Consider the following 271,457-nt stretch of genomic DNA (forward strand, 5'->3'; position numbering starts at 1 on the left):
GAAGAACTCAGTGAGATTGGTAGTAGACATGGTTCTATGACAGATCTCATTGGGATATGCCCAAACAAAGTCGATTTCACAGATCCTCCCAGAATCTGCAGTAAGTATGACAGTATGGCAGATTTCACAGAGATCAGTGACAATGATGTTCATATGATGGTTTCACATGTGGGAGGGACTATGCTCGCAAGTGAGGAGGATTGAGTGCTGCCAAGACAGGGACCGAGCCCATGAAGCATGCAGACAGTTACTGCTCAGGGGCTCAGGAGATAAGCAGACAAGAGAACTGTTGCCAGTTGAAGGAAGAGGAGTTGTGTGACAGGCACTGGCAAACAGGCCATGAGGAGGAGGAGCAGTGTCAATGGAGTTGACACAGCTCAGGAAGGACAGGAGTGACAAGGCTCAATGAGGAGGAGGAGTCTCAGTGGAGACTCTTGTACAGTATTTGGCAGTGAGGGTATTCTCTGGAGAGAGAGCCAGAGCAGCATCACTGGCAATGCTGTGAAGAGGTATATAACCATACCTTCTCATCACAAATGGTTGAGTGGATCCTCATCCACTCTACACACCATATTAACTAGTTATCACTTTAAGCATAAGTATACATTAGTTACAGTCAGCACAGTAGCAATTGATAGATTGCTCCTCATTGTAGCATGTGTGTTGTATCACCACTCACTGACATCCGAAGGCAGTTCTTAGTAAACCAGTGGTCTGGATTAGATAGAACTGAAGGCAGTTGTCCACTGCAGTCTGGGGATCACCTCAAGCGATAGTTGACACACTGGACACTCATGTTGACACCACCAAGTATCATACTCACACCAGACCTTTGGTGTCAACATCAAGTTCACCCAATGTCATATAGTTATTGATTGTGCCAAGCTACCTTTGGATGGAGTGTCCACAGCGGTTAGTCGAAATCTGCAATAGCATTACTACAACTACAGATTCGAACGAGAAAAGTGATAGAGATGGCTCTATCGCATATTTCACTAAGAATCGAAATACCACTAGCATTGTCACATAACTCGACAGAATCAGTAATAGTATCGATACTACTACCAATCTCAGGTTTCAGGTGCGTGACCGCTGAAAGCTCCCAAATAGCGACACCACTCCATTCCTGACCTTGTGGGCTTTTGACTACAATGAAACTTGTAATGTAACTTGGTGGGCACCTTCATACACATCGAAAGTAGTGATGTGGAAAGTTTCAGCTCAATCAGATGACTGTGAGCGATCCAGCAGCACTTCCAGTCTGACACCATCATATCTATACCATCATGATGAAAACCACCCCTGAGAAGTGCCAATCAGCACTCTTTCACCTCCAAAATGGAGAATCTACCTGTTCAGTTGCTGAGAAACTCAGTCTGAGCAAGTCTACAGTGTCTTGCATCAGCAAAAGTGCCTCTGCTGATGCTCCAAAGTCAAAGGGGGGCCAGCCAAGAAAACTCCAGCCTCATCATGTTCACTTCCTGGACCACTATTTTGAGCTCAATTCAACCTCCATGGTCAGGAAAGCATGTCATGCACTGCAGGAGACATTTCACATCAAAGCATGCCCAACAACAGTAAGAAAAGCACTTCATTACTGTCATTTCAAAGCATGAAGGTTAGTGAATAAACCAAAGCTACTCAAGAGGCATTACAAAGCCCATCACAAATTTGCTAATGAGCACAAGGACATGACTGTTGAGGATTGGAAGAATGTGGTATGGTCTGATGAGATGAAGATCAACTTCTTTGGACTGGATGGTAAGCAGTTCTGTTGGATTAAGAATGCTGGCTTCAACAGCAAGCTGGTCAGGCTGATGGTCAAGTTTGGCAGCAGCTGCATCATGATCTGGGGCTGTATGACATGGGAAGGGGTGGGAGGCATGTGCTTGGTGCTGGGTACAATGAATACAGACCAATACATTGATTATCTTGAATGACAAGCTTGTGAAAACAATCTCAGATTTACAGCTTCAGCATGCATACACCAACATCATGTTTCAGCAAGACAATGACCTGAAACACATGTCAAAGAAGACAAAAACATGGTTGGAAGGCAATAGCATTAAGATTATGCAATGGCCGGGGCAGTCACTGGACTTGAACCCAATTGAACACCTCTGGCACCATCTCAAATTGCAACTTTCACAGTATAGTATGATTGCAAAGTCCAGGGATGAACTGCTCAAGAGATGTGAAGCTGAATGGAAAGTGATCACTCCAGAGACATGTAGGATACTAATAGAGAGCATGCCAGACTGCATCAAGGCAGTTCTGAAGGCCAAAGGAGGGAATACAAAGTACTAAGGTGTTCTCGAGGAGCACTCCATAAACTGTCCCACAATAATAAAAAAATTTGGCTCTTCTTCATAGCACAATTTTTTTAGTCAATGTCAATATCAATTCCACAGTCTTGGAGAGAAGAAGCAGCACTTTCAGACAATATCAGACAGTGTGGCAATACAACTTATAGCTATTGAGCATTAGAGTGATGTATGGTGACATGTAAAATCTTGGGACAGTTTATGCATGTACTGTATATCCAGCTGATAGTTCTAGGCTCTCACTATGTTCTTTTAGTCAATTGAGTATATTTGTTTCTGTCTAAAACTAGCAGTGACATTGTACTCAGACTCTACCCGATCACCAGTTATCGCGACCAAAACTTCAACAAAAACTTGCTCGAGTCGCTGTTAAGCGAGCCAAAATTATGCTCGAGATAACGATCTAGTGGAGCGCGATCTGATGACGGATCGGGGAGAGTCGATCTGATCAGAGATCGGGCGGGCTGATATGATGGAGTTTGAGAATTGTTGGCTCCCCTCCGTTGTCATACTTGCTCATTAGCTGGCATCCTCGCCGTCCCCGCCTCTGTATGCAAGGCGAATCAACGCTCTTCTCCTACGGCAGTTACGCTGCAGCTGCAATCCTGTATATTTTCTGACTTGCTTGCGCAGGGACAACTCGGATATTCACGCCTCTTGCTCAGTTGCTCGGCGGCGGCGAAGCTCTTCGTGATCATTTCAAGCTTTGCTTTACCGCCTTTACTCTTTTACCATTTCAACAAGCAAGCCAGACTCACAAAGAGGAACAAGTAGCACACAGTGTCAAGGCCTGCTTCTCCTTCTTTCAGCCTTCGACGGAGCCGATGTGAAAAAGCACAAGCTTGGTGGGGTTCTCAATCCGTCGTGGTCCCCGACAGCCACAGCGCCACCACAACACACTCAAGATTCAGACGCTTGTTGCTGCTTTTCTTCTTCCAACATCATCACCTCAACCCACCTTCAGGGCTAACTACGCTTTGGAGCATACACTTCAAATTCGACGCCAAGCCTTGATCCCACCGTGCGCTTGAGCCACCAACTTCATCTTTTCCAGCGGGCAAGCCTCACTTTAGCATCACACAAAGGCACTACTGTAAGGACGGAACAGATGTTTTCATCAGGCCTCAAACCTTGGTTGCGAGTGTCATCTGTCTATCTTTCCAGGCGCCTCTGCGCCTTGAAGGCTTATAAGTAGGTCCGTCCAATCCGCATCCTCAGCCCCTCAGCTTACACCTTTCGCCATACCGCAGCTCGACTGCAGACCGTCAAGATGTCCCTCAGCAACCTGTCCATGTACAAGAGCTGCCCTCCCGGCCTCACATCCTCCAACGGCACTGCCTGCAACACCGCAACTTGCAACTCCCCCTTTGTCGCCCCCGATGCTCGTACACCCAAACCCGCCTCCGAAAAGCAGTGCACCTCCTGCGACGCTGGCTTCGGTGGCATCAATTGCAACGTCTGTCAATCGCCCAACGCCTGTCAAACTCGCAAGTCATCACTCGGTCTCAGCGCTCCCAACTCCCTCTTTGGTCAAAACGAGGCTCTTGTCTGTCATAAGCAGCCTTCCGCCGTCCGCACCACCTACATCGACTGCAATGTCAAGCAAGCGACCGCCAACAGTGTCTATCCGGGTGAGATGCGTATGACTCTTTCCAAGTCCTACGAGCCCGATACTTTCTCGCAGACCGGTATTGCTAGCTGGCCTGCCGAAAGCCACACCGCTCTGTCGCAGGTGTGGCTAGATGGAGTAGAACAGTTCTACTGTCAGGCTGCTGGATGCTCGGCTCGCAACTCGACTTCAACGCTCGACCCCAATGCTAAGTTCGGCAACACACAGTGGACTTGTACTTCGTTGCAGTGCTACTGTATCCCAGGCACAACCATGTGTGGAAGCGGTCAGCTCGATCTTTCCTCCGTCATCAACAACCTCAATGGTACTCTCAGCATGCCTTGTGATTACCTCGATCCGAACAACGCCACTGCCACTTCCAGATGTGCGTTCAGGGGAGAGCTTCTCAACAACTTCCTCGGTCAAGAAGGTCTTCCTCTCGACCAATGTCAATTCGGCTCTTGCCTCACCCAGTCGGAACTTGATCAATTCTATACAAACGGAAATGGAGAAGTTGACAGCCAAGATAGTGGCTCTTCGCTAAGCAATGCTGTCATCGCTGGTCTTGTCATTCTCGGTGTCGCCCTAGCTGCGATTGCTGCCTTGGTATTCCTTGGCTTCTCGGCGCAACGAAAGGCAAGACGTCTGACAAATGGTTCAGGACGAGGGCCTCTGGGCTTGCAATGGGAACACATCAACTACACCGTTCCCATCAACAGTGGTCTTCGCAGGAGACGCGCCAAGGCTGAGCCTGGTCAGCTGGCAGAAGTCGTACCCTCATCCGAGTTCAACGACTCGCTCGTTCACCTCGACTCGCATCCCTCCGGCAAGGACGACCTCAGTGTCGTTCGCAACAGCTCGGGACGCATCGAGCCAGGCTGCATGCTTGCTGTACTCGGTCCTTCTGGTGCTGGTAAGACGAGTCTAGTCGAGATCCTCGCTGGGCGACACAAGATCGGAAACGTATCCGGTACGGTTCGTGCCATCGACGCTCTACTCAAGCCCGAAGCTGAAGGCACCGCCTCACGCCGTACCATCGGCTTTGTCGACCAGGAAGACGCTTTACCGGCCTTCTCCACCGTTGGCGAAGCACTGCAAATGGCCGCCGACCTCTCGCTGCCCGATAACGTTACTCCAGCCGAAAAGAAGGACATTGTCGCCAACGTGATCCAGCAGCTTGGTCTCGAGCGAGTAGCTAATAAGCGTATCGGCGATGCAAGCCATCGCGGCCTATCAGGAGGCGAAAGGCGCAGGGTCTCGATCGGCTGCGCTCTTGTCTCCCGGCTTCGCTTATTGATAGCTGACGAACCGCTATCGGGTCTCGATGCCTTCTCGGCTTCTCGCGTCATCTCAGCTTTCCGCGAGCTTGCTACAGGACCGAACATCGGTGGGACGACGGTGATTGTGACAGTGCACCAGCCGTCTTCGGAGATCTTCTACAGCTTTGATCAGGTCATGCTCATGTCGCAGGGTGCTGTGATCTATCATGGATCGCCGAGTGATTCGTTGGCCTGGTGCGAAAGGCAGGGAGACAAGTGCCCTGCTGGTCACAACGTTGCTGATCACTTGCTGAAGATTGCTTCTTCCGCTCGTGCCGTTGTTCGTACCAGCGCACTTGAAGAGAAGCGTTTGCACGAAAAGACGAGCAATCTCTCTTCAAACAAAGGAGGTGATGCTGGTCGCAGCGTAGCCATTGCTTCTCCCGTTGAGAGCACCGGCACAGGTGTGGCTGCCGGCGAGTCATGGGAAAAGACAGTCGCTTACTCGTCCATGGCATCGTTCATGACGCAATTTGCTACACTCTGCAGACGAAACTTCATCACAGCAAGACGCGACCCTGGTGGTGCATTGGCTCACATTGTTGGCGCCCTCGTCATCGGTCTCATCGTCGGCGGATGCTTCTATCAAGTCAAGCTGACAATTGCTGGTTTCCAGAACCGCGTGGGATCGATGTACTTCCTCTTCATCCTTCTCTCCTTCTCGGCTCTTTCCTCCGCAACGGCTTTGACCAAAGCTCGATCACTCATGATGCGCGAGCGAGCCAACGGACTGTACGGCCCTCTTCCATGGCTCATCAGCTACGTAGTCTACGACGCTGTCCTCATGCGCATGATACCAGCGATCATCCTCAGCGTGATCCTATATTGGATGGTAGGTCTCAGACCTGAAGCAGACTACTTTTTCGAGTTCATGCTCATCGCGGTTCTCTTCCACCTTTGTATGGCGTTGTACAACATGCTGCTGGCTGCGCTCATTGAGGATCTGTCCGTTTCCATCCTCTTTGCCGGTGTCTTCATTCTGTTCAACATCGGGTTTGGAGGGTTCTTGCTCAACCTGAATGATTTGTCGCGTGTTTTCAGGTGGTTGCAGTGGATCTGTCCGATGAAGTATGCGTTGGAGGCGGTGGCGAGTCACGAGTTGAACGGCTTGCAGCTGAAGGATAGCGTGGGTGGTGTATCGATCACCGCTTCGGTCTCCGTGTTCTCCGGTAACCTGTTTGCGTTCAAGAGCGATGCCTACTATCGCGATCTGCTCGTGCTGGCGCTGGGCTTTGTGCTGGGCTTCTTTATTCTTCTGGCTGGCGCAGTGAGTTGGAGAATGAGAGAACGCCGTTAATCTCCTCTGCCTCCTATCATTTAGCAATTGTCTTTCTTTAGATCTGCTTGCACTATCTGGTCGGCAATAACACAGGTTCCTTCCAAGCCTCTAGTAGTGGTAAATTAATGGTTCTTCATTCGTACAGTGCGCGCCATAGTTGTGAATGGTGCATGGTGATGCTGCGTAGATGGTTTACAAATGTTGATCGTGCTTGAGTCTGATAGAACTTTGCTTTAGACAACAGGGTCTTGAACCGGCTTGTGAGATTCGGAACCGGGACCGCCGCGGGAGTCAAACTCTGCAGGATGAGCAACACGAAAGGTGTGTAAGAATGTCAGTATGCTGATTGATTGCCCGGAGGCAAGTGTCAAAGGAGATGCAGGGACTCACCCTTGGGATCCTTGCTAGCAACAGACTCGCGACCGGCGGCACCAGGGATTTGAGGCTCGCCCTGCTCTGCGCGCTTAGCGTTTTCCTCCTGACGCTGCTGGTCGTTCTTGGGCATGCTGTCGTTGAAGGTCTTCTCCATTGTGACTGATTATATGGTATAGGTGTTGGTAAACGAGCGGAAAAGTGGGTATAGAATGTAAAGTCGTTGGTGAGGAGGGAGGTAGAGCAAGAATCTTTAAAGTATATATACCCTTCAGTCTCATGAAAAATAGAAGCCCAAGCGACACGGATAGAGAATCTAGGCCCAAGCCTGTACCACAACATCGCCGACGAGCAAGGAAGAACGAGACTCCACGACAGCAGCGTCTTGACATCAGGCAGCAGCAATCGACGATCTTCAATCTAGCTCATAGAACTCAGTCAGGCCAGAGGGTTGCGCGCTTTGACGTCAGTTGACGGTACAGCTGCTACGCCTTGCCATGCTGGGCAGGAGCAGAGATAACTTAGGGTGGCACAATGCGAGTCAGCTGCCATCGGACTCATCAGAATGACTGACAGCTGAGGACCTGCATGCAGTGCTGATTCATGGCGGCATTGACCGTCCGGATATTTTTGACTTTTTCTGTGTTTTTATCGCGGTGCTAACATCTCTCTTAGATTCGAAACAGATTCTGACACGTCGTGACATAAGCCAGGGACTGGCCTGTTTTCCCGAACCTTTTCTTATTTTTATTTATTTATTTATTTTATTTATTTATTTTGGGGTTCAGGGTCGAAGCTCGAGGAAAAAAAGAAAAAGGTTACTGTAGCAGCCTGAGCAGAGTCTCGCGAACTGGCTGCGGTTCAAGAAGAAGTTCAAACTTCTGCCAACTCACTGAATCTCACCGCTCTTGCTCTCTTCCCTCACCAACACAGAGTCGAGGATCATACATAATGCCTGCGACACCAAAGTCAACACCCAAAAAGGCGACTGCCTCCGCCAACGGCACACCTGCTGCATCGCCATCTGCTGCAGGCACTCCAAGCCGTATGACCCGAGCACAGGCCCGCGCCACCGGTATCAAGATCAAGACCCCCTCACCGCTCAAGAAGGGCGGCTCTACGCCTAAAGCATCTTCCAAGAAGGCTGCTGCAACCGCTTCTGCTGAAGAGGAAGAAGAGAGCCCGTCTAAGTCCAAAGCCAAGTCGATCACCACCACACCAACCAAGTCTAGCTCTTCACCTTCAAAGAGTTCGCCAAAGAAGAGCCCATCGCACAGCAAGGCTGCTTCTGTATCGCCCAGCAAGCTTCCAGCTAGCCACGCGAAGCTCACTCGCAAGCCTACTTCGGCGCTTGCCACTGCTGAGCCTATTGTTGCTGAGTACTCTGAGCAGGAGGAGGAAGTTGAAGAGGACGAAAAAGTTGAAGAGGACGAGGATGACGAGGATGAAGAGTCAGATCTCGAAGAGGGGCAGGATGTTTCGGAGAAGGGCATGCAGCGACTGATGGCTGCTCTTGGCGAGGACGGTCTCGATGAGGTTGACATGGCGGCTTTGGACGAGCTTGCTGGCGACGAGGAGGATGAAGACGACGAGGACGTTGAAAAAGAGGATGTAGAGGGCGAGGTATCAGAGGGCGCGGTATCAGAGGACGAAGATAAGGATGAGGAGGAGCAGCCAGAAGATGGTGATATCCCTCCCGTTGTTGCCAGTGCCAACGGAGACACTCTCGCCGCATCCATTGCACGAAGCGGTCTTGTCCCTGCTGAAGAGTCCGACGATGAGGAGGACGAGGAGGCAAAAGAAGCCGAAGAAGCCGAAGAGGAAGGAGACGTGGAAGACGACGCAGAGAACGCCATCGCCTACGAAGACCTCCCCGACGACGTCGAGCTTTCCGAACAAGCCAAAGCCTCGCGTGTCCAGCGCATCAAGGTCAACAACGAATCCGCACTCAAACGCATCTACGAAGACATCCGCCTCGACGCTCCCTCCTCCTCTTCCTCCTCCAAGCTCCCCTGGATCGAAACAATGCGCGTCACCTACCCGACCTCCATCTCGGCGGAAGTGACCGATGTGGAAAACGATCTCGAACGCGAACTTGCCTTCTACAAACAAGCGCTCCACGCCGCTGTCGAGGGTCGCAAACTCGTCGAAGCAAGCGGTACAGCCTTCAGCCGACCTTGCGACTACTTTGCCGAAATGGTCAAGACCGACGAACACATGGAACGTATCCGTCAGAAACTCCTCGACGAATCTGCAGCGATCAAAGCTTCCGAAGCTGCCAAGAAGCAACGTGAACTCAAGAAGTTCGGCAAGAAGGTGCAGGTGGAAAAGTTGCAGGAACGCATTCGCAATAAGAAGGAGATGAACGAACGCGTTAATGGGCTCAAGCGCAAGCTCGGTGGCGGTGTTGGTGACGACGACGGCGAAGAGTTTGATGTAAGGCTGGAGGAAGCTATTGGTGAGAGAGCTAGTAAGAAGCAAGTGAATGGGAAGGGTGGAAGAGAGTCAACGAATAAGGCAAAGATGCCCAGATCGGCAAGAGATGCAAAATACGGTTTCGGTGGTAAGAAGAAGTATTCGAAGAGCAACACTGCCGAATCCACCAACGATTTCAGTGTTGGTCCTACACGAGGTGCGAGAGGAAGCAAACCTTTGAAGGGCAAACCTACATCGGGTAAAGCTGGGTTCCGACCTAAGCAGAAATCAGGTGCTGCAAAGAGACCTGGCAAGGCAAGGAGGGCCGGTCACTAAGCTCTTTGCTCATACACTCATGCTTTGCTCATACACTCTTCACTCATACACTCATGCTTCGCTCATACACTTATGCTTCACTCATACACTCATGCTTCCCTTCCGTTCTCACTGATTTACTGCAATATTGATACTCTCTTGCACACAAACACACTCTGTGAGGTTGGGATGATGAATTGTTCTGAAATTTGCCTGCGAATGCGATGAAGAGGGAGGAAAGTACAAATGCTGGGAGAATATATATCTGATCTGTGAGAAAGGAAAGCTGAAGCTGGTCCAAGTCGTAAGCGTCGTAAGGATATGAAGACGGAGAAAGTCGTAAGGGTATGCTGGTGAAGATGTTAGGAGGTGGTGAGGAGGAAATGAATGTCTAACGGAAAGATGTGGTGTGAATGTGTTTAGGCGCGAACGGCACTCGTTTTGACAGCTGAACCGCCAAAGAGCTTCTTCTTTGCCTTTGCCTTGCCCATCTGAGGCGAGCCCGGCTCGTCGATCGAGTCGGCCAACGAAGCTCGACGCAGAGCCGCCGCTGCAGCTGAGATCTCCCTCTGATCGCCCACATCGGAGGCTTTAGAGTTGCGACGGGAAGCATTGTACGGTGACAAGATGGGCTGAACACGGCTACCACCAGGACCGCCAGTTATGGGGATCGCAAGATCCTGACATGTCGGTGGAGCGAGTTCGGCACAAGCGACGTGAGTTTTATAAGGGCAATCATCGCAGTCCATGAATGGCTTCCAGCCGATCCTCTTGCCGCAGACCCAGCACTTGGCGAGGGCGTTGCTGAGCATGACGGCAGGAGGAAGAAGGCTAGGGTAGCTGCTGACGTGCTGGTGTTGGTGGCTGTTGGATCCTGCAGCAGCTTGTGCAGCAGCTGTGACCGAAGTGGGTCGGCGAGTGCCGTTCTTGACAAGAGTAAAGCGATGGCAGATGGGGACAGGCTCGATGAGGCCCGAGTTGACTGAAGCGATGGTGGCGAGAGCCATCGAAGGGTCGGCGCGGCGAGTGCGCGCTGTCATAAACGACTGCATAGCCGACGCATCAGCAGAGCCTCGACGAGTTGGGATGAGCAAAGACGAATCGTTCTGACGCAATGTTCGCACCGAGAGGGTGCTTGCACGCTCATCGAGCATTGCAAGTGGCGCATGTCTGGCGGTCAGCTTGGAGGAACGCACAACCGAAGTGCTGTAATCGCTCTCGGCATAATCGACGTTCTCGAGGAGACCAGCTTCAGATTCCTGGCGGCATCTTTCAGCTGCAGCACCAGGCGAAGAGAGCCAGCTGCGGTTGATGCTAGGAAGCGCATCAGAAGTCTCGTCGCTCCACCACGGGTTGCCGTGACCAGCGACCTTGAGTGTGCTGGAGCCTTTGATGGACCCAGGACCGCTGAGATCCTCCTCGATGCCAATTTTTTCAAGTGCTGCAAGGGCTTCTTCGATCTCGTCGCCGCTGTCGTCCGAGTTTGCGTTGGAGTGGCTGCCGAGCTTCAAAGCACCGTTGAAGCTGGGCAATCTTGGTGGAGCAGCACGCTTGAGCTTGGAGCCCATGATGGAATGGATGGTGGCGCCTCGGACACTGCCGATAGCGTAGCGGTTCTCTGCTTGCTCGCACATGAGCACTTGGCGCTCAATGTCACGAAGGCGAGAAACAACCTGACGCATCTCGGGTCGATCTCTTGGGTCTTCCTCTACGCAGTCAAGGGTGAGCTGGATAAATGCTTCAGGGCAGCCCTCTGATGCCATCTCACGTACCTCATCGGCATCCAAGCCAAAGGAGGGCATGGTTCGCTTGAAGGTGTAAGAGTCGACGAGGTGTCGTGAAGCAATCTCGGCAAAGATGACACCGAGCGAGAAAACGTCTGAGGGTAAGCTGAAGTCGAGACCGAGCAAGATCTCTGGCGACATGTATCCATCTGTACCACAGTAGCTGATTCTGCGCATCTCCTCTTGGTTACGTGCTGCGATACGAGCAAAGCCAAAGTCGCAGATCTTGATGCGTTCGTTGGCGGTGATGAGAAGATTCTCGCCCTTGAGATCGCGGTGCATGCAGTTACGAGCATGAAGGTAAGCAAGCGCACGTGAGATGTCCATAGCGAAGCTCATACGCAAGCGCCAAGGGAAAGGCTTGCTGTGATCTGCGATGTAGGAGCGGACGTTGCTGCCGACGAACTCGGAGATGATGTAGATCCTGCCATCGAAGCCTGGGCTCTTTGTTAAGCCGATGTATTGAACAATGTTGGGATGTCTTGCTTCCTTCATGAGGACGCACTCTCGCTCAAAGTACTTTTCGACATCGTATGTATTGTTGGGTAGGACCTCCTTGATGGCGACCTCGGTGCCGAGGTACTCGCCTTTGAAAACGACACCAAAGCTACCACCGCCGATCCTCAGCCAGTCGCCGCCGTTGGGACCAGAAAGGTCGGCAAAATTGATGACGTCGAACCTATCCATTGCTGGCTATGGAAGCGGGGAAATATGGAAGCGGAGAAATATGCCAGCGCCTGTGTCTGATTGGTGTGCAGCTAGCGCCTGTTTGTTTCGTTTGAATGTTGTATAGATCGAGATGTTAGGATTGTTTGTTCTTCGTCAAGGTCGTGATGGGGCAATGTTTGCCTTGAGGGGCTGAGCAAGTGAATGAATGGGGCGCGAAGAAGAGACAGGGAGTCAGCTCTGAAGGAAGGGAGTGGCGGCCAGCGTCGTGAGTGTATGAGAGCAAGAGGGAAAGCGAGACGGGTTGAGAGCGTGGATATCCGAGGTATATATGGAAGAGGCAAGCAAGGCGGCACAGGAAGTTTAACTGAGCAGCCGGCTAGCTCGGATAGGATTGAAGCAAAGGGAAAAGGGTCAACTTACCTGTATGAATGGAGCTAGATGCGGTGTGATGTGAAGCTGTCGCAAATTGGTTGTCGGAGATGAGGATAAGGTTGCGAATCTAAGAGAAATTGAGAGCGAAAGATCGAGGGTCGAATCAAAGCGATCCAGATGGAAGGAGATGGAAGGAGAATGGGAGAGAAAGCGGCTGGCGGTTAGAGCGAGATGGTGGAGAAAAGGGAAGGAGAAAAAGGAAGGAGAAAAAGGAAGGAGAAAAAGGAAGGAGAAAAAGGAAGGAGAAAAAGGAAGAAGGAGGAGATGTGACTGGAGAGTGAGTCAAATGTAAACTCGTGTGGTCGAAGGTAGGGTCCAGTATCAATGCGGACGGTCGCGGAGTGAATCGTGCAGCTTTGAGCTTGAGATGGAAGAGTTGAGGTCAAGAAAGATGAGGACGACGAGATGGAGAGGAACAAAATGAGGAAAAGTTTGATAGAATGGAGACGGGACCGGATGCGGATCGGTGTCAAGGAGGGAGGAGGAGAGAACGATGACGGTGTGGGAGCAGTTTCGTTGTGGATTGAGAGAGAGAGAGAGAGAAGGAGGGAGACTTGATTTGTAGAAGAAAAAGCCTCGAGATGTTGGCCGAGATAGAAAGAGAGCGAAAGGTATCAAGATGCGGAGGGAAGAGGGGAAGGGAAGAGGGAAGGGGATGAGGAGGTTGATGAGGTTGATGAGGTCGATGAGGTCGAGCTGAGTTATGAGACTGTAGCTGGAAGCAGTTGGCCTACTAGCTTTAGGCTGTGTTTCCTCAGGGGTGTTGCTGCTGTGCTCTCTCAAGTGAAATTAGGAAGGTGCGAAAAAGACGCTTGAGCTGCATACAACTCTGGGACCCTGCTTAAACAGCAGCGGAGACTGAAAAAAAAAAAAAAAAGAAAGAAAAAAAAAGGGCAGATTTTGAAAAGTTTCCAAGCCGAAAGCGGACAAGACCAAGACTTGCCCTCGAAGCCAGCTCAGCTCGTCTCACAACCCCACTTTGAACTACTCTTATCTCCTATTCCGAGCTGCAATCGCATCGGGATATACTTCTGACGCTCCGATTTGGCTGCCGTCTGGAAGAAAATCGGGCTGGCTATGCCTGATCCGACAGACAGCAAAGAGGCTGAGCAGCTTCATCAGCTCGAATGAATCCAGGCAGACTGGGCGTGAGAGAAGAGACACACAGGGGTCGGGACTGCCGACTACTTGGGTGGTATGAGAGCTGACCTCCTGACAAAGGCTACTAAATAACCAAAAGTAAAAAGCAGGTCTCTCGACGGGGCTCGACACGCCTCCTGGATCTCAAGGTATCATGCTGTCAGATCAATGCTGACACCTACATCGTCGACGGTGTCTCTGTTTGTGGGCTGTGTTGCTATGAAAGGTACCCAAACGACAACGCCATAAAGTTTATCATCGAGCAAAGCAACGTCTTGATGCTATTTGAACCATGACAACAGCTTGATCTCGCCGTTCAGATGATTTGGATTTGGATCGACGATGCTGGCCGACGACCTCTGATGAGGTTGCTTGAGAGAGAGACCTCTGGATTCAACGTGGTGTCGAGGGTATATATGACTTTGAGAGCTTTGCCTGCGTCACTCAGGGGTCTCGCTCGCAAGTTGCTTTCTGTTGCTGTGTTGATCTGGATTCGTTGCTTGATCTCTGACCAAGTGCCTGAATTGCAAATTGCTTTAAAATTGCAGAAAAGGAACCGAAAAGGGCCACGGGAAACAGCAGCCCGCCGGAAAAACTGTTCCGAGAGAAGTCCCTGGCTCTCACACCTGTCAGGCACACTTTTTCAGGTTCCTAACTGCCACACCAACACTAACCTAGGCAAGTTAGCATCCACACGACCATGCAGCAGCAGCAAGCAAGCGAACATTTCGGAGCTTTTCAATGTCCAACGAGCAACTAGAATTAGAGTGAACAGTACAAACAGCAAGATGCTCATAGGTAGAGAGGTTGAGCATAGCCGCCCGCATCACTCGCTGCTTTTCTTTTTTTTCTTTTTTTTTTTTTCTCTTTTTTCTTTTTTCTTTTTTCTTTTTCAGAGGCGTCAAATGAGTGTGCCTTTTTTTGGAGTAGAAGTTACTTTTCTTGACGCATTCATACAGCGACGACTCACCAAAAGTCTACGCGGCATTGCTGTGGGAATACAGAAAGAGCTTCATCTGAAAAAGTTTATTTTTTGTGTTTTGTGTGAAAGTCTCGCAGGCTGGAAAAGTGAGAAAATTTAGGCTGCAGTTGACCCCTATTCCGGTGTGAGTGCTGACAAAGGCGCCCACCAACATTACTTTCCCTCGAACTCCTTCTCGTCATCCATACGGCTTTTCCGACGACAGAGCTCTCTCTCTCTCTCTCTCTCTCTCTCCTCTCTCTGCACTCTGCAGTCAGTCAAGCAGGACTTGGTCTGTTGAGAAGCTTCTCGACCCTCGGACAGAGATCCAATTTTCGCTGACCGACGCTTGGACAGGCCTTTCTCACTCACCGCAAGCCCCTCTTATTTTATTGACTTGGAGGAGAGCAGAGTCTGGTTGAGGCTAAAGTTGACTCAGTTTCACTCTAGCTGCGGCTTGTCGGCATCTCCGTCCGTCCGTCGGGCGTTGTTCTGCACTTTGCATCTTGTCGCACTTTGCATCTTCTCGCTCTTGGACCTTGCCGACCTGCAAAGAGGGCCCTCTGTCCCTCTCTCTCTCACACCATCTCAAGTTCCTTACTGGAAACTCTTTTCGGCTTCCATCCGAACTCGCCAACGAGGCACACGACAACCAGCCGTCCCCACCAACCAGTCGTCCCCACCAACACAGCCGTCCCCACCAACACAGCCTCCGCTTTTCACTTGATATTGGTGCAGCGCACCTGCCCAGCTCGTCTTGACGAGCGCCGGTTCATCTCACACAGCTGCAGTTGATCCTGCTTTCGAGCTTAGCGAAATGGTCGCGCTGCTTCCATCCAGATCAGCAAGTATACCAAGAGCGACACCGTTGACGCGCACGACTACATCGCTCCTCCTAACACTTGCACTCATCAGTGCTGTCTCGGCTCAAACAGCGACAGGCTCACTTCCGGCAAGATGGGGTCAGGCCTCAGCACTTGTTGGCTCTCTCTTCCTTGTTCAAGGCGGCAAGACACAGGGCACCACTGGCGGAGGATATACATACGATTCAGCACCTAGCGATGGGCAGATGTACGCTCTTGATCTTTCTTCCGGCTTTCCACTTTCCTCGCCGCCATGGCAGGCCGTCTCAGTCGAAGCTGACCAAATCGCCCCTCCTGCTGTCTCGTTCCACACCATGTCGCCACTCAACAGCACCTCTCTTCTCCTCTTTGGTGGTGACGCTAGCCCGATGCTCCCGATTCAGACCAGAAATGATTCCGCCTACCTCCTCCATCTTGGCCCATCAGCCTCTAACCGCACTGTCAACTATCAGACTGTCCCCACAACATGGAACCAACCAATGCGCAGGCTCTACCACACCAGCGAGACTAACGGTCGAGGTCAGATAGTCATCCTTGGAGGTCAAAAAGCTGATGGTTCCCAAATCCCTCTCGATGAGCAATGGAGCATTGACACGTCCGCCACCTCACCTACATTCCAGCTCGTCTCTCCATCACCGCCAGGCAGTCTTGTAGGCTCCACTTCCACCATGCTCAGCGATGGTACTCTCCTTCTTCTTGGTGGTCTCGACCTCTCCGGCCAGCTCCAGTCCATGCAAAATCTCTACGCATACTCCACCAGATCCCGGACTTGGTCTCAAACCACCACCACCGCATCCTCCTCCAACCAGACTCTGCCAGCACGCCAAACAAGTGGCACCAGTGCAGCCTTCCCAGCCCGGCGTCGCAACCATATCGCAGTCAGCCTTCCCAATCAGCGCCTATTTATTCACGGTGGCGCCAACGCCGATCTCTCCGCTGTCTACAGTGATGCCTGGATCCTCGATTGGAGCGTCAACCCTCCCGTTTGGTCCCAGCTGGAATCTACTGGTGGGCCCGGTGCTCGATATAGCCATTCAGCTGTCGCCTATGGTCGACAAGTGGTCATTTCCTTCGGATGGTCCGGAGCTAATGCAGCTTCCACGGCTCTGTACGTCTTTGATGCTTCAACGCTCCTAGCATCAACCTCGTCACAGGGCAGCTGGTCAGGTGGAAGCTGGTCATCAACAACCTACACACCCGATCCCCAAGTAACTCGACCTTCGACTCCCGCCTCCAGCTCAGCCTCATCCTCAGCCTTCTCCAGTAACGGATCCAGCTCCAGCTCGGGCGGCAGCTCAACACCCTCTTCCGACTCCAACAATAGCCCTAATAGCAACGGCAGCGACACTAGCTCAGGCAGCTTCCCCACAAATCCAGGCACAAGTGGCAACCACGGCTCAGCTCACGCCGACGGTCCAAGCGACGGAGCCAAGGCAGGTGCCGCAATCGGTGCTCTTCTTGGCGCAGGCCTTATCGTAGGTGCCGGCTATGCAGCATACCGTCGTAGATCGCTCAACAACTATCGTCGCTATGCTGATGCCTCCGTCGGTCTCCTTGGTCTCGGTGAAGGCCGTGGTGCTGGGCCGGATGACGACGACTATTTGATGGAAAAAGGCGAGTATCACCCTCCTTACCATCGCACAGAGGATGGAGGAGCACCACTCACCGGCGGTGTCGGCTATGGTCGCAAACCAGGTCGCAGCGAGGGCACCGCCTGGACAGCAGCTAACGTCGGTCATGCAATGGAGGGGTCCGGACCACACTTTCGCCAACGTATCGCCATCCTCGCTGGTCGAGGAAAGCGCGATACCCACGTCGCCCCACGTGTCGACATGCTTGCTGATGAAGGAGACGGCAACAGCCTCTTCCGTCCCCAGCATCCTCAAGAACCAAGCCATCTTTACAATGACCAAGATGAACAAGATCTCGATAGTCCATGTTGGAACGTACATCAACTTCGAGAGCATTCCTATGCTCAGGTGGGTGAAGAAGATCTTTCGCTCGGAGACCTAGGACGTCTTCCCCACCATGATGACGATCGCGAGGCGATGGCAGAGCACGATCTCTGTTCTCCCTTTGAAGATCGTCCTGAAGAGTCACCGACCCAAGGCATCGCGCTCATATCAGGATTGGCGCACGAGGATGGCAAGCTTGCAGATCGCAAAGTGGACCGCTACGAGCGTCACTCAGATGATGATGGACGCTCCGATTTTGATTTCGGCCCCTCGATTCAGTCACACGATACAGCAAGCAAAAGTGATGTTCCTAGCAGTTCCAAGTCTTACGATGTGCTTGCAACGGGTGGTATGGTGTCATTCTCGGATGCAAGCCACGGTCGTAAAAGTGCACAGGGCTCCATGAAGCGCAGTCCAACATGGTGGGATCGATTCATGGGCAACTCGCTGCTCGAACGTACTGCTTCGGGAAGATTTCTTACCGGACCCAACGCTAACGTGCCTATCCGAGATCCAGCGCCACCGCCTGTCAGTGGATTGGAAGCCATCACTGAATCTCCCCGCTCACGCGACGTTTCCGAAGCGAACCGCAACCAGGCGCAGGATCCTTTCGCAGACTCTGATCAACTGCACATGGACCAAATGGGTCGTCGGCTGCCAACCCAAGGCGAAGAACTCTATCCGTCGCACTCACAAGGTCGATCACTCTCCTCCATCGGCTCAGCACGCACGAACGCGAGCTCGCACTTTGAATTGCGCCTCCGTGGCATGGATGTCATTCAACGTGTTCCTACTACTTCTAGCCGACGCACGCAATCGACCACTCGAACAGGCAGTACGATGAGCGATAGCGATAGCGAGCAAGCTCTCAGTCGTGGGCCCACCCTCTTGAGACCTAAGAACGTAGCTAGTTCTGAGGCGCTAGGTGAAGAAGATACGCCTGCATCTCTTGTTTGGAGACCTGAACATTTTACTCACCCTCAGGCTGGATTGGAGGATCTGCAAGAAGAGCAGACTGAAGATCTGGCTCAGACCTCCTATCCTGCAGTTCAAAGTTCCTCGCCACCTCTCTCTTGGTCTAGAGCGGGGCAAAGAAAGAGCAACCTGTCAGAAACGCCCTCTATCACACCTCTTACCACCAAACGTGCCAGACTCAACCGGGCCATGGTCTCACCCCTCTTCCCATCCGCCCAACCTCGCCTAACTGCCCCTGCCCCCACAGTGGCTGCACCAAATGCTAGCGTGAGGGACAAAGTAAAGGCCTTCGAATCTCAATCCTCCACGACGCCGGAAAATGCTTCAATTTGGACTGCCAGCTTGTCCTCTACCAAATCCCGCACTTTTGGTACAACCAATACCGAGACGGGAGACAGGTCCGCAGAAGCCATGGAAAGGGCCATATCTCCCAGCTCTACAGCCACAGGGTCCAGGAGAGGAGGGAAAAAGGCCAAGTACTACACACATGGGTTGGTACCCAAGGCTCAGTTGTTCGTAGCTAATCCTGATGGATCTGATTCCTAAAGCTCCCATCTTCCAGTCAGAGAGGAGAATGGTGGGTGAGTAGCGGATAAACGAAAAAGGCGAGGAGAGAGGAAGGGTATGGACTCTTATTTGTATCATCTTGTTATCGTTCCCACAGCATATAGTCACCGTTGTCTTTTTTTCTCCTTTGTGCATTTCTGCAGAACAATCATGTCTCTCAAGTCGTTTATTGGAATTGTATTGCATTCAAGCAGCCACCTCGCCTTTCCTGTGTCTGCAGTCGACTTTTCCCGCTCTAATCCCTTTGAGCCATACTTGAACCTCACACATTACTCATCACACACGAAGTCGAACTAGGAAAGAATGTTCTCTGGGAAACATCTTGAATTGCTCGAAATGCAATCTCTAATACCCTCCGAGCAAGTATCACTACTGAGGATACGAAGGCAACTGCATAGCGCTCGCAATCAGATTGACAGCCTCCTGATCTATGTCCTCATTCTGTATGCTCAGTGGCCAAACGCTTTGATCATGGGAGAAGAATTCTGCGATGGTGAAGGAACTTGTATCCAACTGTCCTGGTGTAGGTGGATGGTGACTGTAAGCGCTAAGTGCATGTGCTGCCGATGCCGAATTATGATGAAGCGAACTCGTTCGAGAATGTGTTTGACGTGAGGGCGACATAACCACCGCATTCGAAGTTGATGAGTGCGGGTGTAGATGGGTGGAATGACGAGCAGAAGAAGGAGAGGCGTAGACGTGGCTGTTGATAAAGTTGCTCACGGGTGTTCCTGCCTGTGCGCCGCTAGGATAGGGTGTGTGTCCGGTGGTATGTTGGGTCACTTGCTCTTGCTGCTCCTGCTGCTGCTGACCGTTGTGACCCTCGCCTTCGAACTGAGATACCGAGATAGGAGCATGGAAACTAGATATCGGATCGAACTGATCCATCTGCCAACTCCCCATCAGTGCATCAATATCGAACGTCAAGCCTGCCGAGATACCCAATCCAAAGGGCGAATCTCCACTGTGCGTCGATGCGAACTCCTCCGAACCGGTATTGCCTGTCAAGATACCATTCATACCTTCCATCGACTCTGACAGCGTCATAGCATCCGCTTTCGGTGTGGCATGCAACGATCGCTCGAGCCTCTTCTTCGATCGAATACGTGACTTTGCCCACTTGAGCACCATTTCGATATCCCTGATGGGTGCAGACTGGGCGTCTTCGTCCGAAGCTTGCGGGTCAATCTCGCCTCCATTGCCCGCAGCCTCCTGCTCCAACGCACGCAGAGGCCACGAAGCACCAGCCCAGTACTGCTGTAGCTTTCGCAAGATCCTCTGACAAGCACCAAGGTTGATCTCTGCGTACGACTTGGTCGAAACAAGTGCACTGGTCCTGCTCTGCTGTTGAGGACCCGCACCTCGCGATGGTGGTCTCGAAGGCGCAGGCGTGGTCCCATGCCCCATGTTCCTCAATGCCTCCCTCGCTGCCTCCCTTTCCGCAACAAATGATCGCCCGGCAGGCAACACCAGCTGATCCAGATAAGGCGAAGCAGTGATACAACGATCGTCGAATGCATCTCCGAGCGTCAAGATATCCGCAATCGTCCTCGAAGCCGCCGCGCTTGCCGCTGGAGCAAACGAGGGCAACAAGGGCACCGAGTCACCCGTGAACTTCTTCATCAGAGCTGGTCTATCCAACAACCCAATCGTCGAGTGGAAGAGCACGTGCAGATATACAAAGCCAGGGCTCTGATTATGCACCGCACTCTTCTGAAAAGTCTGGACGTTGAAGTGAAGGTTCGCTGGCAAGTCCGAATAGCTTTGCGCAAGCTCGAACCACATCCGCGTGAGATCGCCTTTCGTGGTTTCTGCCGAGATGGGAGATTCTTCGCGTTCGCGCCTGTTCAACAGCTCGCCCATACGTCCTCGGAGCATCAGAATGCGCACCACATGTCCGAAGACTACAGTCTCATCCTTCATATCGCTTCCCTCGCTGAGCTTCGACAACTCGATATCGATCTCGCTCTCTCGGATGGATACGGGTCGACCAGTACCGAAAGTGGTGATGCGGTCCAGGCCAATGACAGCCCAGAACAGCAATCTTGCTTTCTCCTGATGCTTCTCGTTAGGAATGCTCTGAATGCTGACCTCATGCTGCAAACCAAGATCCTGCGCCATCCTCAATGCCATACCCACATACATCCAGAGGCCGGAGTCACTTCCTGCTGCGAACTCAGCATAACTCAACAGAATCAAAGCTTCAATCACCTCGATGGAAGGGAAGGACAGCAACGGAATGATGAGGATCTTGGCCATCTCGCTGAAAGGATCGCCCGACGACTTTCGTGCCACTTTACGCAGCTCAGGTCGATTCGAGAAGCGCGCAGCCACTGCACACACAGCATTGGCAAGGATGGCTGGCATCGATCCGTCCTCGACACCGTTCTTGAGCTCATCATCCTCCATCCAGGGACACCAAGAGGGCTTGAAGTGAGTAAGGAAGAGCGAGACGAGATGCTCTAGAATATCCTTCCTGGGGTATCTGGGTCGATTGATCTCGAAGAGCTCGCGAGTGACGGATGAGGATGCTTTGTTGTCAATGCGGGCGCCCGGGCTGGAAGCTAGTGCGGGATGAGGCGAAAGAGCTGCTTCGTCCAACGGCTTGCCTGGTATGCGCGTCTCATCGTCGTCGCGGATTGAGAATCCGAAGCTAGGTCTGTTCTCCGAGGCTTCGTTGTCTTCCAGCGCCGGAGCCAATTCGTCGGTGCCAGACACCTCAGAGTCCTGCAGAACGCCCACTTTGATCTTGCGATAGCCCGGTGTATTTGCAGTAGTACCGAACCAACGGAAGAAGGGCAGTACGATCTTGGGCCGAGACTGAGGCACATGCACTTCTTCCACCGCAGTCTCTTGGTGCTCTGCGTCTGGTCTGGTAGCGCCACTGCGCTGCCACCTCTCGATGCCGTCTCGAAGCTCCGCCGACACGCCTCGACCAGGCGAATTTGGCTCGTTGTGTGAGGAGCGATGCTCGACTTGGGGTCGTCCTGGCTCGTCAAACTTGTTTAGCGCAGTCGATTCGGAAGGATGACCGTAATACTCGAGCGACATGGGATCAACAGGATGATTTGATGACTTACGAGGGTGAGATGCAGAGTACTTGCGGCGTTTTTGCAACTCATCGATGGGAGCTACGTTGACTGGCTTGGGCGCGGCATACATGGTGGCTGATCGACCTGACCTGTTGGGAAAGGCACTGCTGTCGCTGGGAGTATGCTGTTGCAGGAAGATGGACGGTGCTCCAGTCGGGCTTGGATCTGAGCCTGACCCGAGCGAAACAGAATTTCTATGGTAAGATAGATAGTGCGAGTGAGAGAATGCCTCCATGGGCGCTCCTTGCAAGTCGCTCATTGACGAATGGCTGTACCTGTGCTTTGGAAAACCGTGTGCTGGAGGGCCGGCTGAAGCAGAGTCTCTTTGGTAAGGCTCGGCATGCGTCGACACAGTCTCTGATCTGCGTCTGGATGCTGAAGAAGAGGAGTTCATTCTGGAAATCTGAGCGGGCGTGCTTTTGAGCGGCGGGGACATAGCTGAGACTGAGGATGCAGATGTCGAGTTCTTCATTGGGGCTAGCGTGACGGGTGCAGGCAGGGGTGCTGCAAGATTGGTTGGATTGGCAAATGAGCGGAAGACGGCTTTCGCCTTTTGCTTGCCCGTGGAAGAAGATGCTGCGCCGGTGTCCTCGGACTTGACCTGGGGTGTATCACTATCCTCCTGCTCGGACTTTTTGCGCTTTGGTGGTTTGGGCCTTGCTGACTCGTCAGGGCCATCTTGAGACTTGCGTGAAGCGCCGGCTTTGTGGCTCTTTTTGGAAGCGATGGATCTGGCATTTGCGCTCGGTGGACCGCAGTGGGCGAATCGAGAAGCTCTCAGGGCAGGTACGAGATCGTCGACTCGGAAGAGACACTGCTTGCCTGAAGCGAGACAGTTCTGGCAGACTGGCGCATCCGGCGAGAGAAGGCAGCGGACCTTCTTGGCTCTACATGCCTCGCAGGCACTGACGGGTCGAGTGCGCTTTTTGGGTTGAGAAGGTGAAGCAGATGCGCCAGACCTTCTGCCATGTGCTTTGGAGGAGGAAGAGGAAGCAGGTTCGTGGGCTGGAGTGGATGGACTGGCGGACGCAACGGAAGCCAACGTCTCGGCGGCTGCCATCATTGCTGAGCTGGTCATGATTGGCAGATGACTTGGGTTATCTTTGACGTCAACAAACTGATGCTGGAAAGGCGGCGCTACTGTAAGTGCTTTAGGAGCGCATGGCGAGTGTATGAGGATCTACTGTCGGAAAGGTATACACTCGCTGTATCCCAACGGGCTTTTTGTGCTTGAAGAGGCAATGAAGTTGATCGCTCAGTTGGCGGGCTGTGTAAAGATCGGTAAGCTGGACGTCTGAGACCCTGTTTTCTGAACAACGTCACCGCGTCGTCTGGGTGTTTAGGGAATAGAACAAGTCAGCTATACTAATGTGCAGAGCTCGATTGGGCGATGGAGAGGAGGTGCGTTAGTGAGACCTGAATGCAGGTACGATCCTCACGAAGCTGTAAAGACGCGCAATGATGGTCGGTTGGGATTGACAAAGGTGACGTGCAGGTGTGTTGCAAGAACGAACGAGGCAATGGCATTCAGATGAAAGGAAGGTCGAGGTGTCGTGTGGACTTTTAGGTGGTGGCGCCTAAGACGGGATGCCTTCCGCCTGTGTGCTCATGTCGTGAATAAAGAGTATCGACGGCAGTTGCCTCGTTGCCATATGGAGTGGAAATGGAGTGGAAATGGAGTGGAAATAGAGTGGCGAGATGGAGTGGCGAGATGGAGTGGCGAGATGGTGGTAAAGTGGCAGTGATCAGATGATCAACTGACAGAAGTGAGCGGTAATGTCAAAGGCGTAGTGCAAGGAGTCAAGGGACCAATAGACAGGAGGAGGGAGTATGCGAAACCCCAGACTACGGCCCATCCGCTTGGACCTCAAGCGCGGTCAATATGGCAGGATTTCGCGGTTTGAAATGGCGCAGTCGTGTCTCTCATCGTATTCGTCGTCGTCGGGTAGCCGCTGCACCTCTCTCCCTCCTTGCTTGGCACAGAGCTCAATCTCCTCGAGAGGTCTCTGCTGTCATGGCTCAGCGCTTCCTTATCCGCAACGGTGCATTGCCTGTCGGAAAGATGCCGAAAGATGAGGCAGCATTTCCCACGCTTCAACCCACAACCAGACGGATGATCCGAAACCCACCACCTGATGAAATTAGAGAACGACCCTTTCTGACCGTGCCGCGGTGCCTCCGAACTTGCATCCAGAGACGCTTCCCATCAGACACCGAGAGAAAGGCTTGTGGAGAGATCCATATTGCGGAGAGCCGAGTATCCGAAAACAAAGAAAATAAAATAATTAACAAAGAGCAGACAGCAACACAAGTGCGATGGATACCCAAGCAGCAAGCAAGCAAGGCAGACAGAGGTGGGGGGGGGGGGGATTGCAGTCAACCAAGGAGGAGAAGCCACGGTAAGGTCGGATTGACTGCACCCGAAACCATTTCAGCTGCAACAGACACGCAAACACATCCGCCACGGAAAGGACACCGAATGAGCCTTTTTTTTTCTTCCCCCCCCCCCCCCCCCCCAACTCATAAGCTTGTTTGCCTTTAGTACGATCCCAATCGACACTTTACAAAGAAAAGTTAGGTGTCGACCGGCTCGGGGTAAAACATCTACAGCTTTGAAGGGGAAGGAGCAGAGATTTCCGAAATCGCCCTTCGCAGGTTCACCTCAAGCCACACTGGCCATGTGCCTGACATCAAATTTCTCCGCATCGCGTTCCTGGAGCCTCTCTCTCTCTCTGCATTTTGTTTTTCTGATTGGCGTGAGAGATTGCCGATGTCACGCCAAATGCAAAGAAGCGCTTTTTTCCTCAATCAGACTGTGCAGACAAAGCGAGAAGCCTGGCTGTTCTGGCTGTCGCTTTTTTCTTCCATGTCGGCTCAAGAGCGGCCGAGATGTCAACTCGACGCTCACGCTCGCAAGTCAATCAACTCTTTCATTCACAGACGACACCCACCATCTTACTTGCTTGAGCTCCGTGAGGGACCGCAACAAACAACCGGCAACTAACCGGCTTCTGCACACAGAGTCCCGCTTCGCAGCAAAACCCAGACTCTCACGACCGCCAACCTCCTGTCTTGCCTGCAGCCGTGTCTGTGCTCCTCTACTGCATATCTATATACACACCCCGGTTTGACAAGATTCGTGAGGACGCCGATCATTACAAAAGACAAAGGAGATATGGATAGAGGCTTTTGCATGTCGCATGTGATTGCAACACTTTCTTCGATTGATTGAGATTTCGCATACCATTCGGCTTCTTGATTGGCCGTTCAAAGGCTGCTTGATGCGATTGGCAAACCCGATGTTGCACTCCCACTTGTCTCGGTCAGAGGTTCGATGCGCTGAATGCAAGCCAGAGCCTGCGCCGCCTGAGAAGTGCTGTCTTGAAAATGTTGAGCGCCTTCCTGCCAAACCGGGCTCGACTCTGTTCCCATCGACATCGACACCGTCGTCTGTCCAGTCCTGTTATGGTAGCAATTCCACTTCAACAGCCTGTCTTTGCTGCTCTAACCCTCCCCTCGGTACGTGCCGATGCTGCTCTCAACCTGTTGTCTTCAAGTCGAGTAGGTCTGTCGGAACCTCGTGTCTTCCAAGCGACTTCTCTTCCTGGATGACCACTTGGAGTACTCTGGCAGTGGTTCAGCCCTCCAAGACAAGGCTTCTTCGCTTGTAGTCTCGTGCTGGCGAGTGGCATGATAATCCTCTCCTATCTGAGACCCATAAGTGTCTCGTAAGCCTTCAGAACCGCATCGATCTGTTGCCGCGAAAGTTCCAAGACAAAGGTCATCTGCTTGATCCGGTTGCCGCAACGGATTGCGATACGCTTAATGCCACTCGACATAGTTGTCTGTAAACCGCACTGGCGCAATTCGTTCCCCAGCGTAGCTCTGCGTCGCCTGCGTGTAGCCCCTCGTTGCAGCGTAACCCGGTGTTGGCTCCCAAACACCCTGGCCCGAAGCCAAGCCTATGTGGGTCTTGTGAACGCTTGACTCGGCCGTGCACGAGTAGGCAAGAGACTGAGTTTGTGCCGAACCTGAGTATGCTGCGCTCGAGAAGGTCGTACTTTCCGAGTATCCCGTGGTTCGCGCAGGAGGTTCGTGATAGTGTTGGCCCGGTAAGTCTGCACCGAACGTGAACGGATACCTCGTGTCAGGTGAGCCTTCCCCTGAGCTTTTCTCTTCCCTGAAAGCCGCTGAGAGGGGGCCTGGGCCATATCTTACATGACCAGTGGCTTGCTGCGCTGCGTAATGATTTACATAGGGCGACGTCTGATAGCAAGACTCGGCTCGATTGCACTGAGAGCCTGCTGCTAGCCGTGAGTAAGACGAGCTATCGAATGCAGCAACTTGTTCATATGCCCACGGACCCGTCTGTTGTAAGTTGGAAGAACTTTGCGACGGCATCAGTTCGTTCGGGTTCGAGGCAAAGTCGAAACAAGGCTCTTGCTTGACGCCGGGGTGGGTTTCCTGCATTGCATCTTGCGAGGAGCCCGAGCTGGACAAAGCGACTTCAAAAGCAAACGACACGTCGGCTTGCACGTTGAGCTCTTCAAGGCGAGTTCGGAGCCCAGACAGCTTTGACGCCGTCTGCTTCGCCCGCTTGCCCCGCTTCGGAATGTTGTCGAAACAGTCAATGATGGTACAAAGGATGCCCATGATGACGCCCAGTTTCTCGACAACGTGTTGACGCGCTTCATCTGATAGGTCGAACATATCTCCGACCTCGTTCCCATTTGATGGAGATGCATCAGAGCTTGAAAGGTCGAGCAAGCCCTCGAATGTGTGTGCAATCGCCTCCACCATCGTGACAGCGACGAGCGCTTCGTCCATGGCCGCTGTAAAGAGTGCTCTAGCCCGCATGTGCGAGATCAACAGATCCCCGTTGCTGGCACTGCCTGAATCGAGGCCTTCAGCATCTCCAAAGATGTCCCGAAGCTGCAGAGAGACAGCTGCGCAGATCTTGATAATGAGGTCGACTCTTTGGGCGCTCATCGGCGACCTATCTTGACGGTTTGCCTGCATGCACAAAAGCAATGCTGCGAAGGAAGTCGCGGGAATCGCGATGATCTTACTCCAACACATTGTGCTTGCTTGAACGAGAGTAGTGTTGACCCTCCAAGCGAGCTCGTAATCATTATATATAGTTGAAGGATGCCTGCCTGTAGAGCTCTTGGACATCTTATGGTCGGCAAACCTCTCGGTAAGGCAGCCCAGCAATGACTCGATGTTGCGCACCATTGTCGATGAAGCATGGAAGCTTTCGACCATCGAGATGTTGCCGCTGATCTCTTCAAGCTCCCACATGGCTGAGCCAAGCTTCGGAGCTTCTCTTCCCACATGGCTGCAAGAGAGTAGTGCATTGTGCGTAGGGATCGATCCGAGACTGAGCTGTAGCCACAGCAGCACAAGTTGCGATATGGCTCGCATGTTGTTGAGCTCTTCCTCCTTTACCACCAGCTTATCAACGCCGTTGACGATGCATTCAAGCTGGTCCTCTTGTGCAGCGAGATATCGAGCTTGAACAAGCAGCCCACAGACAAACGTCCACCACGTCGAAGCTCGCCTGTTGGAACAAAGAGGAAGGATCATTTAGTTGAGTTGTCAATAGTGGGGGAAGTGAGCCTTGAAATCGACTCACTTGAGGAAGCCTTGCGCGAGCTCATGCCAGGCTAAAAGCATCATGCACTGGATGCTGACATGCATTTTCGACGCATTGAGCGTACCCAGCTTGACCCTGTTGAGGATATCGGTGGTCTTGGGGATGAGATCCTCGATTTCAGGCAGCTCTTCAGTACAAGCACGAGCACCGACTGCGCCTGCAAAGTGCTCCCTGAGACCGAGAGCTGCGATCAGGATGCAATCGAAGAGCTGTCGATCGTACGTTTCGTCCTCAATGTCCTCCAGAAAGAGCTAAAGAGGCCAAGGTGAGCCGGTCAAGGGAGCTGAGGTCAGATCAACAGCGCATCTCGTCCTGGTGGATGAGTCAATGTACGTACAGTTCGGGAGACAATGGCGGAGAGAAACGGATGACTGTTAAAGGCAAGATCGATGAGCTGCAGCAATCTAGCTTTGCCGAATTTTCCCTCACCGCTGAGAATCCCTATCGACACGCTGCGACGATGGCGACGACGCGGTTAATTGAGCATGAAAGGCGACGAATGTTGGTCAGCATGTCCTGTGAGATCAACAGTACTTTGCCAGCATTACTTACGGTGTGAATGTGTCGGCATAACGACCGGGTTGATCACTTTGGCCGGCACAGAGGGCGATGCTGGGCACTTGAAGCTGATCGCCGAAAGGCAAAGTCTTGACGGCCTAGCGAAAAGCATCCGAACTTGGATCTGCGATCAGTATCCAAAGGCGAGACGCTGTGCAGCAGGCCGTATGAATCCATAAGCGCAACTTACGAGAGAGTCGATGGTTCTCCTCAAGATCTGCGACAGTCCATGCTGATACTGTAAGGATTCGAGCAGACAGAGTGAGCACACAAAGCCTGATGGATGAAGCTAGCACTTGGCACTTACGTTGATGGCGGTCGTCTGTGGCCGAGATCCGTCACCGAGGATGGCATTCTGTTTTGCCCAGTATCCTCGAGTTTGCTCCCAGAGTCTCTGTTCACATGCGAAGTGAGTCGTGTGCCTTAGTGAGCATTATCCCCTCCATCTTCAATCTATCGTTGCCAAGTCACGGTGTTCAGGCTTACATTATATAGTGAGTTCAGCTCCGAGTAGAGAGTGTAACTACGGCTAGTACCAGGCAGAGCTAGGGTACCTGCCTCGCGTCTGGCAGCCTGAAGGACGTCTTCTTCCTGTTTCTTGATTCGGATCGTGCCAGTGTCGTAGACGCCTGTGTTGTGAAGGAACAGCGTGGAAAGTGAATGGGTCAGCTGATGTCTGGCTAACAGGCATGAACAAGAGTCGTTTTGCATCACTCACAAGGTTTATTCTTGCCCTTACAGTTGCTGCACCAAGGTCTTTCCTGTGATTGGTTGAAGAACGAAGGAGACATGAAGGGTCAGCAGCAGAATTCAACATGCGTAGGTCGCGATCTGGACTTACTCCCGAGCACCTATGAAGAGTAGGTCGTGTTAGTAGGGAAAACAGGTCAGAGCCCAATCGTTAGATGTCAGCTTTTCGATGGCAGCAAGCACTCACTTCATCTTTCTCTTGCGACTGCATGGAACACCATGTTGGAGCGGAAAAGGCAAGAGAGTAAGCAGGTGTCCTCGCCAAGCCGCGGTCAATAGTTGCTGAGTCTTACCAGAATTTGCAAGAACGCCGAACCTCGCCTCCATACCTCATTATGACGAAGAAGGCCGCGCGAAGAAGGAAGGATCAAAGACTGCGTCGCGAGATACTTTTGAGACCGTTGTTCCTCAAGTTGCCCGTTGCGGTGGCGATAGTATGCTATGAGTTGTTGCTTAGAGTATGTCTGCGGCCGCTACGAGGCTTGAGTTGGAAGAGGGAAGTGTGGACGGAGACAAGAGAACGTCGGCTAAGGGCCTTGGGCCTCTATATGGGGCCGTCAGATGAAGCTGAAAGACGGTGAGCTGCTCCATTGTTGAATGGACGCACGTCATGCGGATTCAGTGCTCTGGCAAAGACAGAGCAGGCGTGGTGCCGTGTCGAGAGAGATGACGCCGCCTGCCTTGAACGGTGAGGACAGAGGGAGGACGCAGAGCATCAAAGGTACGTGGGTTGAATCGGAGACGAAGCACTCCGAGGAGATGCGGAACATGTCGAAGCGAGCATGGCCGCTCATGCACGGACGTGGAGGGCTCAAAGGGACATTGTAAAGCTGCGATTACAAGGTCGGACAGGCATCGAGAGGTCAGATGAATCGATTCGGAATGCAACGGATGGCGATACCCAGGCATGCATGGACGGCTGAGCTCCGATGTGAGAAGGCGTCGAGATTGCAGCTTAGAGAACGTCGTGAGAGTCTTGTCGACACGAATCAACAAAGAGACGCTCGGCTCTCTTTGGAAAAGCTGACCAGAAAGCGATAAACAGAGATAGCAGCTTGAGCTGGTGTGCTGAGCATAGGTCTGTGGGCTCGAAGAAAGCTTGATTGATGGGTAAAGGCAAGTGGTAGTACAAGCGGCAGGGTCTCGGACAGGTCTGAGGTTCCTAAACCTTGTCGACCTTGCCCTGATTATTCGCAGCCAGATCTTTCGCCCAATCACGGAGGATGACCTGGGAGGGTGGAAGTAAGGAGGAAAAGGATGTTCAACAAGTCCGGAGGCGAGATTTGGCACGATAAGGTCAAGGTTAGCAGCATGCAATAAGGTTGGCTTTCCAGCCACGCCGAGTTTGAAGGACCGAAAGCGATGCGAACAAAGGCAACTTGGTTGTTAGTAAAGCTGTCTTCCTCGTCTAAGACACTCTTCTGTAGTCGCTGGGAGGCAGAACACATACCTTTTGGATCTTTCCAGAAGCAGTCTTGGGGAACTCTGCAGCGACGCCATCTTCGCCGAGGAACCAAACCCACGCTGGTGCGCTTTGTCCACCGACATGTTTCTTGACGTAGGCACGGATCTCTGCTGGTGTAACATGCGCTTCTGCGTGCGACCTGGCCACAAACACGCCGACAGCCTGTTGCGACGAGATTGAAAGCGCAACAGGAGCAGGGAATGCAAGCAGCGCTCGAGGAATCGTTAGCCTTCTGTGTCACCGTGTCACAGCAAGATCCAATGCTTTGACTCTGTTGTCTTTGCACGAAGCTCGAGTTCAACCATGAGATCTGTTTCGAAATCTTGGCCCACTTACCTCTCCATACTTTTCGTCTGGCACAGCAATTACTGCGTTGGTAGCGACACCTTCCATACGATCGATGCAGCTGATAGGGTGCGAACAGTAGCGAAATGAAAGCTCGCAAAGGTCAGCATTTGATTGGTCCAAGCGGATATCGTCACAGCGCCATTCATGCAAGCGAGTGCGATCCACTGCGCTGGCTCTGAGATTGGCATGCAACCGACCGAGAATGAACCTACTTTTCAATATTGGGTGGGAAAAGGTTCTCGCCTTCATAGTGTCGAAAGGGAAGAGACGATGCCAGGTCAATCTACAATGCCAAGCAACGAGATCCGTTAATGAGACGCCATGCGGCATGCTCTGCTATTGCGGAGCGTGGCTTTGTACTTACCTCCTCGAATGATCACATCTTTGGATCGACCCACGATGCGCACGTAGCCCTCTTGGTCCATGATGCCAATGTCACCGGTGCGCATCCACACGATGTCAGGTTCATCGGGATGCCTTTCCATTGCTTCGTTTGTCCTTCTGGGGTCCTTCCAATAGCCTTCCATGACAACATATCCCGCGGTCTAATTTCGGCGACAAAGTCCGTGTCAGCGCGCAGCGTCGGGTGGCAAAGGGGCGCCAGGTGGTCAGCAGTGTGTTCCTAGCGCATCCTAAGCTGTCTGACAGTCGAGACACTTACGCAGAGCTCTCCTGGTTGTCCGACAGGAAGCGGCTTACCCGTGGAGTCATCTGGTGAGACGATCTTGGCATGCACATGAGGGTAGACTCGTCCCACGGTCTCGCATCTCCTTACGATGGGTGCATCAACATCTGTGTAGCCGTACGGAGAAGGCCGCAAGAAGATTTGTGTCAGTCCCTTTGTCGCACCTAGCGAGTTTTGGGGTCATCCTCCGCCACTCACCACAACCAAAAGTGACGGGTGAAGTCTCGGTCATACCGTAAACCACCGTCTGGTCACGGAGACCAAGTTTCCCTGGGCTGACAAGCGCTTCCATGAGCGCGATAGGAACGGTAGAGCCACTGTCGCACGAATCAAGGAATCAGATTAGCAGAGGTTTGGAATCAGCCAAGTGCGGTTGGCGCTAGCGCCAACGGGCACGTGTCTTTGCACTCACCTTGTGAGGCCGGTTCGCAGGGAGGAGAAGTCAAAGGTCTCGCCTTCGAGCATGCCTTTGGGCAAAGGAAAGCGGGATGGATCCTCGGCATGCTCTCTTGCCGAATCGAGCAGCTCAAGCTCAGCGATGAAATGGGTCGGAACGCCATGCATGGCAGTGCAGCGCTCCTCGGAAACAGCACGAAGAGCTCTCAAAGGGTCGAATCCTTCAGCAGCGTATACGACTGAAGCGCCGTGGGTCCAAGCAGCGAGATTACCGAGGACCAAACCAAAGCAGTGGAAGAGAGGTGGAATGTTGCATAGCTTGTCTGCCTCGGTGAACCTGAGATTGTCGCCAATTGCGATGCCGTTGTTCAGCAGATTCCTCGAAGTGAGCGCCACAGCCTTGGGCTGACCTGTTGTGCCCGAGGTGAGCTGCAGATTGATGACGTCCGTATTGAGCACCTCGTCTTGTTCAAGGGTCGAAGGCGAAGAAACGAGGAGGTCACGGTAGTCAAGGGCCCGACCGTTCAAGACAGACATTGCATCGGAGAAGCTCTTGCGCTGCTGTGCTAGCACACTGTTGCTTTCCCAGTATCTTGGTCGGTTGTCGAGGTTGTCGATCACGACGATGCGTTTCAAGCAGGATAACGTTTCATCTTGCAGCACGGTCGGATCACCAGAAGCGCTTGCCGAGCTCGAGAGGGACGGTAGGAGTTTCAAAAGCGATTCAAGGTAGTTGGTTCCGCGAAGAGACGGAACCACGAACAGTGTGGTTGCTTCGACTAGATTGAGAGCCCGACGGAGCTCGGAGGTGCTGTATGCAGGGTTCAACGTCACCAAGATGGCCCCAACCTCGGCACAGGCCCATTGCAGAGCTCCGTAGGCGGAGCAATTCCTGCAGACGATAGAAGAGCGAGAGTGAGGATCAGTGAAAGACAGGAGAGGGTGCATAGGGCAAGCTGTTGTAGTGCTTGGCAGTCACTTACATCATAAGAACAGCGACTCGGTCTGCCTTGCGTATCCCAAGCTGATGCAGTCCAGCTACGAGGCTCTTGATGTGCTCGTTCATGGCGCCATACGTCCATCTGACACAGTCGTCCGAGCTTGAGCCGCGCTTGCCATGCTGTGATGCTGGCTCGTGCTTCGAAATCAACGCAGGCAGATCAGCATACTTGCTCACCGCTTCTTCCCAGAACTGACTGAGTGAGAGTTCGCATAACGGCTTGTCGGTGGGTCCAGACACTCGTGACAGCAGTGGGCCATCGTTCGACTCTCTCTTGGTAGGGTGCTGCTGGCATGACGATTGCAGAGACGATACTAGTCGGGCTTGTCGACGAGCTGTGTTCGGGAAAGTATTCGAAGCCATGGACTTTGGTGCAGCCGATAAGGCCGAAGCCAGGAATGAAGAACGTGCTCGCATCGTGAGAGTTGGAGCGCCTTTGTGGTCTCTCGAAGACGACTTTCTAGGAATGACTCTCTGATCAAAGGTGAAGCTTGCCAACTGACAGCGGATGTGACAAGGTGATTGGAGATGTGTGATGAAATGATGGAGAATCGGTGGGAACCTTCTCCTATCTTTATTGAGGTCGACGCCAGACAAACATAACTAGGTTACACACCACAACTCAGACTCAGCACAGCCGGCATGATGCAGGGAGGTGCAATTCACTTGTTCAGACCCAAAAGGTTGAACAAATCGCCCTCCGGTCGGGCCAACACTGCCTCGTCAAAGACAAGCTCTACCCGAACCGGGATCCACAAGACCGGCACACGCCGTAAGGACCTCATCACTTGCTATGCGACATGGCAGCCAGAGCCACCGTTGGGAAGAGGAAGTCACCCATCATGAGGCTTGCCATGGCGTCTACTGTAGCAAGCTTGAGAGGATATGAGAAATATGGATTAGCCGACGCCTTGGCCACCTTGACGTTGAGGGCACGACAGTAACCGGCTATTAGGATTGCGGGGTAAGAGAACAACCGACAAACTGGCCCGGCTAAACAATTTTCAGAAGGCACCGGTCTAGCCTGTGACTTTCTGAGTTGTTCTACGCTGTTAGGCTCTCTCTAATTAACAGCTTATAACAGATTTCAAATCGGACCCGAATCTGCACCTCACCACGTCGAGTCGCACGAGAGGCTGCTTGTTAAAGGCTTCAAAAGATCAAATCCGCTCTGGCGACAGTTGTGAGTTTGGTCGCTCTCGCGCAACTCTTCAGAAGATCAAGGACAGAAGAAGGCAGAGAGGCTCAGGAAGCAAGCAAGCAAGCAAGCAAGCAAGCAAGCAAGCAAGCAAGCCAGCAATCTGGATCCAATCTCGTCTCGCATGCACCTCGACATTTCGCCAATCTTGACCATCACCATCATCATCATCCTCATATCACAAACGCTGGTCGATCGTGTCTCCAACATGCTTTTCGCCGCTCGTCATTTCGTTGCCCGCGCACCCGCCGCTCTCCGCGTGGCCCCCACCCCTATCAACTCGGCTTCGCGACTCTTCACCTCATCTGCTCTCCGATTCGCTGCCGGTCCCCCCGTCATCCAGGGTGACGGCGCCAAGGATGGTGAGATTCCCACCGATGAGCAGCAGGCTACCGGCCTTGAGCGTTTCGAGCTTCTCGGAAAGCTCAAGGGTGTCGATGTTTTCGACATGGAGCCTTTGCAGATGACTCACCTCGGCACCACTAAGAACCCTATCAAGGTCCAAAGCTTCGTAAGTATTCGAGACGACAATTCGCAACCGACGCACTCTCAGCACTTGTACGACTCTGAGGTTACGTTGCAGCATGCAGTTTAGCAGTACGGAAAAGCAAAGAACCGGTGTTCAGGGCAGTAGAAGAGTGTCACAGGACGTCTTGAAAGGAAAGAGGATGCATCAGGAGCTGAAGGCTGTCGTCTCAGGTCAACTTATTACGGTTTAGCCCAATCAGATTGCTTCAAGGAAAGCTAGCTTTGCCGATCAAAGGGACTAGCTCCTTCTCTTGCCATTCATCGTACATCAAGCAGAGCTGCCTCCATCTCGCTTTGCTCTTTCCAAGTTTCAAGGCTTGCTCACCATTCCGAACCATCCGTCTGCTTTGCTTTATCAACCCCAAAAAACATCAGTGGCCCTCGCGTATCGTCGGATGCACCGGTTACCCCGCAGACTCTCACGACACCATCTACCTCCACCTCAACAAGGATCTCAAGCACCACCGATGCCCCGAGTGCGGAAGTGTCTACGAGATGAACTTCGAGGGTGACGAGCACGCCGGTCACCACTGAAAAGTGTCTCTTTCTCGACAGTATTCATCTTCCCATCGCACATAAATGTTGCAACATGGCCAGCACTTAATGCAACTCTTTTCTCAGCTTGGCCTTTCGCCCAGCTTTCGTTTGGCTGCCAACATTGACTGCACGACAACTTGAAGCAACATTTACGAGGGAAGTGACCGATGTACAGACGCAGGACAGACGCACCCAGCACGCAAGGAAAGGAAGACAAGGAATCAATGGTATCTGGATTAAAGAAGTGCGACTAGAGACACAAGACAATCTCTCAAGAGGCCTGGTCGGCAGCATCGACGGCCTGATCAATCTCGCGCTCCTGTGAAAGGCGGAAACAATGCATGGAGAGTATGTCGTTAGCGAATGTCCATCAACCCCGTCTTAGATCGCTTTCTAGGACGATGGCTGGAGGCGGCAACTTACCTGCTTGGTAGCATCGACCTTGGCACCGCGGGTAGAGACACCGGGCGAGTCGTCAATGATGTTGTTCTGATCGAGCTCGGAAGCGTCAGTGTCGATCTGTCGCTGCTCGGAGCCGCTGGAAGCGACCTCGTCCTCAGCCTGAGCATCGACGTTGCTGTCCTGGACCTGCTCGTCCCGGATAGGGATCTGTTCCACTTGAGCCGACATTGTGATTTAAGCGAGAGTGGTTTGAGCGGATGAGTGTACGTGTTGAGAAGAGCTTTGTAAAAGATGATAAGTTGAGGTGGAGGAGCGACGTTACGCATGGCTTCGAGGGGTTCTTGTAGCTATGGTGGGGTCGTACACGAAGTGTAGGAGAGTCAAGGGTGCATGTTGCCGAGGTGATGCGAGACCGCCTGAGGCTTCTACAGGGTTGTGAGGTAGTAGCGTCATCGAGGGGAATGCTCCGTGGGGCCTCTACGCTTCTCTGAAGAATCTTTGCAGCTCACCACACGACCAGACGCTGCTCGTGTCTATATCAGGTGTAGCAGAACGTCGATGATGATTCATGCTAAGATCTGCCTATTGCAGCAATGGGTCACACTCATTATACACGACAACGCAAGTGGAGACACACGGTCGCTCACGCTACTCCTCGGCAACACGATGGCTCGTAACTGTCTATTCTTATGCTTGATTCAACACCCGCGAGTGGGCGAAGCGGCTGACTCGCGGTCAACGTCACATCAGAAACGAGGTTCATCATGTCGAGCTACCGTCTACGTCGTTGAACCCGTCATGACAAGGGAGCTGTTGGACGCTGAGGAAGGAAGCTTAGCAAACCCGATCTTTGACCTCGGCTCGGGTCGTGGAAACAGGCGGAGGCGAACGTTTCTGTCGCAGCTGACCATAAGCACGTATCAGAGTTCATGTCAACCTTTGCGCCTCGACGCAGAAAACATAAGGTCGCAAAACAAACAAAAAAAAAAAAAAAAACAAAAAAAAAACAAAAAACAAAAAACAAAAGCGAGGGTGACGTTTGGAATGCGCGTGACTCAGCGCGCGCTCGTGTGGAGCTCGCGTAGAGTCATGGCGAGCTGTGTTTACTTTCCTCAATGACGCTACAGGCTACCGAAGCGGTTGAGGTTGCTAGACGACATGTGCAGGCTTTGAAACTCGATGCGGTTGCTGAGTTGATGCTCAGATGAGGCGGTAGGTAAGACGAATTGCGGGCAGTGATGCACAGTGGAAACAGGCAGATACAGCAAAGTGTAATGTGACTCTGGATTGCATTGTTGTCTGTAGCGATGTAACACACCTTCGTGCCTGCATTGGAACATGCGAAGCTGACAGCGGTGGCGCAAGAGAGTCCAGTGGAATCCTTGACGGTCTCCTAACTCCTAGAGTCATTCCAAAGAGGATGAACAATCGATTTACGAAGTGAAAGCAAGTCAGAACAGGGCACGTCCGCGCGAGAGCGGGTTGAAACAAGCTCTTGTATACCATTCAGCGGCGCTTGCAAAGCTCAAGCGACTTAGGAGAAAACGAGTGAGAGCGGACCATTCCTTCGTCTCCAGGCGGGCACAGTTCATGGCTGAGCAGACAGAGTCTCCGTGCGAGAGCGGACCCACTTCGTCACATAACGGAGGTCGGATGTCTTCGAAGAGCAGAAATAAGATTGTCGTACAGCTGACATGACAGCTCTCGAGTGCTGCCGAGAGAATCACCCATCAAAATATTGTGGAGTCTCCAGAACATGCAAGGTGATTGTACGACTCGCTGGCAATCCAACCTTGCAGTCACAACGGCAGAACAAGCCACGAAGCTGAATTGGCAGAGGATTGTATTGCATTGCTTTACGCTGCTTTTGACACCGACCTTGCCCCAAACAACGCGCTTACTTGATAGGAAGCTTCTGGATCGCGGCCTGAGACTTAGCATCGTTCTCGATGGTAGCGCACCACTTCTGCACCGCAGGGTAGGGCGACAGATCGATTTTACCAAATCTAGCGATCCTGACCCAGGTCCAGAAAGCAAAGTCGGCAATAGTGGGTCGGTCCAAAGCAATGAAGCTCGAACCTCGCTGCTCCTGCTTCTTCAGCTGATCCTCGAGCACTTGGTAGAGACGTGCGGTTTCACCCTCGAATCGGGTGAAGGCAGACTTTTGCGGTTTCTCGCCGTATGCTTCCTGCCAATAGTGGTATAGGAAGTTGACGTTGCCCTGTAGACATTTGCAAAGGAAACAAAATGAAAGGTGTGTGTTAGAGGGGTCAACAATCCCTGTTTACGTTGCAAGAGGAGAAAGACGCCTGCCGGCCCGGAAGAACTGCCGGATCCCGAAGTGGGTTTAATGCCAACACTTCGCCACTACTCTTTCTTTCCCAGAGAGGCCATCAATCTGAGTATCATCATGTTTCAAAGGGATTACCTACCTGAACGGGACCCAAGCCACTGAGCTGGTAGGTCAACCATTGCATGACAATTGCACGTTCTTCAGGCGTCTTGCCGAGGAATTTTCCCTCCTTATCATGCTTGTCAACCAGATAGTAGAGGATCGCACCGCTCTCCCAAACGCTGAAGCCATCGCCATCGTTGGAGACGAGACAAGGAACTCTTCCGTTGGGGTTAATCTTGAGGAACTTGGCTCCCTTGACACCCTTCTCAGGATCGTCACCGAAGTCGAGGGGAACGACGTCGTACGAGAGACCAAGATGCTCCAGAAGGACCGCAGCCTTGAGGGGATTGGGTCCAGGACCTCGGTGCGAGTAGAGAGTGTACTGAGCTGGCATCCTTGCTCTTTCGTTTGATCGATATCTTGTGTTGCAAGAAGTGTTTGCGAATGGGTGAAGGAAGGTGATGCGGTGGAGGGTATATATATATATATGTATTGCCGTGCTCTGCGGGGAAAGTCTGACGGTAGCTCTGACGTAAGACAGGCATTCTTGCAGATCGCCGCATTGTAGAAATGTTGTGCACAATGCAGTGCTTCGCACAGCATGCGAGTTTCAGCGTTCTTGAAAGCTTCCATGCTGCTCTCGAATCCACCCTCGCTCTTCCTTCCCCGCATTCCGAATCTGTATCCTTGCATGACTATCTCTCTTCGAGAGTAGCTCACACTTATGCTATTCAGGCTTCGTGAGTAGGATTGTACATGTGCCTACAAACTGGCGACACTTTCAAAGATCATGAAGGTCTGGCACTTTGTGGCAGGCGTTGGTGGACTGGAGGTGGTTACAGTTGAAGCATGTGACCTCTCGGAGTAAAGCATGTGGCCCCTCAGAGTATGTAACTTCTACTCCGAGAGGTCACATTTAACGCCAACCTCACTCACTCGGCTATCTATCACATTACCCGGGTCGACCTCGGCATAACTGACTACTTAGTGTTCAACACAGTCCTCCTCCTACGCTCTAGCCTCATCATCCACACATATATAAACATCCGAATTGTCATGTACTTAGCAATGCTCCTTATTGCAATCGACACTTGTGATCAACGATATTTGACGCTCGCCCTTTAACAGTTACGGCAACCAAGTTTTTCTTTTTCTTTTTCCGGCACATGAAATTTCCATTCGCCGATGGCGATCTGATAGCCGAACTTGACTGAACCGTGCGTATTTTTGAAGAACCTTTACCTCGCTGCACCAATCCTAACTCCGCCCGGTGAAGATGACTTTGCTTCAATGTTGCCAATCTCGAATGGACATTGCTGCTGCTGGCAAGTCGCAGGCAGGAACAGCTTGCGACTGTCATGGTGATCCTCCTGCGATTGCTTGTTCTTGCAGCTCCAAACAATCATGACACAGAACAAGTTAGAAGGGACAAAGACAGACGGCTGAGATGAAAGTGAGTACTTGAATGTGTTTCCTTCTGTGTGGGCAAGTACAACGAAATTCCATAGAGATGGAGGTCTAGAGAGCAGTGGTAGCCGTAGCAACGCCATGGTTCAGGACCTTGGCAGCCTGCACCAAACCGTAGATGCAGGTGATGTTGCCGGTCCACCAAGAAATGGTGCGGAGCCAAGCGAGCGATGGCTCCTCAACAGTGATGTACAGCGCAGCGAAGGCGGCACGAGCAGTGAGGTAGACACCGGCAACACGGTTGATCAGACGGTTTGAAACACCGGCAACCTGGAGCGAGAGGATGGTGCCGACAAAGATGGGAAGGTTCTCCACCGCATTGTAATGAGCAGCCTCCCAGCGCTTGAGTCGTCGAAGCTGCTCGGGGGTAATCTTGCCGGAAGCGACGTGCCTCTCCCCGTGGACACGGAGGTCGTCACGAGGGTAGACCATGTTGTCGATGCCGTAGAAGAGCATTGGGATACGGTGCTGAAGCAAAAGGTGCGAGCCAGCAAAGGCAGCAAGGATCGAGATGGGACCATAGTTATAATTATTATTGAAGCGCAGTGCGCGGGAAGCATCTTGAGCAAAGGCAGGGTCCTTAAGCGGGTTGTTCCGCGAGATGAAGTTGGCTGCTCGGTCGCTGAAGGAGCTCATTGTGATCAAAGATTGATTTGGTAGGCTGGGTTTGGTAGGCTGGCAAGGTTTAGTACAAAGGTAGTCAGATGGAGAAGACAACGACGGTTAGGAGATAAGAGCGGAGGAAGGCTACTGGGATCGGGAGCCAGGTCAGACTTTTCGATTCAGTGCTCAGTCATGTTGTCAAGCAACACTGCAACTACTGGAGGAGGACTGCCAGGAGCTTCAAGCAGCAGGGGATCAAGCAGGTAGAAACTGTGAAACCAGACGCGTGATATGCAGCTTGACGTAAATGGATAGCGTCCCCGATCCGCGGGCCCGGATTGGTGCCCGATTGGTGCCCGATTTGTTTCCTCGGACAATTGCGAGATACTTACTGCAGGGTCCAAGATGAATTCTCTTGCTCCATCGTCTTGTTCCTTTCCCTTTTTCGTTCAACGCAAGCTTGCTAGCTCTCGTATCCTCGCATCTTGCAAAGACTCTCGCATCGCTGAAATGACGGTCGCTTCGACATCAGCAGAGCCAAAGTCGACAGCATCAGGCATTGTTGAGCGTGCCAACACGCAACAAAGAGTGATTCCAGAATCGAGAAGAGCCGACGGATCGTAAGTTTCAAAGTTGCTCTCGCAACATCGCTGGAAGACGTTGGCTAATCAGACCTTGCGTTCATCTCTTTGATGCAGAATACGAAAGGAACGCAAAGTCAGACCAGGTTTTACACCAGCAGAAGATGTAGCTCGATACCGACCAGCACGCGCAAGAGAAGCAGAAGAAGCTCGCAAGAGAGGCATCCCGGGTAGCTCAGCAGCTGTGGCAGCCACTTCGAGCTCTTCTACTACATCCGATCCGTCCCGCTCTCTCAAATCCGGCAACATTGGTGATTGCGACACCCATGGCACACCATGGCGCTCCAGTACAGCCAGGGCAGCACCTCCTTCGGCCCATTCCGTACCAACAAGTCGACCGCGTGGCAACTTTGCGCCTCTTGAACCTGCACCCGCGAGAAGGATGACAAATGAAGCACCATCAAAGAACGACACAGCCGACGAACTGGAAGCGTTCCATTCCGACACTCGATCGTGGCGCAACTCTCGACTACGCAAACAAAACCCATCTGAGGAAAAGAAAGACGAGACAGCTGCGGTACCAGATGCCTGGGACCAAGAAGAGTCAGGCTCGGACAAAGAAACGGAGAGAGAGCAGAGTTCAAAGCGCGCACAGACTTCAACTGATGATCTGGCGGCTGAGCTCGATAGTCTGAGCATCGATGTACTGTAACGAGAGACACTGATACATTCACGCACATTCCGAACATTCTGCATACATTTCATCTCGCCTTGCCACCGTCTGCTTGCGCCGCGTGATCTTGCAGAAGGGACTGGTCTGCTTGTCTCTGCTCTGCGCTTCATTGAGGTTGTCTTGGCCTTTGTGGCAATCGTTGTGCCTGAAAAGCAAAGAAAATGAAAAAGGATAGTTGGCTTTCCTAGAAGAACGAAGCCACGAGATGAGGCTTCCGGAGACATCCGGATGTGCTATATATATATGTTATCACACCACACCGCTTTCAACTGTCACATCACGTGATTTGCAAGCTCGGCCTCCACTTTCAAAAAATCAGCCGAAACTCACACTTACTGGTTTGTTCGGCTTGATTCGGATCCTGCCAAGCTTCCATGCGCTCAAGCTCAGTCACAACCGTCGCCTTCATCATGCTCATGCCACCCACATGATCCTGCCACGCTCGTCCTCTCTGCGCTTTGCAACCATGAGGGGGCTGACCCCCATGCAAACGCTTTAACGCTCCGTCAGCGCTGCATAGCATACGACAAATCGAAGCGCATCAAGGTTTCTACATACACACCGCTAATTCGATTACAGCTTTGTACAGCACAACGTCGGGTAGAGGAAAGCCGCAATCTCGACTTCCAAATAGCAATAGCAATCTGATGTCGACTCAACAGCAGCAAGACGCGGAAATGTGTCAACCCATAGAGACCGCCTGTCAGAGCGGTCTTCAGAAGTTGCCTTTGGAGCTAGTCTATCACATCATCCGCCTCGCCGCATCCACGGACTCCAAGACCGCTCACGCTTGCGCTTACGTCTCCAAAGAGGTGTGCGGCTGGACCGCACCGGATCGATGGAAGACCGTCATCTGTACAAGTGTCCGCCAGCTCCAAGTCCTGCATTCCATCTTACTGAGTCACGAAATCCAGGGAAGACGGTTGCTGACACTGCCTTCTCGGGCCCCTGGCCATTTCGTCGAACATCTCTTCATCGATACCCAGGGATCTCGATGCGACGTTTTCGAGCACACTTTGCAGCCTGGTCAGGATGCGAATGGTGCACAAATGGGCACGGCGCCTCACGGAGCTGACTCACCTCAGCAACTTCCATCCCCCATCAGGGAAAACATGGTTTTCCAAGTCCTGGGAAGCTGCCTTCACGCCAACTACGTGGCTTTAGGGCCAGATGAGCTATACAATCTGAAAACTGCCTGTCCCTATATACCCGCCAAAAAGAAAATGATCACCTCTGATGACGAAGACGTCCTGCACGAATTCCTCAGTCGCATGGCAGACAGAGACCAATACCACGACGAAGGCCTCTACAGAGATACTTAGAATTTTTGGCAGCCGGGACATTGCCTCGAATCCCTCGAAGGACTGCAGGCACTTCATGTGATATCTGTTAATCGAGATAGCGAAGTCACAGGCGCTCCCATGCCGATTAGAGAGCTGGAAGCACTACGTAGTGGAAGCGTTGCTGAAACCGGCCTTATGCGCACAACGGCTGTATCACGCTTCTTGCCTCCCACAGCCGGCCAAGACGACCGCCGTGACATGGCCAACAGAGCAACCATCCGTGCCAGTTTGGAGGAGTATGAAAGGCAGAACGAGAGAAACCAAGCTCTGGCCGATCCGGGCATTGTTCGAGCCGAGCAGGATCCCTTCCGGAATCCGTACGGTCAAATTACAACACAACAGCAGGAGCTGTCTCACGGAGTGACAAAGCTTCGTTGCGATACCCGCAAATTCTCGTTTCATCCCTGCGAAATCACAGCTAGCCGGACAGGGTACGCCTGATACAGCGAGTCGGCGCAGAAGGTCTCGATGAATTGGAGCATCTCACCAATGTAGTTGCTTCGCATATCAACAATCCGGATCCAGAAACACCCTCGGGTATAAAGTCTGACTTCAAGCCTACAGGCATGCCGCTTTCGGCCGATGAACAGCTCGCACTGGAATTCGTTCCGCCGAAGGATCGACTCCGTCTTGGCGGGATGTACGTTCCATACACCAAAGAGCAACGTCTCAAGTGGTTCCTGGACAATCTATACACTGATGAAGCCTAATCAAGCTTGCTTGCTCCATGTTCTGTTTAGCCTTGCGCTCTCGTCTCAGTCATCAGGTTGGCCTCGCCAGTTCAACAAGTATCTAAATTTCTCCTTGATTGCTCCTTCTCGCATTCATTCCATCAATGGTAGCATTCTCGCATGTTTGTCAAAGTCATCTCTCTGTTAATCTGCAATTTCACCTCTCTGTCAATCTGCAATTTCACCTCTCACTGTCGTTTCCAGACTCACGACCTGTATGTGTACAAAGCCTTTCCCCTTCATCCTTCCGCTTCTGTGCATTGCTGTAAGCTAGCCACCTCGACTTCCATAGACACAGTCACAATCCTCGGTGCAACTTGTGTAAACGTGTTGGTATTGCGATGCAATTGAAACAAAGGTTGCTCCAGCGAACTGATGCGGAGTTACTTCACCTCTTAGATGGCTCTCGCCGTTTTTGCTCGGATCTACAACTTGGCCTTCCTCCCCCCTCCGACTAGTCACTTACCCTCGACAGCAGGTGTAATACTCAACGCACTCATACCTTGCAACATGCTCGGTCTTTCCCCCCTTTCCAAAGCACCTTGACTCTCTCTTCTCAGCTTTTCCCTCTTACTCGCTGACATATACACTCTGGGATATGAAAGGGGTGTGACGGCACCAGAACCCCAACCGGACTTCCTACCATCTTCGTAATGCTTAACCTCATGTTCCACCGGTTCTCCTCTTGCAATTCTCTCCCTCTCCTTTTTAATCCTCTCTTGAGCTTCATCGCACCGACTCCTCAAGAATGCAATAACATCCTTAGGCGAGGGATGATTGAAGATCGCCGTTCCTGCAACAATCACATTTGCGCCCGCATCCGCACATCTATCAATTGTCTTTGGCCCAACACCACCATCCACTTCTACGTCTAAATCAGGAAACCTAGCCCTGAGTTCTGCCACCTTGGGCATGCACTCCTTCATAAACTTCTGCCCACCTGCTCCTGGCCATACGGTCATGACCAGAATCATATCCACTGCATTACCTAATTCGTCTGAAATCTCAGAAGCGGGTGTGCCGGGGTTGATTGCAACAGCAGCCCTCATCTTTGTTGCTTTGATTTGCCTGACTACGTCCATCGGATCATCTGTCGCCTCGAGATGGAAAGTATAAGATGCTCCTCCAGCTTCTGAGATATCTTTGACCCAGCGACCAGGATCAGCAACCATCATATGGCAATCCATGAAGATGTTGGGAACCGCTTTCGAGACCGAGGCGATCACGGGTGCTCCCATGACAATGTTGGGGACAAAGTGACCGTCCATAATGTCCATATGGAGCCAATCAGCACCGGAATCAATCATTCGTTGGCATTCGCAATTGAGGTTGCCTAGATCCGAGGCTAGGACGGAGGGTGCAATAAGTGTTTTCGGCATGGTTGCGTGATGGGGTGACTTTCAGTGTTGAGAGCCTAGTGGGTCGTGTCGGTCACGTATAGGTTGAGAAACGAGATGTTTGGAGCCGTCAAAGCGCAAATTGCTACGTTTCAGCTGTGAGAGTCAAAGCAAGGTCCCGGACGTTTGAGCTTAGTTTTCGACCGATCTGAGCAAATGACGAATGCTTCAGTCAAAGGTTTCGAGCTGAGAAGTGGCGAACCTCCTTTTCGTAGGTAGAGCAGCGACGGTTCGGCGAAGAACTAATGCAGCTATCTGTGTGCTTGCCTGCCTTGAGCCAAGTCGTATGGGAAAGGCGGAGCAGCGGCGAATGGCAAAGCTCTTGACGAGTGTCGTCTGACCAGGCAGATACCGATTTGGCGTGAAGATAATGGCCGTTGGAACAAGATGTTGTTGCTTGCTGAATCGGTGAAAACAGAAGAGAGAAACCAGCGCGCAGACAATGTGTGGAGTCGAGTGAGATGATGATGGAATGAAGTTGATGGGAGTGGAAGATGAGAATGTCAACAGGCAAAGGGGTGGTGAGATAGAGTCGCTGTATCCATCAGTCACCTCCACCTCCCACCGCAAAGTTAAAATTCGACGCGTGCGTCTCATTTCGCCAACTGATTTCTAGACCTGCGTATCTTTCTCATTCTCACGAGTCCCCTTTGATTCACACTTCTCTCAAATACCTTTGTTCCTCCATTTCACCAAAACTCGACAACGAACTCCATTTATGGTTACAACATTCTCATGCAACCCCATCCCCTTTGTACTCGACGATTCTCTCTTGTCCCCGAAAAGACATCCCCTTCAAGCCGTACATGATAGATTCACTCAACTTAGCCATATTCTCACACACACGCTTGGCAGACAAATCATCTATATATATGCACTATATTTCATGTATTTACTCATCTAAAAATCATCGACTCAGTTACTCTCGAACAGATACTGCCTGATCCCTTAACAGATTAAGAGTCTGAGTGCTCTAAATCGACAAAGGCAAAAAGCCGACTGCAACCATGCCGCTCCCGACTAAACGACAGCAACTCGATACCTCAAGAATACCAAAACCAATGAATACTCCCCGACCTCGACAAACAATAACCAGACAAGACCGAATCAAATTACTCCCCCAAGCAAAATGAAAGATGAACCTGACCGACTCAAGACCGCCCTCCAGAGGCGAGGAAGACAATGAAAATGAACCGAACCTACCACCTGCCATCGACACCAACCTGCCCCCCCAGATGATTATTGGACCAGAGACACCTTCTCTTTGGAATCCCGAAGATGTTACTAGCCCCATCCAATTCAACCAAATCACTGAAGAAGAAATTGAAAACATGGACCAAAGGACTATGCGAGGCATGCTCATGGCTATGAGCCGCCAAGTCCACAAACCCAATGAATACAAAAGACCCTTGAAGTGTGACGACTTCTTGGGACTACTCAGATGGTTCTCGACTACCATTGGAGTAGCCCCAAAGCTCAACATCAAGAACTGGCATGTTTGGAACCCCTTATTTCTAGATGCTATTGACACCTGGAGCGACGCTCTCCGACACCTCCAAGGAAAAGTCAAGCCTGGTGACAAGAAATTCGATAGAATTCTTGACGGGTGACTCAAGATGATTCTGATTGGAGTTTGCGAAATCGAAGGACCAAACAATCTGAACTACATCCTGGCTAGACCCAAGGATTCTACGCCATGGACTTTCCATGAGCTCTATGAGCAAATCAAAACTAACCTCCTCAAGAACGATGATCTAGACCAAGCCACTATACTTCGAGATGCTGGCCGCCTTCGAATGTACAACAATGATGTTCGAAAACTCATTGAAGACATTCGAAATCACTGGGCCAAAGCCGACACGATGGGACATCCCTTGCCCCAGTTGATGAAAATACAAACATTAATCAACTCAGCCAGATACAATGCATCTTATGCAACATATATCAACACTCTTGAATGCATGGGCAACACCCATGATTTTGATCGAGTTGCTGCTGCACTACTCAAATGCCAGGAACAGATGCAATTGAAGCCAATCCATCAAGTTGCTGCCCCGGGAACGGCATCCAGCAGCATCAGGGTAGTCGAAAGTTCGCAGACTGAAGATTACCCTGAAAGCTACTGGAATGGCAAGGCTGGACCCAATGGAGAGGCTCCCAAATGCTACAACTGCTTCGACACCGGACACATTGCTAAGAAATGCCCTAAACCTCGCCGACCCTGTACCTACCCAAATGACCAAACCAACTCAACTCCTGCCTAGGAATTTTGGTGCACCATCCCTTCAGCTTATCGAGTCTCACTTGAGCTGACCAACATCCAAGATTGGATAGTCGACTCAGGTGCAACCGATCATGTCGCTTGCAATAAATCAATGTTCTCTTCCTTTACTCCCTGTCTAGGGTATGTGAATACTGCTGGAGACCGCAAGCTTCGAATTAAAGCCAAAGGAGAGATAGAATTAATGTTGGATGGAATTAAAGTAATTCTTCATGATGTACTTTATGTTCCAGAGGCCAACAGTAATTTAATCTCTGTCCATATGCTATTGAAAGATGGTGCACGAGTAACCTTCAACCCAACCAAAGCCATTATCACCTGGCCAAACAAATCGAAAACGATTGCCTCTTTTAACCCCAAACGCAAGCAATGGGAAATACATAGAAATCAACCCTTGGTCCTTCTCACAAATATCGACGAAATAATCAAAGATCTACCCGAACACTTCGATGCCGTAGCACCCCCAAGAAGTCTGGACAAAAGGCCGCAGGCAAAATGGCACGAACGACTTGGACACCCTGGGCAAAATAAAAGCTCCATAATTAAGAAATTATATGGAGTAAATGCCGAACCCAACCACTCCCTTACATGCCACGACTGCCTAGCTACCAAATCTACCAAGGCGAGAATGGGCAAAGGTGATGGAACTATTGCTAGTTACCCACTAGAACTAGTCCATGTTGACCTCTCGACCCATTTCTCAGAACAAACCGAATTCACCTGTGTGCTGGTAGCAATCGACGATGCTTCCAGTTTCACTTATGTGAAACCCCTATGCAAGAAGGCCGACGCACTCCATGTCCTTCAAGAATGGATCAAATATGCTGAGATTCAAACTGGACGCCAATTGAAAACCATACGCTCCGATAATGGAGGAGAATGGTGCTCAAATGTCGCCATGCATTGGCAAAATGAAACTGGTTTCAGGTGGCAAAAATCATCAGTCTATACCAGCAAACAAAATGGCAAGGCCGAAAGAACCATATGCACGATCTGAAACATCATGAGTTCAATGCTGCACACTCACCGACTTCCCCAAACATTCTGGCCATATGCAATCGAAGCCGCAGCCTACATGAAAAACTTGCTACCAAATGTCAAGGATCAAATCCCTTATCAGGTTTTCTACAATAAAGATCCCAGGAAACCATTCAAACTACTTAGGACTTTTGGCTGCCTAGCATGGGTAAATATACCCAAGGTGAAAAGGAAGAAACTCGAGGACTCAGCAATCCCAGCTATCTTTATAGGATATGATGAGGAGCATAAAGGTTGGAAACTTTTATCTCCCAATCACAATCCCAGCATATTCTGGAGCAACTCAGTAAGATTCCTGGAAGATCAATGCTGGGAAGATAGGACTGACGCAATGCCAATTAAAGAAACAGATGCCATTTTCTATGACAACACTGCCGACATTGAAGATCTCTCATACTCAGAAGAGGATGAATTTGATGAAGAACTCTCCCAACCCCTGGACGACATTTACCACCCCCCTTCAGAAGAGGATCTGATGCTCGAGGGGGACCCTTTTTCACCCAACCCGTCACCAGAAGACTCAGAGCCCTCTGAAATATCGACAACACCAACAGGATAAGCCTCAGACAGAACGACAAATTTCGAGCACCGACCCTCTCGTGAAGTTTCACCCATGCTGGACCCAAAGACTCTCTCCAGACAGGTCAGCGAGCAATACTTGGATTCGAGTGAAACACTAAGGAAATACCAAAACTATTTCAATCAATTCCATAGTGCATGGGAATCGCGACCCTGGATGCATCCAACCACAATTGCAATACTACTCCAAAAATGCCCAAGGCGCTGGCCAGACGACAAAGCCATACGAAACTTCCAAGAAAGCCTAAGGGAGCGTGGCCTATTGGTTGACCTACCAAACCCGATATACCAGGCCGAAGCGCAACTGTTATCACCAGTACTCCAACCAACAGTCAAGCAAGCTCTAAGCAGTAAAAATCAGGCCCATTGGAAAGAGGCAATCAAAGCAGAAATGGATGGACTCGAAAGGATGAACATTTGGAAAATAGTGGACAGGCCTCTGAACACAAATCTAGTCGACTCTAAACTAGTTTTGACCATCAAGACTGATGCAAACATGATACCAATCAAGTATAAGGCACGATTCTGTGCCAGAGGATTTTCCCAAAGACCTGGTGTAGACTACGATGAAATATTTGCCCCAGTCATTCCACAAGATGCCATCTGCACTATCCTCACTATCGCAGCCCGGAAAGATTGGGAATTAGATTCCATTGACGTCACCCAAGCATATCTCAATGCCGATTTGCACCATGAAGTTTTTCTCAAACCTCCCGAAGGAGCCGACATCCCAAAAGGCAAAGTTTACAAATTGATCAAAGGACTATATGGACTGAAACAATCTGGCCGAGAGTGGAATTTAGAATTAGATGCCCACCTCCGATCCATGGGTTTCCTCAGTCTCCCTTGCGCACCATGCATTTATCTCAGGGGGACTGATGAAACAAAAGTAATCATCACTGTTTACGTTGACGACATGCTCATCACGGGGCCAAAACGGAGCCTAATTGACACTGTCAAAAAGTCAATTACCAACAAATGGAAAATAACGGACAACGGACCAGCCAGGGAATTCCTCAAAATTAAAATTACTCGCAACCGCCAATTGCAAATAATTAGCCTCAATCAGCGAGCATATATTGAAGGAATTATCAAAGAATGGCTACCAGGTGGAGAAAAATCGCGAAGCCCAATGGATATATCTCCACCTATCATGCCACCCAACTACACACCCCCAGCAGATGTCAAACAACAGTACCTGTCATTAGTTGGCAAACTAATGTGGGTCTTGAATACTGTCAGACCAGATATTTGCTTTGCAGTGAATACCCTTGCTTGACATATATCTAGGCCCTCCCCCAAAGTGATGCAAGCAGCTCTCAAGGTTGTCAAATATCTAAATCAAACTAAAGATGAGATTCTCACCCTAGGAAGTGATAAAGCCAACACCCCCCCAATCGTAACATACACAGATGCAAATTGGGCCTCTGACCCAAATACCGACCGACGCAGCACCTCTGGATCTGTCACCCTAATATTCGGAAGCTTGGTAGGATGGAAGTCTCATGTTCAAAAATGCATATCCCTATCAGCTGTCGAAGCCGAATTTGTAGCAGTGTCCGAAGCCTCTCAAGAGGCACTTTTCTATAGATATCTCCTACGAGGCCTGATATAGGAGATTTCGTACCCAAGATCCTAACAGACAACACTGGTTGTATACAAGTAGGACGAGACCCAGTTAATCATGCCAAACTTAAGCATATTGACACTAGATACCACTTTCTTCGTTTCTCAGTCCAAGAAAGGGAAGTAGATATCAGATATGTCAAAACCCTCGATAATGTCACAGACTTCTTGACTAAGCCAGTAAGCCGACACCTGATGACTACTGCACATCAGTGATTAGGCTTTACTTGCCAAAGTCCCATTGAACCCAGTAAAAGCCCTACTTCCTCAGATGGTGAGGGGGACAGTTAAAATTCGATGTGTGTGTCTCATTTCGCCAACTGATTTCTAGACCTGTGTATCTTTCTCATTCTCACGAGTCCCCTTTGATTCACACTTCTCTCAAATACCTTTGTTCCTCTGTTTCACCAAAACTTGACAACGAACTCCATTTATGGTTACAACATTCTCATGCAACCCCATCCCCTTTGTACTCGACGATTCTCTCTTGTCCCCGAAAAGACATCCCCTTCAAGCCGTACATGATAGATTCACTCAACTTAGCCATATTCTCACACACATGCTTGGCAGACAAATCATCTATATATATGCACTATATTTCATGTATTTACTCATCTAAAAATCATCGACTCAGTTACTCTCGAACAGATACTGCCTGATCCCTTAACACGCAACTCTCACACACGCAACCAAAGAAAAGAAAAAGAAAAAAAGAAAAAGAAAAAAAGAAAAAGAAAAAAAGAAAAAGAAAAAAAGAAAAAGAAAAAGAAAAAAAGAAAAAGAAAGACCGCGATTGTATCCCCCCGTCTTCAGGTCCGCGTGGCAAGCGAAGCGAGCTAGACAGCAAAGCCTATATTGAGGCACTAATCGATTGAGGATGTAGAATTCTAAAATACTCGCGATGACATCGCTTGGGCTGTGTTGCTGTGTTGCTGTTGGGGAAAGCTTTCGGCTTTCTTCTTGGAAGCCCAAAAAGTCGCCTATCTCCCGATTCGCCGTGGATCACCGATTTCACTCGATGAAAAGTCGCCGGACCAGCTCTTTCGGTGTTCTTCGCACAAAGGCTCACTGCAACACACTATCGCACTCTCTTGTCCTCATCAAAAGGGCTCTTGCATTCCAGACATCCACGGTTACATCACCTCAAAGGTGGCAAATTGGTTCCGAGGTTAGAAATGTGAAATCCCCTCGGCCTCCATCTTACCCATCCTCTTGGATTGTTTTCCAAACTGTCTCTTGACCTTCGCAACACTATCCTCTGCGTTCGTCTTGATCCATGTCAACGTCCTAAAACCTTTGATCTGTGCCGCACCTCGCTGATGTCGATGCAAAGCTCTTGCTCTCGCACGTCGTCCTTCTGGACTATCTGAATCCGCATCTTCTTCTGCCATTCGATCTAGCTCCGTCTCCGTAAGGGACAGACCGTAGAGTGACTCCTCGTCTTGATTGTCTTCACCTAGCTCGCTTGGCTCTTCCACCATTCCACCTTGAGCTGAGGCATCCCACAAAAGGCCGGGTCGAGATGCTTGTCCTGAAGATTCACCTGTGGCGACTGTCAGTTTACAAGCTTTGCTGGGCTGGCGTAGCTTTCCGGCCGCAAGCGAACGTGGGCGTGCTCGTTCACCGGCATCTTGCAGTGTCATGTAGGTCTCATATGCGAATCGCATCTCGGCATCACCTGCAGTGCATGTGCGATGCTCTGGTGCAATACCTCGATGGAAGATCATGTCGATCTCGACCCAGCCCACCGCTCGCAGCTGTGCACTTCGTAGCGCTTCGTCCGAGATCTCGGCTGCACCATTGAGGCAGAGCTCTTCGAGTACAGGTAGCAGCTTTGCTTGTGCGCCTCCTTCCTCAGCATTCTGCAGCAACTTGGGCTCACTGACAGCGCGCAACACCTCTTGCTCCACCTTGTCCCAATCCGCTGTTTCGAAGAGACGCAAGCGACGTTTGATGCGCATCTCATCCGAGATCCTGTTGAGCGGTACGAATGCCCATGCATGGTGATGGTGTCGGCCAGGCATGCGTGAGTCGGTGCGAAGGCTGATATGAAGCGAGTTGGGATATCTTTGACGCACAGGAAGGCGAATGGTCTCTTTGAGCGGCCACTCGTAGCTTACCGTAGCATCAGCGCCCATACCAGACTCGTAATTCTCCACTGGCTCAGTATCGTCCGTGCTTGTCTTGCCTCCCACGGTTTCCAGGCTCAGATGACACGCCTTCTTCTCGAGCAAAGTCTGCGGTACTCCCGTGACTCTGATACTGGCGATCTCGACAATACCGACATTCCAGCCACGGAGAGGACGCGGGATGGAAAGCTCAATGCTTCGAAACAAGAGCGTGATGCGGATCTTGCCGTAGCCCAATCCACCCGTGAGTGTGTACCAACCCGTGGAGCGACTACTTTGCGTCAGCACATCGGCCAAGCGCAGCCCAACGCAGCCAAGCACCGGATCGCCTTCGCGCATTCGAGCATCGCGAACGGTAAAGTCAAGCCTGGCAGTAGTCCAGTCGCCAACGAAGCGTTCACTGCCTGCATTGATGTAAGGACGCGGGTTCAGTGCCTTGGTTCTTGTACGGAAGACGGCCTCATCGTTCAAGAAGACCTGCACGTACGATGACGGCAGCTTGCCACCTGCGCCGCCCTCTGCTTGGCTCTCTTCCGTGGGCGCCGGGTTATTCCTCGACTTTTGCGACATCCGCTTTGCGCCTCCCAGCGACTTCTGCGTAGTGGGCACTTCTAGACCAGTGATCGAATGGATGTGGAAAGCTAGGATACCTGATGGAAGCTCGGCGGTGGGTGGATGCACAGTAGCCTGCTTCGCACCCTCGATCATGGTGACGAGCTTCTGCACGCGCTCCTTGCGATCGTGCCTCTTACGGAGCACATCATCAGCCATTGGCAAACCGAGGCCGTGGACAAACTTGTCAAAGCCAGTCATGTAAGCGCTCAAATCCGGGTCCACTCCAGGTCCAGTGGTAAGCGGCTTCTGTTCAGGGGCCGAAGGCAGCATCTTGTCATCGTCGCTCTTGTGTTTGCCGTTGACTGGGGACACAAGGTCGATGAATGCGTGTTCGTCGGCAGCCGTGCTAGTGATGCCTCGTAGCAGCTTGCGTCGGGATGGAGCATGTCCAGTGCCGGGCGCATGGGCAAGGCCAAAGAAGCCAACGCTGTACTTGAGAGTCCCCTGGACAGAGGCCCCCTTCCTGATGGGTAACAGCTTGTCGGTCCTTGTCTCAAGCAAGTTGGTGCTACGCGCCTCAGCGTCGGGGCGGAACTTGCGGATGAGACGATGCAGTGAGATCTCGACTTTGCCAAGAGGATCATCGGCAGAAAAGCGGTCAGCATCGAACACTGTGAGTCGCAGAAGGTCATGGTCACGCACTTCGTCAGGTGACACGAGCAAGAATCCAGTCTCCTGCCAAATAGCGTCCCGCCTCTTGCGGACGATACGCGAAGTGAAGAGCGGTTTGCCAGCTCGTGCGAAAGAAGCCTGCACGAAGGGATCGCTCTGCCCGTTGTTATCCGAGGCAGGTAGATGGTCTGCTCGATGGATCACAAAGCAAATGACACCGAGCGAGTAAACATCCTGAGGTCCGTCACCAGCGCCAAGCAGAGCAGCGACGTCAATCGTGTAGGAGAGCGGTGCGATGAAGCCCTTGATGACATCCTCGACTGCATGCAGCACATAAGAGGACATGAGCGGCAAGTTCATGGCATCAATGACCATCTTCTTGCCTAGAGGCTTGGCAGAAATCTCGAGCTTGGGTGCACCGACAAAGGTGACGGCTGCATGCTTGACGAAGGGAGCCACTGGCGTCATCTGTAGGCGGACGCGTGCTTTCCCTTCGATGCCCACCATTTCGATCCAGACAGGAATGTCAACGGCAGCAATCTTTTGCAGACCGACACCGAGGTAGAGCAGCATGTGGATCCTCTCCGTTGGCACGTCCTTGAGCTGATCAAAGTCGTCTTCGGAATCTGCCTCCAGCTGCTTCTCCTCGCCAGCTGCTAGGGGACCTGAGGTGTTGATCGGACCTGCGCTGTTGTTGGTTGTGGATCGGAAGAAGCCCTTCTTAGTAGTGGCGCCGCGGTACGCAAAGGCGACCTCGAGGTTGACATAGTCGCCGACATCGACGCCAGCTTCATCGTCCTCGCTGTCAGCAGCGACAGAGCCGGGCGCTTCGGGTTGAGGAAGGCCAGCATCCTTTCGTGCTTGCACTACCGCACCTTGAAGAAAAGCCCTCTCGCCAGAGGGAAGGACGCGGAAACTCTTGACGCGCAACGGGATGGAACCCTGGTCCATGTCTTCGACTCTGACGTTGTGGACTACACCAGGCACCTGAGTCATTAGGCTATCCTCGAGGAGATCGATGAAAGGAGCAAAGTAGTCTGCATTGATGAGAGGCCATGCTGTTGCTAGCGCCTTGTTGAGCCATTCGACCGACTCTTCTCCGGCGCCTGGCAACAGTGATTGCTTTGCTGCCGCCTCCATCTCGAGCGCCCATTTTGCGTCATCGCCTCGCGCCGTCAGCCTCTTGTAAAGTATGTGACCACTCGTTCCCGAGATCAAGGCTGCAGCGACGATGCTGTATCTTGCAAGGACGAGTGCAGCGACGAGGGTGCCGCCAAAGAAGAACATGGTCATGGGGATGGTCTCCTTGAAGGCTTCTTGCGGATCAAATCGGCCGCCAGTCATCTGACGAGCCAACTGGAACTTGTGAGCGCCTAATGTCATGCCGAGCGAGGCCTGTGCCAAGGCTGATACATCATCGTCTGGTGATGGACCGGCATTGGATGAGGAGGCTGTGCTGATGACCGAATTACGCTTGTTGGTAGCGCGCTCGTCGACGTATGAGGCATTTGCCGCTGTTCGAGATGAACTAGCTTGAAGGTATGCAAGGTTGTTGTCGTTGACATTGGTGCCGATGCTGTTGGCATTGTGTGGGCGTGGTGGAAGAGGTGGAACTGGTGGAACTGGTGGGATGGACTGATCCGATGCTGAAGAGAAGCGCTTGTTGCGCTCCTGATTGTTGTCGCCGTCGAGACCGAGCAGGGTAGCGCCGTCATCCACTAGCACAGAGCTTCTCTTGCTGTCATTCACTAGCACAGAGCTTCTCTTGCCATCATGAACTAGCACAGAGCTTCTCTTGCCGCTCTTGAGACTGGGCTTGCGCAAGCGCGAACGAATTGAACTGAAGCTGGGCCGGCGAGCCGAGAAGCTCTTGGGTGAGGAAGTTTCGACGTCGGACATGGTTGCAATGGGAATGTTTTGAAGCTGCTGAGTGGAATATGTGATGTGTTTGATCGGAATGCAAGATGGTCTCGTCTTGCTGACTGCTGGGCCGAGGATTCTTGTGGGACAATCGAGAGAGTCTGCGAAGGAACAGTCGATAGAAAGTTGGCTCGCCACGGCTGGTGCTCTTCCCAGCGGCGATCTTGAGAGCGAGAATGAAGAAGATGTGAACGTTGAGAGAGGCAAGAGCAAGTGCAGACTGAGTCGAGGCCTAGTCTCAACGCAACTGGCTGGTAATGATGGTTAGTGATTTGGACGAGGCGGAGTCAAAGCGGTGCTAGAACAGGAAGAGCAGGTCTTGGGAGTGTCACTTTCTGATACCGCGGTGGCATCGGCTATCGCCAGACAGTGAACACGGCCCGGATGCAATCTATCTTTTTCCTGCATCCTTTTCCTGCATCCTTTTCCTGTACACCGACAGCACTACAATCTAAAGTCTTGGGTCCAAGTCTACATGCCCAAGCTTGATGCTCGGCTGTGCTTGGCTTCTCAGTGCAACACCAACAGAACGAAGATATCCATAATTTGGCACAGCTTTTTAGCCCACCTGTTCTTCCACTCAGAATTTAGTTAAAAACAAAAACAAAAACAAAAACAAAATAACCTCAATGTCCCCCCACATTGTGCAGCGGCGAAATGACGTCTTGTTGCAGCAAATCTTCTCCAGCCTCAAGCCATCCGACGCAGCGTCACAACAGACAGCAAAGAGATACACTCATCTCAACTTATATCGCTCAAAATGCTTGCTTGTCAGGAAACGAGAAAGCTGCGGACTATGTGGATCTGTGTGGATTGCGTGCAACTGATTAGGGTTCAATGTGAAGCTCGACGCTAGCTGCAGGAGGCGGTGAGGTGGAGGGTGTCTGACAGTGACAGAGGATGTGCACAGCTACGACTCTGTGGCCTTCTCAAAGACGTCTCCTCCATCCTCGAGAAGGAGCAACGAAGCTTCGCGGACACGCTGTAAATAGTCTTGAAGCAGATTCTGCGAGTTGCCTTGAATGAACTCGAGGTAGATCTTGTGTCGCTCGTCGGCAACAATCTCTGATAGTCGCAACGCCATGTTGAGGTTCGTCGGGATGGCGCTCCAAGACTCGACCAGCATATCGTGCAATCGGAACACGATCTCGGGGATGTATGTTTGACGAATGTCGAACAGTTCACGTGCTCTTCTCTCTGTCTCCAGTCCGCCTCCAGTCCCACTGAGAGGGATCTTGAGCCAGTCTCGTTGCAGCAAGAGCAGATCAAGATCACGAGCTTGCTCAATCACCTGCCTCAGAGCTTTGACCCAGTTCATACCTTCTAGCTTCGACAAGCCACCTGTGCGAATGTTGGATCCGGCTTCGCCTTTCGACTTGACCACGTCGGCAGGTCGCGTGGTCCAGAAGTGCTTGTAAGTAACGTGAGCTTCCAAAGCGGTGAAGAACGTGTCCCAGCCTGTGCGCTCGATGCTCTGGTCCACGGGCAGTGGGAGCTCCCCGATGCTGGACAATACCTCAGTTGGCATGCGGTCACGCAGCACTTTGGCGGCATGCAATCGACCGGTTGACAGGAAGAGTCGAGTCAGCGCATTCGACTGTGTCATGGCATCGACGTATGTCGTCGGGTCAAAAGTAAGCCAGTCGATGGCTCGGATGAGCGCTTCTTCGTTGGCATCGAGACGAACATCAAACTTGATAGCGTCCAGCTTACCCGGCCCTGCTCTCGACTTGAGCGCTCCACCAAATCCAGCCGATTCGTCAAAGTCCGAAAGAATGGTTCCGAAGAGCTCGTCAAAGACAATGTCAACGGTGCATCTTGCCACTGCCGCCAAGTCGAGGTTGTGTTGCTCGGCCTGGCGCAAAGCATGCGCCTTAGCTTCGCGGCTTGCATTGACATCCATAGATCGCAAGAAGTTGGCGTAGCTCCTCGTGGCTGACTGCGGTTCGAGCGAGCTTGCGTACATTGCCACCAGATCTGTCTCACCCGCCGCCTCTAGCACTTGTACGTAGCACGACAGTATTGCGTTACAGGCAAAGTCTGGCAGAGGGATCGACAGCAAACGGAGGTAGAGGATGAGGTGCGCGAAGAAGCGCAGGAGCCGTGCGAATGTCGGTGGTTCCAGAGCAGCCTGCATATCTCCAAGATTGTCTGAGAAGCGATTGAAAAGTTCCGGTAGGTTGTTCGAAACAATGCTCCTCTGCACCAGTCGGTATGGGTTGTTGGCCTGTAGATGGATGCCGTGCGATTGCGTTTGACTAAGTTTGTCGAAGACGCCATTCAATGAGCCGAGCTGGACCTCTCCCTTTGTTGTTGCGCCGTTCCCTGCGTCGGTCGCACCGCCGGATATAGCTGCTGTGGCGGCGGCAGAAGTTGCCGATGAAGCGCTAAGTGCAAGCTTCACAGCGCCATGCTCTCCATCGCCGAACAGCTCGACATCTGCATCCTGGCTCCACCAGCTGTGTCTCTCGTCTAGCTTGAGATCGACTGCAGCTTCAAGCTTGGCGTTGACATGAGCCCAGAGGAACTCTTCCCAGCTCTGACTAACGTTAGCTACCGAAGGAAGGTCTCCGGCCAGCGAGCCGTAAAGTGCACGTTCGAACTCGTCCAGATTTGGATTGGAGGCTAGCTTTCTGCATGCTGACTTCCAAAGTGGTCGATTACGGTTGCCGACGACGCGGTCAATGTCTTGCAAGTCGAGGCTGACGGCTGGATCGTGATAGAGCATGGCACCTCGGAGTGTCGCTGCCCTCCAGCTCTGATCAGTCTGATGGCAGAGATCGAAAGCAGCATCCAGGCGTCCTGCTCTTGCGTATTCGAAAAGCGTGCGAAGTAGTGCTTTCTCGTATGTGGTGTCCTCAAGCTCGAGACCGCCCTCTCCGCGCGAAACGGCATCTGGATCCAGGTTCTTGACAGCTTTGCCGCGGTTTTTGGGTGCAAAGCTCGAGCTAGCTGCAGAGCCAAACGTCAACCTGCGTCCGTCGCTCGAGGTAGCCCCTCCACCTACACTGGCTCGCTTTTCAGCACGGACCCGGTTCTTGGTGAAGGCGAGGTAGCCCTTGCGCACTTCGACAATGTGTTTCGGAGCCAGTGTTTCTTGCAGCCATTCGCGGATGATTCTGAGCTCGTTGAGGTGCTCGTCTCGTTCAAAGATGTTCTGTATCGCGGCAAGCGGTGTTTCGTATGCCTGTATAACATCCTTGTTTCGCTCGTCGGATTCAGATCGCGCTTTGCGATCGGCCCTTTGCAATCGCTCTGCCGTGAGCATGTGCACCAGTCTCCACGTGTTTTGTTCCAACTCCCATGCTGCTCGGTCGTCGTCTTCCAGACTCTGATCTTGACGGCGTGCGACGTAGCCTGCATCGTCGAGAGCTTCTTCGCCTAGTCCAGAGCAGACGTCTGCGAACAGAAGCGCAGTTCCATTGTCCGCATCTACCCTAGCGGCAGGCTCAAGATCCTTGCAAGCTTGCAACACTCGAGCAAAAGCGCTGAAGCTCGATTCGCTGCTGCTGCGTGCTGCTGATGGTTGACCGGATGCGGATGTGGAAGTCGAGGCGGAGCTTTGACCAGCATCATGGCGGTTGGCGTGTGTTGCAACAGCCATGGTTGCGACTTGGACCTCTATCGAGCTTTTTGATCAAGTTCTGATGTGTAGCAAGGTCAAGAGAGGGTGTGAGATGATCTGTGAAAGCATGAGTAGTGTGAGAGAGCCAGTCGAGAAGACGTTGAAAAGAAAGTGTTGACGGGGCCCCTTGCGTTTCCGCAATCCGAGCTTGTCGCTTAAAAGACGCGATTGTCTTTCCGCACGAGAGCGTTCATTTTGGATTCATCGAGATCACGCGCTCGAGAGCCTAAAGTCCCGATCTTGTTTTTGACGAGCGAAAGGCGGCAGAGCCAGTTCGGCTGAGCGTCAGGATTTTCTATATTGATAACCGCGCCGCGGTGACTCAGCAGATCAATCTGCGCCTTTCGCCACCATCATCTGCCATACCCTTGCAGACGACACCTGCTGCTATCACAATCTATCGCATCGATTCGACCCAGTCTGGACTGCACTTTTCAGTCTTCGACCTCGTTGCAGTCGAAACACTCGCGATTGACCTCCACTTGCTGCAATCGCATAACGCCTCGAAGAAAGCAAGCAAGCTCTCTTATCGACGCAGCGGATCGAAACTCGTCATAACGAGGATCGCGTCCATAGAAATCGCTACTAGCAGGTTGTCGCCTGAAGGAGGCATTTGAGAAGTTCAGCAGTAATCCACACCGGCTCGTCGTTGCAAATCAGCCATGACAGCCGACATTGCCAGATCGCAACAGGTTAGCATCTTGCATCTTCCTTTGCTCCCTTGTCTTTGTGCATTCTGAGTTCGATTTTTTTTTTCTTTCTTTCTTTTTTTTCTTTCTTTCTTTTCCAGAGTCTAGGTAGGAGACATGCTAACACTTCCGCTTTGCCTCCCCTTGTATCTTTCCGAACCGCCACCTGAACGAATGCAGAATGCCTTCGCGCAGCCGTTCGCGCTCAGCGCAAGGTATGCTGCCGACCGCGGTGATGCGCCAAAGGGCGAGGATGACTTCGTCCCTGATCTCAACGTTCGTTTGATCTGCCGAGACTGCAAGACGGATCCTCCCAACCTCGCCGAGGAGTTCGAGTCGGGTGATCTAGTTTGTGCCGATTGCGGCTTAGTCGTTGGCGAGAACATTATCGACACACGATCCGAGTGGCGTACATTCGCCAACGAGGATGGAGACGACCCTTCGCGTGTTGGTGCGGCGAGCAACCCGTTGTTGGATGGTATCAACGAGCAGCTCGAGTCGCGCATTGGTTACAGGGACGGTGGTACCGGTGCTTCGAGGGATTTGCAGAGGACGATGAACCGTGCCACAGGTACTCGAGACCGTAACATGTTGGATGCATTCGAAGACATTCAGCGCAAGTGCGACTCGATCCATCTGCCACGAACCGTGTCGGACGTGGCCAAGCAGGCTTATCGCCGAGTCGAGGAAGAAAAGATTCTGCGGGGAAAGAAGCCGGACGCCATCATCGCTGCTGCCATCTATGTGGCTTGCAAGATGAACCACGTGCCGCGAACCTTCCCCGAGATCTGCTCATTGACAAGCGTATCCAAGAAGCACATTGGCCAGTGCTTCAAGGAGATGCAGCAGGCGTTCGGACTTAACGCTACCGGTACTGGATCTGTTGACGGATCGAGGGCCAGCGCTAACAACAGCGGCACCTCTACTCCTATTGGTATCGGACCGACGGGTGCAGCAGACTTGGTTGGTCGTTACTGCAACCACTTGGGTCTCGAGATGCGCGTTACTCGATCCACAGAGGACATCACAGCACGTGTACGAGAGTTGGGCATTTTGGCAGGACGAAGTCCTATCACCATCGCTGCAGCCTGCATTTACTTCTCGACGCTGCTGTGGGGCATCGACAAGGGTGCCAAGCGTATCAGTCAAGCAGCTGGTGTCAGTGATGTGACGATCAAGAACTCGTTCAAGGAGCTTCTCAAGCACAAGGACAAGGTTGCCACCCCGGAAGTTCTCGCTAAGAGCCCTCAGATGGACATTTCACGCCTCGATGTGTAAGAAGGCTCAGTGCGATTGATCGCGAAGCTTGCTTCTTTTTGTACCATAGCACTGCGTCAAGTTCTGTGAAGCGCCTCTTGAACCATCCGTCTTACGTCTGAACGAGTGCCTCTCTACAGTTGAAGCCACGCTTGAGGTTGTGAGTGTGTTGGCGTCCGCTATTGAGGTGTTGAAGCTGACTTGACCGAGGATGGTCGTTGAGTCGCAGCTTTCACCCGACCTTGTTTGCGCACTGTAGTATTTATTTTTTAACAGGAATAAGGAAATCTGCGATTAGCTTTTTTCCGGCAAGAAGGTCTGTGTGTGATTTGTGGCATGTCTCGTGAGTCGACAGGACAGAAAAGCTTCGAGCATCATCTTTGCTTCCTCTCATCTTTGCTTCCTCTCATCTTCACACCACACCTCATCTCGAACCGAAGGCGTAGATTGATTCATAATCATGTCTACTCCTACGCTCAAGCTCGATCCACAGGCAAAGGTGGCGCCTCTTGCGCCCATTGCCCTCGCCAAACTGGTCAGTGCCGCTGATGCCTCTCAGGCTCTCACTCTTTCTTTCGAAGACGGAGTTGCTCCAACTCTTCTCCTGCCCAACGCCGCACCTGTTGAGGGCTATCTTCACATTGTGCGTGAGATCGCATCTCACTACGCACACCTCGGTCTTTCCGGCGCGGACAAGGACCAGAGCGCTCAGATCAACCTCTTCGTCAGTCAGGGTGACAATCTCGCTCTTGCCGATTTCCAGACCGCTGCAGTTATCGCCGATAATCTAGATCAGCACCTTGCTCTGCGCACTTTCCTTGTCGGTCACGCTATCACCGCTGCCGACGTCTCGATTTGGGCTGCTGTTCGTGCCAGCTCGCCTGTCATTGGTCTTGTGAAAAAGGGTCTTCACAACCATCTGCAGCGATGGTTCAATCACATCGACTCGCTTGCTCCTACCTCAGACGCCCTTGTTCAGCTTGCAGATGCCAAGGCTGAGAAGTTCAAAAACAAGAAGACGGCCGCTGGTTTCGATCTCTTCCTCAAAGATGCTAAGCAGGGTCAAGTTGTCACTCGTTTTCCTCCTGAACCTTCAGGTTACCTCCACGTCGGTCACGCTAAGGCCGCCATCCTTAACCAATACTTCGCTCGTCAGTACAACGGCAAGCTCATCATCCGTTTCGACGACACCAACCCGAGCAAGGAGAAGGAGGAGTTCGAGCAGTCTATTATCGAGGATCTTGCTCTCCTCGGTATCAAGGCTGACACCACCAGCCACACCTCGGACTACTTTGATACTCTCTACAAGTACGCTATCCAGATGATTCAGCTCGGCAAAGCTTACGCCGACGACACTGTTCAGGAGCAGATGCGCGCCGAGCGTATGGATGGTATCCCCTCCAAACGTCGTGATGCATCTATTGAGGAGAACATGACCCGATTCGCCGAGATGTCTGCCGCTTCTCCCGAAGGACGCAAATGGTGTCTTCGTGCCAAGATCTCCTTCGATGACCCCAACAAAGCCATGCGTGACCCTGTCATCTACCGCTGCAACCCCGACGTCTCCCACCACCGCACGGGCAACACTTGGAAAGTCTACCCGACCTACGACTTTGCTTGCCCCATCGTCGACTCTATCGAAGGTGTCACCCACGCACTCCGTACCAACGAGTACCGTGATCGCAACCCTCAATACTACTGGATGCTCGATGCTCTCAACCTCCGCAAAGTCGATATTTGGGACTTTGGTCGTCTCAACTTTGTCTACACCCTGTTGAGCAAGCGCAAGCTGCAGTGGTTTGTGGATAATGGTATTGTTGGTGGGTGGGATGATCCACGATTCCCCACTGTCCGTGGTATCCGTAGGAGAGGTATGACGATCGAGACAATTCAAGAATTCATCTTGGCTCAAGGACCTTCACAGCAGATCATCAACATGGAGTGGGATAACATCTGGACGATCAACAAGCGTCACATTGACCCCCTTGTTCCGAGGTATGTTGCGCTGGACAAGGAAGGAGTGGTGAAGGTCACAGTGAAGGGAGCTCCGAAGCGTCATACAAAGGAGATGCCTAAACATAAGAAGAACCCCGATTTGGGCAACAAGATCACCCTCTTTGACGAGGTGGTTTGTGTCGAGCAGGCTGATGCACGTTCGTTTGGCGAGGGCGAGGAAGTCACTTTCATGGACTGGGGTAACGTCTTCATCAACAAGAAGGAGGCTGATGCTGCTGGAAACGTGCTTGCTATCGAGGCAACCGCTAATCTGGATGGTGACTTCAAGAAGACCAAGAAGAAGGTCACTTGGCTTGCACCTTCCACACACGAACAGTCTCTCATCGAAGTCAACCTCATCGATTTCGACTACTTAATCACCAAGAAGAAGCTCGAAGAGGAGGACAACTTTGCCGACTTTGTCACTCCCAATTCCGAGTTCCGCTCCATCGCCCTTGCCGATCACAACGTTGCCTTTCTGCAGGAAGGTGCTGCTATCCAATTCGAGCGTAAGGGATACTACATTCTCGACAAGAAGGTTGGAAAAGACGGCAAAGCAGACTTTATCAAGATTCCCGACGGTAAAGCTGCTACTTCCGCTTCCAAAGTTGCACCCGATGCCGATACCGAGGCTAAAAAGGCAGCTGCAGCCAAGGCTAGGGCTGAAAAGGCAGCTGCAAAGGCAAAAAAGGAACAGGAAAAGGCAGGAAAGAAGCAAAAGAAGGCTCTTGAGAAGGGTGATGGTGTTGGATTCGTCGCTGGTAAGGTCAGTGCAGGTGTTGCTGCTGCTACTGCTGGTTTAGCTGGCGCTATCGCAGCTAGGAAAGAGGATCAGCAGGACAAGGCAGAGCAAGTGGTGCTCAAGACTGAGGTAGGCACTAAGCGTGACAACGCAAGCTCTCACTTCCCAGAGATCATCGACACTGGTAAGGGAAAGATCAACATGTACGAGGCCCCGGTGATCACAACAAACATCCCTACTCCTGTTCAGACTAAGATGTACTCTATGAACAAGATCCTGTAAGCACCCGAGCTCGAGGTTCTTATTTCGTAAATCAATACCACGATCAGAGGTGACAGTTGCATTGCTCATGTATGCGAGAACTGAGTACTGTGTTACTGTGTGCATGCGTAATCACAAGTGCCGAGATGAAGAACAGATGCAAAGGGGAAAGAGCTCAGAAGATGTTCATATCCTCCATCGCGTCGTCGTGGTCGTCTCCTGCTCCGACTGCCATGGCCTGCGCAAGGCGGTGGTGCTCGTCGTCTAGGTCGACAGCTTCAGTCGTGCGGCGCTGGCGAAGAATTCGATCAGCGTAGTCTGCGCGCTTCTGCTGCAGGTCCAGATTGTCACCCGGTCCTACGTGAGCGCTATCGGATCGACCCGTCACTTTGTACTGACTTGCTGTCTGATCTTCCTTCTTCTCCTCCTGCTGCCGTTGCAGGAGCTTCTGCGCACGCTCACGACGCTCCTGTTCAAGCCTGGTCCACTTGCGAATGACCCTCTCCCTCTCCTCAATCGCTCGCTTCCTACGCTGCTCCACAGCAGGCATCATTGTGACAAGAAAGAGCACAAAGGGAAGCACCCAGCTTGAGATGAGTAGGCGCTCTAGCCAATGAGGTTCCTCGTGAGCAGGTGCAGGTGTGGTGTTGGGGTTGGCAGCCAAAGCGGCAGCAGCGTTGGTTCCAGGCGCGGGGAGAAGTCCGAGCTCAGCATCCTCAGCATCGAGACCAATGAACGCCATGTGGTCAATCCACCAGTCATAAGAAAAACGCGTACGAGAGCGGAATCGAGGTGGTGCTTGAGGTGGGGGAAGCGGACGCAAAGGCTCTTCTGTTGCCTGGCGTTCGACGGCTTCTTCGTGCGAAGGAGCGGTGGGAATGTTGGCTCCCATCGGTGCAGGAGCGGGTGCGCCGGCTTGCCGTGCGGCGTTTTCTTCTCCCGCAGCAGGCGGTGCGTGGGGCGGTGGAGATTGAGGAGGGCGGGGCAGCATTCGTTGACGGACACGCATGCGGCGCTGGACGATACGATAGCTTTCAAATGCGATGTAGATCGAAGCCATGCCGAGCACAAAGTACTTTTTGGTAGTGTCTGCGCTTCGCAGCATTACAGATAGGAGAATGCCGACCTTCAAACCGACAAAAAACATCGGGACGATGACTGCTGTCGCGTCGGCAAACGTGAGTGAGCGGAACGCATCGAGGATTGCTCGCAATAGTTGGGTTGCTCTGATTACGATACCTCCCTGCTCGAGGGCCACAGCTCTTCCCGTAGCGGCAGATCCGTTGAGTAGTGTTGCTGCGAGTGGGGCGGCTGAGTTCGAAGTTCCAATTGAAGTTGCGCCCCGGAGGAGACGTCCGAGCATGATAATGTTCTCGAGCTTATCGATCATGGCTCGCAATGTTGAGATGCGGTCCAAAAGGGTGTGAAGTGTTTCACTGCGCTGGCTGTCTAATGATGTTGTAGCAACGCGCAAGAGATAGGGCAAGCCACTATGCGACACCTGCTGATAGAAGTACTGGGTCTCTTTCGCAGGTGGCGTGGCTGCAACCTCGCCGGGCATCCGGACAGGATCCCATGCGAGCAGCGTCGTCTCCACGCTCGTTAGAAGGCTACTTTGAGACCATGACAGTGCTGAGGTACTTGCGGAGGTGGCGGCTTTGTTCTGCGCTACCTGAGCTTCATTGTAGACAGCTTCATACTTGAGCACGTACTCATCGCACGCTGCTCTAAGAGCTTCGATGAGCATGGGCCAGTTGTCTGGAGCGGTGACACGAAGGGTCTGCTCCAGAACAGCATAGGCATCTGCAGCTTCTCGGGTTGTGGGGATGTGGTCCATGTCTAGACTGCTGCTATGTCCTAGGATGTCAGCCTCGGGTGGTTCGACTCCAGTTGGGGTGGCGTCAGGATCGGTAAAGTAAGCGTCGAAATTTGGTGGTGTTTGGGATTGCGGTTGAGCCGACGTGGCAGGGCAAAAGGGTAGCACGTCATCGTCGTCGCCCTGTGCGGTGGGCGCCTGGGTACCTAAGGCGACGCGTAGGAGGCTGTGCTGCTGCTGTTGTTGCTGTTGTCGAAGATAGGAGCTGCGCCTTGAAGGTGTGGGACGATTCAGTGGGTCTGACCACGCATCAGGGCGAATGACGAGATGAAGTGAAAGTGGCTCGTCCGCCTCCAGCTAAAGTGGGTTCATTCAGAAAAAAAGGAGGGGTCGAGAAAAGTTTTTGTGTCAGTTGAGTGTGCACGGACTCGGCTGAGTAGTGGAGCAGTGGGATAGACTTACACTGTCAGTGAGATGGCTAAAGATCTCGTTGTCATGCAGAATGCGACCGGAACGAATACATCGCATGCCTTCAGCACGAGGAGCACCAGGCCATGTGCGCTCTATGATGTGTTTCAGCGAGAGGACAGTGTCGCTAGGCCGAACCTTGACGACGGCTGAATCCTGGTCGAGAGAGGGACACTTGATGGCGACCGCAATCTCGTCTGATCTCAACAACGAACTTGAGCTTACCGTTCGAGAGATACTGGTAGAGCGCGAACGATTTGTCGAGCCTGCATCTGAGTAGTAAGCGGTAGCTTGCTCGCTGCGTTGAGGTTGAAGGAGAGCTTGCGATGCTGGTTGTTGATTCGCTGCTGTCGGCACTTGTTGCTCATCATCATGATAAGAGCGAACGAAAGGATTGGAAGAAGCGGCAGTCGAGGCAGAAGGAGATGATGGCGGCTGGGAGTGGGAGCCAGAGGGTGTCGACATGCCTGCCGCTGGTTGCGATGGAGCTAGTCGCTGATGCCGCTGTCCCTGATGGTGATGGTGGTGGAAGTGCTGAGAGGAAGAGGGGTCCATCTTGACGGTACTTGCAAGAGACTGAGTCTCAGCTTGCTATCGAGCAGGCCGAGCTTGCCGAGCTTGCCGAGCTTGCCGAGCTTGCCGAGCTTGCCGAGCTTGCCTTGCTGAGTTGATAATACAAGGCAACTGATCCGAATTGACGTCGGCAACTCCGATCTTGCGGCCTGAAGTCGATTTGTGGTTGAGTGATGTCGCCTTGGCGTAGTGAATGAGCTGTGATGGGAGAATGGAATCGAATGCAATCCTGCCGTTCTGACGTGGAGGCATCTTTCTCTTTCTAAAATCACACCGCACGGCAGCCTGCAGTTGTATTGCGCCGCCAGAGCAGCCGAATCTTGCACGCGGAAACGCCGAGGGACCAAATCATGATGCCTTCTCCAAGCAAAATCACACACAGACAGCTTCCTTTTTCTCTGCCCTCGCTGCAGCTTCACTCACACCTGCCGCACAGATGAGGATCAGTCGGACGATACAGAAAGCAATACAGATGCCATGTTAGATTGTCGGTCAGTGAGGTTAGCCATGTCACGTGCAGCATATCCGAACAGCTTTACCAGCAACTCTTTCGTTCGGCAATGCAAGTTTCACCGATCTGACTCTATTCAACTTTCTTCAACTCGACACATTTCGGTATCGCTGCCCTGATCGCACCTCCTCTTTCATCCTCATCTAGCTATCACTCTTTCATCCTTATCTAGCTATCACTCTACTCTTCCCATCCTAGCTGCCTCTCCAAGTGCGCGTCTGAAGACGCCTTCTGCGGCGCATTTCCGCACACCAAAGAAATCCGGCATCATGTCGAGCTCCTCCTATGGAGAACTCAACCCTTACGAGGAGGCTCGGCTCTACACCAACAACCATGACCGAGAACGATACGAGAATATGGCCACGCTGTTCAGTCTAATCGTAGCTCTTGACTATCTCGAACGTGCTTACGTGCGCGAATCCATCTCCGAGAAAGAATACGCACCAGCATGCACAAGGTTGCTAGCACAGTACAAGACCATGCTCAAACTCATTGTCGACCAGGAAAACAACTCATCCAAGCCTATCAACGATCTAGCCGACTTCATGCGCACATACAAGATGAACTACCTTGCTGCAGTACATCGACTCAATGTTGGCGTACCAGCTACCGTGGAGCACGCCTCATCATCTTCTTCACAGACATCCTCCGAGAGGGCAAAGTGGGTCGCCGAAACAACACAGAACTTTATTACCTTCATGGACGCTCTCAAGCTCAAGTTGCGCGCCAAAGACCAGTTGCATCCCATGTTGAGCGAACTTATGCGTGGCTACAGCCGCAGTGACGAGGTCGGCAAGGACTCGGATGCGGGCGAGACACGCGCAAAGTTGCTCAAATGGCTCATCACACTCAATCACATGAAGGCAAGCGACGAGATCGACGAGGACCAAGCCAGGCAGATGCTTTTCGATGTCGAAGGCGCTTACAATAGCTTCTTCCGCGCCTTACACGACTAGCGCACCAGCACCCTTTCAAGCGCAGCAAATCCCGGATACGACAAGAAGCACAGCTGAAGCCCCATAGAAATCAAACATTGTTGTCAGATCCTAGGGCTACGAACATGGCCCAAATCCGGCCTCTTCCTCTCTTTGCTGACCTCGTGCTAACTTGGTATTATTCTTGGTTGAAAAAAAAAAAAAAAAAAAAAAAAAAAAAAAAAAAAAAAGGGCCGCTTGCCCCACTTCAGCTGCATCATGCACCCTCTACAGCGAGACTTGGAAACGGCGACGCCACCGCGAAATGATAAGAACACGAGTTCTGCCGATTTGAGACGCCATTCTCTCTAGGGAGAACTCCAGGGAGACATTAAGCAGAGGAGCTTTCTTCACGTTCAGATGCATTGGACAGAAGTCGCGCTACAGAGCTCAACGGGGCCAGAAGTACGGCATAATCACGTTGGGAACGATCTCTATCATCTTAGAGTTGGACTGGGAGGAGGACCCGCTGGAGCAAATTGTCAGATACAAGGTCTTCAAGCAAGAACGACTCACGTTGGAGACCAGATTTGCAGAATACACGATCTCCCTCAGTCGAATGATCGCCATTCTAGCCTTGCTCAGCATTAGAAAAGGTAATAGATAGACTGGTGCGCCCTCGCGAGCCTCAGGCTTGATGAGACCTCTTAGACCTACTAGCTCTAAGCACTCGTCAATTGTACATAGTAGCCTCGTTTCTCAATGAAGCTTGTAGAGAAGTCGCACGCTCTCCCTTGTTATAGGCTTCCCCTTGTCTCTCGACATACTGTCTCACTGAACTGAGAAGATGCTTCCAACCAAGTAGGTAAGGACGTTGCTCGTAGAAAGGGAAGGTGTCAAAAGCAGTGTCAGTCTTCTCTAACAACGCCAGGTAGGAAGAACTGTGGTGGGCAAAAGCAAGTAAATCTAGTCGTCAGTCATCGCTCGGTGCAAAGCTGTTTCGAAAATGGCAAGACACTTACCGTCATGACACCGCTACTCTTGTCGACGTCTCCAATGTAAACGTAAAAGATGGCGCAATGGTTTGCGCAGATACATGCGATCGTGGTGGTGGCAACAATGTAGCTCGATAGGAACTTGAGGAACGATTTCATCTCAAGATTGACGCTCTTGTGTTCGTCGGGATTGCTCTGCTGGTTCTGCGCTGTGCTCGGCTGTGATGCATCGATGGTTGGGTGAGCGAGATGCGACCAAGTAGTGTCCAAGCTCACTTCGTCTTCGACAACCGAGAGCCGCAGCTCACCGCGGCGATTCGCTGAGAGGGTGACCACATCTGAGAGTGACCGCATGTGATCCGCTACAGTGCGCAAGTGAAGCAGCTTGGGCAAGATGATGTGCACGTCAGGCTCAGGGCAGAGTGGCTCGACGATTCTGCTCATCTCTGCCGGCTTGAGCACTTTGATCAGCACGTCCTGCACTACTTCAAGCTTGGCCCCTGTGTGGCTTTGCGCCGAGATCGAGAAGCTGAGCAGCGGATCCTTGTTCCTCTTGGCTAGACGTAGGATGACGCTGTATGCATTGTTGGCAGATCGAAGCGCTTTGAGCAAGGTATCCGGCGAGACCTCGAGGTTGATGTGGTTCTGGAAGTTGGACTCGATGCGGTAATCTGTAAAGATCGAGTCCACTTGCATCTGAGACCATATCTGTGTGCCGTCCGTGTCACCGAGACAGATGATATGGATCTTGTCTGGTGTCAGCTTGAGGATGCACTTGTTAGCCACCTTGCCTATCGACTGCACCACCCGCGTGAAGATCGAGACATCGGCCACTTGAGTGCGGAACCTCATCTTGGCAGTGGCAGTGGCGATGCAGCCCGACAAAAGACTAGGATAAGATTATAGTCACTCTCATTCGTACGCCCTGCCTGGTCCGTCAGGCGATTGGCGACGGTCAGAGCGAAAGAGTTTGCATAGGATGCCGATAGGATGTGGCGGAGAGGGGAGATGTGACTTCTTTCTGACCAAAAGTGTTGGACTCTCCTGCTCTTCTACTGGAGCGCCTTTACGCGCCGGCTAAGCGCGTCGACTCAGCCTCAGGCTACAGCATTGTGTGGAGGAACTCAGCCGATTTTTAGCATAAATGTTACACCGAAGCATTCCACAAACACAACCTCGATTCTTGGTGGAGGTTTTCTGGTGTCGATCACATCGCACAGAGCCAACGCTAACTCACAACTCGCACACACTCGGTCGCGTCGTCAGCGAGTGAAACGCAACTCATTCCAGAAGCACACTTGGCTCCTTCTCTCAGATCCTTCTCAACACACCCATCTCTCACCTTTTTTGTTCATTCGTCTACTCCTTCCCTTTCTAGACGCCTTTCTAGACGCTAGTTACAGCAGAAACGAGCCTTCCGATCGTCTAGGCTCTTCGCTTCACCCCGTCTCGCTCCAACTCGATCGCCCTTCGATAAGCCTTCCGATCGCACTGGGCTACAGGATCACATCTTAAGACAGTCATGGTCGCCCCAGTCACATCCGCAGCGGGCATCGTCGCTTTGCTCGATGAGCAGGAGCCCGAGCTCCAGTCGTATGCGCTCAAGCGTCTCGACTCGCTGGTACACCAGTTCTGGGCCGAGATTGCAGATGCTATTTCCAAGATCGAGATCCTTTACGAAGATGAGCGATTCCCTGACCGACAACTCGCCGCCCTCGTCGCCTCCAAAATCTACTTCCACCTTGGCGAGCACGATGAAGCTCTCATGTTCGCTCTTGGCGCTGGTCCACTCTTCGATGTTGAGGTCAAGGACGAGTACGTCGACACTGTAGTTTCCAAGGCTATCGACAAGTACATTCACGACACAACTCCAGCTTCGGCAGCTGTCCATGGCGATACATCCTTAAAGGCCCCTGCTCAGAAGTCGGTGATCGACCCAAGACTAAAGACCATCGTTGATCAGATGTTCGCACGCTGCATTGCAGACAAGGAGTTCAAGCAGGCTCTTGGTATCGCTCTAGAGACTCAGCGACTCGACGTGATCGAAGAGGTCTACTCCCTCACACACGATGCCGATCTTCTCACATACGTCCTCGAGAGTTCTGTTGGTGTCGTGCCCTCCATCGAGGTCCGTAATCAGATTCTTCACCTCCTTGTCAAGCTCTTCCAACGATTGCCGAGCCCAGACCACTTCAGCATCGGTCAGTGCTACGTCTATCTCAACGCTCCCAACCTCGCTTCCGAGCTTCTCTTCAACCTCATCCAGCAAGCACACCAGCCTTCGAGCTCTTCGCAAGCCAATACTCCTCATGACCCACTTCTCGTCGCATATCAGCTCGCCTTTGACCTTGCGGAAAGTGCCACACAGGAGTTCCTCGAGAACGTGCGCAGGGATCTCTCATCCAAGTCTTCTGCCGAGACCCCTGCTGTCAAGACCGAAACTGCTGATGCAGACGCCGACATGAACGGTTCCTCAGAGTCTGAGGCTACTACCGTCCAGTCCTGCGTCGACCGTGTTCGCTCCATCCTTCAGGGCGAGGAGAGCATTCAGCTCTACCTCGAGTTCCTCAAACGCTCCAACAAGGCCGACCTTCCTATTCTCAAGGCAACCAAGGAGGCTCTCGACGCTCGCAGCTCCATCTACCACTCGGCTCTCAGCTTTGCCAACGCATTCATGAACGCCGGTACCACTTCGGACAAGTTCTTGCGAGAGAACCTCGAGTGGCTCGCCAAGGCTTCCAACTGGTCCAAGTTCACCGCCACTGCCGCGCTCGGTATCCTCAACAAGGGCAACCTCAAGGAAGGTATCACCATCTTGCGACCTTACCTGCCGCAAGACGGTGTCACCAGCAGTGTCTACTCCGAAGGTGGAAGTCTGTTCGCCCTCGGTCTGATCCACGCCAACCACGGTGCCGAGGTCATGGAGTTGCTCACCAACACGCTCAAGAGCAACCCTGCAGAGATTGTCCAGCACGGTGCTGCACTCGGTCTCGGTGCTGCCGGTATGGCTACTGGCAACGAGGAGGTGTACGAGGAGCTCCGTAATGTACTCTACACTGACTCGGCCGTTGCTGGTGAAGCCAGTGGTTACGCTATGGGTCTGGTCATGCTTGGTACCGGTTCTGAGCGTGCTGTGGAGGAGATGCTTCAGTACGCGCACGAGACGCAGCACGAAAAAATCATTCGCGGTCTTGCGATCGGTATCTCGCTCCTCTTCTACGGAAAGGAAGAGAAGGCTGAGGCTATGATCGACACTTTGCTTGCCGACAAAGATGCCATCCTTCGCTACGGTGGTGTCTACACCATTGCGCTCGCCTACGCCGGTACTGCGAACAACAAGGCGATCCGACGACTGTTGCACATCGCTGTTTCGGACGTCAGCGATGATGTGCGACGAGCTGCTGTCACTTCGCTTGGTTTCTTGCTCTTCCGCAACCCTACGCAGGTGCCAAGAATCGTGCAGCTGCTTTCCGAGTCGTACAACCCTCATGTGCGATACGGAAGCACGCTTGCCCTCGGTATCGCTTGTGCTGCTACTGGTCTTGACGAAGCTGTTGACTTGCTTGAGCCAATGACTAAGGACCCAGTCGACTTTGTCCGTCAAGGAGCTTGTATTGCACTTGCGATGATCTTCATCCAGCAGAACGAGGCTCTCAACCCTCACGTCACTAACGCGCGCAAGACCTTCGACAAGATCATTGGCGACAAGCACGAAGATGCGATGGCCAAGTTCGGAGCCGCTCTCGCCCAAGGTCTCGTTGACGCAGGTGGACGCAATGTGACCATCTCCTTGCAGAGCCGAGGAGGAAATGCCAACATGCCTGCTATTGTGGGTATGGCCTTGTTCACTCAGTTCTGGTACTGGTTCCCTCTTGCCCACTTCTCTGCTTTGGCCTTCACGCCTACTGCATTGATTGGGTTGAACAGGGAGTTGAGGATTCCAGAGTTCGAGTTTGTTTCCGAAGCTAAGCCAAGTCTCTTTGCTTATCCTACTAGCTACAAGCCTCCCAGTGAGAAAAAGGTGGAGAGGGTGGAGACTGCAGTTCTTTCTACCACTGTCAAAGCTCAGGCTAGGCAACGTAACAAAGAGAAGGAACGTGCACAGGCGGAAGGTGGAGCTGAAGCTATGGATCTCGATGATACCACCGGCAAAAAGGAAGAAGACGTTGCGATGGAAGAAGATACTAGCAAGGTAAAGAGCAAGCCTAAGAAGGAGAGGAAGCAGGAGCCTAGGTCCGAAGTTTTACCTAACTATTCCAGAGTCACGCCAGCTCAGGTGAAGTTCGTAACGTTCCCGCCTGAGAGTAGGTTTGTACCAATCAGGCCGGTGCAAGGGTTGGGTAGCAAGGTCAGGCAGGATGTGTACAACACGAGTTCGGTAGCGGGCAAGTTGTTGGGTAACTCGAGTCCTGTTCCGGGTGCTAGTGGGACTGTTACTCCTAGTGGGAATGCCACTGCGGGTGCTGGTGGTGGTGGAGCTAAGTCGTTGCATCAACAAGCGCTTGCTAATGCTTCTTCCAACACCGAGAACGGTGCTCCTGCCCCTACTTCAATTGCCGGCCAAAGTGCGGGCCCAACGGCGGAACAAGCACGTAGCATCCTCACTTCCGCCATCGGTGGAACTGGTGGTATCTTGCTCATGGTTGACAGGAAGCCAAATGACGAATTTTGTCCGCTCAAGATCGGCGATAGCTCAGACGACGATGGAGCTACTCAACAGCGTCCAGACTCAAACGAGCAGAGAGGCGGTCAGCAAGATGAAGATGAAATCTCTCCTGAAGACGCAGCTGCTATCGCTGCTGCTATGGCCGCTGATGACGACGACGAGGGAGATGATAAGTTGAACAGCGTTGCTGGTCATCAGAGGAGAGATGGTGGTGATGGTGGAAATGGTGCTGCTCCTGGTGCTGGTAGTGGGTTGCCTGAGGCTCGATAGATGGTGCAAAAAGAAGATTGTTGTCTGATTGTAATGAAACACGTTTCCTCTGCTCTCCCGTTATTTGTGAGTTGGAATGTGTGATTGAGTTCTAAGTGAGTGTCTCACAATCGATGGACCGGTTGAGGCTGATGCGCCCTTGCCATCACAAATGATCTCAACCAGTCCAAGATGCAAGGCAAGAACAAACTGGAGACAGCCATGGGATACAAGCTCTATATTGTCAATTGTCCAAACGAAACCCATCCTTGAAAACACTCACTGACGATGCATTGTCTGGTCAACCAGCAATACCAACAGATCCCTGTTCAAGATCCCTCTCCAAATCGATCCTCTTGACCTCATCGATCGCTCCCTTCAATGGATCAAACTCGCCCATCGTCCTACAAATCAACGCAGCATCCTCCAAGAATGCATTGACGCTCAATCTCAGCTGTCTGACTGTGGTGGCAAAGATCTTGACTGCCATCTCAACACGTCCCTGCTGACCCTCTTCAGATGGCGAGCCAGGTAGAATGATGAACTCCTTACGAACTTCTTTGGGCTTGAGCTCTTTGTCGACCGAGATAGATTGTTGGAGGGTCAAAGCGGACTTGCGGTCGGGCAAGGGGAGGACCAGGGATACGGAGTGACGCATGTCGTCTGAGGGTTTGCGGGAGGATGTGCCGATGGTTTGGAAGATCAGACCGCGCTTTTCAATGCTAGAGGATCGGGTGTGGCCGTTGCCGGTAGCGGCGGTGGAGTTGCTGGATGCGTTCCCACCAGCCATGCTGCTGGAGTAAAGACCAGTTGCGCCGTTGGCTGCGGCCGAAGCAAAGGGCGCAGTGCCGTCCTTCTTCTCTTGCTTGATGGTCTTGATGAGTTCAATGACATCGTCAACTGCTTGCTTTTCGATCTGGTAGTGGACCACCATTCGACCACCGCCGAGTCTGATGGGAGAAGGAAGAGAAGCAGCACGAGAGACAAGCTCTGAAATGGAAATGTCGATGGAAGAAGTGTCCATGAACACCATGCTTGTCTCGACAGGCGCGGTCAGGCGCACACCGAGTTTCTCAAGCTCTCGCCCGGCGTAACGAGCCAGCTGGTGAGTACCCTGAAGCTTGGGGTAGTTCTCAACCACACCGACACGAGCAGCAGCAACGAGAGGACCGACTTGACGGACACCGGCACCGTAGAGCTTACGGAAGTGACGGACTTTCTTGATGAATTGAGCAGGTCCAACAAGTATGCTGCCGATAGGAGCGCCGAGACCCTTGCTCAAGCAAAGCGAGACGGTATCGAAAGGATCGCAAAGCTCCTTGAGCGAAAGACCGGTTTCAGCAGCCACGTTCCAGATACGGGCTCCATCAAGGTGCATGATAAGACCCAGCTTGCGCGCCTCGGACGAGATCTTGACAATCTCATCTTGAGGGAAGATGGTACCGTTGAGCGTGTTCTCGAGCGAGATGATGCGGGTGGGGGAAAAGTGAATGTCGTCACTAAGGTTAAGATTAGGCTTAATGTCTTCTTGCCAACGTAAGTGGTGTCCATTGGACGGAGCGACGATTTCGGTTGAGGCGCCGCAGTGGAAGGCAATACCGCCTGCCTCGTAGCGGTGAATGTGTGAGCGAGTGTCGCATAGAACAGTGTGGGGGGGTTGGTGAAGGTGTGTTCGCAAGGCGAGCTGGTTGGAAAGCGTCCCGGAGGGAACAAAGATGGCCGATTCTTTGCCCGTGAGCGCGGCGATCTCGGCTTGGAAGGAGTTGGTGGACTCATCTTCACCGTAGACGTCGTCACCGCGGGAAGCGTCGGCCATAGCACGAATCATGGACTCAGTGGGAGCGGTGATGGTGTCGGAACGGAAATCACGGGCGAGACGCTGCTGCTTCTCAGCGTTGTTGATCTTGCCCTTGAGTGGGTCGGTGGAAAAGAGTGGTGCAGTCTTGCTCTGTTCGCGCGAAGCAGTGCCGTTGACGAGGACGTGAGCATTACCATTGGCCTGGACATTGATGGGCTTTTGGGTCTTGGCCGGGTCGTGGACCGGGTCGACCGACTTGGATGGGGACAGAGGGTAGGAAGAGGTGGTCATGTTGTCGATGTCGTGATCGTCGTCGCATGGGCGAGCGTTCGGAGTAGAGCATGTGCTGGAGAAAGGTGCAAGAGCTGCGACGACTTGCTGATGGTGAGCTGAGAGTCGAGGTCTGGGGGCAGGGAGGACTCTGTGCGTGAGGTCCTGTCGAGCCACGAACGAGATGGTGTGTGGAAGGCGAGCAGTGACGATCTGGGAAGATGCGACAAAGGATGCGCTGAGAAGCATGTGGGAACGGAGCAAAGGCAATGCACCGGTATATATATATATATATATATAGACTCTCGATGTCGCTACGGAGAGGTGATTGGATAGAGAAGATGGTGGCAAGGCGTAGGAAGTCCGTTTCTTCTACTCGAAAGTCACACCACTTCTGACAGAACGTCGTCCACGGTGCAGGAACCCTTTCGGCGCCTTTTTTACCTCTGTGGCTTTTTTCCCTGTGGCTTTTTTCCCACACTGACAGGAAAGCGGGGCGGATGTGCCGATAATGTTTCTCATCCCAATTTCTTCGGCCCTTAGGATATTGCATTTCGGCTGTTGCGCTGACACTGTTAAAGTGCCTCAACTCTGACTCTTTGGTCTCCTTCGCTTTCGGCCAATTCAGCGGCTCTTGTCACAAAGCTCCTCACCCTCAACCTCAGCCTCACCCACCACGCCGCTGTCGCTTCCCGCCCATATCTCCTTGCCCCTCCTTCTTCTTCATTCACCTTCTTCTTCATTCAGCCTTCCCGCCCATCAGCAGCAGCAGCGCATTCGAGTCACTGACTTGATGGCGTTGTCGAGATCCCCCGCGGCTCTGGCCGCATCTCGTCGCTGCTCCTTGCTCGCCTCTTCCACCAGTGGGACCTCCACTTCGGTACTGACAAGATCGGGCTCTGAACATCTGCGTGATACTCCCCGGCCCTCGTCTCGGTGTATTACTACTGTATACCATCAGGATCTGCTCAAGCAAACCGTGGCTTCGCATACGAAACGACAAGAACATTCCAGCAGCTTCTTCAGCACTATCGCTCCCCTTGCCGCTAAGAAGAAAGGCAAGAAGAAAGCAGCCTCGCCATCGTCCAACCCTTCCGACGACATCGCAGCTTCACGATACCCTCCTTTACCAGAAGGCTGGCAAGCAGTCGTCGGCGTCGAATGCCACGTCCAGATCAAAGACAAGCACAAACTCTTTAGCACCGCACAGCTACCTACATCTTCCTCTCCACCCAACACCCTCGTCACAGCCTTCGACGCCGCACATCCTGGCACCTTTCCTACACTCAACCGCTCAGCACTACGGCTTGCTGTTCGCACCGCTCTAGCTCTCAATTGCCACGTTCATTCAGAAAGCCGTTTCGACCGTAAACACTACTTCTACTCCGACCTTCCAGCAGGCTATCAGATCACCCAAAAGTATGCACCACTTGCCAGCAATGGCAAGGTCAAACTTAGCTTCGACGAAGGTCATCTTCCATCGCCTGATGAAGAATTGGTGGTCGTGATAGAGCAGTTGCAGTTGGAACAAGACACTGCCAAATCAAGTTACTTTGACACCGGTATGACCTCTCGTTTCGACGCTGTCCAGGTGCTCGCTACAGAACAAGCAGAACAAGCGGTCTCCAAGACGACGCTTCATGAGGCAGATGATGATCGGTTTGCACGAAGCTTTCTTGATCTCAACCGAGCTGGAGCTGGACTCATGGAGATCGTCAGTGGTCCACAGATGCGTACGCCTGAGCAAGCCGGTGCTTATGTGCGCAAACTTCAGGAATTAGTTCGAAGAGTAGGTGCTTCCGACGGAAACATGCAACAAGGCTCTCTGAGATGCGATGTCAACGTCTCGGTCAATCGTCTTGGCGAACCATTCGGCACGAGATGCGAGGTAAAAAACCTAAACAGCGTTCGTTTCATGATGAATGCAATCTCTTACGAGTCTCATCGTCAAGTCAAGCTCCTGGAGGAGCAAGGTAGGGTGCAGCAAGAGACAAGAGGTTACAACGAGTCCAATGGCACCACCTTCAGGCTGAGAGGTAAAGAAGATGCGCCAGATTACCGGTACATGCCTGATCCCAATCTTCCCCCCGTCTTACTGTCAGAGCAGCAGATTAAAGAGGTGAGAGATGGGCTGCCTGAGCTGCCGGATGCAAGAAGGGCCAGGTTGACAGAGCAGTTCGCACTGACGTCGAGGGATCTCAACGTCCTGATGAGGGTCGGGTCTGAGGACGAAAGGGATGGTCGTGTTACCGCAAGCATGCCTCCCAACGATGGCCAACAGCAGAGCTCGGATGCAGTGCAGTACTTTGAACGAGTCGCCAACGGCAGAAATGCACAGACGGCACTCAACTGGATTCTCCATGAGCTCATGAAGGGTCTCAATGCCCGAAATCTTCCATTCAGGGAACACTTCATGCCTGCTGAATACCTCGGTCAACTCATCGATCTGGTCGAGAAAGGCCAGGTGACAGGCACCACTGCCAAGGCTGTGATTGCTGATGTTCTCTCCTCAGCGCAGTCAGCAGAGAAGAGCGGAGCAGAATCGCCAATCTCACTAGTGTCGTTGGAGAACATGGGAAAGACCTCTTCTACGCCAGTGCTGGACTTGCTCAAGCAGAACGAGCTGTTAGCGCTGGCTACGACGCAGGATCTCTTGCCACTTGTCGAGTCTGCGCTACAGCGTCTTCCTGATGAAGTGGCGCAGGTCAAGAAGGGAAATGTCAAGGTAGCGATGCGGATTGTAGGACAGGTGATGAAAGATGCAAATGGAAGAGCGGATGCTAAGCTGGTGCACCAAACCATTCTCGAACAGCTTGGACAGGCACCTTCATTGTCATGAATATCAAGCAATAGATCGCAATCACGCGCTGAGCGTGGAAGAAGTGGATGCGAAATGCAAAGCGTAACTTGTATTTCTATCAACCATGGACACAATATGCGTGCCGAACGTGAGAGGCTGCAAACAGCATCAAGGGTGACTTCAGGCCCCAACCTGATCCCTTACATCCTTCTGCACCGGCTTCCTTTGTCTGAAGGTCCTACTCTTCTCCATCCCCTCCTTGTCATCCACGACAGTCTCACCCAGCTTCTCAGCCTTTCTCTTCCTCCTCTCCAGCTTGTCCTTCTGCACTCTCGCTCTCTCCACCTTCTTCAGGTAGTCCTTCTGTTCGTACGCGGACTGGCTCAACTCTGTCCTCAATCTAGCCGCATGACTTGCTCTCTCCTGAGCCATCTGCTCACTCAACATATGCCATTTGAATCCCTTCAAGTACTTCATCGTCCACACATCGTCTTGGAACCTCTTGCTGCTCTTGCCCATCTTTGAGCTACCTCCACCTGAGCCGGACTTTTTCGAGTTGCTTGCAGCCAGTCCGCCGATGGGCTGCGCGTTGAGCATCTCGGCGGCGGCCTTGGCCACCTTTTTGGAAATGAACTCCACCCAGCCTTCTGTGTAGCGGGCGACACCAGAACGCTTCTTTTTCGACTCACCAGGTTTGCTTCCATCTTGGAGATAGATTCGGCCGAGTTCACCAAAGTTGGAAAGAATGTGTCGGACTTTGGCGGGAGTCATCCCAGGTGGGATGCGAGAGATATAGATGATACCGAGTTTACGTTGTTTTTTCTTGAATGCTTCGAGTTCGGAGGTGGAAAGAGGCTTGATAATCTTGGCTTCTTCTTCAGCGGCTTGCATCGGATCATCTTGGATGTGGTCTTCTTCATTTTCGCTTCCTGAGTCGTTGTCCACTTTGCCATCGGAGATGGGCTTGGCCTTCTTCTCTTTCTTTTCTTTCTTTTCTTTCTTCTCCTTCTTCTCTTTCTTCCCCTTCTTTTCCTTCTTCTCCTTCTTGGCCTCGCTGGGCGATTCAGCAACGGTCAAAGCAAGAGCAGCTACTTCCTCGTCTTCTTCATCTCGTTTTCTCTTGCCGTTCACCTTCTCGGCACTCTCCTGCTTGCTAGGCGTCACAGCCTCCACTTTAGCAGGCGTACCAGCTTGTGGTTGCTTCTGCTGCTGAGGTTGCTTCTGTGGTGTGCCGCCATTTTGTTGGGGTTGTTGGTGCTTTGGTCCGCGATAAAGGCTCCTCTCGTACTTTTCCGCCTCGCTGATGCAGGTGTTGTGCCCCTTGAACTCGTTGGGAGAATGGAACTGCTGCGAGCAGTCCAGGCAGGTCACGGCTGCATAGCAGCGGTTGAAATGCTGTTGGAGTTTCGGCTTCTTGACGACATCGCCGCATCCATCACAGTTGAACGACACCATCTTGGTATATCGGAGAGCAATAGGTGGATTGGTGGCTGGGTAGGTGTTGGAGGATGTAGGGCTGATACAGGTGGGGGTTGGGTTGCGAGCCGAAAGCTTTCTAGTATTTCGAACCCTGAGAAATTTGTGGAAGAAGAGGCGGGGCAAAAAAAAGGAAAAATTGGGTTCCAATGTCGGATCTCGGATCTCGGTCCTGTCTTCAGATTATTGTGAGATCGTGGCTTTGTTGCTGAAACCACAGCTTCTGAGCGCAAAGCCTCGTCATTGGAGCCATTGCTAATCCAATTAGGCTTGATATGCTGACAGTTGCTAGGGCGAATGAAGCTGGGAGCAGGCCAAATCCAACGTACCGCTTGGATTGCGTCGGTCGATGGGAGGAGTGAGATCCACATCAATTTTTATGACCACATTTTGGCACGCATTTGTTTCTGGTGAGTTGAAAGGTTCTTGACCTTGCCTGAAATAAACACATGCAACCGCAGAGATGCTATTGTCGACCGACACAGAGCTACACATAGATACATCCACACGAGGCTAAAATGCAATTCAAGAGCAAAGTCAGACAATTTCAGTCGAGGAACATAACAAGGAAATGATGATAGTTGGGGGCGGAGTGAAGGAGAAGGAATCGGGAGATGGATGCATCGACAAACCCCGATCCACCTGCCCTGTCTGCCAGGCGAAATGTGACTGTAGAAGAAGCACTTCTCCTCGTTACAGTCACGTCAAGTGTTGGTCTCCAGTGCGTCTCGGCAAACGCGCTGGAGAAGCCTTGCACACTTTCCTTTGCTTGGACTCAAACAGCAGCTGATGCCTGCCAAATGATGTCGACAGGATAATACTGTAGCATCAGTTAGCTTGGATAGAGGCGACGTGAACCCGGCGATACTTTCTTTAAAGAAAAGCCAACTTCCAGTATCCGGCCGAGACTTGTCCCAACTCGTAGAAGTGGTGAGAACTCTGCAAACTACGCTGCAGCTCGGCGATCTGCCTCGGCGGCAAGCCAATCTCGTCAATGCCAGCTGGAGAGCGTGCAAACATCGCTGAGCGCTGTTTCCCAGTACGACGATTTGACATGTCTGGTGGATGTTAGAAGTCACCGAGGCGGGGAGCGATCACAAGCCTGCTTCTGGTTTGAGCTGTTACGTTTTCGATCTTCATGAAGGAAGATGTTTCATGCGATGATCTTGGCTGCGTCCTGTTGCGTTCTGCTTTGATCGCTTTGAGCACCAAGTCCGACACAGTAATTGGACAAGAAAAGACTGTTCCAAACAAACAAAGGTGCATATATTGATCGACGTCTGAGCAGAGTGACATCCTTAGGCCTGCTCCAAGACTGAGCAAGGAAGCCAAGCGAAAAGACTGAGAAGCAAGGTGAGATGGATGGTATGTCCGGAAGCGAGAGGCTTGTCGAGGTTCATCGCCTAGCTCAATGCAGCGGAAGTCGGACATGCGACGGGAGCACCAGACGAGACAGTCGGCGGGACCTGGAAGCGAGCCAGTGTGAGACCAACACTATCTCTTCTCGGGCATCCTAGGCAGAATCAGTGTTGAGAAGGGCGCTGCCGCAGGCAACAATACAGTATCAACCTAGCAAGGGCAAGGATCGATCTCACAAACATCAGTTATTGCCAGAAGCGGGAGATAGACACCTTCTTTTGAACCCACACACAGCGTGGCATGATTGTTTGGTGCGCTATCTTGCGGGCTCGGCTTGGCCTCAACAAGCGCGCCCACCTGCGTGTGATGGCTTGCTTGCAGGCAATAGAGGCGAACCTCTCTCAAAGCTTTGTGCACACTAAAGTTGTTTGTTTCTTCGGAACCCGTGTGGAAGAAGAAGAGCTCGCTTAGACCTTGACAGCATTTGCTGGCTCGAATCTGCGCACGGCGGCGAGGCGATCATCGGTTGCACAAGAAAGAGTGTCTTGGCTGAAGCGCTGTGCTGAACCTCACCCGTCGGATGCAATTAACCACCGTATCATTGTCTATGCCATGCGACAGGTCTCTGGTCTGGACCCCTCGGTCATAGCTGTCAGGGGTTCGCCTGTCCTCTCCGACTTCTGAAAATTTCCGGCCTTTGTTATGCTGAGCGCTAAGCATGTTACAGTACAGTACTCTTACGCCTTCGATCATGAGGTACACCTGTCAAGACCCGATGCACTTTGAACGGGTTCCGGCTTGCTAAGCTTGCCTGGTGTGACATTGCCGACGAAGCGCCTAGTTTGACGGTGTTGGTTGAGGGCAGCGAGATGCATATTTTGGCCGACGTTTGGACATGAGCAGCCACTTTTCCAGTGTAAATTCAGACCCAACGCCGAGCGCTCTTTTTTTTTCTTGTCGTCACGCAACTCTTTTCTCGCCATAGCACAGAAACAGTGACACAAGCGCTTCTTGATGAGACTCAAGGTCTTCCGATATGCACCCTCATCTCTTGTGCATCTTGTCATGTCACTCACCTCGGACTTGCACTTCATCACACAGCACAGCACAGCACAGACTGTAGCTTGTCTGCAGTCTGTTTCGGTCTCTTTGTGCTTCTGTATGCGCTTGATCGCTCGCTCGCTCGACTGACAGTTGACTGCTGCCGGTTGCAATCAAGTCACTGTTTCCAGATGACAGCCGCCGACCCGTCGCAGCGACGTGCAGAGCTGCTCAGTCACAATCAGCATCATGTCTGTCATGAGCATGCTTCCAACTGCAGACGTGTCCGAGCCGCTCCTCATCCATGTCTGCCTTGTTCGTCAACGACATCTGTCTTTGACACCGACCCGCATACCATCACCCCGAGCTCTTGTCTGTAAGCTACACTCGTCCTTCACCGCCATAGCCTGCTTCCGTCCCACCTTGAAGTCGCTCTTCAAACCTTCATCTCCGGATCGCTTCATCGCGCCTCGCTGCTTCTGCTCCTCTTCTCTCACTTTGGTGCGCTCACCCACAAGGCTTCTATCGGACCTGCATCAAAAGTTCAACCGCCGCCGCAGATTCATGTCTGCCTTCTACGGTACATTCTTGTATTGCCAACAACCGACCACAGCAACAAGCTCAGAGCCGCATCAACCACATCAAAACTGCACGACTGACTCATCGCAACGCAGAACAAGTGGCGCTGTCATCCTCGATCATCCGTACCCCACGACGTAGACCGCATATCCTTCGGGTTTCCTCCTGCATCTCGAGCATCACTGTCCGAGCCCTCGAACCTTGCTACCATCCTAGCACACTCTCCCTCACTCTGTCTTGTCCCTCTGTCTCGTCCCTCTGCATCGTGCCTTTGCGCTGCTCTCCGAACACCGCCTCTGTCGTCCTTGCCTGTCGTCACCAAACCTCGCAGCTGACAGCCACGACGATCATACCCTGTCCACGAGCGCACAACCTGTCTCACTCTCTGCATCTTCCGCCCGACCTGCTCATCTCGAACGCAGCCAGGATCGACATTGCTTCCGAGCGGACTTGATGTGTGCAGATCCGAGCTCGCTTTTCCAACACGCAAAGCTCAATCCTTGACCATCGTCCGTCGTCCAAAGTGCCTCGCCCCTCCATTTCAGAATCGAACACTCTGAATCGCTGTCTGCTTCGTCTATTGGTTCTCCTTACCACCGTACACCCCATCAGTCCATCTTTGACTGCCCTCCTGATACCCCCCAGGCCAATTTAGGCTACATACTGCCCTGCCAAGACTTTGCACAAGGTATATACCTATCATCCCCTCTTCGCTCTTTCTCCTCTTCCATATTCTCTCCACTCTCAAACACTATCTCTACCCACTCTCTATCCCCTGCCCTCGTCCACTACCCGTCTCGACAGATCGACCTCCGATCCACCACATTCTTTTTGATCTCCACCGGCATCGCCTCGACTCTCGACTCGACGTCTAACATACGCTCCTTTGCACATACACACTCTTTTCGTTTGAACATCGACCAACGACAATCTACTTGATTTCTTTATTCCTGTAAGTGTGGAAAGGCATCTAGCAGTGGTGGCGGTCAAGTTAGTCGGACGCAAGGCAGCGTCAGCAGAATCAGTATACACAAGCATAGATCAGTTTAGATGGAAAGCAGGTCAGATGCATACAACTTCGCATCTTACCAGTAAGATGAAGGAGGAGGTGCTGCTAGCTCTAGAAAGGCAATGGGTTAGTGCTGTCCGACTAGAAGGCAAACTAGGTCAGTCTTTTCCTCAGCTTTAACTGTCACCTAGCTTTGGGATGCATGCTGCTGTCCTGGAGGTGGGGTGCAGCACGGTAGAGGTCAAGATCTCTGACGAGAAGGAAGGAGGGTGGATCTCGAGAAATTGCTGGCGAATCCTTATATCTCCTTCGACTGTCGGACATGGTGATAGCGGATCTCGCTGCGAAGCGCTGGTTGAATGGCTCTACAATGCTGAAGCACAGTGTGCTGACAATCGCTCTCACTATCTTTTCTTCCCTCCATGTTCCACTCACTTGCTCTACCTTCATCTGGCACCCTTCGACATCTGACAACCTACGACATTGTCTGTCACCACTCATTGTGGCATGTTCATTCCTTTCGGCTCTTTGGCGGCTTCCTTTCACTATTGGGCCTCCTTCGTCCTCCGCTTTGACGTTTTGCGACTCGCGTCTCTTCTCCTCGTCTCCTTGCAACTTGGCGAATAAATCGGGCCTGATTTGGCGATTTGGCCACCTTCCCGATTCACGCGATCTCACCGAAAAACCGATCTTTTTCGACATATTTTCGACATTTTCTCTTTTTTCGTTGATTGTTTGCTGTTGCCTGTCACGTCAAACCCCGTTGCCTGGAATGCGCTTTCTGACACGCGCTCCTGCTGGCTGGCGCAAATATCAACTCGAAACTCCTTGCCGATCTTTGACATGTGCCATACCGCTGCCGACTCTGCGACTCCAACACTTGGACTTCTGTGTGTTACTTTCGACATCAATCGCTCATCCCTCTTTCTTGGCCGTCGACACAACCAACATGCATCTGCCAACCTACTTCTGTGGCTAACGCTTCCTTTGCATGACCTGCATTGCTCGACTTCGCTCCTGCTCTCATTCCACCCCTCCCTTTGCCCTCACCATCGTCGGACCTGCACCAATGCTCCGGCTGTCCACTTGTGCGCTTAACGACACTTGCCACTCACCTTCTGTCCGGCTGTTGCGCCTGGCTCCTTGCCCTTATGCGGCCCCTGTTGATCCTTTCCACTCCCGTGCCGTGACTTTGCTGCTGATCATGTGCCCGCCACTCTACAGGCTCCAGCCCAAATTGCATTCATTCCGCGTACCGTCAGCATTCATCGCTCCAAGCACTGCCTTACACACGTAAGTACATCTGCACCGCTCACTCGTGTATAGTCTACCAAGCCCGGCCTTTAGAGACTTGCCTACTGACGTTTTCCTTCCCTCTCCTCTCCTTCCTCACTTTACTCACACAACCACCCTTTACCCCTCGGTTGCGCCCGTCTGCCCTTGCTTATTTTCCTCGCCCATGGCATCTGCCATTGTTCGACTTTGTATGGCTCTTTCTGCTGTTCTGCGGCTCTTCGGCATGCTTTACACGGTGGCTGCCCTGCATGGTTGACGTTGCTATGCGGCTGCGCGCTTCCTCGCCACATTGGCACGCCCTGCGCTTCTCCACTTCTGTTTCATACCGGCGCCTCCGCGGCTCCTGTCAAAATCTGATATCGCTCATCAATTGCTCCCTTCTTCCTCTGGACTGCTCATCGATGGCATTCTCCTCATGGAAACATCGGCTCGGCGTCCTTCTTTGTCCCGACAAACAACTTCATGCATGGTCGTTGCTTATGCTCGTGCTTCACCCATCACTCTGCAACTATGCACGCCATCGCTGCCGATCAATGCGCCTCTCCCTCCTTTGTGCCCTCTATGGAACGCTGCTCGGCCTTTGCTCTCATCGCGCCTTCCCCCTCTCCCTCTCTGCCTCCTGTGGACCGTTCCCTTCACTGCGCTATACTTGGCATACTTTGCCTCCTTTGCCATGGCTCTTCGACACATACAGAGACAACGCAGTAGCCATCCTCAGTGTGCTTCTACCACCGCCTTTCGCCCTCCGACATTTGTTTGTTACGAGGCATCCAGCACCCTCCCTAGCTTGCCGGATTTCTAGTGCCGACGGCGCCCAATTCTTCCTTCGACGAGCTCTAATTCTCCAGAGTGTCCTGCTCGCCATCTGCGCCACTCTCCAAGCCGCGCATTCCGCACACCCGAGCCTCTCAAGCACCTTCCTGCCTGCCGCCAGCCGCTGCGATCGATATTCCTCCACCATTCCAGAAATTGCGCTCGTCACATTCCCTACTAAGCTTCCTGCGGCTTCCCTACTCCCTCCTCCTGCAAGGTAAGTTACTCATCCATCGTTCCTCCCTCCCTCTACATGTCAATGATATCGAATCGATTTGCACATTGCAAAGCCATCGTTCATGCTGTACCCCTTCCCTTTGATGGTCGGTGTTCCTTCGGAGGCAAAACAATGATTTGCAAGTTCAACCGACGGTCACTCGTTGAAGTTTCCTTTAAAGTCCTTGCTTCCATCTTGCTAGACTCTTGGGTTGGCCCCCATCAGTCCACGTCCCTCCTCTTGCTCGCCTTTCTGCTCCTCCCCTCTCTTGTTGAAACTCACTGCTGACCTTGACCCTTTCCTCTCTACCTCTAATCTTGCCCCTTATCACCCACGCACGCGATCCTGCTCCGAACACACTCTTCTGAAACCTCGTCCCGCCATCTACCCAATACTCTGTTCGACACCCCATTCGGTTCTTGTTGCATCGACCTCCAATCTGCCCATCTAATGACATCCCAACAGCATCAGTAAATCTTTCACCTGCCCAACTCATACCCAGCATACGCAATGACTTCTTTCGCCAGCTCCAGCCAAGCACCCATCTCACGCCGTGTTTCTCCATACGCCCGTAACCACAGCCATGTCAGCTACGGATCTTCGAGCGCCAGCGCCTCCAGCTCGCGACCTCGCTCTTCTCGGGGCCGAAGCACCTCACCATTGAACCCTGCTAAGCAGGAGGCTGCTGTCCAGATGGCCGCCAAGCGTGCCACGACATCAAGCACTAGCTCCACAGTCTCGTCGACATATTCGGCATCATCTGCCGAGTCTAGGTCAGCCGACACAACAGCAGCTACCTCGACCATGTCAGCGTCAGTTTCGACCAGCAGGATCCCTGCCAACGTCCGAGCTATGCTCTTCGAGGAGGAATACCAAGAGGAAGTGATCGAGCACATGCACCACATGGAGTCTCAAACGATCGCCGCCGTCGAATTGATGGACGTTCAGCCTGAGCTCAAATGGTTCATGCGCCCTTACCTCGTCGACTTCCTCATCGAGATCCACCAAACCTTCCGCCTCCGACCCGAGACCCTCTTCCTCACCATGAACATTGTCGACCGATACGTCTCGAAACGTATTGTTTACAAGCGTCACTATCAGCTTGTCGGCTGCGCAGCTCTCCTGATTGCAGCCAAGTTCGAGGATGCCAAGGGCCGTGTTCCCACCGTCAAAGAGCTCAGTTTGATGTGCTGCAATGCCTACGATGAGTCTGCATTCGCACAAATGGAGGGTCACGTCCTCTCCACCATTGGATGGACCTTGGGTCACCCCACTGCCGAGTCTTGGTTGCGAATCGAGAGCGTCCGTGGAGGAGAGGACCTCAAGACGGTCAACTTGGCCCGCTTCTTCCTCGAGCTTAGCCTGTTCCACCGCGACTTTATCTCGCTCAAGTCTTCTTCGCTCGCCAAGGGCGCCATGGTCCTTGCTCGCTTCATCTGCGGTCTTCCCCAGTCGGGTAAGCTGCTCCCCACTGACGATGTCGCCAAGGCAGCGCACATGCTTGACGCCTACGTCTCGGAGAACCTTCAGGACCTTTCGTTGATCTTGATCAAGAAGTACTCGTACGCCTACTTCTCGAGCGCATCGACGGTTGTCTGCGACTGGTACCGAGCTCGTGTGGCGGCAGCTAAGTCGGCGCCACCATCTGGCCTGCTCCCTGCCCAGGCGCTCACACGCAACGCTGAGGCTGGTCCGACCGATGTCTACGACGACGATTCCATGTGCTCGCAGCCCACTACACCTGCTTCATCAGTGCAGTCGACACCATCACGCTCGATGGACGAAGATGAGGACGAAGATGAGGAGGACGACATGCCAGTTACACCGCTGTCGCTCTACTCTCTTCACGACCCATTGGTAGCCGCTGCTACCGCAGCAGGGATGCCCGTTCCTGTTCCTTCTTCGCGTGCTTCTATTCAGGAGAAGGAGAACCGTCGCAACTCGGCGGCCCACACCGGCGCTGCCAGCAAGACATTCTCCTCACAACTGCCATCAAGCAAGAGCGCTTCGACTCACTTGACAGTTCAGCAGCCCATGCTCGGAGCGCGAAAGCCATTGGGCAACGTTGTCTGGAACGTCAACGCCCAGCAATTCTAATAGACCTTCATAAATTCCCTTGCCCACCAGCACAAAAAGATTCTCGGCTTCACGGATACGTCACACTGTTTTTAGTATGCATCTTTTCTAGCATTTTGCCACCCCCCCTCCCTTTCACTACTCCTCTTCTCCGCCAAACTTTCTTCAAACCACACTCACTTAGTCTGTCACCATGCACTGTAGCCCTCTTCTGGATTCTCGCTCGGTTCGCCCCTTCACTGTGGTGCTTTGGGCCTTGTTTATCATGTTTTACTCTCTCCGCTCTGCTCGGTCTCATCAACTTTTCGGAAACGCATCCATTCCAATGCATGCCAGCATAATGGACTTGCGAATAAACTTGTCTTTTTACGATGTCAATCCTTGTCCTTTGCTCGCTCGCGACTCGTGTGATTGTCATTTCGATAAGATGTCTGTCAGGTATATCAGAAGTGAATGACTTGTTGCGGTGTGTAGTTTTCGACAGGCACGCGGCACGCAGCAAACATCGCTTGTGAGGATCGAGAGCTTGGACAGCCAAACAAATCCGAAAGACCCGATTGGACAACGAGTCATGGCAAAAACTTTATCGAATCTAACAAGGCTCAATAATTCTGAGGCCGGAATCTAATCCGTTGTTGTCTTGTGCATTTTCAGAAGATTGAATTGGCTGAAAGGTCACAAAGAGACCTCGGGGATTCGCCGAAGGTCTTCTTCTCCTCCCACATCCCACATCCCACATCCCACATCCCACATCCCACATCCCACATCCCACATCCCACGAGTTGCGCGTTGCGAGTTTCATCTTACACCTCATCCTATCACACAGCGTCACCCTGGAACACTTCCTCGCTCACTTGAACAAGAAACTTCAAGCTGCTCGACAATCGACCATGAGGGCTTCCATCATGCTGCGCTTCGGCGCCTCCAGGCTCTCATACGGCCCTAGCCTCCGACGCAATCTCGCAACCCAGGCCGCCGTCAACCCTGCCAGCGGCACCTACAACCTCGTCGAAAAGATCGTGCAGAAGTATGCCGTAGACCTATCTCCCGGCTCGCACGTCAAGTCTGGCGACTATGTCTCGATTCGACCCGGCACTGTCATGACACACGACAACACCGGCCCCGTCATCTCCAAGTTCGGCTCGATCGGTGCCACTTCCATCTATAACCCTGACCAGGTCGTCTTTGCGCTCGACCACGATGTCCAGAACAAGTCAGCCAAGAACTTGGAAAAGTACAGCAAGATCGAAAGCTTTGCTCGCAAGCACGGTATCGACTTCTACCCTGCTGGGCGTGGGATTGGTCATCAAGTGCTAGTCGAGGAAGGATACGCTTTCCCACAGACACTGGCGGTGGCGAGTGACTCGCACTCGAACATGTACGGTGGTGTTGGATGTCTCGGTACGCCGATTGTGAGGACGGATGCAGCTGCGATCTGGGCGACAGGTCAGACATGGTGGCAGATTCCAGAGGTGGTCAAGGTTGAGCTCAACGGCCAGCTGCCCAAGGGTGTCACCGGTAAGGATGTCATCGTTGCGCTCTGCGGATACTTCAACAAGGATCAAGTGCTTAATGCAGCTATCGAGTTCCACGGCTCCGGTCTTTCTTCGCTCTCAGTAGAGGAGCGTCTTGCCATTGCCAACATGACCACCGAGTGGGGTGCGCTCGCCGGTCTCTTCCCCACCGACGACATCACTCTTTCCTGGTACGAAAAGCAGATCCGCAAACGCGACAAGCTCGAGTTCCAAATCGGCTCCTCTCCCTCTCCCTCTTCATCGCACCCTCGCCTCAATATGCATCGTCTCGAAGAACTCTCTCGCACTCTGCTCCGTCCCGACAGCGACGCACTCTACTCTAAGCACCTCACACTCGACCTCGCCACTCTCGTTCCGCACGTTTCCGGTCCCAACTCTGTCAAAGTCTCCACCCCGCTCGATGAGCTTTCCGCACAAAACATTGGCATCAACAAAGCTTACCTTGTCTCGTGCGTCAACTCTCGCGCTTCGGACCTCAAAGCAGCTGCCGACGTCATTCGCGGGAAGAAGGTCGCCAAGGGGGTTGAATTCTACGTTGCCGCAGCGAGCAGTGTTGTTCAGCGTGAAGCAGAAAAGGCAGGTGATTGGGGAGCACTCATGGCCGCAGGGGCTAAGCCTCTTCCTGCCGGTTGTGGACCCTGTATCGGTCTTGGTGTGGGCTTGTTGGAAGACGGAGAAGTTGGTATTTCAGCTACGAACCGAAACTACAAGGGCCGAATGGGAAGCCCAAACGCGCAAGCATACCTGGCTTCACCTGCAGTAGTAGCTGCCTCCGCTATCGAGGGTAAAATTTGCGGTCCTGCTGATCTTGATCCTTCGCTTTTGCCGCCTTCGCGAGGGTTGAAGTACTCGATCACAACTGCTGGTAGTGCTGATGCTTCCGCTTCTACATCGGCATCCACCGACGCCGGCGCTGGAGTAGAAATCCTCCCCTCCTTCCCAACCTCCTTCTCAGGCCCGCTCATCTTCGCCCCACAAGACAACCTCAACACAGACGGCATCTACCCGGGCAAATACACATATCAAGATGACATTACACCCACAAAACAAGCTGAGGTCGTTATGGAGAACTACGATCCTACTTTTGCTTCCACCATTGCTTCTCTTCGTCCTTCGTCTCCATCCTCTGATTCCACCTCAGGCCTCAAGGCAGGTCCGGTTCTGATCGGAGGCTACAACTTCGGCACGGGTTCATCACGAGAACAAGCCGCCACAGCCCTCAAGTACGCCGGTATCCCACTCGTACTAGCCGGCAGTTTCGGTGACATCTTCAAGCGAAACGCCATCAACAACGGTCTTATCTGTCTCGAAGCCCACGAGCTAGTCCAAGATCTCACTAAGTTCTACCTAGGTGAAGGCGGGCAAAGGAACCAGAAGGCGATCTTGTTGAAGAATGCAAAGGTGAAAATCCATGCAGCAACAGGAAAGATCCAGTTGAGCTTTGAGGGACCACAGGGGGAGAAGATGGAAAAGACCTACACGGCTAAGCCTGCAGGTATCGGTAGGAGTGTACAGGAGATCTACACTGCCGGTGGATTGGAGAAGTGGGTCAAGGAGAGGATTTGAGCGCAGCCTTAACATTGGTCTTCAGCTAGATATGTTTTTTTTTTTTTTTTTTTTTTTTTTTTTTTTTTTTTTTTTTTTTTTTTTTTTTTTGGCAATGCAATCTTTCATCGCCGAATCATTGCTTCGCAAACAAAAGAGTATTGTAGTGTTGTAATTCCAGACAAAAAGACATCCATTGAGATCATAAGGGTGAGAGGTAAGAGCCATAAGTATATACAGTCAATCGACATTAGCAAGAGTTCCAAGAAGCGAAGCGCGCTGTTTAACCGCTGATAAAAGTGTGTTCCTCAAACAGCGATCCTTTGACCTCGGACTGCTCTCCTCCCGGCAGCTTGACCTTCAAGGTAGCCGGGTTCAGTGTCTGATAGATGTAAGGCTTGGTACCAGCAACGTAATTGACCAGCTTCCTGACCATGTAAGGAATCTCAGCCAAGACATCGACTTTGTCCACCAAACCATGTGTCTCGCTGGATGGGTAAGGCTTACCCAAATCGACCTTGAGCGAAGCCTCGACCTTCTCCTCTAGGTCTCCCTTACCCGTGGAAGCATCAAGCAAAGGACCCTGCCAGTGGTACTCAATGGCCTGAGGAGCTTGGTATCCGGTATCCTGATCCAAGGTCTGATCGAGGTGCTTGACGTACGAGTTGCTCTTTCTACTAGCCTCACCCTCGGCAGCGTTGGCGGTGCGGGTAGCAGCAGTGACAGCGACCAGCTTGCCCTCAACAACAATGCTTCCAATGTTGACCGTCAGCGACTGCCTGTGTCCCTCGGCACGCTCCACACTTCCGTAGTCAGGAGTGGTAGTGAACTCCATCATGACACCACTGACCCTGCCGAGCTTCTGGTCCTTAGCCTGGAAGTTGGCAAAGTTCCACTTGGCAGCAACAAGATTAGGACGCATACCCTGGATAGCGTGCACAAACATACCCTTACCCTTCGCATCAATAGCACCACCCTGGCTGATGATGTGTCCCTCGCTCTCAGCAACAGGCCAGAAACGGTGGATCACGTACCCCTCCGGACTGCCGAGGTTGCTACCAAAGTAGCTGAATCCACCCTTGGGACCCGAACCAAGCTTCCAGCCCTGAACAGAAGCAGGTCGGGTGAAAGACCACGAGAGTTGCAAATCAGCATCGAGGTTGGCAGTAATGCTGTACTTGTCTTCGCCAGCGTCGGTGGTAGAGTAGACGACGGAGAACTCGGCTGCTTTGGAGGAGCGCTTGTCGGTCTGAGCTGCGAACTTGGTGACGTTAAGGGACTTCCAAATCTTCTTGCCAGTGGCGGGGTTGAAGTATTTGAATGTCATCTGGACTTGAGGGTACCACAGACCAACGGCGGAGTGGATGATCTGGGAGGTTGCGAAGGAGCCATCTTCAAGGACGGAATACCAGGTCTGAGTTTCGGTGGTGAAGCCACCAGCACAGGTCCATTCGAGGTCGGAGGGCTGAAGAGGACCGAAGAGAGCATCTTGGGGGACGGTGTCGGTGATAGCATGGAAGTTGCTAGGGGAGGCGGCAGGAGCGGCGGTGCCGGCGGCAGGTGCTTCACCCTTGCTGTGGAGGTGACAGAAGCCAACGTGTGGGTACAGCGCAGACAAAGAGTAGGATAAAGTGAAGTCAGTGGATGAGCTTGACAACGCAAAGCGGTGCGAGCTGATGAACAGATGTAGACTTACAGCCAAGAACCCCAACCAGACATGTTTGCTAAAGTCTGTGTGTAACGTTGACTAGTGGAGGAGGAGGTCGAGTCTCGATGGATCAACGGATCTGGATGTCGAAGTAAACGGCTTGAAAGCACGGCAATAAAGGCGAAGAGGACCTTGTGTAGACCGAAAGACAAGCTGAACGGGGATGGTGGAGGAGGGATATAAGGGTCAATAAGTTCAAGTGAGGGTTAGGGTCAGCACGAAAGTTGCTCAGCACAAAACGCATGCAGGCAAAGATCTGCAAAAGTGTTGGGCTCTCTTGCTCTCACGACGTCACGCTCGCTTGGCTTGTGCGGATAGAGCGCGCCGGGAAGAGAGAGGCGGCGCCCCGGTTGATTTTTCTAAACAGTGTCAGACCTTGCTAAACTAACATTGTAAATCCTAAATTCCACTCGCAAATAGTCGGTGCCGAATCATCGCTTTCCAGCTGCCATTCTAGGCCAAGCTTCTTAATTGCCATCACTTTCTATCAACCTTGTTCACCATCACGACATCATCTGCCTCGATCTGGCATCACATCATCTCGATTGTGCCCATCATATCACATCACAACATGAGGTAAGCATCTAGCTTATCCCTCGACTCTTGACTCAGGCGTAGGAACGGACGAGTTCCGAGCCAAAAGCATCAAGCATACTAACTCTCTCTGCCTTGCTCCATCTCCTCCCTCTACAGCCAGTACGTCAACCTACCCAAATCAGAGCTCGACCAGTCCCAAATCCGAGAGCTCGAGCAGTACGAGATCTCTCAAGGTCCTCTTTCAGTCCTGCAACAATCCGTTCGCAACCACACACAGATCTTGATTGCCCTGCGCAACAACAAGAAGCTCCTTGCACGCGTCAAGGCTTTCGACCGTCACTCAAATATGGTTTTGGAGAATGTCAAGGAGATGTGGACAGAGGTTCCAAAAGGCAAGGGGAAGAAGCCGGTGAACAAGGACAGGTTCATCTCAAAGATGTTCTTGCGAGGCGATTCGGTGGTGTTGGTTCTAAGGAACACTGCTTAAGTTTCGAAGAGGAGGAAGAGTGAGGAGGCTCGACCGACAGATACCCCAACCACATTCGCATGGAAGCACACATCGGTTAGAGCTGCGAAAAGGCAGAGCTAGAATTGGAAGATGAGGCCAGCTAGCAACACCAAAGGATCGGAGCGGATGAAGCGCTCCAATCGTCAACACAGCATTGTAAACACTGTATCACTAACTGCAATCACATCCCAACGTAATACCTCATCGCATGGCATCACGTCTGAGTCGCACAGGAAAGAGATCGAGGCAGCAAGGCGAGATCTCACGAAACACCCTCATCATGCCACTGACGCTGCAATCTACATCGCCACACGACTTACACGCACAACACTGCGTCTTCCGCTTGCAACTCCTTTCGTCCGCAGACACGCCATTCTGCCATCCCATCCAAACTCGGTGTAGCGGACCGGCCAGAACCCACCACCCTTGTCTTGTGGTGCCGCAGCTGGGCGCAGTCGACTTCCTCGGTCGTCCGGCTTGCCTTACTTCATCTCATCATACTCCCACACCCACCACCGCTGACTCAAGTCTGTGCGTCAATGCGGCTGTTGCTGTGCCGAACAGCGGTCTCAAAGGTCGAAGTGGGCGATGTCTAGTGAAATCGGTGGAATTGGTGGTGAGTGGGAATTGTTCTCACGACCACAGTAAGGGCATGTTTGCCGGCCTCGCTGCTTCGCTGTGATGAGATGGCAGTGCTGGCATCGTGACACGGTTCTCACGGTCAAAAGTCTCCCCACCCCCCCCTCTGCACCATATTGCACTGCGCTACGCCGCAAGATAGCTGGGTTGTACCTTGCATCACCCGCTCGGACTTTTCATCTTGTTTCGCAACCAACCTGGAACGAAGAAAGAGATATATAGTCATCCTCCCATCCCCGCTCAAATTTCCACTCGTTCCGACCACAAATCTTCACGAGCTGGACTCGATATCTCCCTCGTAAGCATTTCTCAGAACTTCCTCGCAGGAAGGACAGCAATCATGGGAAAGTTCGACAAAGCGGCTGGTCGAAAGGGACCGTGCGATAAACCTTTGGCAAGGCGAACGCTTTTCGCTACCATGATCGTCGTCCTTGGCGGTGTGGTTGGTGGTGCTCCTCTACCAGCCCAAATTCTGGACTCCCAACGTGACCCATCACCTATTGGTTATCGTGAGTTGCCATTTCCAAGTTCTATCATTCCGACCTCAGCTGAATGTAACATTGACGTGCCAAATCGATTCGGATTGCTGGTACAGCCGGACACGGTGCTCCCCGTAATTGGCAGGCATATCCTAACCACTCCCATCGGCACGAAAAGCCAGAGGTTGGCTCTCTCGAAAAGTTAGAGCTGAAAGGTAAGACGGTGGTCGTTGATACTCCTGTTAGCGAGATGCCCCGTGACCGTAAGTCCTCATACCTCTGTCCTCTCTGACTTGCATCAATTCCACTAATACACTTTCCCTCCCACAAACACACTTTCTCACCCTTCATCAATACGGTGGAAGAAGAAGGTTACCGTACCGATGACCTAACTCATCTTCACTACCCTGACTACACAGGCGCAATCGGCAAGCGAGATCTGGCAAAAGATGCCTTCCCTCCTTCCCCTCCTTCCTACTTGGCTTTGCATCCTGATCGTTCCAATCGCTGGGGCGAAAAAGAGGACGTTCCGCCTGTTCGCACACCTTATCGGTCAGGCTTACAGCAGCAGCCTAAGAATCCTGCAGGTGAGATGACTTTCCATCCCGCTCCTCACCCTGTTGTCGAAGGAAAAGACCCTTGGGAAGTGAGCAAGTCCCACGAGACCTCTCCTCCTACCACCAAGGAAGGGGCTGCCAAACCAGCAGACGATTTCCGACTGTTGCTCGCTGCTCAATTTTAGTCTTCTCACATTCGTTCCTAGCTTCGCTGAAGGCTTGTACGGTTGCGGTCTAATACATCTGTTCTCACCCTTTTAACGAATCACGCAAACAATGCAGAAGAGAGGCTGTTGTAAGAGGAAGCGCTTTCGATTTCTGAGCCTTCCTTCTCGATGAGGCTGCGTGAGTGCTATCTGTACATGCTTTTCTAGTAAGATCTCGGCAGAGTGCGTTACATGGCTCCGCAAGGCGATTACGAAGTGGAAGAAGGGCTTTGTGGCTTTTGGTTGTAGGAGGCCTGTGCGACCTATCGGCTCGCATCAGACCGATTATCGCCATAGGCATCGACATACGCTATTAGATGCCCGACGAGGAAGAGATAGTTTCTCCCTCATGCTTCACAGGGTAGATACATAAGGGGCAAGACTTAGTTGTTTGCTCTTCATTAGCATAATGTTTCCTAGGGCCTTCAAGTACGTTAGAAGGGAAGCTTGGAATTAAGACGTGAAGGGGGGGGGGGGGGGGGTGCGAATTCCCTCTATATAGACCTTACATGTCTGACTGTGTTCTAACTGTGCTCTAAATACAAAGGGAAGCGATAGTGGTCAAAGGGTGATAACGAACAAAAGGTAGTGAGGATTCATGCGAGAGAATCAAAGGGTCCGTAGGGGCTTCCGACGCGTGCTCAGACAGGCCGTCTGGAACAATAAAGTGTTGAAAGTAGAACGATCCAACATGGTGATGTAAGCAAACGTAAGGAGAAACGAGGGAGATCGGGTGAAGTAAATCTGATCGGAGATTAGAGAGAGACGATCAGACGAGGGATCGGATGCAACCTGGTCCCGCTCGTTGTCAGAGATGGCCATGAAGTAGATAGCTCCCACTCATCGGCATGTACCGCACTCATGTATATATATCAAGCGGGGAGCACCAGGCTCCGGCCATGTTCACTTTAGTCAATTGAGTATATATGTTTCTGTCTTTTAGCAGCAGTGACATCGTACTTGGACTCTCCCCGATCGCCAGTATCGGGACCGAAACGACTTCAGTTTCTAACATAAAGCAGATCCATCTGTACATACCGTTCCTCGTCGCCATGCATCGCCATACGTAATCAAGCCGCGTCCTACCATCCAAGTTTGTCACTCCATCCAAGAAATCTTCGCTCCATCTCCCTCTACAGTCACTTCGTTAGTCTCCCTCATCCCTTCAGCCTTGATCACATTACCCTGCGGCCCACCTTCCTCATCCCTTCCTCCCGCCTCTACAGCACCAGCACTAGCGGCAGAAGCAGCCTCCAGGTAAGCCTTGGCAGCTTCCACCTTCTGCAAGGCATGTTCGACATTGGCCGCTGCGATTGCTTCGTCCTCCGCGATGTCGGAGATCGGGGCACAGTCCGCGGAGTTCGGCTTTGAGCTGACCTACATCGGGAGTGTCGTTTATATTGGTGGAAGTTGCGCGATTGGACAACGTACCGCTAGAGCCACGAAATTTGTTCAAAAGTCCCATGATTATGTTGATGTTGATAAGCAATGGTTAGCGAGGAGAAGGATCCGGACAAGGGTGGAGGCGAGGAAGCTGTAATTAAGAGTGGAGGATGCCGGTGGAAGATGGCGATGCGTGTTGACACCGGATCAGAGTTGCCATCGTAGGTATGCGGGGTGTGTGCTCGTATTCGGAGGTGTAGGGGAAGACCATCGGTATACCGTGGGTGTATATCTTGAGGAGCGGATGGGAGAGGCATGTGTGTGTTGCAAGGGGCAGACGGCGGAGATCCATTCACACTTGTTGTGTGGAAGTTGCTTTCCGCACTCACCTCCTTCGTCCGACGGAGCTCACTACCTCGCACACACACAGTCACACACACGCTGTTCTCACTTCGTACTCGTTAATGAAAAGTAAGGTTTCATTCCGCGTACTGTACAAGGTTCAACTGTCATGATGAGCTATCTGACACACAGCTTTGCCTCTAGAGACCAACAAGACTAGCGACAATGTAACCAAAGATCGGCAAGACCAAGTTGTCATGCTGATCCGAAACACCCTCCAGGAGACCCAGAGAGGTGATCACAGCACAATACTTGACGGTACTGAAGTCCTCGCACCAACCAACCAGTCGCAGCGCCCAAGCGGAAGCCATGATGCTTACTACGAACGCAACACTGCCTTCGACCGTCTTGCTCGATCCACCTGGCCAGTAAGTTCTGCCGTATCTGCGTCCGACGACGGAAGCTAGTGCGTCACCAACTCCAAGCACAAGCACACCCGTTTGTTGAAGGATGCGGGAGTGACCTTCAAGCCATAACGGACCCGCACAGCCCGTAAGCAGGTAGAAGTGCGAAAGGATGACAGGGCCCGAATCCTTGTGATCGAGGAACTCGGACATGAAGACGTGCAAAGCCGCTCCAAAGGGGTATAGCGCATAGTAGCGGACGTATTCGGCAAAGATGAATATGGAGAAAGCCAATGAGAAGCCAAGGTGTGTGAATGCGGGATCGAGTGCGATACCAGGCAGGAAGAGGAGTACTGCAAGAGCGTGGAAGAACTTGCGACGAGCGTTGAGAGACAGGTATGATGCTTTTTTGATGGCTGCTGTATTGTGTTCTTTGGCAAGGAGAGAAGCGCTTCCGCTAAGTGTTGAGAGCTTAAGGTTGACTCCAACTCCGCGCTTGGCATTGGTGTTTCCGCTTTCGCCTTGACCTCCGCTGACACCACTTCCCGCACTTCCGTTCACCGCCATTCCATTCTGCGTACCGTTTCCGCTTACCTTCTCTCCGCTGCCCGAACCATCAAGACCTTCAGGAATGACCTCGACACCACCTGGCGCGTGCGAGTTTGGCGACAGGGACAGGACAACGTTTGTTGGTGTAGCCTGACTGAGCTGCTGCTGTGTTTGTTGCTGTTGCTGCTTCAACTCGGCAGCGCTCTTGCCCGCTGCACTGGTGCTGTTCGGTGGCTTCGGGCCAAGCATTGGGCGATTGTATGAGTTGGCGAGACTGCGGAAACGCTTGGCGTTTGACACCACTGCTTGCCAGCACGAGATCGAGATCGAGATCAGCAACACCCAGTAGGTCACCAGCAGCGGTCGAGACCAAGGTTTTGCCCCCTTCAACATGAACGAGAGCGTCCACAGCCAGGGGTCACGGCGCACAAGCAGCCACCGCACCCACATGCCAAGCACACCGACTACATAGATAGCCGCAAAAAGATAGAAGAAGGCGGCGAGCAGACGTCGGTGCAGATCGCGCTTGTCGGGCCAACGAAGTCGGTGTGTTGGCTTCTGTGCGAGGTTGCGCGAGAGGTAGAGGAGCGGCGAGAGCAGGAAGCCGACGATGAAGGTGCCGACAATCAACGCGAGCTGGAAGATCAAGAGTGGCGTTGGTCGGCGGAAGGTCTTGACATATGGTGTAGTGACTGGCAGCAACTTGGCGACAAACAGATGCAGCGTCTCCATGGTGAGCGTGACACCTACGGAAGCGACGATTCCAAGCTCTCCCAAGGTGAAGCTCTTGCGTGCGAGTCGCGAGATGGTGTACAGGTTGGCCTGGAAGAAGAGCGCAGCAGTGATGACTTCCCAGCGTGCGAGGTTGGACCAGAGCGGAAAGCCGTAGAACGCGGCGGCGTCTTTGACGAGCTCAAGTGCAATAGCGATGACGGTGGAGAAGGCAGTGAAGCTTCGCAGCTTGACCCAGTTGCTCTTTGGGAACTCGTGCGGACGGCGAATCCACTTGGTAGCAAGAAGATGGCAGAGCAAGACAGTCGAGGTCATGGACATGGTGCTGACAAGAGAGTAACGCGAAACGACCAATGTGGTCATGCCACCTGGCAGTTTGCGGTCGTGGCTGAGAATGACAGGAGGACCTTCGACCATCCATGGCGGGTTCGGCAGCGGCTCACCAGAGGCTCGCGCACTGCTTCGACCTGCGGATTGATCTTGGATTGCTGAGAAGAGCGTCGCACAGGCTAGGAGGGGCGGCAAGAGGAGCGCATTGAGGGCGCCATCTTCCGGGCAAGTGCGATAGTTGCGATGATCCGTGGCCCAGATGGCGGCTTGCTCGTCGGGATCGCGGAGGAAGAAGTAGAGCGTGCTGATGATGGTCACAAGGCCGACCTCTGCGGCATGGCTCTGCGTCTCAAGCTTTTCGTGCGTCTTGATGCCGTAGTAGGCGATACAAGATGCCAAGCTCATGAGAAGGGCTTCCAAAGAGGGGTTGATGCGAAGACGTCGCCAATTGGACGTAAGACCATTGCACAGTGACGCCGAAGCTGCAGAAGCTACAAGATGCGCTCCACTTGGACCAGCAGTGCCGGCAGCATTTGATCCAGAGGAAGATCGAGTCGGTTCTACATTTGCCTTGTTCAAAGATTCTGCGTTGACTCGGCTGGGCGCTGCTAGAGCGCCTCCATTTGCAGGGCCGACAACGGGCTTGTCCTGGCTGGCCTTGCTTGTCGGTTGTGATCTGGTGGCACTAGCAGCAACTGGGTTTGTTCCAGACGCGGAGGATGCAGCAGAGGGAGTTCTGCTGTTGGAAGCCAAAGAGCTCGCTGCACCGATCGCACGTGACAAGATGGACTGGCGACTAGGTTTTGTCGATGAGCGGGATGGTGGAGAGGCGTTTGCTAATGGGTCGGATGGCAACGGCAATGGTGACTTTTTTGACGAACGAGTTCTTCCGTTGCTGACCTTGCTGAGTCGAGAGGCACTCTGTCGTTCAATAGTGGAACCATGCGGCAGTTGTGGTGGTGGAGAAGCTGAGGCTGACGAACGTTTTGCTGCAGAATGCCCAGTGCTGCTTGCAGATGGTGTGGCAGAGCCACCGAGCGCTTTGTGCAAATAGTGCTCAGATGGAACAGAGCGAGGACGGTCGGAGCTTCTGCGCTTGGGGCCGACATCCCAATCGAAAGGCTCGAACTCGGAGCTTGAAGAGTGTTGATCGCTGCTGGAAGAGTATCCGCCAGCGCCATCGGCGGAAGGGTCGGCCGAGTAAGCCTCTCTGGACTCGACAGTGGCTGAGCGACGACGAGGGGTGGGCCGATCGGTGGAAGAGCCGGAAAAGTCTTCGGCAGCACTCAGAGGCCAATTGGAGAAGCCAGAGCCAGGCGTAGAAGGTGGCTGGGGAGAAGATGTTGTCGAGGAGGCGGCAAAGGGACGGCGTTTTGATCTGTGATCAGTTTTGGCGGAAGAGGTGGCAGCCGACTCGAGAATGTTGCGCCTTCTGATGCCGCCAGCGGGTGCAGTGGAGGTTGCAGCACCATTGCTGAGTCTACGCGAAGAGGGGCCAGCTTTGGCGTTGGAGGCCGAATAAGGATGTGAGTTGCTGGTGGCGTTGGCGTCAGTACCGACATTGTTGCTGGTGCCGTTGCTGGTGCCATTGCTGGTGCCGTTGCTGGTGCCGTTGCTGGTGCCGTTGCTGGTGCCTGGTTGCTGGTGCCGTTGCTGGTGCCGTTGCTGGTGCCGTTGCTGGTGCCGTTGCTGGTGCCGTTGCTGGTGCGTTGCTGGTTGCTGGTGCCGTTGCTGGTGGCGCTGGGTTGATGTGGTTTGGACTTTCTCCATTCCCTAACGCCCTGGTGTGAAGCCTGGTTGGAGAGTCTGCGAGCCGCCTTGCGAAGCCGGGATGGGTCAGGGAGCGAGTTCCCTGGGATGGAAGCGACCGAGTCGGTCGACCAAGTGCGCTCCATATTGACAATTAAGGTAGCAGGAAGGAATGAGATGTAGTGCCACCTCAGATCTGCGCCGGCACTTGGTCAAGATTGCGGCTTCGATGCCGAGTATCAAGGATGAATGCCAAGAGCAGCGACTAATTCATCTGCTCATTTCTCGGATGGCGTCCCGTCGATGGATGTGGTGGCGTGGACGAGAAAGGCGTGGACGAGAAAGGCGCGCCGATGCGTGTCCTTATCAGAGTGGAGGCCGATAGAAATCTCAACACCGCAGATGCGCTAGCCGATAGTGTGTCCGAGCGCGGCTGTTCGGAACTAGTAACCAAACCAAGTGGCGGTGGGCTTTAGATACAATTGGTGGAGAGATGAGAGGTGGGGACCCGATGAAGAGATTACAGAACCGCTTTGATGATGATGGTGAGGAAGAATGAAAATTCATGTCGCTCAGCTTGGCCTATTTGGCGAGATCGAGCAAGTTGGCGAGAAAAAGGGCTGTTGAGGAGAAAGTGCTTGCACACAGTGGTCCTTCCCGCTTGGCTGAGATGTCAATAATCTGAGTTGGAAAACAAGGGGGAAAAAAAAGCCGCGATAGAAGACGACAGATGCGAGGCTTAGCCAGCGCAGTCAAGTTCAAAAGCCAGATAGACCTCAGCGCCTGCTGTGACTATTATTATTATTATTATTTTGGCGCGATTCTCATTCAGGGTTCTAGCTGATTCTCCAATTCTCTCACTCTCTTAGCTCGCTTCTCTGCCTCATGGCTGCACAGGCATAACCCACACGGCTGCGCGTTGTTTATTATTATTATTCTCTCGCCGAGATTTGCACTTTCCCTTCTGAGCCAGTCAAGGAGCCTAGGGCAAAAGCAACACATGCATAGAGTTGAAGCATGCAGTGTCCCAGCAATTGAAGCATGCAAATGCAACCTTTGCCAAGCCCACACATCCAATCACCAACTTCACTCACTTGGACTTAGTGCATTGTCCAGGCTGACTGCCAAACCCCAAGATGATGGTCATCAGACAGCTGGTGTTTTCCTCCTCAACCTCTCATTTACTTCCTTGTGCTCCTGCCCTATTAGCCTTTAGTATCACACATGCACATGAAGAGGATTGAGGCATATATAAACACTTGATTCATCATGTACCTAGGAATAATTCATCATTGCAATTGATACTTGTGATCATACTCTTTGACACACCATTGATAAATCACAATGACACTCTTCAACTGAATAAGAGTCTGACTGCTCTAGTCATACAATCCTCAACACCATGCCCCTGCAATCCAATGACCTGCATACCACCAATGACCCCTCACTCAAAGACTCCTCTGATGACCAGGCCAAGACAATCCTGGCACCTGTAGATCATCAGAGAATCACCAAACATGATACTGCTTCCTCCAACAGCTCTGATAGCAACAATAGTGAACCAAACAAACCTCTACTTGACCTGAACAACATCAACAAGATGAACATCAACACACTCCAAAACATTGTTACACAATCCACCCTACACAAACAAGCCAAAACCTCCTCATACAAGTTACCCTCCAAGTGCTGTGGCTTCCTCCATGAAGTGACCCAACTCAATGATGTGCTAAAGGACACCCCAAAACTAACCATGAAGAACTGGTATGCCTGGAACCCTTGTTTCTGGGACATATTGGCCTTGTGGTCCCTGGCCCTCAAGCATCTCAACAGCACCACCAAACTGGGTGATAAAAAGTACAACTGGAAGCTGAATGCAAAACTCCACATGATCATCCAAAGCAATGCCAAGCTCATTGGTCAGGATAACATGAACTACCTGCAAATGCTGAATCCTGGAGGATTCATGAATTATATGCCCAACTCAAGAAGGATCTCACTAAAATGGAGCATATCACAGAATCAACCCTCCTATACAAAGCCAGAAGGATTCACATGCTCAATGCAGATGTCCACAAGTTTTTGGCCAATTTGGATGAGCATTGGGCCAAGGCTGTGACAGCATACAATAATTGTATCATGAATCTCCAAGACAACAGCCATGGAACCAACTATGATGCAATCTGTGTGGCCCTGTTCAAACAACAGGATGACATGGTCACAAAGCCAAATCACAGGATTGACAGTGGAAAGACCACTCAAGCTTTCACAGTTAGCAGTCAAGTTATCAATCAAGACACCTATAGTATGGGAAAACCAGGCCTGGATGGCTGAAGGAAATGCTATTACTGTCAAGGTGAAAATCATATCAGCTGATTCTGCCCAAAGAACCTGAATAACAAACTCCATACAATTAGCAACACTACCACCACAAACCCACTCAACAATCAGATGCCCGCCTAGGACATTTGGTGCACTGTGTCAGCGGTTGCGCACCTGAAACCTGAAATCGGTAGTAGTGTCGATACTATTACCAATTCTGTCGAGTTATGTGACAGTGCTTGTGGTATTGCGATTCTTGATGAAATATGTGGTAGAGCCATCTCTATCACTTTTCTCACTCGGAACTGCAGTAAGGGTTTTGCTATTGCAGATTTCAACTGACCACTGTCAGACACTCCATCCAGAGGTAGCTTGGCACAATCAATAACAATGTGAACTGATACTGACACCAAGGTCCAGTGTGAGCGATGTGATTGGTGGCATCAACACAAGTGTCCAGTGTGTTGACTATGTGCTTGAGGTGATCCCCAGACTGCAGTGGATGACTGCCTTTGGTTCTATCTAATCTGGACTGCTGGTTTACTATGAACCACCTGTCATGGGCCTGGATGCTCAAGAAGCAGGAGGGTCACTGGTTCATATGGACGGAGCACAGGTATCGAAGACCTAGTCGATACCAGTAGAGAGCATGGTCGTAGTGCAGTCTCCATGGAGACCATGGACTCCTATGGATTCACATGCAAAGGAGCACTGAGCCCATATGCGAGGAGGACCAGGCACAGCCACGAGGAGGACCAAGCTCAAAGAGCAGGCGCAGCCACGAGGAGGACCAAGCTCAGATGGTTACCACTCAGGGGCTCGAGAGACAGGAAGTCGACACAGGTCATGAGGAGGAGGAGCAGTGTCGAAGGAGTCGACACCACTCAAGAGGCACAGGGGTGCCAAGCAGGAGAGGCCCCTGAGCAGTACTCGATGAAGAAGGTACTCTCTGGAGAGAGAGCAGGAGCAGCATCGCTGGCAATGCTGTGAAGAGGTATATAACCATGCTTTCTCATCATCATAGGTCGAGTGGATCCCCATCCACTCTACTCACCATAACTAGTTATCACTTCAGCATAAGTATACATTAGTTTCAGTCAGCATAGCAGCAATCTATCAAGGTTGCTCCTCATCGTAGTGTGTGTGTTGTATCACCACTACCTGACGTCCGAAGGCGCCCATAGCAGGTTAGCGGTCCGGATATAGATAGAACCGAAGGCAGTAGTCCACTGCGGTCCGGGGATCACTTCAAGCATCAAGTCAACACACTGGACACTCGTGTTGACGCCACCAACCTTATCACCAACACCATCAACCTCATTATCATCGACATCACCAATCTCATCACCAACACCATCAACCTCATCATCATCAACACTCACACCAGACCTTGGTGTCATCATAACATTGATATTGATCGTGCCGAGCTACCCCTGAACGGAGTGTCCACAGAGGTCAGCCGAAACCTACGATAGTATATACAACAAACGCCACCTGCTGTCACTGCACAACTTGATAGTCACCGAGTATCTCGAGACAATAGCTGTCACACAGTTTGATAGTCACCGAGTATCTCGACAGACCGACCTGGGTTTCAGGCGCGAGACCCCTGACATTAGAGTGGATCATTCAAGCAGCTCCTCACGATCACCATGACGGACCCAGACCTCAACAATAAGCTCGATAGACTACTCACTCTATTGGAAGCTCAGCTAGAGCTTACTAGGCAGGGTCATCGAGAGGAACGACTACAACGAGCTCAGCTGGGTAGGGAGGAGACAATGGACCTCTCTCACTCGGAAGACCAAGCAGGAGGAGGAGATGAGTCTATGATAGGAGACCCACATACTCCTACTCCGGCTCCACGACCAAGATGATCAGTCTCATTCAACCTGGATGAGCAGGAGGACATCAACTACGAGAAGTATGCTTCACCTACTGGGCCAAGATATGTCAAGACTAAGCTGGACCCCTACAGCAGGACTAGGACGGATCCTTACCCCCTGGACCACGAGGAGGATACCAGCATCATGGCAGAGCTTAACCGGTCAAAGCCCATTGCCACCCCCTTTCCAAAGTTCAATCCCCGAGACATGGAGATCTTCATTCTAGAAGCCGAAGCATGGTTTAAGTTCAACCAGGTGTATGAGCAGTCTAGGATGATCAATCACATGGGTGCTCAACTGGAAGGGACGGCAAGAGAGTGGTGGACCTCCAAGCTCCGCATTGATAGAGCTAGAGAAGGAAGGTTGTTCAATGATTGGCACTACTTCACAGAGCGACTGTCAGAGCAGTTCAACCCACGCAATGCTAGGATGGAGGCATACAACAAGCTGTTGGCTCTCAGACTCACAAGTGATGCTCCTGGTGCCGCCACACGTCATGTAGAGCGGTTCAGAGACTTGGAGGGACAGGTCAACCTAGATGACAACGAGCTAGTGATTGATCTCTTCAGAGGAAGTCTCACTCGCAGCATACAGGAGAAGTTTGAGAGGAATCCACCTGGGAAGAGATGGGAGTGGTATCGAGAGGTTGAGGAGATCGATCGACAGAGGATGCTACTACAGCAGTCCTCGGCTAGACACTCACTCCCAAATGCCATGTCACCTCCACTAAGAACTGGGTCTCGGCCAAATCAAAGTTCGATCCCCATCCGACAACCCACTCAACCTTATCCAGCTCGATCACCATCACAAGCAACTACACAAGCAACTATACAAAACCTAAACCGACCCCTTCCTCATCATCCCACCCAACCCTCGAAGCAAGGAAGCCCTGCTCCATCAGGTATCAACACCTGTCATGTATGCAAGGGTATCGGCCATTGGGCCAGAGACTGCCCCAGCAGGAGGGTAAACCCTCTTAGCTCTCGACTCATGGGACCAAAGGTTATGGTCACCACAGCAGACCCCTTCGAGGAGGCCACCGACTCAGGAGATGGCCCCACAGGCAGCACTGAGACGGGTGACCCCGAGGCCATGGACCTCAGCTCATACCAGCAACCCATGGACCCCGATCACGAGGAGGAGCACGATGATGATGACGACGAGGGAAACGTCAGTGGGGTGATGCACTGATGGCATGCATTGCTCTACAAACCTCCTCGCCATCACTCTGTATATATCAAGATTGTCAAGTATGTTTCTCTACCAGTGGAGGCAAAGCAGTACTGGAGCTCTCTGGAATGGTTCAAGACCATCCTGCTCGGATACTAGCTGATACCGGTGCTGGTTTGTCCATAGTCTCAGATTCTTTCATTAGTAAGTACCAAATACCCACAAAACCCATAAAAACAAGATTGATCCATGGTGTCACCGGGCACCAACTCTCCATCAATAGTTCTGCGAGCATGCAGGTATCTATTGGTACACACAATCTGGGTGTGGTCGAAGCTTCAGTGGCCGACACTGCGGACTATGACCTCATCCTGGGGTTCACTGAGCTACGGAGGCTCAAACCCACCATACAATGGGATACGGGCCAGCTGGAGTTCAAGACTCAGGAGCAGGACCGACCCCCTAGGAGACCCCCTGAAGCAGCAAGAGCAGGGGACCTAACCATGAGGAGACCAACCCTTCATGGTAACGAGTTTGTCTCAGCAGAGCGCATACTACGAGCAGCTCTGGAAGATGGACCCATAGGGTTCATGCTGTTAGAGGAGCCACCATCATCACTCCCGGCCTTTGGTTTTGTACCTACAGGCGCAGACAAAGGAGTTGAGATGGAGGTGGAGGTAGATAAGGTGGTGACGGCTGCAGACATACCAAAGCCATACCAACACCTGCGAGATGTGTTTGATGAGGTGGAAGCAGACAAGCTGCCCCATCATACCGAGCATGATCTCCACCTCGAGTTGATAGAAGGAGGGAAGCCACCTCAAGGGCCCCTATACCTTAAGGGACCCAAGGAGATGTCCGAGTTGAGGAGGTACTTGGATGAGAACCTCGAGAAGGGGTTCATAAGACCATCAAAGAGCCCGGCACGATCACCAGTGCTCTTCGTACCAAAGAAGGATGGAGGTCTCAGACTCTGTGTGGACTACAGAGGTCTCAACGAGATCACTGTCAAGAACAGGGCACCATTGCCCCTCATCGAGGAGCAGCTGTTCTTACTCAGGAAGGCAAGGATCTATACCAAGCTAGACCTTAGAGCAGCATACAACCTCATCTGGATTGCTAAAGGAGATGAATGGAAGACAGCTTTTGGCACTCAGTTGGGACTTGTCATGGGCCTGGATGCTCAAGAAGCAGGAGGGTCACTGGTTCATATGGAAGGAGCACAGGTATTGAAGATCTAGTCAATACCAGTAGAGAGCATGGTCGTAGTGCAGTCTCCATGGAGACCATGGACTCCTATGGACTCACATGCAAAGGAGGACACGAGCCACATGTGAGGAGGGCCAGGCACAGCCACGAGGAGGACCAAGCTCAAGGAGCAGGCACAGCCATGAAGAGGACCAAGCTCAGATGGTTACCACTCAGGGGCTCGAGAGACAAGAGTCAAAGGAACTGTCACCGGTCAAAGGAGAAGGAGCAGTGTATAGGACACTGGCAAGCAGGTCCTGAGGAGGAGGAGCAGTGTTGAAGGAGTCGACACCACTCAGGAGGCATAGGGGTGCCAAACAAGCAGCAGGATAGCAAGGAGGAGGAGCAGTGTCGAAGGAGTCGACACAGCTCAAGAGGCACAGGGGTGCCAAGCAGGAGAGGCCCCTGAACAGTACTCGATGAAGAAGGTACTCTCTGGAGAGAGAGCAGGAGCAGCATTGCTGGCGATGCTGTGAAGAGGTATATAACCATGCTTTCTCATCATCATAGGTCGAGTGGATCCTCATCCACTCTACACACATCATCACTAGTTATCACTTCAGCATAAGTATATATTAGTTTCAGTCAGCATAGCAGCAATCTATCAAGGTTGCTCCTCATCATAGTGCATGTGTTGTATCACCACTACCTGATGTCCGAAGGTGACCCATAGCAGGTCAGCAGTCCAGATTAAGATAGAACCAAAGGCAGTAGTCCACTGTGGTCTGGGGATCACTTCAAGCATCAAGTCAACACACTGGACACTCATGTTGATGCCACCAACCTTATCACCAACACCTTCAACCTCATTACCACCAACACTCACCAACCTTATCACCAACACCATCAACCTCATCATCATCAATGCTCACACCAGACCTTGGTGTCATCATAACCTATGCATTGATATTGATCATGCCAAGCTACCCCTGAACAGAGTGTCCACAGAGGTCAGCCGAAACCTACGATAGTATATCCAATGAATGCCACCTGCTGTCATCGCACAACTTGATAGTCACTGAGCAACTAGCTCGTCGAGACTGATACTGAGACAATAGCTGTCGCACAGTTCGATAGTCACTGAGTATCTCGACAGACCGACCTGGGTTTCAGGCGCGAGACCCCTGACAGAGTGCAATGCTTATACTTCAGTGTTGTGTGAATCAGGTACACCAGCTAAGGGATTAGCTGGTGTAGTGGTTTTGCTGCTCACTATGTTCGGTTTGGTTACCCGATTCCCAATCCCGTGACAGATATCATCAAGGAATGGATAAAACCCGATGAAAAGACCTGGGTACCAATGATGACCACTCCCACAAAAGCAATTGAAGATCTGGCAGATGGAAGCAAACTTAAGGAAAGCTATCCTACACTTGTAGGAAAATTACTCTGGGTGTCAAACACTGTCCATCTGGACATCTGCTATGCAGTCAATACCCTTGCATGACATATGTCCCAACTGACTGAAGAAGCCATGCAAGCAGTGCTATGTGTTGTCAGATACCTGAATCAGACCCAAGATGATGTATTGCATATTGGTGGAACAAACACCAATGAAAGTGTCATTGAGACCTACACAGATGTGAATTGGGCTTCAGATCCCAATGCCAACAGAAAGAGTACCTCAGGCTTGATCATGAAGGTTTTTGGTAGCATCATCACCTGGAATTCACATGTCCAGAAATGTGTAGCCAGTTCAGCAGTTGAGACTGAGTATATTGCTAGTTTGGCTGCTGCCAGAGAAGCACTATTCCACAGACACCTTCCCTGTGGACTTGGGTTTGGAGATCACACTCCCACAATCCTCACTGACAACATGGGCTGCATTCAAGTGGCAAACAACCTGGCCATGCATTCTAAACTCAAGCATGTTGATATGAAATATCATCTCATCCAAGATCAGGTACAGGAAGGCAATATTGAAATCAAGTATGTTAGAACCAATGACAATATTGCAGATTTTCTCACTAAACCAGTCTCCAAGACCCTCTTGGCACATACATGAAAACAATTGGGAATGCTTAATGTTGGATCACACCATAGCTCAGTTGGCAAGGGGGGGAGTTGAAGCATGCAGTGTCTTGGTGATTGAAGCATGCAAATGCAACCTTTGCCAAGCCCACACATCCAATCACCAACTTCACTCACTTGGACTTAGTGCATTGTCCAGGCTGACTGCCAAACCCCAAGATGGTGGTCATCAGACAGCTGGTGTTTTCCTCCTCAACCTCTCATTTACTTCCTCATGCTCCTGCCCTATTAGCCTTTAGTATCACACATGCACATGAAGAGGATTGAGGCATATATAAACACTTGATTCATCATGTACCTAGGAATGATTTGTCATTGCAATCAATACTTGTGATCATACTCTTTGACGCACCATTGATAAATCATGACGACGCTCTTCAACTCACAGACAGCTCTCCCGTAGCCGAAGATCTCAAAAATCAAAATTAAAATAATTACTTTTCCCTTGGATAAGATCAGCACAGATGACAGGCGTGAAAAACGGTCAGCCAGAACAGCAGAGAGAAATGCTTCTTCTATCTTCTTTCGGAGCCCACCGAAAAAGCTCATACAATGTGAGAAGTGACACTTTGTTGCTCCCACGCCCCAACGCCCCCCACGCTCGGACGAGGCGAAGCTTGGTTGCAGTTCAGGAGAAAGCCACAAAGAATGACAAGGGAGAGGTAAAAGCTTGTGGAAGGATTCGGCGGCATCGGCAGCGCTCCGATGATTCGGTCAGATCCGAGGCACTAGCCGCCCATCCTCAAGCACGCCAACGCCCCAAGCAAGTTCTCTTTCGAAGGCTACGCGTGTTGACAACATTCTGCACAGCATCGGTAACACGGTCTGACAAGCTTGTCGCTTTCTCATCTTGGTCAGCTGACTCTAGCTCTGACTGCATTCGAATTTCAACAGGTCTGCAGAGCAAGCTCTTAGCCCCACCTCCAACGTCGTGGCACGAGAGGTGTGGCACTCACATTCACAGACCCGTGAGATGGAAAGAGAATCAGAAGTTTGAATTTTGAGAGACTGTACAGGAAAGCAAAACTTTGTACCCCAGTGTCACTTGGACGAGGCAGTGCAAGGCTGCTGTTGTTGCTGCCAAGCGTCAAAGTGGAACGTTGGTGCTTGAGCAGTCGCAGCCGGAGGCGGAGGCGGAGGCGTGGGCGAAGAAGACATGTACGCAGAAGCATGACCAGATTCGGTCCACGACGCGAGCTGGTTGCTGGCATCGCCGTATGAAGAGATGTAGTTGTTCTCGTAAGACGAAACATCGCGCTCTGCTCCAGACTTTACCTTTGTCTTGTCAGGCGACGATGGTGCATGAGCAAAGTCAAAGGCTGCTGTTGAAGCTGCTGAGCTGCATGTTTGACCACCTCCGTTGCCTGCACCGTGCGACGAAGAAGGAACGGTCGGAGGCACCATCAATCCATAGCTCGCCGCGTAGCTTTGCGCCGAAGCAGACGACGCATTTGACGACGGCGGCGATGACAAGACTGGACTGCTTTGAAACGCCATAAAAGGTGATGTGTACTGTCCGCCCTGCGCAACACTGGGCACTTGCAGCCCTCCTGAACCGGTGCCGCAAACAGAAGGAGTGGGAGGCCACATCATGGGGTCAAGCTCGCCATCCATGGTGCCCGAAGCTACTCCAGCTTCCTGTCCGTGCCAATGCGGGCGGTCGAGTCCGTAGCTCTTGCTGTACTGAAAGGTGGCTGTGTGCGGTGGTTGCTGAAGAGTGTGGGGAAAACTGCCGCTTCTGGCGTTGGTCTTGTGCTCAACGGTCTGGCCATCGACCACCCTGATGCACAGAGAGCAAGCAGAAAAGAATGGTCAGCGCATCTTCCACTTAAAGCGTGCCCATAAAGTAGAGAGGTCTAATACCTACGAAATCGGAAGGCTTGGGCCATAGCACGAGGTCTGATGCGGCCCGCCATTGTTGTGGCGCTTGCGCGCTCTCTTTTGCGACATACCGATGGCCAACTGGCCGAATCCCTCAGAGTCAGGTCGCAGACAAGAGGAAGGAAAATCGTACCCGAACAGAGGCACAAGATGGTCTCGAATCTCCCAGGCGATGCGGCGCGAGAGCTCCTTCGCCAGATCGTACGGTAGCCACGTGCCTTGAATACTGAGGTAGCCACCTTTCAACTTCGATATATGAGGCTCCAAAGCAGGACAGGTCCTGACCAAGCGGCCGAAGTTGACTGTGGCGAGTAGAGACAAACAAGAGAAGGGGTAGAGAAAAAGTCAGCGGACTTTGTCAATATGTCACGACTTTCCTTCGAAATGCTTGAGCTCCTTACCCTTGTTCTTGCCCAAGGCTTGTGTGATGGATGTGCTGTTGTGTGTGGTTGAAGGACGAAGATGGGTTATCAGCCAACATGCATCCAGCCAGTCGCCTGGTCAGCGGTTCGGCACTCACAATCGGACAAAGGAGGTATCGACGTCAATCATCATAGTATGACCTCGAACGTCGTACTCGAATACTGTAGCAGAAAAGGCAGCACAGATCCAACATGTCAGTAGGTCGATGCTTTGAGCCTTGATCCGAGGCCAAGAGACGAGGACTCACCGGTCATGAAGCCGCGGTCGCCACCAGTTGTAGCGTACTTTCCCTTTCTGAACTCATGGACGGGAGTTGGAAAGAGCCGAGCCGGACGCGGTTCAGAGATGTAGAAGTTGATCCCACCGTTGTAAGCAGACTGAGTCTGAGATGATTGAAGCGGCGAACCATGGTCGTTCCGAGCGTAAGGTAGGCCGCGCTTCCTGGCGATGCCTGTGCCAGCCTGGAAAGTGCTGACTTGGCTGTCGTTGAGCGGCATATCACTTGCTCGTTTGTTTTTCGAGTTTTTAAGCTTCAGCAGCAATTGTGCGGCGTACGCTATACCTTCAAGATCGTGGGCTCGAAGTTCGTGATATGCTTTCCTGACGACAGGTTGCTTGGCAAGGCTGTCTGCTCTGAGTTGCTTTGAAGCTCCTTCCTGATAGTGATGGAGGGTTGGGATGATGTTGCGAGAAGGGGTTGTCAGGCAGGTGTCCTCGAGCTTGATCCGAGTAAGGATGATGCGCTCTTTGTGAGGATCTTGACAGATTGGAAAGAAGAGAAGTGGGCGAGAGGAGGATATATACGCCACGGGTGGGATGCTCAGGTAACCAAGCAGAACAAGGAACAGTTGCCAGAATAACGGACAGAGAAGAGCCGACAAGGAACCGAAGCACAAGAGAATGGGGAACCGAACATGTCGCTCCGTTCTACAGACGCGCCAACCGCCCGACAAAGGATGGGCAATGTGGGAACTCTCTTGGACAAAACGGCAACAAGGAGGCCGGAGGCGCTAAACGCTCTGTGGCGCGCGGACGTGGACATGACCGGCCACAAGCTCAGCCTTGTACCGCTGTCTTAAGTATAGCGCTCTCCCCCCTCGCTGAACGGTGGGATTCATTCACCGTGCGACTTCATTGCTTTGCATACTTTGGTCCCCCACATGCCTCTTAAGCGCCGCTAAGATGGTATCAGCGCGAAAGAGAGCGTGGGCGCCAGCTTGGTAGAGTGATGTGCAGCCGACAGGAAGCAAGGCAAGCGAGAGCTTCAACCAAACGCGACATGGTGCTCGTACCGCTTTGCGTGGAGACGATGCACCGCATATCTGACCAAGTTTGGTAAAGGCTGAGCGAAAAGTCTGCCAGCCGGCAAGAGCGAGTTCTCGGCGGCCACCGCATCTCTCTTGTGCGCCACAGCGGCCATGTCGATGAAATACTTTTCGATTAAGTTCGAAGCAATCACGAACACTACGAATACAGATGTCTGCTCATGAAGCAGAAACACAGCTGCATTGGTAGTCTTCGATGGTGACAACGAGACAGCCACGTCTGATGCGACCGATCAGAGACAATGACAAGGGCCGTTGCTTGTTGTGCAATGTCATCGCACGACATGCAGACCGCACATGCCATGATCTGAGCCAAGCAGGGCCAGAAATGTGGGACCAAGTCACCGGTCAATTGCCCTTCGGCCCAAAGAAGAACCGGCTGGCTGCCTGTTCAGCCAGAGATAAAGTGGGCGAGCAGAAGAGAGCCAAAACTGCCCAAGAGACACTGGCAGACAAGAGCGAGACAAGGTTCTGCGGCTCCCATCATGAGGCCGGGAGGTGAAATGAACCATGGACAAGGTTTTGCGGTCCTTGAGTGGAACCAAAGTATGTATAGCGGCATCTGTGTCCCTCTTGACGACCTACATATGCAGGAGACAAAGGCAAACCTTGTTGTTACCTTGGCCATCCTGACATCCAACGTATCGCATAGCACTTGACGTGCACCTTCCCGAACAAAGCAAGGCAAGCGTGCACGCTTTGAGCGACTTAGCTGCACCAAATCCGACCACCTTGGAATGAAATCCGGGTTGGTGATGCAAATCGCTCGGCCTGGACAAGCCGATGCGACGAACAACGCCAAGAAGTGGGTTGCGTCGCCTCGTAACAACAGTCTGAATCATCAAGTAAGGAGAGCAACGGGAGCCTGAGAAAGTAGCTCAGAAACAACTACGGACCTGAGCGAAGAAAGGTCAAGTTTCGCCTGGACAAGGCAGGAAAGCAAATGAACTACAACACCTACCCAACTGAAACATTGGCGAGAGAGGCCAAAGCAACTCGACTAGGAGCCGAGGCAAAGGCCAACGCTACCGCGATGGAGACAAATACTGTAACAAGTGACTGCGTCATGTGGCGACGCGAAGCAATCAACCACATAGCCAGACGCTGACTTGCCATCGCGAGCTTCGCCACGGAAAGACTACATTTCCGTGGGCAAAAAGTAAGCCTTCGGCACGTGATCGCCGTAAAGGACAGGAAAGAAGAAGCGGGACCGATCAGAGTGGACGAGACAAGACTTACCGGTGAATGCTGCAAACCAAGTTCATGGTGGGCATGCTCAAGGTTTCTTGTCGTCACAATGTTTCGAGGCTTACTCTGGGCCTCGCTGTGGGCAGCAGCGGCTGCGGGCGAGGCAACCTTCTGTCTAAGGCTAGGCCTCAGAAAGCTGCTCCGCGCCCCTGTACGCCTCGCTCTTGCCGCGGCAGCCGTCTTTGCCGACATCATGATGGTATGAGGTGCACTGCTTGAGCCACACCGATTGGCTTGCCTACCTCCTTCTTCGAGAGAGAGTGAGAGTTAAGTAGATATTCTAAAACAATTCAGAATTGCGTCAGCACCTTCTTCTGTAGCAGCCATGAGGAATGCAGTCCTTTATCTCACCTGTTGTCCGATGCAATTGCACTTGGAGAGGTTCGGTATTGTAAAGGGTGCTGGCGCGGCCAAGGGCTTGTATGGGCAATCATTGAGGCGATCTCTTCAAGACGCTGCTGATACCTCTGACCACTTTTATACGTCAGCACCGTAAAGCGCTTTCTGTTCCATCGATGGAGTGAAACACATCGAGCGATATCGAGCGCAGGAGCCGTCTGACAGCGTCATTCGACTCAGCTCTGAATCGAAGACAACACAGGAGACCGGCAAGTCCCAGAGGATCGAGGTCTTTCCGCACTGTGCTCTGCTGGAACGGGCCGCTCGAGGGATACATCACCTCAAGACTCGCCTCGTCAGAGTAACACGATTCAGCGTTTCCGCAGTGCTCTCTCGTCAATGGACACGACTGCCTTCCTGAAACGGTTCCCTCCCCTCTCTCTCTTGCACTCTTGTGCACTCCTGTCACGGACCTCATCGAAAGGGACACGTGTCAACATGCTCATCCCTCGGACAGACGATCTGACAAGCGAGCTTGCGCTGGCTCAGTGAAACGAGATAACGAGTGAGTATCTAAGTCGACGATGGAGATTAGTCTTCTGACAGGTGCATCTCAACAGTCTTCTCCCTCTAGGAAACAGTCAAGTCTGTGCTCGCTGTCCAAGTTAAATTGGTCCCTCGAATGGTTCAACAGAGGTCTATTTTGGCCTGGGAAAAAGTGCAAAGTGCTCACGACGATTGCTTCACTGACAGAGCATCTTTTTGACAGGTCTTCCCAAGGAAGCGGTTGTAAGACGGTAACACTATACTGCAGAACCTCAATTGAGCCTTGTTGCGCATTATCCATCGAGCGGCGGATGTGTCAAGAAGTTATTCAATCGCTGTTCGAATCGAGGGTTGGTGTAGACACCTCTCTCAACACCAATCCCTTCCGCACTCGGAGTGCATCCCAATCTCGCACAGACGCACGCAGTATGGAAACAAGGTCGTGAGCGAACTCACCGAGGCACGAGAGCGAGGTAAGCAACTCGTTGGAGGCAACGCTTCCTTTCCGAGTGGCAAACGAGATCAGTGCAATGACAGGCGGATCGGTTTTGAGGGTGACAGGTGTCGACGCTGCCCGGCAATGCGCCAGGAACTCAGAAATTCGGACAGGAACGGATAGAATGCGCATTCCAGCTTTCTCCGCGTCAGTTTTCAGGGCAGGAACAGGCGTCAATTCGGAGGGGGGGGGGGGCAGAGACAGGCACAGAGCGTGCCGCTGAGGACGTTACGAAGAAGAGCCTGCTGCGCAAACTGCGCACAACAGATTAAATCCACGCCGCGCCGAATCGGCTCGAGCGCAAGCTTTCCCTATCGCATAGCTCACACAACCAAGTCAAGCCACCTCATCTCATACCTCACGATTCGAGTCATCTAGGATGGTAACATACGTGCGTCACGGCACCGCTTCCGTTCACTCCTGAACGCTAACAATCACTCTCCACATGCTGCCAGATGTGCGAGACAGCTCGAGACAGCTCAACATATTGAACAAGAGACGACCAAGACACGCTCGCTGGAAACTTCGGGTAGCTATTCAAATACAGATCGCAGATCTCAGCTCGGCTTTCTGTTGCGAGGGGGCTACGATAACCCTTACTCGCTTTACGGGCGAGATCGACGATCAAGTAGTTCAAACTGCATCGTGTTGATATGAGTCTCTATAGGAGATGCTAATCTGTAAAAGGTTCCAGTTGCCAACACAGTCTGTCAAACCAAGCCAAGCTGAGATCAAGGTCTTTTACTGTACACTATACCACTATTGACGACAGAAATGCAAAGCCTTGCACTGTGAGCGAAGACCTTCAGTCCTCCATCTCATCATCCAGGGCTTCCTTAGCCTTACTAATCGCCTCAGCCCTCAGATCCGCGGGCACGGCGGTATGGACACCGTTACTCTCTGGCCCAACCCAGCTCAACTCCAACTCAAAGTCTTTATCCTTGGCATCGTCATGCACCTTGAAAACAATCTTGGCAGCGGCATCGACTGCATCCTTCATCGTCAGATTCTCGAGATCCAACTTCTCAATCTCGGTCTTAGCCAACTGTCTCCCCTTTCCCACTGCACATCCGTTATAGCCCCAGAACACGCCCGAGGGTTCGATCATGTAAATTTGAGGCCCTTTAGTGTCGTCAATACCAGCGATGATCGCCGAAACACCGAAAGGTCGCACTGAAGAATAGAGTGTGTATGCTTGAACGTAGTACGCTACTCGATCGGCAAGAGTTTTGACAGGGGCAGGGAAACGGTAGTTGTCGAGATGAGAGACTGCTTCTGAGCGTGCACGGGTAGCGAGATGTTTGCCGTCGGCGATGAGACCGGCTGAGACGATACCGATGTGGGGGGCTACGTTAAAGATGCGACGATTGGAGCCGGGGACGAGGAGTTTGGATTGGACGAGTTTTTCAACGGCAATTACGACACCGGTTTTGGTTTTGATGGCTATGGCTGTGCCAGCGTTTTCTGCTGCTTTTGCTGCATATTCGATCTGCAATGATGGAGAGGAGAGGATATGAAGAGGAGAGGAGATGAAGAAAGCAAGCAAGGTCGAGGTCCGGGCGATATTTGGGATAAAATAGAAAAGAAGAATGTCAGATGCCGTTCCCATCGTCGGAAAGCAGTGAGGAGGAGCAGTGAGGAGGAGCAGCTCTACATTGAACAAGAGAGCTGAGTGTCTGCAGGCGCCTTGCACGTCCATGGCGATCCTAATGTCAAGTTGGGTTGAAGTTGAAGCTTACCTGAAAGATCCTGCCATCGGGCGAGTAAGTACTCGACGAGAGATCGTATCCGGTACCCTGTGATGCCATTTTTACAACTTGGAGCTAGTTCTGCAATCCTTGCTATGCTCGAATGGCCTGTCTGTGTGCTGAGAGAGTTCTGCTAGCTGAACAATGTCGAAGCCTGCTTGGTTGTTTCGTGAATGCGAAGCTGCGATGCGTAGTGTAGCGTTTGCAAGCTAGGAAAGAGTATGTATTGTCAAAGAGGTATGCGAAGGCTCGACCTGAATGCAAGTGCGTTGAAGGTGGGAAGGTGGTGTTGAGGTTGTGTGGGCGTTGAAGGTGTGAAGAGCAAGGTGTGAATAGCAAAGAGTAGCAAGTTGTGCCTAAGTGTTGCTCTTGGTGTGGAGAGCAAGCAAGACAACCGTGCGTAGCTTCGTTGGCCTGCGCGTTCGCCTGCCATTTTGCTTCAAGGCTGAGGTCAGTCGATCACCGCAACTCCACACTGAGCTGAAGATTTTAGGATGGATTTTCAGAATGTTAGATCTATGGAACTGCTCGGAAATTTAAGAAATTAAACGCGGAAGTCGGACAAGAAGCTCGCTGTTGAAGAAGCTCTGTTTCAAGCCAAACGCTCATGACACTTGACAACACGACACATCTTTCCCTTACGTCGGCAAGAGACATCGAACGCCCTACTGGCACACAAGTAACTCTCCTCAGGCTTGCTGTACGACTACAAGATTCTCTTCCAGGCTCACTTTGCCACATCGCAGAAAGAGCACCGGCATCACATAAAGAAAAGAAAAGAAAAACAATACGTCTTTGAATCTTGCTTCTTGTACGCCTTGCCCCCTTAACCTCGGCTTGGACGATTGCAAAGATGACCCACCTGCTCCCACCCTCACTCATCCGACTATTCGCACCAAGACCACCACTAGAATACGTTGCACCGATCTCACGGCATGATCGGAATCCAGCAGCTACACCGCTGACGAAAGACGCCTCTCTCCTCTCGTCTTCCCATCGCCGCCGTATTCGCACACCACTAACGGGTGTAGCAGCCACCGTTGAACGCATTGCATCCGACACAGCTGCAGCAGGTACATCAACCGACGATATCGCAGTAGAAACTTCAACCTCAAACCTAACCCATGCACCCGTTACCCTGACTGAAATCGCCGCAGAAAAAACCCGCGCCGAGAAAGCAGCTATCAAAACCAAGGGACTCGAAACATACAAACCGAATCAAAATGCAAATGCAACCGCAGATCCTTACAAAACTCTATTCCTCGCGAGGCTATCATATGATACAACAGAAAAAGATCTACATAGGCAATTCGAGGTCTATGGTCCCATACAACAGATTACTCTGATCAGGAATAAACAAGGCAAGTCCAGAGGCTACGCTTTTATAGCTTATGAGAGTGAACGAGATATGAAAGCAGCATATAAAGATGCAGAAGGCATAAAAATCAACGGCAGGCGCGTAATGGTGGATGTTGAAAGAGGAAGAACTGTTAAAGATTGGAAACCCACCAGACTTGGAGGTGGATTAGGGGGGAATGCGAGGAAGCCGAAAAAGGCTCCAGAGCCGGTAGAGACAGCTCCTCTTATGGGCGGTGGGTTTGGCGGCGGGTTTGGCGGTGGTGGTGGTTTTAGGGGCGGAAGGGGAGGATTCAGAGGTGGTGGTGGCCGTGGAGGGTTTAGAGGTGGTGCAAGAGGAGGTGGATTTGGTGGTGGAGGAGGAAGAGGCGGATTCAGTGCTCCAAGAGGAGGGTTTGATGGTGGATATGGTGGTGCGAGAGGAGGCTATGGTGGTGGTGGTGCTGCTGCTGCGCCAAGATACGGAGGAGCAGGGCCGAGAGATGATAGAGATTACCCAACAGGTCCAAGCGGAGGGAGTGGAGGAGGTTACGGTGGCCGAGGAGGTGCGGGATACGATGATGCTCCTCCTGCCAAACGTAGTCGATATTAAGACAAATATTAGCGGTTACCGGTTGCATCTGCTGTATTTGTGCATCTCATTGAAAACATTCTTGCACTCGCACTTGTTCTCAACGAAAGCTCGATGTGATGTGCGTGTTGATGCAGCCTAGCATTTGGAAATGACAATGACAAGGAGCTGACATGTGAAGATGAATCGAGAACAAGCAAACCAATGGCTGCGAGAAGAACCGTGAAAAGTCAAGCAAACAAAGGCCCAGTCGGGCGTGCAAGGAAAGGGGTATCAAGGGAACAAAGCGTTGGTAAGGAGAGCGTTAAGCTCGTCTCAACTGCTGCTGCTGTTGCTGTTGTTGTGTCTGCTGCTGCTGGTGGTGCTGCTGCTGTTGAGCAGGATCCCATCGCTGAGCGACGTAGTGCTGCTGCTGTTGGATCGGCTGAGCAAATTGCTGTTGCGGTCTCTGCTGCTGGATTTGCTGTGCGTAGAGGCCTCCAGCCGATGAACTTGACGACTGCTGCTGCTCTTGCTGCTGCCCTGGATAGTGATAATGATGATTCTGCTGATCTGGACTCCTCTCGTGCCCGCCATAGCCATCTGCACCCAAAGCGGAGCCTAAACTCTGACTAGCCTCCAAGGCGGCCGCTTTATCACCACACTCTTTTTCCACTCTCCAATGCCTCCTCAAAGCATCGCTCCTTGGGAAACCTTTACCGCAAATTTCGCAGACATAAGGCTTGTCACCGGAATGCACCCTACTGTGTCGCTCGAGATCATGCTTCCTGCTAAAGGCACGTGGGCAGACACTGCAAGCAAAAGGTTTGAGTTGCGAATGGGATCGAAGATGAGCTTTGAGGTTGTAGGAACGGTTCTTGGCAAAGGTCTTGTTGCAGTTGGGATAGGGGCATTTGGCAATACCGTCGAGGTCGATGCGTGCGTCCATGGCGTCGCCGAGGGCGTTGATCATGTCGGTTGCCTGTGGGTTCATGCCGTGATGGGAGATAAAGTTGGCAGAGGAGGAGGAGGAAGAGGAGGAGGAGGGATGGACGCCATGGGCATAGGATCGGGAGGGGTGCATCATTCCACCGTTGGCACCACCAGGGAGCATGGCGATACCGTTGGGATCGGGCATGCCATGGGCAAAGCCAGGATCGGCACGGATGCCGCTATTTGGATCAGGCAAGTTGGACTGCCAATCCTGTTGGCCAGGATAGGAGCGACCGCCCTGCCAGCTCATGAGGCGAGCGCGACCGACGTTCTGACTAGGCACCACTGGATCGCGGCTGGGAGCTCGAGCAGCACCGCCGCCAAGGCCTGCGCCGGTCGAGAGACGTCGAAGCTCAGGGTTGAAGCCAGGTGGAGAGAGACAAGAGGTGGCAGCCATGTTGACCAAGCTACGCTGAGGCTGGAGCGTAGGACGACTTCGGCGGTAAGGAGAGTTATTGGCCGAGAGAGCATCTCGGTTCCTGTGCAAGCCTCGCGATGGACCCGCTTGGGAATCGTACATGTCATCTGTATCGAGTGGGAGTCGCTGTGTCTGTTGTGGTTGTCGCTGTTGCACCTGACTGGCTGAAGGTGGAAGTAGAGAGGGAGCACTGTCGGCAAAGCCTGCTGCGGATGAGGCTGCTGCGGATGAGGCTGCTGCGGATGAGGCTGCTGCGGATGAGGCTGCTGCGGATGAGGCTGCTGCGGATGAGGCTGCTGCGGACGAGCCTGTTGCGAAATGGGAGATGCTGGCAGCATTGGCGCTGAGGAGTGCATCGGGGTTGTGAGTGGTTGGTGCGAGGGGCATGTTGCTGCGTGGAGCAAGAAGCGAGTCGGAGCTGAGGTCAAAGGATTCGTCAGGCCGGGTGGAGAGGTCAAAGGATTCGTCAGGCCGGGTGGAGAGGTCAAAGGATTCGTCAGGCCGGGTGGAGAGGTCAAGGTTGCACTTGTACTGTGGAATGTGCAAGTCGGCGGTTCTTGGTTGTGTCTGGATGGGAGCCAGGTCGTCTTGGGGATAGGCAAAAGCGGAGGAGGCAGTGAGATCAGCTGCACCGACGCCAAGGCCTGTTGACCAGAGACCATACTCTGTAGCGCTGTCGAGAATAGGAGTGCCATCGTGAGCAAAGGTGAAGGAAGGGAGATGGATGCCGTAGTCGGATGCCTCAAAGACGTTCATGCGGGTGTGGACAGACTGTGAAGAAGGAAAAAAGTGGATGGCGGATAGAAGAGATTAGTACTTGGACTAGGCTGAGGGCGAAAGGAGCCTAGTGCAGTGGTACTTACGTATTCGTATTCTGGCGCCTCATCGAGAAGCGATGCGGGGAGAACAGGAAAGGAGAGGGGCGCCGATGAGCTATCAAATAGCGTTGTATCGGTGGCGGAAGAGGCAAAGATGGGCGCAAATGCAGCGGCATCAAAGTCGGTTGTGGAGAAGCAAGGTCGCTCGGGCGGGCATGAGGCTGAGAGGTCTGGCAGTGATGAGGATACCGGATGATAGCCGCCCAAAGCCAAGTGAAAAGCGCGAGAGGTAGGTATTGTAGATGCAGAATAGAGCGTGCTGGGATCGGAACCGGAAGCTGAGGAAGCCATGAGGGAGGGTTGAGAGAGGGAGTTGAGCTCGGAAGAGGCTGGACCGGAGGACATGGTGTTGGTGTTGGTGTTGGTATTAGTGTTGGTGTTGGTATTGGTGTTGGTATTGGTGTTGGTATTGGTGTTGGTATTGGTGTTGGTGGAGATGGTGGCTGCTGGGGTGACGGCGGCTGCTAGCGCGAGTATGGATGTAGAGGGAATGGCATTAGAGGAAGCCGAGGCGATTGCGGCTTGGTGGAGGGAGGAAGAGCAAGAGGAAGAAGAGGAAGGAGGAGTCGAGAGAGTTCTGGTGAGATCGACATATTGATAACGAGGATCGTTTGACATGCCGGGCTGCGGAAAGTGACTGCGCACGGTGGACAAGACGGAGGTCATTGCAGCTTGTTGGCTCGAGTTGAGTGCGAGCCTGTGAATGGGTGAGTGCAGTGAATGGGTGAGTGCAGTATATGGTGAGTGGAGTATATGGTGAGTGGAGTGGATGGTGAGATGGACGAGGGCAAATGGTCAAGATGGTAAGATGACCAGCAGATTGTCGGTCTGCTGACTGACTTGCACACTAGCAGATCGGATCTTCCGACAGGCCCAGAACAGAGATCGATGGCAACCAGATCGATGGCAACCACAATGCTGAGCAGAGATGTTCCGGTGAGAGAGGGAAAAGTCTATGATATATGCCTAGGGTGGGATTGCCAAGAGGTCGTGCTCAGCAGATAGTGACTTTAGAGATCGAAGAGAAAGAAAAAAAGAAAAAAAGAAAAAAGAAAAGAAAAAAAGAAAAGGAAAAGAAAAGAAAAAAAGAACAAAAAAAGAAAAAGAAAAAGAAAAAGAAAAAGAAAAAGAAAAATGTGATGCTGAAGAGATGGGCAGGTGATGCTGAAGAGGTGGACAGGTGATGCTGAAAAGGTGGACAGGTGATGCTGAAAAGGTGGACAGGTGATGACAGCAGGTGATGTCGGCAGGTGATAACAGCAGCAGCTCAATATGACAATCACAATGTGACGCCGAGAAAGGGCGATGAGTGGATGGTATGAGCTAACTAGCTATCGAGGTGCCCTTGGTGAAGATGTCGGATCGTAAAGGACGTTGGAGAGGGAGCAAGTGGATAGAGGTGCAAACAACGATGACGATGGAGTGAGAAGTCAAGGTTGGGAGGAGAGCCAGCATGCGCATGCGTTGTTGATCTCGTTGGAAAAGAGAAAGAGAAAGAGAAAGAGAGAGAGAAAGAGAGACAGAGAGAGACAGAGAGAGACAGAGAGACTTGGGCTGAGCTTTGGGCGGGAGGGCGTGTCGGGGCTACTTTAGCATTGGGGTATGAGGTGAGCAAAAAGTGACAGCAACGGAGAGGGGGAAGCGGCGCTCGGGTGCACGTCTGTGAAAAGATGAGCAAGGAGGAGGAGGAGGAGCAGCAGCAGCAGCAGCAGTAGCAGCTGGCGGCGGCGGCGGCGTCGTTGCAGAGAACAAGAGGCAAGCAAGCAGGCACACCCTTCTGGCCTTGTCTTGCTTTGACCTTGAGGAGGAGCAAGTGTAGATCTCTAAACGTCGGTGTTGCAAAAAGATTATCGTCCGGAAGGCCAAAGCCAACGCTGTCTCTCTCTCTCTCTCTCTCTCTCTCTCTCTTTGGGAAGAAGAACTCTCGAGCGAGGCCGAGAAGGGGAAGAGAGATGGACAATAAGGACGGCGAGGGGCGAGGGGCGAGGGGCGAGGGGGCTGAGAGAGTGGCGAGTGTGAGCGAATGTGAGTGGGTGTGAGCGGGTGTGAGCGGGTGTATGTGTGTGTGTGTGTGTGTATGTGTGTATGTGTGTATGTGTGTGTGTAGTGTGCAGAGCAGTCAAGCAAAGGCAATTTGGCAGGCCCGGCTAAAAGTGGTGATCATGTGGGCAGAACAGCTGAGCTCAGAGAGACGAAATTTGGAGAAAAAGAAAATGTCAACTCAGCTGCGAAAAGCGGAATCCAAATTGCGAAATTATTATTGCAATTACACCAACGCGAGAGGGAGCAATCGAAATACTCCAACCCTTTTTGGACTGCAGCGAGCAAGCAACAAGCGAGCAAGCTTGTATTATTATTATTACTTGTTTCCCCTTTCCAGCTCACCGCCACTCAGAACTAAACAACTGAAAAACGCTCATCCGAATTCAGGAACGCAAGCTTCAAATCTCCACTTTTCCATCATCCTCTCTTCCCCAACCTTGACCAGCAAGAGAGTTGCCTTTGTCAGTCGCTGCTAGCACACGGCGCATTTAACCCAGCAACCACCGAAGCAAGAAAAAAGAAAAAAAAAAGAAAAAAAGAAAAAAAAAAAAAAAAAGAAAAAAAGAAAAAAAGAAAAAAAGGAAAAGAAATCTGCAGTTGGCTCGGGATGAATATGCGCGACCTGCATCTGCGGCTTCCCTCTGCCTCTCTCTGTGAAGTTCGGAAGCAGAAAATTGCCCTTTTTTGGCCTTTTTATTATCATTTTTATCAGCCGAAATTTCAACCTTTTTTTTTTTCTCTTTTTCTTTTTCTTTTTCTTTTTCTTTTTCTTTTTTGATTCTCAGCGCAAACAAGTTGGCTGGCACTGTTTCTATTCTTATTCCCTCGTCGAATGGACATGTTCAGCAATCATATCGTTCTCGTCTCATCTCATCTCATCTAGATACTAGAACTTATATCCAGTCTCGAACCTCCATGGCGTACCTTAGACCGTGCTTGGCATTTTGGTATTAGTTGGTTGATCATCGACCTCCTGACTAACATCAGATACCATGCAATACTCTTTAACAACTACAGCACAATAAAGATCGTCTTGGTAGCTCAGAAATACAACTGAAGCTCATCCTCTGCATTCAAGCCAAAGTTAGCCGCTGGTAGTCAAGCAAGCTTTACTAGCATCCAGTTCTTGGGCCATCTTGTCTGAAGCGGTATGCTACAACTAATGACAATTCAGATGGATATCAACAATTCCGCTAACCCTCAATCCTCCTCCTTTAGCCAAGATCGCTCTTGACTTTGACGCCACCTTTATTAGCTATCCCACCAGTGCATGAGACTTGTCATCTTTCCAGCAAGCAAGAACGTGCGCAATACTGCTAGCGCCGCCCAAGCACCGCCAACGTTCAACTTGGCGCTATGAGCTCGAGCCTCGAGACCCGAGTGCACCTCATTTGACTTGTACAGCGCGCCTCTTCCAGACACTCTTCCTTATCCTTATGCGGAGCGCTTGAGCCACGTCTACATCATCTCATCAACCAGCAACGAGCTAGGTCCTTCTTATCTGTGCCACATTCTTGTCTTTCCATGCAGCATTCCAAGCTTGATCTTGATCTCAGCTTTCCTTCAAATCGCATCTGCCATCCAACAAACACCTCCCAATCTCACAGACGCACCAGTGTAAACAAATGCAACAACATTGCAAAACAGACTAAACCAAAACTTTTACCTCGACAACTACTTGAAAGCTCTATGCAATCCACTATCCGACAAGAGTCAAGTTGCTCCTACTATGCTAATGCATTCATCATCCCCACCATCCCCAACCATCCCCACCTGCTCCTCCTTCCACCCTTCCCAAGCCTAGCCCATCAACATCCGCAACAAGCTGCTTAGCACCTTGAAGCTCAGTGGTTTGACAATATACCCGTCCGCTCCAGTCTGGAAAGCTTCTCTCTTATCCTCATCTGTAGACCTCCCTGTCAACGCAAAGATCTTTGTCCTGTATCTAGCTGAAGGCTTTCCCGCTCCCACTCCCGCTCCCACTCCCGCTCCCACTCCCACTCCTGCACTTCCACCTTTCCTCCCAACATCCGCATTGTATCTCTCAAGCTCCATCTTCCGTATCGCAGAGATAGCACCGATTCCATCCAACACTGGCATCGATAGATCCATCAGAATCACATCAAAGTGCTCAGGTGGATATCGCGCAAACTGAGCAACTCCTTCTTCCCCGTTCGTCGCTTCGACAAAGTCTACGTCCAGTTTGGTTAGAAACGCTGCGATCACTTTACGGTTGATCGCGTTGTCTTCTACAGAAAGAATCTGCATCCGTTTCCCTGAGGCACCGCTGCCAGAGTCCGAGCAAGAGAGGCCCCAAGAGCCTGCGCCGATGCGACTGTTGCCAGCAATAGCACTCTTGGGTACAGCCCCATCTCCTCCTTCCAATGAGATCGTCGAGCCGGGCGTGTTAGGTGTTTGCGGCGCCCAAGCTGTAGCCATCCCTTCAAAGTACGAGTCGCCGCCAGATTCTCCATCACGACATCCCGGCAAAGTGCCGACCAGGGGCGACATAAGAACATGCTTGTGCAATCGAGGTTCGTGGTACGTGATGCTTCGTGCAGGCAGCAAAGGTCGACTCGGCTTCAGAGCTTTGGTAGTGGATGCGTCTGCCTCCTCGCTGCCAGTGTCCATGCGTGCTTCGGTTGAGTGTCGTCGAATCAACGAGTTGCAACCACTCGAGCCGGGAGGTTCAGGCGACATGTGGTACGATCGTGTTCGATCTACTCCTGGCTCTAGAGTCGGACGTCGCAGCTCCCTGGAGCGACAGTCTGCCCGAGCCATTGGAGCTCTCGCCAGAATCTCCTGCAGCCTCGCTGTAGCATCCCCAGTGTCGCTCATCCGACCGGGCGTCTCGCCCTCTGCTCGTGGTGTGAGCGAGTTTGTCGACTCGAAAGAACCAAGCTCGTGACCAGCATGGTTATGCATGTCAGGTCGACTTTGACGAGGCGCAAAGTAGCTATCGCCCTGCTCCATCTGCCTGTACGCCGCACCTCCTTCACTCGGCGATGGCAAAGGCGTGCTTGGCTTGCTTTCCTCCGACGAAACAGGATCTCCGCACTCTTGACGCTCGAGGCACTGCAAACAGAAGTCAACCACACTTTCCAACTTGGCCGGTCCGGCAGGCTTGAACAGGATGCGCGCGACACCCCCAGCTGCATGGTAGTCTTCGCATGCCTTGGCAGTGTCCGCCTCGCCACGGCTGGCTGTGAGGAAGATGACGGGAGGCAACTGACCCTTGCGTTGCCTCTTGATCTCCTCCAACAGCTTCATCTCGTCGTTGACGACAAGGACATCGCTGTGCTGAACGTGGCCATTGGCATTCGTCTGCTCCGAAAGCTTGAACTCCCACCAGTTGAGCAAGTACCCTTCGAGAGCAAGACGCAAATCCTGATCACCACGCGACTCGTCAAAGCCGAGCAGCGCGACGCTGTACTTCTGATCAACATTGACAGCAGGCTTGTACGTCGGTCCTTCCATATCCTCCTCTTCGCACAGTTCCAGCTCGCAAGTGACGCGGATCTCGGTTCCTTCTCCCTCTGTACTCCACACGTCGATCTTGCCGTTGAGCGAAGGCGATTGGACGATGCTGTTGACGATAGAGAGTCCGAGACCTGTACCCGTGCCGTGCGGGTTCTCCTGCGTGAATGGATGGAAGAGCTGCTCCTCCAAGAAGGCTCGCGAGATACCTCGTCCCGTGTCAGTGACCGAGAGCTCGATCATGATATGCGTCTTGGAGCTCTGCACTTCACGTAGCGAGACATGGACGAAACCAGCCGAGGTGAACTTGAGCGAGTTGCCGATCAGGTTCATTAGTACACGTCGGATACCTCCCGTATCGCAATTGACCAGCCAGCCATCCTCTCGCAGCGCAATGTCGATCACCGTCTCCACCTTGTTGTTCCGCGCAGCACGTGCTCGTGCTTGAACCATGCTTCCACCTGCTGCTCCGCTTGCCTCTGTAGGCGGCGCGTAAACACTGCCAATGCCAGAAGAAGATGCACTTTCCACTTGCCTTGCCATTTGGCCGATCCAGCTGCTTTCGCACACTTCCTGGATGAGCTTGACCATATCGCACTTGCTCTTGCTGTGTGCCGACCTCTGACCTTGTCGAGTGTTTCCGCTGAGCTTGGTAAAGTCAAGCACATGGTTGACAAGCTCGAGCAAGCTCTTGCCGCACGCTTCCACCGTCTCGAGGTAAGAGCCTTGCGTCGAGTTCAGTTGGGTCTCTGCAAGTAGTTCAGCTGCGGCAAGGATACCATGCAGCGGCGTGCGCAACTCGTGTGAGATGTTGGAAATGAAGTTGCTCTTGGCCTTGTCTGCGAGCATGATGTCCTTCTTGAGGATCGAGCTGAGCACAATCATGCCGAGCGCTCGCAGGTACTGCAGACCGCTCACCTGCAGCTCCTCGAGCGCAATCGAACGCCCTGAGCTGGTGATATATGCGCAGAGCAGAGCAAACGGCTGCTTGTTCAGGCCGAAAATGGGTACCAGCAGCAGGCCGGTAACACCATGTGGAAGCAGCGATCGGAAAGGTGGCGGAGCGTACGAGTAGAACCTGCCCGTCCGGTTGAGGCGCAAGAACTCGGCCATCTGCACGTGGTGACTGAGAGGCACAAACTCGGTACGTTCAGGCGGAACATGGTCAGTTTCGCTGGCTCCAAGCACGTTCATGGGCGGCACTCGTTTTGCTCTGGCGCTCTGATCTGCCAGAGGTGAGCTGCAAGGAGACCTGAACGTCTCGGCGCCTGTGGAACCATCAAAGTTGCGTTCGCGAACACGCTTCTTGCTGGGTGTGGTAGATGCATCGCTGGCCGTAGCAGTGTCACCGTTGTCGGAAGCAGGACCGAGGTTGGAGCCAGCACCGGTGTTGTTGGGTCCAGAAGCTGCCGTGCCCATGTTTTGTGAGGAAAGTGGATTGGCAAAGTAGATCTTACTGCTCGTGCCCGTGCCCAGATCAGCAGGGGCAAAGTCGTTCTCATAGGAATCGATGAGCTCAAAGTGGGAGAGGTCAAAGATGACGGCACCACAGGCCTGCAAGGCTTCTCGCATGCTCCTAGCCGCCAATTGGAAGACTCTGTGCGTGCCGATCGTTCCCTGCACTGAGGCGACTGCAGTATTCTCGCCCTCCTCGGAATCCATCTCCAAGCACTCTTTAGTGAAGAGCTCCACGGAACGCTGCATGCGATCTCGCATGCTGAACTGGATCTTGTCGCGCAACAGCTCCATCTCACGCATCACAACGCGAGCAAACTCCTTGAGCGTGTGGCGTTGGCGCGGTCCAAATTCGGTGCGTGGCTTGTCGTCGATCAAGCAAAGACTGCCAATGTTGAAGCCGTCCGAGGTTCGGAGAGGGCTACCAGCATAGAAGCGAATGTCAGGCGCACCTTTGACAAGCGGATTGCCAGAGAAGCGCCAGTCCTTAGCTGCATCAAAAATGACAATCGGCTCGTCACTGTTCTGCAAGATGGCATGCGAGCAGAAAGAACAGTTGCGCGAGCCAGCAAGCGTTTGGAGCGAGGCAATCGTGATCTCACCGCCTCCACCCATCTGTGCTTGAAAGATCTGCTCGTTCTCTCCCACCAAGGTGATGAGCACGAGCTTCGAGTTGAAGACGAGCTTGACCAGGTGTGCGATCCGCTCAAAGTTGGGGTTGCCTGCGATCTTGGGTGGACCGTATCGAGAGAGTGCATGCAGTCTCGTCTCTTCGTGGGGTGGCAAGATGGATGGAAGGTAGCCGTGGTCAAGATAGAAGATCTCGGCACGTTTGCCCGCTGCCAAATATGACTGGATGCGCTGCGAGGTTGTGCTAGACATGGCTGGTCTCGGTGGCGCGGCTGCGTTGGCGGCTAGTGATATGTCCTTTGCACTAACGTCGTGTGCTACAAGAGCGGCATTAGGATTGTCATCCACATCTCTGGCTGTAGCAAGGGGCGAGCTGGTCACCGTGCCGCGTAAATCAATGCGAGTCTCTCCACTGTGTCTGCCTCCGACAAAGTGAGCTACGTTGACAGTGGGACCGTTGCTGGTGGAGGCAGAGGCGGAAGCAGAAGTGCCGGAGCTCGAGGTGGCACCACCCATGGACAGATGCGAGAGCGGCTGGACACCTTCATGCGGTCCACCAACTGCCGAGAACGAGGGGCGAGGTGAGCTGCCAGGGAAGCTGGCGCTGTGCGAGACCAACAGACCTTTCGAGGCGCGACGTCCATTGAGTTGAGTGCGTCCCAACTCGGTTCTCTCCGATCTCTCCATGCTCGTTCTCCGAGCGGCGCGACGTAAGCCGGCCACAGTGACGTTGTCGAGTGCGAGCTCATTAAAGTAGGAGGCCTTTGGCTCAACACCATCGTTGCCAGACGCCTGGCGTGGCATGGTCTCTGCGAAGCTGAAAAGACCTTCGGGCGCCGACTGCCAGGCGATCGGTTCCTTTGATGGGCCATGAGTGGATTGGATAGGTGTCGGTCCAGGCCTGTTGAGCCCCTCTGACTCGGAGTTCTCCTTGTGGGGAGAAGCGAGGGCGGGTGCTGCAGCTGACACGTTGCTCGACTCGTTGCCATTGCCATGCAAAAGCTTGTTATGGCTCCGTGCTGGTGTAGTTGCTGTCGTTCCAGCTATGGGCATTGTCATCGGGGAGATTGCTGCTGCTGCTGCATCTTTACCTGAGCCTGATTGGCGTACAGGAGTGGTGTCCTTCAGAGGGTCGGGAATAGCGCGAGTAGGTGTCTTGACTATCGGATGGCGTGGATCGTCGGCCGGGAATGTGGTTCGAGGCAACGCTGTATCGTTGGCAGCTTCAAGCACCGAGTCCGATTTTTGGCTGCGGGTGACTTTCGATGGCGTATGTTGGAGCTGGGCAGCGGAGGCCAAGCCTGCATGATCTGCTTGCGAAGGCAGGTCCTTTTGGGCACCGGTGGATGGGATCGCTCCAGGGACGGTTCTTGCTCTCTGCGGAGAGTGTCCCTCTTCTGCACTGTCTGAGCGAGCATGGTGGGCGTGTCGATGAAGCTTTGAGTCGGCCAGAGCTGCTCGATCTGCGCTTGTTCGGAGGCGCGAGACCGCTGACATACTGGCTGAAGGCTTTCGAAGGGCGGTGAGGATGTTGGCATCAATGCCGTTGCTGGTTGTGGCATTGGGCTGGGGTTCAGCAGCACCAGTAGCTTGGGCAGCTTCAAGCTGGGAAGCATCCGTTCTGGGAGAAGAAATGTATTCGAGCGTATGGGGGCGCATAGGAGTCTTGTCGAAGCTTTGGGCGATCGGCGCTGAGCCGGTCTCAGCAAGGGGAAGAGAAGCAACCGTGTTGGAATCGCCAGCGTCTGTGTGCGCATCAGCGCTTCCTCGGGAGCTCAGGGGAAGGCTTTGTGGACCAAACTCTGAGACGATGGGCATGGGTGCGGACGGTGGGGCTTGCTCGGGGTCGGGCAGGATGTACTCGAGAGACGGTCTGCGAGTGTTGACGAGGTTATTGGCACATGCGATATCGTCTGCCGGTGGATCGTTGACGGTGTTGATGAGCACCTTGGCACCAGGAACGGCTGTCGATTGCCCTGGTGGCTGCGGTATGAGTCCCGGGTTCCATCTGCCTCTTGCATATGCGTAAACAAAATTGGCCCAGTCGTAGGCGCCAGCCTCGACAAACTGGAGAGATGTGTCATCTTGATCGGTGGTGGTGGCAAAAGCGGCTGATTTTGTATCTCTGCTGACATGGATGGCTTGAGAGGCATTGTCGGATGGGCCTCGAGGCGCTGCTTTGCGTTCCGATGTTGCATCTCGGAAGGGATGCGAAAACGCTGGGGCTGGCTTTTGCCAAGATGGGGTGGATGATTGTTGCGCTTCTGCATTTGTGCTTGCGCTGGGCTCCACCGCCGAAAGAGTCGCAGCCTTTGGCGGAACAGAAGGAAGATAGCTGAGGGTACCCGGGGCAGCAACATCGGGTTGAGTGCGCATTCTGTGCCAGGCGGGATGATCGGCAACGTTGAGCTCCTGCGGATTGTCCTGGTAGCCATTTTCGCCCTCGCCCTCGCCCTCGCCCTCGCCCTCGCCCGGTTCGCTATCTGAAAAGTCATTAGCTGCGGGGCTAGGTGCTGAAGGAATAGCAGCGCCCGATGCAAGCAGGCTCGAGCTAGTGGCCGGAAGGTCGTCAGTGCCGTGATCAGATGAGCTCGAGGAAGCATAAGACCTGCGGTAGGCATGTGTGAAGCTACGAGAGGCTGAAGCGGAGGAGGCAGCACCCAAGGCTCTCCAAGCGCCACGTCGGACGGCGGCCGAGGAGGATACGGAGGAGCGAGGTGAGGAGATGCCGCTCTTGATGTGGACTTTGGCAGCAGCGGAGACAGCGTCTCTGGAGCCTATACTGCTGGTGTCGTCTACATCTGAGGATGGGATGCGCATCTTGGCGGATTTGGGCTGTGGTGATGTGGAAGAGGATGGGGTTGGGGTCTGGTGAGCGGCTGGAAGAGAGTCGTCGTCGTCGGTGTGTGGCGACTGGGAGGAGGAGGAGGCGGACGAAATATGGACCGCCGCCGCCTCGGGATGCAGTTTAGATTGCGAGAGCGCTGTCGCTGATGAATGCGAAGGCTGGGATGGAGAAGAAGCAGTCACCGCCATGGGGCCGATGGGTTCTGCCGAGGGCGCGCGCATCTGCGCAGCTCGGTGCTTGCTGAACCTATCGAGAGGGGCGGTAAGAATGTGGCTAATGGGCTGTGTTTGATAGCTTGGGCAGAGACTAATGACACTTGTCGGCGGGCGCAGGAGAGTCGGGCTTGATCTGAGCTGAGCTGTTGGGAGGCGGAATGTAGATGTAAGCCGACTTTTACAAGAATGACTCTAGGCAGAGGCTGAGCTGTTCATGAGGCCGAGAGGTGGTGTGGAAGGGCAAGAAAAGGTGTTGAGAAGCCTTCAGAGGGACTTGTGACGGTGCCGAGCAAGAATCTAGAGTGGCAGCTAGGACTGAATGTCCTTGGCTTGACGAGCGGAAGCCTATGGATGGTGAAGAGCAGCCTGAAGATGGAATCGTGACGGCAACGTTGACTACTGCGCAGAAAGGAAAAGCGATGCAGCAAATCGTCAGAGATGATGATGACGCTTGGTCAGGCGGGAGCGATGTCAATAAGAGCGGATGAGAGGCTCAAGCTGCGCTTGGTCCGTAACCAACTTTGAGGATGACAAAGGTTGCTGCAGGTGAAATGAAGAAGGGCGAGTTGCGCACGCGCACCGCTTGAATTGGATTTGTTGATCACGCGAAAGGGTTGACAAGGAGCGCGGCAGGGGTTGGCAACAGGTGGCGGCTACTGATGAGAGAGATTGAGGCGCTGGTCGTCGGATGAGATGATGGATTGACAATGGGTAAGGCGAAGAGATGAAGAAGAAGAAGAAGAAGAAGAAGAAGGTGAAAATCCGTTGCTGCCCGAAGCGCAAATGGTAGAGAGGTGAATAAGCTCGTTGAAAGGCAACAGTAGGCAATAATGGGCAACAATGGGCAACAATGGAAAGGGATGGTGGGGTTGAGTCGAGAAGATGGCGATGTCGGAGCAGGCAAGGTATGAGCTTCTTTCGAAGAATCGCTATTGAGCAAAAACTAGCAAACTAACCCTAAGCGCGCAGAGAAAGAGAGAGAGAGAGAGAGACGAAGAGAAAGAGAAAGAGAAAGAGAGAGAAAGAAAGAAAGAAAAGAGAGAAAGAGTGGAGGCCAGGTTGCTATTTTGCAGGCCGGCAGACTGGGCAGGCGGACAGGGCAACATGAACTGAACCGACACAGACAAAGCGCAAGCCAGGCGAGATGAAGCGAGACCAAGCCAGGCGAAACCAGGCGAAACCAGGCGAAACGAGCTCAAACACTTCAGAAAGAAAAAGAAAAAAAAAAAAAAAAGAAAAAGAAAAAAGAAAAAAAAAAAAGAAAAAGAAAAAAGAAAAAGAAAAAGAAAGAGACGTGTATAAGTATAGAAAAGCATGCCAAGAACTCGTTTGAGGCAGCTCAGCAGCAAAAATGCCATCCATCCCTATCCTCCATCCCTACCCTCCATCCCTACAATTTCGCGGAAATGGCCTGGTTGGCTAGCAGCACCAGCACCAGCACCAGCAAGCGGTGACCAACAAAGCTGATGCAGCTGCAGGCAAAGCGCAAACACCCATTTGGCTCTTCATATCCAAATCTCGGGAAAGCAGTTGAGCTCTTCTCTCTTTTTTTTCCGCTCAAATGCGAAAATGCTTACATAACCTGTGCCAAATGCAAGAAACACAGGTCAGGAGATGGTATTGTGAAAACACAGAGTGGAGTGAAGAATGGAGTTCACTCCACAACCCTTCTCTCCCTCTCCCCACCCTTGTCACTCTTTGCTCACTCTCTTTCAACATGACCACCACCACTGATCATTCTCTCAACACTGCTGCATAGCCAACCTTGCAGCACACTACACCTAACACCCCTTGCCACTCAGACCAAAAAAAAAAAAAAACATGCCTGCACTGTCTCATTCTGGTTCTACATGCATTTCTGGCATCCACACTTCCTCTCCAACTTGAGCCTCTCAATCTGCTACAGCCAAGAAGAACTTCATGTGGTCAGGTGCCAACATTCTCAACCTCATTACAATCATCTCTAAGCAGTTGCACATCTGAAACCTGAGTTAGGTGGACCTGGTTGATATTGGTGAGTTCAACAAAGTATGCTCCTTTCCAACTCTTTCACTGAAAGCAACCAGAAGGCTTACTTCTGATGGCTTTCAACTCCACAACACACTGTTCAAGGAGAGGAGGAGGTCAGTGATCAAAGAGGTTGATGTCATAGGGCCTGCACAAGAAGATCCCAAGAGATCAAGATGAAGTGTGCCTAAAAAGCACACAAAATGTGAAATCAACCATAACACAGGTTTCCAGTTGATTCCAGGGAGATCAACCACATTGTGGTTTTTCAATTGGTTTTGTGGAAATCAAGCAGAACACACTCATCAGGTTGCTTTCACCAAACACACTGCAAGAAGTTCCCATTGGTACAGAATAAGATCAATGGAATACAAGGAAGCAATGGGAGGCTTGGTAGAGTAGGTCTCCATTACTCAAGGGTAGGGATAGGACACAAGGAAGGCTTTCACATGCAAGGAGAGGGCCCAAGTTCAGCCAAGAAGAGGATCCAAGCTCAGGAGCATGTGGTAGGTTACCACACAGGGGGGGACATGCTCACAATCACATGGAACCAGTTACAAGGAAGACTGCATGGATGGGAGCAGGACAATAGGGATGGTCACACAGTCAGGGAGGCCACCAGTTAGGGATCAGATGAATGGTCACTGACTGAGAAGGAAGGGAGCCAGCCCAAGGAGACCAGCATAGGAACCACAAGGAAAAAGGGGGCAGTGTCAAGAAGATCAACCACACAGCCCAAGGAGAATGTCACAGGGCCAGTGCAGAGACCATAAACATGCATTTCTGCACAGCTGCCAAAAATGAGCTCAGTGCACAGGAAGCAGGACTGGTCAAGACCCAGGGGATCCAGCCAATCTCATTGAGAATGGTCAAACAGCAAGCCCTGGCAAAACCTCATTGAGAATAATTGAGACAGTGGGACCTGGGGAGTTTCACTGAAACTGGCCCAAGATGAAGCAGACCAATTGGTCCCACAACAGGATGAGGTTGCTCAACCAAGATCACAGGTTCAACCACTGGGAGCAGGGGACAAGGGAGCTTGCTACCAGATGAGGTGGGAGAGAATCCCTGAGCACAATGAAGTCAACATAGGAAGATCACTGCTTCAACAAGGGGGGAGTAGGAGCAGGAAGGGTAGGATTGGAGTAGGAGCAAGGTAGACAGGAGTGGACAGAGGGGCCACATCTTTGCAAGGAGAAGGCCATGGCAAAGTCAACACCATGGCATTAAGATATATATATATATATATATATATATATATCTATATATAGGCTCCCTCCAGCATAGTAAACAAGTGGATCCAGTATCCACTCTATTCTTAACTGACTATACCCTAACTGTAATGTATATTTAGTTGTTCCATCACATAGTTGCAATCACAGGCTGTTGCTGCTAATCTGAGCAGGTGTATTGTATCACCCCTCACTGACATTGTCTGTAGGCAGTAGTTACTGTGGTCCAGATACCTACCTCCCTGAAGGCAGTACTCATATTGTGGTCTGGGCTTTCCTCACTGATTCACTGTCTGATTGTCAACACCTTGAACAATCATGTCAAGTCAACAATTATCATCAAGTACACTAAGTGTTCTGCAGCAAGCAGGAGCTGACTGTGCCATGCTACCACTGAACCAAGTGTTCACAGCAGTTAGCTGAAACTTGCTGAACAAACAACCCTTCAAGCAGTCTCAGTGAAAGTTGGCTGACAGGTGCATACTCAAGAGCACTCACTGAAACTGGTTGAAATCAATTGATCCAGTAAATCTCGGGTTTCAGGCACACGACTGCTTACATCTTACTCTTTACTTAGTTTGGTATCATTGTGGTCCAGATACCAACAACTATTATCAAGCGATGATCAGCACTACAAACACTTGTGCTGCAAGGGAAGGCTGTATCTTATAGCACTCCTAACCCTGATTGCACAGTTGCTGGCCTCCTTGAGCTGAACAATGAGGTCATGCAATTTGCATCAGAGGAAGAGAGACAGCATGCTGCTGCCTGGGTGCACAAGACAACTGGGGTCAATGAGTGGGGTAAAGGCTGGCTTGTGGTTGATGGAATGTACAGCCCTCTTGCCTGGAAGCCAGGAGTGTTCAGTCAAGAGCACTTGAGCTGGAAAGGGCTTTCCACAGCATCAACGTAGTGCTGGCGAAAATGTTTGCTATCCTCTTTTGGGAGCAGAGAAGGACAGTTGTTCGCACAGAGTGTGGCAGCTAGCTCACTTGACCTGTCCAAAAATCCTGCCTGCCATATTGTCTCTTACTGCTTGCAGAGGCTGCTCGCTCTTCGAAGCCGATCAAAATGCAATCTCGGATCGACATTTGCTGTGGTGACTCCACACCTAACAACCGTGTGGAACGACGTAAGGTTGCGCTCGCTTCTGTCATGAGGCGAGGCGAGAGCGAATGAGCTAAGCGAGTCAATCTGTTCATGATGCGAGAAGAAGCAACTCAAAATAAGCTCGTCAGCGCGATAGTGGAAACTATGCATGCCGTTGCGACAAGATCCATGGAGGCGGTCCAGTTCGAGTCTTAGCCTAGCCGAGCACCACCTTTAAGCATTGGCAAGGTGGGATGATGGCAGGCCAAAAGGTGTGGCGCCCTTTCCAAGTGAAACAAGCGAAGCGGCGTGACGAGATGGCATGCATGGTTGCATGGTTGCAGTGTTAGTGAAAGCTGGTTGCAGTGGTGGTGAAAGCTGTTTGCATCGGCAACAAGCTTGCGAACCACGGGAACATGCAGAGAAAGAGAGCCAACCGCTTTCAGGGTATAGATGGTAATCACGTGACTCAAAGTCATGTGACTCGAAGTCATGTGACTCAAAGTCATGTGACTCAAAGTCATGTGACTCAAAGTCATGTGACTCAAAGTCATGTGACTCAAAGTCATGTGATGTGATCCATGGTGAGAGATTTTGCCAAGTCACCTCGCAGCTACAGAAATGTTCTCTCTCTCTCTCTGTGTCTCTCCAAAATCACCACGATTGTCGTAGCTAGTGGTTGTTGAAAAGTGAAGACGATTTGAGTCCCGATACTGGTGATCGGGGAGAGTCTGAGTACGATGTCACTGCTGTTATAGACAGAAACAAATATACTCAATTGACTGAAGGAGCATGGCGAGAGCCTAGTGTTCTCAGCTAGATATATATACATCTCTGAGGCTGATAGCGAGTGTGGGTGCTATCTACTTAATGATGATGCCTGACAACGAGCGGGACGAGGTTGCATCCGATCCATGGCGAGATCGTCTCTGCCCAATCTCCGATCAGATCGACTTTGCCCGATCCCTCCCGTGTCGTCTCATGTCAGCTTACATCATCATATTGGATTGTTACTTTCAACACTATCTTTGCGTTCTGTGCCTTGGGATATGTGTGAGGCTCAGTTGCGGGGTCCGTCTCCCTCTTTCTCTCCAGCCAATACGACCCCTGACAGCAAAGCCCACGTTGTCGTCCTTTGCACGCTTGTTCTCCGCTCAGGCTCTTGTGTTGCACTTGTACCACCCTCCGCCCTCGCAGCACATCACGGACCTCCTCATCCAACGCTACGCCTCTTGCCTTGGGATGAGCAACTCCGACCAACACTTTTCTTTTCTCTTCTCCCTCCTCTCCTTTCATCGCCTTACACTACTTGACCACGAAAACGCCACAAGCTGCCTCATCCCCTCTTTTGCTGTTACCGACCACGCAGGCCCCTGCATCGTTGCCGCTTCGTCGGAGTTGAAGAGCCAGCTGTCATCCACACCTATCGACACACACCCACCCACACATACACACACACACACACACATACACACGCAGCTCAGCTCAGTTCAGTCCGGCTCTTTGCTTCACAACGCCAGCACGCATCGCCTTCCCTTTTGACCTTTCACACAACGCGACCCTCTCGACCACCTTCTCGTCTCGTCGTTGCGACCACCTTTTTCTCTTGCAGGCTTCAACATTCACCTCGCTTCTTCTCCTCTGGACCCCTGTTACCATCTCCTTCTTGGCCCGCGACATCTTTCTCCATCCCCTTTGCAAGTGCCGCCCAGGCTCAGCCATATTCTTGGCGTCTGTTCCTGCACATCAAGCATTGTTCACCAGCGAGCTCGCTTAGCAACGCCTTGCCTTCCTCTCGCCTATCCGTTGGTGCATTTGGCAGCTTCGACCACCTCGTGCACACGCTCGACATCCTTCTACGACGCTATAACAGGACCGCAACGATCCCATCCCTCCGTTCTCTCTCCCCCTACGTCTAGGTCCGCATTTGTTCCTCGGTACCATCGCAGTTTCTCTCTACGCACCTCGTAGACATTGGCGCGCCCGCAACAAGCTTCTGTCGTTCGCATACATTCCTAGGCACCATCGACCTTTGACGACCAACAAGCAAAGCTCAGCAAACATGTTGCAATACCTCGCGGCACGCGCCGCCAAGAGCGACAGCATCATTGGTGGCTCTGACCCCACTACATTCGAGACCTCGAATCCACTTCGGCTCTTCATCATTCAGGCCGCCCTCATCATCATTGTTACTCGTGCCCTCGGTTTCGCCCTCCAGAAGATCAAGCAGCCTCGTGTCATTGCCGAAGTCATTGGCGGTATCTTGCTCGGCCCAACTGCTATGGGTCGCATTCCCGGCTTCACCGAGCACATCTTCCCCTCACCTTCTCTGCCCTATCTCAACCTTGTCTCCACACTCGGTCTCGTCCTTTTCCTCTTCCTCGTCGGTCTTGAAGTCGATGTCCGTGTAATCCGACGCTGTGCCAAAGAGTCGTCTGCCATCAGTCTTGCCGGCATGATCCTGCCCTTTGGCATGGGTGCTGCCGTCTCGGTTGGCATCTACAACGCCTTCATCGACAGCGAAAAGGTCTCCTTCGGCCACTTCACCCTCTTTACTGGAGTCGCCATGGCTATCACCGCCTTCCCAGTGCTTGCTCGTATCCTCACCGAGACCAAGCTTCTCTACACCAAGGTCGGTGTTATCGTGCTTGCCGCAGGTGTCGGTAACGACGTCGTTGGCTGGATCTTGCTCGCCTTGACTGTTGCCCTCGTCAATGCCGACTCGGGCTTGACCGCTCTCTACATCCTCCTCTCTTCCATCGCTTGGATCCTTGTCCTCTTTTTCCTCATCAAGCCTGCCTTTATCTGGCTTGCTCGCCGTACCGGCAGCTTCGAGAACGGTCCCAATCAGGTCATGATCATGATCACTCTCCTTCTCGTCCTTGTCAGTGCCTGGATCACCGACATTATCGGCGTTCATGCCATCTTTGGCTCCTTCCTCGTCGGCCTCATGATCCCACACCAAGGTGGCTATGCCATCGCTCTCACCGAAAAGATGGAGGATCTCGTCCTTGTCATCTTCTTGCCCATCTACTTTGCCCTTTCTGGTCTTAAGACCAACCTTGGTGATCTCAACTCGGGCAAGGCGTGGGCTTACACCATAGCCATCATTGTCATTGCCTTCTTCTCCAAGTTCCTTGGTTGTGCTGCTGCTGCCAAGGCATTTGGCCTTAACATGCGCGAGTCCGCTGCTGTCGGCACTCTCATGTCATGCAAGGGTCTCGTCGAGCTTATTGTGCTCAACATCGGTCTCTCCGCTGGTATCTTGGACACTCGAGTCTTTTCCATGTTCGTGCTCATGGCCGTCGTGTCCACCATTATCACCACTCCTCTTACGCTCTGGGTCTATCCTGAAAGCATCCGCACCAGCCTCGACGATGCCTCGATCCACTCGCACCACGGCGGTGACAAGCGCGTATCGGGCGACGAGGAAGATGACACCGAGACTGGCTCACGTCTTTCGCCCAAACGCCTCCTTGTGGTTCTTAGCAGTTTCGAGCATCTTCCCGGTCTCATGACTCTGGTTCAGCTTATGCAACCCACTCTTGCTGCGGCAAACACCGGCTCCGCTGACGCATCTGAAAGCGATGCTGCATCGACTGGTCTGCGCCGCCGTCAATCTAAGCAGGCTTCTTCTGGATCGGAAGGCGATGCAGCCGAGAAAAGCGATGCAGCCGAGAAAGGCGACGAGACTCATCCGTCCGTCGAGGGCGCTGACAATGCTCAGTACCAGACACCTATGCTCGCATCCGATGCTCCATTCGCATCCGTGCTTGCTGCTCGCTCTCAAGCCCAGATCAGTATCGACGCCTTGCGTCTCGTCGAGCTCACCGACCGAACATCGGCTGTCATGAAGGTCTCCGAGTCCGAAGATACTATGCGAGCCGATCCCATCATCAACGTCTTCCAGACCTTCGCCCATCTCAATGGCTTGCCCATTCAGTCAACCATGTCGGTCATCCCTCAGGAAGAGTTCGCTACCGCTGTCACACGTCGTTGCAAGGCGACTGGTTCCAACTTTATCATCTTGCCCATGACCTTGTCGCAGACACCTTCCAGCAATGCTGGTGGAAACAGCGAGGATGCGCCTGTTGCTGGTCCTTCTTCGCCTTTGCCTGCTACGCTCGCCAACCCGCTTGAGAACCTGTTTGGAGGTGGTTGGGCTTCTACTCCCTCTGAGGGTCTGAGAGGCAAATACTCAGCCCAGCACTTCAACGTTGTACGCAAGATCATCCAGACCGCCGAGACCGACGTCGGTCTGCTCATCGAGCGTAAGGCTGCACATAGTCACAATAGACAGTCTGGTCTTCTCTCCCGTGTCGGTGGCCAACCTATCCTCCTCGCCTTTATGGGAGGTCCTGACGACCGAGCAGCCCTCGACCTGGTCGCTCGTCTCTGCGCTAACAATCGCAACCTCTCCGTCCTCGTCGTCCGCATGAGCCGTATCTCGTCCGAAGAAGCTGGCGAGGATCAACTGCCAACCGTTCCTCCCACCGTCCACCACGATCTGAGTCTCAACTATGCTCAGCAAGCAGCACTCCGTGCAGGCGGTAGTAACATGGACACCGTCTACCAAACTCAGCATGGCGGTGGTCGTGGTGGCGCTCCCCTGCAGTCTGCGCTCGAGGCCACGCTGGAGGATGATTTGGCTTTGCAGAGGATCCAAGATCAGATCACAGCAGAAAGGTTCAATGGTCGATTGACCATCCAGAATGTCAACACCGCCCGTCCGCTCCGCGAGTTGATCAACATGGTCGAGACTAACCAGCCCACCATTGTCGTCGTAGGTCGTGGTCGCAGAAACCCAACCCAGACACATCGCGATGAACTCAAAGCTCTCATTCAGAAACATCACTCAGCTGACGCAGTCGAACGGCAGCTCAACAGTGAAATCACCAAAGTCATCGGTGAATCCGCCACCGCACTCACATTCGCCAACGCTTCCGCTAGCACACTAGTCATTGCTGCTGGTTTCAACATCTCTCGTCGCTCCTAACGACCCCCGTCTCTCAGGTTGTAAGGACACATTTCACGGATCAATTGTGTTTTGTTACGGAATTGCAATTTATACCCTTGTTCGCATTTCATCCTAATCTATCTCGACCTTTGCCTAAAGAAGAAGAGGATGAAGATTTCGTGACGCCAACTCTAGCATAAGGATCGCTTTCGGGTGTGTGAAAGATGGATTGCGAGATAGGTTTGAGTTTCTTGTTTGCGAATTTTTGCCATGATGCTGCTTTGGAGGATTGGATTGCCAACTTTTCTTCACGACGAGCGAGTTTCTTCTCGTTGCGATACTTTTTGCGCTGTTTGTCGTCCATTGGTGGTGCTGTGGGGGGTTGTGAAGATGAGGTTGGAGGCGGAGGTGGAGGAGGTGATGCCGGTGGGTGTGGTGCAAGGTCTGATGGTAGTGTGGGGCCGAATGACGGGGTTGACGACATATCTGCTGGTGGAGGAGGAGGAGGAGGGTCTGACGTTGAGGACGAAGGAGGAGGGGGCGGAGCAGGATGGCCTGAAGAGGAGGCTGGTGAAGGAGGCTGGTGAGGTTCAGAGACCGGTTCAATTGGCTTCAGCGCCGAGGCTTTAACCATGTCTGTATTACCATATCCCTTGTACACCACTGTGTAGGTTGGACTTGCTGGATCTCCTGCAACCGCTACAATACGTGCTGGATAGAACTCTCGATCTGCTGAGTACCGAGCTAGCACTTCTTGACCTGTTGTGAATTGCGCCTTCTCCCTTCCTTTTCGTCTCACCTGCTGCAATCGTGGTGCTGGTTGTGATGCTCCTGCATGCTGCGCTTGAGATGTAACATCGGTGGTGGACTCGACAAGAGATTGGGTCAGGCTGATCAGATTCTCGAGCTCGCTTTTGAGGTTTTGCAGATCTGCATTGTCTGGATCCGATTTGAGCGCTGTTGTTGCTTGTGCAAGCTGCGTCTTGTATAGCTCGAGTTCGGAAGCGTCCATGTTGTCGTCCTACCGCTTTTCGTGTGAGCGCAAGTGTTGGGAGATGGTGAAAGAGTACGATGATGCGCAAGATGAAGCGGAAAGGTGTCATGCTAAAACAACATATTCAGGGCCACCAAAGCTGCGCTTTCCGGTATTCAAAATATAAAATCAATGTGAGATTCTACGGTGCTAACATTGCGTGACAAAAGGCTGCCGCCTGCCTTTCACGCGCAAGTTGATGTCCGAAACGTAGCCGAGTCCCGGCCGGGAAAGCACGAACCGGTTGGCTTCCCCAGATTATTCTTCTTCTAAACGCCCATCTCCTCCGCCTTTCTTTTCTCTCCACCTCCTCTCCGATATCAGCTTCGCAAGCATGACAGGTGCATCAGAGATCCAATACTACGACCTTCCCGACAATCAAGGTTGCCGTATGGCATACCGAACCTTCACCCCTTCCTCCTCGGCTGCTGCATCCTGTACACCTCTTTTCCTCATCAATGGGCTTTCAGCGGTTATGGAAGATTGGTCACCGCTGTTCGAAGCACTCGGTGCCACCCGACCCGTTGTAATCTCTGATCATCGAGGAATTGGTTGCTCCACCACTTCCCCAGATTGGGACCAAGAACTTTCGCTCGAATTAATGGGTTTAGACGTCATCAATCTCGCATCCCATCTCGGCTACTCCGCTATCGACCTGCTCGGCTTCTCCATGGGCGGCCACATTACTCAAGCCATCATCTCTTCTCCAGACCACGCCAAGGTAGCTGAAGACGGAACAGTACTCGTGAACGGAAAGGTGAAAGTGCGCAAAGCCATTCTCACCGCCACAATGACCAAACTGCCTCGAGGAGATATTGACTTGAATGCACTCAATGCACAAGCTGCCAAGATCACAGACACAAAAAAACGAAACAATTTCATCACTTACAACATGATGGTCTTCCAATATCACCCCGAAGCACTAGGATCCAATGGTTCGCTGCAACACAAGTTCCAACAGCGTTTGCAGTTGGTTCGAAACACCTCACGTCCAGCCTGGGTGATCGGATTGCAGTTCATGGCGATTCAGGCTGGTGATTTGAGGAAGCAACTGCATAGAATTCCGGAGACCGTGCCAGTAATGGTCATCCATGGGAGGAAGGATAGAATGGTGCTGTATAAGGAAAGCGATGTGATCTGTGAGAAGATTGCACATGCGGAAAGGTTGACCGATGTTCCCAGTGGTGAGTTTGGTCATCTTTGGTACGACTACTTTGAGTTGCAGTATTGGGTGAAGAGCATTAGTAACTTTTTGGACAATGGAAAGCTTGGTGGTCAGCGGAGCGAGTCTAAGCTCTAGAGCTTCGGATCTCTACATTTGCTTTGCTTGGAATCTCGATCTTAAATACAAACACAAACACCACATGAAGAACAAACCAGTTTGTGCTAGCCGTTCGAGTGGATGAGAAAACAGATTTGTTACATCCAGAAAGTCATAGGATACAAAGACATACAACCACCTCACCCCTGTCAGGACTGGATAGTCATCAAGGACCCCACAAAAGTCAAAATTAACCTTTGTCTAAGCTCCACGATATCCTCTGGAACCAAGAAGATTAATGCACCCAACTTTCTCGCAATACTAATGGCCAACTTTGCATTCATCTTACTCTCCTCCTCGGTCCTACCCTGGTTAACCAATCCATAATCAACAATACCAGGCCTCAAGACATTGAGCAAATCCAAAAAGAACACCGCCGTCTTCAACTGTGAATCCTTAAAGCTCCTAATCTGCGTCGTCTTGCCACTCGACTTGACCAAATTGTTGGCCCAAGCGACCATATCTGCATCCGAAACACCCCTTCCTGCCTTGCTAAGGGAAGATAGAGTCTTGGTGATGTTAAGACGCATCAACTGCCAAACGAGACCAAGAGTAAGAGTCTTTGTGCCATCAACAATGTCGGCACCTTGAATGCCTACGATATGCATGTTGGAAGCTTTGGCAAGGTCAACTGCGTAATTTGTGTTTTCCACTGCTTTGAATCGAGAAAGTTGCTGACCTTCTCTGGGTTTAGAGACTCGACGCCAAGTGACACTGCCTGGGATGACTTTGTCGAATGCCTGCAGGATGACGGTTCCGTCTTTGAGATCTTCGAAAAGGTTGTAAACACCAGGTTCGACATCGAGAGAGTTGAGCCAGAGGGTGAAGACACGAGCTTCGCGCTCTCCTTCAGCGTCAAAGTCTTCGATCTCGACAGGTGGCGCTTCTTCGAGCGGTTCGAGACAGGGCCAGGTGTTGAAGAGGTGGGCAACAAAGGCCAAGTTCAATTTGGGGTTTCCAGCAACCATCGATCCTGGAGTCAAGTATTTGCGACAACCGATGGCATCAGCTCGTTGCAGGACCATCTCGGCACGCTGCATAAGGTCGCTTTGCTGGAGTGGGGCACGATCGCACTGGTCAGGTTTGAGCTGGCTAAGGAGGACAGTGTAGTTTTCGCCATCGGAAACATCTTTGCTGAAGTTAGCAACACGTCGGTGCCAACCAGCTGCCTTGAGATGGTAATTGAACCATCGGAGCAGGATCTGATCAGGTGGCAAGCAAAGGAACTCTTCCAAGGTCTCGCCGTCATCGAGCAAACGGTAGAGCTCCGGATGGTTCTTCAAGTCGATCTTGCTAAGCAAACCACGTCGGATGATTTGCCAGACGAGACCCAAGATCAAATGCTCTTTACCATCGATGATATCCTGAGGACCAATATTGACGACACTGCAGCCGATCGCCTTGGCGGAGGTGATAACAATGTTGTTGTTCTCAGTCATCTGGAAAGCGTTGGGTCCTTTACCACCCTTGCCAAAATTGAGAACACGCTCATCGATCGTATCCGGCACCGAGTCGTTGATAAGCTTGCAGAGAACAAGACCATCGCGGCATTCGTCGAAAAGCTGGAAGGTGTCGGTAGGGATAGGAAGACGGCAACCGATGTGAGCGTCACCAGCAAGGTTCGAGTTGATGTGACGCGTGAACTCGGTACGCTCATCCTCATTGATAGTGTGTTGAGTGGAAGAAGTGGCGCCCTTGACAAACACTTTGCCCTTTGTGACGACACCTGCTTGGGCGTTGCGACCGGCACGGATCTTGGCGAGAAGGTCGACATAGTCATCGAGTTCGACACGACCTGAGGCGTCAAGATCGACTTCTTTCAGGGTTTCACGGACTTGATCGTAGGAAGCTTCGCCTTGGTCTTGAATGGCTTTGATGACGTCCTGCTTTAGGATGCTTCCTTTTTCTTCAACGTCCAAGTTACGGAAGCGACCGATGAGACCCATCATCTCCTCTTGGGAGCTGAGCAGCAATAACCACGGCGACAGAAGGAATGCAAGACGATAAGGTCAGTGAGATAAGTTGCCCGAGCGAACCAGCTATTTGTTGTTGGTGGGATACATACAATTGAGGGTACTTCCTCTGAAGCTTGATAGCCTCCATCTTGGCGACGCGGTGTGGACGGTTGAGGCCTGGAAACGTTTTACTGATACGGAAAGAGGATGAACCTAGCAAACCGATGCGGGCTTCGACAGTTGCCCGTGGGGTGTGAATCGACCGGTAAGTATACTGCAAACGCTGAGCGGGTTGCGTAGGTTAGCGAGCGAGCGAGTGAGTGGATGGATGTGAGTAGGAAGGAAGGGGAGGAAGAATGACTGCGCACGGATTAGAATAGCTGGAGTGTCGTTGGCGTTAAGGGGGACTGTGCACAGCCGAGAAGCTTTTCTTCGCTCGTGCACAGACAGCCGATCTGTGGAAAGTGGAGTAATAATTATTTCCACAACACAGATCGGCTGTGCATCACCGATTTGGCTTACGCTTTCTCAGTTTTCCATCTTCAGCAATGTTAGATCTATTCTTTCTTCCATGGACGAGTTTTTTTTTGATTTTTTGGTTTTTTTGATTTTTTTTTGAAGGCTTGCGTGTTAAGTTGAAGGAGCCCTGTTTCTCACACAAGATCATATTCTGTAGATCGACACTTCCCTCTCCACCCAAAGAAGCCTTCGTACAGCATCCTTCGATCAAGCTCATACGAGAGATGTCAGCAGCAGCAGCAACAACAACAACAACAACAACAACAACAACACAAAATGCTGCTTCGGCGGCAGCGCAAAAGCGACAGCTTACCGAGCAAGGTACGTCTCAAAGCTATTTACAAAGTAACATCGACTGCCGGGTGCTGACCCTGTTATCTTGCATCTCAACCCCCTCGACGACTGCGCGGTGGGTAGAAGCAGCACAAGTATACCAATCACGAAGATCAGAACTTCAAGGAATCGCTTCCAAGATCGGAGAGCTTGAAGGCGAGGCTGATGAACACAAGTAAGTTCTTGCTCTCACTCCGCGGAGTGGTACAAGGGTAACACAGCCCACTGACGACTCCCTCTCCCTGCTCTTGATGGATGTAACAGGCTGGTAATCGACACACTGAGCGAAGCATCAAAGGATGACCCCGACCGCAAATGTTTCCGACTCATCGGTGGTGTGTTGGTGGAAAGGACGGTTAAGGAAGTACTCCCTGCGCTACAGACTAATTTGGAAGGCGTAAGTACTGGGAGCCTCTCACACATCCATCTCTTTGGAGGAGATCCTCTTCGGCACCCTATATTGACATATCCCCTTCTCACTCTTGCCTCGTCGCATCGGCTGACTGCATTGTGGATCCCGCCTATACAGCTCAAGCAAATCTTGGAAACATTGCTCAAGCAGTACAAGCAAAAGGAGACTGAACTGCAAGAGTTTCAGCGCGAATACGCTAGCTAGCTTCGCTCTGCCCACAGCCTCAAAGGTCTTGCATACTACTCTCTGATTGGTTTGCCGTCTTAGCGAAAGATGCAGTGGGCCTTGTACTTGTACCTTTCACTGCCAAAAGCGCCTCTTTCACCGAGCCAATGTTTAGATAGACTGTGCTCAACGTGTCTGCTCATGAGCTCGTCTACTGCTGACTTCACACTGTTGCTTGCGCGGACTCAAGGCAGATCCATGAGCACACTCTCTGTTCACCCATCAAGATCGGCTGGGTGCAATAATACCATGAATGTCGTAGCTACTCTACTCAGTGTCAATCACTCTGAAGCCCTTAACCTGTTCCATCACACGAACAAGAATGCAAAGAAGCCATCAGTACATCTTGATCCGCAGTTCCTGATCTCGATCCTCACAATCCTCCTGGAAAGCGCAAGCATGACGCAGGGCCGTACAGAAGCGCGCGGTCTGTACGCGTGTGTTGCGGGAACTCACCTTAGCATCAGCCAACAGAGAGTGATACTTCTTAGCCAGCTCGTTGCACACCTGATAGTGGTTGACCCCTTCGGCTTTGTGGCATTTCTGAAGTTCTTCACGAACGATTCTTGCTTCCATGGTACGAACCCATGATTCGCGGATCTTCTCTTCTCGCCGGGCGAGGGTTTCTATCCCATCATAGCCAGCATCGGGTCATTGTTTGTGCAGCGTCGTGAGAGGTGTCGGTCAAGTATTTGCGTAGAATGTCAAAATCATGGACCGGGCGTGAGGAAAGGCGGGCATGGGAGACAAAGAGGGGGTAACAAGTTGGTGAGAATCTTTCGGCTGTAACCGGATCCTAAGTTCTGATGGGCTGAGGAAGGTGGGGGGAGGGGGAGGGGAAACATACCTTGCATCTCTTCTGCGCTGGGAAGCTTGTCCATCTTGTGTATATTCGCTAAGGGATTGATTGTGAAGGTATATCGTGGTTGCGCTATCGAAGTATGGAATAAGATGGTGTTAGATGGGAGTTGCTTCTGAGCCTGTACACTGTCGGGTCCGACGCTGTTCGAACGTTTCGGATCTCGGATCTCGGATCTCGGATCTCGGATTTTTGGATTTTTGGATTTTTGGATTTTCTGTTAGAGCCCTAAAATTTATGCTCCACCTTCCAAATTTCTTGCTTCGCTTCCTCTGAACCCTCAACACCACCTACCTCTCCTACCTATCACTCAGCTCCTCACACCAGCCCATCAACATCGTCGAAATGGGAAAACGCAAGCGCAGCACCCTAGCCCACGTCCCGGCCAACTCCTCTTCCTCCAAAACCGAACATGATCGAATCCAACTCCTTCAATCCAAACAACACATCAACTCTCTCTCTGGCGGCAAAATCATCATCCCTCAAAAACGATGGTATCGACAACGAGCCCATGCCAACCCTTTTTCCGATCATTCACTCGAATATCCCCCCCAGCCATCCGAGATGAATTGGGGAACCATTTTCCCCAAGTATTACGATAGCAAAACTGGCAAGAAAAAGGAAGAAGAGTGTCGGGGAGTTGAATTTGCTGACGTAGGATGTGGATTTGGAGGCCTATTGATGCAGTTAGCACCGCTGTATCCTAATACTTTGATGTTGGGGTTGGAGATTAGAGTGCATGTTACACAGTATGTGCATGATAAAATCGTTGCTTTGCGGCTGGCTGCGCAACAGGGCCGTCTCGAACAAGCACAACCATCCTCATCCACCCCGGAACCTTGCACCCCTACCTCAGCAGAAGCAAACGCTGACGAGGAAGACCTGGACGAAGCAACGACAAACGCCCAACTCGTTTCCTCAGCCCACCTCGCCCCCGGCTCGTACCACAACGTAGGAGTGCTACGAGCAAACGGAATGAAATTCCTCCCCAACTTCTTCTACAAACACCAACTTTCAAAACTCTTCTTTTTATTCCCAGACCCGCACTTCAAATCTCGAAAACACAAAGCGAGAATCATCTCCCCAACCCTGCTCGCCGAATACGCTTACGTCCTAAGACCCGGTGGAATAGTTTACATTATCACCGATGTCAAGGAACTCTACGATTGGATGGATAAACATCTAGGCTCCCACCCACTCTTCCAAAGGTTACCCAAAGGAGAGGCGAGCTTGAAGGATGATCCCTGTGTATCGGCGGTCTATACAGCGACTGAGGAGGGGAAAAAGGTTGAGAGGAATCGGGGGGATAAGTGGTTTAGTGCTTTTGAACGCTTGCACGATCCAGAAGACCATGATGAGTAGACTACTGTTTTAGTATACAATTTCAAACGCAAATACAGAGCGAATAGATACGGTCATGTGTGATTTGCACGCTTGTTGTTGATGTTACCACCGCAACCTCCTGAATTTGAGTAGATGTACAGACCGAAGAAGCTCTTTTGAAGGAGCAAACTCGGAGCGAAAAGCTCTCAAAGACGATCACATCCATGGTCAAGCGGGTTGTAAGCAACGATTATCAACTTCGCAAAGAAACCATAGAATACAGAAGCTATCCAGAAAGAGTGTCTATGACCAAGCTTTCCCATCCTTCCATCATGAGGAGAAGGAGCCAGCATCAACCTAAAGAGTATATATCATTATCAAAACCAGAAAAAAAGAGGAAAAAAAAAAAAAAAAAAAAAAAGGCTTAATACCACTTCTGTGGAGCCAACGCCATCAACAGATTAAAAGCTCCATCCCTTCTCTCGACCTTCTCCACATCAAACACTTGACCATTCTTCAACTTCATTTTCAACCCTCCTACCTCGGTCTTCTCCACTCTCACCAACTTGTCCAGCCTTGCATCTAGAGTGATCTTGCACCCAGGGCTACCACCATCTTGCGTTCGAACAAGCTCATCGAGTAAGCTAATGGGTTCATCTGGCGCAATCTTTCCAGCAAGAGTACGGAAAATAACCCTGGAAGCCAACACGATAAAATGGCCAGCTTGGTTGTGGAAGAAGGCGAAATGGGAGGATTCGAGGATGTCAGAGACGTGGATGAGTTCTTGTGCTGACATCCGATGATCGAATGCTGTGGGTGAGAGAGAGGGCAAAGAAGTGCGGGTAGGGGGTGTGGGGAGATGAATCAGTTGTTCTCCACTAGCTGCGCGACGACGGAGAGTAAGGATGGCGTGCTGGGCGTCTGTGGGGACGTCGTACAACAGCATGTCGATTGGGTTGACTGTGCTGAGCGAAGCAGGAACCCAGTTGGGTTGGTGCAGTACGATCGGTAGCCAAACGAACAAAACTAGACCGAAGAAAAGACCTGGAAGCTGAAGCATGAAGCTGCTATCGACTCGGGTTGCAATCAGGGCTGCAGTGAGGAGCAAGCCTGTGAATCGGAGCGAAGCACGCGGGAAGCGCCAGAGGAGGAGGTTGCGCATTCGTTTGTGCGTTTCGGACGATCCCAAAAGGACATTGGCGATTCGATTGTATGCTTCACTGAGCTCTTCCGATTCGGATGCGGCGGTCGAGGAGCTGGACTGAGCGCCCTGAGTAGCAACCAAAAGTGCAAGCCCCACGAAAGTCATCGCTGCAAGTCTACCCTTAGCCCAGCTGTAAGCGTATGCCGAGGACACACCCGCCGACACAAGTGGCTGTTCCCAACTAGCAATGCGAACAACGCTGCGGACTAGTGAGGTGTAGAGCGCGTTGCTGCTCAAAATGGGAGCAGAGACGGTCTTCTTTGCCTCGCTCCAAGCTTTTCTGGGTGCGCGTTCGGCAGAGTAGACAAGCGTAGCACTGTCGTCACTGTAGACAGAGAGGAAAGTGATAGCGTAGGCCATAAGATAGGCTGAGAGTGAATGCCAGTCTCCGCGTTTAGGCCACTCGTTCGTTCCTGCCTGGACAGTGTCCAGCACCTCGAGCGATTCGATCGTCTTCAGCTCGCGACCGAAGGACGAGAGAAAGGTGAGGACGTCAAGATCGTCCTGGCTGAGCGTACAGCTCTGGATTGCCTCGGCGCTTGCTGTTTCCTCCTTGCTCACGCTGTCTCGGTTGGCAGGAGCAGCCTGCAGCTTCATTGGAGGCAGCTTGAGATGACGGCGCTGCCTCTGCTCATGCTCCAGCACTTGCACTTGCTCTTCCTCCGAGTCTTCAGCAACAACACCAAAGCTTGAAGAAGCAGGCAAATCAAACGAGACCTCCTTCTTCGGCGACAGCAGTGAAGACACCTCGGAAGGTGAACGCTTCTTCAATACACCCTTCGGCGCAGGCAGGCTCGGGGACATGGGTGGCACGCCTTCATCCGACGAGCCTCCAACTTTGGCGTAGCTAGAGCCATTAGAAGCGTTGCTGTGATTGTCGATCGATCCTTCACTCGAAAGGCTTCGGTTAGAGAAGCGCCTCTGGTTGCTAACAGGGACAATAAGCGAGCTAGCCATATCGGCAAAGCTAGGCATAGAGTTAGTGATACGGCTTCGATCAATCCTGCGAGAGACTCTTCGACCTGCCGACGAAGTGTTGCTGAGCGTGAGGGAAGGATTGTGCGAGCTGGCACTGCCGCTGGATTGTGCATGTGTGTTGTTGCCACGAGCAAGGTGAGGGTCCAATGTGGGCGCAGCAGCGACGGTTTGCGATGCGGACAACTTGGTCAAGCCTGGAGTGGCGACGCGATGCTTTCTACGGCCGGTGAGGCTGCTGTCGTTGGTGTTTGAGTTGAGCGAAGATCGACCATCAATGGACGATCTCGAAGTGAGGGTGCCAGGGGAGTTGCTGAATGCGAGTGAAAGCGGTTGTGCCGATGAGGAGCTGTGAGTAGAGTCCAGGGTTGGAAGGTAAGCCTCGGACTCGATGGATGGCGACATCTGCATGAGAGGTGCTTCAGGAATAGGAGAGGCGAGGAACTTGACGGGAGAGATGGGTCGGGCTTCAGCTGGGATAGCGGCAGCCCACGACTCCATGTCCTGTGTCACCAGGGTGGGCAACTGGGGAGGCATGCGCGAAACTGCAGCTGCAGGTGTGGTAGGCTCGCTGATTTTGCCAATTTCCTCGGAGCTGCTGTTGGGAAGGCTAGGAGTTGAGTCTATCGAAGGGGAACCTGGGCCGCGAGAGCCAGAATCGGAACCGGAAGCAGAGCCCTTGCTTTTGATGGAGAGAGCCTTTTTGAACGAGACAGGGCTGATGAGGCGAGCACGTGCATTGCGAATCTCACTCTCCTTCTCGCGTGGAAGGCTTGAGATCTCGAGGCAAGGAAGCGGGCTGCCATCAGGGCCTAAACGTGGCTTGCTGTGCATGTCATCAGCATGACCTGCATGCGAAAGCAAGCCAGCTTCAAGACGTTGGAAGACAGGCTCGGGAGACAGCTGCTGATGCTGGTGCTGCTGGTCTTGGATGGCTTGGTGTGGGGACAAGTTGGTCTCGTGAGAGTATGCGCTGTCCTCGTTCTCGCTCTCGTCCGTATCCTGGTCCAAATCGTACTCATCGAGGAAGGGAGGTCGAGAAGCCTGTGGCTGCTCCTGCCATCCGTCGTGCGAGAGGGGAGGCGTGCAGATGATGGCTGGGTCCAAGTCGACAGAGCTGGCCCACGACGAACGATGGGAGTGGTGTGAGTAGGTGTCGGCAATGGAAGGAGTGCTGGCGTTCCCTGCGCGGTACAGGGCTGGAAGCGGCCTATCGAGCAACTCGGAGGGGCCAGGTGCACGACCAGAAAAGGTGGTAGCAGAGGAAGCTCGCTCGTCGAGATTGTTGAGGAGCGAAGGCGAAGAGTCGTCACCAGGAAGCGAGAGCGGCAGCGGCGAGAGACAGCGGATGGAAGAAGCGTGCGACTCAACGTTGCGTGGTACTTGCGCAGGGTTAGTCACCGATCGATTGTGGAAAGACTGGTGGAATCCAGCGGCGGGAACAGCAGTTGGAGCGTAAACATGGCCCTGGAAGGCGGGAGATGCTGGGACTGTGCTGAGAATCGACTTGGGCAGAATGGGCGACGAGATGCTGGGCCGTTCAGAAGCAGGCGGGGCATCACTGCTTTTTGCAATGTCAACACTGCTGCGGAGGAGATCGAGAAGGAGACCACCGCATGGGTTGGGCGGAGGTGGACGTTGAGGAGGAAGACTAGCAACACGATCACGAGCCTTTGTATATGTGAATGGGTGAGACTGAGGAGCCGACTTGCAAATCTGATCAGCCCATACGATTCGCGAGTTGTTGGTGGGTGGTGGTGATGCTACTACCTTTGCACGCTTATCGGACCACTGTTGAGCTTGGTTAACGATGTAAGCTTCCCATTGTGAGAAGGGCGAGTCAGGGTGGGGACGATCGACAGAAGGCGCAACAACGCCGGGAAGCATGATGGCATGCATAGGAGCGCCGCCTTTGCCGCCGAAGGATGCAGAGGACGCATTCGAGTGATGGCCACGGGATGAGCCGCTGGAAAGATCGGTACTCGAGTTTCCTGTGCGTGAGGGCGAGCGAGAGTAGCTTCGATCGGCGCTATTATCAAACGAAATGCTGGAAGCCGACATCTGTCGGTCGTAGAGGGGAGACATGGTGTTACCAGGACGACAGATGCGAAATGATGGAGCAAAGGACGATCGATGGTGGTGGTCTTGAGATAGAAAGTGTTACGAGCTGACCTATGAAATGTGTAATGGCGCGCAAGGGAAGGGATTTGAGGAGCAAAAGATGCTAGGAGTCGTGCGCGCGAGCGGATGCTGAGCTGACTTTTGTAGATGCACGCTTAAGCCACGAGGATGCAGCTGGTTGGTGAAAGCGCGGTTCTTGATGCAGTCCAAGCCCAGCGATCGTCTTGCGGAAGCAAAGGTAGGGGTCAAAGGAAGGAGGCCAGAGCGTAAATGGCCGCCGATAACCCGAGGATGTGACTGGAGGGAAAGAAGAACCTTCGGTCCGTAGGTGAGTGGATACTGTAGTGGTGGTCGTCCAACACTCTATCGTCAGCTGAGTCGACAGATAGGAGACTCACAGTGACCGGATGTGAATTGTGGGCGAGGACGTCTTGCTACCATCATCTTCCGAACGTTGGGCCGTGACAGTGAAACGTGGAGAAAATGCGCGATCAAAGGGCTGAGCGAATCAAAGTGATGCGGGGCAAAGACACAGTCTAGAGAGGTGTGATGCGGGGCAAAGACACAGCCTAGAGAGGTTTCGGTTACTACCTACGACCAACGACAAAATCGTAAGCGAGTACGTCAGAGAGGTGGAGATGGTGGTGGTTCGGAAGAAACGACATATTCAACTACCAACTCGGATTTCGGACTGCGCAATTTGTATTAAAAAAAAAACAACCCAGGTGACGCGTTGTGCAATTAATAAGCATTAGCTCACCAGCCCGCGGCCCGAGGGTTGGGGCCAATCACCTCGGCTGGTTCATTTCTCACAATACTTTCCCACTCCACTCATCATTAGTAAGCAATACATAAATATATATTATATATGTGTTACATTCCTTTCAAAAACATGCCAACGCCCAACTGCTACTAATGGAAAAGGCTTGGTCAGCGTCGCCCTACGTCGACTTGGCTTAACCTCGTTAAAGCTTAACTGGTCTTTGAGGTCCTTGCCGATGCTGAGTGTGGCGTGGACGTTGCTACCGAAACCTCACTTACTCTCTCTCTCTCTCTCTCTCTCTCTCTCTCTCTCTCTCTCAGCCCCGCTCAAAACCCTGCAAACATTTTAACCCTGTGACGATGTTATAACCCCGACATCAGCCGCAACAAGCTTCTTCAGCCGCACAGTGAAGAGCATTCGAAGCAGATCGTCTTGAGCTCAAAGTGTGTTGGAGCTGAAAGATTGCTGGGGCCTGCTGCAAAAGGATATTGTCGAGTTTTTCTTGCTGCAAACACTCACCTCGCTTCGAGATGAGCAAACCCTTGAGCTGCACCTGTCTTTGCAACCTAAGCAAAGTTAGCATGTACCAACGACTGTGTAAGGATACGGTGCAAGTTGGTTAGTGGCAGAGTCAGGTTGCGCAGATTCGCATTGATGGGCTGCCGGATTTCTCCGGACTTGGCTCTGCACTTCCAGCACGTGCTACGAGCGCCAGCTGACAAGATGCAGAGTTGATGGGATGACAAGATTCTCGCACGACCTGCGGATGGCTTGACTACAGAATCGGCATGTCCAGAAAGCATCGGGCGACCGATCACCTTGATGGGCTGCCTTGTACTGCATGAGCACCTGGAAGGTCTCGTGGCATAGCTAGCTCGTACAATCGGGCCTCCTGTATCTCACCTCAATCGCCATCTTGCGTACAGATACATCTTGGCAGGCACCAAGGGTAAAGAGGGAATCAGAAAGCAATGGAATGGTATTGGTACACTAAACATGAGCTCCAAGCGCCTAGAGGAGGCAAGACATGTCTGAAGAACGACCTTAGAGTGAGTGACTCTACAGGAAGCAAGCGAATGATTGAGAACGCTGAAAGAGAGTGTGGTCGAGTGATACTAGCAAAAGCAGAGGGAATACAACGTCAAGCAAGTAAGAGGCCTTAGAAGCAAGCTGGGTGCTTATGCGTCACCCTTGGACTTCTTCTTAGGAGGCTGTTGGTCATCCTCCAAATCAATCTCGGCCTCGTCATCATCCTCATCATCCTCGTCTTCGCTGTCAAAGTCATCCTCGTCGTCAAAGTCGAGGTCATCATCACCGGTGTAAAAGTCAATCGCTCCAGGCCAGAAGTCCATGATGAGGGTGTGACCAATTCCACCAGCCACCTCCCGGTCCTCGTTCTCGAAAAAGGTCGAGAAGAAGGAACCAGGTTCGAAGTCGTCGCTGTCCGGACCACCGATGGTGGGCTTGAGCTTGCAAAGGTTCTTCTCCTCCGACTTCCAATCGATCTGGGTCTTTTCTGGCTTGGTCTCTTCCAAAAAGTTGAATCCATCCTCGAGCGAATTTGCGCCCTCAACGAGCGAGAACTTCTTGACCAGCTTGTCGTTGGAGAAGAAAGGGTTCTCTCGGAAGCTGAAAGTGATCGTAGCTGCACGAGGGTCTTGCATGTCACGGTCCACTTCGACGCTCGAGAGGTAGGAGAGGGCCTCGTGATCAGCATCGTCAATGTAGACGTTGGTAGCCGTGCAGTTGATCAAAGCCTGGAACCAGAAGTCCTTGACGGAAGAGACAATGTCGGCACGCTTCTTGTAGAGAGGAGCGTTGAGCTTGAGCTCGTGCTTGATGAGTTCGACATCGGCCTTGCGAAAGTCTTTGACCAGTGCATCGACCTTTTGCTGAAGAGCATCGGAGAAGGTCTTGGCCTCTGGCTGACGGTAAGCGTCGGTCATTTTGCGAAGTGCTCGTCGATGGTTGCGGAAAGGTAGTTTCGGGGAAAAAGGATGGTTGGCAAGCTATCCAGGCTTGAGTTCATGGTAGAGCGAGAACAAGAGGCGAGGGGAAGCTGGTTCTTGTATACGTGTCCTGCTGCTCTGGCAATCCATCCACTTTTGGTGCAAGAAAAAGAAAAAGAAAAAGGGGGAAAAAAAGCGGAAGTTCTACTGAACGTCTGTGCGTCGTGCACTGCAGAACTGCAGTTAGGATTTTCCCCCTCAAGTGGCGAATTTTTTGTTTACGACTGAACTTTTTCTTGCTCACACGAACTGCATTCCAGTATGAACTAGGGTCGTTATAAGGTGGCACGCTGTGTAGCCAGCCCACTACGCCTTCTGTGTGATAGTTTATGTAGAGACGAGGAGGCAGCAACTATGTGATCCTTCTGCGTCGTTGCTGTGAGACTTGATCTAGAAGCCTCATCGTCCAGCACAGTGTCAGGCAGTGGACGCGTTCGGATCTACTCAACGCGACGCGCTCAGGTCTTAACCGTGTTCACTCGTCCGAGACAAAGAGCGTGGTCAGCGACTGTGCTCAACGCGTTCGGATCTACTCAACGCGACGCGCTCAGGTCTTAACCGTGTTCACTCGTCCGAGACAAAGAGCGTGGTCAGCGACTGTGCTCAACGCGTTCGGATCTACTCAACGCGACGCGCTCAGGTCTTAACCGTGTTCACTCGTCCGAGACAAAGAGCGTGGTCAGCGACTGTGCTCAACGCGTTCGGATCTACTCAACGCGACGCGCTCAGGTCTTAACCGTGTTCACTCGTCCGAGACAAAGAGCGTGGTCAGCGACTGTGCTCAACGCGTTCGGATCTACTCAACGCGACGCGCTCAGGTCTTAACCGTGTTCACTCGTCCGAGACAAAGAGCGTGGTCAGCGACTGTGCTCAACGCGTTCGGATCTACTCAACGCGACGCGCTCAGGTCTTAACCGTGTTCACTCGTCCGAGACAAAGAGCGTGGTCAGCGACTGTGCTCAACGCGTTCTTCTCTCTGTTACTTTGCGCCTTTCAGCTCTTCGCATCTTCCTCTCTCTCTCTCTTCTCCTCTCTTCTCTCTCTCTCTCTTCTCTGCTCCAAAAGCGATTCTGATTGTTGCCGCTGGCAATACCTGGACCGTCTACCATTCTCCCACTCTCTTGCTCGCGTTTCCTTACTTCCTACAGCGAATAGCCTTGACGCTCTTCCACCAACACTCCTCAGTCGCCTCGTACACATCACAGTCGACTGCTGCATTCGCTTCAAGTAACTCCACCGGCGCATCAGCTCCTCTATCTCACCAGAGCTCATCCTCACTCCAAAATGGACGCTTCAGATCTGATCGAAGATGAAGCAGCCATTGCTCAGCAAAAGCTTTCCAACGAAGAGTACAAAATCTGGAAGAAGAACTCTCCCTTCCTCTACGATCTCGTCGTAACCCACGCTCTCGAATGGCCTTCCCTCACCTGCCAATGGTTCCCCGATAAAGAAACTCCCGCCGGACAATCTTACAGCCAACACCGCCTCCTCCTCGGCACGCACACTTCCGGTCAGGATCAGAACTATCTTCAAATCGCACAAGTCCAACTTCCCACCACCGGTGCCGACGGCCCTTCGAATTCGGCTGAATCGCGTTTAGACCTCAAACAGTACGATGAAGATAAAGGCGAGATCGGATGTTACTCTGCCACCACCGCACGTCTTACCATTGTCCAGAAGATTAACCACGATGGAGAGATCAACCGCGCCCGCTATTGTCCTCAGAACTGCGATCTTATCGCTACACGCACTGTCTCTGGTAAGACTTACATCTTTGACCGTACTAAACACTCCAACACTCCCTCCGCCGATGGTGTCTGTCGGCCAGATATCATCTTGGAAGGCCAAGAAAAAGAAGGATACGGTCTTTCCTGGTCTCCTCTCAAACAAGGTCACATTCTAGCCGCGAGCGAAGACACAACCGTTTGCCATTGGGATATCAACAACTACACAAAGGCTAACAACACCCTCCAACCTTGCGCCACTTATACCGGCCATACGAGTATCGTTGAAGATGTCGCATCGCATAACCACCACGAATCGCTCTTTGGTTCCGTTGGCGATGACCGTCAACTCCTAATCTGGGACATGCGCGATTCTCCCTCTGCTCCCAAATACCGTGTTGAAGCACACGCAGGAGAAGTCAACGCACTCTCTTTCTCCCCCGAGAATGAAAACATCCTCGTTACCGGTTCCTCGGACAAAACTGTCGCCGTATGGGATTTACGAAACCTAAAAGTCAAACTTCACTCTCTCGAAAGCCATACGGATGAGATTCTATCCCTTTGCTGGAGCCCACACCAGCCAACAGTACTCGCCAGTGCAAGTGCGGATAGAAGAGTCAACATTTGGGACTTGAGCAAGATAGGTCAGGAGCAAACAGCCGAGGATGCAGAAGATGGTCCACCGGAGCTGGTCTTCGTCCATGGTGGTCATACAAGTAGACCGACAGATTTGGCTTGGAGTCCTCATATGCAATGGGCATTGACAAGTGCAGCGGAAGATAACATTGTGATGCTTTGGAGACCGAGTAAGGCTGTCATTGATACTGCCAATGAGCACGTTGATCCTGAAGAGTTGGAGTGAGGCAAAGAGCGAGTTCGCTCTCAGTTGTCTCTACACACCCACATCGTTTAGTTTTGGCATCAATACCAGTTCATGCGATCTGCATTGTCCCTTTCTTGCTCGTGTGCCTCTCTCTTCACTGTTGACCCTAACCACTTGACTCGTCAGGCATCTGAGAAAGCTCTAAAGAATCTAAAATCGAACAGAAACAACATGGGCTCTACAATGCTTTCTAAACTCTACTGGTGCAATAGCTGGTTAGAACTGCAAAGTGTACATGATCACCACTCCCACACTGCCCACAATTAGGGTCGCAACGACACTTGCTGGCAATCCTACCCTTAAAAAGTCCTTCACGGTAACATACCTATCTCCCAAATCATCCTCCATCGAAACGGCAATTTGATTCGGGTATCCGGAAACAGGCAACCCCATAGCAGCACTGGCAACCAGAGTTGTAGCCATGATAAGCAGTCTCGGATGCGGAGTTTGCAGACTCTCTCCTACTTGTGCTGCAATGGGAACCAACAACACCGCTGCAATGGTGTGCGAGATGAAGGTTGCAACCACCAATCCGATGCTTAGCAAAGCAATCAAGATTTGCCATAGTGCAAGTTCTTTTACCATCTCCTGAATAAGATCATCCAGAGACTCTAGAAGACCGGATGAGGTTACGGCTTTTCCAAGTGCAATACCTCCCATAGCCAAAAACACGACGGTCCACAAAAAAGTGTTGAAATCCTCCTTGGTCAAGATGCCCGTCCCAAAGAACAACACCATCGGAATGATAGCAATAATGCCCATATCCCCCACCAGATTCTCAAAGTTCTTCTCTAAACACCATAGGCAAATTGTACTTATCGCCACTGCAGAGATGAACCATTGAATCTTTGTAAAGCTATCCCGACTCTCGCCCAACTTTTTAATCGTCGTTCCCTTACCAGCGCCGTACGACCATAGTAAAATCAACCAGATCACCACCAGCGACAGTCCAGAAACGGGGATTGTCACTGCAAACCACTGCAACCAGCCGACGGGCTGTTTCATATACTGAAGAGCGATAAGGTTTTGAGGGGAAGCAATGGGCGATGTTTGTCCACCGATGTTCGAGGCGAGTGCAATGCCCATGATGAGACTTGATGCGTAAGGGGATTTGGAGGGTAGAGTGCGGAGGATAGGTTGGATGAGAGAATACATCAGGACGGGTGCAGCGACGTTGCTGATCCACATTGAGGCGAAACATGCAACCCCCATGTGAGCTAGGAGGACGATCGAGGGACGGGTGCCAGCGAGACGAAGGATTTTGGTTGCGAGGATCTTGTCGATTCCGTACTTGGATAGTGCCGCGGCGAGAGTGAAGCCTCCGAGGAGAAGGCACATGTTAGGAGCGAACATCTGGGAGAAGATCCATTTGGTGGTTTCAGGAGCCGTCATCCTCCTGTCCTTGAGATCATCCGTTCTTGCAACCCTAAGAGTTACGACGAGGAGAGGAACCATAAGCGAGGTGACGAACAACGGAATCACTTCGGTCGCCCAAAGAATGGTACAAAACACCAACATGGCCAAACAATTCTGCTCCTCCACTCTATTAAAGAAGCTCAACCTGGGCGCCTTCAACAAGGCCACCAATGCCGTAAAGGCAATAATCAAATGAACCGTACTCATACTCAACCAAGCCGGTAGACCAACACTTCCACAAGGCGTTCTAAACCTAACCGGTTTCTTGGCTTCATACTCATCTCTCTTCCCCCCACCCATCACCGTTCTCTCCAACGCCGCACCCTGCGCCCTTCTCTCAATCCCAATCATCTCCCTCCAAACGGTATTCCTCTGCCAAACAACCTGCTCCCTCAAATGCGTCTTTAACTGCATCCTTGCTGCACCAACATCTCCCGCGGTGACCACCTTCGCATACAGCTGAATCAGCCTATCGATACACTCATCCAAGTTTTTCTTCGTCTCGGCAGTAAATGGCTCTTGAGTGCCAAGGCTCTCGTTGAGGTATCGATCTTTGAGGTTGGATTTGGTGATCTTATCATACTTCTTGAGGATTTTACGCATACCGGTCTCGTTGAGCGAGACAAACTGTTTGAGTTCGGACATGGCGACAAAGATGTCTGTGATGCGCTTTTTGAAGGTAATGCGCATATCGATCGCATAGTCGTTTTCGGCGGTCCAGATGGACATGGTTTTACCGTCATCGCCAAAGCTAGAGTCTCCCGGGTCAGAGGATGCAGGGGCAAGACGATCTTGACTACTAGTCGGATCTTGGTTCGCGTTGTTGTTGTCGTTGTTGTTGGTGGTGGCGAGCATGAGACCAAGGGACCTACGACGGGTAGGTTTCTTACGCAAAATACTAGCCCAACGAGCTTTACCCGATTGACTAGCGTTCGAGCTTGAACGAGTTCGCCTGGCCGACCCTGAAGTGTCGCCAGCTTCCGAGGGATCAGCGACGGACGAGTCAAGCAGCTGACTAGATCGGTTGCGGTTGTTCGCTGGACGAGTTGGGTTCGTACCGTCATGGGTAGTAGCACGGCTATCTTTACGAGTTGGTGAGGGACCGTCACCCTCCCGCATACGCTGTTGCTCGCGTGCCGCCTCGTTATACTTCCGAGGCTGATTGAAAAGGTCCTCAATACTAGGTCTACGATTTGAACTAGCCTTACCAGTCCGCACGGTATCCATGAGATGCTCATCATCCTCATCTTCATCGCTCACCCCATAATCGGAATCATCGTCAAAGTCTTGATTCTCGGTGCTATCGACATCATCCTTGAGCTGCTGCAAATCACGCCTCAGCTCGGCGTCCTTCTGCAGATAAAACTGCACGATCTTGTCCAGCTCTTTATCGAGCAGCGAAAGAAAGGTAGGATCGGTTTCGCTAGTCTCTGCATTGGACAGCAAACGGGAAGATTCGTTCTCTAGATCCGAATAAGGCGCGTTGGGAACAGAAGGAAGCTCCTTTTCCATAATGTAGATAGCCTTCTTGAGGTTGGAGTAGGCGATATATTTATCGGCCCAGTCAGGGACCGAATTGAACTGGAGAGAATGGGAGAACTTCATCGTGGAATGATGCTCCAAGTGGTCTCGTATGCGTTGGGATAGTCTAGAAGGAGCGGCGTGCAGACCGAGGGACTGGAGCGGGATATGCTCAGCCTGGCCTTGGCCCTTTATCTTCCGGTCTGCCTTTGAAGAGGATGCTGAGGAGGCAAGGGTGAATTGCGACTGGTCAATATCGAAGATGAGATGGTTTCCAGAGAGACTTGTGCGACGAGAAGAATCCATGCAAAGATGGGTTGCAAGGACGGAGCTACCAAGAGCAAGGACTGAGATGATGCATTAAGAGCTGGACAACGAGCGAGGTGTGGTGTCAAGGTGTGGTGTCAAGGTGTGGTGTCAAGGTTGATGTGGTAGCAAGCCAAGATACGACGATGGTGAAAGGAAGAGTGTGGCAAGTGGTGGTGGATGAGAGGTTCTTTGGCTTCGATCCAATCGCAGCTGTTGTTGAAAAGTAAAGACGTTTGGGTCCCGATACTGGCGATCGGGGATAGTTTAAGTACGATGTATACAAAGTGCTGGTACATCCAGTTAAAGTATATAAAAGCTACACAAAGCGTAGAGACAGTGAAGGTAGTGCTTACGGCCGAGTAAAAGGCCTGAGCATCTGAGCACGGACCACATGTGTCACAACCTACTCAAGACAAATGCTTTGTTATGTTCCGCAGTCGATGCGGCTCTCTGCCGCTCTTCTTTTGTATATATAGACTCCTTCTCTCTCCTCGCTTTCTCTCTCCGACAACCATCATCATCAATCACACGAAAAACTGCAACTCATCCCATATGTGGCAGTATCATCCTCAATAACAGAACAACGAGCGGGACCCAATAGTATCCAACCTCTCTCCCCGATCGGTTCTGTCCGATTTTCGATTCGATCCGATCGATCCTATCCCCGATTTGTTTGGATCTATCCGATCCCTGATTAGACCTGCTGGATCGTCATCTTCAGCACAGGTTGCGGGTCTGTGAGCAGATGTGCTCTTTTTCTGTGGCCTCACATCTTTCATCTCTTCTCCCAGCATCTCAAGCCCGCACTTGACTCGATCAGATCCATCCAGGACACCTGCGGACTAGAGCGTTTTTGAGGACTCCAGAAAGGCGTCTAGAAGGGTTGCTGATACAATGGATCGTGCTATCTAGAAAGGCTCGGGCAAGCCAAACTTGTAGTCGAGCTTTTCAGACGAACCAGCGATCCGCTTTTTTATTCTCCCGACTACCATCGCTACGACCATCATTCCAGAAGGATCGGAGTACTATTCCCAATAGCAACCTCATTGGCGATTCCGCAACCTGGAAACCATGGGGCACGGCAAATCAGATCGTCCATTCCTCTCGGCCGCCGAACATTCGGGCATCTACGGCGCCCATTCTTCCTCCACGGGCAAGACCTCGCTTCCCTCCGTCTCTGCAGCCTTGCATGCAGTCAGCTTCGACTGTTGCGCTCTCTCTTTCCAACCCTGGCGCATACCCGTCTGTTCCCCGGATAACGGCGTTGCATTTGAACTGACCAATCTAGTCCCTTTCCTGCGCAAGTACTCGCTCCACCCTATCACTGGCAAGCCGTTCTCTTTGGACGACGTGGTTCGCTTGAACTTTCACAAGAACCATGCCCGCAGGATTCACGATCCGGTATCCTTTAAAGAATTTGGATCGCATTCTCACCTTGTGGCAATACGACAGAGTGGCAATGTGTTTCTCTGGGATACCGTGCAAAGGTTGAATATCAAAGCGAAGTATATGAAGGATTTGCTTTCTGATGAAGCGTTCAAGAGGGAGGACATCATCACGCTTCAAGATCCAGAAAGGCCAGAAGAGCGGGATCCAAGGCGTTTCTGGCATGTCAAACAAGGCTTGCCGCTGAGGGAGCAAGATAAAGGAATCGACAACAAAGAAGCGGTCAACAGTTCTAGTGCTCAAAAAGTGTTGAGCAAACTTGGAGAGACTAGCTCTTCTCAACCGCAACGGTCCACTTCCACATCCAAAGCAGCTCCACCCTCGACAACACCAAAAGCAGCTAGCTCGGCGTATACCCGGAATCAAGCCACCGGCCAATCCACTGGAATGACGGCGGCCAGTTTCACCTCTTCCTCCCTAACCCCTCGCACCTCGATCAGCCGCGTCGAACTAGACACGGAAGAACTCATGTTCACCCACCTCAAATCGGTCCCCCACACAAAAGCCTACGTCCGTCTAACCACCAACTTGGGCCCACTAAACATCGAACTCCATTGCGATCGTGCTCCCAAAACATGCTACAACTTTCTCCAACTCTGCAAAGCGGGCAAATACACGGATACCATCTTCCACCGAAACATGCCTGGCTTTATGATTCAAGGTGGAGATCCGACTGGCACTGGTCGTGGCGGGTCTAGTATCTGGGGCACTGACTTTCGCGATGAATACAACGAAAGAGGCGCATACAAGCATGATTCTCGTGCAGTAGTCAGTATGGCGAACAAAGGAGCAGGCACTAATGCAAGTCAGTTTTTCATCACCTATAGAGCTGTGCCGCATCTGGATGGCAAACACACCGTCTTCGGAAGACTGGTGGATGGAGAGAGAGATAGAACATTGTTGGAGATGGAAGCCATTCCCAGTGAGACAGGGACCGATAGACCGGTGAGGAAGATTAAAGTGACGGATGTACTGGTGACGCAAGATCCGTTTGAGAGGTACAAGGTAAAGAAGAGAGATGCGAAGCTGGTTGATAAGGATGATCCGGAGTATCTTAGCAGGTTGGAGAGGAAGAGGAGGAGGGACAGCGATAGGACCACTTGGTTGGGTACTGAATTGCCCAGCAAGAAGGAGCAAGGGGAGGAGAAAGGGGAGGAGAAAGGGGAGGAGAGGAGGAAAAAGGAGGAGCGCTTGTTGGCTAGTTCAAGTTCGAGTATTGGAAAGTATTTGAATACTGCAGCAAGTGGGAAGAGTATGACAGCGAGCAATGGAGCAAGTCAAGTGTCCTTGCAGAATGGAAGCAACAAGAGAAAGGGCGATGGAGGAGGGTTTGGTGACTTTTCAGGATGGTGAACCACACACACACACACACACACACACACACACCGAATAACATTGTACTATTAGACTCACCACAATGCAAACTTGATACCACACAATCACAGAGCCATCAACTGACTTGAGAGAATGACTGCGAACTGAGCATTGATGATTGCCTGACACAAAACATAGAAAGAAGGCAGCAATGCGGTGATATTACGACTGCGCACCAGCACCAGCACCAGCACCAGGACGAGCCTCAGCAGGAAGAGCGGCAGCATTAGCCTCCTCCTGATAGTTATCAACATTGATATCATTCAAGCCCAAATCCTCATTCTGGTCATAGGACCTCGTGTATCTCTCCTCCTCAATCTGTTCATCCGGATCGGGCGCATACGGGTTCTGAATGTACGAGTTGGCCAAGGGATCATCCAAGATGACCGTGTACGGCAGTGTCTCGCAACTAATGACACTCTTCAATTTCTTCAAAAAGCCTTCAAAGTTACTCTTCTGAGTACTCGAATCACCCCTCATCAGCACCCTGTCGCTCAACTCGTCATACACCTGCTGCAGTAAGCCTTCCAAGGTGGTAAACCTTCCACCCAACGTTCCAGGTGCCAAATGCAAATCAATCTCCGGGATGGCAAATCCAGCGGTCTCGGACTTGAGCACATCCCGAGAGAGATCCTCTTTGTCTTGTACTTTCAGGGTGAGTTTGCGACCTTGTTCCGAGATGGCTGAGCCTGATTTGACTTCGTTGTCTTTGTAACCGCAGTTTTCGCAATTGGTCGACATGATGAGAATGTCTTTGAAGTAGGGGATGTTGACTTTCTTCATACGGGTGTCGAGAGGAGCGTTGCAGGAGGAACAGATGCCGGCGAAGGTGAAGACTTGTTCGTTGTCGAATTCAGTTTCGCCGGCGGATTTGTCGAAGCCGGTGGTGTGTAGTCCTTCGTCTTGTGCAGCGGCGTTGCCGTCGAGACCGAGAAGTTGGTTCTGTTCCTTGGTACGGGGGTAGTCACGCTTGCTCCATTTAGCATCCGACATACCACGAGCCTTGATATCGCCCATAAACTCGACAAACGAATTGCCGGAAGGGTCGTCAAGACGGATCGAGAAGGGCGGGAAGGTACGGTTGGCCTTCTCCTCGGAAGTCATGTTGGAAGAGCTGCCACCGACAGGTCCTAGACTTCGCAAACCAGATGCACCAAGCTCGTGCTCCTCCTTGGCACCATCATCCTCGCTGGCCTTCTCTTGACCGAGAATTAGCCTCAACTTATCGCAAACCTCTTCGATCTTGGCATACACCTCAGGCTGCACGTGTTTCCGCAGCGGCTGGTCAAGCTCAAGATCGCGAAGCATATCCGAAACGATACCTTCGATGGTGGTCAACTGACCCTTCTTGGGAGGGATCTCGATCTGAAGCTCGGGAATCTTGACGGTGCAGTGTTCAGACTTAACGACCTGACGGTTCAAATCTTGCGTGTTGGTGACGTGGACAGTGTAAAAGCAACCTTTGGGCTGAATGTGACCAGCGGACTGGATCTCACTGTTACGGTTGCCGCAATGAGGGCAGAAGAAGGAGACGACGATCACCTCACGGAAGTAAGGGATGTAGGTTAGAAGCATACGAGTGGTACCTTGTTCGTGACACTCCATGCAGAGGGAGCTGATCTCTTCGACCATCTTTGGCTCCTGCTCGCCCTCAGCGCCAGTAGCGTTGGAAGGAGCTTGCTGGCTGTCATCGGTAACATATTCGCCAATGGGCTTGAAAAAGTCCTTGGAATCTTGAGGAGCGGCGGCGGCAGAGGAGGAGGAGGAGGAGGAGGAGGAGGAGGGAGACATATCGACGTCGGCAACGGACTCTTCCTGGCTGAGCTCGGTGGTGTTGGGCCTCTTTTGCTGCGGCCCTGCTAGAGTTGGATCTGTTGCTCGTTTCATCAAGTGTGAGTATGGTGAAGAAGAAGCAAGGAGGAGAAGCTTACAGGCCACTAACTAACCAGCGCTGAGGAAATGATGCTGTTGTGTCGAGCTGAGAGACAAAATTCCGACGCTTCCAGTTGCTTCTGCATCGGGTTGGAAACGATGTAGCAATCGGGAGATAGTAGATTTGATTTGCAAAAGCAAATGCGATCTAACATTGTCGACATTTTGGCCAAGAGGCTCTCGCAATCACAAGATTTTCAATTGAAGATTGCAAGTAAAACGCCGCCAATCGGAGCTACTAGCAAGCTCAACTTCATGGGTGTATAACTTCAAGAAAAATGCTTATCATTTCTATTTGTGTGTGCTACAACATGAATGTGTATATATATTTGATCGTCATCCTTAACACCTGCTATGTTGTAATGAACTCTTCTTTCATATAGCCCCTGTGTTGTTGCTTTCTGGTCATTGCCTCTCCCTGAGTGTTATGGTTGCATCGTTTATATATCCCACATGCACATCGATGCATGTTGATATGCAACTCTGACTCACTATTATCTAACTTGAACTCCGCGGACCCCGTGATCCACGTTAGGATGCCGACGAATCTTCAACTCCCTCCCTCGACAGCATCATCAACCCTATCAAGTGTGCAATCCGAGATGTAGCCAGACCTTTTAAAGGTTTTGTGAGGATATCTGCAACATTGTCTGCTGTCCCAACAAAATTGATTTTGACTTCTCCCTCCTGAACGTGATCTCTGACAAAATGATATCTTGTGTCGATGTGCTTCAATTTCCAATGCTTAGCAGGGTCTTTGCTTACCTGGATACATCCTTGGCTGTTGGTCTGTAGTGTTGGTGGCTGAGCCTCAATTCCCAGATCCCTAAGGAGGTATGAGAAGAAGAGGGCCTCTCTCATTGCTTCCAAGGCAGCTACAAACTTGGCTTCTACTGCTGATAGTGCTATGCACTTTTGAACATGTGACCTCCAACTAACCGGACATCCATATATATATGTTACTCCTCCTGATGTGCTCCTTCATCCATTTGTTGGGTCCAATGCCCAATTTGCATCAGTATATGTAATGATATGTTGTCCCGAATGTCTGTTCATTCTGTCTCTGAAAGCTAGCTTGTACTCGCTGGTTTGATTGAGGTACTTTACCAAGTGTAGTGCTGCTTTCCATGCATTGCTCGTTGGGCTCGACATGTATCTTGCAAGTGCTCCTATGGTGAATGATATGTTGGGCCATGCAGTGTTGGATACCCATAAAAGTTGTCCAACCAGTTCTTGGTACTGCTTTGCCACTAATGGGTCACACTTGTTGCCACCTGTAATACCTGTTAGGCTCTGCATTGGTATCCATGACTTCTGATCAGTTGTTTGTAGCCATTTTCTCACCATAGCCTTAATATAAGCTGTCAAGTCAAGTGTCATCCTCTTTTGTACCCTGTCTCAGTCTATGCTTATACCTAAGAACTCCTTCATGGGTCCTTTATCCTCTGTTCCCCACTTTGCCATTATCTCATTTTTAGTGCGATCTACTTCTGTACAACTGGGTGATGCTATGAGCATGTCATCAACATATGCTGTGATGATTGTCATGCTATTGCCTGTTCCTCTTGAGTATAAGCATGGAGCGCTTGGCATGCAGTGGAAACCTATTCTTCATAGGTGTGAGTCTAGCTCTACATTCCATTCTCTACCTGATTGTTTTAAACCATATAGTCCTTTCACTAGTTTTAGGGCCTTTCCAGAGGAAACCTTCATCCCAAGCAGTGGTTTCAAGAAAATATCATGATGCAGCATTGAGTTCAAATATGCCTGCTCAACGTCGACACAATCTACTTCCCAGTCTCATATGGTTGCCATAGCCAAAACTCCTCAAATTGACTGGATAGGTGCTATGGGAGCAAAGACCTCCATATAGTCAATACCCTCTCTTTGAGTGAAGCCCCATGCCACTAACCTCGCTTTGAACTTGGTTGGGATTAAGTTTGCATCCATCTTGATCTTTAATACCCAACGCATGTTGACAGTAGTCATGCCCTTCAGGAGATTGGCGACTTCCCACATGCCCATGGCTTTAAGTCCATCCAGCTCCTTACACATCACTTCCTCCCAGTGTTTCTTATCTTCTCCGGATAGTGCCTTGCTAACAGTTGGATCCATGTTCTTCCTTTTGTTGTCACTGATCGCCGTAAATCCAGAAAGTTTATCATTATTCCATCTATCAGCAATGGGGTTGTGTTCAATCGTTTCCTTGGTAACTTCATTTGAGATCTGTTCCTGGTCCATTTCATCAATGTTCTCCATGTCCATGTATTCCTGCAATGGTTCCTTTTCCCTCTCATTGAAAAGGTTCTCATCTGTGTATCTTAGATCATCGAAGTTTTCCTTGTTTGCTAGAGCTGGTGGTGACTGTGCAGTCACTGGTTGCCACTCCATCCTGTTGGACCAGCACTTGGTCTCCATGAACCTTGCTGAATTACTCCAGAATATGTTTGGGCTGTAGTCTGGGCTGTAGAAAAGCCAACCTCTCCTTTCTAAACTATATCCTAGGAATATGGATGCTACAGCCTGTTGGTCGAGCTTCTTATTATCTCTTTTAGCTTTAGGAATGTTTACCCATGATAAACATCCAAACACATGTAGAAGTTTCATAAGCCATTTTGGCGATCTTCCAAACATAGCCTGATATGGGAGATCACCATCTACACTCAGGGTGAGATTCATCTTGAATGCTGCAGCCCATATTGCATACAGCCAAAACCTTTTCAGCAATTGTCTCTGCATGAGTAGAGCCTGCATTCTCTCACCTAAACTCCTATTCATCCTTTTGACACATCCATTCTGTCTGCTATCATAACCTACTGTCATTTGCCACTCTATGCCTTTGTCATGTGCCCATTCATGGGCATCATTGTTCCTCCATTCAGTACCTTGATCAGACTGTATTGCTTTCAGGCTCTTTCCTGTCTGTGTTTCAAGGTATGCTACTATTGATTTTAGCTCCTTAAAAGTGTGGCTCTTCCATAGTAGGGGTCATACATATACGTACTTGCTGTAATCATCAACCAATATCGCCTTTTAGATGATTAATGATAGCTCTTGTTTTGTCTCGGCCTGGATGCCCCAGATGCTCATGCCATAATTGTTGTTCGGATATCTGGGGTTTGTTCTCAATTTGCTTGAAATCATCATCAACACCTTCAAATAATGATGTTGATGTGATCATTGCATTTTCCTGCCATGTATCGCCTCAGAACTCCAGAAGTCCTTGCTCGTGATTCTTGATCATTTTGAGTAACATGCCATTTGCTAGATATATTTGTCCTCCAGTTGAGTCTAGTGTCACTCGTGCTCCTTCATTTGTCAGGGAATTTGTTGACAACAAGTTAACATTGAGATGCTGGACATACAATACATTTTGAAGAAAGATATCTCCAGTGTTTGTTGATATGCTAGCATCTCCTATAGCAGTGGCTTCTAGAACCTCACTTCCAGTGGTGAGTATGTGCTTTTGGCAGGTTTTCGGACCAATGAGCATGCTATAGTCATTTACCATGTGGTAGCTGGTGCCCAAGTCTAAGATCCAATGAGAGGTCTCTTTGGAGTCTATGGGCCTCTGCCAGCTAGGTGTGAAGGAGCACCAGACTTCCTCTTTGGGCCTGGCAAAAGGAGAATTCTCTGGTATAGTCACTGATGCATCACATTGACTGATCCCATGTCCAGGCCTCTTGCAGATCCAACATTGGAGCCTTTGGGGTCTTGTGGCAACCTTGGTGCTGGTGCTGTTGGTGTCCTTTTCATCCTTCTCATCCTTTCTGGGTGGTTTGTCCTGGTCATCACTGCCAGCAACTCTGGCACTGGCTTGTCGGGGATCAACCCTCAGTGCGGGGTTGTTTTCAATCACTGATTGCTGGATAGATAGGGTGGTGGTGAGGGTGCTAAAACTGAGCTGGCTCACGGTGGCAATGGTCTCTTTGTACATTGGGTGTCAGATAGTACACTTTTGTAGATTAGAGAATAGAGTGTCATCGGTGAATGGCTTTCCCAGTAAGCTACTCTCCATTTGGATGGTCCTTATCTCTTGGATGAGCTTTCATGCATCTGAATTGTACATCCTGAGCTCTCCTAGCTGAGCAATTAGTGCAATGTGATGAGATATGGTGGTAGCCTCATTGGTGAGTCCATTTTCAATCTTCTTCCATACATCATGGAATGTATGGTGCTCCCTGATGATGTCAAGGATCAAGTAATTGATGTTGAACTCTCCAGTGGTGTCAATGGTGCTGTGTAGTGCATTTGTTAAGGCATCATCAAACATTTGGTTCCACTTCAGATGTTTCTTGTTGCACACTCCATCAAGGTGCTTCATAGCATAAGGAACACATTGTAGAAAAGACTTGATATGGGCACTCCAACTATAATAGTTGTGGGATGTGAGTTTTGGGACAGGCTCAAGTAGTTTTGCTAGGGTACAAAAATTGTATTGTTTTCCATTGTTGTTGTGATCCAAGTCAGAATCAGTTTCTTCCTCGGCATTGTCATCAATCACCTCAGTGTCTGACTCATTGGTGGCCTCATTGTCAATGGCTCATGGTTGTGTTATCTTTCCCTTTCTTCCTCCTTTGGCCTTGCTTGTGATGGCTTGAGCTTCAGCCTCTTGTACCATGTTGTTGATAGGTCCTGGTTGGCTTAGTCAGGGGAGCTTCAGACTCTTAATCAATTGAAGATTGCAAGTAAAATGCCACCAATCGGAGCTACTAGCAAGCTCAACTTCATGGGTGTATAACTTCAAGAAAAATGCTTATCATTTCTATTTGTGTGTGCTACAACATGAACGTGTATATATATTTGATCGTCATCCTTAACACCTGCTATGTTGTAATGAACTCTTCTTTCATATAGCCCCTGTGTTGTTGCTTTCTGGTCATTGCCTCTCCCTGAGTGTTATGGTTGCATCATTTATATATCCCACATGCACATCGATGCATGTCGATATGCAACTCTGACTCACTATTATCTAACTTGAACTCCGCGGACCCCGTGATCCACGTTAGGATGCCGACGAATCTTCAACTTTTTCTCTTTGGATTCTGTGGTGCAATTTTCACACACTCCTCCCACACCGCAACGGCTCCGCACTTTGGAGTGGCGAGTCGCGTTCGACTGAGCTTTCTCTCTCTCTCCTCATCACCATCATCTCCTCATCGCCATCATCTCCAACCATCTTCCCTTGCTCAACTTCAAGCGTCCGATCCTTCATCGTCGTCTTCCAACCTGTCGTTCTACACACCATCTGCGATTAGTTACTTGCTTGCTCGCACCTGCACCCATTTGGTCTTACGCTTGCTTGCCAACGCTTTCGCTTTCAGCGTCTTTGTCGATCCATCAACCATCCAATCGTCCAGTACTTTTGTGGTCACGCTTGCTTCCAAGCCCTTGCTGCCTTGACCAGGAGCAAGGTCTTATCCGACTGCACACAAATGGCAACCATCTGTCACACATAGCAACCCACCTGCCCCTCCAACTTGACCCACCTCGACAGTCTCAGTCAGTCCCACTCGCTCTTGCAGGGTTCATCGATACTCTTGCTTAACATAACTTGCGTTCTTGAGCCTCGTTCATCTACTGCTTTCTCGAAACTCCAACGATTCGCCTTTCCACCTTTCCGCCTTTCCGCCTTTCCGCCTTTCCGCCTTTCCGCCTTTCCGCCTTTCCGCCTTTCCGCCTTTCCGCCTTTCCGCCTTTCCGCCTTTCCGATATCGCTTACTTGTTCTTGGCGCAATAGCAACACCGCCAGCTCCCCGCCCGATCATTGACGACGCCGCAGCACCTCCCTTCATCCATGCCTGCAACAGAGTAAAAGTTGCATCCACGCAAGCACAGACGCCATCATGTCCGCTCTGCAGCCTCATCCTCTTCGCCAGTCGCTCCTCAGGCCTGCTTCGCCAGGTGCCTCGAGCCTTTCCTCTGACACCCACCCACGCAAGATCGCCGCCAATGCTGTCCAGGCTCCTACTTGCCCAGTTGCATGGGGAACATGGCTGCGCAGGTATCAGCTCGGAAGTTGGTGTGAGAAAGTAGCACCGCAGCCTGCTATGGGCTCCACAAATACCTACGCTGCTCCCGCATCCTCTGCCGCAACCACTTGCTCGACTGAGTCTGGCCCAACCAGCAACAGGACTTCCACCACCAGCACTTTCAGCACCAGCACTTTCAGCACCAGCACAGAACCACCCACTCACAGATGCACAACATCCGCCAAGCTTTGCGAGCCGTTCCAGCCAACAAAAGCACATCGCTATGTCAAGCTGGACTCCGAGTCCATGATGGAGTCCATGGATTTCTACAAGAAGAATGGCTGGCTCGCTGCTCCACCTCTGCCCCGTCGACAACATTGTCGTGTGCAGGAAGCGCTTCGCCGTCACGGTTTGACCGGTGCACAAGAGCGAGAGGCTCTGCTGCTCTACATCAAACACGCAAAAGCCGTGTTCAAGTGCGAATACGCCTCTTTCATGGTCGAGAGCCCCGACGAGGCGTACATGCTCATTCTTGCACAGCATGGTGGAGACCCACAGGTTCAAATTGTGCCACGCACCCTCACTGTGTGTTCCCACGCCATGCTTCTTCCCGACGAAGAGGTGCTTGTCATTCACGACACGAAAAATGACTGGCGTTTCCGTTCCTGCCCTTCCACCCTCGCCGGAACTGTGACCAATGTCAAGGGCAAACCCATGAACTTTTACGCCTCTGCACCCCTCTTCCTCTCCTACAGCCTGCATGGAATCGAGGGACGCGTCCAGGTTGGCCGACTTTGCATCATGGACGAGCAGCCTCGCCCAGACTTTGACGAGAAGGACGCAGAGCTTCTCTTGTCTGTCGGCAAGATGGCTGGAGATGCGCTCGAGAAGGAGTTCCAAAGCTACAAGAACGCCAAAGCCTCCGAGATGCAGGTCCGTACCAGCTCCATCATCCGCTCATTGGAGGACGCTACGCTACACGCACATTTCAGGCATTTCAACTCTTCCAACTCTAGCAACACCGACTCTGCTCATGGTTACACGCGCTATTCTCTCGTCGTCATTGACAAAGCCTGTCAAGAGATACAGCAATGTCTCGCGGCCACTGCCGTCGCTGCGTTCGATGTCAGCAACTTCCGCTTCAGACGACAGGGTAATAAGAGCCTCTCTCCTCGTAACTCTACCGCCATCTCTCATGCCAATCTATCAACATGGCATATGCTCGAGGACCTTAACGAGCCGATCACCCCGCCTTCCGAGTCCGTCTCTACGCCTACGCTCATCGATCCAGACTCACCCATCATCTCGGCTCGCATGAGTCGAAATCTCTCGTCCAACGAAGCTGCCTCCGAGCTCGCCACTATTGATCTTCAGGAGGGCTCACCACCGCCTAGCGTGCTCAGCTTCTCCGGTCCTGATCACTGCCGACCCAACATGCCTGAAGACATTGACCGTCTCAAGGGGATCTTTGCTCGTCCTCTTGCACGCTTGGCTTCAGATACAAACATGAACATTCGCTGCAAGTTCTACCGTCGTCAACTCGATTCGAGTCCTCCATCCTCCGAAGAGGACGAAGAGGACGACTCTTTATCCAACTCCAGCAGGGATGAGAACAAGGATCCCTGGGCCGATCTGCTTCCTCCTGATATTCCGATCAGCTCCTATGCCGTTTGCGCTTGCCACAACCGTGCCAAGGCTCGTCCCGGAATCATGTTCCTCATCATGTTCACCGACCCGGTCTGCTTCGATCAGCAAGAGCGCTTCTTTGTTGAGGGGCTCACCCAAATCTCATGGGGAAGTTTGCTTCGTCAGAAGCTATCCGAGGTCGACTTCTTCCAGGCAGAGTTCCTTCGCCACGTTCAGCACAACTTGCGCACACCACTGCACGGTGCGCTCGGTACAGTCGAGTACCTGCGAGCTGCTATCAGCAACGATGATAATGACGATGACGATGGGGTCAAGATCGACTTGTCTGCAGACGGTGTGTTGGCTACACTGCTAGAGTCGATCTCGTTGTCCGGTCTCACGCTCAATGCTTACATCGACGATCTGCTCAGCTTCCAGAACTTGTCCGGCATCAAGGCCGGTGTCATATCTCCGGCTAAGCGCATCTCCACCGACATTGTCAAGATTGTCGAGTCGGTGGCTGATGAGGAGTGGGAGTTTGCCCAACGTTTGGATCTCCAGTCACGCACTCTTGAACCCGGCTCCCTCAAGCATCAGGAAGGTCCTTTGGCTGGGGTCGAGTTGATCATCAGGGCAGCGCCCGAAGTTCGAGACAGCGAGTGGATTGTCGATGTCAAGGCACTGCAAGATGTGGTGCGCAAAGTGGTCTCGAACGCCATCCGCTTTACAAAGCAAGGCTATGTGGAGATCATCATCCGACTCGCTGCTCCTGGCGCCCTTGACGAGGTCGAGACTGCGGTGGCTGAAGGGCATGCTGCTATCGAGATCGAAGTTGCCGATACCGGTCTTGGTATGACGAAAGATTTCTGCAGCAACCAGCTCACACGACCTTTCACCAAAGGCGATTCCTTCAGGGATGGTATCGGTCTTGGCATGACCATCGTTTCCTCGACTCTGCAAAAGTATGGAGGAAAGCTGTCCGTGGCTTCCGAGGTCAACTTGGGCACGCGGGTCACCATGTGTATTCCTCTGCAACGCGGCTCAGCCCCGCAACACGGTCGCAACGTTTCCACATCCAGCTCTTCTGCCGCGCCCAAGTTTGCCATCTCCAAGCTGGCTCACTATGGGTTGGAGACGAGAGGTCTTCGACGATTGGCCAACTCGATCTGCGATCATTTTATGCCGATGGGTGGGATCGAGTTGACGCGTAACTACAGGGAGGCCGATTGCATTGTTTTGCCAGAACGGGCGGCGATGACGCTGGATCAAGGTGATGAGCCGCTGTTGAGTCTGGTGAAACCTGATGCAAGGTTTGTGGTGATCAGCTCCTCTCATCTCGTCAAGGAAAAGGGTGTGGAAAAGTTGCATGGTAGGGCGGTACTGCCGTTGCAAATGCCACACGGTCCTAGCTCGTTGAGATTGATGGAGACGTTCTTGTCGGATGAGCAACCGCCAGGGATTCATTTTGACAATGCGGTTCGAATGAACTCGCAGCACAGGGTTAGTGTGACCGAGTTGGGGATTTCGAATGATACGCAAAAGGTGTCAGGACATGGAACGAGCTCTTCGGAGATGAATCAGAGTGCAAGTGTTACTCCAAGCGGGAATGTCAATGGAGACGCCATGCCCGCAACCCCTGCAGCAGCGGTCGTTGCAGCAAAGCAAGTCAACGGCATCTCTACACACACAGACGGTGAAGCGGTTGCCGACCTCGCCGAGGACCTCAGGAAAAGCTGCATCTCCACCCCTCCTCTTGCTCCCAGCACGGCCACCAAACCACATGCACCACCGATCAACACCAACCCTTCTGCTCAGGACTCGGACGGATTCAAAGTGTTGGTAGTGGAAGACAATCCAATCAACATGAAACTTCTCACTACTCTCTGCAAACGTCTCGATATACCCTACGAAGAAGCACACGACGGTGCAGAAGCAGTCACCAAATTTGTTTCTTTCAAACCTTCTGTCGTTCTTCTGGACATCTCTCTCCCAATTCAAGACGGGTTCGAAGCGTGTACGCAAATGCGCGCTCACAATCATCCTTCTTTCATCGTAGCAGTAACAGCGTTAAGTTCGGAAGAGGATAAGACAAGGGGGGTAGAGACATGTGGAATGGACGCTTGGATGACCAAACCCGTTTCGCCAAGACAGTTGAAAGGAGATTTGGAAGGTTGGAGGAAACAGTTTTTGGTTCGGAGACATAGCGCTCCCTAATCTTCATCATCATCATCATCATCATCACACAATTATTTAAGGTCGTATCCTTCATTCCTTGTTAGGGCTTTTTCTTTCTTTCTCGTTCTGTTCTCTTGTGTCACTGGTTTCATCTTTATGGGAAATGTACTCTTGTTGGTCATCATGGAAACGTCTAGCCTGATCGTGAGGTCGACACTTGCATACAACACTTGTCTTGGGCAAGTTGTGCTTTGTGCTTTGTGCTTTGTGCTTTCAAGGCAGGATGGGTTGACTGTTAGACCGCGAGATTTGTTTGCGAAAGAATGGAAAAAATGAAAGTTGGAAAAGGAAGGATGACGTAAGCAGGATTGTGTGCAATTTTATCACCAGCCTGGAAATAACTGTAAAGAGCCTGTTGAGTGGAGGAAAAGGGATGGCAAAAATGGCGCGACTTGACTCAGCTTTGTCTGTGCACGTCATACACGTCACACTCACATCTGCTTCATTCTTGACTTGCCACCCAAAGCATCACTTGCACTTTTCCACATCTACACCCCTACCATCTTACCACAAGGTCGATCTGGAAAGACTTGTCTACACTACCACACTCTAGCTCACCCGTGCGGCAGATTTCAGTTGCTTCGCTCTTTCTGCTAGCACAACAGGATGTCTAATACGGATTGGGATTCGAAAACAGTAATCGGTCGTGCAGTTCGTCCTGGCACCACTGGTGTTTCTGGTGTCCCTACAGCTTATGAACGAGCTAAACAAGTCGGAGCAATTACTGAAAACGATCGTAAAGTTACTGCCGGTACGAACAAAGGTCATGTTGGCACTGATCATCAACGTATTGCCAAGCTGGATCGAGAAAATGAAGTAGCTCCACCTCCAAAAGTTCCCCCCACAGTCGGAAAGACAATCGGCCAGAGAAGACAAGAGTTGAAATTAACCCAGAAGGATCTGGGTACAAAGATCAACGAGAAACCTCAAGTCGTACAGGAATACGAGGCTGGAAAAGCCGTCCCCAACCCTCAGATCTTGGCAAAGATGGAAAGGGCTTTGGGAGTTAAGCTTAGAGGAAAAGACATTGGTGCACCTTTGGGTGGGCCGAAGAAGAAGTAAGCAGCAGAACAAAGTGTTGTTTGGGTTGCAATCATCACAAATCTTGCTCAGTACGCTTAGGCTTTTATCATCTTACAACTGCCTCGAGCAGAAATTAGAGCTGTTTGTAATACACCCAACTCACATCGTTATCATCCTACCAGCACAAGTCGTGACAAGGTCTTCTTTAGACTTGTGATGCTTGTGATCATGTTACGCTTCGCATGCGGTTCCAACAAGCTTGGTCTTATAATATAAACACACAAATCTCACACCATTACGAGCTGCTTTGCAAGCGTGACAGCTGTGAGACCTATGAGAGCATTGCAATTTCTATCGTTGCTTTGTATGGAAGGTAGTAACTTGAACTAGCGTGCCTCTAGATGCTCGTTGTCGCAAATGCACTTGGTTATTGGGTTACAAGGTACATATAGTTTGTCTTTGAGATTGATCTTGCTCTTGCTCGTCTTGGCTTGCATTGTTTTGATCTTCTGCTACCGTCTTCTGCTGTGTTGCATCCAGAGTAGTACTGAAATAGGGATTCTGATCATTCGTCTTTCCGTCCGCCTCGGCCGACATGTCAATAACTCCAGCTTGCCTGTAAACATCCGCAGCACCAGGAGGAGTCTTGATCGTCCCCACTGCAGGACTAGCAACGGTTGGTTGATCCGGGAAAATCTTGGGCCTGGGTTGGGATTTGTTTCGAACCAGCTTGGCTGCTCTTTCCTGCACTGTTTTTGCATGTTGTTGTTTCTCCTTTTCGGCTTGCTCTCTGTCTCGACTGTGTTGGTGTTTATGCTGGAACGCTTGCTCTTGTCTGGTGTTATGCTGTTTAGCTGGTGATTCGTAGGTATGCCTGCCATTACCCTTACCACCATCTGAAGAGGAGGAGGAAGAAGGATTCTTCTGATCGTGATCGATCATCATATCTCGCAGATGGGAAGCAACTTGTTCTTCTTCTCTAGGTTTACAGCCGTCCTGCGCAAAGTCTGTTGCGGCAGGGTCAGTTGCTGAGCTACGACGACGATTTGAAGTTTTGCTGCTACCAGCGACGCCGTGACCGGAAGACGGTCCGACATCCTTGGAGATATCTGGGGCATCGAAAGACTTTTCGTCTTCTGAAGTGGGTGAAGCGAATATTGCAGGTGGTGAAGCACTCTGTGGAGGATGCCTGGTAATGACCGGTGGGCCATTCTCATCCTCCGCCGGCTCTGGCTTATGTATAGTCGATATCGGTCCAGAACGGTTGCGCTGCAGAGGCCCATTCCCATTGGGCTCTTCAGGTGGAAGCTCGAAGGTATGCATCTGTGGAGACTCGAACATGTACGCCGCTGCCTTTTGCAATGCTTGAACCTGTTCTTCCCCTTGGTCTGCTCCTCCTTGCTCTGTCTTGTGCTCGCCTGCTTTCTGTTCGCTTGCTTTCTGCTCGCCTGCTTTCTGCTCGCCTGCTTTCTGGCTCTCCTCCTTGGAGGCAGGAGTGGGAGTCTCTTCCTTAATCGTCTGCACCTGCTTACTTTCCTGTGTACTGGCTCGACTCGGGGCCTCATGTTTGGGAAAGCAACTGCTATCATCCTTATCGACCTCACTACCCGCCGAGGTACTGCTGGTGGCATTCCTGGCCCTTAGGAGACTTGCACCCCTCTTAAACCTGGATATGGCCCTTGCAAAGGTAAAGATATTGGTAATCTTACAAATGGCACAATCCAGATCTTCATCGGTAATCTCACTAACGACGGCTTGGACGTTCTGCTCCCTAGACAAGAGTATGCCTGGCTCGACCTTGTTCGTCCATGGATGTTGCCTCATCTGGGGCACGGTAATCCTTTTCTTTGGATCCTTGGCCAGCATGCTTTGCAACAAATGCTTGAGGTCCTGCGAAAGGTGGGATGGGTAGTCGGGTTGGTCGTTTTTGATGGCTTGGTACATTTCGTAAAAGTTGTGCTTGTTAAAGGGCAAATGTCCGACGACCATGCAATAGAGAGTTACGCCAAAGGACCAGATATCGTCGGATTTGCCATGATATTCAGCATGTCCGGCAGTACAGAGCTCTGGTGACATGAATGCTGGCGAACCTGCGGATTCCTGCATCGTATCGTCGCCCGGCTTTAGGAACATCTCGGAGACTCCAAAATCAACAATCTTGCAGGTCTTTCTGTTATCGCTCAACAAGATGTTATCCGGCTTGATATCCCTATGGACGATGTCATTCTCATGCAAATACTCTATGCCCATGAGTACCTGAACAAAATACAACCTGGCCACATCTTCGGGGAGGGGTTGCACCTCTTGGTTGAGTTTAACGTCTATCACCGTTCCATCTGGACAGAATTCAAAGACCATATACAAGCTATCCTTACTCGGATCGTCCAAGACCTCAAACAGCTTGACGACGTTTGGATGATGGAGCTTTTTGAGGATGGCAATCTCGCGTCGAATAAGGGTCAAAGGATCCTTACTTTCGTCTTGCTCTTCTTTCTTGGGATTGGCAGCATCGGGCGGAGGTTGGGAGCGATTCTCCTTTTCATCACGATTGAGCTCGGAGCGACGAGGAGCGCGAGCCGGTTTACGGAAATCGACGGCACGATGGCTTTTGCGCAGCCGGGTTTTACCGAACTCCTTGACCGCAAATTGGGTGCAAGGGTCATGGTCGAGGATAGCCTTTCTCACGGTGCCGTAAGCGCCACGACCGATCACGTCGGTGATACGATATTGGTTGATGATACGCGAACCATCCTCGAGGTCTTTGCTTTTGGCGTCCAGGGTTTCCCGCAATTCGTGAGAGCGAGTGCGGGACATGGATCGCGAGCGAGCACCTTCGTGGTTGCAGCCGGGGATGCCGAGCGAGGAAGCCGAGGCCGTCGACCATCCGCGTGATTGCTGTGATTGTTGTGATTGTGATTGTTGTGATTGCTGTGATTGTGGTGTGTCAACGTGACTGTGGCTGTGACTGTGGCTGTGACTGTGGCTGTGACTGTGGCTGTGAGCGTGGGAATGTGGATGCGCCGGTGTGCATTCACTCGGACCTGCCGATGAGGATGATTGTTGCTGCTCCATGAAGGATGGAAGCTGATCATCCTCTTGGGGAGAATGCGAGATGAATTGCGACATCTTTGAGCCAAATCGCTACTGTGCTATCACTCGGACGTGCCGACGATGTATAGGTAAGGAACAAAAACGGTGACAATCTGCCTCGACGATTTCAAGAAGCGCTTGAAACGTGCAAGTGCTCTTTTGTCTGACGTGTGCCCAACGCCCAACGGACGTAAGCTTGAAAAAAAGAAAAAAGAAAAAAGAAAAAAAAAAAAAAAAGGCAGCTGGAAAAGAGGCACTTGAATCGTACGGGTCCCGATAATCAACGATCGGGGAGAGTCTAAGTACGATGTCACTGCTGTTTTAGGACAGAAACATGAAGGAGGTGAATTGAAGATAACAATTAATACACGGCGTTTATTGGGGTCATGATCAGACTCCCTTTACAACAGCCATATATTCTATGTAATGCTTAGTTTTCATTAGAGTAAACCTAAATGACAAACACATATATATATACTCCATTCACCACTCTAGTGACATACAAAACAAGATGTGTCACTTCATCCGTACCCCTGCATTGCTATGATACTGGGCACCACCAGACCATCATCATGATGACTACCACTTACTTCATTGTGTTCCTCACTTATGTGAGCTCCCTGCACCTCAGTGTCTTGGCTGTGGTGCATGCATATCACTTGAGATGCCAACACATCTTCAACTCCCCCTTTCAACGGGATCTCCAAGCCTATCATCCTGGCCAATCATGAAGTGTTGAGACCCTGCAGAGGCTTTGTCAGAACATCTGCAATGTTGTTTGCTGTTCCGGTATACTTGATCTCCACGTCACCCCCTTGCACATGGTTGCAGACAAAATGATACCATGTGTCGATATGTTTCAGCTTCCAATGTTTGGCTGGATCCTTACTCACCTGTATGCACCCCTGACTATCTGTGTATAGTATGGGCTGAACATTCATGATCTCCAAATCCTGGAGCAGGTATGAAAAGAACAATGCTTCTCTCACTGCCTTGGAAGCGGCAATGAACTCAGCTTCAACTGCTGACAATGCTACACATTTTTGAATGTGAGACCTCCAGCTTACTGGACATCCATATACATATGTTATTGACCCTGAAGTACTCCTTTGTCCATTTGTGGGGTCAGATGCCCAGTTTGCATCAGTATACATTGTTACCAGTGCATCCGAGTGCTCATTTGTTGACCCTCCTAGATGCAATTGATATCCACTTGTCTGATTCAGGTACTTTACCACGTGGATCGCTGCCTTCCATGTGCTGTCGATTGGGGTCGACATGTATTGCGCCAATATGCCAACGGCAAAGGCGATATCTGGTCAGGCTGTGTTTGATACCCATAACAGTTGACTGACTAACTCTTGATATTCCTTTGCCTGTTGAGGTTCACATCTCTTGCCTCTGGCAATGTTTGCTATGCACAACATGGGTATCCAAGATTTTTCACTTGCTTCTCTTAACCATTTGTTCACCATTGCTTCGATATATGCTGTCAAATCCAGAGATATCCTCCTCCGTTCTCTATCACGTGTGATCTTTACACCCAGAAATTCTTTGATTCTTCCATTGTCTTGCATCTCCCATTTGTCCATGATTTCCTGCTTGGTGCAATCTACTTCATCATGACTGGGTGATGTTATTAGCATGTCATCCACATATGCTGTGATGATTGTAATCTTGTCACCTGTCCCTCTTGAGTATAAACATGGTGTGCTCAGCATGCAGTGAAACCTGATCATCTGGAGATGTGAGTCTAACTCAATATTCCATTCTCGGCCTGATTGTTTCAGACTGCACAGACCTTTCACTACCTTCAGAGCCTTTCCAGATGGTATTTTGATTCCTGGTGGAGGCTTGAGGTATACATCATGGTGTATGGTAGAGTTTAAGTATGCCTGTTTTATGTCAATAGAATCTATTTCCCAAACCTGTGTTGCTGCGATGTCAATCACCCCTCTGATGGATTGGATGGGTGCCACTGGTGTGAAAACCTCTGTGTAGTCAACCCCTTTGTGTTGAGTGAAACCTCGTGCCACAAGCTGGGCTTTGAACTTTGTTGGTATGAGGTTTGCATCCATTTTGATCTTGAGTACCCAACACATGTCGATGGTGTTTGCACCTTTTGGGAGGTTGGCAATCTCCCATGTGCCCATTGCTTCCAATCCATCCAGCTCTTTTTGCATGGCTTCTTCCCAATGTTTTCTATCCTCTCCACTCATTGCTTCATGTATGGTTGGATCCAGGTTTTTCTTTTGTTCTGGTCATGTCACCATGAGTCCCAAGAATTTGCTGTCAATTTGAGTTTCGGCAATTGGTTCTGGTTCCATCATCTCTGCCATTCCTTCACTTGATCTCTCTTCCGAACCTGTCTCCATATCTATGTACTCTTGCAATGGTTCCTTATCTGCTTCATCAAATATATTTTCCTTGTTGTACCCTAGGTCTTTGAAATCCTCCTCTGTCATCATTGCTGGAGGTGTCTTTGTGTCAACTGGTCGCCACTCCATCCTGTCTGACCAACATTTGGATTCCATGAATCTAGCTGAGTTGCTCCAAAAAATGTTTGGACTGTAGTCCAGGCTGTAGAAAAGCCAGCCCTTTCTCTCTAGACTGTATCCCAAGAAAATGGATGTGATGGCTTGCTGGTCTAGTTTCTTATTGTCCCATTTGACTTTGGGTATGTTTACCCATGCCAGACAACCAAACACTTGTAGGAGTCTCAAAGCTCGCTCCAGTGACTTGCCGAACATTGCTTGATAGGGGAACTCATTATCAACACTCGGAGTGAGGTTGATTTTGAATGCTGCAGCTCTGATCACATATGGCCAAAACCTCTTCGGCAGCCTCCTCTGCATTAGCAATGTTCTCATCTTCTCTCCAAGGGTCCTGTTCATTCTCTCCACCTGTCCATTTTGTTTGCTGTTGTACCCCACAGTGGTTTGCCACTCTATGCTCCTTTCTAATGACCATTCTAATGCATCGTTGCTTTTCCATTCAGTTCCTTGGTTGGATTGGATCACTTTTAGCTTCTGATCCATCTGTGTCTCCAGGAATGAAACAATCCTTTTGAGTTGCATGAATGCATGACTCTTTCGCATCAATGGCTGTGCATACACATACTTGCTGTCATGGGCCTAAATGCTCAGGAAGCAGGAGGGTCGCTGGTTCATATGGAAGGAGCACAGGTATCGAAGATCTAGTCGACACCAGTAGAGAGCATGGTCGTAGTGCAGTCTCCATGGAGACCATGGACTCCTACAGACTCACATGCAAAGGAGGACTGAGCCATATGCGAGGAGGGCCAGGCACAGCCATGAGGAGGACCAAGCTCAAGGAGCAGGCACAGCCACGAAGAGGACCAAGCTCAAGGAGCAGGCACAGCCATGAAGAGGACCAAGCTCAGATGGTTACCACTCAGGGGCTTGAGAGACAAGTGTCGAAGGAGTCGACACCAGGTCATGAGGAGGAGGAGCAGTGTTGAAGGAGTCGACACAGCTCAAGAGGCACAGGGGTGCCAAGCAGGAGAGGCCCCTGAGCAGTACTCGATGAAGAAGGTACTCTCAGGAGAGAGAGCAGGAGCAGCATCACTGGCGATGCTGAGAAGAGGTATATAACCATGCTTTCTCATCATCATAGGTCAAGTGGATCCTCATCCACTCTACTCACCATAACTAGTTATCACTTCAGCATAAGTATATATTAGTTTCAGTCAGCATAGCAGCAATCTATCAAGGTTGCTCCTCATTGTAGTGTGTGTGTTGTATCACCACTACCTGACGTCCAAAGGCGCCCCATAGCAGGTTAGTGGTCTGGATCAAGATAGAACCGAAGGCAGTAGTCCACTGTGGTCCAGGGATCACTTCAAGCATCAAGTCAACACACTGGACACTCATGTTGACACCACCAACCTTATCACCAACACCATCAACCTCATTATCATCAACACCCACCAACCTTATCACCAACATCATCAACCTTGTCATCATCAACACTCACACCAGACCTTGGTGTCATCATAGCATTGATATTGATTGTGCCGAGCTACCCCTGAATGGAGTGTCCACAGAGGTCAGCCGAAACCTATGATAGTATATACAACAAACGCCACCTGCTGTCACTGCACAACTTGATAGTCACTGATACCGAGACAATAGCTGTCGCACAGTTTGATAGTCACCAAGTATCTCGACAGACCGACCTGGGTTTCAGGCGCGAGACCCCTGACACTTGCTATGATCGTCGATTAGCACCAGAGTACATGTATACTCCGTCACATGGGACGAGTCTATTATTAGGTCGATGTGGATGAGATCCAGGGGCCCCACAGCTCTTTTGCCACTACCTTGCCCCATCCGGGCACTTGTGCTCTTGGATCGTATGCATTGCTCACATGTCAGAGCAGTGTTTGGATCCAAATGCATGGTATGCCCATTCTTTAATTTACTCGTGATTGTCCTGGCTTTGTCTCTTCCTGGGTGTCCAAGGTGCTCATGCCATAGTTGTTCCTTTGAAACTTTCAGTTCATTCTTAATATGCTCGAACTCCTCGTCAACACCTTCAAACAGTGATGCTGACATGACCATTGCACTTTCTTGCCATGTGTCACCTTGGAACTCCAAAAGTCCTTGCTCGCAATTCTTTGCAATTTTAAGTGTCATGCTGTTTGTTAGAATGATCTGGCTGCCAGTTGCGTCCAATGTCACTCATGCTCCTTCATCCGTTAGTGAATTCATTGACAGAAGGTTAATATTAAGATGCTTCACATATAGTACATTTTGGAGGGAAATTTCCCTGTAATCTGTTGATATGCTTGCATCTCCTATAGCTGCCGCTTCCAAAACCTTGCTTCCAGCAGTAATTATCCACTTTCGGCAGGTTCTCAGGTGGATGAGCATGCTATAGTTGTTCACCATGTGATAACTCACCCCTGAATCCAAGATCCAATGAGCTGTTTCCTTGGTGTTCGGGGGGTCTTGTGAGAGGGTGAGGGAGCACCATGCTTCCTATTTAGGTTTGGCGAGGGGGGAGTCTTTGGGAATGGTAACCATAGTGTCGCATTGACTAATCCCATGTCCCGGTTGCTTGCAGATCCAGCATCAGATTTGGCATGATCTTCCTGTGTTCTTCAGGCTTGTGGGGCTATTGTCGGCTTCAGCTTCAGTCTCTCCAGTCCATTCGCTTTGATCATCATTGCTGGCAGTCTGGGCACTGGCTTGGTGGGGGTCGATCTTTTGCATGGGGACACTCTCGACAGCAGTCTGTCGGATGCTTAGTGCAGTGGCGAGGGTGTTGAAATCGATTTGATGGATGGTGGTGACCGTCTCCTTATACACCGGATGCCAGATCATGCATTTCTGCAGAACCGAGAACAATGTATCATCGGCGAATGGTTTGCCAAGGAGGCTACTTTCAGTCTGTATGGACTGGATCTCTTGAATTAGCTTTCTGGCATCCGAGTAAAACATCTTTATGTCATTGAGCTGCGAGATGAGCACAAGTCTGTGAGACATCTTGGTGGCTTCATTTGTGAGGCTGTTTTCGATCTTTCTCCATACTTGGTTGAAAGTAAGGTACTCTTTGATCACATCTAGAACGAGGTAATTTACATTGTATTCTCCAGTAGTGTCAATTGTTCCATGCAGAGTGTTGATTAAAGCATCATTGAGGGAGCAGCTCCATTTTGGGTGCTTCTTGTCATATGCTCCTTTGAGATGCTTCATCACATGAGGCATGGATTGGAGGAAAGATTTCATGTGGGTGCTCCAGCTATAATAGCTGCATGATGTGAGCTTTGGCACAGGTTCAAGGAGCTTTGCTAGGGTGCGAAAGTTGTATCACTTGTCGCCATCATCGAAGTCAGAGTCAGAATTGGTGTCTTTGTCAGCTTCATTGTCGATGGCCTCTGGCTCGTTCTCGTTCGTGGCATTGTTGTCAACTCGAACCTGGGTGTTCTTGCCTTTTCTGCTTCCTTTGACCCTCATTTCAGTGTCTTCTACCATTATTGTCGATGAGTTTCGGTTAGCTCAGTGATAGCTTCTTCAGACTCTTAATCAATTGAAGATAACAATTAATACATGGCGTTTATTGGGGTCATGATCAGACTCCCTTTACAACAGCCATATATTCTATGTAATGCTTAGTTTTCATTAGAGTAAACCTAAATGACAAACACATATATATATACTCCATTCACTGCTCTAGTGACATATGAAACAAGACATGTCACTTCATCTGTACCCCTGCGTTGCTATGATACCGGGTGCCACTGGACCATCATCATGATGACTACCACTTACTTCATTGTGTTCCTCACTTATGTGAGCTCCCTGCACCTCAGTGTCTCGGCTGTGGCGCGTGCATATCGCTTGAGATGCCGACGCATCTTCAACTAGGTGTTATCGACTCACACCGGGAGTCCGATGAACGGTCTTTCACGGGACGCCCGACAAAGGTTCGCACGATGATAAGCTTCATCGGGTTCTCCGTCGAGTAGTGCCCGTTGAAGTGATCGGCACATCCGACGGGGCGGCCGACAGTTCTTCTCACGATGACAAGACTTGTCGGGCTCTCCGTCGGGTGGTCTCCGACGATCAGATCGGCGCATCCGACGAGGCGGTGGACAAGTCTCCTTCAGATGATAAGCCTCCGTCGATACTCCTCTTCAGGGTGGCAAAAGTCCCTCAGAGAGGACGGACCTCTACTTGAGGGTCCTCATGCCCCTCATGTTTCAGACCTCTCTCCTATCTTTGCGTCAGTGTCAAGGTGTATATATAGAGTGCTCGAAGTCGGCTAGTTTGTTTGTGTTGTTATCCATCCTATTGTACTTACTCATCAACGTCGAGTGCTCAATACAACCGTGTCCTGTCACAGTCCACTAGCCTTCCAACAAAACATATATACTCAATTGACTGAAGAACATGGCGAGAGCCTAGTGCTCTCAGCTTGATATATATACAAAGTGAGTGCCACTCGCAGAACATGGGTACATCCTACTTAATGACCAAGTCTGACAACGAGTGGACTAGGTTGTACCCGATCTCTAGTTGTGATCAGATCGACTTTGCCCGATCCCTCCCGTATCGTCTCATGTCAGCTTACATCATCATATTGGATGGTTACTTTCAGCTTCGCCTTGGTCTTCTGCCTTCTTCTCCTTCGATCACAGCCGCCTTCGGATCGCCTCGAAATGACAGTGGAAAAGGGCGGTGGAAAAGGGCGGAAGCAAACAATGTTAGGTTTTCGCAAGTTTCGGCTTCTTGGCGCAGAAACTCAGCCTTAAAGCTTGGGCCGCAACTGACCTTCTTGATCATCCTCCATACCTTCAACGAACAAGATAGCACCTTGATCCCTCTATCCCACTCACCTCGCCAGATGTGTGCACGAGTCCATGTTGGAGCGCAACGGTGGCCATGCTCTCGTGCTCAAAAGCAGATCCCACCTCATCCTGCGTAGCGTCAGAGACCATCGTCGACCACATCCACGATGCATCACTTGCTTCCAGACGAAACTATCTTGCGCATTCTGAGCCATCTCGATGCTCCACATCTCGCTCGTCTCCAACTAGTCAGCTCGCAGCTCCGTACCCTAGCTAAAGACCGCCACCTCTGGAAACGTCTCTTCTACTTTCGCTTTGTGCAGCCCGCCGAGAGTTCCACAAGCTCGACCTTGCCCACACTTCGCGAGCTGAGGTCGCTTCTGTTGCATCAGAACCTGCCCTCTAGGAAGCATGTCGCTGCCGATGGTAGCAGGCGCATTCACCGCTTGCCTAGCCGCTTCTATGCAACATCCCATTCCTCCCACTCGACTGCAGAGGCGATAGAACAAGCAGTGCACCCTCTCGACTTCCTCTTCTCCAACCGTGCAGATGTTGAGGATAGAGTCAACGACCATCTGCTCGACTGGGAGCAGCTTTACAGGGTCTCCACAAACTGGCACGCAGGCAACTTTGCTGTTTCCCAACTGCAGCCACCAGCCCGTGCACGAGATTATACCCCTCCAACCAGTTTGCACAAGCCACCAGCCACCGCATCCCAGCAAACCATTGCTCGAGTCTCGGAAAGCTTCATTTTCACTGCCCCTCCCTCCAGCCAGAATGGCGCAAGAACATTGCCATGCATTTCTGTATACCCTTCCGAGCCTTCTCCTGTCCATCATCCTCACAGTGACCAAGACACTCAGTACGTGCCCAAGGACTTACACAAACGAGCCCCACTCGCCTCTTTCTCCTCGCCGAGTTTGCAACGGCTCCTATCTGAGCGCCCCTCCGACGCAGCCCTAGCAAACGCCCACGTCACAGAGATCGCAGTTGATGCTGTCAGTGTTACAGACCTAGCTGCCAGAACAAGCTCCAGCGATCGCAAGCGCAAAACCCCTGCTGACTTGGCAGGATCTCCTCAGCAAACGACAAGAGTCCTAGTGGCCTTCTCTACTGGACACATCAGCTTGTTCGCTCTCCACCGCACAACCAAAGACGGCAAGGCAACTATCGAGGCCACCGAAGAAATCTCCTACCGACCAACAACATACACATCGGGACAGCATGTCACTATGGCGGCCCTCCATTCGCCGGCTCTCGTGTTGTGCTCGTCCACCTTTGATGTCAGCTTCTATCAGCTCAGTATCTCGTTGTCCGCAAAGACACAGCTGAACCTGGTTCAGCGTATGACCAGTTACCGACCCTCCTGGCCAGCAGCACTGCGTCTCAAGAAGCTCCCTTTTCACGATGTCAACAAACGACATTGTCGCTCTTCTTCCTCCATGTCACCGCAGCGACGCTATCACGCTGATCTCAAAGAAGAGGCAGCATTCCGTGTCACGCTGGCCTACTCAACACCAAGCTATCCCTCTTCCTGCAACGTTTCTGTCCAAGAACTTGTTGTTCGACTTGATCTCGCATCATCTACAGCGACACCAGCAGGTCTGACGAGTCGACACGCAACCGCAAAGCATCCTTTCAGATCAACACCACTCGATTTGAGAGGGCGGTCTATGCTCGCCGCTCATCACGGTGCTTCATCCGCAGCAGGAGCTTTTGCTGTTCCGACTTCGCTCACCAATGCATCCAGTGGTGATGAGGCTAACCACGCTGACCATGCTTGCCCATCTGCAAAACGCAGCCGAACAACAAGTCTGACCTACGATGACCCATTCGTAGTCGTCGGAGCAAGCGACAACTTGCTCGAGGTGTACGAGCTACTCGGTGCAACAACCTACGTCCGACGAGATCTCGATTGCACGCCAACCTCGTCCCATCGCTCAGCAACAGCCACTCCAGTCTCACCACGAGATTCGCTCCGCCTCGTTCACCGCCGAAGCTTACACGGTCATACAGGAAGCGTCCACAGCGTTGCGCTCGAAGATGGGAGATGCGTGAGCGCAAGTGCAGATGGTAGCATCATGGTCTGGAGTTTGGGAGATCGGTCGAATGAGACCGAGTCTGTTGCTAGTATGATGCCTTTTGCGCCCCAAACACACGCTGATCTTTCAGGCACGACGGGAGCGCGGTCTGCGAGCTCGACGATTGCCCAAGAGCAAGATGATGAGGAGGCAGCAAAGCATATGACTCATGTTTTGACTTTGCGTACGCCGGTCGAGCTCGACTCTGCAGATGGTCGCATTCATACCAGTCAGGCTACATCAAGGAACGGTCGACCTCTAGGACCATCGCTGGGGCAACTCGTGCGTAGTCGGGTGCTCGATCGTCAAGCTAGAGGTGTCATTCGTTGGGTTTCGACCGCCTTTGACAAGATTGTTAGCATTGTTGCCTATACTGATGCACATGCTCGGTCGAGCTTGTCGATTGTCGATCCGCAATATGCACGCGAGCAGGTGCAAGTATGGAGCTTTGGCTGAAGGGTGTCCCCTCACGCCGATTCCAGCTCGCAGAGGCAGATTGTGCCTGCGCATGTCGTCGCTTTCTCCTTGTATTTCTATCGCATCTGTACAACACCCATTTGTCATTCAAGAGCCCCTCTGTGAAGAACCTACCTCTGGCTACCGTGTGGTTCGTGAGTGACCGGAGAAAGCTGGTGCTGGAAGCCACAGCGACCGAAGCATCATCGATGCCAATGGTGTTGCGCCATTCTGGTTTGTTAGATTTTTTTCACTTTTCATTCGGATCTCGGAAAATTGCAACTCCACACCAAAGCCAAATTTTTCCAAGATTCGCGCAAATTGATTTTTACCTTGCCAAGACAGAACTATTCGTGCACCTTCACCACCTTCACCACCTTCACCATCTTCAATCACCTTCACCACCTTCAATCACCTCTCGTACCAACGAAACCGCACATAGCACCAGCCATGGACATCTTCCGAACACTAGCGGGCGGAGGAGCCCGTTTCGACAAGAAGCGTTTTCAAGACGATCTAAAGATCTTCGGTGGAGCTTCTGATCCCCAAGCCTCCTCTTCATCCACCGCCTCCGCCAAAGCGTCGAGCAAATGTAAACGCAAACGCAGCACTGCAAACTCATCCACTTGTTCAACACCCACAGCTTCGAATGGAGGAACATCAAAAGTGATCCTACCTGACCGCCTGGACTTTTTTGGATCAGCAGCAAAAGCCAAATCGACAACTTCGGCGGTTGAGAAACAGAACAAGGATTCAAAACGTCGTGCTTCCTCCCCTGACTCCAAAGCCGACTCTGCCGACGAAAGCGAAGAAGAGGAAGAGCGGGAGGACAAACAACCAGTTACAAAATCCTCTCTAAGCAGCTTTTTGAAGAAGAACAAGATCAAAGTTAAAGGCACCGATGTACCCCTCCCCATGGCTTCCTGGGGTGAGCTAGAATCTCGATTCAACGTTCAACCCTGGCTCCGAACCAACCTGGAGAAGTACGGATGGGGAATCCCTACAGCAATCCAGAAAGGAGCCATGCCAGTGCTCCTCTCTAATCGAGACCTGTTGGCAGGCGCACCAACAGGATCCGGTAAAACCCTAGCATTCCTTCTTCCGCTGCTACACCATCTTCGATCGCCTAACAAATCAGAACATTTCCGCGCCGTCATCGTCTCCCCCACTCGAGAGCTCGCACAGCAGATATACGAGCAACTACGACGTCTTTCCGAAGCTCAAAACTTCCGTATTTGCGTCCTCACCAAAATCGCAGACATTAATGCCCACGTTTCGGACCCGAGCAAGCGAAAGAAGTTTGACATCCTCATCACTACACCTCTGCGATTAGTTCATGCGGTGGAAAAAGAAGAGGTCGATCTCAGCAATGTTCGACACCTGGTGTTGGATGAAGCAGATCGACTGCTGGAAGATGGCTTCTTGGAGCAAACGGATTCCATTCTAGCTGCTTGTTCCCATCCGCATCTTCGTAAGGCTTTGTTCTCAGCTACCTTACCAGCCGCGGTGGAGGAAATGGCCAAGACGTTTATGATAGATGAATGTCGAGTTATTGTAGGAACAAAAGATTCAGCAACCGAAACCATCAAGCAAGAACTTCAATTCGTAGGTTCTGAAGATGGCAAACTTCACGCCCTGCGCTCTCTGATTCAGGAAGGAGGTTTAAAACCACCCGTATTGCTCTTCGTACAGAGTATCCAACGCGCTAAAGACCTCTTTCACGAACTCGTATACGACGGACTGCACCTAGACGTTATTCACTCTGAACGGCCTAAAGTGCAACGAGAAGGGGTCATGTCCGCCTTCAAGCGCGGAGACCTATGGGTACTCATTTGCACAGAGTTGATGGCTCGAGGTATAGATTTCAAAGGAGTCCAACTGGTTATAAACTATGACTTTCCACAATCGGTGCAATCCTACATTCATAGAATCGGAAGAACGGGTAGAGCGGGTAGAGAGGGTAGAGCGATAACCTATTTTACAAAAGAAGACGCAGCGCATCTAAAAACGGTGGTGAATGTTATGCGACAAAGTGGATGCGAGGTGCCGGAATGGATGTTGACATTGAAAGGTCCCGGGAAGAAGGGCAGGAAGACGTTGAAACAGAGAGCGCCGGAGAGGAAAGATATTAGAACTAGTGCCGCGAGTAGTGTGGGAAGGAGAGAGGCGAATAAGAGGAGAGAGATGGTGGCTGCTAGTAAGAGGAGGAAGACGCAAGATGGGGATAAGTGATGCGGTTGCTTCTTTCGCTTTACAATGCACACTTGACCATAGCAGAAGAGGAAAGTCTGTGGATTTGAGGTCTGACTAGACTAGAAACGATTGCCAATGCTATCATCACCAATGCTATCATGGTCGTCGCTATCCGACTGCATCACAACATCTTCTGCTGTGGAGGCGGCAACTCCATCCTGCTGCTGCACGATCATCTGCACCGTCCTCACCATGACGCCTAGCCCTTCTTTGACTGTTTCGAGCAAAGGTTTCATTTTTACCCTTACCGCTTTGCTTGCCTTTTCCTCTCCCAGAATCAATGCTTTCTGCGCTCTTGGATGGAGTTTGGTGTTGAAAAAGAACAACAACCCTCTGGTCAAATCCACACTTCCGCCCATCAAGTTACTCTGCATCCACTTAACCACCTTCCCCTCCTTCAAAGCGCCTGTCACCGTCGGCAGATGTAACGTCTTAGCTGGAGACTTGGCCTGAAGACTCAACACCACATGAACAAGCAACAAGCCCAAAAACTGAGAGGGCCTTTCTTGCATCACCATCGTAAAATCCACCGTCTTCAAAGCTTGCAAAGACAAACAGTCATGGCTGAACCACCATGCATAGGCTCTAGCCAAGTTGGCCACTCTTCTCGGATGCACGTTTTTCCCTTGTTCCTCCTCTTCTGGAGTGGATAGAGCAGCAGCGAATTTTTCACCTCCCACCTCCTTTTGTCCTATCTCTCTCAGAAAATCCCATAGACAATACTGAAGAGTGATGCGCATCCCGTGATCGTTCCTACAGATCTCCTGTCCAATCAGTGTATAGTAAGGGTTGTAGACGCTTTCGGAAGCAACACAGTGGACTAGAACACGGATGATTTCCCGTCGTTGCACATCGTTCAGTTTCAGCATGAGAACGTTTTCCGCAGCCTGTTTGTAATCTTCGCTGGTGATCAGCGTCAGGAAGACAGTTCGACGTGCATCCGTATTCATCCCTTGCACCCTGGCCAATGCTAACAATCTTTGCTGTTCTCCACTTTGCTCCCCTTGCTTAAGAGAGGCGGAGGGGGAAGACTGGATAGCATTTGCTCTAGCATTCATGGGTAACAACTTTGTCAATCCTTGTGCATCGTTTTGATCATTTTGCCCTGTCCATGCAGCCCCAACTATCCACCATTTACCTTTCTTATCCGCATCTTGTAGATCTTTGAGCCCAATGCGGAGTGCTTCGTGCGAACGGACAGTGCGCTTTTTGGATAGACCTGAGAGATACTTTTTCATCCTAGTCAAGAGTTGCCCGGAAGGACTGTTAGGGTTGGAAGCATCGTTGGTGTTGGCAGAAGCTTTTTTGGAGGATTGCAGATCCTTCATTCGCTCGAGCATGAATTTTGTCCTGGTTGACAGAGTGGATGAGGTGGGTGAGGATGCAACTCGACTTTGAGACAGCCCAATGATCGCTTTCAAAGATGTAGGGTCGTCGTGTCGAAGAGAATGGCCGCAAGAATGAATTGTCTTGAGCAACAACTCGATATCCACTTCCCCCACCTTCCTCTCTTCTGAGGTGCCGAGGAACATCCTGATCAGGTCGTAGATCAGCGGGCAAGCCACAACGTGCAGATTGTAAAGCTCGCAGAGTAATACCGTCAAATTCATACATTCCTTGCCCCTTCCCTCCTCTTCTTCGCCCTCTGCTTTATTCGAATCCTTCTTCAGCTCTTCGTAGTGTCTGGTGAGATCCTCGACCAAGCGAGTGATGAAATACGCAGCCAACTCCACCCCAACAACTTTATGCAACGCAGCGACAAGCGCGGCATGAAGGATGACGAAAGTATCGATGAGGTTAGAGCGAGATGTAATTGTGTCGAGAATCAACTGGGTGATGGTAGAAGTGACGTGTGCGCGCGGATGGGTGCGGTAGAGAGATTCATATTCGGCTAGGATCGTGTCGATGTTGGCGTCGCCGAGACGGTTGAGGAGACCTTGAACTTGACGGCGCAGTTTCTGGGCTGTTAGGGGATCCATTTCACTGTCCGTCACTCCTGCGCCAAAGGTGGCAGTGGTGGTGGTGGAGGCGGGCATTTTGGCTCGGAGAGCTGGTGGGATGTATTTCGTTGCTGTTGCTGGAGCTGCCGGGGCCGAGGATGAGGTTGCGTCGGTGGTGCTAGCGGACCCAGAGATCAGCGCTCGAGCTTCTTCTGCTTCCGAATCCAACTCTTCAGAATCATCGTCGGACTCTTCTTTTTCTTCTTCTTCTTCTTCTTCCTCCTCCTCCTCCTCCTCCTCCTCGGGGTCTTCTTGCTCGGCTTCTTCATCAGTAGTGGCCATCGCAGCGTCCCAATTACTAAAATCAGCTTCATCGTTCGAATCGAAATCGTACAACTCTTCCTCTTCCTCTTCCTCCTCTTCCTCTTCCTCCTCTTCCTCCTCTTCCCTCCCCTCTTCACTCTCTCTCTCCTCCACCTCACTTTCCTCTTCATCACTCTCTCCAGTGCTTTCTTCTTCACTGACACTAGCCTCTTCCAACCCAGAATCATCATCACTCTCCCCCTCTCCTTGCCCCTCCCCCTCACTATCACTACCGCTCCGATCATACATTCCAACCTGAAACCGATCCAAATCGTCCAAAAAATCATCCAAGTCATCCCTAACCACATCCTCTCCCTGTCTACTCTTCCCCAAACTATACTCTAACCATCTAATCTCATCCTCCTCTTCTTTCTCCTGTTGAGTCATTTGTCTTCGACTCTTCTTCTTAAGCGGTCCCCCCAACCCATCCTTGGCCTTAGCTTTACCCTTGGAAGAGGGCCCTGCTTCTGCACGAGCAAGCATCTTCTCCAGCGCGGTTGGCTTGCCTGCAGACGAGGCCATTTTCTTTGCTGGTTGAACGAGCTCCAGCTCGCCAGTGAACGGGTTGAGCTTTGTCTTGGGCTCTTCGAGAGGCGGCTGGGATAGGGTTGATTTTGGCTTTTTGACGACTTGTAACTCCTTTGAAGGTCTTTCTTCGTGCTTGCGTTTTGAACTCTCTGCTTTGGGAGCCGAGCAAGGAGCCGCATCCTTCTTCTGCTTCTCCTGGCTGTGCTGCTTTGGCTTTGGCTTTGGCTTTGGCTTTGGCTTGGGCTTCTGTTGTTGAGGCTGTGATTGATGACGCTGTCTCGCCTCTTCTTGCTGTTCCTTCTCCTGGTTTCGCAGTGACTTTATCGGTCCGCGCGGCGCATCATTCTGTGGTCTTCCAATCACCTTCAGCCGTGCCTTTCCTTGTCGTGAATCAAACCGTCTATCATGAGGCTTAAAATTCCGCCTGCCGACAGAAGGAGCTGGTAAACCCAACTCATCGCGAAGTGCTGCTGGGAGTGTGGTGGTTTTGCGAGACTTTGTGCGCGGGTCGAACGGCATCTTTGCCTTCGAAGCCTCGTGTGGTATGGTATCTGCTGGGGTTGGTATGGGTGGAAGATGGAGTAAGAGGAGGCAGCCCCCAAAAAAAGGGGAAAAAAAATAAATAGAAGAACTTCGGGTCCAAAAATTTAGGATCGAATTTCGGAACTCGCAACTCGGAACTGCAACTAGGAACTCGGAACTCGGAACTCGCGACTCGCGAACCCTGACACCGAAATGTGGATCTTAAAATCTGACCCTTTTACTTGCACCTCAACCAAACTTCCATCAAAGATCTTCAACACTCTCAAGAAAAGAGAGGCTAGAGAAACGATGGACGCACTCGCAGGATACAGCTCCGGTTCGGACGATAGCGGTATTGCTGAACAGTCAGCTTCTAAGCAGGCTGTCAAGCAAGTCGATGTTGAAGCTTTGGACTATGACCCATCCGATGCTTTCGGACTAGGTAGCCTCAAGGGCGGGTCCTCTACTTCTACTCAAACACAATCTCAGGCGCAAGCACAATCCCCGCCTTCGAAAAGGAAAAAGAAGGCCACCGCACCAGAAGCAGCCGCAGCTAGCACCTCTTTCATCGCTACCCCATCCACTTCTACCTCCACCGCGGTAGCACTGGCACCAGAAGTCATCGACATCTCCTCTGCATCCGAAGCCCTGCTCATGCGACCGGGCGACACCACAATGCACGTCAACATCCCGTATTCCGATATGATCGCTCCTCAACTCGGGCCTGAAAATCCTTTCGCTTCTAACTCACAACGCACTATTGGAGCAGCCCAAAACACTCTCACCGGTCACATCGAATCCGCAGCAGTGTCTGATTTCGATTTTCGTAATCAACAACGCACTTTTCACGTCTATGGGTATGCTCGTGATCCTTCTCTCGTGGGCAGCCGAGGGTTTGTGGGCGACCAAAATGCAGCGGCACTACTGGGAGGAGCTTCTGCAGCTGAGATACGCGCTAACAACGCTGCCTACAGACCTGCTACAAAGGCGTTGAAGAAGAAGAGGAATGCGCAGAACGCAGGAGATCCAAGCGTAGTAGAAGGCGAAGGAGCCTATGTTGGACCTTGGGCAAAGTGGGATGCGGGTTCCGACATTGCAACACAACTTTTGGGGGCTGATGCGAGTGTTGGCCCCAGTCAAGCAGAGATTGCAGCGGCCAAAGCAAAAGCTGAAGCCCGCGAGCGAGAGAAACAAGTTGCAGCAAAGGAGAGAAAAGCAGCAGAGGAAGCCACCAAAATCACCGAAACATCCATCTTGCACGGCAAAAGTCTCTACGACTATCAAGGACGCACATACATGCACATCCCTACCGATGTCGACGTAAACCTTTCCTCTGAACCAGGTGAACAAGAATGTTATCTCCCCAAATCATGCATACACACTTTCCGCGGCCACACCAAAGGCATTTCCTCGCTCAAACTCTTCCCTCGTTCCGGACATCTCCTGTTATCTTGTTCGCACGATACAACCGTCAAACTGTGGGATGTCTACCACGAAGGCAACTGTCTCCGCACATTCATGGGGCATTCCAAAGCTGTACGCGATATCGCCTTCTCCAACGACGGGCGTCGATTCCTCTCGGCAGGATACGACAAAGAGATCAAACTATGGGACACGGAAACAGGTCAATGTCTCGACAGCTTCACGTCCAACAAAACCCCCTACTGCCTCACCTGGCACCCGGACGAAGATAAACAACACATCTTCCTCGCTGGAACGTCGGATAAAAAAATCCTCCAATACGACATCAACACTCACACCATGGTCCAAGAATACATCTCCCACCTGGGACCCATCAACACGATCACGTTCGTCGATAACAACCGTCGCTTCGTAACCACTTCGGACGACAAAACGATGCGTGTTTGGGACTACGACATTCCCGTGGTGATCAAATACATTGCTGATCCCACCATGCATTCTATGCCAGCGGTAGGCTTGTCGCCGAGTGGCAAGTGGTTGGTGGGGCAAAGCATGGATAATCAGATCTTGACCTTTGCCAGCGATGGCTTCAAACAGAACAGAAACAAGGTGTTTAAAGGGCACAACGTCGCAGGCTTTGCATGCGGAGTCGCCTTCAGTCCAGATGGCAGGTTTCTGAGCAGCGGCGACGGGCAAGGGGATGTGTGCTTTTGGGATTGGAAAACAACGAGGTTGTTGAAAAGATTGAGAGCAGCTCATAGGGAAGCGGTGATTGCATGTGCCTGGTTGCCGCATGAATCCAGTAAAGTCGTTACTGCCGGTTGGGATGCCGAGATCAAGTTGTGGGACTAACCTAGCCTCCGAATGCAATGCAGGAGAGTGTAAAGGAGATGGTGGTGTGTGATTGTGCGACTCTAGCCTCGAATGCGCGATTGTCAAGAGTGGACATCATGGCTGAACAGCATTTGTTGGAGATGAGTTGCTAGAGGTGCAGTTTGGGAGACCTACTTTCCCACTGCCTTGTAACTGTTGAGAATGTAGCGCAAGCATCCAAGTGTGTTTCTCTATCTGTTTCGATGCAAATGATATGATTGATGAAAGCGAATGTAAAACAAACAGACTACACAAACGGCAGTGATGAAGAAGATCACTTCCTACCCCTCTTGCCCTTCCCACCATCACGCATACTAGTCACTCCATGTCCACCAGTAGCGAACTGAACTGCCTTTCTCGAGTTGACCAAATCCGCATCACCTTGCCCAGCACTGTTTGCAGCCTTCTTCCTCATCGCACTCGTCCCCAGCTTATTCAACAATGCCAAATTAGCCTCTCTCTCCACCTTGGTATCTTTCTCATTCGCACCGAACTTTCTCTTGATCCCCTTCTGCTTTTGCTCACCTTTGAGCGTTTTATCGAACCTTCCCATACTAGCTGTGCTAGCCCTTGATCGGAGAACATCGGCCTCTAACTCTGCTTTCCTCTTCTCCCTAGCTGCAGCCCTAGCAAGTTTAGCCGCATTTGCATTTGCATTTGCATTTGCACTTGCATTTGCATCACCCAAGCCGCCACTCTTGCCACCTTTCACCGCAGAAGCAGAACTAGCCGCTGCAGCTCTCGCAAGGTTGCCCATCCTCTGCTTTTCATTTTTCTCCTTCTTCGCCAGGCGTTCCTTCTTTGCAGTTTTGGCGGGATCGATATCGGTGTTTGCATTATTCTTCAATTCGTGGATCCACTGATCTTCGAGATCTTTATTAGCACCTTTGTATCCCCATCGGGGAAGCCATTCGTTGGTGTTCTCGTCGTAGATCATCTTGTCTTTCTTCTTGGATTGAATGCCTTTCTGTTTAGCGAACTTCTCCCATTTGGTAAGAGGTTTGGGTTTGGGCATGCTCTTTTCTCGAGGCAACTTCGAAGTGAATTGAGGCAAGACAGCGAGTGGGCCATTCTCGGGATCTCGTGTAATGGGGAGAGTAAAGATTCGGTTGACGAGGGATTGAACTCCATCGCGAGTTCGGGATAAGAGGATTTCGGGGGTAAGAGGGGAGGAGGGAAGCGGGTTAGGGTTGATCGACGTTAGAAGACCAAGATCGAATTGGAAGGCAGTTGGGCTTTCGTCGACGGAGGTGGGTTTGAATTTGGAGGTTGAGGCGGCGTGGAGCGCTGTGCCGTCGAGAGAAGTGGTGGTGTTGGAGACGATCGCGGTCGGCATTGTTGCGAGTGTATAGCCTGGAGGTACGAGGAGATGGTCGAGGTAGGGGAAAGCGTTCGAGGCTGTTGACTGGCAAAAATTTCAACACAGCTTTCTTCTTTCCGCCAACCGCGCGAATTTAAAATTTTCATCTCGATAAGCGATATCCCCGATGGGATGGATATCGGGGAATGGGGAGAAATATCGGATCCCGGATAATGCAACTCTGCAGGCAATCGTGCCGAGCTTGAGCTTGTTGCGTTGTCCTGCAAACTCATCATGGTTGCACAACTTGGCACCTTGATGACTCTCACTCTGCAACTATCGCTCTCACCACCACCACCACCGCCACCGCCACCGCCACCGCAAAGATGAGCGTTTTAAGCGTAAATGGCATATCCATCGGCTTCTACCCAGACGAAGGAGACTCCGGAGGCACAAAGTCCTACCTCTCACACCTCAACACCGCCCTTTCCACCTCCTGGCCCCCTACAACCCCCCGCCCTTGCCCTATCATCACCACCGTCGGCTGGTACGCCCAAACATACCCCAACGAGACCTTTACCGGTTCTCAACTGCTACCTCTCGTCGACGATCTTAAATCATCTTACACCCTTTCCCATGTCCCTTTTATATACGAAGCTTCCGTTATGCCGTTTCAATCATGGGCTGGCTACACCCCGTCCAACAACACCAAAGCTCGGGAAATCGCCCAGGCGATATCTACACTCATCGATCGCAGCCGGATCTCCTGCACCGAGTACGCCATCTCGGAAGTGAGGTTGAGATTCGGTCATGAAATGAACTACTACATCTCCTCGGGCCTATACCCTCCTCCCACCGACGCCTCCAATCCAGGGTTGGATTATGGCACTGCATTTGACCAAGTCGCTCTCGCTTGCCGCTCCCTACCCTCGCCGTACAAGGAGAGGATAAAGATGTTTTGGTGCCCGAATATCGCCTCCACCTCAACCGATGCGCTGCAAGAATACCAAACCTATCTTCCGAGTCTGGAATATGTAGACTACGTCGGCATCGACTACTATTGCCCCGCACCAGGCTGTCTCGATTCGGGAGACTTTGTTAAAAAAATGCGGATACTGCACAATAAATATTGCTCAGAGCGGAGGCCGTTTATATTGGGCGAAACAGGTTTGCACTACGATCACAGAGAGGCTCGAGGCATAGAGGCCAAACTGAAGTGGTTGCAGGTTGTGACGGGCAAAGAGGTCAAGAGGGAGTTGAGATGGATGAGCGGCGTTAGTTGGTTTAATTATCAGAAGGATCGTGATTATAGGTTGATTTGGGTTAGACCTGAAGAGAAGCGATGTAATGATCCGTTTGTGGGATGGATCGAGCGAAGGATGGACAGAGAGCACACAAGCAAGGAAGACAGGGATGGGGCCGGAGGGAAAGTGAAGAAATTCCTCAAGACTCTCATCGCAAACTAACTTGGCATCACATTACTCGGACCAGATGAAGATTGCATTGGATCGGCATGAATCTATCCGAGTATCCTCTATACCAACCATTGAGGCTAGTTTGCTTTAATCTCCTTGGTCTCCCCACCATCAAGACCACGCAAAGAATGCCTCCAATAGCCTTTAACCCTGCCCACTCCCATCCAAACATGCCTGCTAACCCCTGTGATCATCAGTATCATCTGCAACACGGCCAAAAGATACACCACCAGCCAGCAAACGACCGCTGTCAGGCGCCTCACCACTGGACCTCTTCCCAAGGCATCTACGCTTTCCACCAGGGTACATTGCCACTGCTTCTGCCTGGGAAGGTGCCTCTCAGCATCCCTGATCTCAAATGGCAGATAGACGCCTTCTATGCGCTCTGCTGCTTTCAAACCTGAGCTGAAACCGTCTTCGTGGAAGCCATAGTTGGTCCAGGCACCTGCGAAATAGGCACCTTGTACGCCTTGCAAATTTCCGAGTTGGCGCTGCGCAGCGACGGAATGTCGCGTATAGATAGGGTGTGTGTAAGCTTGGTGTTTAAGCACTAGTTCTCGTCGGGGTGTGTAAGGGGAGCAGGGGTCTGTGGTGGGGTTTAGGGTGACTAGGATTGGGCCAAATTTGCTTTCGGGTAGGGACTGGAGTAGGTTCATGTAGTAAGTGAGCGATACACGGTCTACGTCGCTTGAGTTTGCTACTTGTTTCCTTCCTTCTTTGGCAGTCTCATTGCAGATTGCAGCACCGGTGGAAGCAGAAGAGGTGACAGTTTCAGCTAAGAAATCCCAAGCTGACCAAGCATGCCTTCTCTTTGGCATCAACCTCACATCACTGTGCAAGACGGCACTGTTTTGGCTAAAAGCAAAGTTCGCCAAAAGCCCTACAGCCTCTTTCAGCGCTTCTCCCTCTCCGCCGTTGCCGAGTGCATATCCTTGGGTCAAGATTTGCATGGTTTGATCTGCATGAGATGCAAAGATGACCCTATCCCATCCTTTCTGTTGCTTACGATCGGCAGTTTTGATGGTCCACTTGGCCGTCTTGGCATCTACCCATGCCGCTACCACCTGCCCCTTCTGGCGACCCTGATGTAACCTCGCTTGGGGAAGCTTAGACATAATGCGTTGGACGTAGGAGTGACTTGCGTTTTTGACGGTCAACCATTGTGGTCGGTTTAGGATCTGGAGTAAGTGATGGTTGTGCATGAAACGGAGGAGGGTCAAAGCGGGGAAACTGGAGAGCGCCGTTTCTGGAGCGGTTGACCAGATGGAAGCTGTCATTGGGATCAGGTAGTTTTTGCGGAACGAGGGAGAGTAGTTGCGTTGATCTAACCATTCGCCGATACTCTCCTCCCTTTTCCCACCGCGGCCTTGTTTCTCGCTTTGGTGGCAAGTGCGGAGGTAATCAAGGGATTGTTGGTTGAAACGGATTATATCCCATACCATTCTCCAATGAGCTGGGTTGAAAAGGTTACTCGTCTGGCAAAACAGAGCTCCGACACTACCACCTGCCCACTCGAACGCTCCATAACCTCCCAAGTAACGGCTCACAGAAAACGACATGTCAGAGTTGAGAATCGCAATCCCAGCAAGCTTGAGAAATGCAAGAAAGTTCGGATAGGTATCCTGGTTGAAGACGATAAACCCAGTGTCTACGGGAGTTGAAGGTGCGGATAAGGATGAGGCGCAAGTAGGAGGAGTAAAGGAAACCGTGTTGGCATGCCCACCAATCCATGCTAGTGGTTCGAACAGGTGCACTTCATGGCATGAGTACTCGTTGAGAGCCCAAGTGGAGGATAGTCCTGAGACTCCGGCGCCTATGACTGCAATCTTCATCTCGACAAACGACACTTGATGGAGATGCGATCGACGATGGTGGAAAGAGAGAGAGAGAGAGAGAGAGAGAGAGAGAGTGGAGAAGTGGATGGGTTCGAGGAAGGGCTGCAAAGGCATTACCTACTCAGACTGTGCGTAGGTGAATATGGATGGCTGCCTCAAGCTATCGAAGAATGCAAAACATTCGGCAGTTGCCTGTTCCTCGGCCGCCTTTCATTCATTCATTTCCACAACAACAGCACATGGCAATCGATCAAGGGTCCATCCAACGTGAAAGCCAAGCTAAGCTGGCTGGGAAAGGGGAAAAGGGTATTGCTTACCCAACTGAAACCTCACTTTCCGCAAGATTTCGCACAATCTGCAGGGCATCAAACAAGACCATCTCAAAAGCAGCGCTTACTACCTTCAGAATGGATAGAGCACTGCATGCAATGCTAGTACAAAGACAAAAGCAATACAGTATCAGTTTGCAATGGAAACTAATGATATCTATGGTCTCCTGCAATCGCAGGATGTTCTTCACCCCTCCAAAGTTGGGGAAGATCTGGACTGGGTTGCTCATCGTCGACATTTGCAAAGAGAATACCTCTATATCTCCTACTCCAAGCTTTTGCCTGTTGAGCACTGAGCAGTCTTTCGTATCTATATTTCCTTTCTTCTTGCGCTTCCCTCTCTGTTCTCTCCGCATCCTCTTGCCTTTGCTGGATTGCCTTCTGGGAAGAGCTTGAGTGCCAGATGTTGGACCAGCCGAATAAAGCGCCTAGAAGCCTAAACGGCATGGGCACAGGCATGACGATTGTATTCATAAACGCTGACAAGGCTTCCATCGTTGTCGGTTCCATCATGCCAGGCGAGGCAGCGTTGGGACGGGTGCGTTGGAGGAGTGCAGCTTCGGTGAGACGTAGGAGTGAAGAAGAATCCACTTGTTCGCCTGAAACTGGTTTAGCATTGGAAAAGAGAGGAGACGCGGCTGGGTCAAGGGTGGCAAGATGTTCAACCTCAGTATCGGAGGCAGTGGCGGAGGCGGCCGAGTATCGTTCGTTCTCGCTACGACCGTCTAGCATCATACCCTCACCCAGAGGAGCCGAGACGATGGGAGTTTCAGGGGAATCCAACGCAAATCCAGGCGATTGTCTCTGCTGTTGTTGTTGATGGTGGTGGTGCTCGTCATGAAGAAAAGCATCGAGCACCTCAGGTTCAAGATGGAATAGCTTGCGCAGGATGGTTCCCATCATGCGGGTCGTCTTGGAGGGATGTTCTTGTGCCATGCTCGAAGCTTGCGTTGCTGAGGAATGTCGAGTTTGGGCTGCATCAGTGTCAAGCCTAGCTTGAGTTGCTCCGGCTCCAGCACGAGGGTTGAGTAGAGGAGATTCATAGTCAATGCTCAAAAGACTGTGAGAAGTGTTGCTTCGTTTGCTCGATCGGCCGGCTGCAGAACGTCTGTGTCTCCGTTTGGGTCGGCGGGGCAGGTGGCTGTGATGCAAATGGGAGAGACCTGCACTCTGAGCGAGGTTGCTAGCTGCCAGATCTGCCTCGTCAGCGTTAAGACTCGATCGATGCAGGGGAGCAGCGTGAGGATTGTCTTGTCGCTCAGGGCGACTAGTGAAAGCAAGAGGAAGATCGTTCGCCATCCGTCTAGACTGGCCGAGATGTCGACTAGACCGGACACTGGAATACAACTGTGTTGATCGCGAAGGGCTTTCCAACAGGCGCTCCAAAGCATAGCTTCGACCCAAGAGCGACCAAGCTTTGCTGGCCAGCATACTACTATGCGACTGTGCTGGATGCACAAGATGATCGTCATCGCTACCAATACTAACATCACTGGGCTTAGAGGGTCTGCGACGAGAGGCGGACCTAGGAGCGCCTCTACCAGCCTCGCTTCTACTAGGATGCGAAGAAGCAACAGCATCGCTTTCAAAGTCGAAATCAGAACCAGAGCCAAAACCTAGCTCTTCATCTGCATCGATTTGCGAATCTGTGCCACTAAACACAGATTCGGGAAAGAGATGCTCAGAATGGCGTGCCTGCTGAGAGAGTTGGTCGTCATCAGCACCGCTCAAGTGGAGAGCAGCATCGGTAGAAGCTGGACTTAGCGGGGAGGTGAGGAATCGCCCTGTACCGTCGTGGAGCGGGGGAAGGGTGAGGGCGAGTGGATCTGTATCATCGGTTTGATCGGTGGTGGGAGTGGTGGGGGAAGTGAGTTGGACAGTGGGAGAGGTGGGTGGTTGACGTGCTCGACCGGGGAAGACGATGCTCCAGTCTTGCGGTGGTTCTCGTTCTTGGCGGTGGTGGCGGTGGTGGTGAGGGGTAGCGGAGGGGTGATCTCGTCGATCGCGGCTTTGTTGCCGGGGTTGGTGTTGGACAAAGGCCATGGTTGCGGGGAGCCCAAGGGACTGGATGGCTGAAGGATTGCACACACAAGTCTGGATGAGATGGATGAGTGATGGGGGTGTCGGATTGAGCCCGGAAGAGGGTGGCAAGGGTGGCAAGGGAGACAAGGGAGACCAGGGAGACCAGGGAGACAAGGGATGGACTCGGTATCAGGATGACTCTTCTGGTGGCGATGCTTGACGGCAGACAGAATGCAGCAATGTATGGGGTCTAAGACGGGAAGCTGGAAGGCAGGATGGTGGATAGCGCGGCTGTTTGGGAGCAACAAAGGTGGACGCTTGACACTAGGATCGGATGGTGGCAGAGATACGAAGGAGGTCCGAGTTGTTGAGAGGCAAGTGCGAAATCAAGACGATACAATTGAGAGACGCAAAGTCATCAGGGTCTGACTCAGTCTCTCTCCCGCTCGTCATGGATGACGAGCTCTACTTGAATGACGAGCTCTACTTGAATGACAAGCTGCTCAGAGTTTTGAGAACTTCATAAAGCCCTTTCTGCACCCACAAAGATAGAGAGATCTACCTTTGCTTTGACATTAACTTTGCTTCACCTGACGCCGCAGAGTTGAACTCTCCCACATCGTCTATCTTGTCGCTCGGCTGTTCTCCAAGTCTGCTGAAGGATAGCATCCAGGTGCAATAGCAGCAGTCACTCTCCTTTCATTCCTATCGCACCTTGAGCCTCGCCAAAAAGAATGCTCCGTACTGGGCTCGAACCAGTGACCTTCCGTTGTAACAATCTCAGACAAGTCATTCTGAGGCATCTCCTATTAGACGGATGCGATAATCCAACTACGCTAACGAAGCTCTTACGTCTAGTATTGCTTAGCATTGCAACTATACACACAGGATGAAAAGAAAAAAAGAAAAAAAGAAAAAAGAAAAAAAGAAAAAAGAAAAAAAGAAAAAAAGAAAAAAGAAAAAAAAAAAAAAAGGTTTGGTCCAAAATCTCCTTTTCCGTCATTGCCCGTTGTCAATGGACTTATCGCTATCACTGCTAATGCTGCTAGCGTGATGCTGAAGGACTAATGTGAACGAAAACAGAGTGGCTTAGATGCTGCTAATGAAACGGAGTGGCATAATTGTTGGGCTTGCGGAGATGGTGGTGATGAACTGAGTACATGCATGCACAACTGAGCCTTCTTTGACGAAAATGAGAGACCTTTTGCCCAGGAAAGCTCTATTTGGCAAGTGAATGTGTAAACTGTGATCGAGACACAAAACTCAGCTAAGCAACCTATCAGACAAAAAGGAACTCATATAGAGGTTGGTGACAGAGCCCTGAACAGAACAAGGCTACATCCCAGAGACTCCATCACCAGAACAAAGTACTAAGCAAATTAACTATGCAGATGATATGTGAGGCTCTGTCTGCAGCCAATATGGCTTGAGACAATCTTGATGAGTTCATTTGTCCTGACCTGTCATCAGATTGCAGATGAGATATGTCTTCTTGAGGCACATGAGGACAGCAAATGGTCCTATCCAACGAGGGGCTATCTTCACTTGTGTTGAGTAGGTGAATTTGAGCTGAGTTTGGTGTCGCAGCACCAGACTTCCGGGCTCATATGTGTCATGGGACCAGAGGCGCAGGGAGCAAGAAGACGGAAGTCATATAAAGCGGAGCACAGGAATCGAAGGATCGGGCTATGCGAGAGCCTAAGGCAGAGTTCACTGAGACCAGTAGTGTTGTCATGGGCCTGAATGTGCAGGAAGCAGGAAGACCCATTAGTTCATATGAAGGGAGTGCAGGGATCAGAGGATTGGGCAGACTGTAGGATTTGCAGCAGAATTCACTGAGATCTGCAGTAGAATTGGCTCTATGACAGATCTCAGTGAGATTGGTACAAACAAAGGTGGTATCATGAATTCCACCAGGATCTGTAGTAGACATGATTGTGTGGCAGATTCCACAGAGATCAGTGGCAAGGATGATAGTGTGATGAACTTCACATGTGAGGAGTGGGACCAAGCATTGCCAAGAAGAGGACCAAGCTCAGGAGCATGCAGCTGGTTACCACTCAGGGGTCACAGGATAAAGACCTGGAGAACTGTTGCCAGTTGAAGGAAGAAGAGCTGTGTCAAGGACACTGGCAAGCAGGTCATGAGGAGAAGGAGCAGTGTCAAAGGAGTCAACACACAGCTCAAGAAGGACAGGAGTGGTGCTACAGGGACCCCTGTATAGTACTCAATGAAGAGGGTACTCTCTGGAGAGAGAGAGCCAGAGCAGTGTCACAGGTGACACTACAAAGGATGTATATAAGCATACCTTCTCATCATAGGTGGATGAGTGGATCCTCATCCACTCTACACCATATCAACTAATTAATACTTCAAGCATAAGTACATATTAGTTTCAGTCAGCATAGTTGCAATCAAGTAGGTTGCCTCTCATTGTAGCATGTGTGTTGTATCACTGCTCACTGATGTCCGAAGGCAGTTCCTAGCAAACCAGCAGTCCAGATAAAGATAGAACCAAAGGCAGTAGTCCACTGTGGTCTGGGGATCACCTCAAGCAATAGTTGACACACTGGACACTCATGTCAATGTCACCAAGCAATCATAATCACACCAGGCCTTGGTGTTAGTACAACTCATATCATTATTGATCATGCTGAGCTACCTCTGGATGGAGTGTCCACAGCGGTCAGTTGAAACCTGCAATAGCAAAACCCTTACTGCAGTTCTGAGCAAGAAAAGTGATAGAGATGGCTCTACTACATATTTTGCTGAGAATTGCAATACCACAAGTGTTGTTGCATAACTCGACAGGATCTGTAATAGGCGAGACTCTATTACCGATCTCAGGTTTTGGGCGCGCGACCGCTGACAGGGGGGAGGAGGCGTGCGACGATCCACCCAACGGGGAGGAGGCGTCAGGGGTTGGATTTCCGGACGAAAGACCGGAATAGCAGCACGAGAGGCGAACAAGATAGTGTCAACGATCTCGTCAGCAGTAGGAGGAGGGGCAGGAGAGCAGGCCAGCTCAGCCTCCCATGCCGCTTGATGCTCCGGAGTCATCACCCCCACTGTGGAACATCTTTTGTCCACCTCATACAAATCGATGTCAGGAGAGGTCAGGGAATAATCATTCCCCATGGGGGGGGGAAATGGTGCATGCCAAGAAGGGGGAAGGGAGGGGACTGGGGGTGACATCATTGCCATCCATCCCCAAGAAAAGAGGCTCCAGTGGCGAACGAGCCACCAGAGAGGCAAGAGGATCGGCCACACGGGCCAGGACTGGGGGAGCAGGAGGATTGGTTCCTGCAGTAGTGTCCCTGCAAGGTTGCACCTGGAGTATGACCCAGCAACATCGAGAGGAAGTTGTCGCCACCTCAGGAGGAGGGGCTGTCACAGTGGTCTTAGACCGGGTCTGGTAAGGTGAAGGAGCCATTGTTAGATAAGATATCAGATGGCCAAGGAAGGTGGTGGTTTGGTCCAGACATGGCACAGGACTTGCCTCGATGGAGCTCGGCTCTTAAGAGGGGGGTAATGTCATGGGCCTGAATGCACAGGAAGCAGGAAGACCCATTAGTTCATATGAAGGGAGTGCAGGAATTGAGGAATCAGGCAGATCATGGGATCTGCAGCAGAATTCATTGAGATCTGTAGTAGGAACAGTTCTATGACAGATCTCATCGAGATCTGCATGAGCAAAGTTGATATCACAAATCTCGCCAGAATCTGCAGTAAGCATGATCATATGGCAGATTCTGTGGAGATCAGTGACAAGGATGTTCATACAACAAATTCACATGTGAGGAGGACCAAGCTCACACACGAGGAGGACCAAGCTCTGCCAAGATGGGGACCAAGCTCAGGAACATGCAGCTGGTTACCACTCAGGGGTTCACAAGATAAGGACCTGGAGAACTGTCGCCAGCCAAAGGAAGAAGAGCTGTGTCAAGGACACCAGCAAGCAGGTCATGAGGAGGAGGAGCAGTGTTGAAGGAGTCGACACACAGCTCAAGAAGGACAGAAAGGAGCGATAAGCAAGCAGGGCTCGATGAGGAGGAGGCGCCTCGTCAGGGACCCCTGTACAGTGCTCGGCGAAGAAGGTACTCTCTGGAGAGAGAGCCAGAGCAGTGTCGCTGGCGACACTGCGAAGATGTATATAACCATACCTTCTCGTCACAAGATAAGTGTCAGGAGAACAGTCGCCGGTTAGGAGGAAGGGGAGCTGTGTCACTAACACCAGCGTATGGGTCATGAGGAGGAAGAGCTGTGTCGAGGAGGTCGACACACAGCTCAAGAAGGACAGGAGCTGTGCTACAGGGACCCCTGTATAGTACTTGACAAAGAGGGTACTCTCTGGAGAGAGAGAGCTGGAGCAGTGTTGCAGGCGACACTACAAAGGATGTATATAAGCATACCTTCTCATCATAGGTGGATGAGTGGATCCTCATCCACTCTACACCATATCAACTAATTAATACTTCAAGCATAAGTACATATTAGTTTCAGTCAGCATAGTCACAATCAAGTAGGTTGCCTCTCATTGTAGCATGTGTGTTGTATCACTGCTCACTGACGTCCGAAGGCGGTTCAAGTTGTCCTGTATGTGCTAGGTACAAAGCTCCTCGTCACCGTCCATATGGTTTGCTACAGCCACTAGCAACACCAGACAGGCCCTGGGGCTCCATATCCCTCGACTTCATCGAAGGACTACCACCATTGAAGAAGTATGACTCCAAGACCTATGACTCTATCTTAGTCATTGTCAACAGGTTAACCAAGTTTGCCATACTAGCTCCAACCCATAAGACAGTCATGGCCAAACAGACTGCAGTGTTGCTATACGGACACATGGTTAGACTCTTCAGATACCCAGATCACATGGTCTTGGACCAAGGCAGGCAGTTCATATCAGGAGCATGGAAGGCATTCACAGAACAAATGGGTGTAAAGCACTCACTTAGCATGGCTTACCATCCTCAAACTGATGGTCAGACAGAGAGGGTCAATCAGGTCATAGAGCAATACCTAAGGATGTACTGCAACTATGAGCAGAATGACTGGGCCAACCTGCTGGACACTGCAGCCTTTGTATACAACAACATGGTCCACAACAGCATTGGTGTCTCACCATTCTTTGCATGCTATGGATGGAACCCCAAGGCTCATCCTGATATCCCTCAACAACTAGGAGTCAATGATCCAGGTCGCTTCGAGTACCTCATGGATGGAAAGAAGCATTGCAAGTACCTCCAGGAGCAGATCAGAGAGGCACAATGTAGATCAGTAGACCAGTATAACAGGAAGCACAAGGACATCGAGTTCAAGGTGGGTGATATGGTCTATATCAACCGTTGAAACTGGAAGACAAGGAGACCCACACCCAAGTTAGATACCCGGTTTGCAGGACCCTACCCAGTTCAGGAATGGGTAGGACGCTGAGCTTATCAAGTCACATTGCCAGCAAACCTTAGGGTGCATGATGTGTTCCATGTCTCCATGCTCTAGCCAGCAAGAACAAGTTCTCTTCCTCAACGTGCTGAACAGCCCACCATACCATCACTTCCAGATGAGGACCTCGACTTCGAAGTCGAAGCACTCATCAACAAGCGTTCACACAATGGGACTACAGAGTACAAGGTGTTGTGGAGAGGGTACTCAGAAGAAGCTGCTTCATGGGAACCAGTAGAGAACCTTGTAAGCGGTCGCACGCCAGAGACTAGCTGGGGTTGATTGAGTAAGGACTACTCGATATGATTCGCCTAAACGTAACCAAGCGTCATTGCCTAGTAAGTCTCGACTGACCGCCTTGAACACTCCATTCAGAGGTTGCACAGCACGGACGTTGTTTGTTGGTGAGTGCGTGATACACCCTCCCCTACAGTATGAGTGTTCATAGTACTGTTGATAATGCTCTTGGACGTCGTCTGGACCATGATATGCCAATCGCCTACAGAGGACATGAGTTACTGGACCACTGGTGTGAAACACCACCTACAATAACCGACTGGACCACTGGTGTCAAGCAACACCGCCTACAGTAAGGAACTGGACTGCTAGTGTGAAGAACACCACCTACAGTAATGAACTGGACCACTAGTGTGAAGAACACCACCTACAGTTGTCGACTAACAATGATACAACACACATGTTGAGAGTCGTTGCAAGAGCACTGCTATTGCGAAGATACATAACCTAGTAAGTATAGAGTAAGTAGTTGAGTTTCAGAGTGGATGCCCATCCACTCAAATGCTATGGTAGAAAGAGAGTATTTATACATTTGATCGGTGTTTTCCCTCGACACCTATCCTGCTCCTCTTGAGGGGCCTTTGTCCCCTGTTAGGCACTGCCTTGCCCTGCTGGCATCATCCCCTTCAATACTGTGCTCCTACCGTTTTGCTCAGCATAAGGGTTATGCAACACTGCCCTCTCGCCTTCATGCTCTCCTTCCATCTGATGTGTGATGCCCCCCTTTCGGCATGGCCCCCTTTCGTCTTAATCTTGTGAATCCCCTTTTGAACCTTGTGACCATACCCCCTGGTCATGTGGTCACATCGGCTCAGTTCCATCTCGACTTGTTCAGATCAGCTGACTAGTTGAAGCATGCTGATTCGACTGACTCTGTCATCAGCACAGCTCCGAATACTTGTTCGGATCGGCCGACTAGTTGAAGCATGCTGATCCAACTGACTCCATCGTCGGCACAGCTCCGAACACTTGCTCGGATCAGCCGACTAGTTGAAGCATGCTGATTCGACTGACTCTGTCATCAGCACAGCTCCGAATACTTGTTCGGATCGGCCGACTAGTTGAAGCGTGCTGATCCAACTGACTCCATCGTTGGCACAGCTCCGAACACTTGCTCGGATTGGCCGACTAGTTGAAGCATGCTGATTCGACTGACTCTGACATCGGCACAGCTCTGAATACCTGTTCGGATCGGCCGATTAGTTGAGGCATGCTGATCCGGCTGCCTCTGTCATCAGCATAGCTCTGAGTACTTGTTCGGATCAGCCGACTCGTTGAAGCATACTGGTCCGGCTGACTCCAACTGATCCCATGAGATCGATCTGGATTCCCGGGGTTCGATCGATCTCATAAATCATGTGCACTGCCAACCCGATTAATCTCATTGATCCCTGATGGTTGTCGACTCTGATCAATCTGGCACACCCTTCATATGTTGATCTTCTGTGCACCCTTCATATACTGCTCCATTATGCAACGTTATCATAACTGCCACTGATCATTTGGCGCACTCTCTTGCACAGGCCAGCCATCCCTGTGACATTACCCCCCCTTCCAGAGCTGAGCTCTGTTGAGGTTATATAAGCCCTCCTTCGTCTTACTTTTCATCCCCTCTTTCTTCTCCTCTTACCATATCATGCAACCGATATCTCTCTACTTGGTATGCCCTGTCTTCGTTGTTCTCATCCTTCGAGGACTTCCCCTTCACCTCCTACTACAATGGTCGAGGTTTCTAACGACGACCCCGCCCCTCAGAGTCCAACTTCTTCTATCCAGACTCCCCCATTGCCTAGTCCAACTTCTTCTATCCAGACTCCCCCATTGCCTATGTCTTCCCTTCCTGATGACTCGGCCTTCCTGAGCCCGACTGCTTCCATGCTTTCCCTCTGCTCCTCCCTTGGGCACATGTATGGACCTGATCCTTCGTTCCTTGACCTGGAATGCCCTACGACTTCTTCCTCCAACCATCGTGATGCTGTGGAAGTAGACTTGGCATGTACTCCAGCCTTTCCTTCCCTTGATTGTCATGTGCCTACCAACGGTGAGATAGCTGGTTGGTCTGAAGGATTGGTGGTGTCTAGGCTGGTGGTAAAAATCGCTACTGGGGACTATCCTCCATAGTGGGAGGTAGGTAGAGGTTCTTCGACTGAATGGCAACTGCACTGCCTGGCCATGCTTCGAATGACCAAGGGTTGTATGCCCTGGCCTAGCTGGCAATGCGCCCAGTGTGCTAGTCTTAGTCTACCGTGAGTAATCTTTCATACGCCATTCTCTTTCTTCCTGCCAATGCTAACCTCCTCTTTTTTTAGTTGTTTTCCTTCTGCATTCATCAACCCCTTCATCCCTTACAGTCGTGTTCCTTGCACCTGCACTCATTGCCACCTTGGCAACTTGTCACATTGTGAACGGACAATTCCTGTTTCTCCAGACATGGAGTACCTTGGTGATGGTCCCCCCAACAGGCAGCCTCGGGGCGCTCACCTGGCGGAGTGTGTGCATCTGACTGTGACCAATGGTTATGGTCCGGGATTTGTTTGTGCTGATGATCGAGTGACTGACCCCAACACCTCCAACAAATGGATATTTGCCATCGGTGTTCTCTGGCACTCACCTAACCGAGTGATGGCATTCCCAATCATTTGGATTCTCTTCTTGTACCTTGATTGTCATGATAAGTTGTGCTTGGAGCATTGACCTCATGAGTCTGTCACAGTACCTGGCGAGAATGCTGATTTCCTCTTCCAAGGACACTGGGTCTGTCCTCCTCTCATTCCTACTCGTGAACACGATGTGTAACGACGTGTTTGTATCTACCCCCAATTCAATTTTCTTTTGCTCCTTTTTTCTCTAAAGCCTGTGTCTCTTTTTTTTGTCGACTTGCATGAGATGCTACGAAATTTGAACAGAGTTTTGCCTTCCATTGATACGTTTTGCTCTTCTCCATTTTTGTGTCACTTTTTGTGGAAGTTTTTGTGTCGCTTTTTTGTTGAAGTTTTTGTGTTGTTTTTTGTTGAAACTTATAGTTGTCGTCCCCCTGCCGATTCCTCATACTCCTGGATGAGGGTTGGGCAATCAAGAAGGTCAATCAACTCCCATGATGCTGCTTCTTCTGGGTACCCTCACCAGAGTACCCTGTATTCGATCTTGTGATTATGAACTCATTTGTCCAGTAAGGCCTCAACCTCGAATTCGAGGTCCTCCTCTGGTAACGGTGGCTCTACTGGAATCTGCATGCAGTGTGGAAGTGTGCTCGTCCTGGCTGGCTCCAACATTGATATGTGAAAAACGTCATGGACTTGGAGGTTTACTGGTAGACTGATTCAATATGCCCTTCTACCAACCCTTTCTTTGATCGGGTATGGGCCTGCAAACCTCATGTCCAACTTTGGGGTTGGTCATCTTGTCTTCCAGTTTCTTTGATTGATGTACACTAGGTCACCCACTTTGAATTCAATATCTTTCCATTTGTGGTTGTATTGGTTGACTGCCCAACTCTGAGCTTGTCTGATACGATCTTGAAGATACTTAATTCATTCAGTATTGTCTGTGAAGTACTCGGCAAGCTTTGGGTCATTTACCCCAAGTTTTCCAGGTATCTCCAGATGCAACTTGGGATTCCAACCATAGCAAGCAAAAAATGGGGATATGCCAATACTAGCATGCACAGTGTTGTTGTACACGAATGCCACCATATGAATTAAGCTAGACCAATCATCCTGCTCATAGTTGCAGTACATCCAGAGGTACTGCTCTATGACCTGATTTACTTGTTCTGTCTGCCCATTGGTTTGGGGGTGATAGGACATACTGGGTGAGTGTTTTGCACCTAGGCTGTCTACGAATGCAGACCAAGACTTGGATATGAATTGTCATCTGTGATCTGAGACAATGTGGTCTGGGGCACCAAATAGTGGAAAGAGGTTCGTTTTGAGAAGTACCACTGTCTGTTCCACCATTATGGTCTTTGTCGTCAGGACCATGATTGTATACTTGGTCAGTCAGTCTACTATGACTAAGATGGAGTCATAGTCTCCTGACATCAGCAGTCCTTCAATGAAGTCCAATGATATGGATCCCCATGGCCATTCTGGTGTTGACAATGGTTGGAGGAGACCATAGGGTCGGTGTCGAGGTGTCTTGTATTGTGCACATACAGGACAACTCGCCACATAGTCTGCGATCCAGGCTGTCATATTAGGCCACCAGTAGTGTCTTTGGGCAGACCAGATAGTGGCATCCCATCCGATGTGTCCAGCGGTTACACCATCATGACACTGAGACATCACCATGAATTGTAGATGTTCCACTGAGAGGGATTGGTCATCTACTTCTTGTGCACCTCGTGTCCTGCATTTGTTGGTTCTTCCCAGCATGGTTACCTTTGGAATGACCAGGCATCCGTCTTTGTGCCAGAGCCCGTTCCTGGTTTCAAAAGGTGTCTGGGCTTGCATCTCTTGAAGTTCCTGATCTAGGGGCTGGAACATTCGGACTAGGCCTAGTAATCCTTGAGAAGTGATAGCCTCCATTGTTGGCATGGCTGCTATCAGTACCAAAGCAACCCCTGCTGTTTCGGGGATGTCCTGTGGTTCATTTTCATCTTGAACTTTCTTGAACACCCTGGATGGTAGTAACTGTCACACATTGTGTTCCTGTTCCTCCCCAATGGGTTGCATGTCTCTCCTCCGAGTTAATGCATCTGGTTCTCCAGCCTTGTCACCTGGACGATATTGCAGCACGAAATCAAAATCGGCCAACAATACTGCCCATCTAGCTTGCCTTCCAGTAATATGTCATTGAGACTTAAAATACTTGAGGGCTTCATGATCTGTCAGAATGACAAGCTGATTGGGTAGTCCAGCTAACATATGGCGCCACTGGGTGAGGCAGGCTACCACTGCAAGGAGCTCTTTATCATGTATCTCATAGTTCTTTTCGGCTGATGCCATTTTGCGAGAATAGTAAGCTACTGGGTGCCAATGACCTTCATGTTCTTGCTTTAATACCCCAGTGATGGCAAAGTCACTTGCATCCGTTTCTAGCCATGTCGGCAAGTGATAGTCGAAGTGTTTCAACACCCCAGCTGTCGTGAACGCTTGGATGAGCTTGTGAAAAGCCTGCTTGGCATCTTCCGGTAACTCAAACTTCTTGAATCATTCTGTGGGCTTTACTAACAATGTAAGTGGTTTTGCAATGTGCATGAAATGAGCTATGAATCTCTGATAGAAGTTTGCGAAGCCTAGGAAATGCTGGATGTCATGGATCAACTCCAGCATTGGCCATTCTGTAACTGTTTGCACCTTCTCTGGATCCATTTCTATCCCCATGGGTTTTATGATATACCCCAAGAATTCAATGGTGTCCATGTGAAACTCACATTTCGACAGCTTGGCAAATAGTCAATGCTTCTTCAAGCATGACAGGATCTCGATAACGTGCATGATATGCTCCTCTTTCGTGTCACTAAAGATTAGGAAGTCATCCAGGTACACCACCACAAATATTCCAATGATATTGCAGAAGATGTGGTTGATAAATGACTGGAAATGGGCAGGAGCGTTAGCTAGGCCAAAAGGCATTACCAAATACTCATAAAGACCCAGCTGGGTTCCAAATGCCGTCTTCCACTCATCTCCATCTGCAATATGGATAAGGTTATATGCGGCTCTGAGATCCAGTTTCAAATATATCCTTGCCTTGCATAGGAGGAACAACTGTTCATTGATGAGTGGTAATGGTGCTCGATTCTTGACTGTGATTTCATTCAAGCCCCTGTAATTGATGCAGAGTCGCAATCCTCCATCTTTTTTAGGTATGAAGAGTACTGGTGATCTTGCAGGGCTCTTCGATGGCCATATGAAACCTTTGGCTAGGTTTTCGTCAAGGTACTTGTGGAGTTTGGCCATTTCCTTTGGTCCCTTGAGATATAATGGTCCTTGAGAGGGCTTACTATTTTCAGCCAGTTCAAGCTGCAGATCATTTTCAGTGTGTGGTGGTAGCTTGTCTGCTTCCACCTCGTCAAACACCTCTCATAGATGTCAGTACAGTTCTGGTATGTCCTTGATCATAACTGGTTTATCCACTTCTACCTCCATTTCTACCCCTCGATTGGCTCCAGTAGGCACAAATCTGAATGCCAGAAGGGATGAGGGCAGAGTGTCTAGCAGCATGAACCCAATAGGGCCATCCTCCAGAGCTGCTTGGATCAATCTTTCTGCTGATATGAACTTGTGTCCATGAAGTTTTATAGACTTATAGTTCTTATCAGGGGGATCCTTTTTGTTTTTCTTCAGGGGCACCTGTCATGGGGCTCCCGACTCTTCTGGTTGGTCCTTCTGAGCTTGGGTCTTGAATTCGAGTTGGCCAGTATCCCACTGGATCGTTGGTCTCAACCTTTTTAATTCCAAGAAACCCAGAATGAGGTCATACTCAGTGGTGTCAGCTACTGATGCCTCCACTGCCCCTAGTACATGTTTTCCAATAACTACCTGCACCGTAGCAGAGCTGTTAATGGCGAGTTTGTGTCCAGTGACACCATGTACGGTTCGTGTTTTTGTTGGTTTTGTGTTTAAGTGGTACTTGCTGACAAAAGATTCTGAAACTATGGATAAGCCTGTGCCTGTGTTGGTGAGTATTCAAGCCAGGTGATCTTGGATTGTACCTGTTAACTCGAGCACCGCCTTGCTTGCATTAGTGGAGAAACAAACAGAACATTCTTGATATGTACAAATGGATGGCGACCAGGGTTGTAGGGCAATGCATGCCATCAGGGCATCGTCCCACTGATGTTTCCCTCCTCATCCTCCTCATAATCGCTCTCTGCTTTGTCGGCAAGAGATAACTGAGCGAGCTTGAGGCTGGCTTGCTTGACTGAATATGCATCTTGCGGTTCTTCTTCAGTCGTGCTTTCCTCCTCAGGAGTTGATTCTCCCTCGGGGGCATCTTCTAAGGTCACCATGACTTTTGGACCATTAGGTCTGGTTGTTGTTGGTGTGGGAGGTTTTCTAGTAGGACAATCCCTTGCCCAATGTCCTGTGCCTCTGCACACATGACAAGTGTTGCTGTCCTGAGGGTTAGCCTCCCTTGGCTTCTGGGCTTGTAACAGGTGAGGAGGCAGGGGACAATTACCAAATCAGTATGAAGTACCTGCAGTTACAGGTCCAGGTTGTCGGGCCTGTGGGATTGCTGTTGTTGTTGCTCGTGCAACTGGGTTCATGCGAGATGTAAGTACGCTGGGATATCTGGAGGCAGAATGTTGCATCACCATATGTTGATGATCAATGTCCTCTACCTCTCGATACCATTCCCAAATACTTGTAGGTGGGTTTTGCTTGAACTTCTCCTGAAGGCCACGGGTGAGGGTACTTCTGAATAAGTCAATAACCAAGTCCCTGTCCTCCATATTGACTTGCCCTTCGAGGTCTCTGAACCATTCAACATGTTGAGTAGCTGCACCAGGTGTGTCAGTTGTGAGTCACATGTTGAGTAGCTTGTTGTAAGCTTCGATTCTCGAATTGTGGGGGTTGTATTGTTCAGTCAAGCATTGTCTGAAATAATGCCAGTCATGGAACAATCTCCCTTGTTGGTCGTGATCAAATCGAATCTTGGATGTCCACCATTCACAAGCATTTCCTTCTAACTGGGACCCTGTGTGATGGATCATGCTCTTGTGGTCATATACTCAATTGAATGCAAACCATGTTTCAGCTTCAATCAGGAAGATCTCCACATCCCTTGGATTGAACTTTGGGAAAGGGGTGGAAAGTGGTTTAGACTGACCAGGGGAAGGCTCCCCCATGTTCTTGATGTCATATTCGGTGTCCCTAGGTATTCCTTCGTAGGGCTGACTGTACCTCAGCCTGGTAGGGGTCACATACTTCTTGTAGTTCAAATATGATTGCATGTTTTGACCTAGGAAAGATCCCGTCCTGTGTGGTCTGGGTGCTGGGTTGGGTTCGAATGACTCCTCGTTGGTAGTCTCCTCAGACTGACTGTTGCTCCCGACAAGGGCTTCCAATGACTCCAACCTTTGCATGAAACAATTGGTAACTGTCCGATTCATTGATAGGAGCTTCTCCATTCTTTCCTTGGACCTTTCCATTAACCTCTGCAGCTCCTCGAACCTATCCTTGGTGTCAGGCTCCGTCATGTTGTCGTGGGGCACAACTTGAACGATCCACTCTAATGTAAGTGGTCACACGCCAGAGACTAGCTGGGGTTGATTGAGTAAGGACTACTCGATATGATTCACCTAAACATAACCAAGCGTCGTCACCTAGTAAGTCTCGACTGACTGCCTTGAACACTCCATTCAGAGGTTGCATGGCATGGATGTTGTTTGTTGGTGAGTGCATGATACACCCTCCCCTACAGTACGAGTGTTTGTAGTACTGTTGATAATGCTCTTGGACGTCGTCTGGACCGTGATATGCCAATTGCCTACAGAGGACGTGAGTTACTGGACTGCTGGTGTGAAACACCGCCTACAATAACCGACTGGACTGCTGGTGTCAAGCAACACCACCTACAGTAAGGAACTGGACTGCTAGTGTGAAGAACACTGCCTACAGTAATGAACTGGACTGCTAGTGTGAAGAACACTGCCTACAGTAATGAACTGGACTGCTAGTGTGAAGAACACTGCCTACAGTTGTCAACTAATGGTGATACAACACACACATTGAGAGTCATTGCAAGAGCACTGCTATTGTGAAGATACGTAACCTAGTAAGTATAGAGTAAGTAGTTGAGTTTCAGAGTGGATGCCCATCCACTCAAATGCTATGGTAGAAAGAGAGTATTTATACATTTGATTGGTGTTTTCCCTCGACACCTATCCTGCTCCTCTTGAGGGGCCTTTGTCCCCTGTTAGGCACTGCCTTGCCCTGCTGGCATCATCGCCTTCAATACTGTGCTCCTACCGTTTTGCTCGGCATAAGGGTTATGCAACACTGCCCTCTCGCCTTCATGCTCTCCTTCCATCTGATGTGTGATGCCCCCCTTTCAGCATGGCCCCCTTTCGTCTTAATCTTGTGAATCCCCTTTTGAACCTCGTGACCATACCCCCTGGTCATGTGGTCATGTCGGCTCAGTTCCGTCTCAACTTGTTTGGATCAGCCAACTAGTTGAAGCATGCTGATTCGACTGACTCTGTCGTCGGCACAGCTCCGAATACTTGTTCGGATCGGCTGACTAGTTGAAGCGTGCTGATCCAACTGACTCCATCGTCGGCACAGCTCCGAACACTTGCTTGGATCGGCTGACTAGTTGAAGCATGCTGATCTGACTGATTCCAACATCGGCACAGCTCTGAATACCTGTTCGGATCGGCCGATTAGTTGAGGCATGCTGATCCGGCTGCCTCTGTCATCAGCATAGCTCTGAGTACTTGTTCGGATCAGCCGACTCATTGAAGCATACTGGTCCAGCTGACTCCAACCAATCCCATGAGATTGATCTGGATTCCTGGGGTTCGATCGATCTCGTAAATCATGTGCATTGCCAACCCAATTAATCTCGTTGATCCCCGATGGTTGTCAACTCTGATCAATCTGGCACACCCTTCATATGTTGATCTTCTGCACACCATTCATATACTGCTCTGTTACGCGACGTTATCATAACTGCCACTGATCATTTGGCGCACTCTCTTGCGCAGGCCAGCCGTCCCTGTGACAAACCTCAACTGTCCCGACCTCATCCAGGAGTATGAGGTGTCGGAGGAGGGACGAGCGAGTAGACAAAGTAGAGAAAGGAGGAGAGAACAGGAGGAGTAGAGAGAGGAAGAGGAAGGAGGATGATGTTGAGAGAAGGAGGAAGGATGATGTTGGCCATGTTGTCGAGGAGGAGGAGGAGTCAGCTGTCAGGGGTCTCGCGCCTGAAACCCAGGTCGGTCTGTCGAGATACTCGGTGACTATTAAACTGTGTGACAGCTATTGTCTCGGTATCGGTGACTATCAAGTTGTGCAGTGACAGCAGGTGGCATTCGTTGTATATACTATCGTAGGTTTCGGCTGACCTCTGTGGACACTCCGTTCAGGGGTAGCTTGGCACGATCAATATCAATGTTATGATGACACCAAGGTCTGGTGTGGGTGTTGATGATGATGAGGTTGATGGTGTTGGTGATGAGATTGGTGATGTCGATGATAATGAGGTTGATGGTGTTGGTGATAAGGTTGGTGGCGTCAACACGAGTGTCCAGTGTGTTGACTTGATGCTTTGAAGTGATCCCCGGACCGCAGTGGACTACTGCCTTCGGTTCTATCTATATCCGGACCGCTAACCTGCTATGGGCGCCTTCGGACGTCAGGTAGTGGTGATACAACACACACACTACGATGAGGAGCAACCTTGATAGATTGCTGCTATGCTGACTGTAACTAATGAGTACTTGTGTTTCTAAAGTATTGACTAGTTGTATGGTGAGTAGAGTGGATGGGGATCCACTCGACCTATGATGATGAGAAAGCATGGTTATATACCTCTTCACAGCATCGCCAGCGATGCTGCTCCTGCTCTCTCTCCAGAGAGTACTTACTTCATCGAGTACTGCTCAGGGGCCTCTCCTGCTTGGCACCCCTGTGCCTCTTGAGTGGTGTCGACTCCTTCGACACTGCTCCTCCTCCTCATGACCTGTGTCGACTCCTTCGACACTGCTCCTCCTCCTCATGACCTGTGTCGACTTCCTGTCTCTCGAGCCCCTGAGTGGTAACCATCTGAGCTTGGTCCTCCTCATGGCTGCGCCTGCTCTTTGAGCTTGGTCCTCCTCGTGGCTGTGCCTGGTCCTCCTCGCATATGGGCTCAGTGCTCCTTTGCATGTGAATCCATAGGAGTCCATGGTCTCCATGGAGACTGCACTACGACCATGCTCTCTACTGGTATCGACTAGGTCTTCGATACCTGTGCTCCGTCCATATGAACCAGTGACCCTCCTGCTTCTTGAGCATCCAGGCCCATGACATCAGCATGAACCAGACCAGAGCTTGCCTCAACGGAGCTCGGCTCTTAAGAGGGGGGTAGTGTCATGGGCCTAGATGCTCAAGAAGCAGGAGGGTCACTGATTCATATGGAAGGAGCACAGGTATCAAGGATCTAGTTGATACCATTAGAAAGCATGGTTGTAGTGCAGTCTCCATGGAGACCATGGACTCCTATGGACTCACATGCAAAGGAGGATCAAGCCATATGCGAGGAGGGCCAGGCACAGCCACGAGGAGGACCAAGCTCAAGGAGCAGGCACAGCCACGAAGAGGACCAAGCTCAAGGAGCATGCAGATGGTTACCACTCAGGGGCTCGAGAGACAAGAGCCAAAGGAACTGTCACTGATCAAAGGAGAAGGAGCAGTGTCGAAGGAGTCGACACCAGGTCATGAGGAGGAGGAGCAGTGTCGAAGGAGTCGACACAGCTCAAGAGGCACAGGGGTGCCAAGCAGGAGAGGCCCCTGAGCAGTACTCGATGAAGAAGGTACTCTCTGGAGAGAGAGCAGGAGCAGCATCACTGGCGATGCTGAGAAGAGGTATATAACCATGCTTTTTCATCATCAATAGGTCGAGTGGATCCTTATCCACTCTACTCACCATAACTAGTTATCACTTCAGCATAAGTATATATTAGTTTCAGTCAGCATAGCAGCAATCCATCAAAGGTTGCTCCTCATCGTAGTGTGTGTGTTGTATCACCACTACCTGACGTCCGAAGGCACCCATAGCAGGTTAGTGGTCCGGATCAAGATAGAACCGAAGGCAGTAGTCCACTGCAGTCTGGGATCACTTCAAGCATCGAGTCAACACACTGGACACTCGTGTTGACGCCACCAACCTTATCACCAACACCATCAACCTCATTATCATCGACATCACCAATCTCATCACCAACACCATCAACCTCATCATCATCAACACTCACACCAGACCTTGGTGTCATCATAACCGAAGCATTGATATTGATTGTGCCGAGCTACCCCTGAACAGAGTGTCCACAGAGGTCAGCCGAAACCTACGATAGTATATACAACGAACGCCACCTGCTGTCACTGCACAACTTGATAGTCACCGATACCGAGACAATAGCTGTTGCACAGTTTGATAGTCACCGAGTATCTCGACAGACCGACCTGGGTTTCAGGCGCAAGACCCCTGACATTAGAGTGGATCGTTCAAGCAGCTCCTCACGATCACCATGACGGACCCAGACCTCAACAATAAGCTCGATAGACTACTCACTCTATTGGAAGCACAGCTAGAGCTTACCAGACAGGGTCATCGAGAGGAACGATTACAACGAGCTCAACTGAGCAGGGAGGAGACAATGGACCTCTCTCACTCAGAAGACCAAGCAGGAGGAGGAGATGAGTCTATGATAGGAGACCCACATACTCCTACTCCAGCTCCACGACCAAGATGATCAGTCTCATTCAACCTGGATGAGCAGGAGGACATCAACTATGAGAAGTATGCTTCACCTACTGGGCCAAGATATGTCAAGACTAAGGTGGACCCCTACAGCAGGACTAGGACAGACCCTTACCCCCTGGACCATGAGGAGGACACCAGCATCATGGCAGAGCTTAACCGGTCAAAGCCCATCGCCACCCCCTTCCCAAAGTTCAATCCCCGAGACATGGAGATCTTCATTCTAGAAGCTGAAGCATGGTTTAAGTTCAACCAGGTGTATGAGCAGACTAGGATGATCAACCACATGGGTGCTCAACTGGAAGGGACAGCAAGAGAGTGGTGGACCTCCAAGCTCCGTATTGATAGAGCTAGAGAAGGAAGGTTGTTCAATGATTGGCACTACTTCACAGAGCAACTGTCAGAACAGTTCAACCCACGCAATGCTAGGATGGAGGCATACAACAAGCTGTTGGCTCTCAGACTCACAAGTGATGCTCCTGGTGCCGCCACACATCATGTAGAGCAGTTCAGAGACTTGGAGGGACAGGTCAACCTAGATGACAACGAGCTAGTGATTGATCTCTTCAGAGGAAGTCTCACTCACAGCATACAGGAGAAGTTCGAGAGGAATCCACCTGGGAAGAGATGGGAGTGGTACCGAGAGGTTGAGGAGATCGATCGACAGAGGATGCTACTACAGCAGTCCTCGGCTAGACACTCACTCCCAAATGCCATGTCACCTCCACTAAGAACTGGGTCTCGGCCAAATCAAAGTTCGATCCCCATCCAACAACCCACTCAACCTTATCCAGCTCGATCACCATCACAAGCAACTACACAAGCAACTATACAAAACCTAAACTGACCCCTTCCTCATCATCCCACCCAACCCTCGAAGCAAGGAAGCCCTGCTCCATCAGGTATCAACACCTGTCATGTATGCAAGGGTATCGGCCATTGGGCCAGAGACTACCCCAGCAGGAGGGTAGACCCTCTTAGCTCTCGACCCATGGGACCAAAGGTTATGGTCACCACAGCAGACCCCTTCGAGGAGGCCACTGACTCAGGAGATGGCCACACAGGCAGCACTGAGACTGACCCCGAGGCCATGGACCTCAGCTCATACCAGCAACCCATGGACCTCGACCATGAGGAGGAGGAGCATGATGATGATGATGATGAGGGAAATGTCAGTGGGGTGATGCACTGATGGCATGCATTGCTCTACAAACCTCCTCGCCATCACTCTGTATATATCAAGATTGTCAAGTATGTTTCTCTACCAGTGGAGGCAAAGCAGTACTGGAGCTCTCTGGAATGGTTCAAGACCATCCTGCTCGGATACTAGCTGATACTGGTGCTGGTTTGTCCATAGTCTCAGATTCTTTCATTAGTAAGTACCAAATACCCACAAAACCCATAAAAACAAGATCGATCCATGGTGTCACCGGGCACCAACTCTCCATCAATAGTTCTGCGAGCATGCAGGTATCTATTGGTACACACAATCTGGGTGTGGTCGAAGCTTCAGTGGCCGACACTGCTGACTATGACCTCATCCTGGGGTTCACTGAGCTATGGAGGCTCAAACCCACCATACAATGGGATACGGGCCAGCTGGAGTTCAAGACTCAGGAGCAGGACTGACCCCCAAGGAGACCCCCTGAAGCAGCAAGAGCAGGGGACCTAACCATGAGGAGACCAACCCTTCATGGTAATGAGTTTGTCTCAGCAGAGTGCATACTATGAGCAGCTCTAGAAGATGGACCCATAGGGTTCATGCTGTTGGAGGAGCCACCATCATCACTCCCGGCCTTTGGTTTTGTACCTACAGGCGCAGACAAAGGAGTCGAGATGGAGGTGGAGGTAGACAAGGTGGTGATGGCTGCAGACATACCAAAGCCATACCAACACCTGCAAGATGTGTTTGATGAGGTGGAAGCAGACAAGCTGCCCCATCATACCGAGCATGATCTCCACCTCGAGTTGATAGAAGGAGGTAAGCCACCTCAAGGGCCCCTATACCTTAAGGGACCCAAGGAGATGTCTGAGTTGAGGAGATACTTGGATGAGAACCTCGAGAAGGGGTTCATAAGACCATCGAAGAGCCCGGCATGATCACCAGTGCTCTTCGTACCAAAGAAGGATGGAGGTCTCAGACTCTGTGTGGACTACAGAGGTCTCAACGAGATCACTGTCAAGAACAGGGCACCATTGCCCCTCATCGAGGAGCAGCTGTTCTTACTCAGGAAGGCAAGGATCTATACCAAGCTAGACCTTAGAGCAGCATACAACCTCATCCAGATTGCTAAAGGAGATGAATGGAAGACAGCTTTTGGCACTCAGTTGGGACTCTATGAGTACCTAGTGATGCCCTTTGGCCTAGCCAATGCTCCAGCTCACTTCCAGTCATTCATCAATGACATCTTCCGAGACATCATTGGGATATATGTGGTAGTATACCTAGATGACTTCCTGATCTTCAGTGACACTGAAGAAGCACATGTGAAGCATGTCACCGAGGTCCTCACTCATTTAAGGAGCAACAGGCTCTTTGCTAAGCTGTCGAAGTGTGAGTTCCACACCAAGACAGTCGAGTTCCTGGGGTACATCATCAAGCCGACGGGCATAGAGATGGACCCAGAAAAGGTGCGCACTGTCAAGGAGTGGCCAATGCCAGAGTCAATCCATGACATCCAAAGGTTCCTGGGTTTTGCCAACTTCTATCGAAGGTTCATAGCCCACTTTGCTCGCATAGCCAAGCCCTTGACATCACTGGTAAAGCCTATAGAACGGTTCAAGAAGTTCGAGCTACCAGAGGAGGCCCAACAGGCCTTCCACAAGCTCATCCAGGCATTCACATCAGCAGGAGTGCTTCAGCACTTCGACTACCACCTTCCAACAAGGTTGGAGACTGATGCAAGTGACTTTGCTATAGCAGGAGTACTCAAGCAGGAGCATGAAGGACGATGGCATCCAGTGGCCTTCTACTCTAGGAAGATGTCTTCTGCCGAGAAGAACTATGAAATCCATGACAAGGAGCTCCTAGCTGTGGTCGCCTGCCTTACTCAGTGGCGACACATGCTAGCTGGACTACCAAGTCAACTGGTCATCCTCACTGACCATGAAGCCCTCAAGTACTTCAAGTCACAGAGACACATCACAGGTCGACAGGCTCGATGGGCCATACTACTAGCAGACTTTGACTTCATATTGCAGTATCGACCAGGAGACAAAGGTGGTGAACCCGATGCTCTCACCAGAAGGACTGACATGCAACCAGCTGGTGAAGAGCAGGATCACAATGTGAGGCAACTACTGCCTCCTCGAGTGTTCAAGGAGACAGCAGACCATGACTCGACCCTAGTGGCCCCTATGCTCTCGATGGAGTCCATAGCATCAAAAGGTCTCAAAGACCTGGTCAAGATCTTCCAGCCCTTAGACCAAGAGCTACAGGAGATACATAGGAAGAAGCCCTTCGAACTCAAGGATGACCTATGGTACAGTGGAGGAAGGTTGGTTATCCCCAAAGTAACCATGCCAGGGAGGACCAACAACCGACACTCAAGGAGTGCCAAAGAGGTAGATGGACAGTCCCTCTCTGTAGAGCATCTGCGATTCATGGTGATGACCCAATGCCATGATGGTATCACTGCTGGACATGTGGGAAGAGATGCTACCATCAAGGCAGCTCAACGACATTACTGGTGGCCAAACATGACAGCTTGGATTGCAGACTATGTAGCAAGTTGTCCTGTATGTGCTAGGTACAAAGCTCCTTGTCATCGTCCATATGGTTTGCTACAGCCACTAGCAACACCAGACAGGCCCTGGGGCTCCATATCCCTCGACTTCATTGAAGGACTACCACCATCGAAGAAGTATGACTCCAAGACCTATGACTCTATCTTAGTCATTGTTGACAGGTTAACCAAATTTGCCATACTAGCTCCAACCCATAAGGCAGTCATGGCCAAACAGACTGCAGTATTGCTATATGGACACATGGTTAGACTCTTCGGATACCCAGATCACATGGTCTCGGACTGAGGCAGGCAGTTCATATCAGGAGCATGGAAGGCATTTGCAGAGCAAATGGGTGTGAAGCACTCACTTAGCACAGCTTACCATCCTCAAACTGATGGTCAGACAGAGAGGGTCAATCAGGTCATAGAGCAATACCTCAGGATGTACTGTAACTATGAGCAGAATGACTGGGCCAACCTGCTGGACACTGCAGCCTTTGTATACAACAACATGGTCCACAACAGCATTGGTGTTGTCATGGGCCTGGATGCTCAAGAAGCAGGAGGGTCATGGGTTCATATGGAAGGAGCACAGGTATCGAAGACCTAGTCGACACCAGTAGAGAGCATGGTCGTAGTGCAGTCTCCATGGAGACCATGGACTCCTATGGACTCACATGCAAAGGAGGGCCAAGCACAGCCACGAGGAGGACCAAGCTCAAGGAGCATGCAGATGGTTACCACTCAGGGGCTCGAGAGACAAGAGCCAAAGGAACTGTCACTGATCAAAGGAGGAGGAGCAGTGTCGAAGGAGTCGACACCAGGTCATGAGGAGGAGGAGCAGTGTCGAAGGAGTCGACACAGCTCAAGAGGCACAGGGGTGCCAAGCAGGAGAGGCCCCTGAGCAGTACTCGATGAAGAAGGTACTCTCTGGAGAGAGAGCAGGAGCAGCATCGCTGGCGATGCTGAGAAGAGGTATATAACCATGCTTTCTCATCAATAGGTCGAGTGGATCCTCATCCACTCTACTCACCATAACTAGTTATCACTTCAGCATAAAGTATACATTAGTTTCAGTCAGCATAGCAGCAATCTATCAAGGTTGCTCCTCATCGTAGTGTGTGTGTTGTATCACCACTACCTGACGTCCGAAGGCACCCATAGCAGGTTAGCGGTCCGGATATAGATAGAACCGAAGGCAGTAGTCCATTGCGGTCTGGGGATCACTTCAAGCATCAAGTCAACACACTGGACACTCGTGTTGACGCCACCAACCTTATCACCAACACCATCAACCTCATTATCATCGACGCCACCAACCTTATCACCAACACCATCAACCTCATTATCATCGACATCACCAATCTCATCACCAACACCATCAACCTCATCATCATCAACACTCACACCAGACCTTGGTGTCATCATAACATTGATATTGATCGTGCCGAGCTACCCCTGAACGGAGTGTCCACAGAGGTCAGCCGAAACCTACGATAGTATATACAACAAACGCCACCTGCTGTCACTGCACAACTTGATAGTCACCGAGTATCTCGAGACAATAGCTGTCGCACAGTTTGATAGTCACTGAGTATCTCGACAGACCGACCTGGGTTTCAGGCGCGAGACCCCTGACAGGTGTCTCACCATTCTTTGCATGCTATGGATGGAACCCCAAGGCTCATCCTGATATCCCTCAACAACTAGGAGTCAATGATCCAGGTCGCTTCGAGTACCTCATGGATGGAAAGAAGCATTGCAAGTACCTCCAGGAGCAGATCAGAGAGGCACAATGTAGATCAGTAGACCAGTATAACAGGAAGCACAAGGACATCGAGTTCAAGGTGGGTGATATGGTCTATATCAACCGTTGAAACTGGAAGACAAGGAGACCCACACCCAAGTTAGATACCCGGTTTGCAGGACCCTACCCAGTTCAGGAATGGGTAGGACGCTGAGCTTATCAAGTCACATTGCCAGCAAACCTTAGGGTGCATGATGTGTTCCATGTCTCCATGCTCTAGCCAGCAAGAACAAGTTCTCTTCCTCAACGTGCTGAACAGCCCACCATACCATCACTTCCAGATGAGGACCTCGACTTCGAAGTCGAAGCACTCATCAACAAGCGTTCACACAATGGGACTACAGAGTACAAGGTGTTGTGGAGAGGGTACTCAGAAGAAGCTGCTTCATGGGAACCAGTAGAGAACCTCAACTGTCCTGACCTCATCCAGGAGTATGAGGTGTCGGAGGGGGGACGAGTGAGTAGACAAAATAGAGAAAGGAGGAGAGAACTGGAGGAGTAAAGAGAGGAAGAGGAAGGAGGATGACGTTGAGAGAAGGAGGAAGGATGATGTTGGTGACGTTGTCAAGGAGGAGGAGGAGGAGGAGTCAGCATGAACCAGACCAGAGCATGCCTCAACAGAGCTCGGCTCTTAAGAGGGGGGTAGTGTCATGGGCCTGGATGCTCAAGAAGCAGGGGGGTCACAGGTTCATATGGAAGGAGCACAGGTATCGAAGATCTAGTTGAGACCAGTAGAGAGCATGGTCGTAGTGCAGTCTCCATGGAGACCATGGACTCCTACGGACTCACATGCAAAGGAGGACCAAGCTCAAGGAGCAGGCACAGCCACGAAGAGGACCAAGCTCAAGGAGCATGCAGATGGTTACCACTCAGGGGCTCGAGAGACAAGAGCCAAAGGAACTGTCACTGATCAAAGGAGAAGGAGCAGTGTCGAAGGAGTCGACACCAGGTCATGAGGAGGAGGAGCAGTGTCGAAGGAGTCGACACAGCTCAAGAGGCACAGGGGTGCCAAGCAGGAGAGGCCCCTGAGCAGTACTCGATGAAGAAGGTACTCTCTGGAGAGAGAGCAGGAGCAGCATCACTGGCGATGCTGTGAAGAGGTATATAACCATGCTTTTTCATCATCAAAGGTCGAGTGGATCCTCATCCACTCTACACACAACCATCATAACTAGTTATCACTTCAGCATAAGTATATATTAGTTTCAGTCAGCATAGCAGCAATCCATCAAAGGTTGCTCCTCATCGTAGTGTGTGTGTTGTATCACCACTACCTGACGTCCAAAGGCGCCCCATAGCAGGTTAGTGGTCCGGATCAAGATAGAACCGAAGGCAGTAGTCCACTGCAGTCTGGGGATCACCTCAAGCATCAGTCAACACACTGGACACTCATGTTGATGCCACCAACCTTATCACCAACACCATCAACCTCATTATCATCAACACCCACCAACCTTATCACCAACATCATCAACCTCATCATCATCAACACTCACACCAGACCTTGGTGTCATCACAACCTATGCATTGATATTGATCGTGCTGAGCTACCCCTGAATGGAGTGTCCACAGAGGTCAGCTGAAACCTACAATAGTATATACAATGAACACCACCCACTGTCATTGCGCAACTTGATAGTTGCCAAATGACTAGCTTGTCTTGACCGACACTGAGACAATAGCTGTCGCACAGTTTGATAGTCACTGAGTATCTCGACAGACCGACCTGGGTTTCAGGCGCGAGACCCCTGACAGCGTTTTTACTCAAATTCCCTCCAAAAATAGGGGGTTTCAGTTATCTCTGAGTTTTGAAAACACAATACTTTGAAAATATGTTTGGGCCCAATTTTTGACGCCCCAAGAAACTGCACAGGCCTGTGACACATGCATCTTGGAGTTTCACTTGACTCACCCAGTAAAAACAATCTCTGATTCCCTACACCAGGTCAAGATCAAAGTGATCATATCAGACATTGTTGAACAGTATACTGAACAATGCCAAAACCTTTGATTGAAAAGCTAAAGCAAATAGCTTACATCACACCTGTTCTGATCGCTGTCTTCTGCGAGCCTCATGCCATCGGTTTTGTCTCTCCTGCCATTCGGCAAAGGCCAATGTTGTCATTCCCATCCTTTGAGATTCTGCTGTTGTGTCCTCAAAAGGGCGGCCATGAGAAGCAAAGAGTGCAGTGAGCATCTCCTCCCTAAGATCCAGTGCTTTCTCCTGCCTGAACTTCTGGACTCGGTTCTGAGACATGCCCTCCATGGCAGCAGCCTGTTCCTGTTTGTATTGCTGCTGGTTTTCCCTTCGTTGTATCCTTGCATCTTCGGTAGCCTGCTGATATGCTTCCATCCCTGATGTGGTCTCCAGCACCTCAGCTTCAGATAGAGTTTCTGATGCCTTAAGGTATTCTGCCACCTCATCTGGTCAATCATAACGGCTTGCGAATGTATGTGCAATGATACAAGCCTGGACCGTATGTGCAGCTTTCTCGTGGTCCTCTTCTTGATACAGGTTGCCTCGAAATCCCATGAGACATTGGAAGCAGTTCTTGAGGTAGGCAATGCCATGTTCGGCCTTGACACGAATGCAGGAGAGTGAATAGTTGAAGTAGTGGAGATCTCTGCTCTTTGCAGCTGCAGTGTTGCTGTATGGTCCAACTGTGTAGCTGGAGTAGCCATAACCAGCATCAACCCAGACAAACTCGCCTTCATCAAGATGCAAACGAGGCTTTGCAACAATACCACTGCCTGAAGCCCAGACTTGCACATCATGTGATGACCCAGGATGTCCAACCACCGACTCAACAATGCACAAGGAATGAGGGAGGAAGACAAGGGCAATGTTGAATGTATAATCACCCTTGTATGAGTAATGCTCGCAAGCATTGAGTGCTGGCTTCCAAGCAAGATTGATGTGTGTACCATCTACCACCAACCATCCTCTAGACCATTCCTCGACTCCACTCTTATCAGCAACCCATGCTTTTGCCTTAGCATGCTTGTCTTCAGTTGCAAAGGTTACTACCTCGCTGTTCAGCTCATATAGGCCTGCAATAGTCCTATCTGTCCACACATGAACTGAGCCCCAACTGCAACCACAGGCAAATGCAACATCACGAACTCCACCACCATTTCCTGACTGTCCAAGCCAATATAGACCAACTGCCACTTGCTGCTGAACATGCCGAAAGCTTGATATTGATCTGAAGGCATTGGTTGTGCTGAGTCTGTAAGTGAGAGCTTGGAATGCATCTGGGGTCATGCGAACAGCCCCTCGAAAGAGCTTGCAGTTGATGACAGCATATCGATCAAGCATGTTGATGAGGGGATCCTTTCGTTGCGGCAGTTGAAGGCGTTCAACTGTGTATTGAGACTGGCTGATGATGTTGTAAGTCCTGATGAGCGCAAATGAGATAGCATGATCGAACATGTCATCATCAGAATCTTCAAGGCCATCATTAGGGTGCCAAGTGGCATCAACATCCATCAGATCAAGTTGCATCTTGGATTCCACCATCAATGAGTGCATGATGGTGGTCTCAATGTCATCCAGGAGGTGCTGTTTGTCGGAAGTGCACACCATGGTTGAAGTAGAGGGCCAGAAATAGGAGAGGATGATGTGGTCCGAAAGAGAGTCCAAAGCTACAAACACAACACAGCTGAGTTCTGCACAGCTGGGTTCTGTGCAGCTGATTTCTGTGCAACATGCATGCTCGGAACCGGGGCTACACCGATCAGCATCTTGTATGTGGAACAATTCATCACATTGAAGCAATCTACATTTGAGAGATTACATGGAAGACTGGGTATGGGGTATGCTAGTCATACATATTGAGAGCTAGCTTTACAGAGAGCAATGGTACAACAAGTCGGAAACACAGGAACAGAACTTGGAGAACTCAAAAGGAACACCATTCTTGCCAAATGGTCTACTCACGAGCTGAATTGCTATTGTCCTGCTGATCCATGGCAAGAACCAGTGGGTCAAGATCAAGATTGCTTTGACTACTTCCAGCAATGTTGCCAAAGGGTAGATTAGGGTTCATCATCTGCACCATCTCCATGAGCTAACCATGCTCTTCAGTTTGCATGTGCTCTTGTCTCTCACTTTCTTCCCTGGCAAATTGAATGCACATTTCCTCCCTCTTCATGCATCCCTCCTCAACCTTGATTCGTGCCTGAAGCATGTCTTGGGTGCAGGCCCACACAATTTCCGACAGCTCTTCTCGCTTGCTCTTGGAAGTGAAGGGTCGAGACTTCTTGGGTGTTGTACCTGTGGCTGGAGAATGGTAAACAGAGTCACCATCACCATTGTCCACTTCATCAGCCTCAAAAGCAGTGCTGGATGAGTGCTGGCGGGTTGGAGTGTCTATAGGGGTAATGGTGAAGGGGGTGGGGCCAATCGAAGATGGGTTGGATGAGGAAGAGAAGGGCGAGCGGGATGAAGATGAAGCAGCAGCTGGGGTGGCTGCAACCGAAGAAGAAAAAGATGAGATAACTCTTGCTCCAATGGGATCATTTTGCGACTCCTCAAGAATGGATTCCATGCCAGGAATGTTGCGTCACTGAGGGTAGTGAGCATCGCTGGCATCATCCATGTTCACATTGGCATCAACCGAGTTATTCTGAGAGGAGGCAGGGGTGGCATCATATGGGTGACCAGTGAGAAGAACAACTGGACCAGTCTGTGCACAGTTGGTCATCATCTTGTGCCAGTGCTCAAACCAAGGGCAGCTTCAAGCAATCGATTTGCATGTGGCATAGTCCTGCAAGTTGATAAAGAAGCATAGACAGAGATATAAAGTATAAGAATGTTGGCACACTTAACATGAATCAACTAAGTTGTACTTACCGAGCTGTTGTGATCCATGTCTTGAAGAAGTACTCCAGCACCAGTCTGCTGTGAGATGGTCTTCTTGATGTTGTTGTATTGTTCAGTGAGCCAGCGAATCTTAGTCTTTACTCAACCAGCACCACCAACAGTGGACTCGTCTGGGAACAGCTCCTGCCATATCTGCCTGCAGATAACATCTTTGTTTGTCTTCAGACCCTTTTCCTGTTCTGCAGTCAAACGTCCTGGCAATAGAACACGTTGGTAATGATCATTATTGTAGATAATATCAACGAGGTTATTTATGTCGCTAGGCGACCAATTGAAGTAGGCAATACGATCTGTTTTGTTGAACCTGCTGCCACGAGTACTGGCTTGATGTCTGTGAGTTGCAGAGATTCGAGTTGGCTGGGTAGAGGTTTGGTGAGGCAAAGAACCAGCAGATGTGGTGGCGTTGGAACCAGAAGGAGTGGAGGAGGACAAAGGGGAAGCAGGAGAGGTTGCTGGCTGAGTCGACTCAGCCCCAGCCAAGGTGCTGGAAGTTGCAGAAGGGTGGCGCTGACGAGAGCAATCAAGGTTGGACTGAGCTGACATTATTGTGTTGTGCTGCAAAGCAGTTGAAGACTGCTCTGATGCTGGAGCCAATCCAGAGGCTCGCTGCAAAGCTGTGAATAGTGTAATGTTGTTGATATGGTCGTGAGGGGATGGCATGTCCATGTCCTGGCACTGACAGGGAGGAAATGCTACTGGAGATGGTGATAGAAGTGAAGCAAGGACAGACGTAACTCAAAGCGTGAGAAAGTGTAGACAGTGCAGAAAGTGGAGGTCAAGGGTTGTGTGCAGAATTGTGTTAGAATCACATGATATCAGCACATGACAAAAACTCCTGCTGAAAACTCAAATATTCAGAAACCCAGGCTCATGGCAAAAATAAGTAGGGGTTTTCAAAACTTCTGAGCTTTTCTTTCCTGGCAGAGCTTACTTAAGCAGCAAGCTTTCAAAATCCAAAAAAACCATGAAAACTCGGAGTTTTGAAAACTCAGAGAAAACTGAAACCCCCTAATGCGCTTTTCAAAAAACCCGCGTTTTTAAAAATGCAAAAACTTTGATACCCCCTCCTCTCTATTTTCAAGAGCTGCAAAAAAATTCTCTTCAACTTCAACTACTCTCTCGTGCGAATACTAGCCGCACAAGAATGCTCAATCGAAATCTTCTCGCGCGAAAACTAGCCACACGAGAAAGTCTGATACCTATCTTTCAAATTTTTGCTTGTACGGTGCGCATGTAAGATGAAAGCTCAGCTCGGATTCATCATCATCACCATCATCATCACCACCATCATCACTACCATCACCATAACCACCACCCACGACACGCTTTCTCTGGCCACAATCTTAGGTCTACTCAATATCGGCTAGCATTTAGTGTGCTTGGGCTTCACCATTCCATCATGTCGTCTTCACCACCCTCGCATTCGCCAAGCTCCAGTAGCAGCAATGCACCATTGCCAGGCTTTAAAGAACAATGGTCTCAGCTCAACGAATTACTTCCGCCATCTTCTGATGACAACCAAATCATCTCAACATCATCACCTCTTCTTCTCGAAGTCTCTGCAATGTTGCATGATCGACTCAGCCATTTCGAATGTAACAAATGGCCTCTGGATCGCATCTACGAGTTTCTCGATTCTTTTTTCAAATCCCACCCTAATTTGCATCATCGCAGCCCCCAGTCAAAGCAGGTTGCCGATCCTACCACGCCTGTCAAGCCCACTTCAGCGCTACCCCAACAAGCTCTCGAGAATACCCCTCGCACCGTCAAGGCAACAAGTCTTCTAGCTCAGCTCAGACGCATTGAAGATTGGGATTTTCTCATCAGCTTTCACAAAATGGCTTGCGATATGTATAGTAGGCATAAATCTTGGAATCCTGGCCAGCTCAGTTCAATAGTCGACTGCCTCATCAAACACCAGTCTAGGTTTTGCACAGTCATACCAGAGCTCAAAGACATATTCAACAATGTTACCCCTGTCGTTGACCAGCTTGCCACTGTCTACAACAACCTCACCTCGCGATTCCCCACTTTCAATAGCCCCGACCAGGCCCTTGCCATGGTCATCGTTCACCTCGCACAATCGCATGTCAAGCACTCCCAAGATCCAGAGGTGATCGGTACCAGCATTCATCTTGAAAACAGGTTTTATCGACCCTACTGTGGTGACGCACCCAATCGCTTCCTCACCTTTGTCTCTCACCTCAATGCTGTCTATGCCAAACTCGATCCAAATGAACCCAAGCCTTACTTTCGCGGCACCCCCATCGTTCAGTCGAGTGGTACAGGCAAGACACACATGGTGTATGAATGTCAGCAACGAACCCCCCTCCTCTACGTCTGCTTTCGCAACAGAAGCGCCGAGAGCAACGCCAAGGCTGGCTATCCACTCCCAGACCAAGGCATCCGAACCTACTTTGCCAATGCACAGAGCAAATATTCCAGCAGGTGCGACCTTCAAGTGGCCTGCTTCCTTCGTGCCTGATTCACCACGCTTGCCCAAGCATTGAGACCTTGGAAGACCGACGCCGAAAAGTATCAACATCTTTGCGATCTCAATCGATTCGAACCAGTCACCCGTGACGATGGTCTGCCCAAGCCTCTTGACCGCTATCCCTGCAACAACCACTTCAAGGCTATATCCGAGCTCGCAGAGAGCGATCTCCCAATTGTACTCAAGCTCGTAGAGGGGAAAGCTTCCAAATCCTTCCTAACACCCAGTTACAAAACGATCTTTGACGTGGCTCTCCGGCAGCCTCTTATCGATCTCAATGAGCAGCTAATTGCCGTGTCGCGTCATCTGCACTTGGGTCAAGCCGAAGTGCCAGTGCCTCCAGTGCTGGTAGCCTTTGACGAATGCATCGAAATGATTGTCACCGAGCCCAACGCGCCCAACAATCAGCTCAACAGCCTCCGCCGTGCTTGGAACTACATTGGCACGCTCCAGGATGAATACAAGACTTTGTGTTTCTGGTTGGTACTCATGAGCACCAGCAGCAGTGCCGCTTATCTCGTCAAACACGTTGTCGATCAGGCCTCGCTCCGTCGAAGGAACTTGGCGCCTTTGCATACGTTTGTCGGCGTCGGTGTCGATGTGCTCGCCGAGGAGCAACGTGCCCTCTCCTGTGCCTCGCAGGCATCCTCGCGTGACCACCTCATCCGATACGGATGGCCACTCTGGCCTGCACTCGAGAGTGGCAACTTCTGGGACAATGTCCTTTTCAAGCTTCAAGGCAAAGAGGATTTCTCCGCAGACAACACGGCACAGTGCTTCAGTGTCATGGCCTCGCGGCTTGCCCTTGGCCTTGTTCCGGTGCATGAAGGCGGTGGCGCCCTCTTTGGCGAGCAAAAGCTCTTCATGGACAAGACCATGGACCGGCACATGCGTATGGTGAGCCGCATATCCAATGATGCCACCATGTATGTCAATTCTCCGTCGGAACCTGTGCTGGCAATCGCTGCCTCGCTCATCATGTTGTGCACTCGCGCAAAAAATGTTGGGTCGAAGCCAGTTGACATGTACAGCTCCATCATGGGAAACTTCCAAGGCCGATGCCTTGTGGACTCGGCAATCGCCGGATTCAAGGGGATGTATGGAGAGCTAGCCTCGCGCATGGCCTTGGTTGTCGCCTGGGACGCAGCAAAGCGCAAAGAGCTGGACGCGCTCAAGCAAAAGATAACACCGGAGCATGTCAAGGTGCTGACCCGCGCGGTGCCTCTCGAAACCATCCTTTCAGAGCTTGCTAACCTCGACAAGACCAATGCTAACCAATTGCGCCAACACGTTGAAAGAGTGCAGCAGGACGGCTCGTCCACCCGTCCGGCACTGCAACGACCGCCAGCTGGAACATCGGCAGCAGCAGCATCAACAGTGGCGTGGACCAACTTTACACATTTTGATGTGCTGCCCAAACATATCACCGAGATCTCTCCCGAATACCTGTGGTACTGTTGGAAGTGTGGAGTTGGACTGCAAATGGCACACTCGCAGCATGGCATCGATGGCATCCTCCCCATCTTTATGGGCAACCTCGATCGGCCCTTTGTTACTCCCACTGGCATGCAGGATGATGCTGCCACCAGCATCGAGATGCACGCCGCACGCTACATGACCTACGTTGCATGGGAAGCCAAGAATCGCGACGAACCGCAGCCAGGAGCCGGATCAGGTAAGCCGGATGTAATGCTCAAGCTCGCTGGACCATCGATCATGCACACCTCGCATGCACCGCCAGGTGAAAAGCCACTCACCGAAAGGGCTCTGCTCTGCATTCTGCTTGACCTGGGCACCTCAACACCATTTGCCAGCAAACCTAAAGGATTCCGCCTGCATGTGCAGATGATCAATGGCACTGAATGCCCTCGACTCTGCATCCAAGGTGTGACCAACAAGTACGCCTATCCTTGCCTCGACGTTTTGAAGATCTGAGCCATCTTTAAGCAAATCTTGACCACTCTTGCCGAGATACCCATGTACGAGCAGCTCAATGTGGTGTCCAATCCAATTTGGAACGATCGCGTCCAGCCTGCACTGCCCTCGATCTCGGCGACTGGAGTGTCCAATCCACCACCATCAGCAGCAGCAGCAGCAGCAGCAGCAACAGATGATGATAATGGCACGGCTCAATGCAAAAAACAGCATATGGATCTGGATTGACAATGCTGAGGAATGCACAAGCGAGGGTGGCAAAGTAGATAGCAAGATCATTATTCTAGGAGAAGACTAGTTCCAAAGCAATGCCAGGTATATATGCTTCTACTGATGGTCTGTATGTGCGTATGTGGAATGAAGTGACACATGTAATCATAAGGGGTTATCCAAGTTTTTGCGTTTTTAAAAACGCGGGTTTTTTGAAGAGCGCGTTTTTCAAAAAAACGCAAAAGCTTACATAAGCTGCGCCAAGTGAAAAACAAAACCGCGTTTTTGAAAACACGGCTTTTTCGTGCGTTTTCAAAAACGCAAAACGAGTTCACTCCACAACAGTGAAAGTATGTGAGCACTAGTTCGATCTCACACCTTTGTTGCCTTTTCACACTCGGATCCGTAGCAAGTTGTTGTGGCCAGTCCCGCGTATCGGCATGCGTCCGGCCCGATCATTGCGATCGGCTTCGGCACACCGGCTATCTGATACCCGAGGTGGAGAAGATAGGTGCCACGTCATGTACCATATGCTTATTGTTAAGTTAGGTCTCTTATTGGCCGTATGAATCATGTTTCATATGCTTACTTTTAGGTTGCGCCTCCTTTCGGCCGTATGATTCATGCCTCATATGCTTACTGTTAGGATACGTATTTTATCGGCCGTATGATTTTATCGCGTTTTTGGAAACCCGCTTTTCCTTAAATGGGGGGTTCAACTTTGCTCCAAAAACGCGCTTTTCAAAGAACGCAAAAACTTTGATACCCCCTATAAGCTATCGCAGATAATCGGGCAGCCGCTGATTGGAGAAGCGTTTTTTGATCTAACAGCGAGAAGGCGAGAAGACGAGGAAAGAGAAGAAGAAAAAAAGGAAAAAAGAAAAAAAGGAAAAAAGAAAAAAAGGAAAAAAGAAAAAAGAAAAAAGAAAAAAAAAAAAAAAGAAAAAAGAAAAGAAAAAAAAGGTGACTCGTTTTCTTGTCGCTTTTTGTTGAAAAATGACAATTGGTGCCCACACTACAGCCGCTTTTCTATTGTCAATTACAAGCAAGCAGTGTCACTTTTGTATTTCAACCAGAATTGATTGGGAATGGACGAATGACAGGGCGCAAGAAAGAGTCACATGGTCTGTGCTTTTTTGGTCTGTGCGCAATCCAATCAGAAGGACAGCTGGATCTCTATATCTCAGAATCCCCCCCTCCAACCTAGCCTCTTTCTCCCTCACCACATTCATCTCGCACGATCCTTACTCCTCTTCTCTTTACACACACCATGAACGCCAACGTCGCACGAACTGCCCTTAGGGCTGCTACCCGCTCGTCTACCCGACGTGCTGGTGCTGGTGCTGGTGCTGGTGCTGGTGCTGGTGCTGGTGCTGGTGCTGGTGCTGGTGCTGGTGCTGGCGCTGCTCGATCGCTCTCGTTCGCTCCTACTGCTCGTCCCACCCTCAACAAGATGCTTTCTGCCACTGCTAAGCCTTGGCTTGCTCGTGGTCTCAAGACGATCGAGTTCACCGAGGGGATCCCTGAAAAGGTCTACGAGCGTGAGGACTGGCCTCTTGAGAAGCTCCAGGACTATTTCAAGAACGAGACCTTTGCTATTCTCGGTTACGGTTCCCAGGGTCACGGACAGGGTCTTAAGTTAGTATTACCTCCTTCTCATCTTGCTGCTTTTGCCCTTTTGGCACTCTTGTCTCGTTCTCGAGCGCATTGCTGTGCTCAGAATGGTGACTGCGATAGAACCGCATACTGACTGTATTCTTCCCTCTTCTTGATCGCTCCCGCTCCAACAGCCTCCGCGACAACGGCATGAACGTCATCGTTGGTGTTCGCAAGGACGGTGCTTCATGGAAGGAAGCCATCCAAGATGGCTGGCAGCCTGGCAAGAACCTCTTCCCAATCCAAGAAGCCGCTGAAAAGGCCACCATTGCCATGCTTCTCCTCTCTGACGCTGCTTGCGCCAACGTCTACAAATCCATCAAGGACAAGATGCCCAAGACGCATACCCTCTACTTCTCTCACGGCTTCCAAATCACCTATCAATCCGAAACCGGTTTCGAAGCTCCCAAAGACAAAGACATCATCCTCTGCGCCCCCAAAGGATCCGGTCGAACCGTCCGCTCTCTCTTCCTCGAATCCCGTGGTATCAACGGATCCATCGCCGTCTACCAAGACCTGTCCGGAAAAGCGCTCGAAAAAGCCTCGGCCATGGGTGTCGCCGTAGGATGCGGCTACCTCTACGAAACCACCTTCGAACGTGAAGTCTACTCGGATCTCTACGGCGAACGTGCTTGCCTCATGGGCGGCATTCAGGGTCTCTTCAAGGCGCAGTACGATGTGCTCAGGGCTAACGGCCATAGTCCTTCCGAGGCCTTTAACGAGACTTGTGAGGAGGCCTTGCAGTCGCTTTACCCACTCGTGGGTGCCAATGGCATGGATTACATGTACAAGGCTTGCTCGACCACTGCTCGTCGTGGAGCGCTTGATTGGGCTCCAGAGTTTGAAAAGGCTTGCAAGCCTGTGCTGGAGAAGCTGTATGAGAGTGTCAAGAACGGTAGCGAGACTAGACGCGCTCTGCAGTTCGGCAACAGAAAGACTTATAGGGAGGACTTTGATAAGGAGACGGATGCTATTGCAGCTCAGGAAATGTGGAAGGTCGGTCACAAGGTTCGTGCTTTGCGTCCCGAGAACGCTGATAAGGGCCTCTAAACCTCGCTCCCTCAACAGCATTATCAAAAGCACCTCTTGCGTTTGCTCTTTAGTGAGGCAGCGTAAGGCGAATGTACATGTACAGTATTGTTCTACTTGTCTCTCTCTCTCTCTCTCTCTCTCTCTCTCTCTCTCTCTCTCTTCTTGTTTTCTCCGTACTTCTCTTTGGCTAGAATGCATTTGATAACTCTCACATCACACTCTGATCAGTGGAATGATGCGGGATGGAGGTGTGTGGTGGGTATGAGTGCTATCGTGCTTTGCGAGGAAGAAGGACGAGGGGGAGCTAGGAGGACCAAGGAAGAATGTGTCACTTTGTATGAATGTTGGTACCAGGAAAACCTAACATTGAGGCCAAAGTAAATATATAATTTGGTTTCTGGGCCGTGCACGCGGATGAAATGCAACCCCTCCTAACACCAGCGACAAAGACGACAAGGCTTGCTCGCCAACCACCACCACTAAGCGTGCTTTTCCCAAGGAAAGCTATCTAAACCAACAGCAATGAGCGAACCGCACAAAGCAACGCTCTACACTTTCTCGGGCTCCGTCTGGGCCTCCTCGCCTCGTCTGACGCTTATCGAAAAAGGGTATTCCTGCACGGATCTTGACGTGAAAACAGTCGATCTGATGCGCGGTGAAAACTTCTCCCCCTCCTATCTGCGCATCAACTCCAAGGGAACGGTCCCCACACTCGTCGTTCCTCTGCTCGAAACAACGTCGGCTGAAGTCGACACTAAATTCCGGGCTATCAATGATACTAAAGCGATTTTGGAGTTTCTGGATAGATCGCGTTGCTCGAATACCGTGGTAGGGGCGAATGGAGCTCCCGCACCTATTTTAGCTCCAGCAACGATCCAAGGCAAGGAAGATAGTGATGATATTATCAATATCGTTCATCAAGAGTCTGTAGATCCGAATTTTCTCCTCCTGGGATTAAGGAGTCTCACCGAATTGGCTGGCAAGAGGCAAGCTTTGCCAGGCGTGTTCGTGAAAAATAGATACCAGGCCTTGCAGGAACAGCTCAAGGCAATTAGCCAAGAATGTGGCACAGCATTCGATGCAAATGCCAATCCTAAATCAAATGCCCTCAAGGAAAATCTAAAACAATGGTACACTGATAAGCTTCAATCCCAATCGCTCCTCACCAAAGCTTATGTCGATGCGGACAATGAAGCAGTGGAAGAGTTGATTAAACTGACGAATACAAGCTGGAAGAATGTAGTCGAGACGTTGGTCAAGTTGGAAAGGAAAATACAAGGTCCCTTTGCATTGGGAGACCAGATCAGTCTGGCAGACCTGCATTTGGTGCCTTGGATAGCAAGGATCAGTGCTGTAGCAGGTGGAAAGACGGCCGAGGACGCGTTGGTTGCCTTGGATGCACTCCTGGCCCAGTATGGTGGCAAGGTAGGCCAAAAGGTCACGGTCCTGTGGAACGAGTTTAGCCAGAGACCTAGTTTCAGCGACGTTTATGGCCAAGGCTTGCACTAGCGGATCGTTTCAACGCCCGCAAGTTATCCAGGAAGCGTTCATAGCAGAAGCAACATGCAACAATACAACCCAAACTGGCGCGGCTATAAAGCATCGATTCAAAAGAACACAGCATCCATCCCAAATCAACTGAAATCGCACTGCAACTTTCTTAAAACTAGTGTGTGATTGGCGATGAAAGATGAGATTGCAATGCAATTGCGTGAGAAGGTAAAGCATGCTGAAAAGACATTCTGAGGGTGAACATAACTACGACCAAGACTGAAGATCTGGCTGATAAGCAACGATATCCTTCCTAGTGTGTTTATGATGCAAACGATTCTGACAAGCAGCCTCAACATCTTCGACCTCCTTGGGAGCATCACTGCTCAAAACCAAATTATCCTGCTTCCCCACGAGTGCAATATCATCCTCAAGCCTAACACCCATCCCCTGAAAGGCCTTCGGAAAGGCATCGTCAAAAGGAACATATACTCCAGGTTCAATGGTGAGTGCAACTCCCTCTTCGAGCTTGTTCGTCCTCGGTACACTTGGACAGTCGTGCAGATCTATGCCGAGCCAGTGACCGATGTAGTGCGGATACAAGATAGTCTCGAGGGAGCGCGAGGATAGGTGGAAGCCGATCTGGATGAGTTCTTGGCGGAGCAGGTGGACCGAGTGACGGTGCAGGTCTGCGAGGGTGTAGCATTGCGATTCTGTGGCGAGCGAGGTGCAGGATTTCAGCACGGCGAGGATGGCCGAGTAGAGATCTTTTTGAGGGGAAGAGAAGAGTCCGTTGGAGTTGCAAGGGAAGGCACGGGTTATGTCGGATGCGTAGCCGTCCAGTTCTCCGCCGGCATCGATGCAGACTAGTTGATCGGCCTCCACGAGACGGTCGTTGTTGACATAGTGGATCGTTAAAGCGTTGCAACCAGATGCTACGACGGGGACGTAGGCAGGACGCTGTGATCCGCGCAAAGCACAGTTGTATTCGAATACTGCTTGAAGTTGCGCTTCGGAAACCCCGGGGCGAACAAAGCCCATGGTTTCCGCCATGGCTTCGCCTGAAGCTTTGCCCGCTCGCTTCATTATGCGGATTTCGTTGAGTGACTTTTTGAATCGTAAGCGTTCCACTTGGCCAGAGAGGGAATGAGACTTGCGTGTATCGCCGACCAGTTTGATCACTTGATCGAAATCCGACTTTTTCGAAAACACATCCAACGAGGTCGTGGAAGGAGGAGCGAGGTAGTTCAAGATGTTTGCCGTTTTGCAAGCCGCTCCTGCACTACCTCGTCGCGGCGTGCTAGCTTGGAATGGTGGCTCAACGTAGATATGTGTGTATCTCGGCAAAACTTGCTTGAGAAGATTGAGCAAGATGGCAGGATCAAGCTCAAATGCCTCGTCAGCACCGAAAATGTCCACCGCTCCATCGAGCCCTGTTCTTGGTCCATTCCATGTCTCATTATGTTGATCGCGCTTCTGAACGAACATGGTCATCTTGTACCCTCGCGAACTGGAAGGATGCTTTTCCAGAATCACAGCCGAGTCCGGTTCTTGAAAACCGGTGAGATACCAAAAGTTGGACTCTTGACGAAACTTGTAAAAGATGTTGGCGCTCATGCTTTTGACTCTGCCTGACATTGCGAGGACTACGCTATTGTCTGGTAGCCTTTCCATCAGATTTTTCCTTCGCTGCTCGTATTCTGATTTTGGGATTCCAGGGGTGAGTTGCTCTGTTGCGACGATGCCCAGGCCATCATCGTACAAGCCGTGCTGGGGGAGAGGGTCGCCAGGCCGAAGAACGGCATCTTCAGAACCGAGGATGCCTCGTCTCGGGAACAAATGTGGATGCGAGTGTGGCAAGGGCTGTCCATAGGTTCGTTTGGGCGCTGCGAGGTTGGTACTTGATGAAACGATGGAAGAGGATGAGGCGGTGTACGGGTCGAGGAGGTCCGTCGGACTTGCTGCTGAAGAAGCTGATCGGCGAGCAGTGTTACGACTAGTACAAATGCTGCTGGGACCAGCTGTGGCAGCACGGTTGCCTCGAGATAGCTGCCCGAGCAGACTGCGCCTTGTCCTGCTCCAAGTTGCAGCAGCCATTGTAGAAGCGCTTCTTTGTGAGATGGTGTCAAGATGTACAGGCAGGAATTGCTTCCGAGCTGTGCTCGAGTTGCTGAGGTGGCCGTGCATGACGAGCCTTCTCGAATTTCTGATATTATGTCAGCCTCTGTAAGGCAAACGAACATTCGACATTGGTTAATGAGCTTTATCGTGCGAGAAGCATTGCAAGTTCTCCCACGCCACACGCCACACGCCACACGCCACCAACCCCCCCCCCCCTGCGATGGATGTTGTGTGCAAGGGCGGGGCTCCAAAGTGGCACTGCTTATCTTGGGTCCTCACCGAGCACCAGCGATAAGGTTTGCAACGAGGCGTGTAGGATGATGTTGATGCTAGAAGTGAGGCTTGTGCGGTAAGTATGTGTGGGAAGAATCAGGAGCCAATCAAGCAATCAAGTTGGATCTGTATGGTGGTGCACGAAATGGCCCGTGCCAATTGCTTATCGGAGTATCAGCAGAGTGCAACAAAGGCGTTTTCAGACTTGTACAGTCGCCGCCAATGCTACAATGAACCATTGTCGCAAGGCCTGCCGAACGCTGGGAGAAAGACCATGGCACATTGTGTGGTGGTGTCATGCAAAGCTCGGCAGGATGGATAGCGTGGTGCTACTAGCAACTTGGAAATGGCGTGTGCTTGGATGTCAAGACAAAGCAACGTTGTTGTCAGTGTAGCCTCAGGCGACTGTGCCTGAGAGAAACGTGAGGGAACTGCGACCCTGCATGCTGTATCTCGCCTGGAAAAGCAAGATAAGAGTGTGTAGCGAGGTGAGGCGAGCCGTGCAAGCAAAGCCAAGCCAAGCAAAGCAAAGCAAAGCAAAGCAAAGCAACGCAACTGTAAGAACAGGAAACGAGGCGAGACAATCTGGGGTAAAACGCGGCCTCAACTTGACTTGTGCGACAGACAAGTGTCTTGAGCTACAAGCAACTCTTGCCTGTCGCACGTCATCCTGAGCCCCTCTAGACTGTAGAGAGAGACAAGGTGTTGGGTGCAGCGTGATTGCGCACATGATGTTGCTCAGGTCGACCATTGGACGTTGCTCGACATTAACTTAAAGGGCGAAGGGTATGCATGTCCATCCCCGAGGTGCAAGCATGCGGATTGCGGCAAATTGCGGCGAATTGAGCTGGGCTTGCAGAAGGCATCGAAGGGTGCAGATAGAAGTCAAAGAGTAGTGGCAGCCAAAAGGCAATCAGCGTTGCAGAAGAGTAGCTGTGATGAGGACAAAGGGGTGAAGCAGGCAAGCAAAGCTCGGCTAGCGGGAGCAAGTTGGCGCACTTGGTGTTTTATTGGCCTCTCGGTGCATGGGAAAGTTGGCTTGGTGAATGCGTCATGCGATCCAGCTTTTGGTCCGGAGGGACACAAGCGTCACTTAGGACTCTCTCTCTTTCTCTCTCTCTCTCTCTCTCTCCCTTATACCTTGGACCTCCTTTTCAGTGCGCTGAGGTAAGGACCGGACTGAGGGGTTAGGGTTACCTTGCCGAGGCAGGGACAAGGACTGAGAGCGAACGCCGTTTGAAAACAACAGCAAGAGAGGCGAGCCTAACCGAACTTGGGAACGGGCGTCGTGTTACACGGCTGGTCAATGTTGTTCTTGGAAGATTTCGGAGGAGCTGGCAAGCAAAGGATTGCGCAGGCGAGTTTGGCAAGAAGCGAGCGGAGCGGAGCTTGAAGCATCGTAGAGCCAACTTGGCGAGGAAATAGCTGGAGCTCGGAGCACCTGCCACACAAGCGAGCGTGGATAATGAGGTGGATCCTTCTTTCTTGCTGGAGTTTCTTGCTGCTGGACCGCATTGGAAGAAAGGCAAGATGTCGTGGCGGTTAAGAATGTCAACGGGGAAAGAATGTCAACGATGAGTTATCGCTCTTGAGAAGGCGTAAAAAAAAACAAAAAACAAAAAAAAAAAGTTGGAAAAGGAGGCTGAGAAATTGAGGGGAAAAAGAAGGAATGTTAAATTGTCATTCTAACTCAGGCTACGGACCAACGCTTGGTTGCTCTCTGGTTTTCTGGGTTGAGTTTCTCTTGAGCGCAGAAAACTCCTATGCGCCAAGACCAAAATTTCGTGTTGCTTTTTTGGCTTCAAGTCCGCCACATTTCCTGCAACAAAAAGAAAAAGAAAAGGAAAAGAAAAAGGAAAAAGGAAAAAGGAAAAAGGAAAAAGGAAAAAGAAAAAAGAAAAAGAAAGAAACAGTTTCAGTGCGAGTCGAGCTGTCTATCTCTGCTGCTAGTTAGACACTACTACATATCTTCCCACGAATAACGACGACCACAACATCACTCTTTTTCTTTTCCTTTTTCTTTTCCTTTTTCTTTTCCTTTTTCTTTTCCTTTTTCTTTTTCTTTTTCTTTTTCGAATTCTGGACTCCAACCTCCTTCTCCACTCTGCAGTCTGGAGCCCCTTCCCTTTCTTCTCCAATGTTTATTTATTTATGAAATGAAATGAAAATGTCTAGCCACCGTCAGAGCTGTCCAAGAGTGAGTGGTTGTGTGAGTGGCCAAGTATATATCATTCCAGTCTATCAACCCCTCAACCCCTCAGCCTCTCAACCTCTCAGCCTCTTCTAGCCTTGGGAAAAGTCAACTTGGATATATACACTCTCGCCATCTTGCTCTCCCTCTCTCACCGCAGCAAGGCCAGTCCAACTCGTCTTGCAGGCCGTCTTGAGCTTGACACCTATCTCTCTTGACATTACCACTATCAGCATCTCCTCTGCCGCTCTTCAGCATCCTTGTACACCTCTAATCACTTGCTCGCTCATTCTCTCGCAACTGCCTAACCATCTTTTCAATCGGCATGGTTTCTCTTTCTTACTCTGCACCAGCTCCTTCTTCCCACGATCCCATCTTTCTTCGCACCCACTTCCTCGGCCGTGTTGCTTCTGACGGTGAGGGCCTCGAATACCAGCATGAGCTCCTCAAACATCGCAGCAGCCGTCACAGCGATCTCTATCGATGCGATTCCCATTGGCTTGCTTCTCTCACTCACTCTATGAGCTATGACAGCGATGACTCCAGCGACACTGACCAACATGTTCTCCACCCGAGACCAGCTCAGAACAAGTCCAACTCCCCTCAGCACCCTCGCAGCCGATCTTCCTCCACCCTTCCGCTCTCCATCACCACCATCCAACCTCTCGGAATCGCTCGCCCTCGCTCCATGACTGCACCTCTCACATCTTCCTCCACCCCTTCTCTCCAGACCCGCACTCTGCGAAAGAACCGCTCCGTTATCGGTGACGAGTTCAAACTCATCCCAGCACGTCCTCTCACCATCGACACCGCCCAGCCTCTCCGTCTCTCTTCGCAGAACCTTTCCGCACTGTCCGCCCAAAACTCTCTCACTCTCAATATGCCTTGGCCAACGGCAGCAGTCCCATTCTCAAAGACGAGCAGCCCACCCCTCGTTCCCATCCAGTGTTCCCAGTCCGACGGCTCCTGCCACGGCGATCTCGGCGACCAGGACCCCGAAGCTCAGCTCGCCGCTGGTATCATCCGTCTTCGAGAGCAGCGCAAAGCTTCACCCTCCAAGTCCCACCGCCGCACTCGTCCAAACCCCCGCCCCTCGCCTGCCTACAAGCAGCAGCAGCTCAATGTTTCCCAGGATCTCGAATCGGATGATGCGCAGTCCATCGTCATTCGAAACCATGCCAGCAACTTTGTCCTCCGTCTAGCAGAAATGCTCTTGGATTTTGGCTCTTCCGCTCTCGAAAAGCTTCTTGTCTCTGACAACAACGACTCATTCCAGAAGCCCAGCTCCCAAACACCTCAATCGCCTTTGCAAACACCGCAATCGCCTTTGCAACCACGCAACCGATCATCCACCACACCACAACAGCTTTCTGCGGAAGCCGGCCAACTACTTGGTCGTCGACGCCAACGCATTGGCTCTCTTCTCCCGAGCGACTTTGTCTCCGAATCTGACAGTTCCACCAAGGCTACTTTGACAAGATCATGGTCCCTTCCCAAGCTGCTCAGTCTACCTCTCCTCAACCCTTGCGCTTCACTGCGAGCCCTTTCCTCTTCCACTGCATCTTGGCCATCGTCTCCCATCTCGGCGCCTCCCCACTTCCACTCTACTCTCGGCTTCACCAGCACTGCCGAGGCTGCCTCAAAATACAAAGAGATCCGCTCCTTTGACGACATTGGAGCTTCCTTCACTCGCCAAAGTGCTTGCCTCTACACACACTCTTGCAGTGTTGACGAGGTGCTGCCCGAACCTGGCCACGTATCTCCTCTCTGGAGGCAATGAAAGCATTCCTATCACACCTGTCTCGCATTATCAGCATACCTCTGCTCTGTATTTGTATCTCTTTTTGCGGCATCCTTTGCGGCATCCTTTCATGCAGCCAATCATATTCCCATTGACATTTCCATTGACATTTCCATTGACATTTCTCTTGCTTTTGTGTGCAAGTCCAAGTCAGGGCTGTTAGCAGTGTGGGCTGCGCATTTTTGACACGATCATGTCGCCTTGAAGCCAGCATGTTGATACTCAAGCTAACGATCCAATATGATGATGCCAGTTTGACCTAAGCGGATACGAAAGAAGAGATCGGGCAAAGCCGATCTGATCGGAGATAGGACAGAGCCGATCTAACTAGAGATCGGGTACATCCCCTAACACCTCTCGCAACCTGCTCAGTCGATTTTGTTCTTCTCCATCATCTCGATCTTGACCACAATCTCATCGCTAGCCACGCCATCGCGCTTGCCACAACCTTCAGTTCCCTAGCTGCAACGATAGCGTCGAGCCTCTTTTCGACAAGCAGACCGTATCCAAGCAAGATGGGCGCAACTAGCTCCAAGGGTCCAAAGATTACACCCCATGATCGAGCTCTTCTGGAGTAAGTGCAGCAGGACAAGTGTTGCTTTCTTGACCCTTGAACCTACTGCAGCTAACTTGCTCTTTGTCACTGCAGCTTGAAGCTTCAACGAGACAGAATCAAGCAATATCAAAGAAAGGTGAGCTCCAATTCTCCACCTCGATTTCCACTTGCTCAATCAATATGCTGACCACATTAACCTTGACCTCCGACCAATCCTAGATCCAAACCATCCTCGACCGAGAACATGAGATTGCACGACAATGCCTAGCCAAAGGCGACAGGTCCAGAGCCTTGACAGCATTACGCAGCAGGAAATACCAGGAGAGTTTGATACAAAAAACCCATTCGCAGCTCGAGACGTTGGAAGGCCTGGTAAGTCACGCCTACCTCTACCGAGGCCCAGCGCATGCACATATATATATACAAAGCACTGACCTTGTCTCAATATGCTGCATCCTAGGTCTCTTCAATCGAATTCTCGCAAATCCAACAATGCGTTATGCTAGGCTTACAACAAGGTAACGCAGTCCTTAAGCAGATTCACAAAGAGATCAACCCTGAATCTGTCGAGCGATTGCTGGAAGAAACTGCTGAGGCACAGACTTATCAAAGGGTACGCATCTTGCATTCCTGCTCTTCTTGCCTACGAGCAAGCAACCCGCCGGCTGACACAAAAAGACGAATGCAAACTTGCTTTCCCCAGCAAATCGACCAGATGCTGGCAACTCAAATTACAGCAGAACAAGAAGATGCCGTACAGTCCGAACTCGAAGGGCTCCAACGCGAAGCAGCCATCCGGATCGACGAGCCACAAAAGACAGTCGAGTTGCCATCCGCACCATCAACCCAACCCGTCTGGAAGCAACAGGAGCAAGAGGCAACTCCCCAAAGTCAACCAGCAAAACCAAGGCTCCAAGAGAGACATGCTCTCCTTGCATAAAAGTGGGCATCAGACAGCATGTCAGATTCTGTTTTGCAAACCGTGTTCATATCGCATTGCTTTCATCTGCATCGCATTGCTTTCATCTGCATCGCATTGCTTTGGTCTCACATCGAGTGACGCTCAGCGAGCGACTCTGGAAACCAGTGAAGCCGCTCTCTCATAGAGTCGCGACAGTGACAAACCACCCTCAGCGCCCGATAGAGATCCCATCTCGCGAACCAACCGGCTCGCCAAAGACAAAACCTTGCCACAAGCAACCCGCGCTGCCCTGTCTCCCGATCCCTTCTCCAACCGGTCAATGAGAGAGCTCAAGACAACAATCCATGTCTTGTGACTCGGTGCATGCAAGGAGGATGTTGAGACCTCTTTGCTCTCCAATACGGCCGATGCGAATGGTCCCATCCCACGCGAAGGCTCGGGTGGTTGCGTTCGAAGTAGAATATCATCCATCAAATCCATGGATCGGTTGAATGCAGCTTGATCCCTGCGTGGATTGCAAAGTGCTTCGATCAAATGTCGCAGTGCGATGGGTGGTGCAGTGAGATTGCGAGCCTTCATGTGTTCGAGTAGCAACAATGCAAGTGCGACCTCTGGTGACTGTTGCATCCATTGATCAACGGTTTCCTTGGATTCCTTGAGTCGGCGCAGAGGCTTGGGAGGAGCGCAGTAGTGTCGAGCTATCGATTTGCTTGCGAAGGCATGTGCAACCGCTTCCGGATTCTGCAGGCATCCACCAATAAGTGCAGTGTAGGTCTCCTCGGAGGGTGCGATCTTGGCTTGGATCATTCTATCGAGCAAGTCTAGTGCAGCTGCGATGGAAACTTGCTCTTGACCTGCTTGCCGTCTAGTTGGACTTCTAGAATCACCAAGCATGCTCTGTGAGGCCATGTCCAACTGTGCCGCTTCAGCACCCACCAGACAGGCTTTGATCATGGATGTGTAGGTAATCACGTTCGGTTGAACTCGCATACTAGTCATCATACCAAGCGTTTTGGAAACGGCATCCCTCGCAGATTCTCCACCACTCCTCAACAAAGCATCGAGGATGGTGGTAAAGGTAACAACATCAGGCCTAAGCTTGAGCTTATCAGCAAGTCGCAATGTCTCGGCCAACAACTGCAAATCTGCAATCCTTGCATAAGCTCGTAGGAAAATATTGATCGTCCCAATGCTCGGTGCTGGACCTTTAGTCAACATCTCATCCAATACAGCTCGAGCCTGATGATGTTTGCCATTGATAAAGAGACCAAAGACAACAGCATTAAAAGTCTCGGTGCGTACCTCTAGCTTTCCTCCATTACGATCACTTTTAGCAATCATCTCGGAGAAAAGCGACATGGCTTCATCCATCTTCTTGGCGCGGAAAAGGTTGTCGATCATGGTCGTGTACATGATTTCGTCCGGTAGCTTACAAGCTCTCAACCCGGCCTCTTCCTCAGTGCAGGCTTGCTTGATGGCAGCAGACCAAGTTTGTAACGCTGCAGTATAGTTTTTCGCTCTTCCGTACCCGTTCAACAAAGCATTCCAGACTCTCGCCGATGGATGCAGTCGTAACTCGTGATATTTGCACCATACTTGCATCGCTACATCCATACGTCCGCATGCAATGAATTCCGAAAGACAAACTGACCAACAACTTTCTGTCCACTGCACTCTCTTGCCTGCTGAAGCTGTACAGCTGCTATGCCACCTCTCCACACTAAGCCATGCACGAGGTTGTGAGACAGCGCTCATCGCAGTTTGCAAGATAGACTCGGCTTCATCCACTTGTCCCATCGAAAAGAGAGAGCCCAGGAGCCTGGCTATGCGTTGCGGACCACCTGAGCCCGAAGATAGTCCTCGGCCTAGCTCGATGCTCCAAAGCATGGACTGGACGAGGCTCCAATCTGTGTTGCAAACCAAGTCCGACGATGGCCCTTTGCATATGCGCATCGATTCAAACAGGCGCTTGGCCCGGGTCATGTTGAAGAAGAGTCGGAAAGGAGAGCCAAACTCGATCCTGTCGAACAGGTTGACAAAATCCATTGCACGGCAAGATTTAGTGCAGGCAAAGGCAACAAGACATACCAAGTCGTGAAGGTCGATCCTTTCGCCTTGTGCTGATTCGTCGATACGGATGAATCTCTCGCTGTTGCTCTCCTGAGCTTCTTCTGCTTCCGAGGCACGATGCAACTTGCTGGGAATGGGCCCATTTGCCAGTCGTAAGCCGACAAGTTGTTCCCAGATTCGGATGACATCATCGGCTTGTCCATTTGCTAAGAGCACGCGAAACCAGCCACAGATCAGGTCGCCATCCCCAGTGAACGACGCTGCTTCTGCGATTTCGCCAAAGCGTAGGCACGATTGCTTGGCTTGATCCCTATCACTCATCCCAGCGGCGTATGAGGTGCACAAACCAAGAAGTTTGGAATGCTCGTCTATTCCAAGACTGCGGATGTGTTCACCGAGTTCTTGCCAAGCAGACCATATCGAAGCGAGATCTTGACCGTCGATGGCCTTCTGTAAGTCATGGAGCGGTCCATCGGATGCGTTTGATGTTGAAGCCTGTTGCACTTCTGGTCGTCGCAGCGCAATCACCCGTCTCGCACGTGGCTGGCCAAAGGATGTGCTGGCTGTCTGTGAAGAACGCTGCTTGTTGGTCATATGATTGGGTCGCACAGATCGCTGCTTGCTGTTTAATCCTTGACGTCGGTTGCTGCTTCTGTTTGCCTTTGGTACATGAATGCTGAACCATGTTTCGACGCTACTGTAGCTTCTTGCGAGGCCTTTTGGAAGCTGCTGCTCAATGCCAGCTAGCAGTGCTCGTCTTGTTGCACCAACAGCGCTGACCGCCATGATTTGCAGCATCGCGGCCAAAGGCACCGCAGCAAATAGGATGTCGGATGCTTTCGGAGCTCTGTTTCAATCCAAGACCTACTTAGAGCTCCAAGGTCAATGAAAAGCATGTGGACGCAAGAGGATAGAGTATAGAAGGAGGTCTTGTCGACTTGTTAGAACAAGTGTCGAATCTCTTTTTGGCACAAAACAAAGCCGAGATCCGATTCTGTTAGATCTAGTTTGAATTTTGAATTTTGAATTTTTTTGCTCTTGTTAAATCTAGTTTAAATTTGCAACTGTTAGATCGCATTTAAGTTGACACCCAGGGTTTCGACCTGGCATTTTATGTTAGATCGTAGTTAAGTTGTGCCAAGGATTTGGATTCGGCAAGTGGAAGTAAAGGTCTCTTGGAATTGGCCACCACACTCACTATCTTGCATTCCTACCTCCACCATCCTGTACTACCCACATTCTCTAGCACATAGCCAGCGACAGCAGCAGTCACCACGAGCAGCAGCCACTACAAGCAGCAGTCACCACGAGCGGAAAAGGTATCTCAGTTTCCGTTGCTCTTTCCGTCCTTTTGTTTCACATCCGTACTCCGCCCGACTTTGTGCGACGACGAGGAGCTACGCCTCGTCTGATTTGGCGTCTCGCCAGAGCTTGCCAGCATGGATAGAAGACGTCGTTCGCTCGATAGAGATCAAGAGCCTCTGCTTGATAGCGATGCAGTCGAGCTTGACAATCGCTTCGCCATCGATGATAGTCTAGCTGAGGAACAACCCGCTGCCGACGCATCTTCACCCAAGTACCCACCCCTGCCACCTTCATATGACGATACAATTCGCGTAGATGCACGCTCTCGGTCCAAATGGAACCCTGCGGAATGGCTCACACTATCGCGTACCACCAAGGAACACATCCAGGCTTGCTTACCGCGCACTAGCTCGGGCGATCTTCTGACATGGAACACTGCTTTCTCCGGCTGCTTCAGAGGTGCGATGCGCTGCTGGCCTTCGAATCGTTTTGCACAGGCGAGCTTTTTCATCATAGCTCTCTGGATCCTTGTCCTCTTCACCGGCCCTTCGCTCACACAGACTGGCTCAGACAACATCGGTGCTGGATTGCATCAGGACTGGGATTACTCTCACATCCCAACAACAAAGCCAGCACCGCTTCACGAGGATGGTCTTATAGTTCAACAGGCCAAATGGCAATGGCACAATTGCGCTTCGATCAAAGGCACGAATAGAGTCCAGTGCATGGAAACATCAAGCTTCCTCCTGAATCCCAACAAGGCCAAGGATAGCTTCGCATCCACAGAGTCCATCTTTGTCGACGTCGATCCGCTCCGAGATGACCGACCACAACCAGCCGGCAGTGTTCCCGGTAGCATCACTGTTGTTCACCAGACTGCCCATGTCTCAGCAGCCGAAAAGGACCTCCTTAAGGTCGAGGTGACTGCTCGCTACGACGAAGCATATAAGAATCTCTTTGAGACTAGCTTGGTCGCCAAAATGAAGCGCGGTCTCTACGACGAAGGTCTTGAAATCTTAACGTATGCTAAGGCAGTAGCAGCCGATCAAAGCCCACTCATCTACGACGTCAAGCTCATCCTTCCACCGCACATCAACATTCCAACGCTTTCCATCGATGCCGGAGCCTCTAATATTGACCTCTTCCAGTCTGACCCTGATGGGAAGAGACGACTTGCATCGCGAGGCTTGAATCGAGGCGACGCTGCGCCAGCAAGGCCAGACTTCTACTTTGGCAAGCTACATGCACGAACGCAAGTAGGCAAGTTGCATTCCTCCTCCATTCGTGCCATTGCCGACATTCATCTGACTACCGTCAACGGCAAGCTTCATGTCGGTGGATCCTTCGAAGCTCAATCTGTAGAGCTCAAGTCTGTTAATGGTCACCTTGACATTGATCAAGATTCCAAACTTGAAGCCGCTTACGACCTCAGCCTACAGACTCAAAATGGTCACATCCGTGTTGGGCAGCACACCAACTTGCGCGCCACCACCTTGCGGTCGGAGTCGCTGAACGGAGGCATCATTGCCGAAGGCGCCGTCTTCAATGTCAACCATACCCTCTCATTACGTTCCTCGACCGGAAGGATCGAAGCAGCCATCAAAATCGAGAAACCAGATCTCCAGAGGCTTGATGCTCCTGGTCTCGGCAAGACTGAGCTGGTAAAAGTAGAGGCGCAGTCTCAGACTGGCTCGATCCAGCTGGACTTCCTTGAGCATCAACGAGAGGTGCCCCTTGGTTGTATTGCTACATCTGAAGTCGCTTCGGTTTCGGTCTCATTACACCCAGAGTATCAAGGTGAATGGGAGATTCGAGGAGCTACCCACTCGCGCTACCGTGGCAACGGCACCAAGGACGGCATCAAGACTGACCGAGGTGTTCACCGCTTTGCCATTGATGAGGACAGCTTTGGCTGGATCAACCGCTTGACTAGAGGTCGCACCTGGTGGGAGTCAGACAACAAAGCCGGCCTCATCCCCAAGGGCGCTGTCGTTTCGGTCGGCACGCAGGTCGGGCTAGCCATTCTCACTTTCAAGTAGTTCTGATCACATACTCATCCGACCACTCTGAATCTTTGCTTGCACTTTTATCCTTCTCTGCACCTGCACAACGCACAACGCACAACGCACAACGCACAACGCACAACGCACAACGCACAACGCATCTTGTATCTCATCTCGTCTTTTTCACTGTCTCTACCGGGACTGCATCACTTTGTCGTTGCTCGCTTGCTTACTCGACTCTCGTTCTGAAATCGCATTCGCACATCATTGGACATTTCACTCATCATCTTGGCATGCTGATGGTGTGATGCTGCTCATTGAAGCACTGGGTCACTGCAACATGACGTGTTCACGCGAGAGGAGATCTGTGCGTCTACTAGACTTTGCTTAGAATGCTTTACATTGGCGCTATGTTACTGTGCCCCTAACAGGGTTGAACAAGCTAATTGGCAGTTATGATTTCATATAGCATCAGTCAGATGTGCGCTTTAGCGACGGAATCCAAACTGGATGCTGAGATCGAGACAGAGCAGGTTGGAGCCATCTTGATTCTCACCAGTAAGGTGAACATTGAATTTGCCAGGAGGGATTTCTCGAGGCAAGGCAACGGTTTGTTCGAGCTGGTAGTTTCCAGGAGAGATGGGACATTGAAGATCGGCGTTATTGCTTCTTGCCTCTTCGCAGACATCGAATCGGCGTGCTAGGAGCCTGATGAGACCAAGCTTGACTACAACATCGGCAAATGTGCCGTCCTATACGGTTCAAGTAGTGAAGAGAGAGAGGTAGAAGCTCAGCTTACGTTCAAGGATGCGAGTGGGGAAGGGGGGAATTCAATGGGATATACTTACGCTGACTTCCTCCTTGACCGTTCCTTTGGCGCGCACGGTCAGGTTCTGGCCAGGGACAGGCGGGTCAGGGCTGACAACAATGCTTTCTACATCGACGATCTCATCGCCGGATCCACAGCTGGCCCACTGCCATCCCTGTCCTGGTGTGGGGCCCCATGTGAGCGACTTGCCATCCTTAACGGCAGGCTCTGGTACCGAGAAGGCGATCTGGTTGGCAGCCTGCTTACAGTCTTGACCAATACATCCCCAGGCAAGAGCTTGAGAAGCCAAGGAGAGCGATGCCACGGTGACAGCTACGAGTCTTGCGTGCATGTTTGAGGATCTAGTGTGGCGGTGCTTTTTTAAAAAGTAGCCGTGTTCCTTAGCACAATAACAGCGCTGCGAGATGCTTGTGTTGGATGAAGTTGAACAAAGTGTCGGTCCGTCTAGATTGTTGGTAGTAGAGAGAGATAGTGTGAGGAAGAACGACAATCATGTAGGCTGACGATCATGTAGGCTGATGATGACAACCGACCAACTCAGCTCAAGGCTGAATAAAACTGCCGAATTTGGATGTTAGACCTGCTCAACTGCCATTTCACAGTTGATTTCTCCACTCGCAAACGGCAAACGCATGTGCAGTTGAGATGCCACGAAAAAAGAGTTAAAGTTTTCGTGTGATTGATGATGATAATGGTGAGAGGGGGAGAGAGAGAGCGAGGAGAGAGAAGGAGTCTATATATATAAAAGAAGAGTGGCAGAGAGCTGCATCGACTGTGGAGCATAACAAAGCATTTGTCTTGAGTAGGTTGTGACACATGTGGTCCATGCTCAGATGCTCAAGCCTTTTACTCAGCCATAAGCACTACCTTCACCATCTCTACACTTTGTGTAGCTTTTATCTACTTCAACTCCCCCCCTCAACAGCATATGTACCCCATTCATTATGCTGTTGTTTCAAGGTATATCCTCCATTCTTTAACATCATCGCATAGCTCAGGGACTCTGTTTTGTATGCCACTGCCAGTATTTGCAGGTGTAGCCCAGATCTTGCTTGCTGCATTGCCTGTCTCCTGATTGGCTTGGTGAGTACATCTGCCAAATTCCTTGTGGTGTCCACATACTTGATTTGCACCCTTCCCTCTTGAACATTGTTACAGATGAAGTGATACTTGGTGTCAATGTGCTTAAGCTTCCAGTGCTGTGCTGGGTCTTTACTAACCTGTATGCAACCAGTGTTGTCTGAGTAGACCATTGGGGTGCCTGTGGCAATGCCAATCGAGTGTAGCAGCTGCTTGAGGAAGAGCACCTCATGTGTTGCTTCCGTGGCTGCAATGAACTCTGCCTTGACAGTGGACAATGATATGCATTTTTGTGTTGCTGACTTCCAGGCTACCGGGTTCCCATACACTAACGCCACTGACCCTGATGTACTCTGTCAGGGGTCTCGCGCCTGAAACCCAGGTCGGTCTGTCGAGATACTTGGTGACTATCAAACTGTGCGACAGCTATTGTCTCGGTATCGGTGACTATCAAGTTGCGCAGTGACAGCAGGTGGTGTTCGTTGGATATACTATCATAGGTTTCGGCTGACCTCTGTGGACACTCTGTTCAGGGGTAGCTTGGCACGATCAATATCAATGTTATGATGACACCAAGGTCTGGTGTGAGTGTTGATGATGATGAGGTTGATGGTGTTGGTGATGAGATTGGTGATGTCGATGATAATGAGGTTGATGGTGTTGGTGATAAGGTTGGTGGCATCAACACAAGTGTCCAGTGTGTTGACTTGATGCTTGAAGTGATCCCCGGACTGCAGTGGACTACTGCCTTCGGTTCTATCTTGATCCGGACCGCTAACCTGCTATGGGCGCCTTCGGATGTCAGGTAGTGGTGATACAACACACACACTACGATGAGGAGCAACCTTTGATGGATTGCTGCTATGCTGACTGAAACTAATATATACTTATGCTGAAGTGATAACTAGTTATGGTGAGTAGAGTGGATGAGGATCCACTCAACCTATGATGATGAGAAAGCATGGTTATATACCTCTTCACAGCATCACCAGCGATGCTGCTCCTGCTCTCTCTCCAGAGAGTACCCTCTTCATCGAGTACTGCTCAGGGGCCTCTCCTGCTTGGCACCCCTGTGCCTCTTGCGTGGTGTCGACTCCTTCGACACTGCTCCTCCTCCTCATGACCTGGTGTCGACTCCTTTGACACTGCTCCTCCTCCTCATGACCTGGTGTTGACTCCTTCGACACTGCTCCTTCTCCTTTGATCAGTGACAGTTCCTTTGGCTCTTGTCTCTCGAGCCCCTGAGTGGTAACCATCTGCATGCTCCTTGAGCTTGGTCCTCTTCGTGGCTGTGCCTGCTCCTTGAGCTTGGTCCTCCTCATGGCTGTGCTTGGCCCTCCTTTGCATGTGAGTCCGTAGGAGTCCATGGTCTCCATGGAGACTGCACTACGACCATGCTCTCTACTGATCTCAACTAGATCTTCAATACCTGTTGAACCTGTGACCCTCCTGCTTCTTGAGCATCCAGGCCCATGACATACTCCTTCTCTGAATGGTGGCATCACTTGCCCAGTTTGCATCACTATGCGCAATCAGTGGCTCTTGCGACATATTTCCCCTATAAACTAATCCAACATTCTTTGTGTCTTTGAGGTAGCATAAGACCTGTTGTGCTGCCTGATAATGCTCTTGAGATGGTTCGCACATGTGTCTAGTGAGGATGCTCATGGTGAGACTAAGGTCAGGCTGGGTGCTGTTGGCAACCCAGAGCAGCTTGCCAATGATCACCAGATACTCCTTCTGTTGTGCTGCACTTGCGACAAGGGTTCCCTCCAGTATGCTCTGCATTGGAACCATGGTTGGCTTGGTGCATTTGTCCAGGTGCTTAGCCAGCACTTGGTCAATGTACCCTGACTGACCAATCGTCATGGTGCACATTGTACAGTTTCGACTGATTTTGATGCTGAGGAAGTGAGAGACCTTGCCACTATCTTCCATCTTCCATCTCTGACCAATCTGCTTCTTAACCTTTAGGACTGTTTCCAGCCATGGTGCTATGACTAATGTATCATCAATGTAGATGACCACAATGGCCATATCTTCACCCCATCCCTTGGTGTAGATGCAGGGAGCACACTCTACCTGGAAGAATCCCATGTGTCACAAAGACCTGTCGAACTCCTGGTTCCATTCTTGCCCAGACTGCTTTAGGCCATACAGGCCCTTGACCACTTTGTATACCTGTCTGGGTGCTACTCCTGATCCCTCTGGTGGTTTCATATAGATCGCTTCTTTTAACCTGGAGTTTAAGTAGGCCATTGTGATATCCAGTGCATGCACCTCCCAGTTGTTCTGTACTGCTAGTGCTAGGATAGCTCTGATTGCTCTGAGGGGTGCTACTGGAGAGAAGGTTTCCTGGTAGTTGATTCCCTCTCTCTGTGTGAAGCCCCTCGCCACCAGTCATGCCTTGTGCTTTATGGGCACACCATCAGCATCGAGCTTTAGCCAAAGCACAACCTTAGAGTCCACGAGTGGTACTCCTGGCGGGTGATTCACCACCTCCCAAGTCCCCATTGCCTTGAGTCCTTCCAGCTCTTTTCATATTGCCTCCTTCCAGAGCTGGGCATCCTCACCATTCATTGCTTCCCCAAGTGTTGGGTCCAGGTTCAGTACTGCTGTGTTGGTGGTGCCTACTGTGCTGTCTACAGCTGGTAGGAGATCCTCCACTGTGGCTTCTGATCTGGTTTCCTCCTCCACTATGGCTGGTGTGGCACCCTCCTCCTCAACCTCCATGGTCACCATGGGCCAGACTGCCTCCTGTTGGTGATCACTCCATCCTTTGTCCTCATGGAACGTTGCTGAGTTGCTCCATTGAATTGATGCAGGCTGGTCTGGGTTGCAAAACTTCCATGCTTTGTGCTCATCATCATATCCAATCATGATGGCTGGCTTTGCTCTAGCCCCATACTTGCCCTGCTGGTCCTTCCATTGAACATGGACCCATGCCAAGCATCCGAAGACTTGCAGCTGCTGGGCCAGCTTGTGTGTGGTGGTTCCATAAAAGGCCTCATGGGGGATGGTCTTGGTGGCTGATGGGGTGAGGTTCATCACATGTGCTGCTGCTGTGATTGCATATGGCCACAACTCTCTGGGGCAAGCTCGACCAATGAGCATTGAGTGCATCTTTTCTTGGACCAATCTGATTGCTCTCTCTGCCCATCCATTCTAGACACTGATCCCCGGGATGCTCTTTTGCCACTTGAAACCCTCTTGAGTTTGCCAGTCTTCAGCTCCTAAGCTGCACCACTCTCCTCCATTGTCACTGCAGAGTGTTTTGAGTTTCCTGTCTGTTGCTTGTTCCATCCTGGTGATCCACCTTCTCAGTGCTGGGAGTGCAGCACTCTTAGTGCAGAGTGGTTCCATGTAGATCAGGGAGGAGAAGTTGTCCACAGCAACTAGTGCATAGTGGTAGTTGGCATGGCCCTTAAGATCTGTCATCAAGTCTATGTGTACTAACTCTAGTGGCACCTCTGCTCTCTTCAACTCCGATTGGCTCATCCGCACTCAGGTCTGTTTCCCTTGACTGCATGTGTTGCAGTGCTTTGATTCATGCTCCATTCTCTCATCAGTGCTGAGGTAGTGTGCCCAGATTTGCCTTGTCTTATCTCGTCCTGGGTGTCCAAACCTCTCATGCCAGAGGTAGCTATCTTTGTCTTCCTTTGAGTTGTTGTCTTGGTTTCCTGTGTTCTGGTTGTCCTCTGGGACATTGTTGGTTGTCTCCTCCAGCTCCAAAGCCAGTGCTTGTCCTCGCACGTCGAAGCAGCCTTGTCTCCTGTTCTTCCTGAATTGCACTTGGGTACCATTGTTCTGCTTTATGGTAGTCCCAGACTCTTCAAAGATTACTCATGCACTGTTCTCGATCAAGCCTTGTACAGACAATAAATTAGAATTGAGCTTCAGCATGTAGAGCACATCCAATAGCTGGATGGTAGCCTCACCGACCTGAAGGGAGGCATCTCCTATGGCTTTTACCTGAAGCTTTTCATCCCCTGCCATACTGATCTGACTGTCCTTGCTCATTGAGGTGAGCAGCATTCTCTCATCATTTACCATATGATGAGTTGCACCTGAATCAACAATCCAGGTGTTGTATGCCGATTGCTCCCCCCCTGTTGATCGCTAGGAAGGTGCACCCAAGTTCCTAGTGACTCGCTTCCTGTGCCATACAAGCAGCAGGTTCATTCGTGTTTGGTGCAGAGTGGTTGTTGGTGTTTGTGCAATTACGAGTGATATGATTGGGTCCCCCACATGCATAGCATCTTGGAGGAGCTGAGGGATTATGCAGATCACACCTGCCCCTGGGCCCCTGCTCCACCTGACTGGTACCCCCTTGCTCTGTGCTTGTAGCAACCCTGGCTGCTCCTCTGATATGACCTGAAATCTCACCATCCTGCTGTTTCTTGGCAAGTGCATGGTAGGCTTCATCATACTTACAGTCTGGTTTGGCCATCTTGAGTGCATCAACAGAGTTGGCATAGAACCAATCTTGTGCCATGCAACAGTAGAGCATGGATTTCTTTAGGTCCTCATCAAGGCGCTTCCCAAGATGTGCAGCATCATTCCAAATGGAGTCAAGTTCCTTGCCTAGTCTGACAACATCCCGATTGTACAGGCATACGGTGTGGATGCAGTCCTGCAGGCCTGCTTGCTTCACCATGTCATTCAATGTTAGTGCCTTCCTAAGCTTAGCATAAAGCATACTTCCAAGTTGGGCCTCCTCATCCACACCCCTGATGGTGTATGTGTCGATGCAGCTTTCCAGGCTGTGATCACAGCAAGCATGGATAAGACCTACCAGCACCTTGTCCAGGTCCTCATCATATCCCTTGCTTCCAGGTGCTATTTTGCTGTATAAGATCTCCTTTGCATTATGCACCTGTTGCAGACAGTCGATAAAGGTGGGCTCCCAGGTGTGCCAGTTGTTATCACTAAGTTTCTTAATGTGTGCAATAGCACTCAAGACATCCTTGGGAATCTTCTCTGCCTCCCCTCTTGGAGCTTGATTGCTAATGCTGACGAGACCCATTGCCTGTACAATTGCCTCCTCTGCTGTCAGTGCCAGGTTTGCTAACTGTAGTATCCTGACCACCTGTGTAAGCCAACCCTCCTCCCAACCATTGCCTGCAGTCACAGCTGCTTGATCATCATCTCTCTCCTCCCTTCCTGTCTGTCCTGCTCATGTTGATGGCAGCATTATGCTTATCGTTGGACTCTTGATGGATGAATGTCGTGGGTTCGAGCCCCACGTTGGGAGCCAGTTAAAGTTTTCGTGTGATTGATGATGATAATGGTGATAGGGGGAGAGAGAGAGCGAGGAGAGAGAAGGAGTCTATATATATAAAAGAAGAGTGGCAGAGAGCCGCATCGACTGCAGAGCATAACAAAGCATTTGTCTTGAGTAGGTTGTGACACATGTGGTCCGTGCTCAGATGCTCAAGCCTTTTACTCGGCCGTAAGCACTACCTTCACCATCTCTATGCTTTGTGTAGCTTTTATCTACTTCAACTAAAAGAACCCTTTTAGATCGCCGTCTTTAGCCCTCGTCATTTCACTGCTGTGTGTGTAAGAGAATGATCTAACAGCTGGGTAAAAATACTTGTACGCCCTGTGGAGAAAAACCTTCACGGTCCTATGAAAAATCTTGGACAACGTCAAGCTGATATTTCTTCTCGATCTTGCTGTCAACTTGCTCGCCATCACTACCATCATCTACTATACCCTTCACCGGACAGCGCTTCGACTTGGAAGCCCTCCAAGCACGCATTCGTCACTATGAGGCTCGACGCCACCGATCTACGTTACATCTCCAGTCAGGAGTTCCGTGTGCTGACTGCAGTAGAGATGGGCTCCAAGAACCATCAAGTCGTTCCCTCCACGCTCGCCGCTCAAATCTGTGGCCTTCATCACTCAGGTATCAACAAGCTGCTCGGATCGCTCGCCAAACGAAATCTCATCGCACGTGTACAGAACACCAAATACGACGGTTATCGTCTCACATATGGTGGATACGACTACCTTGCTCTCCGTGCCTTCTCCAAACGTGACAGCGTAGCTGCAGTCGGCAGACGTATCGGCGTCGGAAAGGAGAGTGATATCATGATCGTCTCTTCACCACATCAAGAGCAGAGAGTCCTCAAGATCCACCGCCTCGGTCGCATCAGTTTCAGAGCCATCAAGGAGAAGCGTGACTACATGGGCAAACGCAAGAGCGCCAGTTGGATGTACATGAGTCGTTTAGCTGCTGCTAAGGAGTACGCATTCATGAAGATCCTCCACCAACACGGCTTTCCTGTCCCTCAACCCATCGATCAAGCCCGTCACTGCATTGTCATGTCTTTCATCGATGCTTTCCCACTGCGTCAGATTGCCCTCCTTCCACCAGATCAGATCCCACTCCTCTACTCCGCTCTCATGAAACTTATCGTTCGTCTCGCAAGAGCAGGTCTCATCCATGGTGATTTCAACGAGTTCAATTTGCTCATTCGCGAGGTTGCAAATCCCAGCGACGACGAATACGAGTCAGATTCAAATAGAGCACAATCAGCCAACGTCTCACAACCCAAGAGCACAAGCACAAGGCAGCAACTCGAAGCACAGCAGAATCAGCCGGGCCTTGAAGCAGAACTGGCAGAAGGGCAAGAGATCGAACGCGGCAAAGGCTTTCAGAGGATAGTTGCCCCAGCATCATTGCAAGTCACGGATGACTCTGAAGACCAACATCTTCAAGAAGGTTCTGAAGAGCAAGAAGAAGACGATCAACAAGATGCAGCGTCAGATGGTCAAGTGCACCTCGGCAACGACGTGACTGTAGAGCCTATCTTGATCGACTTCCCACAGATGGTCAGCATCAACCACGAGAATGCAGAATAGTAAGTTGTTTTGTTGAAGAAACGGATGAACCTCTCGAATAACCTTCACTAACCCGTTCGCCTTTCTTTCCCTTGTGCAGCTACTTTGACCGCGATGTCGAGTGCGTCCGCAGATTCTTCCGCAAGCGTTTCCGATACCATTCTGACGAGTACCCTCGCTTTCAGGATGTGGTTCCAGAACACGCTCGAAAACAGACAAAGCTGCCCAAGACAGCACCAGACGCTCAGAATGGCGAACAGGCCTGCCCGGCACCAGAGAGCGCCGATGTACGTCTTGACCTTTTGGCCAAGGCCAGTGGCTTCAGTGGCACCAAGGAAGACCGAGAGCTTGAGCAGTTTATGTCAGCCTTGCGTCTCAGCACAACCGAGGGCATAATTCAGATCGCTGACTCCAAGGATGACGAGGACGAAGACCAAGACGATGAAGATGAAGATGAAGAGGATGTCAGTCAAGATGGCAGCGACCGCGGCGACGATAGAGATCAAGACAATGAAGATAACCCCGCCGAATCCAAGGAGGATCGAAAGGCCCGCAAAGCTGCTGCAGCAGCTAACGGCCCAAAGATCTCCCGTGGAGCGGCACGAAAAGCTGCGCTCGATGGCGACGATTCCAAGATTGCTCAGCTGGTGGCCTCAGATCGCGCTAAGGCTGCTCGTCGTGCTGAGAAGCATCACGGACGCAAAGCACATGCTGGAAAGGGCGGCAGAGCGCATGCAGGTGGCAAAGCTAAGACAGGAAAAGCACGTATGGTTAGCGACTCTTTAGACTTCTAAACCATCATTACTTGCAATAACATCATTCAACCTCTCACAGCGCTCGCATCTGAACATCTTCGGCTCCTTTAGATACATCGAGAAACCTATGCCACAGTAAGTGAGAGTTACGTACCACGACACACCTGCGTCGTTGCATGAAACGCTTCGCGACCAGCAATGACCCTCAAGGATACGATGCAGTATGTTGCTAAAGTTGACATAGGCCGATATCGTAAAAGATCGGGTAGGACAGACATGGTGAGAGATCGGCCACTTCCCGATCTACTTCAAGGCCACACATCTTTGCAGATGTAGACACACTCTCTAGTTGTGGCAGGTTGATACTCCCACTTTAACTGTCACACCTGTCACAGAGTCTGCCGAGTTCAGTGGAATCAATCAGGAAGAGCCCACCCGGCCAATATCGCAGCTTGTGTCTCAGAAGGACACCATTGGTGTGTTGAGACGCATGTGTCCTCATAGGATTGACAGGACTGTTGTAGGAGGATCATCACTACCACAGATGGAGAGCAGAAGCCACAAGAAGAGGTATGCAGAAGGGGGGCCCGCCACTTAGATGAGGTGGGAGAGAGCCCTATGCAACAAATGAAGTTGATGTAAGTGGATCGTTGCCATCGCTGATGGTGAGTAGGAACTTACACGGAGAGGCATGCAGAGGAGGGCTCTGCCAAGTGGATGAAGTCGGGGAGACCCCTAGGCAATGATGAAGTTGCACTTGTCCTCACCTGATGACAAGGAGCTGGAGGAGCTGGAATTGTGTCAAGGAGGAGCTCCTACAGGACAGGACGAGCAGGACGAGGACGAGCAGTGTAGCAGAGGCTACACTCTTCCCAGAAGGAGTGAGAGCAGTGTTGCAGGCAACACTGCATACATCTATATATACACACGTTCTCTTCACCATAGTAGTTGAGTGGATCCTCATCCACTCTACTCTTAACTAGCTATATCTTTACCATATTGTATACTTAGGTTCTTGTCAACAGTTGCAATTGCAGGGCATTGCTACTACTCTCTGCATGTGTATTGTATCACCACATCTTGTTGTCACCCAAAGGCAGTACCTATACTGCAGCCTGTCATGGGACCAGATGGATGTGCAGGAAGAACTGGATTCATATGAAGAGACTATGTGCAACAATCATGGATTGGGCAAAAGGAGAGTTCCAACAGAGTTCAGTGAGATTGGTAGGAGTGATGGCTGTATGGCAGAACTTGTTGGGATTGGTAGGAACAAGGTCTTACTACAGAGTTCAGTGGGATCAGTAGTACCACACTTGTATGACAGACCTCACAGGAACTGGTTCAAAGACACCTCTATTGCCAATCCCACAAGAGGAGGACAATGGACAAAGAATGGGTTGCCACTGGATGAGGCAGGGGCCCTACACAATGATGAAATTGATGTAGAAGTTGGGTGCCAACATCAGGAGGTAGATGAAAGGGGGGAGCACTGCCACTGGGATGAAGTGGGGCAACCCCTATCAATGATGAAGTGACACTAGCCTTCCTCAACCACAAAGGAACAGGGGCAGCAGTGCTTGACAAGGAAGGTACTCTCTGGAGAGAGAGCCAGAGCAGAGTTGCAGGCAACACTGCAAAGATGTTTATATAACCATGCCTTCCTGTCATAATAGTCAAGTGGATCCCCATCCACTCTACACTTTACTTTACAAGCTATAACTTTCACACAAGTATACTTAGTAGACTCATCAACAGCAGCAATTGCAGAGCATTGCTTCTACTTAGTGCATGTGTTGTATCACACGCTACTTGATGCCATCTGAAGGCAGTACATACTGTTCCAGCTCTCTTGATCTCAACCAAAGGCAGTCGTCCACTGCGGTCTGGGGATCAATCAACCAACTCATCAACACACTGGACACTTGTGTCAAAGCAAGCACATTTGCACCAGACCTTGGTGTCACCTCAGATAAAACTATTGGACCTTGATCATGCCAAGCTACCTCTGGACAGAGTGTCCCCAGTGGTCAGTTGAAATCTGTGATAACCTTCAGTTACAATATATTCAAGTGAGAACAGCCATAGAAGGCTTCTACAGCAGATTCCAGCAAGAACAATAATAGAAGGCTTTTACTACAGATCTTGCCAAGAATAGTTGTAGTTGCCTTTTACTACAGATTTCGGGTTTCAGGTGCATGACCTTTGACACAGCCCAGGCAGCCCAATCAACACCAAAGGTAGTATCTCTACTGTGGTCCGGATACCATCAATCAAAACCATCTTATGGCTGTCAGCCTTACAAATGCTTGGGCAATGACAGACATATCCTTAGAATACCTCAAGCCCATCTATCCTTAAGAACATTGAGCATGCTGCACTACCTTTGAGTGAAGTGTTCACAGCAGTTAGTCAAAACCTGCTGGAAGACAGCTTTCCAACATATCTCGCTGAAATCAGTCGGAAAGAGATTACTTTTCAGATTTCACCGAAATCGATCAGAACCAGCTTTTCCAGCAGAATTCGGGTTTCAGGTGCATGACTGCTGACATTAGAGTGGATCGTTCAAGCAGCACCCCACATTCAAACATGACAGACAAAGGCCTCAACAGAAATCTGGACAGGCTACTCGCCCTGATGGAGGCCTCAGTTAGAGTTCTCCTGACAGGCCCAGTGTGAGGACCAGTTGCATCGCGCTCGCCTGAGTGAAGAAGAGACAACAGCATGATATCAGTCAGAGAGCAGGGAGCAGGCTGATGACTCGATGTCAGGAGCCCTGCTCACGCCCACTCTGGCACTGCACCCACAAAGATCAGTGTTGTTCATGGACCAAGACAAATATCTGTACACAGACCACAAGAAGTACACCTCGCCCACGGGTGCGAGATATACCAAGCCCTGTGCGGAGCTATACAGCAATGAAGAGGAAGGCGACACTAGCGTCATAGGGGAACCTCACTCCACCTAACCTAAGGCACTTTTCACCCCTTTTCCAAAGTCCAATCCACAGGATGTCAAGATCTTTATCCTCAAGACTGAGGCCTGGTTCAGGTTTAACCAGGTCTACAACCACGAAAGCATGATCAACCACACTAGCTCTCAATTGGATGGTAACACTTGTGAATGGTGGACCTCCAAACTCTGTGTTAATCAAGTGCACCAAGGAAAACTGTTCCATGATTGGCAGTTCTTCACACAATGCCTGACTGAGCAATTCAACCCATGCAATGTCAGGGTGGAGGCATATAACAAGTTGCTTAACTTACACCTCAAAAGCGATGTGTCACAGGGTCTGTGCAGAAGACCCTGGACAAACATTGGGTGTGTTGTGCACACAAATTATAAAATCAACTGTGCTGTGGGTTTCTGCTTGATTTTACTGAAGTTGACCAGAACAAGCCCATTTGGTAGGTTTCACCAAATACACTGCAAGAAGCTCCCATTGGTGTGTACCAGGTTGGATGTTCACAGGAGGATGATGGGAAAGTGGGAGGAGGAGGTCTCCATCATTGAAAGAGGAAGAGACAGGCAGGAGGTGATAACATGTGAGGAAGGGGACCGAGCCCAGTGTCAGGGGTCGCATGCCTGAAACCCAATATCTATAGTAGAAAGATAGCTACTACTGATCCTATCAAGATCTGCAGTAAAAGGCCTTTATATTTATTCTTGCTGAAATCTGTTGTAGAAGTCTTCTATGACTTTTTTTGCTCAAATATGTTGTAACTGATATCTATTGCAGATTTCGACTGACCACTGGGGACACTCCACTCAGAGGTAGCTTGGCATGATCAATTTAACCAACAGATGCTGTGTGATGACACCAAGGTCTGGTGCTGATGAT

The 271,457-nt window shown here is 51.2% G+C and overlaps 78 protein-coding genes and 1 non-coding gene across 79 annotated transcripts; 38 read left to right on the forward strand and 41 right to left on the reverse strand.

The window, feature by feature from the left end:
- Positions 1 to 3,594: 3,594 nt before the first annotated feature.
- On the forward strand, positions 3,595 to 6,549 carry UHO2_05154 (uncharacterized protein; the record flags this gene model as incomplete). Its single annotated transcript, XM_041556156.1, has 1 exon — positions 3,595 to 6,549. One exon carries the CDS (start codon positions 3,595 to 3,597, stop codon positions 6,547 to 6,549), a length of 2,955 nt encoding a protein of 984 aa, XP_041412090.1.
- Positions 6,550 to 6,764: 215 nt separating this feature from the next.
- Positions 6,765 to 7,060, reverse strand: UHO2_05155 (uncharacterized protein; the record flags this gene model as incomplete). The annotated part of the gene is made up of 2 exons (XM_041556157.1): positions 6,765 to 6,829; positions 6,922 to 7,060. 2 exons carry the CDS (start codon positions 7,058 to 7,060, stop codon positions 6,765 to 6,767), a joined length of 204 nt encoding a protein of 67 aa, XP_041412091.1.
- A 794-nt stretch (positions 7,061 to 7,854) lies between these two features.
- On the forward strand, positions 7,855 to 9,654 carry UHO2_05156 (uncharacterized protein; the record flags this gene model as incomplete). The annotated part of the gene is made up of 1 exon (XM_041556158.1): positions 7,855 to 9,654. The coding sequence occupies one exon, from the start codon at positions 7,855 to 7,857 to the stop codon at positions 9,652 to 9,654; it is 1,800 nt and encodes a 599-aa protein (XP_041412092.1).
- A 398-nt stretch (positions 9,655 to 10,052) lies between these two features.
- Positions 10,053 to 12,104, reverse strand: UHO2_05157 (uncharacterized protein; the record flags this gene model as incomplete). Its single annotated transcript, XM_041556159.1, has 1 exon — positions 10,053 to 12,104. One exon carries the CDS (start codon positions 12,102 to 12,104, stop codon positions 10,053 to 10,055), a length of 2,052 nt encoding a protein of 683 aa, XP_041412093.1.
- A 3,332-nt stretch (positions 12,105 to 15,436) lies between these two features.
- UHO2_05158 (uncharacterized protein) lies at positions 15,437 to 18,958 on the forward strand (the record flags this gene model as incomplete). The annotated part of the gene is made up of 1 exon (XM_041556160.1): positions 15,437 to 18,958. One exon carries the CDS (start codon positions 15,437 to 15,439, stop codon positions 18,956 to 18,958), a length of 3,522 nt encoding a protein of 1,173 aa, XP_041412094.1.
- Positions 18,959 to 19,348: 390 nt separating this feature from the next.
- On the reverse strand, positions 19,349 to 23,149 carry UHO2_05159 (uncharacterized protein; the record flags this gene model as incomplete). Its single annotated transcript, XM_041556161.1, has 1 exon — positions 19,349 to 23,149. One exon carries the CDS (start codon positions 23,147 to 23,149, stop codon positions 19,349 to 19,351), a length of 3,801 nt encoding a protein of 1,266 aa, XP_041412095.1.
- A 2,744-nt stretch (positions 23,150 to 25,893) lies between these two features.
- UHO2_05160 (uncharacterized protein) lies at positions 25,894 to 29,369 on the reverse strand (the record flags this gene model as incomplete). The annotated part of the gene is made up of 10 exons (XM_041556162.1): positions 25,894 to 27,631; positions 27,707 to 27,978; positions 28,065 to 28,179; positions 28,280 to 28,383; positions 28,476 to 28,523; positions 28,593 to 28,679; positions 28,772 to 28,954; positions 29,004 to 29,136; positions 29,223 to 29,240; positions 29,329 to 29,369. The coding sequence occupies 10 exons, from the start codon at positions 29,367 to 29,369 to the stop codon at positions 25,894 to 25,896; spliced, it is 2,739 nt and encodes a 912-aa protein (XP_041412096.1).
- Positions 29,370 to 30,197: 828 nt separating this feature from the next.
- On the reverse strand, positions 30,198 to 33,346 carry UHO2_05161 (uncharacterized protein; the record flags this gene model as incomplete). The annotated part of the gene is made up of 9 exons (XM_041556163.1): positions 30,198 to 30,263; positions 30,486 to 30,662; positions 30,837 to 30,906; positions 31,061 to 31,091; positions 31,213 to 31,393; positions 31,510 to 31,640; positions 31,732 to 31,850; positions 31,946 to 32,821; positions 32,913 to 33,346. The coding sequence occupies 9 exons, from the start codon at positions 33,344 to 33,346 to the stop codon at positions 30,198 to 30,200; spliced, it is 2,085 nt and encodes a 694-aa protein (XP_041412097.1).
- A 989-nt stretch (positions 33,347 to 34,335) lies between these two features.
- On the forward strand, positions 34,336 to 35,189 carry UHO2_05162 (putative COX4 - cytochrome-c oxidase chain IV; the record flags this gene model as incomplete). Its single annotated transcript, XM_041556164.1, has 2 exons — positions 34,336 to 34,638; positions 35,031 to 35,189. 2 exons carry the CDS (start codon positions 34,336 to 34,338, stop codon positions 35,187 to 35,189), a joined length of 462 nt encoding a protein of 153 aa, XP_041412098.1.
- Positions 35,190 to 35,463: 274 nt separating this feature from the next.
- Positions 35,464 to 35,822, reverse strand: UHO2_05163 (uncharacterized protein; the record flags this gene model as incomplete). The annotated part of the gene is made up of 2 exons (XM_041556165.1): positions 35,464 to 35,511; positions 35,616 to 35,822. 2 exons carry the CDS (start codon positions 35,820 to 35,822, stop codon positions 35,464 to 35,466), a joined length of 255 nt encoding a protein of 84 aa, XP_041412099.1.
- A 1,669-nt stretch (positions 35,823 to 37,491) lies between these two features.
- UHO2_05164 (uncharacterized protein) lies at positions 37,492 to 38,383 on the reverse strand (the record flags this gene model as incomplete). The annotated part of the gene is made up of 2 exons (XM_041556166.1): positions 37,492 to 37,815; positions 38,027 to 38,383. The coding sequence occupies 2 exons, from the start codon at positions 38,381 to 38,383 to the stop codon at positions 37,492 to 37,494; spliced, it is 681 nt and encodes a 226-aa protein (XP_041412100.1).
- Positions 38,384 to 39,507: 1,124 nt separating this feature from the next.
- Positions 39,508 to 40,092, reverse strand: UHO2_05165 (uncharacterized protein; the record flags this gene model as incomplete). Its single annotated transcript, XM_041556167.1, has 1 exon — positions 39,508 to 40,092. The coding sequence occupies one exon, from the start codon at positions 40,090 to 40,092 to the stop codon at positions 39,508 to 39,510; it is 585 nt and encodes a 194-aa protein (XP_041412101.1).
- Positions 40,093 to 40,569: 477 nt separating this feature from the next.
- UHO2_05166 (uncharacterized protein) lies at positions 40,570 to 41,352 on the forward strand (the record flags this gene model as incomplete). The annotated part of the gene is made up of 2 exons (XM_041556168.1): positions 40,570 to 40,679; positions 40,758 to 41,352. The coding sequence occupies 2 exons, from the start codon at positions 40,570 to 40,572 to the stop codon at positions 41,350 to 41,352; spliced, it is 705 nt and encodes a 234-aa protein (XP_041412102.1).
- Positions 41,353 to 42,020: 668 nt separating this feature from the next.
- On the forward strand, positions 42,021 to 43,426 carry UHO2_05167 (uncharacterized protein; the record flags this gene model as incomplete). The annotated part of the gene is made up of 3 exons (XM_041556169.1): positions 42,021 to 42,620; positions 42,708 to 43,076; positions 43,163 to 43,426. The coding sequence occupies 3 exons, from the start codon at positions 42,021 to 42,023 to the stop codon at positions 43,424 to 43,426; spliced, it is 1,233 nt and encodes a 410-aa protein (XP_041412103.1).
- A 479-nt stretch (positions 43,427 to 43,905) lies between these two features.
- UHO2_05168 (putative RPE1 - D-ribulose-5-phosphate 3-epimerase) lies at positions 43,906 to 44,826 on the reverse strand (the record flags this gene model as incomplete). Its single annotated transcript, XM_041556170.1, has 1 exon — positions 43,906 to 44,826. One exon carries the CDS (start codon positions 44,824 to 44,826, stop codon positions 43,906 to 43,908), a length of 921 nt encoding a protein of 306 aa, XP_041412104.1.
- Positions 44,827 to 45,980: 1,154 nt separating this feature from the next.
- On the forward strand, positions 45,981 to 47,108 carry UHO2_05169 (uncharacterized protein; the record flags this gene model as incomplete). The annotated part of the gene is made up of 2 exons (XM_041556171.1): positions 45,981 to 46,419; positions 46,477 to 47,108. 2 exons carry the CDS (start codon positions 45,981 to 45,983, stop codon positions 47,106 to 47,108), a joined length of 1,071 nt encoding a protein of 356 aa, XP_041412105.1.
- Positions 47,109 to 51,537: 4,429 nt separating this feature from the next.
- On the reverse strand, positions 51,538 to 55,623 carry UHO2_05170 (uncharacterized protein; the record flags this gene model as incomplete). Its single annotated transcript, XM_041556172.1, has 1 exon — positions 51,538 to 55,623. One exon carries the CDS (start codon positions 55,621 to 55,623, stop codon positions 51,538 to 51,540), a length of 4,086 nt encoding a protein of 1,361 aa, XP_041412106.1.
- A 931-nt stretch (positions 55,624 to 56,554) lies between these two features.
- UHO2_05171 (putative nucleoporin) lies at positions 56,555 to 59,248 on the reverse strand (the record flags this gene model as incomplete). The annotated part of the gene is made up of 1 exon (XM_041556173.1): positions 56,555 to 59,248. The coding sequence occupies one exon, from the start codon at positions 59,246 to 59,248 to the stop codon at positions 56,555 to 56,557; it is 2,694 nt and encodes an 897-aa protein (XP_041412107.1).
- A 683-nt stretch (positions 59,249 to 59,931) lies between these two features.
- UHO2_05172 (putative SUA7 - TFIIB subunit (transcription initiation factor), factor E) lies at positions 59,932 to 61,236 on the forward strand (the record flags this gene model as incomplete). The annotated part of the gene is made up of 2 exons (XM_041556174.1): positions 59,932 to 59,961; positions 60,139 to 61,236. 2 exons carry the CDS (start codon positions 59,932 to 59,934, stop codon positions 61,234 to 61,236), a joined length of 1,128 nt encoding a protein of 375 aa, XP_041412108.1.
- Positions 61,237 to 61,675: 439 nt separating this feature from the next.
- Positions 61,676 to 64,234, forward strand: UHO2_05173 (putative GUS1 - Glutamyl-tRNA synthetase; the record flags this gene model as incomplete). Its single annotated transcript, XM_041556175.1, has 1 exon — positions 61,676 to 64,234. The coding sequence occupies one exon, from the start codon at positions 61,676 to 61,678 to the stop codon at positions 64,232 to 64,234; it is 2,559 nt and encodes an 852-aa protein (XP_041412109.1).
- A 154-nt stretch (positions 64,235 to 64,388) lies between these two features.
- Positions 64,389 to 67,052, reverse strand: UHO2_05174 (uncharacterized protein; the record flags this gene model as incomplete). Its single annotated transcript, XM_041556176.1, has 2 exons — positions 64,389 to 66,386; positions 66,492 to 67,052. 2 exons carry the CDS (start codon positions 67,050 to 67,052, stop codon positions 64,389 to 64,391), a joined length of 2,559 nt encoding a protein of 852 aa, XP_041412110.1.
- A 798-nt stretch (positions 67,053 to 67,850) lies between these two features.
- UHO2_05175 (putative VPS28 - protein involved in vacuolar traffic) lies at positions 67,851 to 68,537 on the forward strand (the record flags this gene model as incomplete). The annotated part of the gene is made up of 1 exon (XM_041556177.1): positions 67,851 to 68,537. The coding sequence occupies one exon, from the start codon at positions 67,851 to 67,853 to the stop codon at positions 68,535 to 68,537; it is 687 nt and encodes a 228-aa protein (XP_041412111.1).
- Positions 68,538 to 69,403: 866 nt separating this feature from the next.
- Positions 69,404 to 70,342, reverse strand: UHO2_05176 (related to protein hus1, required for S-M and DNA damage checkpoints; the record flags this gene model as incomplete). The annotated part of the gene is made up of 2 exons (XM_041556178.1): positions 69,404 to 69,436; positions 69,518 to 70,342. The coding sequence occupies 2 exons, from the start codon at positions 70,340 to 70,342 to the stop codon at positions 69,404 to 69,406; spliced, it is 858 nt and encodes a 285-aa protein (XP_041412112.1).
- A 670-nt stretch (positions 70,343 to 71,012) lies between these two features.
- On the forward strand, positions 71,013 to 74,426 carry UHO2_05177 (putative RPN2 - 26S proteasome regulatory subunit; the record flags this gene model as incomplete). Its single annotated transcript, XM_041556179.1, has 1 exon — positions 71,013 to 74,426. One exon carries the CDS (start codon positions 71,013 to 71,015, stop codon positions 74,424 to 74,426), a length of 3,414 nt encoding a protein of 1,137 aa, XP_041412113.1.
- A 280-nt stretch (positions 74,427 to 74,706) lies between these two features.
- UHO2_05178 (uncharacterized protein) lies at positions 74,707 to 76,722 on the reverse strand (the record flags this gene model as incomplete). The annotated part of the gene is made up of 1 exon (XM_041556180.1): positions 74,707 to 76,722. The coding sequence occupies one exon, from the start codon at positions 76,720 to 76,722 to the stop codon at positions 74,707 to 74,709; it is 2,016 nt and encodes a 671-aa protein (XP_041412114.1).
- Positions 76,723 to 77,266: 544 nt separating this feature from the next.
- UHO2_05179 (related to PET112 - putative glutamyl-tRNA(Gln)amidotransferase subunit B, mitochondrial precursor) lies at positions 77,267 to 79,312 on the forward strand (the record flags this gene model as incomplete). Its single annotated transcript, XM_041556181.1, has 1 exon — positions 77,267 to 79,312. The coding sequence occupies one exon, from the start codon at positions 77,267 to 77,269 to the stop codon at positions 79,310 to 79,312; it is 2,046 nt and encodes a 681-aa protein (XP_041412115.1).
- Positions 79,313 to 79,453: 141 nt separating this feature from the next.
- On the reverse strand, positions 79,454 to 80,728 carry UHO2_05180 (uncharacterized protein; the record flags this gene model as incomplete). Its single annotated transcript, XM_041556182.1, has 1 exon — positions 79,454 to 80,728. The coding sequence occupies one exon, from the start codon at positions 80,726 to 80,728 to the stop codon at positions 79,454 to 79,456; it is 1,275 nt and encodes a 424-aa protein (XP_041412116.1).
- Positions 80,729 to 84,920: 4,192 nt separating this feature from the next.
- Positions 84,921 to 85,439, reverse strand: UHO2_05181 (uncharacterized protein; the record flags this gene model as incomplete). Its single annotated transcript, XM_041556183.1, has 1 exon — positions 84,921 to 85,439. One exon carries the CDS (start codon positions 85,437 to 85,439, stop codon positions 84,921 to 84,923), a length of 519 nt encoding a protein of 172 aa, XP_041412117.1.
- Positions 85,440 to 87,573: 2,134 nt separating this feature from the next.
- On the forward strand, positions 87,574 to 89,160 carry UHO2_05182 (uncharacterized protein; the record flags this gene model as incomplete). Its single annotated transcript, XM_041556184.1, has 1 exon — positions 87,574 to 89,160. One exon carries the CDS (start codon positions 87,574 to 87,576, stop codon positions 89,158 to 89,160), a length of 1,587 nt encoding a protein of 528 aa, XP_041412118.1.
- Positions 89,161 to 90,029: 869 nt separating this feature from the next.
- UHO2_05183 (putative LYS4 - homoaconitase precursor) lies at positions 90,030 to 92,240 on the forward strand (the record flags this gene model as incomplete). The annotated part of the gene is made up of 1 exon (XM_041556185.1): positions 90,030 to 92,240. The coding sequence occupies one exon, from the start codon at positions 90,030 to 90,032 to the stop codon at positions 92,238 to 92,240; it is 2,211 nt and encodes a 736-aa protein (XP_041412119.1).
- Positions 92,241 to 92,502: 262 nt separating this feature from the next.
- Positions 92,503 to 93,938, reverse strand: UHO2_05184 (related to SVF1 - protein with a potential role in cell survival pathways; the record flags this gene model as incomplete). The annotated part of the gene is made up of 2 exons (XM_041556186.1): positions 92,503 to 93,793; positions 93,916 to 93,938. The coding sequence occupies 2 exons, from the start codon at positions 93,936 to 93,938 to the stop codon at positions 92,503 to 92,505; spliced, it is 1,314 nt and encodes a 437-aa protein (XP_041412120.1).
- Positions 93,939 to 94,498: 560 nt separating this feature from the next.
- UHO2_05185 (putative small nuclear ribonucleoprotein chain D2) lies at positions 94,499 to 94,951 on the forward strand (the record flags this gene model as incomplete). Its single annotated transcript, XM_041556187.1, has 2 exons — positions 94,499 to 94,503; positions 94,621 to 94,951. The coding sequence occupies 2 exons, from the start codon at positions 94,499 to 94,501 to the stop codon at positions 94,949 to 94,951; spliced, it is 336 nt and encodes a 111-aa protein (XP_041412121.1).
- A 1,000-nt stretch (positions 94,952 to 95,951) lies between these two features.
- On the forward strand, positions 95,952 to 96,832 carry UHO2_05186 (uncharacterized protein; the record flags this gene model as incomplete). The annotated part of the gene is made up of 3 exons (XM_041556188.1): positions 95,952 to 96,120; positions 96,207 to 96,353; positions 96,510 to 96,832. The coding sequence occupies 3 exons, from the start codon at positions 95,952 to 95,954 to the stop codon at positions 96,830 to 96,832; spliced, it is 639 nt and encodes a 212-aa protein (XP_041412122.1).
- Positions 96,833 to 98,778: 1,946 nt separating this feature from the next.
- Positions 98,779 to 102,363, reverse strand: UHO2_05187 (uncharacterized protein; the record flags this gene model as incomplete). The annotated part of the gene is made up of 1 exon (XM_041556189.1): positions 98,779 to 102,363. One exon carries the CDS (start codon positions 102,361 to 102,363, stop codon positions 98,779 to 98,781), a length of 3,585 nt encoding a protein of 1,194 aa, XP_041412123.1.
- Positions 102,364 to 103,744: 1,381 nt separating this feature from the next.
- Positions 103,745 to 104,461, forward strand: UHO2_05188 (uncharacterized protein; the record flags this gene model as incomplete). Its single annotated transcript, XM_041556190.1, has 1 exon — positions 103,745 to 104,461. One exon carries the CDS (start codon positions 103,745 to 103,747, stop codon positions 104,459 to 104,461), a length of 717 nt encoding a protein of 238 aa, XP_041412124.1.
- Positions 104,462 to 110,418: 5,957 nt separating this feature from the next.
- Positions 110,419 to 110,973, forward strand: UHO2_05189 (uncharacterized protein; the record flags this gene model as incomplete). The annotated part of the gene is made up of 1 exon (XM_041556191.1): positions 110,419 to 110,973. One exon carries the CDS (start codon positions 110,419 to 110,421, stop codon positions 110,971 to 110,973), a length of 555 nt encoding a protein of 184 aa, XP_041412125.1.
- Positions 110,974 to 112,040: 1,067 nt separating this feature from the next.
- Positions 112,041 to 113,800, reverse strand: UHO2_05190 (uncharacterized protein; the record flags this gene model as incomplete). The annotated part of the gene is made up of 5 exons (XM_041556192.1): positions 112,041 to 112,779; positions 112,867 to 113,182; positions 113,282 to 113,316; positions 113,401 to 113,464; positions 113,551 to 113,800. 5 exons carry the CDS (start codon positions 113,798 to 113,800, stop codon positions 112,041 to 112,043), a joined length of 1,404 nt encoding a protein of 467 aa, XP_041412126.1.
- Positions 113,801 to 118,062: 4,262 nt separating this feature from the next.
- On the reverse strand, positions 118,063 to 119,065 carry UHO2_05191 (putative PRE10 - 20S proteasome subunit C1 (alpha7); the record flags this gene model as incomplete). Its single annotated transcript, XM_041556193.1, has 2 exons — positions 118,063 to 118,746; positions 118,997 to 119,065. The coding sequence occupies 2 exons, from the start codon at positions 119,063 to 119,065 to the stop codon at positions 118,063 to 118,065; spliced, it is 753 nt and encodes a 250-aa protein (XP_041412127.1).
- Positions 119,066 to 119,858: 793 nt separating this feature from the next.
- On the forward strand, positions 119,859 to 120,953 carry UHO2_05192 (uncharacterized protein; the record flags this gene model as incomplete). The annotated part of the gene is made up of 1 exon (XM_041556194.1): positions 119,859 to 120,953. The coding sequence occupies one exon, from the start codon at positions 119,859 to 119,861 to the stop codon at positions 120,951 to 120,953; it is 1,095 nt and encodes a 364-aa protein (XP_041412128.1).
- A 283-nt stretch (positions 120,954 to 121,236) lies between these two features.
- UHO2_05193 (related to CRZ1 - activator of stress genes) lies at positions 121,237 to 123,866 on the reverse strand (the record flags this gene model as incomplete). Its single annotated transcript, XM_041556195.1, has 2 exons — positions 121,237 to 123,093; positions 123,186 to 123,866. 2 exons carry the CDS (start codon positions 123,864 to 123,866, stop codon positions 121,237 to 121,239), a joined length of 2,538 nt encoding a protein of 845 aa, XP_041412129.1.
- A 3,177-nt stretch (positions 123,867 to 127,043) lies between these two features.
- Positions 127,044 to 133,874, reverse strand: UHO2_05194 (uncharacterized protein; the record flags this gene model as incomplete). Its single annotated transcript, XM_041556196.1, has 1 exon — positions 127,044 to 133,874. One exon carries the CDS (start codon positions 133,872 to 133,874, stop codon positions 127,044 to 127,046), a length of 6,831 nt encoding a protein of 2,276 aa, XP_041412130.1.
- A 6,384-nt stretch (positions 133,875 to 140,258) lies between these two features.
- Positions 140,259 to 143,192, forward strand: UHO2_05195 (uncharacterized protein; the record flags this gene model as incomplete). The annotated part of the gene is made up of 1 exon (XM_041556197.1): positions 140,259 to 143,192. The coding sequence occupies one exon, from the start codon at positions 140,259 to 140,261 to the stop codon at positions 143,190 to 143,192; it is 2,934 nt and encodes a 977-aa protein (XP_041412131.1).
- Positions 143,193 to 143,280: 88 nt separating this feature from the next.
- Positions 143,281 to 144,165, reverse strand: UHO2_05196 (uncharacterized protein; the record flags this gene model as incomplete). Its single annotated transcript, XM_041556198.1, has 1 exon — positions 143,281 to 144,165. The coding sequence occupies one exon, from the start codon at positions 144,163 to 144,165 to the stop codon at positions 143,281 to 143,283; it is 885 nt and encodes a 294-aa protein (XP_041412132.1).
- A 355-nt stretch (positions 144,166 to 144,520) lies between these two features.
- Positions 144,521 to 145,486, forward strand: UHO2_05197 (uncharacterized protein; the record flags this gene model as incomplete). Its single annotated transcript, XM_041556199.1, has 1 exon — positions 144,521 to 145,486. The coding sequence occupies one exon, from the start codon at positions 144,521 to 144,523 to the stop codon at positions 145,484 to 145,486; it is 966 nt and encodes a 321-aa protein (XP_041412133.1).
- A 170-nt stretch (positions 145,487 to 145,656) lies between these two features.
- Positions 145,657 to 147,610, reverse strand: UHO2_05198 (putative SAC6 - actin filament bundling protein, fimbrin; the record flags this gene model as incomplete). Its single annotated transcript, XM_041556200.1, has 2 exons — positions 145,657 to 147,469; positions 147,573 to 147,610. 2 exons carry the CDS (start codon positions 147,608 to 147,610, stop codon positions 145,657 to 145,659), a joined length of 1,851 nt encoding a protein of 616 aa, XP_041412134.1.
- A 595-nt stretch (positions 147,611 to 148,205) lies between these two features.
- Positions 148,206 to 148,930, forward strand: UHO2_05199 (uncharacterized protein; the record flags this gene model as incomplete). Its single annotated transcript, XM_041556201.1, has 4 exons — positions 148,206 to 148,302; positions 148,399 to 148,489; positions 148,579 to 148,711; positions 148,844 to 148,930. 4 exons carry the CDS (start codon positions 148,206 to 148,208, stop codon positions 148,928 to 148,930), a joined length of 408 nt encoding a protein of 135 aa, XP_041412135.1.
- A 288-nt stretch (positions 148,931 to 149,218) lies between these two features.
- On the reverse strand, positions 149,219 to 149,832 carry UHO2_05200 (putative NADH-ubiquinone oxidoreductase 12 kDa subunit; the record flags this gene model as incomplete). Its single annotated transcript, XM_041556202.1, has 3 exons — positions 149,219 to 149,251; positions 149,408 to 149,577; positions 149,799 to 149,832. The coding sequence occupies 3 exons, from the start codon at positions 149,830 to 149,832 to the stop codon at positions 149,219 to 149,221; spliced, it is 237 nt and encodes a 78-aa protein (XP_041412136.1).
- A 323-nt stretch (positions 149,833 to 150,155) lies between these two features.
- On the forward strand, positions 150,156 to 151,172 carry UHO2_05201 (putative TRM8 - part of complex required for 7-methylguanosine modification; the record flags this gene model as incomplete). Its single annotated transcript, XM_041556203.1, has 1 exon — positions 150,156 to 151,172. One exon carries the CDS (start codon positions 150,156 to 150,158, stop codon positions 151,170 to 151,172), a length of 1,017 nt encoding a protein of 338 aa, XP_041412137.1.
- Positions 151,173 to 151,557: 385 nt separating this feature from the next.
- UHO2_05202 (uncharacterized protein) lies at positions 151,558 to 155,397 on the reverse strand (the record flags this gene model as incomplete). Its single annotated transcript, XM_041556204.1, has 1 exon — positions 151,558 to 155,397. One exon carries the CDS (start codon positions 155,395 to 155,397, stop codon positions 151,558 to 151,560), a length of 3,840 nt encoding a protein of 1,279 aa, XP_041412138.1.
- Positions 155,398 to 157,374: 1,977 nt separating this feature from the next.
- UHO2_05203 (uncharacterized protein) lies at positions 157,375 to 158,142 on the reverse strand (the record flags this gene model as incomplete). Its single annotated transcript, XM_041556205.1, has 1 exon — positions 157,375 to 158,142. The coding sequence occupies one exon, from the start codon at positions 158,140 to 158,142 to the stop codon at positions 157,375 to 157,377; it is 768 nt and encodes a 255-aa protein (XP_041412139.1).
- Positions 158,143 to 159,489: 1,347 nt separating this feature from the next.
- UHO2_05204 (putative Chromatin assembly factor 1 subunit c) lies at positions 159,490 to 160,791 on the forward strand (the record flags this gene model as incomplete). Its single annotated transcript, XM_041556206.1, has 1 exon — positions 159,490 to 160,791. One exon carries the CDS (start codon positions 159,490 to 159,492, stop codon positions 160,789 to 160,791), a length of 1,302 nt encoding a protein of 433 aa, XP_041412140.1.
- Positions 160,792 to 161,028: 237 nt separating this feature from the next.
- Positions 161,029 to 163,833, reverse strand: UHO2_05205 (putative PHO91 - similarity to Pho87p and Pho90p; the record flags this gene model as incomplete). Its single annotated transcript, XM_041556207.1, has 1 exon — positions 161,029 to 163,833. The coding sequence occupies one exon, from the start codon at positions 163,831 to 163,833 to the stop codon at positions 161,029 to 161,031; it is 2,805 nt and encodes a 934-aa protein (XP_041412141.1).
- A 1,296-nt stretch (positions 163,834 to 165,129) lies between these two features.
- Positions 165,130 to 166,857, forward strand: UHO2_05206 (uncharacterized protein; the record flags this gene model as incomplete). Its single annotated transcript, XM_041556208.1, has 1 exon — positions 165,130 to 166,857. One exon carries the CDS (start codon positions 165,130 to 165,132, stop codon positions 166,855 to 166,857), a length of 1,728 nt encoding a protein of 575 aa, XP_041412142.1.
- Positions 166,858 to 167,040: 183 nt separating this feature from the next.
- Positions 167,041 to 168,765, reverse strand: UHO2_05207 (putative ZPR1 - protein binds to translation elongation factor eEF-1; the record flags this gene model as incomplete). Its single annotated transcript, XM_041556209.1, has 1 exon — positions 167,041 to 168,765. One exon carries the CDS (start codon positions 168,763 to 168,765, stop codon positions 167,041 to 167,043), a length of 1,725 nt encoding a protein of 574 aa, XP_041412143.1.
- Positions 168,766 to 174,656: 5,891 nt separating this feature from the next.
- UHO2_05208 (uncharacterized protein) lies at positions 174,657 to 178,622 on the forward strand (the record flags this gene model as incomplete). The annotated part of the gene is made up of 1 exon (XM_041556210.1): positions 174,657 to 178,622. One exon carries the CDS (start codon positions 174,657 to 174,659, stop codon positions 178,620 to 178,622), a length of 3,966 nt encoding a protein of 1,321 aa, XP_041412144.1.
- A 627-nt stretch (positions 178,623 to 179,249) lies between these two features.
- On the forward strand, positions 179,250 to 179,705 carry UHO2_05209 (putative MBF1 - multiprotein bridging factor mediates GCN4-dependent transcriptional activation; the record flags this gene model as incomplete). Its single annotated transcript, XM_041556211.1, has 1 exon — positions 179,250 to 179,705. One exon carries the CDS (start codon positions 179,250 to 179,252, stop codon positions 179,703 to 179,705), a length of 456 nt encoding a protein of 151 aa, XP_041412145.1.
- A 396-nt stretch (positions 179,706 to 180,101) lies between these two features.
- UHO2_05210 (uncharacterized protein) lies at positions 180,102 to 182,792 on the reverse strand (the record flags this gene model as incomplete). Its single annotated transcript, XM_041556212.1, has 1 exon — positions 180,102 to 182,792. The coding sequence occupies one exon, from the start codon at positions 182,790 to 182,792 to the stop codon at positions 180,102 to 180,104; it is 2,691 nt and encodes an 896-aa protein (XP_041412146.1).
- A 689-nt stretch (positions 182,793 to 183,481) lies between these two features.
- On the reverse strand, positions 183,482 to 185,833 carry UHO2_05211 (uncharacterized protein; the record flags this gene model as incomplete). The annotated part of the gene is made up of 4 exons (XM_041556213.1): positions 183,482 to 183,709; positions 183,917 to 184,071; positions 184,558 to 185,013; positions 185,122 to 185,833. The coding sequence occupies 4 exons, from the start codon at positions 185,831 to 185,833 to the stop codon at positions 183,482 to 183,484; spliced, it is 1,551 nt and encodes a 516-aa protein (XP_041412147.1).
- Positions 185,834 to 187,852: 2,019 nt separating this feature from the next.
- Positions 187,853 to 188,755, reverse strand: UHO2_05212 (uncharacterized protein; the record flags this gene model as incomplete). The annotated part of the gene is made up of 2 exons (XM_041556214.1): positions 187,853 to 188,522; positions 188,595 to 188,755. 2 exons carry the CDS (start codon positions 188,753 to 188,755, stop codon positions 187,853 to 187,855), a joined length of 831 nt encoding a protein of 276 aa, XP_041412148.1.
- Positions 188,756 to 190,238: 1,483 nt separating this feature from the next.
- On the forward strand, positions 190,239 to 192,608 carry UHO2_05213 (uncharacterized protein; the record flags this gene model as incomplete). Its single annotated transcript, XM_041556215.1, has 1 exon — positions 190,239 to 192,608. One exon carries the CDS (start codon positions 190,239 to 190,241, stop codon positions 192,606 to 192,608), a length of 2,370 nt encoding a protein of 789 aa, XP_041412149.1.
- Positions 192,609 to 193,058: 450 nt separating this feature from the next.
- On the forward strand, positions 193,059 to 194,840 carry UHO2_05214 (putative ROK1 - ATP-dependent RNA helicase; the record flags this gene model as incomplete). The annotated part of the gene is made up of 1 exon (XM_041556216.1): positions 193,059 to 194,840. The coding sequence occupies one exon, from the start codon at positions 193,059 to 193,061 to the stop codon at positions 194,838 to 194,840; it is 1,782 nt and encodes a 593-aa protein (XP_041412150.1).
- An 80-nt stretch (positions 194,841 to 194,920) lies between these two features.
- UHO2_05215 (uncharacterized protein) lies at positions 194,921 to 198,211 on the reverse strand (the record flags this gene model as incomplete). Its single annotated transcript, XM_041556217.1, has 1 exon — positions 194,921 to 198,211. The coding sequence occupies one exon, from the start codon at positions 198,209 to 198,211 to the stop codon at positions 194,921 to 194,923; it is 3,291 nt and encodes a 1,096-aa protein (XP_041412151.1).
- A 312-nt stretch (positions 198,212 to 198,523) lies between these two features.
- Positions 198,524 to 200,488, forward strand: UHO2_05216 (putative CDC40 - Pre-mRNA splicing factor important for catalytic step II; the record flags this gene model as incomplete). The annotated part of the gene is made up of 1 exon (XM_041556218.1): positions 198,524 to 200,488. One exon carries the CDS (start codon positions 198,524 to 198,526, stop codon positions 200,486 to 200,488), a length of 1,965 nt encoding a protein of 654 aa, XP_041412152.1.
- Positions 200,489 to 200,783: 295 nt separating this feature from the next.
- UHO2_05217 (uncharacterized protein) lies at positions 200,784 to 201,845 on the reverse strand (the record flags this gene model as incomplete). Its single annotated transcript, XM_041556219.1, has 1 exon — positions 200,784 to 201,845. The coding sequence occupies one exon, from the start codon at positions 201,843 to 201,845 to the stop codon at positions 200,784 to 200,786; it is 1,062 nt and encodes a 353-aa protein (XP_041412153.1).
- Positions 201,846 to 202,195: 350 nt separating this feature from the next.
- Positions 202,196 to 203,275, forward strand: UHO2_05218 (uncharacterized protein; the record flags this gene model as incomplete). The annotated part of the gene is made up of 1 exon (XM_041556220.1): positions 202,196 to 203,275. One exon carries the CDS (start codon positions 202,196 to 202,198, stop codon positions 203,273 to 203,275), a length of 1,080 nt encoding a protein of 359 aa, XP_041412154.1.
- Positions 203,276 to 203,361: 86 nt separating this feature from the next.
- UHO2_05219 (uncharacterized protein) lies at positions 203,362 to 205,116 on the reverse strand (the record flags this gene model as incomplete). Its single annotated transcript, XM_041556221.1, has 1 exon — positions 203,362 to 205,116. The coding sequence occupies one exon, from the start codon at positions 205,114 to 205,116 to the stop codon at positions 203,362 to 203,364; it is 1,755 nt and encodes a 584-aa protein (XP_041412155.1).
- Positions 205,117 to 205,595: 479 nt separating this feature from the next.
- Positions 205,596 to 207,491, reverse strand: UHO2_05220 (uncharacterized protein; the record flags this gene model as incomplete). Its single annotated transcript, XM_041556222.1, has 1 exon — positions 205,596 to 207,491. The coding sequence occupies one exon, from the start codon at positions 207,489 to 207,491 to the stop codon at positions 205,596 to 205,598; it is 1,896 nt and encodes a 631-aa protein (XP_041412156.1).
- Positions 207,492 to 208,205: 714 nt separating this feature from the next.
- On the reverse strand, positions 208,206 to 208,316 carry tRNA-Ile(AAT). The gene has a single exon. It is a non-coding gene; the product is annotated as a tRNA-Ile (tRNA).
- A 29,126-nt stretch (positions 208,317 to 237,442) lies between these two features.
- On the forward strand, positions 237,443 to 240,472 carry UHO2_05221 (uncharacterized protein; the record flags this gene model as incomplete). The annotated part of the gene is made up of 2 exons (XM_041556223.1): positions 237,443 to 238,491; positions 238,555 to 240,472. 2 exons carry the CDS (start codon positions 237,443 to 237,445, stop codon positions 240,470 to 240,472), a joined length of 2,967 nt encoding a protein of 988 aa, XP_041412157.1.
- A 1,480-nt stretch (positions 240,473 to 241,952) lies between these two features.
- UHO2_05222 (putative ILV5 - ketol-acid reductoisomerase (mitochondrial)) lies at positions 241,953 to 243,388 on the forward strand (the record flags this gene model as incomplete). Its single annotated transcript, XM_041556224.1, has 2 exons — positions 241,953 to 242,320; positions 242,473 to 243,388. The coding sequence occupies 2 exons, from the start codon at positions 241,953 to 241,955 to the stop codon at positions 243,386 to 243,388; spliced, it is 1,284 nt and encodes a 427-aa protein (XP_041412158.1).
- Positions 243,389 to 243,892: 504 nt separating this feature from the next.
- On the forward strand, positions 243,893 to 244,879 carry UHO2_05223 (uncharacterized protein; the record flags this gene model as incomplete). The annotated part of the gene is made up of 1 exon (XM_041556225.1): positions 243,893 to 244,879. One exon carries the CDS (start codon positions 243,893 to 243,895, stop codon positions 244,877 to 244,879), a length of 987 nt encoding a protein of 328 aa, XP_041412159.1.
- Positions 244,880 to 245,128: 249 nt separating this feature from the next.
- UHO2_05224 (uncharacterized protein) lies at positions 245,129 to 246,958 on the reverse strand (the record flags this gene model as incomplete). The annotated part of the gene is made up of 1 exon (XM_041556226.1): positions 245,129 to 246,958. The coding sequence occupies one exon, from the start codon at positions 246,956 to 246,958 to the stop codon at positions 245,129 to 245,131; it is 1,830 nt and encodes a 609-aa protein (XP_041412160.1).
- Positions 246,959 to 249,771: 2,813 nt separating this feature from the next.
- On the forward strand, positions 249,772 to 251,226 carry UHO2_05225 (uncharacterized protein; the record flags this gene model as incomplete). The annotated part of the gene is made up of 1 exon (XM_041556227.1): positions 249,772 to 251,226. One exon carries the CDS (start codon positions 249,772 to 249,774, stop codon positions 251,224 to 251,226), a length of 1,455 nt encoding a protein of 484 aa, XP_041412161.1.
- Positions 251,227 to 251,762: 536 nt separating this feature from the next.
- UHO2_05226 (uncharacterized protein) lies at positions 251,763 to 252,743 on the forward strand (the record flags this gene model as incomplete). Its single annotated transcript, XM_041556228.1, has 5 exons — positions 251,763 to 251,821; positions 251,897 to 251,939; positions 252,023 to 252,175; positions 252,264 to 252,416; positions 252,507 to 252,743. The coding sequence occupies 5 exons, from the start codon at positions 251,763 to 251,765 to the stop codon at positions 252,741 to 252,743; spliced, it is 645 nt and encodes a 214-aa protein (XP_041412162.1).
- Positions 252,744 to 252,866: 123 nt separating this feature from the next.
- On the reverse strand, positions 252,867 to 255,581 carry UHO2_05227 (uncharacterized protein; the record flags this gene model as incomplete). The annotated part of the gene is made up of 1 exon (XM_041556229.1): positions 252,867 to 255,581. The coding sequence occupies one exon, from the start codon at positions 255,579 to 255,581 to the stop codon at positions 252,867 to 252,869; it is 2,715 nt and encodes a 904-aa protein (XP_041412163.1).
- A 653-nt stretch (positions 255,582 to 256,234) lies between these two features.
- On the forward strand, positions 256,235 to 258,139 carry UHO2_05228 (uncharacterized protein; the record flags this gene model as incomplete). The annotated part of the gene is made up of 1 exon (XM_041556230.1): positions 256,235 to 258,139. One exon carries the CDS (start codon positions 256,235 to 256,237, stop codon positions 258,137 to 258,139), a length of 1,905 nt encoding a protein of 634 aa, XP_041412164.1.
- Positions 258,140 to 258,591: 452 nt separating this feature from the next.
- UHO2_05229 (uncharacterized protein) lies at positions 258,592 to 259,263 on the reverse strand (the record flags this gene model as incomplete). Its single annotated transcript, XM_041556231.1, has 2 exons — positions 258,592 to 258,855; positions 258,952 to 259,263. The coding sequence occupies 2 exons, from the start codon at positions 259,261 to 259,263 to the stop codon at positions 258,592 to 258,594; spliced, it is 576 nt and encodes a 191-aa protein (XP_041412165.1).
- A 3,287-nt stretch (positions 259,264 to 262,550) lies between these two features.
- Positions 262,551 to 265,038, reverse strand: UHO2_05230 (uncharacterized protein; the record flags this gene model as incomplete). Its single annotated transcript, XM_041556232.1, has 5 exons — positions 262,551 to 263,041; positions 263,186 to 263,443; positions 263,537 to 263,819; positions 263,985 to 264,027; positions 264,305 to 265,038. The coding sequence occupies 5 exons, from the start codon at positions 265,036 to 265,038 to the stop codon at positions 262,551 to 262,553; spliced, it is 1,809 nt and encodes a 602-aa protein (XP_041412166.1).
- A 746-nt stretch (positions 265,039 to 265,784) lies between these two features.
- UHO2_05231 (uncharacterized protein) lies at positions 265,785 to 267,655 on the forward strand (the record flags this gene model as incomplete). The annotated part of the gene is made up of 2 exons (XM_041556233.1): positions 265,785 to 266,881; positions 266,962 to 267,655. The coding sequence occupies 2 exons, from the start codon at positions 265,785 to 265,787 to the stop codon at positions 267,653 to 267,655; spliced, it is 1,791 nt and encodes a 596-aa protein (XP_041412167.1).
- Positions 267,656 to 271,457: the final 3,802 nt, after the last annotated feature.

This window comes from Ustilago hordei (assembly GCF_900519145.1).
Source record: "Ustilago hordei strain Uho2 genome assembly, contig: UHO2_contig_12, whole genome shotgun sequence".
Taxonomy (NCBI): Eukaryota; Fungi; Basidiomycota; class Ustilaginomycetes; order Ustilaginales; family Ustilaginaceae; genus Ustilago; species Ustilago hordei.